Source organism: Bubalus kerabau, chromosome 22 (assembly GCF_029407905.1).
Source record: "Bubalus kerabau isolate K-KA32 ecotype Philippines breed swamp buffalo chromosome 22, PCC_UOA_SB_1v2, whole genome shotgun sequence".
In the NCBI taxonomy this organism is placed as follows: Eukaryota; Metazoa; Chordata; class Mammalia; order Artiodactyla; family Bovidae; genus Bubalus; species Bubalus kerabau.
The window spans coordinates 23,039,132-23,295,180 of record NC_073645.1 but is presented as its reverse complement, the minus strand read 5'-3'; the positions used below and the strand labels follow the sequence as shown (position 1 = coordinate 23,295,180).

General features: G+C 42.9%; 5 protein-coding genes, 2 non-coding genes and 3 pseudogenes across 16 annotated transcripts; 6 read left to right on the top strand and 4 right to left on the bottom strand.

Moving 5' to 3' along the window:
* Positions 1–12,570: 12,570 nt before the first annotated feature.
* On the bottom strand, positions 12,571–45,639 carry CUTC (cutC copper transporter). 3 transcript variants are annotated; one of them, XM_055560584.1, is made up of 9 exons: positions 45,427–45,639; positions 41,621–41,692; positions 35,354–35,413; positions 31,673–31,738; positions 30,836–30,871; positions 27,816–27,949; positions 17,899–17,926; positions 14,306–14,411; positions 12,571–13,066 (listed from the first exon to the last, which is right to left on the bottom strand). In XM_055560584.1, the coding sequence occupies exons 1-9, from the start codon at positions 45,485–45,487 to the stop codon at positions 12,952–12,954; spliced, it is 678 nt and encodes a 225-aa protein (XP_055416559.1). In that variant the 5' UTR covers positions 45,488–45,639; the 3' UTR covers positions 12,571–12,951. The 3 variants fall into 3 exon arrangements, with proteins under 3 accessions (XP_055416559.1, XP_055416557.1, XP_055416558.1); XM_055560582.1 differs by having other exon boundaries at positions 31,529–31,738; positions 45,427–45,638; XM_055560583.1 differs by lacking the exon at positions 41,621–41,692 and having other exon boundaries at positions 31,529–31,738; positions 45,427–45,638.
* On the top strand, positions 16,060–16,221 carry LOC129637171 (uncharacterized; annotated as a pseudogene).
* A 49-nt stretch (positions 45,640–45,688) lies between the features above and the next one.
* LOC129636841 (cytochrome c oxidase assembly protein COX15 homolog) lies at positions 45,689–64,291 on the top strand. The gene is made up of 9 exons (XM_055560581.1): positions 45,689–45,879; positions 47,026–47,216; positions 49,642–49,764; positions 50,047–50,233; positions 54,803–54,970; positions 57,199–57,280; positions 58,995–59,149; positions 60,763–60,876; positions 61,818–64,291. The coding sequence occupies exons 1-9, from the start codon at positions 45,790–45,792 to the stop codon at positions 61,947–61,949; spliced, it is 1,242 nt and encodes a 413-aa protein (XP_055416556.1). The 5' UTR covers positions 45,689–45,789; the 3' UTR covers positions 61,950–64,291.
* A 2,578-nt stretch (positions 64,292–66,869) lies between these two features.
* ENTPD7 (ectonucleoside triphosphate diphosphohydrolase 7) lies at positions 66,870–119,100 on the bottom strand. Of its 6 annotated transcripts, none has more exons than XR_008707153.1 (14): positions 103,940–104,102; positions 103,555–103,644; positions 102,053–102,235; positions 89,765–89,970; positions 89,372–89,522; positions 84,837–84,940; positions 82,927–82,983; positions 82,582–82,715; positions 80,892–81,058; positions 76,874–77,198; positions 75,095–75,180; positions 74,126–74,287; positions 70,540–72,334; positions 66,870–69,031 (listed from the first exon to the last, which is right to left on the bottom strand). XR_008707153.1 is itself a non-coding variant. In XM_055560577.1 (14 exons), exons 3-14 carry the CDS (start codon positions 103,560–103,562, stop codon positions 72,103–72,105), a joined length of 1,815 nt encoding a protein of 604 aa, XP_055416552.1. In that variant the 5' UTR covers positions 103,563–103,644; positions 109,209–109,326; positions 117,247–119,100; the 3' UTR covers positions 66,870–72,102. The 6 variants fall into 6 exon arrangements, 5 of the variants coding, with proteins under 5 accessions (XP_055416552.1, XP_055416554.1, XP_055416550.1 ...); XM_055560577.1 differs by lacking the exon at positions 103,940–104,102 and adding exons at positions 109,209–109,326; positions 117,247–119,100 and having other exon boundaries at positions 66,870–72,334; XM_055560578.1 differs by lacking the exon at positions 66,870–69,031 and adding an exon at positions 73,097–73,178 and having other exon boundaries at positions 72,163–72,334; positions 103,940–104,104.
* Positions 77,475–78,383, top strand: LOC129636843 (receptor-binding cancer antigen expressed on SiSo cells-like; annotated as a pseudogene).
* TRNAG-GCC (transfer RNA glycine (anticodon GCC)) lies at positions 95,746–95,816 on the bottom strand. Its single transcript has one exon. It is a non-coding gene; the product is annotated as a tRNA-Gly (tRNA).
* Positions 119,101–119,681: 581 nt separating the features above from the next.
* SLC25A28 (solute carrier family 25 member 28) lies at positions 119,682–130,256 on the top strand. 3 transcript variants are annotated; one of them, XM_055560246.1, is made up of 4 exons: positions 119,682–119,990; positions 126,842–127,070; positions 128,186–128,242; positions 129,412–130,256. In XM_055560246.1, exons 1-4 carry the CDS (start codon positions 119,700–119,702, stop codon positions 129,927–129,929), a joined length of 1,095 nt encoding a protein of 364 aa, XP_055416221.1. In that variant the 5' UTR covers positions 119,682–119,699; the 3' UTR covers positions 129,930–130,256. The 3 variants fall into 3 exon arrangements, with proteins under 3 accessions (XP_055416221.1, XP_055416223.1, XP_055416224.1); XM_055560248.1 differs by lacking the exon at positions 119,682–119,990 and adding an exon at positions 120,029–120,301; XM_055560249.1 differs by lacking the exon at positions 119,682–119,990 and having other exon boundaries at positions 126,869–127,011.
* A 66,389-nt stretch (positions 130,257–196,645) lies between these two features.
* On the bottom strand, positions 196,646–199,524 carry NKX2-3 (NK2 homeobox 3). The gene is made up of 2 exons (XM_055560490.1): positions 198,998–199,524; positions 196,646–197,515 (listed from the first exon to the last, which is right to left on the bottom strand). Exons 1-2 carry the CDS (start codon positions 199,356–199,358, stop codon positions 196,773–196,775), a joined length of 1,104 nt encoding a protein of 367 aa, XP_055416465.1. The 5' UTR covers positions 199,359–199,524; the 3' UTR covers positions 196,646–196,772.
* A 27,112-nt stretch (positions 199,525–226,636) lies between these two features.
* Positions 226,637–226,743, top strand: LOC129637144 (U6 spliceosomal RNA). The gene has a single exon (XR_008707354.1). It is a non-coding gene; the product is annotated as a U6 spliceosomal RNA (small nuclear RNA).
* A 5,744-nt stretch (positions 226,744–232,487) lies between these two features.
* Positions 232,488–232,964, top strand: LOC129637110 (60S ribosomal protein L21-like; annotated as a pseudogene).
* Positions 232,965–256,049: the final 23,085 nt, after the last annotated feature.

Sequence of the window (256,049 nt, the reverse complement as noted above, 5' to 3'; positions counted from 1 at the left end):
CAGAGACTATGGCTTGCCAGGCTCCTCTGTTCATGTATTTTTCCAGGCAAGAGTACTGGAGTGGGTTGCCATTTCCTGCTCCAGGGGATCTTCCCAACCCAGGGATCAAACCTGAGTCTCTCAAGTCTCCGGCATTGGCACATGGATTCTTTACCACTGCATTACCTGGAAGCCCAATTACATTAGGATCCTCATAAAGAGTACACCCAACTTAAAGTGGCTTGAATGAAAATATTTATTGGTTCACATAACCGAAAGCCCAGAGATAATGCAGTTCTCAAGACTGATTTATTCCAGTGGTTGTGCTCCCTTTCCCTCACATTCTTTTGACTTTGCTCTCTTTTGGCATCAGTTTCATTCTCAAACAGGTCATAGACAGCTGCAACTGTTTCAAGACTCATATTCACACATAACAAATAGCAAAAGAGTCATTTTCAGCAAGTGTCCTAGAAATAGAAGCTACTAGCAAACATCTCCTGGCATCTCAATGGCCCACATTTCTGAATCAATTCCTGACAAGGAAAATAAAGTCACTCTTATAGATAACTCAGACCCATCCCTGAAGTTGTGGGTGAGGCTGGCCTTTCCTCAATCACATGGGACACAAACAGAGTGACTGCTACAACGAAATCAGAATTGGGAGAAAAAATGAGAGGTAAAGTCTGGGTAAGAAACTGATTCTGTCTACTAGGAATCAATTCTTAGCTTATTTCCAATCCAGATTAAAGATAACATGGAAAACTATTTAGTGCCTTGACTATTTAGTGCCTTATTATAAAAAGGATTTTAAGTGACTTTAAAAAATACATAAAATATAGCAAGATAAAATGAGTAAAGAGAAAGGATAGAAAAAGTAAAAAGAAGAGACAAGCCCACTACACAAAATTTATTCAGTATGATCCTTTTTGCTTGTGGGATACATATTTGAGTCAGTTTCTGTCAGTTTAAAGAGGAAAACTGAATCAGGAACTCTTATCAGTCAAACCTCTTTTGGTTGCGAGTGTCAAAGATCCAAATCAAACAGGCATAAATACAAAAAGGGAAATTTATTGGCTTATTTAATAGAACAGTCTGTGAATGGAACTAGCTGTAGGCACAGATTAGGTTCACAGACTCAAACAAGGTTATCTGGACATTTACTTTTCTGTTGGTTTCATTTTTAAGTAGCCTCTTTTCACCTGCTGGCAAAGATGGCCTCAAAAACTCTGTGCTTACATAGTTCTTACAGCTAGTGATTCGAGTGAAAAGAGAGCATCTCTTTCTGAGAGCGCCAGAAAAAAGTCCTTGGTTGGATTCTGTTTGGCCCTCTTTGTGGTTAGTCCCAACTCTGGACTAAACAATGTGGACAAAGGAATGAGGCATACTAACTGGTTAGCCTGGGTCAATGTGCCCCAGGGGGTGCTACATGATTTACAATCCCATTAGGAAATCATTATCTTTCAGTGGCAGCTTCAGTAAAGAAAAGGGTTAAGCAAACAAAATATCTTGATAACAACATAATTCCATATACATAAGATATAAACAAATCAACTGTTCTGAACCCAGCTACTCCCCAGACTAATACTTAAGAAACAATGTCTCCTCTAGGACCTCAATAACACACTGATCAGTTCAGTTCAGTCGCTCAGTTGTGTCCGACTCTGCGACCCCATGAACTGCAGCACGCCAGGCCTCCCTGTCCATCACCAACTCCCGGAGTTCACTCAGACTCATGTCCATCGAGTCAGTGATGCCATCCAGTCATCTCATTCTCTGTCGTCCCCTTCTCCTCCTGCCCCCAATCCCTCCCAGCATCAGAGTCTTTTCCAATGAGTCAACTCTTCACATGAGGTGCCCAAAGTACTGGAGTTTCAGCTTTAGCATCATTCCTTCCAAAGAAATTCGAGGGCTGATATCCTTCAGAATGGACTGGTTGCATCTCCTTGCAGTCCAAGGGACTTTCAAAAGTCTTCTCCAACACCACAGTTCAAAGCATCAATTCTTCGGCGCTCAGCCTTCTTCACAGTCCAGCTCTCACATCCACACATGACCACAGGAAAAACCATAGCCTTGACTAGATGGACCTTTGTTGGCAAAGTAATGTCTCTGCTTTTGAATATGCTATCTAGGTTGGTCATAACTTTCCTTCCAAGGAGTAAGCGTCTTTTAATTTCATGGCTGCAGTCACCATCTGCAGTGATTTTGGAGCCCAGAAAAATAAAGTCTGACACTGTTTCCACTGTTTCCCCATCTATTTCCCATGAAGTGATGGGACCAGATGCCATGATCTTCGTTTTCTGAATGTTGAGCTTTAAGCCAACTTTTTCACTCTCCACTTTCACTTTCATCAAGAGGCTTTTTAGTTCCTCTTCACTTTCTGCCATAAGGGTGGTATCATCTGCATATCTGAAGTTATTTATATTTCTCCCAGCAATCTTGATTCCAGCTTGTGCTTCTTCCTGCCCAGCGTTTCTCATGTTGTACTCTGCATATAAGTTAAATAAGCAGGGTGACAATATACAGCCTTGATGTACTCCTTTTCCTATTTGGAACCAAGCTGTTGCTCCATGTCCAGGTCTAACTGTTGCTTCCTGACCTGCATACAGATTTCTCAAGAGGGCGGTCAGGTGGTCTGGTATTCCCATCTCTTTCAGAACTTTCCATAGTTTATTGTGATCCACACAGTCAAAAGCTTTGGCATAGTCAATAAAGCAGAAATAGATGTTTTTCTGGAACTCTCTTGCTTTTTCCATGATCCAGCAGATGTTGGCAATTTGATCTCTGGTTCCTGTGCCTTTTCTAAAACCAGCTTGAACATCAGGAAGTTCATGGTTCATGTATTGCTGAAGCCTGGCTTGGAGAATTTTTGAGCATTACTTTACCAGTATGTGAGATGAGTGCAATTGTGTGGTAGTTTGAGCATTCCTTGGCATTGCCTTTCTTTGGGATTGGAATGAAAACTGATCTTTTCCAGTCCTGTGGCCACTGCTGAGTTTTCCAAATTTGCTGGCATATTGAGTGCAGCCCTTTCACAGCATCATCTTTCAGGATTTGAAATAGCTCAATTGGAATTCCATCACCTCCACTAGCTTTGTTCGTAGAGATGCTTTCTAAGGCCGGCTTGACTTCACATTCCAGAATGTCTGGCTCTAGGTCAGTGATCACACCTTCATGATTATCTGGGTCATGAAGATCTTTTTTTGTACACTTCTTCTGTGTATTCTTGCCACCTCGTCTTAATATCTTCTGCTTCTGTTAGGTCCATACCATTTCTGTCCTTTATCGAGCCCATCTTTGCATGAAATGTTCCCTTGGTATCCCTAATTTTCTTGAAGAGATCTCTAGTTTTTCCCATTCTGTTGTTTTCCTCTATTTCTTTGCATTGATCACTGAGGAAGGCTTTCTTATCTCTTCTTGCTATTCTTTGGAACTCTGCATTCAGATGCTTATATCTTTCCTTTTCTCCTTTGCTTTTCACTTCTTTTCTTTTCACAGCTACTTGTAAGGCCTCCCTAGACAGCCATTTTGCTTTTTTGCATTTCTTTTCCATGGGGATGGTCTTGATCCCTGTCTCCTACCCAATGTCATGAACCTCAGTCCATAGTTCATCAGGCACTCTATCTATCAGATCTAGGCCCTTAAATCTATTTCTCACTTCCACTGTATAATCATAAGGGATTTGATTTAGGTCATACCTGAATGGTCTAGTAGTTTTCCCTACTTTCTTTAATTTGAGTCTGAATTTGGCAATAAGGAGTTCATGAACTGAGCCACAGTCAGCCCCTGGTCTTGTTTTTGTTGACTGTATAGAGCCTCTCCATCTTTGGCTGCAAAGAATATAATCAATCTGATTTCAGTGTTGACCATCTGGTGATGTCCATGTGTAGAGTCTTCTCTTGTGTTGTTGGAAGAGGGTGTTTGCTATGACCAGTGCATTTTCTTGGCAAAACTCTATTAGTATTTGTCCTGCTTCATTCCGTATTCCATGGCCAAATTTGCCTGTTACTCCAGATGTTTCTTAACTTCCTACTTTTGCATTCCAGTCCCCTATAATGAAAAGGACATCTTTTTTGGGTGTTAGTTCTAAAAGGTCTTGTAGGTCTTTATAGAACGGTTCCACTTCAGCTTCTTCAGCGTTACTGGTTGGGGCATAGACTTGGATTACTGTGATATTGAATGGTTTGCCTTGGAAACGAACAGAGATCATTCTGTTGTTTTTAAGATTGCATCCAAGTACTGCATTTCGGACTCTCTTGTTGACCATGATGGCTACTCCATTTCTTCTGAGGGATTCCTGCCTGCAATAGTAGATATAATGGTCATCTGAGTTAAATTCACCCTTTCCAGTCCATTTTAGTTTGCTGATTCCTAGAATGTCGACATTCACTCTTGCCATCTCGTTTGACCACTTCCAATTTGCCTTGATTCATAGACCTGACATTCCAGGTTCCTATGCAATATTGCTCTTTACAGCATTGGACCTTGCTTCTATCACCAGTCACATCCACAGCTGGGTATTCTTTTTGCTTTGGCTCCATCCCTTCATTCTTTCTGGAGTTATTTCTCCACTGATCTCCAGTAGCATATTGGACACCTACTGACCTGGGGAGTTCCTCTTTCAGTATCCTAACATTTTGCCTTTTCATACTGTTCATGGGGTTCTCAAGGCAAGAATACTGAAGTGGTTTGCCATTCCCTTCTCCAGTGGACCACATTCTGTCAGATCTCTCCACCATGACCCGCCCGTCTTGGGTTGCCCCACGGGCATGGCTTAGTTTCATTGAGTTAGACAAGGCTGTGGTCCTAGTGTGATTAGATTGACTAGTTTTCTGTGAGTATGGTTTCAGTGTGTCTGCCCTCTGATGCCCTCTTGGAATACGTACCGTCTTACTTGGGTTTCTCTTACCTTGGGCGTGGGGTATCTCTTCACGGCTGCTCTAGCAAAGCGCAGCCGCTGCTCCTTACCTTGGACGAGGGTTGTCTCCTCACCGCCGCCCTTCCTGACCTTCAATGTGGGATAGCTCTTCTAGGCCCTCCTGCATCCGCGCAGCCACGGCTCCTTGGACGTGGGGTTGGTCCTCCCGGCCGCCGCCCCTGGCCTCAGGCGTGGGGTAGCTCCTCCCGGCCACCGCCCCTGACCTCGGACGCGGGGTAGCTCCTCTCGGCCGCGCTTAGTGCGCCGGTCACAGCCGCCCGCGCTTAGTGCGCCGGGGGCCTAGACTGTCTAAAAAACACAGGTGTCTTCTATTACATCTCCATTACAAACCAGTGGCATAATGCCAATGTGGTTTAGTGGTGGTTTTTTTTTTTTTTTTAATTCTATGAGAGACTAGAGCAATGCAATTCAAACACACAGCTCTTTGTGATTTTTTTCCAAGGATAAAATTTAGCATCTAAACAGGAGAAGATGGAATGAATATTCTTCAGGTGTCTTAGTCACAACCCTTAGTTGCAGGGAATAAAGCGGTGTAGCCATCTTACTGAGGGATATAAACTAAATGCAAAACAAACAAGAAATGGTATTTTGTTTCCACCATTGTCTTAAACCATCATGCCTCTTTCCTTGCCCTTGACATCTTGGGCAGCTCCTATAGCTTTTCAGTCTCTTTCAGGTTTAAATAGCCCAAGCTAATTTAATCTAATTTAAAACTCTCTCACATTCACTTTTTAAAAACAGCTTTATTAAGATATAAATTATATATAATTCAGTGTTGAAATGTACAATTCAGTGGTTTTTAGCATATTCAGAGTTGTGCGACCATCACTACCATCAATTTTAGAAAATTTTTCACCACCCACAAAAGAAACTCACACTTGGTTTAAAGCCCCTCTCCTTTTTTGGCTCAGGGGCCAGTTATTGCTGGAGAGAGAAATGTCACTCCTTTTATCATTTTCCTCTGTTACTCAATTTATCCCCTACAAATTCCAGAATTGGGGCAGGGAAGGTGAGGAGCGGGGAAAAGAGGCAAATGTAGTTTTACTGAGGTGGCAGGATGACCAAACTTTCCCAGTTTGCCTGACACTGATGAGGTTTTTTAGGACTCAGGACTTTCACGGGCAAACCCAGAAAAGTTCCAAGCAAACTGGGATGGTTATTTACCATCTGGTATGGTTAGTTACCATATTGATCTGGTGCTGTTTGCATTAATAATTCACTCATTTGATCAACAGCTGATCATCACACTTTGTCACAGCCACTTTCCTGGCGTTCCAACTCTTAGCTCTTCTTTGTGTGACTGCAAACTGCAAGTTCCTAACACAGCATATACACACTGGCTGACCTCTTCCCCTTTCAGATCCTGTCTTCCATTGCTGGTAATGTTAAATTTGATTGGGTTAAAATGGTAACAACCAGAAAGCTGGACCATTATAATGTCAAGTTTCTACTTTCATGACTAGCAAATTATCCACCGGGTGATATTTCAACACCATTTAGATATTCAGCCTCCAATCAACCTTTTACCTAATGGTTTCAGCATTAACAGTCTTTGGCTGATTTATTTCATTAGGGGTTGCAAAATGATTTAGTCTCTAATTCAGAAAGATGAGTCATGTTGCTAGGAATATTCATGTACAAGTGCCCATGTGGACATGTTTTCAATTTTCTTGGGTATATATATATATATATATATATATATATATATAAACCTAAGAATGGAATTGCTGGGCCATAGCAACTCTATGTTTAACACTTGAGAAGTTCCCAGGCTATTTTATAAAGCAGCTCCACCATTTTACAATCCTGCCAGTAGCATTGAAGGTTGTACTTGCTCCACTCTTGCCAACACTTGATATGGTCAGTCTTGTGGGGGATACAGTCATTCCAGTGGGTGTGAAGTGGCAGCTCAGTGGGGTTTTGATTTGTATTTCCCTAATGATAAGATGGCTGGATGGCATCACGGACTCGATGGGCGTGAGTCTGAGTGAACTCCGGGAGTTGGTGATGGACAGGGAGGCCTGGTGTGCTGCAATTCATGGGGTCGCAAAGAGTCGGACACAACTGAGCAACTGAACTGAATGATAAATTATTTTTGAGCATTTTTTGTGTGCTTGTTGGTCAACTGTCCACCCTCTTTGGAGAAATGTCTACTCAAATCCTCATTCATTTTAAAACTGGGTTGTGTTTTGTTTAATATACATTCTGGATACAAGCCCCTAATCATAGACACACATTTGCAAATATTTTCTCCATTCTATAGGTTGTCTTTTCACTTTTTTGATGTTACCCTTTGAAGCATTATTTTTTCTTTTGTGACTTGTGCTTTTCCTGTTGTACCTAACGCTTTGCCTAGCCCAAGTTGACAAAGATTTACTGTTGTTTTCTTCTAAGAATTTTGTTTTAGCTCTTTTATTCATGTCTATGAGGCAATTGCATTAACTTTTGTACACGATGTAAGGTCTAACTTCACTCTTTTACAAGTGTATATCCAGTTGTCCAGCACTTTTGGTAAAGACTTCTTCCCCAGGGAATTATCTTGCCACCCTTGTCAAGAATCAATTGCCTATTGTAAAAGGGTTTATTTCTGGACCCTCAATTCTATTGCATTGAGCTATATATTTATCTTTATTCCAGTTATACATTGTCTCAATTATTGTAGCTTTGTAGTAAGTTTTGAAATCAGGAAGTATAAGTCCTCCAAATTTGTTCCTTTTTGTTTGGCTATTTTGGGTTCCTTGCATTTCCAGATGAATTTTAAGATCAGCTTGTTAATTTCTGCCCAAAAGGCAGCTGGGATGTCAATAGTGATTGTCTTGAATTTGTAGACCCATGAAGAATATTGCTAACTTAACAATATTAAATCTTCCAATCTATGAACATGGGATGTCTTTCCATCTATTTCCTTATTCTCAGGTCTTTAAAAATTCCTTTAAAAAATGCTTTGTAGCTTTCAACATACAGTCTTGCACTTCTTTGATTAAATTCCTAAGCACTTTATCATTTTGATGCTATCATAAATGGAATTTCCCTTTAGAATTGTTATTGTCAGTGTAGCAGTACAGTTGATTTTGTATATTGCTCAACTTAAAAAATTTTGTGTGGATTCTCTAGAATTTTCTGTATACAAGACCATGTCACCTGTAAATGTTGTTCAGTTGTTAAGTCATGCCTGGAGACTGCAATCCCAGGGACTGCAGCACACCAGGCTTCCCTGTCCTTCACTGTCTCCCAGAGTTTGCTCAAATTCATGTCCATCAAGTCGGTGATGCCATCCAACCATCTCATCCTCTGTTTCCCCCTTCTCCTCTTGCCCTCAATCTTCCCAGCAATAGGGACTTTTCCAATGAGTTGGCTCTTTGCATCAGGTGGCCAAAGTACTGGAGTTCCAGCTTTAGCATCAGTCCTTCCAATGAATATTCAGGATTGATTTACTTAGGAATATTAGGATTGATTGGTTTGATCTCCTTGCTCTTTCAAGAGTCTTCTCCAGCACCACAATTTGAAAGCATCAATTCTTTGATGCTCAGCCTTCTTGATGGTCCAACTCTCACATTCATACATAACTACTGGAAAAACCATAGTTTGACTATATGGACCTTTGTTAGCAAAATGATATCTCTCCTTTCTAATATGCTGTCTAGGTTTGTCATGGCTCTTCTTCCAAGGAGCAAGAGTTTTAATTTTGTGGCTGCAGCCACCATCCACAGTGATTCTGGAGCCCAGTGAAATAAAATCTGTCAGTTTCCACTTTTGCCCTATTTGCCATGAAGTGATGGGACTGGATACCATGATCTTAGTTTTTTGAATGTTGAGTTTTAAGCCCATTTTTTCACTCTCCTCTTTCACTCTCATCAAGAGGCTCCTTAGTTCCTCTTTGCTTTATGCCTTAGAGTGGTATCATTTGCATGTCTGAGGTTGTTGATATTTCTCTCAACAATCTTGATTCCAGGTCATGAGTCATTCACCCCAGCATGTCCCATGATGTACTCTGCATACAAGTTAAATAAGCAGGGTGACAAAATACAGCCTTGATGTACTCCTTTCCCAATTTTGAACCAGTCTGTTGTTCCATGTTCAGTTCTAACTGTTGCTTCTTGACCTGAATTCCAAAAACAACATGTATGGCTTCACTGACTATACTAAAGCCTCTGACTGTGCAGATCACAACAAGCTGTGGGATATTCTTGGATAGGAATACCAGACCACCTTATCTGTCTCCTAAGAAATCTGTATGCAACTATATAGAAGACGTTTTCTTTCTTTTTAATCTGGATGCTTCTTTTTTCTTTTTCTTGCCTAACTGCCCCCGCTATGGACCTGCAGTACAACGTTGAGTAGAAGTGGTGAGACTGGACATCCTGTCTTGTTCCTGATCTTAGGGAGAAAGTATTAAGTTTGATGTTAGCTATATGTTGTTTTTGTTCTGTTGTTTTTTATAGTTGCTCTTTATAAGGTTGAGGAAGTTCCTTTCTATTCCAAGTTAGCTGAATGTTTTATTATGAAAGGGTGTTAGATTTTGTCAGATGCTTTTTCCACAATGAGATGACCATGTGATTTTTGTGCTTTATTCTATCAATATGGCATATTACACTGATTGGTTCTTGAGTGTTATACTAGCCTTGCATTCCTGGTATAAATCCTCTCAGGTCACAGTGTATAATCTTTTTTATGTTGCTGGACTCAGTTTACAGAAAGAGTAAAAAGTAGATCTTGATGGGGCCAATTGAAGGTAAGCAGCATAGTAACTGAAGTCAGTAAGTCCTGACTCTGAAGCCAGTGCATTTTTTCCACTAGAAAGTAAATCAATATGGATATGCAATTTGATGGTTTAAATGAAAAATGCATAAAAATATGAAGGCATGGTTCCCTAGTCACAAATTACTTGTAATACTGATGAGAGGATATATACACATAAAATAATGAGAAAATATTTTAAAATAGGACTAGGTGTAGAAAATAAAATCAAGGTAAGTTACCTTGGGTTTCCCTGGTGGTTCATACAGTAAAGAATCCGCCTGCAATGCAGGAGACCTGGGTTCAATCCCTGAGTTGGGAAGACTCCCTGGAGAGGGGAATGGCAACCTACTCCAGTATTCTTGCCTAGAGAATTCCATGGACAGAGGAGACTGGCGGGCTATAGTCCATGAGGTCGCAAAGAGTGGGACACGACTGAGCAACTAACACTTTCATTTTCACAAGTGGTTACCTTGTGTTTCATTTATATTCACGTAGTGGAGGGCACCGGAGAAGGCAATGGCACCCCACTCCAGTATTCTTGCCTGGAAAATCCCATAGGTGGAGGAGCCTGGTAGGCTGCAGTCCATGAAGTCCCTAAGAGTCGGACACGACTGAGTGACTTCACTTTCACTTTTCACTTTCATGCATTGGAGAAGGAAATGGCAACCCACTCCAGTGTTCTTGCCTGGAGAATCCCAGGGACGGGGGAGCCTGGTGGGCTGCCGTCTATGGGGTCACACAGAGTCGGACATGAGTGATGCGACTTAGCAGCAGCAGCAGCAGTGGAGGGCACAAAATATTGGCTTCAGTACTCAATGCCTAGCTTCCTGGGAAAAGCTTTTAAACTATCAAAGATTGATACTAGAAAGCTAACCTAGAAGAAGGAGAAGGCAATGGCACCCCACTCCAGTACTCTTGCCTGGAAAATCCCATGGATGGAGGAGCCTGGAAGGCTGCAGTCCATGGGGTTGCTGAGGGTCGGACAAGACTGAGCGACTTCACTTTCACTTTTTACTTTCATGCACTGGAGAAGGAAATGGCAACCCACTCCAGTGTTCTTGCCTGGAGAATCCCAGGGACGGGGGAGCCTGGTGGGCTGCCGTCTATGGGGTCGCACAGAGTCGGACACGACTGAAGTGACTTAGCAATAGCAATGGCAACCTAGAAGAAAAAAACATTTAATGGGCACATACTATGTTCTTGGTGTTTTAATATATTCTTAAACTAGAAACCGTAATTATTATTCCTGATTTACAAATAAAGAAATTACAGTTCAAAATAAGTTAACTTAAACTGGAAGCCAGGATATGATTTCAAGTATGTCTGATTTGTCCAGGAGTACAGCTCTCTGTGCTACATCCACATTCCAGAAGCATCATAAAGCAGAAGACTTGGAGGTTAATAGGCTAGCATTTAAGTCTCATAAATAACATTAATTTGTTATTAAATTTTGAGCAATTCATAGCACCTCTCATATGCCTAGTTACTCTGTTTAAATAAAATAGAGATAATTACATACCCTGCTCTTATCTCTGAAGGATCATAGAGTAAAATCCAAGCATGGGAGAGGGTTAGGCCAAAATACTAAACATGACTGTGTGTGCATGTGTATGCAATACTTACATATCTGTATCTATACCTCAAAGCCAATATTAAAACTGTTAACAGAAATCACTACTAATGGAAAACACTGAAGTTACTGTTAGTTTTTAAATAGTTTGTCTTTCATTTCTCAAAAATTCCTTGGCAAATATTATATGTTGAAATGGTATCTGGAAAAGTGAGGAAAGAAGATTTAAAAGTGAGGGAAACGACACATTAATAAAAAGGAAAGGTTTTCCGTACATAGTCATTAGTACCCAAATCTGTGCATGCTATTTATAGAGGCTCCATTAACTAGTTTCATGACCAAGGCCAAGTTCTCTACATTATGATTCAGTTAATCTCCTAATACAGAAACATCAGTTCTATTACCAGAGGGGTGTTGTGTGTGTAGAATGAGATTATAACATGAAAGTCACAGAAAAAAGCTAGTAATGAATTTCACCATTTGGGACCTGCTTATGAGAGTTGGACTGTGAAGAAAGCTGGGCGCCGAAGAATTGATGCTTTTGAACTGTGGTGCTGAAGAAGACTCTTGAAGAGTCCCTTGGACTGCAAGGAGGTCCAACCAGTCCATCTAAAGGAGATCAGTCCTGGGTATTCATTGGAAGGACTGATGCTAAAGCTGAAACTCCAATACTTTGGCCACCTCGTGCAAAGAGTTGACTCATTGGAAAAGACCCTGATGCTGGGAGGGATTGGGGACAGGAGAAGAAGGGGATGACAGAGGATGAGATGGCTGGATGGCATCACCGACTCGATGGACATGAATTTGCGTGAACTCCGGGAGTTGGTGATGGACAGGGAGGCCTGGCGTGCTGTGATTCACGGGGTTGCAGAGAGTCGGACACAACTGAGCAACTGAACTGAACTGAACATAGGAAAAACATCTTTCATCACTAGAATCCATTCTCCATATCTATGGCCTCAGCTGAAAGAAACTATTATTCTGATAACCTCGCTAACCTCCCCAGTTCTCACTACAGGTCTTTCTAAATTGTCAGATGAACCTTATGGTTAAGCCATTTCTCTTTCTGGTGACAGAGACAGAAGTAACCTGATGAACAAAAAGATCGCTTCTGGCCTTTATAAGTCTAGGAACTTTTACATCCTACTTCCCAAGGCTGAACATTTTTATGCTATACCATTTACTTTATATCCTTTGCATCTTGCCCAGGGTAACACATCCAAAAAGTACATAATAAAAAGAGAAAATAAAATTAAAAAACAACAAAAAATCTTACCTCTAATACTTGGCTACAGATTGTATTCAGGGTATGAATAAGAGATGCTACCACAATAGAATGGCAATTTTTATTTTACAATGACAAGGCAAAATAACCGCTATTGAGTTGACCATGAAGTCACATTTGAGTTCATACCTTGCAACTGAACTTTCCCAGTTCAATTAATTCCACTGAAAACAGACTTAAACCTCTGTCTGCAGAAGAAGTGTAGGCCAGATTTAACCACGATGATGGAGATGGCTGACAAGATTAAGCAAAGAAGATGACTGTACTCTGTTTCAAGTTCTTTTTCTTCTTGGAAACATTCTCCATGGTAAAATAAGACTCAAAATAAAGACAGACTGTCCTGGCCAGAGAAGGTTAAAGCTGTCATAGAGAACTGTAGACTATTCTTCTATCTTTGTCTGGTGATGTCTGGTGATATCCATGTCTCTCAGAGAGGTCTGGCTAAACGAGAATATTCTTTGCAATAGCATTCAAAGTCCTTACTTGGGTCACATCTGTAACCTTTAGAGAATATTCTGAGTTAGAAAGAGAGGCTCCCATAGCAACAGAGGAATTTCTGCAATGGAAATAATAAAGAAACAGAAAATTACATAAGTTGTTAAATGAACCCTCCTACTGGCACTTCATTTTAGGGTAGATTTCATGGCTCAAGAACAAGGACCCTGCACTAACATATTTCATAATTTTTATTAGTTACTTGAAACACCTAGTGTCTAAATATACCAGATAGTATATTTGGTTTTATATCTGGAATTGTAAATCTAAGGCTCTTGCTTCTTTTATATCTCGTTTTCCCCAACTTATAAACAGAAATAATCAATTAACTATTAAATTACAGGAATCCTCTCAAGTATGATAGAAAACACATAATAGTTTAAATTCCTTAAAAGTGATAAAATTTCAAAATGACTAAAAGTAGGGAATTCCTTGGTGGTCCAGTGGTTAGGACTCTGCTTTCATCACCAAGGGTGTGGGTTGACTCCTTGGTCAGGGAACTAAGATTCCACAAGCTGTGAGACATGGCCAAAAACAATAAAATTAAAAAAAAAAAAAAAAAAAAAGAGAGAGGGTAAAAGTGAGGAAATATTTAAGTATTAACAGTAGGAAAGATAAAAAGGACTACAGCTCTTCCATCCTTATTACCATAGAAATTAACTTTGCTAAAGGAGATCACAGGTGAATGGGCACACATACATATCTACTTCATCTGAAGCTTAGTTGCTGAATTAGAGTTTACTATTAACTGGTCTCGGAGAAGGCAATGGCACCCCACTCCAGTACTCTTGCCTGGGAAATCCCATGGATGGAGGAGCCTGGTAGGCTACAGTCCATGAGGTCCCGAAGAGTCAGACACAACTGAGCGACTTCACTTTGACTTTTCACTTTCATGCATTGGAGAAGGAAATGGCAACCCACTCCAGTGTTCTTGCCTGGAGAATCCCAGGGACAGGGGAGCCCGGTGGGCTGCTGTCTATGGGGTCGCACAGAGTCAGACACGACTGACGTGACTTAGCAGCAGCAGCTAAGTCACGTCAGTCGTGAACTTAGACCATTAACTGGTCTAAGTTCAGTAAAGCTTTAAAGATTTGGAGGTTAGCCTATGTTCAGAAGAGCCTGCTTATTTAAGGCAGGATAAGAGCCACTCTGCAGTTAAAAAACTTTAAAAATGACTAATACTTACATGCTAATCACAACATTCTATTCATTAATCATGCCATCAACTAAGGTTTTCCTATTTGGAGAAGTAAAAATTAATCCCATTCCTTTTAGTAGGAGTCAAAGAAGTCATTTTTACCGAAACTTCATTCCTGAATCTCTAGCCGACCGAGCAGAACAGTGGAATTCTGTGGCACCTGAACCCTCAAGGATCCTCTGCAGATTTCTATCTGTTATGCCACCCCCTGTTGGAAAGAATAAGTAATATAGTAAATAGAATGGATTTTCACATAAAATTTAGTGACTAATATGACTGCTAGCTCTACCTGGAATCTTCATACTGAAATTCCTCTTTGATACTCTCTCCTTACTCAGCTAAAATGAATTTAAAAACAAATGATGAAAGACAAGAATGCAGACTCTGGAGAACAAAAGATCAAAGAACCTTTATGACAGAACTGTACATGCCCACTGGTTTGTATAACAATGATCTAAAAGATTACTCTGGGGCAAGGAAAATAATTGAGTACTCAAGCCCTGCTTCCCCTTAATTAAAGCAAAATCAAATTAAAAGCAAAGACTCAGAAACGTATCTCAAAGAGAAAACCTCAAAACAAAATCAAAAACAAAAACAGAACATCTCCAAGGTTCTTTCTCTGGCCCATAACACACGGATTTCACTGGAAATGGGAACAATGCAAGGTGTTACACAGTTTCTTTATTATAATGCCAATTTTTAAATTTCATTTTACAGAAGAATTTGATTCTAGTTTATTAAAATTGCATAATCAAGGATTTTATGACTCATTTGTTTTGAGGAACAATCTTTTAAATGTCTGTATATAAAGAATTATATTCTGAACAGATATCAGATTAGATGACTGTTAAAATATGTATTTTTTACCTCAAGCTATTAAAGTTGCTTGAGATCAACTTTATTATGACCAACCTAGACAGCATATTAGAAAGCAGAGACATTACTTTGCCAACAAAGGTCCGTCTAGTCAAGGCTGTGGTTTTTCCAGTAGTTATGTATGGATGTGAGAGTTGGACAATAAAAAAGCTGAGCACCAAAGAATTGATGCTTTTGAACTGTGGTGTTGGACAAGACTCTTGAGAGTCCCTTGGACTGCAAGGAGATCCAACCAGTCAATCCTAAAGGAAATCAGGCCTGAATATTCATTGGAAGGACTGATGTTGAAGTTGAAACTCCAATACTTTGGCTACCTGATGCAAAGAACTGACTCACTAGAAAAGACCCTGATGCTGGGATAGACTGAGGGCAGGAGGAGAAGGGGACGGCAGAGAATGAGATGGTTGGATGGCATCACCAACTCAATGGACATGAGTTTGAGTAAGCTCTGGTAGTTGGTGATGGACAGGGAAGCCTAGTGTGCCACAGTCCATGGGGTTGCAAAGAGTCGGACACGACTGAGCAACTGAACTGAACTGACTGATTAAAGTTGCTGAAATAACTTGACTTACACACTCTTTCAGACTCATTAACTTTTTTTTTTAGTCATATAGTACAACAACAACAAATACCACTGAGCCCTAAGAAAGAACACAGACTGAGAGGTCAAATTTATTAGAATCCTGGCTTTACCACGGTGGCCCTTCACAGCTATGTGGCCTTGGATAAATTACTCAAGTCCACTGAGCCTCAATTTTTTTCATCAAAGAGGGATAGTATTGCTTACTTCACAAACTTGTTGTAAGGATTAAAAGACAAATATTTGTTATTTCTTTCTAACAAATAACAGAATATCTGGTCACTGAAATACATGTTACTCAGTTATCAGAACATAAGTAATACATTTCCCAAACACAGATTAACAGTTGGGACTTGAAAGAACAACTAGTTCAATACCTTTTCTTTATAAAGATAAGGGAATCGCTTCTTGGCCTTTTGGCTAAGATCAAGTGTAGTATAAAGATAAGGGAACTGGAGCCTAAATTATAAGCTTCATTATGAAAATCCTCTAGAGGGAAACTGCTATATTTTATCTTTATATTTCCCAGTGATGGACACATATTAGGCTGATTTACCCAGGAATTTTTACTTGCTGGTATTTATTTACATGAAATTATCATAATTTATTTATAGATCTACTCAGTAAGCTCCTCAAGTAGAAGGATTACTTCATATACATTTCTGTGTTTTTATATCTACCACAGAACCTGGCATATAATCAGCATTTTCTTGGTAAGGTTTGTTAAATAATCACAAATACTTGGGATATAACATCATCTCACTTAAGACTATAAGCCTCTTGAGGAAGTAGTTTCTTGTGTAACTCTGTATCCCAAGTAGTGCCTTGCACATAGCACATAACTTAATAATTACATATAATGCAAAAGCAATCTTAAGTTAACAACTGTCTAAGTGTGGGTATTAGTCGTCAAGACTAAATACATTTAGTCTTAATGGAAATGCATCAGATACAATTAAGTCTCTTTAAGATTCCCTAATTAATCTCTTAAGGGTCTCAATTTAACAGATAATGTATGCTTTCTGTCTGCTTATGTTTCAGGAACTTGCTACAAGTCAAAGCTTTCCTAAAATTCTGACACTATACCTCTATTTGGCCTCTTTTAAAAAGTTTTCTTACATCTATCACCATTTGACACCTGGTCAGTCTTGGCATTACTGGTACTAAGAAAACCAGACATTATATGCCTTCTGATGTGATGAAACATGAAGTATACAGAATTATTGTGAACTATTTCTACCAAAAATATTTAACCAGAATCTAACCAAGCCTTATGATCTAACTACCAGTTTACAGGAAATACAGAGACTAGGAAATACATGCTAAACAATATTGAAAGGAAACAATCCAATAAAACCAGAAATTAGGACATTTTATAGCGTAAGTGGTTCAAACTTAACGCTATAAAAGTATTGGCCGACTATTAAATGGTATTGTAGGGAATTACTGTTTATTTTGATAGATGTGATAATGATCTTGTGGTTAGATGCCCACAATGTGGTTAAAATGCGCCCCCCCTCACCACCTTTTAAGAGAAGTATAAAGTGTCACAATGCCTTTAATTTAATTTAAGATGCCTCAGGATAAAAAAAGATGAGACAAATATGACAAGATGTTAAATACAGAAATTGAGTACATGAGTATTTATATGCTATTTTCTACTTTTTTTATCTGTTTGAGAAATTTAGTAAGAAAAAATTAAGACTGTCTTTATATTCATCTCATTCTGGCTCTAGGTCTGCTTATCTAATTCTTTAAAAACTACTGACTTCTAATGAGCCATTATGTACTTAATTGACCTTACAGTTATCATTAGGAGTATGTGATCCACCTGTTCTGACTACAAGAATTTGCTCATCAGAGATTTAAAAAAAATTGAGTATTATATTATTCAGGGATATTACCTAAACGTTTACTTATACTTTGTCACCAACTAGGACATGTGGCCCTAATCCAGTGTAGCAGCATCAAACCTGGTAAGTAAGCATCACCAGAAATGAGCATCTACATTCACAAGACTGTATACTATGGGAAAGCAAATGTGGAAAAATCCCAATCCTTATCTGCTCTTCTCTGAGCTAAACCTCACACAAAGTTCTAAATTGCAGTCAGGATCTCCCAATCTTAAACATTTTAATAAAATTAAACACTATGTGCTAATACGTCTCCCCATACTGTCCTGCCTCTTTTGCTCTTCCTTCCTATTTTCAGTGTCATACTAGTAAATGGCATTACTTACCTGGCATTACCACAATCCTGCCTTTGGCCTGAAAAAATAAAAAAAATTAAACAAGTTAATTTTAATATCTTTCTCTTACACAGGATAGTAAGGCAGTGAAACAGAAAAATAACTATACTAAATTACTACTAATATCTAATTTCAATAGATCTTTTCTAATTCTTTGGAATCATGCATAAGTAAAATGTTCAGCATACTAATTCCTTCTATCCAGAAAGGTTATTTTATTGTATTGCTTTAAAGACTTGTACTGTTATGAACATAAGAATAGGAGAACTAAATATAAATACTAAATAATCACATCACCTTAAGAAAAACTATTACTGAAAAATAACACTCATTTTGAATTCTTGGTATGCAATGGAATCAAAGTTCAGTTCATTCGCCCAGTCCTGTCCAACTCTTTGCAACCCCATGAATCACAGCACGCCAGGCCTCCCTGTCCATCATCAACTCCTGGAGTTCACTCAAACTCATGTCCATTGAGTTGGTGATGCCATCCAACCATCTCATCCTCTGTTGTCCCCTTCTCCTCCTGCCCCAAATCCCTCCCAGCATCAGGGTCTTTTCCAATGAGTCAACTCTTCACATGAGGTGGCCAAAGTATTGGAATTTCAGCTTCAGCACCAGTCCTTCCAAATAACACCCAGGACTGATCTCCTTTAGGTTGGACTGGTTGGGTCTCCTTGCAGTCCAGGGGACTCTCAAGAGTCTTCTCCAACACCACAGTTCAAAAGCATCAATTCTCTGGTGCTCAGCTTTCTTCACAGTCCAACTCTCACATCCATACATGACCACTGGAAAAACCATAGCCTTGACTAGACGGACCTTTATTGGCAAAGTAATGTCTCTGCTTTTTAATATGCTATCTACATTGGTCATAACATTCCTTCCAAGGAGTAAGCGTCTTTTAATTTCATGGTATGAAAGTAGTTGAATTTAAATAAGATTTTAGTATAAAAGAAAGAGCATAGCATAACTGTAAATTACCGGGGGTGGGGGTGGGGGGTGGGGAGAGGAATCTGTTCAAATCCTATATCCTCAAATCCTAAATACAGGAATTTATAGCCTATAAATTCCCTACCATATTATACCAATTAAAAAACACCAGAGGTCCATTTTATTGGCTACTAAATAATAAAATGAACTATAGGAATTAATTTAATTTCTGATAATTCCAGAAGATAGGTATTAAAATCTCCTCACTTTCATTCTAATTTTTATTATATTTCCTAAATAAATTTAGGTGATATATACTCAGTATCACTCAAAATCAAAACAGAAATCACCCTTTTTACAAATGTATACTCAGTGGAAACACTAGTAGCAGGTAGGTAATAATAACAGATAAAAATAACATGCTACAGCAAGCTCACTAATATGCAGAATAAAACCCTGATCACATTGCTCTATTATGAAAGGTTTTATTAAATGTCACTTGATTCACTCCTCCATCCATCCAACAAATACATTTAAGTGCCTACCATATACCAGACACTGTTGTAGGTATGGGGACTACTGTGATCGAAGGGGTCCAAAACATGGCTGTGTGCTATAAAAATGATTTTGAGCTGAAGGCTCAAATTCCTTACTTGCCTAAAAGCAGAGACTCCCAAAAGAACTAAAAAAACAAACAAACCAAAAAACCCTCCACTGTCATAAATCCCCCTGCTGGGAGAAACTCATCAGCACCACAGCCAAACAGACACTATCAAAAAACCATCCTGTCTCCCATATGTTCTTCTAATGATCCAATTATCCTTCCAAAAAGTCATTTGTTTTCCCATAAATGCACTTTCTCCTTTCACTTCTGAGTCCCTAAGTGTACTCTATCCCCTCCTCTGCATCTATTAAGATGGTTTATAAGCCCCAAATTCTAAGCACCTCTTTGAGTCACATTTCTTTGTGAATGCCCAAATATACATACACATGTGGTCACAATCTTTTTTTCTTGCTTATCTTTTTTTAGTTTATTTTTGAACCTCAAAAACTGAACCTAAGAATGTTCACTTTTTAAAAAAAAGAGGGTAAAGAAAAAGTTTTTCCTCCCTGACATGATGAGCAAGAGTAAGTTCCTACTCTCATGGGGCATTCATGTTCAACAAAAACAGATAACAGATAACAGATAAAATATAAATATTTTATATTTATAAAATATAAATACCTAAAGTAGCCATCATGGTCAACAAAGAGTCCGAAATGCAGTACTTGGATGCAATCTCAAAAACGACATAATGATCTCTGTTCATTTCCAAGGCAAACCATTCAATATCACGGTAATCCAAGTCTATGCCCCAACCTGTAACACTGAAGAAGCTGAAGTTGAACGGTTTTATGAAGACCTACAAGGCCTTTTAGAACTAACACCCAAAAAAGATGTCCTTTTCATTATAGGGGACTGGAATGCAAAAGTAGGAAATCAAGAAACACCTGGAGTAACAGGCAAATTTGGCCTTGGAGTATGGAACAAAGCAGGGCAAAGGCTAATAGAGTTTGCCAAGAGAAAGCACTGGTCATAGCAAACACCCTCTTCCAACAACACAAGAGAAGACTCAACACATGGACATCACCAGATGGTCCACACTGAAATCAGATTGACTGTATTCCTTGCAGCCAAAGATGGAGACCCTGTACAGTCAGCAAAAACAAGACCGGAGGTACCTGACTGTGGCTCAGATCATGAACTCCTTATTGCCAAATTCAGACTTAAATTGAAGAAAGTAGGGAAAGCCACTAGACTATTCAGGTATGACCTAAATCAAATCCCTTATGATTATACAGTGGAAGTGACATATAGATTTAAGGGACTAGATCTGATAGACAGAGTGCCTGATGAACTATGGATGGAGGTTCGTGACACTATACAGGAGACAGGGATCAAGCCCATCCCCAAGAAAAAGAAATGCAAAAAAGCAAAATGGCTGTCTGAGGAGGCCTTACAAATAGCTGTGAAAAGAAGAGAAGCGAAAAGCAAAGGAGAAAAGGAAAGATATAAGCATCTGAATGCAGAGTTCCAAAGAACAGCAAGGAGCGATAAGAAAGCCTTCCTTAGCAATCAATGCAAAGAAACAGAGGAAAACAACAGAATGGGAAAGACTAGAGATCTCTTCAAGAACATTAGAGATACCAAGCAAACATTTCATGCAAAGATGGGCACAATAAAGGACAGAAATGGTATGGACCTAACAGAAGCAGAAGATATTAAGAAGAGGTGGGAAGAATATACCAAAGAACTACACAAAAAAGATCTTCACAACCCAGATAATCACAATGGTCTGATCACTCACCTAGAGCCAATTCCTGGAATGTGAAGTCAAGTGGGCCTTAGAAAGCATCACTACAAACAAAGCTAGTGGAGGTGATGGAATTCCAGTTGAGGTATTTCAAATCCTAAAAGATGATGCTGTGAAAGTGCTGCACTCAATATGCCAGAAATTTGGAAAACTCAGCAGTGGCCACAGGACTGGAAAAGGTCAGTTTTCATTCCAATCCCAAAGAAAGGCAATTCCAAAGAATGCTCAAACTACCACACAATTGCACTCATCTCACACGCTAGTAAAGTGATGCTCAAAATTCTCCAAGCCAGGCTTCAGGAATACATGAACTGTGAACTTCCAGGTGTTCAAGCTGGTTTTAGAAAAGGTAGAGGAACCAGAGATCAAATTGCCAACATCCGCTGGATCATAGAAAAAGCAAGAGAGTTCCAGATAAACATCTATTTCTGCTTTATTGACTATGCCAAAGGCTTTGACTGTGTGGATCACAATAAACTGTGGAAAATTCTGAAAGAGATGGGAATACCAGACCACCTGACCTGCCTCTTGAGGAACCTATATGCAGGTTAGGAAGCAACAGTTAGAACTGGAGATGGAACAACAGACTGGTTCCAAATAGGAAAAGGAGTACATCAAGGCTGTATATTGTCACCCTGCTTATTTAACTTATATGCAGAGTACATCATGAGAAACGCTGGGCTGGAAGAAGCACAAGCTGGAATCAAGATTGCCGGGAGAAATATCAATAACCTCAAATATGCAGATGACATCACTCTTATGGCAGAAAGTGAAGAGGAACTAAAAAGCCTTTTGTTGAAAGTGAAAGAGGAGAGTGAAAAAGTTGGCTTAAAGCTCAACATTCAGAAAACTAAGATCATGACATCTGGTCCCATCACTTCATGGGAAATAGATGGGGAAACAGTGTCTGAATTTGTTTTTTGGGGCTCCAAAATTACTGCAGATGGTAACTGCAGCCATGAAATTAAAAGACACTTACTCCTTGGAAGGAAAGTTATGACCAACCTAGATAGCATATTAAAAAGCAGAGACATTACTTTGCCAACAAAGGTCTGTCTAGTCAAGGCTATGGTTTTTCCAGTGGTCATGTATAGATGTGAGAGTTGGACTGTGAGGAAGGCTGAGTGCCAAAGAATTGATGCTTTTGAACTGTCGTGTTGGTGAAGACTCTTGAGAGTCCCTTGAACTGCAAGGAGATCCAACCAGTCCATCCTAAAGGAGATCAGTCCTGGGTGTTCATTGGAACACCCAATGGTGTTGAAGCTGAAACTAATACTTTGGCCACCTCATGTGAAGAGTTGACTCACTGGAAAAGACCCTGATGCTGGGAGGGATTGGGGGCAGGAGGAGAAGGGGACGACAGAGGATGAGATGGCTGGATGGCATCACCGACTCGATGGACATGAGTTTGAGTGAACTCCAGGGGTTGGTGATGGACAGGGAAGCCTGGTGTGCTGCAATTCATGGGGTCGCAAAGAGTCGGACACGACTGAGTGACTGAACTGAACTGAAATACTTAAACATACAATGAAAAAAAATTAAGCAAAGAAATAAAGAATAGAAAGGAGAGGAGGCTGTTTCATAAAATTTATTAATTGTTAGAGAAATAAGTAAAACAAGGCTGTTTAGTATCCTCAAACATACTAAAGCAAAATACCCACAAAACTAAATATTTACTATGTAGAAAGCTGAAATGAGTTTAAGCGTAAAAAAAGTCATATTTACTGTAACTGTTTCTTCCAACTGAAAGCTTTGTAAAATATGGACAAATGTTTGAAGAGATGAATCCTATCGCTTTTTGGGGGGCCTTTCAAAAAACGTTATTTAGAACTATATGCTTATCTTGGGCTATCAAAGTGACTTGCCAATATAGACCATTTACTAAATGTCAGATGTATGCTGAAGCAATCCACAACTATTCTAGGAGGTAGGCACTTTTACTATGCCAACTGGCACTCATTATGCAACTTTGTAGGTAAAGAAACAAGTTTAGGATGGTTAGGTAAACTCCCCAAGGTCACTGTTAATAAACAGCAAGTTTGATGGTTAAGTAAACTGCCCAAGTCTATTGTTTTTTGCTCAATAAACAGCAAAACTAGGATTTAAACATAAACCTTTCTAATCCCAAATTCTATGCTCTCACCAGTATATTACACAGCTACAAAATGGCTTCAAGAAGTAAAGTTGGGCTTCCCTGGTGGCTTAGTAGTGAAGAATCTGCCTGCCTGTGTAGGAGACACAGGTTAGATCCTTGGTCCAGGAAGATCTGATGCTGCAGAGCAACTAAGCCTGTGAGTCGCAACAACTGAGCGTGTGCTCTAGAGCCCAGGAACCTCAACAACTGAAGCCCACACACTGCAACCACTGAAGCCTGTGCACCCTAAGTCCGTGTTCTGCAACAAAAGCCACTGCTATGAGAAGCCCACACCCCACAACTACAGAGTAGCCTCTGCTTGCCCCAACTAGACAAAATCCTGCTCAGCACCAAAGACCCAGCAGAGTGAAAACTGAAAAATAAAAAAGCAAAATTAGTATGCTCTTATTTCTATGTGCAATCTAGAAAAGTAAAACACAAGAAGCAGAGAACAGAATGGTGATTACCAGGGGTGGTGAGGTGATGGAAATGGGAAGATGTTGGTAAAAGGGTACAAAGTTGCTACACAGGATGAATTAAGTCTAGAGATCAAATGAATAGCATGATGACTATAGTCAATATACCTGTACCGAATACTAATAATTTGCTGAGAGAGTAGATGTCAGGTACTTTCATCAGACACGAACGCACACACACATACCACACAAGTGTACTAAATGAGCAGCTGAATACGAGCTTGACTGGAACCATTTCATTCTGTATGCGTGCATGCTGAGTAGTGTCCAACTCTTTTTGACTCCATGGACTGTAGTCCACTAGGGTCTTCTGTCCATGGAATTTCTCAGGCAAGAATACTGGAGTGGGTTGCCATTTCCTCCTCCAGGGGATCTTCCCAACTCAGGGATCGAACTATCATCTCTTGCATTGGTTGGTGGATTCTTTACCACTAAGCCACTAAGGAAGCCCCTTCATTCTGTATATATAAATCAAAATATCATGTTGTACATAGCTGTGTTAAATATTCTTATACACTTATTATAAATAAATTTACTTTTTAAAGTAAAAATTATATATATTTAAGGTGTACAATGTGATGTTTTGATTTACATATACAGAATATGTATTATTCTGTACATACACAGAATGAAAATCAAAATATCACATTGTACATCTTAAATACATATTATTTTTACTTCAAAAAAGTAAATTTAGTGTATAAGAATATTTAACTTAGCTCTTCCTACCAAATGACTAAACTACAAATCTGTCTCTTTCTCACACACAACATTTTGAAATGCAACATATGACTATGACGATTATTCTCTATTCCATACTGAGTAACCATTAAAAAATGGAAACCTGATTCATCAGTTCTTCTATTTCAAAACCCTTCAGGCTTCCCCAGTGAACCAAGGATAAAATGCAAACTCTTAAATAGTTTAAAAGGCTCTGGACAATATTCTTCTCTTCACATTCAATTTTATAGTCATTCTTTAGTATCTTAATAAGTTATGCTCACTTTTGTTTCCAGGCCTTTGCATATACTATTTTGTCTATAAGGAGCATCCTCCTGACTTTCCCTCTCTCCATTCCAGTTTAGACTGATGGCCACTAATCATCCTTTTAATGAGTAAGGCATTGCAGTGTGAGGCTTTCCTGGTGGCTCAGTGGTACAGAATCCAGTCAATGCAGGAGACATGGGTTCGATCCCTGATCTGGGAAGATCCCACATGCTGCAGAGCAACTAAGTCCATGTGCCACAAATATAGAGCCTATGCTCAATGGAGCCCAGGGGCTGCAACTACTGAAGCCCAAGCACGCTAGAGCCTGTGTTCCATAACAAGAAATGCCACTGCAGTGAGAAGCCCAAGCACAGGAACAAGAGAATAGCTCCCTTTCTTCACATCATCTAGAGCAAAGTCTTTGAAGCAACATAGATCCAGCATGTTCAATAAAAAAAGACACTACAGTGTGGATGTCTTTTCTTCTGGGAAGCTAACTGCTGTGAATCCCAGCCCCTCAAATCTGGGGTTAATTCCTCTTCAGTGTGCTCCTACAGTACTTTTTTTTTAAATATGGCACTCTATTGGAAGTGCCTGTTGTGCACTAGTTTGCAAGGATAGTGACTACACACACACACATGCCCCCTGGTCAACAGCATAGTACAAACGCCCTGCTGTTCAGTTCATAAGTTGTGTCTGAGTGTTTTCGACCCCTTGCACTGCAGCAGGCCACACTCCTCTGTCTACCACTAACTCCCAGAGTTTGTTCAGATTCATGTCCATTGAGTTGGTGAAGCTATCTATCTTATCCTCTACGGTCCCTTTCTCCTTTTGCCTTCAGTCTTTCCCAGCATCAGGGTCTTTTCCAATGAGTTGGCTGCAAATGCCTTGTACCTTGCATGTGTGCTAAGTTGCTTCAGTCATGTCCAACTCTTTGCGACCCTATGGACTGTAATCTGCCAGGCCCTTCTGTCCAGAAGATTCTCCAGGCAAGAATACTGGAGTGGATTGCCATGCCCTCCTCCAGAGGATCTTCCCAAGCCAGGAAGATCAAACCAAACCCTCATCTCTTATGTCTCCAGCATTGGCAAGCAGATTCTTTACCACTAGTGCCACCTGGGAAGACCCCTTGCACCTTAATATACACTTAATAAATATACACTTAATAAATAATAAATAGAAATAAATATTTCTAAAGCCAGTAAGCTGACTAGAAAAGTTAATCTGATTCTCATGTGAAATTTCTGAAAATTATTTTCATGACTATAGAAAAGTAATCATTAGCAGATGTCTACACAAAAAGACTAATTATTAATAATAGCAGTAACAATAATAGTCCCTTGGACTACAAGGAAGTCAGTACTAAAGGAAATCAACTCTGAATATTCACTGAAAGCTGGGAATTTCCAATATTTTGGCTACCTGATGCAAAGAGCCAACTCACTGGAAAAGACCCTGATACTGGGAAAAGACAAAAGGAGAAGGGGTCAGAAGACGAGATTAGTTAGACAGAATTACCGATTCAATGGACCTGAATTTGAGCAAACTCCAGGAGATAGTGAAGGACAGGGGAGCCTGGTGTACTGCTGTCCCTGGGGTCACAAAGAGTTGGATGTGACTTCGCAACTGAACAACCACCACAAATAATAATTACAAACACTAGCATGTATCATAAATCAAGCACTCTGCTAAAGCTCTTACCAAGAGCATTTCTTATCTTTCACATTATTTCTTGAAAGTAAAAGTGAAAGTGTTAGTCACTGAGTCATGTCTGACTCTTTGTGACCACATAGACTGTAGCCCACCAGGCTTCTCTGTCCATGGAATTATCCAGGCAAGAATACTGGAGTTGGTTGCCATTTCCTTCTCCAAAGAATCGTCCCCACCCAGGGATCGAATCTGGGTCTCTTACACTGCAGACAGACTCTTTACCAACTGAGCCACCATGGAAACCAAGGCTCTTACCAAGAGCATTTCTTATCTTTCATATTATGTTTTAACTCTACCAATTGTCGGACAAGACTCAGCGACTTCGCTTTCACTTTTCACTTTCCTGCATTGGAGAAGGCAATGGTAACCCACTCCAGTGTTCTTGCCTGGAGAATCTCAGGGACGGGGGAGCCTCGTGGGCTGCTGTCTATGGGGTCGCACAGAGTCGGACACGACTGAAGTGACAGCAGCAGCAATTCTACCTTACCTCTATAAATCCTCAGAGCAACCCTATAAAGAAGATATTAAAATTATCTCAATTTCACACAAGGCAACAGTGGCTTAAGTGCTAGTAATCTACTCAACATTAAACAGCAAACGTCAAAGCTCTCTCAAATCCAGAACATTCTCATCTCAAGTCCATGTTCACTCATTTAGATATCTCTGGACTGGTGTGAGAAAACAGACATACTATTAATATAATTACAAAGCCATCTTCTAACTATTCTACAAATGATGCGAACTCACAAGAGAAAATCACGTAAGAGATAAACATATTTCCTATCTTGATAGTTGGGGAAGGATGAGAGAAGAATAGTTTTAGAATTTTTCTTTTTGGCTGCACTCTGTGGCACAGAGGATCTTAGTTCCCTGACCAGGGATGGAACCCATGCTCCCTGCGGTATTAGTGTGGAGTCTTACCCACTGGACTACCAAGGAAGTCCTAGTTTTAGTTTTAGAATTCACCTCCAAATGATAATTTTCTCAAATTTCATGCAGGAACCCCTGAGTATACACAGATCGACAGTAAGAAGCTATGCATCAAGCTATGCAATGATGATGGCATAAAAAAGGTAAAATTTGCTGCAGTTATCCAAAGTAGATCAGCTGTTTAATCACTGTCTATAATTTGATGTTAAGAGCCTTGGTTACTAAAAATGCTATGTGAAAGAAATAAAAGTTATATGTTACTGCCTGCTTGCTACAGAGTACCCCACAAAGTTAGTTAATATGTAGTTTCATAACCTCTCTGAACAATAGAATATCAGAAGTGACCACAACAGACTCTTAGGAAGAAAGGAAAGAAATCATGTGTACCTGATCTATGAGTCGCTTTATTAGGGGTAGTCCTTCTAGGGCTGAACTGTCACATCCACTGGTTAATACTCGTTCAAATCCCAAAGTTAAGAGGGTCTCTAGAGCTGCCACTGGATCATGAACCATGTCAAAGGCTGAAATAAATAAAACTGACTTGAATTTTGAACAGATCTCTCTAATACAGTGCTTTCCAAAATGTAGTATACCCACAGTGGTATGCTAGACCTAGCTTGTCCTGGCTTACAAGAGTCAATTGCTAAATATTCATGAATTTTGCACGCATGATTATTAACCCATTACCAGCTTGAAATCAATCAAGGTGGAAGTATTTAAAGCACAGAAATCAACAAATGTTATAAATCAAGGCTCTTTTTTTCCTGAGAAACAGTTTACCAGTACCCCATAGTCAGCGTGCCACTAGTGGGACCAGGATCATTTTATTTTTAAAAAATATCTGTTTAATTTACTTATTTGGCTGTGCTGGGTCTTAGCTGCAGTATATTGGATCTAGTTCCCTGACCAGAGATAGAACCCAGGTCCCCTGCATCGGGAGCATGGACTTTTAGCCACTGGACCACCAGTGAAGTCCCTGCAGGATCATTTTAGATGGTATACATATGAACAGATGCATTTACTTAAATGCAGATTAGAAGTGAAAAGCTTCCATTTTTTTCATTAGTTTCTCTTTAAAATAAATTTACTTAAGATTTTAAAAGTAAATTTGCACAAGTAGCCCTTGGATATGGTTAAATTGTAAATGTGACAGACAAGTGACTCACATTGGGAAAGTCTGTTCTAAGGGCTCAAACAAACTGCACAAGTAGAATGAAAACTTTACACTCATCAGTTCTAGAAAAGGCCTTGGTTCATATTCTCTTTATTGACTAATATTTTATTCTAATCCATTTTACCCCATGTTTTCAAGATTCATAGTATAAAGATAGTTGTTTACGACAGACTCTATCAAGTTTCAATTCCATCCTATTTTCTAAGAGACATCTCTTCTCTTCATTAAGGAAACTGGCACTTAGAAACCCCAAACAAAACGACTTCTGCTTTGACTCTCTGTGCTGCTGCTGCTAAGTCACTCTGTCATGCCCGACTCTTAGCAACCCCATGAACTGCAGCCTACCAGACTCCTCCGTCCATGGGATTTTCCAGGCAAGAGGACTGGATGGGGGTGCCATTGCCTTCTCCCTCTGTGCTGCTACATGATACTAAATGCTGATCTATGGTGGATTAGGTGGTAAACCCCTTCCTTTCGCCCTTTAATTTATGTAGGCACCTAAATCTACTACAGAGGATTTTCGTTTTTTGGTGGCAGTACCTTCTCACAGTGATTATACTATCATATTATAGTAAGCCCCTACATATGAATGAGTTCCATTCCAAGAGTGTAAGTAAGTCCAATTTGTTCCTATATCCAACAAAGTTAGTCTCAGTATCCAACTAACATAATCAGCTATATTGAACTGCACTGTAACAGGTTTATAATACCTATCACTGCTGCCTTTACACATACTTCCAGGCTTCCTGGGCTTGAAATAAAGATACTGTACTACTGTATTCTATACAGTACTGTACAGTAAAGTACACAAAGGCACAATCACCTATAGAGGGTGCACACAGGTGACGCTAGACATGTGAATTAACTTACATGATTAGACATGCAAAATGCACGTTCCCATCTTTGAAAGTTCACAACTTGAAGGTTCATATGTAGGAGACTTACTGTATTAAATACACAAGTGAGAAAAATGTGGAATCCAGGACAATGTAACAATTAAAAAATATGGAAGTATTTTCAATTTATTGAAGGAGGAAAAGAACAGAACTCTAAAATGATTTTCTTAGTTTAAGAAAAGAAAAATATATTCTATAAGGTGGATTTATTTTGAATTACTTATATCAAATTTTAAACTATATATTTTTCAGATAAATATTTACTTATTTAAATGATTTCATATTTTAAAACTTTTTGTTTTTGGCTAGCTTCAAAGTTTTGACTTTTAAGCAATCTAACATTTTTTAGTTATTGCTAGTTTATAAGAAACATTGCTAAACAGTAAGTCAAGAAAACAGTTTTCTGGTGTTATTCATTTCACAAATTAACAAGGATAACAAATGTTTCATATTGAAGTTCTATAAATGGATGCAAATGGTGGTGTCCACTCTCATCTTAATCTTTGGACAATTAGTCAAAAGAACAGAAAGACATTCAGTAATTTCTCATGCATATCATCAAATCAAAAAAAAATTGAAGATTTTTTTTTTCTTTTCATGTGCAATAGCAGTGCCTTAAAGGCAAAATTCACACTTGTTCCTCCATTTTACCAATGCTAGGCAAAAATGTATGGGAACTGTAACTGCCTGATTTAGAGATAGGAAGCATTTTTACATAAAATTATTAGACACTTTTTAGAAATCATTCTCAAGTAGACAAGCTATCAATAATGTAAAATAGTTTTGTGCACTATAGTGAACATCTGTTCATTGACTATCTAGCACGTATTTTTTCTCTCCTCTTCCTAATATTATCCAATTCTTCACTGGAAATCCAGCCCCTTTCTGCCCATGAATTTGGGAACGTTGACCTCACTCCGACCTCCAGAATGGTCTTATCTGGTTTAAGTCAAGCAGTACATTTTATTTCCATTGGTCACAGTGATTTATTCTTTTTGAGACTGCACATGACCTGAGGCGATGCAACAAAAATAAATCTCAAGATTCTTGCTTGGAATTCTGTGACAAGTACACACACTTGCAGGCAATGCTTACTCTTTCCCTCTATTATATTCCACCACCAGCACCTTCTGCCTTTAACAACTTTTCATAACTAAGGCTTCATATTTTCTAGAAATTGTGCATTTCTAAATTTACAACTGTTAGTCCCATGACAGGTATAAAAAAAAACCAATTGGTAACAGTATAGAATTGTGTTTCATGAAAAGGTTGTGGCATTTGGTGAAATGAGAAAACTGACACCGTTCAACAGAACTTCTAAAATGGAAATGACTCACCTCGGTGGAAAGTGACTGGCAGAGGACGGCAAAGAGCTATTAAAAGAAAATCACATAACAACATGAATGAAGAGATAATCACTGATTACTATTTACAGAACTCTCCATGTTAGACAGGACTTTTTTATATTTTCTTTTCCTAAGTGAAGACAGTGAGCTAAAATAATAATAATTTAAAAAATGGTAGTCTTCCAAATTTAATAGTCCTGTGTTTCCATTAATCTCTAACTTTCATATTTAAAAAAACTGTCATCCACCCCTTGAAATGAAAATTATACAATCTGGCAACTATAAGGACAGCACTACATCTATCACTTACTCTTCTGAAAATCTTTAAGAAATACTCTGGCCTAGTAATATAAATACTTTGCCTCTGTGTTCTCTATGTCTCCCCATCCTTACCAACTGGAACAGCTTTTAAAGTTTTTGCTGCTATGATTAAAGAGATCAAGGTAAATTCCCCTTAAATCCTATAGGAACAGCAGCATAATCCAATCTATTGCAGCTGAGTCAGGGGGATTCTGTAGCACATACCGTCTACCTAAAACATCTAAATAATAGTGTTTAAAACAGGTGAATATAAATGCCTGCAGGTGTGAATGAAAAGCCAGTTCTGTGATTGCATTTTTCTATATAGGGACTATTCAATGCAATCATCTTTAGGGGCTTTCTGGTCTCTGATACAATTCTTACCCACAAGGGACATGCACAGTTCTTTGTCAATGTGTCCATCTTCAGTCAATGCCCCAAATACCAAACCATCAGCACCATAAAGCTTGGCAAGACGAATGTCAGCCTTCATCACCTCAACTTCACGATCTGAATATAAAAAATCACCTCCACGTGGCCGAATCATCACAAAAACTGGGATCTGGACATACTGTTTCACTACTTGAAGGACACCTATAAGAAAGGGAACAGACTAATTAAAATTCAAATGTAAGCTAAAAGTTTAAGGAAGTCAATAAAATATTACTGTATTGGTCTTTTACATTTGCTCTGGTGTTATCACTTCTACAAGGAACAGAAGAGCTGATGGAGTAAAAACCATAGAAAGATGATCTAAAGGAAAAAGGAGACACTGAGAAGAAAAATGTACCTATAGTAGAAATTTACATAATAAAAAAGTCAAGGGTAAAAACAGCAATTTAGAAAACAGAAGTTACTGCATTTTAAAAGCACTGTTCAATTATGCTTTAAAAAATTTTTTTGTTGTGCTTAACAAAAATTCTTTTACTGGAATGTGACATTTAAAAGTGTAACAACTACCAGGCTCTATGTTCTGCCAATGTATTCCCTAAGATCTGGTTTCTCCTTCCTAATGATTACATCTCTATTTAAAACCTGCTATACAGATGGTTACATAGTTTTAAAGTTTATGATTCCTACTAGATGAAGATATTTAGTAAAGCCTTTTTTAATAAGAGATATGTAAAAGGGAGCAATGTTGCACTTATTTGTGATGCTAACAGGCGATCTATGAACAAAAATGAGGGCTTCCCTGTTGGCTCATGCGTAAAGAATCCACCTGCAATGCAGGAGACACAGGCGATGAAGCTTCAATCCCTGGGTCAGGAAGATCCGCTGGAGTAGGAAATGGCAATCCACTCCAGTATTCTTGCTTGGGAAATTCATGAACAAAAATAACCAAATCTGACACAATTTGTGACTAGTTCAGAAACTCTCAATGGTACCATGAGTGTTTACCTAATATGAATTTACTTCTTTTTCCTTGCTACAAGAACCCCAGTTCGTATGGGACACCAAGCAATGACTGGTGATGGGCATATTATTGCTGGCTTGGCCCATTCACATCATGCATGACTGCTGTTGCAAAAAACAGACTGCCCTCAAATTACAGATATGTTCTAGGTATTTCATAGAATGGCCAGGGACTGCCGTCTTTTATTTTAGTGAGAAGAGTCACTAAAAGGCCATTGCATACATAAACCTTTTATAATAAATAATGCTATCATCCATCTCAGAATAAAATAAAGGAGTCAAAAATTCATATAGGGACTTCTGCTTTTGACCAAGACAGAGCAACAGGAACTGGATTTACCCTTCCACTTATTAAAAAAAAAAAAGACAAAACATATCAAACAATGGTTTGCAACAAAGGATAATGAACCCTTAAAGATGGAAAACAAATGCGGTAAGCTCTCCTATTACCCATATTACTACCTTGAGATTTTTCCAGGTCACAGCTTAGGGAGGTCAGAAGAGACCCTCCCCACCTGACCCCACTTATCTCTAATACTCAACTGAGTACCAACTGATGTATGCATGCAAGGCAACTACACAAAGCCAGGGAAAGATCCACTGAAAAAAATCAGAAGCAATACTGCCTGTTGTTCATCAGGCCAGGAATAATGCCTGCTCCCACCAGCCAGACAGGAAAATTTCAAGATTCATGGAGCACTGGGTAGAGTGCAGAAAGGGTCTTGCTTCAGTAGCGGGGAATAATGAACTCTAGACTGACCACTGTTCCAGACCCACGTAACAAATTTTAAAAACATTACCCAAAAGGAACAAACTGTTTCCAAGTAACCTAACTGCTCAAGAATATTCATAGGAATACAAAAATATCCAGTAGCCAACAAAGTAAAATTCATAATGTCTTACACACAATGAAAAATATCAGGTAGGAAAACAAGATGGATCATGAGGTAAAAAATCAATCAAACAAAACCAATCAAAACTGATACATATGTTAGAATTAGTAGCCAAGGCATTAAAATAGCTACTGTAACCTTAGTCTATATTCTAGTACTCTTGCCTGGAAAATCCCATGGACGGAGGAGCCTGGTAGGCTGCAGTCCACGGGGTTGCTGCTGCTGCTGCTGCTAAGTTGCATCAGTCATGTCCGACTCTGTGCGACCCCACAGATGGCAGCCCACCAGGCTCCGCCGTCCCTGGGATTCTCCAAGCAAGAACACTGGAGTGGGTTGCCATTTCCTTCTCCAATGCATGAAAGTGAAAAGTGAAAGTGAAGTCGCTCACTCGTGTCCAACTCTTCTCGACCCCATAGATTGTAGCCTACTAGGCTCCTCTGTCCATGGGATTTTCCAGGCAACAGTACTGGAGTGGGTTGCCATTGCCTTCTCCATGGGGTCGTTGAGTCGGACACAACTGAGCAACTTCACTTTCACTTTTCATTTTCATGCATTGGAAAAGGAAATGGCAACCCACTCCAGTGTTCTTGCCTGGAGAATCCCAGGAACGGTAGGTAGAGCCTGATAGGCTGCCATCTATGGGGTCGCACAGAGTCGGACACAACTGATGTGACTTAGCAGCAGCAGCAGCAGCAACCTTATTCTATATGTTCAAAAAAGTTTAAAAGGGACAAGAGATATAACAATAAATTCAAATATCTAGTGATAAGAACTATGATATGTGAGATGAAAAATATAGTAGCTAGGATTAACAGCAATTAAACACTACAGAGAAAAGATTAGTACACTTGAAAACAAAGGAAGATTTATAGAAAATGAAACAGAGAAAAAAAAATTTTTTAAGGGTAGTTGTGGAACAACTTTAAGCAGCCTTATTTAAGTTAGTTGAAGTCTTTGAAGAAGGGAGTGGAGGACACTAAATGTTGAAAAATTTCCAAGTGTGATGAAAAGTATAAATGCACATGTTCAAGAAACATGAAGAAAACTACACTCAGGGACATCATAATCAAATGTTCAAAACCAAGAATAAAGGAAAAAACCTTAAAAGCAATCATAGAAAAGAGACAAATCACACAGAAAAGAAAAACAGTTTGGATGATAGATTTCCTGTCAGAAACAATATAGGCAAGAAGACAGCTGGAGAAGCATCTCTAAAGTCCTGAAAAAATAAAACTGTCAACCTAGAATTCTACACTCAGCAAAAATATCTTTCAAAAAATGGGGAAAGATGTTTTCAGATATACAAAAGCCGAAAGAATTCATTACTAGCACACTTGTACTACAAAAAATGTTAAAAGAATGACTTCAGGCAGAAAGAAAATGAAACCAGACGGAAATACCAGATCTATACAAAGGAAGAGCACCAGAAATGGTAACTACACATGACTAAATACATGACTGTGTTATTTTTTTACTCTTTATAGTATAACTGACTCTTTAAACAAAAATAATAACAATGAAGTGTGGAGTTTTTAACATATGCAAAAGCAAAATGACAACAGCACAACGAGTAGGAAGGGAGAAATGAAGACAAAAGCCAGGATACCAAGGATGCCAGAGTGGAAAAGGTAAGAAAACCAGGGTCCCTGACAGCCTGCAGAGTATATGAACCAATATTAATAGTAATTTAATCTCAACTTTTTGATACCTAAAGGGAAAAAAATATCTATTTGATCACATCTACAACTGACAGGTTTATCTGCAACTAGAAACATTTCTGATACGATATTCATGGCACAGTTAACATGTTAGTAACTTGAGTAAAAGATCCCAATAACAGATTATCAATTGTCTCTAGGCTCTGTGAACTCCTATGAGGAAATCCAAAAAAATGGACGCTTACCCATGCTGGGTGTGGTTCCTCCTTCCAACAAGCCAGAACATAACTCTATGCGACCAGCACCTGTAATAAAAAAGCACTGCTCAGCACAATAATTTTTTTAAATTAAAAAATTAAGAAAAATTTTGAAAAGCATTGCTCAAAAGTATTAAACAGAAACATTTTTTTCTAAATAGAGGAACAAAGAGGCTTAGAAAGTGAAAGAAATCAAATTATAGAACTAAACTAAAATTCTATTTTTAAACCCAACTATATTCTCCAACCCACATTATGTTACTGAAAAAGTCAAATTTAACAGTTAATTCAAGTTAAGCTAGGTTTCTTAAAATTTTTTATTATAGGGTGGCCTCTATATATAAGAAAGTGACTTATAATAAAGAAATTTCTGGACTGACTACAGTGGAATGCTAATTCATTGATTATAAAAAACAGTGATCTTTTCCAAGACAGTCTTTATTATTCTAAGCTTTAAAAAAGCACAGGTTACTTTTAAGTAGCTTAAGAAAATGCTGAAAGCCAAAGAACTATCAGACTACAGCATCATGTCAAAAGGTCTCAGAAGCCAGCTTGAAGAGGCTCCTACTGGCTAATAAGCATCATCACAAAGACATTTTGAGCATCAACAAGAAGAACAACTATACTGGATTCAAACATGTCAAATATGCCTACATCTAGGCTCGTAAAGATAAAACAAGAGTACACTGGAGGATAGAGAACACATAATCCCCAATATCAGTAAACAAGGAAAAAGCAGCAAGCACTTATCCTGCCTTTCTTATACAAACTGAACCTCAGTATAACAAAGCAGTTGGTGAGGGAAAGTTCTTTATAGAAGCATACTGCTAATAAATTAAAAATAAATGTTAGACATAACATAACACCATTTTATAAACCCTACTAAAATAAGCATTGCTAAAATTATTAGGTGAAAGCTGGTAGGAAAACCAGGTGGATCAGGCTGATAATATCTGAATCCACTGATCAACCTTAGTATCATAAAAACCGAAAAAACTAGGATGTTATATCCCCTGATGAGATACAAAAGGGAATATGCCATTATCTATTAAGTCTTTTACTTTTAGTTGCTAAATTGTGTTCCACTCTTTTGAGACCCCATGGACTGTAGCTCTCCAGGCTTCTCTGTCCACGGAATTCTCCAGGCAAAAATACTGGAGTGCATTGCCACTTTCTTCTCCAAGGGATCCTCCTGATCCAGGGATTGAACCAGGGTCTTTTCCATTGGCAAGTGAGTTCTTTACCAATGAGTCAACAGAAAACCCCATCCATAAAGTAGTGTTATAAAAAACTCAAGTCTGAATCTAATTAAGCCTTTAGGTTAACTAAAATTTTACAGGAAATGCAGGGGTCAGAGGAATATAATAAATAACACTACATATACAGTCAGCAAAATGTAGAATATGAAATACTTTATAAGATGGAAAAAAAAGATGAAAATCAGTTTAACAAACTGTAGAAAGAAGAGAAAGAATTAAAGAAAGAAAAAAGGGAAACAGATTGAAACAGACATAAAAAATGACCTTTCTATCTTGATTCCAAGAACTGTAAAATAAAACAAAACAAAACTGTGTGAGCCAGTTGGGGAAATCTGAAAACTAACTGGGTATTTTTGATGCTATTAAGAAATATTATTTTTAGAGATATGATACTGATATTGTGGTTATTATTCTATTTTTTTTTAAAGGCCTTTACCTTTTCAGTTCAGTTCAGTCAGTCAGTCGGGTCCAACTCTTTGCAACCCCATGAACTGCAGAATGCCAGCCCTGCCTGTCTATCACCAACTCCCAGAGTTTACTCGAACTCCTGTCCATCGAGTTGGTGATGCCATCCAACCATCTCATCCTTTGTCGTCCCCTTCTCCTCCCATCTTCAATCTTTCCCAGCATCAGGGTCTTTTCCTGTGAGGCAGTTCTTCGCATGAGGTGGCCAAAGTATTGGAGTTTCAGCTTCAGCATCAGTCCTTCCAAAGAATATTCAAGACTGATTTCCTTTAGGATGGACTGGTTGAATCTCCTTGCAGTCCAAGGGGCTCTCAAGAGTCTTCTCCAATACCACAATTCAAAAGCATCAATTCTTCAGTGCTCAGCTTTCTTTATAGTCCAATTCTCACATCCATACATGACTACTGGAAAAATCATAGATTTGACTAGATGGACCTTTGTTGGCAAAGTAATGCCTCTGCTTTTGAATATGCTGTTTAGGTTGGTCATAACTTTTCTTCCAAGGAACAAGCATCTTTTAATTTCATGGCTGCAGTCACCATCTGCAGTGATTCTGGAGCCCCCAAAAATAAACTCTCTCACTGTTTCCATTGCTTCTCCTTCTATTTGCCATGAAGTGATGGGACCAGATGCCATGATCTTAGTTTTCTGAATGTTGAGTTTTAAGCCAACTTTTTAAAACTCTCCTCCTTCACTTTCATCAAGAGGCTCTTTAGTTCTTTGCTTTCTGCCATAAGGGTGGTGTCATCTGCATATCTGAGGTTATTGATATTTCTCCCAGCAATCTTGATTCCAGCTTGTGCTTCATCCAGCCCAGCATTTCTCATGATGTACTCTGCATGTAAGTTAAATTGCTTATTGTTAAATAAGCAATACACAGCCTTGATGTACTCCTTTCCTGATTTGCAACCCGTCTGTTGTTCCATGTCCAGTTCTAACTGTTGCTTCCTGACCTGGATACAGATTTCTCAGGAGGCAGGTCAGGTGGTCTGATATTCCCATCTCTTTCAGAATTTTCCACAGTTTGTTGTGATCCACACAGTCAAAGGCTTTGGCATAGTCAATAAAGCAGATGTTTTTCTGGAACTCTCTTGCTTTTTTGATGATCCAACAGATGTTGGCAATTTGATCTCTGGTTCCTCTACCTTTTCTAAATACAGTTTGAACATCTGGAAGTTCATAGTTCACATACTGTTGCAGCCTGGCTTGGAGAATTTTGAGCATTCCTTTACTAGCATGTGAGATGAGTGCAATTGTGTGGTAGTTTGAGCATTCTTTGGCATTGCCTTTCTTTGGGATTGGAATGAAAAGTGACCTTTTCCAGTCCTGTGGCCACTGCTGATTTTTCCAAATTTGCTGGCATATTGAGTGCAGCACTTTCACAGCATCATCTTTCATGATTTGAAATAGCTCAACTGGAATTCCATCACCTCCACTAGCTTTCTTCATAGTGATGCTTCCTAAGGCCCACTTGACTTCGCACTCCAGAATGTCTGGCTCTAGGTGAGTGATCATACCATCGTCATTATCTGGGTCATGAAGATCTTTCTTGTATAGCTCTTCTCTGTATTCTTGCCACCTCTTCTTAATATCTTCTGCTTCTGTTAGGTCCATACCATTTCTGTTCTTTATTATGCCCATCTCTGCATGAAATGTTCCCCCTCCTCAAACAATCATTTTGCCTTTTTGCATTTCTTTATCTTGGGGATGGTCTTGATCCCTGCCTCCTGTACAGTGTCACGAACCTCCGTCCATAGTTCTTCAGGCACGCTATCAGATCTAATCCCTTGAATCTATTTGTCACTTCCACTGTATAATCGTAAGGGATTTAATTTAGGTCATACCTGAATGGTCTAGTGGTTTCCCCTCCTTTCTTCATTTTACGTCTGAATTTGGCAATCAGGAGTTCGTGATCTGAGCCACAGTCAGGTCCCGGTCTTGTTTTTGCTGACTGTATAGAGCTTCTTCATCTTTGGCTGCAAAGAATATAATCAATCTGATTTCAGTATTGACCATCTGGTGATGTCCATGTGTAGAGTCTTCTCTGGTGTTGTTGGAAGAGGGTGTTTGCTATGACCAGTGCGTTCTCTTGGCAAAACTGTTATTAGCCTTTGCCCTGCTCAATCTGTACTGCAAGGCCAAATTTGCTTGTTATTCCAGGTGTTTCTTGACTTCCTACTCTTGCATTCCAGATCCCTATAATGAAAAGGACATCTTTCTGGGGTGTTAGTTCTAGAAGGTCTTGTAGGTCTTCATTGAACTGTTCAGCTTCATCTTCTTCAGCATTACTGGTTGGGGCATAGACTTGGATTCCTGTGATATTGAATGGTTTGTCTTGGAAATGAACAGAGATAATTCTCTTGTTTTTGAGACTGCATCCAAGTACTCATTTCGGACTCTTCTGTTGACTATGATGGCTACTCCATTTCTTCTAAGAGATTCTTGTCCACAGTAGTAGGTATACTGGTCATCTGAGTTAAATTCACTCATTCCAGTCCATTTTAGTTTGCTCATTCCTAAAACGTCGATTTTCACTCTTTCCATCTCCTGTTGACCACTTCCAATTTGCCTTGATTCATGGACCTAGCATTCTAGGTTCCTATGCAATATTGCTCTTTACAGCATCAGACTTTACTTCCATCACCGGTCACATCCATAACTGGGTGGTGGTGTTGCTTTGGCTACATCTCTTCATTCTTTCTGGAGTTATTTCCACGGATCTCATTATATTGGGCACCTACTGACCTGGGGAGTCCATCTTTCAGTGTCCTATCTTTTCGCCTCTTCATACTGTTCATGGGGTTCTCAAGACAAGAATACTGAAGTGGTTTGCCATTCCCTTCTTCAGTGGACCACGTTTTGTCAGAACTCTTCACTATGACCTGTCCTTCTTGGGTGGCCCTACATGGCATGGCTCATAGTTTCATTGAGTTAGACAAGGCTGTGGTCCATGTGATCAGATTGGTTAGTTTTCTGTGACTGTGGTTTTCAGGGATACTTTATCTTTTAGGGATACTGAAATGCTTGATTATGAAATGACATAATGTCTGGGATTTGCTTCAAAATAATTTGGGGATGAGGTAAGAAAGGTAGAAATATAGATCAGATGGTCTGGAGGCCAAAGGCTTACAAGCTTGTTTTTGTTACAGTATACAAGTTTAAAATTTTTTATGTATTTAAGAAAAACACACATATCATATAGTTTGCCCATTTAAAGTGTATAATTCAACGGTTTTTATCATGCTCACAAAATTTGGCAACTATCACCACTATGCAATTTTAGAACATTTTCATCACACCCAAAAGAAACCTCACAGCCTTTAAGCAGTCATTTTCTCTTCTCCCCAGGGCTCCTCAATCCTTGGCAACCACAAATCTTTCAGTCTACAAAAAATTAGCCTATTCTGGACATTTCATATAAGTTGAATCATATAATATGTGGTATTTTTTTTACTTTTTTTCCATTTAGAATAGTGTTTCAAGATTTATCTGTGTTGCAGACTAACCAGTACTTCATTCTTTTTAATTGCCAAATTAAGAATGATTTTTACCCTTTCAAAGGATTATTTAAAAAAATGAATAAGTGGGAATTCTCTGGTGGTCCTTTGGTTAGGACTCCCACTCTTTTACTGCTGAGGGCACAGGTTCTGTCCCTTGAGAGGAAAACTAAGACTCTGTAAGCTCTGTAGCATGACCAAAAAAAAGTACATACGACAGAGACCAAATGTAGCCAGCAAGGTTGAAATATATACTGTCTTGCTCTTTACGAAAAAGTCTGCTCACCCCTGATACAACTTAAAGATTGGCCATGTACTGAAAATAATTAAAACTGATGGGTACATGGTGATTCATTATAGTATTCTATTTTTGTATATATTTGAAATTTTCCATAATGAAGTCTAAAAATTTTTCTGATGCTGAAATGATGGGAATTTCTATGCTTCTTATTAAAGCAAGTTAGGGTGCAAAAGAAACCTTGAGGTAAAATATATAGCATTCAAAAAAAAAAAAAAGAGATAATGATAAGTCTTGACAATGAAGAAAACATCAAATCTCTAAAATTAATGGCTTAGAAAAAATTGTATCTTTGTTAGATTCAATTTTTTTTAAAAAGTAGGTTTGTAATCACTATCATGGACACTTGAGTCAAAATGTAATCTACTGGGGAAATAAGACTAGAAGATGAGTAGGTTTTCTAGTTGGTTGGTTGTTTTCTTTAGAGACCACAAAGGTTCTCAAGTTCAGTTCACAGGATTCATTTTCAAACTCTTAGATCAGATCAGATCAGATCAGTCGCTCAGTCATGTCCGACTCTTTGCGACCCCATGAATCGCAGCACGCCAGGCCTCCCTGTCCATCACCAACTCCCGGAGTTCACTCAGACTCATGTCCATCGAGTCAGTGATGCCATCCAGCCATCTCATCCTCTGTCGTCCCCTTCTCCTCTTGCCCCCAATCCCTCCCAGCATCAGAGTCTTTTCCAAACTCTTAATGGACTGCCAACTGCCATTCATTCCATAATTTCTCTTACCTCCTCTTTCTGCATTTACAGCTGATTCCACTGAATCAACACACACTTCCATGAGAAACCCATTTGCTGCTCCTAAAATACATGGAGAACGATGAAACTGCATGAGGGTACTTTCCATCCAGACCAAGCTAAACACAAATATTTCACATTTTGCTGCCAAAATCCAAATGTCTAGTAACAGGTAACTAGGTAAGTACACTAGGGTCCATGCATGCAATGAAATATATCAATGCCTGCAGAATCCATTTAAACTTCTTTATAAGGTATATATGCTTAAGAGCACGGATATTAACATATTTGTTAATATGTAATTCTAGACCAGTTACTTGGCCTAAGTTTTCCCCAAAACTGACTTTTTTTGTTGAAAGTTGCTCAGTCATGTCCAACTCTTTGTGGCCCCATGGACTATACAGTCCATGGAATTCTCCAGGCCAGAATACTGGAGTGGGTAGCCTTTCCCTTCTTCAGGGGATCTTCTCAACCCAGGGATTGAACCCAGGTCTCCTGCATTGCAGGCAGATTCTTTACCAGCTGAGCCACAAGGGAAGCCCAAGAATACCAGAGTGGGTAGCCTATACCTTCTCCAGTGGATCTTCCTGACCCAAGAATCGAACCGGGGTCTCCTGCCTTCCAGGCAGATTCTTTACCAACTGAACTAACAGGGAAGCCCCAGAGTAGGTTTTAATACTTACATCAGAGTAAAGAGGATGAGATAATTCATGTAAAGTGAATAGTACCTACTAATTGTACAGGAAGTATTATTAGTTGTCATTAATTAACTATACGTTATTTCCTCTACATGTCTCCAGTTCTCCCTGATCCCCATTCCTGCTCCTAGTTATCTCTTCAAACCACAGTGCTTCCAGCTCTATCTTTGAACACTAAAATCTTCCAAGGTTCAAGTCATATCACATTTCCATGATACTTCTCTCTCCCCAGGTAGAAAACTGTGTCTCCCTTTTTTGAACTCAGATCTCTTTATAATCCAAGTGTTCCTGTTTAAAAGATTGTTTTCTTTTATTATTATTTATGTAGATAGGTGCCTGATCATTCTTACTTGAACTAAAGTTCCTAAGTAAGGTCTTTATGAGAGAAATCTTTATTACTCACAGAAAGCACACTGTCTAGTGTGCTTATAGTACATAGCTCATAGTACAGAATAGACACACAAAGATTTACTAAAGGCTGAATGATTACATGGATGTGAGAGTTGGACCATAAAGAAAGCTAAGTGCCAAAAATTGATGCTTTTGAACTGTGGTGTTGGAGAAGACTCTTGAGAGTCCCTTGGACTGCAAGGAGATCCAACCAGTCCATTCAGAAGGAAAGCAGTACTGAATATTCATTGGAAGGACTGATGCTGAAGCTGAAGCTCCAATACTTTGGCCACCTGATGCAAAGAACTGACTCATTTGAAAAGACCCTGATGGTGAAAGATTGAAGGCAGGAGAAGGGGACGACAGAGGATGAGATGGTTGGATGGCATCATTGACTCGATGGACATGAGTTTGAGCAAGCTCCGGAAGTTGGTGCTGGACAGGGAAGCCTAGAGTGCTGTAGTCCATGTGGTTGCAAAGAGTTGGACACAACTGAGCCAGTGAACTGAACTGAATGATTATAAATTCACAAACATTCATGTATTTACACTAAAGAGTGTGATGAAAACAGTTTTGAATTTTTTCCGTAAGCACATACTTTTCTTAAAAAAATTAAAAATAATGAATGCATACTTCATGCAATAATATCTAGAGGAATGTTCAGCATATGCTGGTAATTATTACTTCTAGGTGGTAGTATTTAAAATTACTTTTACTTTCTTTTTACTTTACTGCTTTTTTTTTCTACCTAATGCTGCTTTTATAGTTTTTTAAAATCAACTTTCAATTTGAAAAACGAAAATCTATCATTCCCTAAAATCAAACTGCAAATGCCTCATTTATTTAAGAGACTATCAGCCTCAAACTCTGAAAGGGCCAAGTGACACTCTATGCTCTTAGCCAACAGCACTGCATTAATTCCATGGGTTTCCTGACAGTTCACCCACATCAGCTGTTAGATCAATCTAACTGAACAGTGCTGTAGGGGTACCATTTCCCTCACACAAGACAAGATCTTGGCAAGAATTCCCCAGCAGTCCAGTAGTTAAGGGGCTTCCCAGGAGGCTCAGTGGTACAGAATTCACCTGCCAATGCAGAAGATGTGGGTTCAATCCCCAGGTAGAGAAGATCCCCTGCAATAAGAAATGGCAACCCACACCAGTATTCTTGCCAGGAAATCCCATGGACAGAGGAGCCTGGTGGGCCACAGCCCATGGAGTCGAAAGGGTCAGACACCATTGAGCAACTGAGCATGTACCAGTGGTTGAGACTCTGGTGCTTTCAATGCCAGGGCCTCAAGTTGGATCCCTGGTTAGGAGACTAAAATCCCATAAGCTGCAGGCTGTGGCCAAAAAAAAAAAAAGAAAAAAAAAGATCTTGGCCAGAAGAGAGTAAGGATGCACATAAAAGGCTATGACAAAAGAAAAGAGTAAGGCAGTTGTCCTAAAATAAGAAGTTATTTGAAGGGATCAAAGAGATTTGTTTGGAGCAGCAGTTCTCAGTGTAGCTGTCCAGTTAAGTCTGGACTAAGGGCCTCTAAGACACTTTCAGAGTCTGTACAGTGAAAATTATTTTTGTAACAATACCAAGATTTTAGTTGCCTTTTTCACTCTCATTCTTTCACAGGCAGAGTGGAGTTTTCGAGAGGCTACCTGACATACTGAATGCAAAAGCACTCCATTTGTAATGAGAATTCCATTACGCCAGACATTAGAGATCTGCAAAAATATAAAACATTTGGTCCTATTCTATTTTTTGTTTGCTTAGGAAAATAGTGATTTTTTTTTTCCCATAAAAAGTGTCAACATGTAATGGGCTTCTGTTTGTGAAAGAAAGAAAGTGAAAGTCGCTCAGTCGTTATCGGACTCTTTGAGACCCCCATGGACTTATCCAGGCCAGAATACCGGAGTGGGTAGCCGTTCCCTTCGCCAGGGGATCTTCCCAACCCAGGTATCGAACCAGGTCTCTCGCATTGCAGGCGGATTCTTTACCTGCTGAGCCACAAGGGAAGCCCTTTCTTTTTAAAAGTCCTGTTTTAATTTCTAACATGTCCAATATCAATAAATTTAACCTATATAAATAAAAAGTCTTTGAGGTTCTCAATAATTTTAGGAGGGTCAAGGCGTCCTGCGATCAAAGTTTCAGAACCGCTAGTTTGGAGGAACCAAGTTTCCGGAGGAGGGACCTGGCAAAAATTCCCTAGCACCTGCCATGCCAGCCGATCCGGTTGCAGCAGGAAGAACTCTTGACTTGGGGCAGCCAAGCTTTGCCACTTTGGAGCGGTGTGGCTTTAGGGACAACCCCTATCCCCGCCGCAGGAGGTTATTAAGCGGTCCCTCCAGGTCAGACACTGATCCAGCGCTGCCGTGAGGGGGTACCAGTATCCTCGTGTGGCGATGGGAAACGCGAGGCTGAGAGAAGTTAACCAACTTGAACACGGTCGCACGACGAGACGAGGGGGCGCCGGGATTCGAACCTACACACATATCTGGCTCCAGATCAGGGCCACTCTCGCCATCAGTCCCTCAGATTCCACACGTTTAAAGCCGAATAACAGATTACGCCTCACAGTGGGGTGTTTGTGAGGAGCAGGAGAAAGTACTTTCAGGGAAATAGTGATTAATCCACTGGCCAGAACCCCCCCGACCCGGCCCGGCCCGCACCCCGCAGCAAAGTCGGCCACCGCCCCCATCCCGCCACCTTCCGCACCCGCCTTCCCGGATGGTATCCGCGCCCGCTTCCGCTCGGAGGAGGCCCCCTGCCTCTTCATGCTCCACGCGTTCGTCCCTCGTGCTTCTTCGGTTTCCACTCAAAGAGTCCGGGTTCCAACGCGCGCAACCAGACAGGCGCGTCCTCCCAGATGCGCGCATCCCTGCGCGTCCCCGACGTCCACGCCCCAGCAGCCCCCGCGAAAGCCCATAAACTGGCGCAGGCGCAGTCACTGCTCGCTCCGGCCTTCCCAAGAGGAGGAGCTCGTTTGTGTGACCCGGAAGTGTTTCTTCCGCTGGTGACGGAGAAAGGAGACCAGAGAGCACAGGAGGTTGAAGGTGGCCGTTGGGCACTGTTTATAGTATGCAGCGATTACTCTTTACGCCCTTGACGGCCTTGCTGGGGAGCCCGTGTCTCCGGTTCCTGGTTCCTAGAGTGGCGCCTAGAACACAGGTACTGCACTGCAGAGCACTGAGTCGCGGAAGCGGGCATGGGGTGAAAGGGCCAAGAGATATCCTCACACATCACGTTTCTCTAGCTCCTTGAAGTTCACAAGGCATTTCATTGTGTCTAGGGCTCCTGAGTCCGGATCCGGACCTACCACTTACTAGCTGTGTGCTCTTAGCCAAGTTGGGTAACCTTTCTGTGCCTCCATTTAATTTTCTGCAAAATGGGGATAATAGCACTTCATAAGTGTTGTGTTAATATACACAGAGGTTTAGCACATAGTAAAAGCTCAGTGATTTTTACCCGTATGTTTGATTTCTGCTCAAAGCTACTGTGTAGTCAGGTTAGGGACTGTAACTCCATTCTACAGAGAAGTAAATGGAGGCTTAATTTGTCTAAAGTTACTTAGTTAACTGGGCTTCTCAGGTGGCTCAGTGGTAAGGAATACACCTGCCAATGCAGAAGACTCAGGAGACTCGGGTTTGATCCCTGGGTCGTGGAAGCAAGATAAAATATCAAGTCTCCTGCCCTAGAGAAAGTCACAGTTCATTTGTGTGTAACTCATTTGTCAAATCTTTATTAAGGTCTTGTTATGTAAAGGAACTGTGTATGAAACGAAGTTTGTAGAAGCCAGACTGACCAGACACTGCTGTCCTCTAGCTCATAGCTTAGTGGGAGATAGAGACAACCTCTGTGTGCTAAATGATACATTGCTGTGAGATGGAGAGGTATAGTGTGCTGGGAGAGTGACCCAGCACATGTGTAGGGGGGGTCTGGGAATACTTCCTAGAGGAGGTGACATCCAAGCTGAGATCTGTGATAGGTCAGTCAGGGGACAAGTAGAACCCCAGTTAGAGAAAAATCATATAAAAGAAAGAAAATAATCCTTATTTAATCCATATTTAGGTGTAGAGTCAAGTCTGGGAGAAATATGAGAGACAGAAGGTTCATGTAGTGTGGGGATGGATTGGAGGCAGGCAAACCAGTTGGGGGTAGATGCAGCCCAGATAAGAGATGATGTTTTACCTGGACAGTAGCAGTGGAAATATGACCAGGGTACTTTATACCAGACACAATGAGACTGTGTGAGTAGCAGTGGAGTGAAGCCTTTTCCTCTTTCTCCAGTTGTAATTTGTCTGTCTTGATCCTTAGTGTGGTTGCAGTTGTGGAATCAGGCGCCCCTTGAGGCCAGGGCAATACAGCACTATCTCCGATGTAGCTTTGCAACCTGGAAGGGGTACAGTGTCTCTCCCTTCAAAGGCTGCTGAGCGGGTGGTGGGCCGATGGCTCCTGGTCTGCAGCGGGACAGTGGCTGGAGCAGTTATTCTTGGTGGAGTAACAAGGTGAGTAATTTGTTCATAGTCAGCTGTTTGGATCATCAGTAGACATGCAGGATGACGGAGGGGGAAGGGATCTTAGAAATCATCTAATCTAGCTCCCACATTTTAGCATGCAGAAATTGAGGCCTATAGAAGGAACATGTCTGATGGCTTGCCCCACCATAGAACAGTTTAGGATTTTATTAATGCATGCATGCTGTAGAAGCCCTTCATAAAGACTGGTTCAGGTCTTAACTGTTAGCTGTGCATTGTTTGTGTATATTTCCCCCTACAATCAGAGTTCAGATTTGTCACAAAAATTTGTGTACAGTTTGTTTGGATTACATGCAAATAAGTTCCACATCTCACTGTTGGTTCCTGTGCATGCTTCATGCTTGGTTGCTTCAGTCATGTCCGATGCTTTGCCACCCTTGGACTGTAGCCTACCAGTCTCCTCTGTCCATGGGATTCTCCAGGCAAGAATATTGCAGTGGGTTGCTATGCCCTCCTCCAGGGGATCTTCCCGACCCAGGGATCGAGCCTGTGTCTCTTACATTTCCTCTATTGGCAGGCGGGTTCTTTATCACTAGCGCCACCTGGGAAGCCCATGCATGTTTCTTAGGTCTCTTTAAATCTATAGAGAGATGTTATAGATTTGGATTCTACTCCCTCCACCTCCCCTACACCCTTTGCAGTTTTTTGCTGTTGTTGAAGAAACCCAAGTCATTTGTACTTTGTAGTTTCTCGCGGTCTGGATTTTGCTAATAGCATTTATGGTATTTAACATGTTCCAAAAGCTATGACAAACCTAGACAGCATATTAAAAAGCAGAGACATCACTTTGCCGACAAAATCCCAAATTGTCAAAGCTATGGGTTTTCCAGTAGTCATATATGGATATGAGAGTGGGGCCATAATGAAGGCTGAGTGCCGAAGCATCGATGCATTCGAACTGTGCTGCTGAAGAAGACTCTTGAGAGTCCCTTGGACAACAAGGAAATCAAACCAGTCAAACCTAAAGGAAATCAGCCCTGAATATTCATTGGAAGGACTGATGCTGAAGCTGAAACTCTAATATTCTGGCCACCTGATGCAAAGAGATGACTCACTGGAAAAGACCCTGATGCTGGGAAAGATTGAAGGCAGGAGGAGAAGGGGACGACAGAGGATGGGATGGTTGGATGGTATCATCGACTGAATGGACATGAGTTTGAGCAAACTCCGGGAGGTAGTGAAGGACAGGGAAGCCTGGCGTGCTGCAGTCCATGGGGTTGCAAAGAGTCGGACATGACTGAGCACCTGAACAGCAACAACATTGTCCCCCGTATTTCCTGTAGACAGACTTGTTGCTTGATTGGGTTCAGGTTGGGGACAGGGAGCAAAATACTTCATAGGTGACTGGGTCACTCATAAATATCTGGTGTCTGTTAAAGATATCAACAGCCCTTGATGATCATTGCCTAAATCTATTACTTCATTAGAGTTGCAAAATTGTAATAGGTATTTTATTAGCTCAACTATAAAGAAAGACTTTCTCTCATCAGTGATTTGGTTATGCTGAGGTACAACATGTTAGGAAAGGCAGGATAAACACTTAATTCCTTTCCCTTTATGTATCAATCTTCAAAGTAATAAGTTGGTTCCAAGCATTTTCCAAAAGTGACCAATAAAGTGAGTTTTTAAGTATTAATGAGCTCATAGGTTTAAATATATTAGATTTGTTTCAGTCCATTGCAGTGGTGATGATTTGCTCCCGTTGTCCTATCTTTAGTCAATGGGAACCTCTTCAGATTGACTCCAGTCTTTCTGACAGGAGCCTGGTAAACTCTGATCCCTTGCTTTCTGGGTAAGATGTTCCAGGCTTGTCTTGTACACATCCTGCCTCAGACCTGAAGTCGGCTTTTTTACTTTTGGAACCCTGACCCCTTTTGGTGAAAATACTTTCTAGTGTTATTAAAGTATGTCTTCCTCAAATTCTCTCTGCATTCCCTGTGCCCTTACCTTATGTGTTATGTAGGCTGTAATCAATAAGTTTTTATTTTTATTGTCTTTAAATTCACTCAGTAACCTCAACTGATTTATATCTGTATCAGTCTCTTCCCCTTGTGTAAATAATATTGGCTATGCACTTTGGGCACATTTCTTTCGTCTAAGGGTTGATTTTATCTGTCAGGGAATGCTAGTGAAAGAAGTAAGGAGAGTTTAATGAAATAAAACAAGGAGTAAAGAAATTTGTACCTGATAGCAGCTCTTTCTGACAAAATTCTAAGCAGTAAGAAGAGAGCAAGTTGTCAAAAGAGGAAACAATGAAATGATACATTTACTTTTATAGGGGTCAAGTTCAGATCTGCTTACTACTATAAACCATTTATGAGTAATCGAGTGTGGTGCACACACATATACACACTGAAATTTAACACATACACTCAAATTTCTTCCCTATCTTAAGGTTGACAGAGTCTGGCCTCTCAATGGTAGATTGGCATTTAATAAAGGAGATGAAGCCACCCACAAGCAAAGAGGAATGGGAAGCAGAATTCCAAAAATATCAGCAATTTCCAGAATTTAAAATGTAAGTATTATAGAAAATTGGGTAAACATCCCAGTAGATCCACTCAATCTTTTTCTTATTTAAAACATTTCAGAACAGTAGGTTCTGTTCTTCTTTGATATTTGATTTAGGTATGTTTAGCAGGCTTCCTACTCTAAACCTCCATTTCCAAAGTGATTCTGAGGTGGCTGATGAGGAAGATGGCAGACTGGTCAAGTTTCAAAACCAAGAATGTTCCTGCATTCTATCAGAAAATAAAAATCAGATGGATCTTTCTTATTTTTGACTTCCCTTTTCACCCAGCTTGAATCATGATATGACGCTGGCGGAATTCAAGTTCATCTGGTACATGGAGTACTCACACCGAATGTGGGGTCGCCTTGTAGGCCTCGCATACATCCTGCCTGCTGCTTACTTTTGGAAAAAGGGCTGGCTCACCCGTGGCCTGAAAGGACGTGTTCTTGCCCTCTGTGGTTTAGTTTGCTTCCAGGTGAGATTTACTCGGGTTTGGGAAAGCAGAAATGTTCTCAGGAGCTTCCTAGTGGGCATAGTTTTTAGTAAAGTAATCTTTGAAACAGTATAACAAAGGAGGTAAGAACGTGGATTTTAGTGTCATAGGCCTGGCTTCAAGGCCCAGCTTTGTCACCTAATAGGGCATGTTGTCTAACCTCTGTAGGCTGTGTGTCAAGATATACAGGCTCTAAAGGAGAGTCTCAGAGCATTGAAGAAATATCAAAATTTGGTCAGGAGGAAGCTAATTTGTTGATTTAAATCAAAGTGGTAAGAATACCAACTCACAATTAGAAATAAAGGAGGGAGATGGAAGAGACAAAATAGAAGGGATAGAAACAGATAATAGAGTTAGACATTAATAAAAATCTAATAGAAACTAGGGATAGTTGGTGAAACAAAAGTTTGTTTTAAAATTTAAAAAAAAAACACTTTACGTCAGACTTTAAGGGAGGCAAAAATTGAAGATGGCAGATAGGGTTTTAGGAGGAAGAAAGTGGGGGCTGGCAGATCACACTGTGAACGCCCTCATCTTCCAGCGTGCTCGGCAGATGAAATCAAAGTAATTAGAACATCTAGGGTAATAGTGAAGGAGGAAGGAAATAGCCAAAAAGACCTTGAGGAGCATATGTTTATATTGACATGATTCTGTTAGCTGGGGAGGGTTGGCGTGAAAGGGCTGTGCCTTATCAGATATGACTAGAACTGACAGTTTGGTTAAATGAAGAGTCAGTTAAACAGGGAATCGTAGAATAATAATACATACCTTAAACTTTTGCACTTAAGCATGTACTTTCATTATAATTTTTTAAAAAAAGGAGTAGAAATTTAGACACTGGCAAACCAATTTGCCTGAAAAACTTTACAGATTTTTATGACTTTCCCTCCCACAAACTTAATAATTGTCTGTTCCCACCTAACATGAGAATAATTGTTTTTAAGCAGTTATCTTTGTCAAGCTTCTCCAAAGCTTTCACAGTCTAAGTTTTTATCAAATCACCTGTCTTTTTACTTTCATATTTCACTATTTACATAATGTTAAATTATGTCAAGAATTTGTCCAAAAGGTTTTGCCCAAAATACACGTTTGTGTCCTTTTCTGTATTTGGCTCTTCAGGTCAGTTTAGTTACTCAGTCGTGTCCGACTCCTTGTGACCCCATGGACTGCATGCAGCACATCAGGCTCCCTGTCCATCACCAACTCCCGGAGTTCACTCAAACTCATGTCCATCGAGTCAGTGATGCCCTGCAACCATCTCATCTTCTGTCGTCCCCTTCTCCTCCTGCCCTCAATCTTTCCCAGCATCAGGGTCTTTTCAGATGAGTTAGTTCTTCCCATCAGGTAGCCAAAGTACTGGAGTTTCAGCTTCAACATCAGTCCTTCCAATGAATATTCAGGACTGATTTCCTTTAGGATGGACCAGTTGGATCTCCTTGCAGTCCAAGGGACTCTCAAGAGTCTGCTCCAGCACTACAGTTCAAAGCATCAATTCTTGGTCACTCAGCTTTCTTTATAGTCCAACTCTCACATCCATATATGACTACTGGAAAAATCATAGCTTTGACTAGACAGATCTTTGTTGGCAAAGTAATGTCTCTGCTTTTTAATATGCTGTCTAGATTGGTCATAACTTCTCTTCCAAAGAGCAAGCGTTTTTTAATCTCATGGCTGTAGTCACCATCTGCAGTGATTCTGGAGCCTAAGAAGTAAAGTCTATCACTGTTTCCACTGTTTCCCCATCTATTTGCCATGAAGTGATGGAACTGGATGCCATGATCTTAGTCTTCTGAATTTTGTGTTTTAAGCCAACTTTTTCACTCTCCTCTTTCACTTGCATGAAGAGGCTCTTTAGTTCTTTTTTGCTTTCTGCCATAAGGGTGGTGTCATCTGCATCTCTGAGGTTATTGATATTTCTCCCAGCAATCTTGATTCCAGCTTGTGCTTCATCCAGCCCAGCATTTCTTATGATGTACTCTGCATATAAGTTAAATAAGCAGGGTGACAGTATACAGCCTTGGTGTACTCCTTTCCCGATTTGGAACCAGTCTGTTGTTCCATGTCCAGTTCTAACTGTTGCTTCCTGACCTGCATACAGATTTCTCAAGAGGCAGGTCAGGTGGTCTGATATTCCCATCTCTTTCAGAATTTTCCAGTTTGTTGTGATCCACACAGTCAAAGGCTTTGGCATAGTTAATAAAGCAGAAATAGATGTTTTTCTGGAGCTCTCTTGCTCTTTCAGTGATCCATCAGATTTTGGCAATTTGATCTCTGGTTCCTCTGCCTTTTCTAAATCTAGCTTAAACATCTGGAAGTTTATGGTTCATGTACTGTTGCAGCCAGGCTTGGAGAATTTTGAGCATTACTTTACTAGCGTGTGAGATGCGTGCAATTGTGTGGTAGTTTGAGCCTTCTTTGGCATTGCCTTTCTTTGGGATTGGAATGAAAACTGACCTTTTCCAGTCCTGTGACCACTGCTGAGTTTTCCAAATTTGCTGGCCTATTGAGTGCAGCACTTTCACAACATCATCTTTTAGGATTTGAAATAGCTCAACTGGAATTCCATCACCTCCACTAGCTTTGTTCATAGTGATGGTTCCTGAGGCCCACTTGACTTCGCACTCCAGAATGTCTGGCTCTAGATGAGTGATCATGCTATCATGATTATCTGGATCATGAAGATCTTTCTTGTATAGCTCTTCTGTGTATTCTTGCACCTCATCTTAATATCTTCTGCCTCTGTTAGGTCCATACCATTTCTGTCCTTCATTGTGCCCATCTTTGCATGAAATGTTCCCTTGCTATCTCTGATTTTCTTGAAGAGATCTCTAGTCTTTCCTAATCTATTGTTTTCCTCTATTTCTTTGCATTGATCACTGAGGAAGGCTTTCTTATCTCTCCTTGCTGTTCTTTGGAACTTTGCATTCAGATGCTTATATCCTTCCTTTTCTCCTTTGCCTTTCATTTCTCTTCTTTTCACAGCTATTTGTAAGGCCTCCTCAGGCAGCCATTTTGCCTTTTTGCATTTCTTTTTTTGGGGGATGGTCTTGATCCCTGCCTCCTGTACAGTGTTATGAACCTCCGTCCATAGTTCTTCAGGCACGCTATCAGATCTAATCCCTTGAATCTATTTGTCACTTCCACTGTATAATCGTAAGGGATTTAATTTAGGTCATACCTGAATGGTCTAGTGGTTTTCCCTCCTTTCTTCATTTTCAGTCTGAATTGGGTAATAAGGAGTTTGTGAACTAAGCCACAGTCGTGTCCCGGTCTTGTTTTTGCGGACTGTATAGAGCTTCTCCATCTTGGGCTGCAAAGAATATAATCAGTCTGATTTCAGTATTGACCATATGGTGATGTCCATGTGTAGAGTCTTCTCTTGTGTTGTTGGAAGAGGGTGTTTGCTATGACCAGTGCTTTCTCTTGGCAAAACTCTATTAGCCTTTGCCCGGCTTCATTCTGTTCTCCAAGGCCAAATTTGCCTGTCATTCCAGATGTTTCTTGACTTCCTACTTTTGCATTCCAGTCCCCTATAATGAAAAGGACATCTTTTTGGGGTGTTAGTTCTAGAAGGTCTTGTAGGTCTTCATAGAACCGTTCAGCTTCAGCTTCTTCAACATTACTGGTGGGAACATAGACTTGGATTCCTGTGATATTGAATGGTTTGCCTTGGAAATGAACAGATCATTCTGTCGTTTTTGAGATTGCATCCAAGTACTGCATTTCGGACTCTTGTTGACTATGATGGCAAGAGTGAATGTCAACTTTTTAGGCATCAGTGAACTAAAATGGACTGGAATAGGTGAATTTAACTCAGATGACCATTATATCTACTACTGTGGGCAAGAGTTCCTTAGAAGAAATGGAGTAGCCATCATATTTGGCTCTACTTCAGTTCAATTAAATTCACTCAGTCGTGTCTGACTCTTTGTGACCCCATGGACTGCAGCCTGCCAATCTTTCCTGTCCATCACCAACTCCCAGAAGTTGCTCTAACTCGTGTCCACTGAGTTGGTGATGCCATCCAACCATCTCATCTTCTGTCGTCCCTTCTCCTCCTGCCTTCAGTCTTTCCCAGCATCAGGATCTTTACCAGTGGATTCTTCGCGTCAGGTGTCCAAAGTATTGGAGCTTCAGCTTCAGCATCAGTCCTTCCAATGAATATTCAGGACTGATTTCCTTTAGGATTGACTGGTTTGGTCTTCTTGAGTCCAAGGGACTCTCTAGTGTCTTTTCCAACACCACAGTTCAAAAGCATCAGTGCTTCGGCTCTCAGCTTCTTTATGGTCCAACTCTCACATCGATCCCTGACTACTGGAAAAACCACAGCTTTGACTATAGGCTTCTACTCCAATAAAATGTTAATCTAAACAGTGGTTAAGTATTTATGGTGCTGTATGTGGAAATTGGGTAGGTCTCAATTCCTGGGTTCCTAGGGATTGTGGGAGCATATGGAAAGGAGGGGTCAGAGGATACTCATTTTCTCAGGGAGTCAAGTTGTATAGACAGCTTCAATCTTGTTTTGTTTACCCTTTTTCTTTGTGATTGTAGGGCCTGTTGGGATGGTATATGGTAAAAAGTGGATTAGAAGAAAAACCAGATTCCCATGACATCCCTCGAGTCAGTCAGTACCGCCTTGCTGCCCATCTGGGATCAGCCCTTGTGCTCTACTGTGCCAGCTTATGGACCTCGCTCTCCTTGCTGCTTCCTCAGCACAAGGTAAAGTCAGTCTGTATTGTTTACCACACATGTGGACAGGGTCAGAGATGGAAATTCTGTTCCTACATGGAAGTTCCATGTCAAAACGCATACATTCCCTTAGCAACATCGTTCAGTTTAATAGAAGCTGGATATAACCAAAGTTTAGAGAAACAATGAACTCTGAGACTCTGGATAGCTTCAGGATGGCAAAGTAAAACCTGCACTTATGCTTTGGGGCAGGAGTGGCTTATTCAAAGGATAATTAGTATAGGAGCCAAATATTTTGTCAGCATTGCCTATCAAGAAAAAGATGAAAACATATGAGTTTTAGTAAAAGAGGGAATGAATACCAGCAATAAGAAGGAATGAATACCAGCAATGACAGAATGATCTCTGTTCATTTCCAAGGCAAACCATTCACTATCACAGTAATCCAAGTCTATGTCCCCACCAGTAATGTTGAAGAAGCTGAAGCTGAACAGTTCTATGAAGACCTACAAGACCTTCTAGAACTAACATCCAAAAAAGATGTCCTTTTCATTATAGGGGACTGGAAGTTGACAACTTGACTTCTGATTCCCAACAGGATGATGGGTGGAGAGGTGAGGAAGGCCAGAATGACAGTTGCTTGTGGACCTTAGTGGCGTACAAAAGCCATGTTAAGTTGTTTATTCTTTCCATGGGGACCCTACCATTCAGCAGATCTGACAATATAGTAAACCATAGTGATCTCACCTAAAAGTATTTTCTCTGTATGCTGATTAAAAGGAAATACATTTTAAAATGCATATTATTTTAGGTGTCAAAGTCATGGTTGGCCTGAATAACCTGTTCATGGAGTGAGGTTTAGGTTGATAGTAGGACTTTTAAGTAGAATCATCTCGTAGGTACCTGGAGCCAGTGATCTGGATCCCAGTAAGAACAGGAGTTGTTGACTTGGCACTCATCCCTCAGGGAAGCCAGATGGGGTTGAAACATTGGTATAGTAGGTGATTGACATCTGACTAGTTCCTATTCTTACTTTCAAAGCCAGACTTCTAAAACTAATCTACATCTATAGCTGTACATGCTAACAACCCATTCTTTTTTTCCACTTCTTGTCATCCGGCTTCCCCATCCACCCCATCCATATCCGTCTACACATTGACTCCTACACTTGGCATATCAAGTGTACAGTACTTAGTATAGTCTCCTAAGTACTCCTAACTGAATGGTACTCTTAAAGGTTACCAATGACTTTTTAATTATTAATCGTTCTTCTCTTTTTGTTTATTTATATTCCACTAATTACAGAAAGGATTTGAGATGATAGTCAACCATATAGAACTGTGCTGTCCAGCACAATAGCTCCTAGCCACTATTGCTATTTAAATTCTAATTAAAATTAAGTAAAAATAACTTTGTATAAACAAACTTGTTATCTACTTAAACTTTAAATAAAATTAACTTAAAAATTTTTTTCACTTGCTCTAGCTGCTTTTTAGATTCTCCATAGCCACATAATGGCAGCACAGATAGTAGAACTTCTCTATCATCACAGAAATTTCTAATGGCCAGTGCTGATACACTGTCCTATGAAATCTTAGTAATGGTACCTAACTCCTCACATACTAGATTGTAAATCGTTTGAGGGCAGCACTCTGGCTTTCCTTTGTATCTTTCCTTAATGCGTATGTGTGCTCATTTTGCCTGTGTATAAAGTTCTTGCTAAATATCTGTTGATTTACTAATTATTATCACAAGCTGGCTACAGTAAAATAAAAACAATTTACCCAAAACACTAACTGCAAGAATCTCTACTCTACTCTACTCTCTCTACAGTTTTTATTCTGATTATATTTGCTAAACACTAAATATTACACATGACATGAAAATCCAGTTCTTTACCTTAAGTCACATCATTTTAACCATGGTGAAATGGCTTTCCCTGAACAATGCAAATCATTCCATTCCTGAACGATGTATTTGAATACCTATATGCCATCTACTGGGCTAGGATTACTGTAGTAAGCAAGTGAAATGGCAGTTCCTGTCTTCACAAAACTTACAAGGTAGCAGGGAAGACAAATAGTAAATGTATACATTTAATAAAATTTAGATAAAGTAGAATGTCTTCTGGGAGTGCTTAACTTAGTCTAGGAGTCAGAGAAGATCTGGCCTCAGATTGTCCCTGGAGTTGGTCCTTGGAGAGCTTGCTGCCTTTCCTAATTCCTGCAGTCAGTGTCTCTGGCAATTTTCTCATTTAGTTGACTGAGACGCATCAGCTCCTGCGGTTGAGACGGTTTGCTCATGGAACTGCAGGCCTGGTGTTCCTTACAGCTCTCTCAGGTAGGACTCTTCTTAACAAAGGTGGCCTAACTTATCTTCAGGTGGGATCTCTTGCCTAATGCTCTCCTCCTGCATCTTTATATCTCCTTCTCACTCCTGCCTCTCTCATACCCACCATCTTTACACTCTTGTCTTCTATTCCTTCCTTCCCCAAATCCTGCTTTTCAGTTAGTTGAACAAAAATATTGAACATGTACTTGGATCCAAACTCTAGGTTCAAATCCTGGCTTTACCTTCTGTAAACTATATGACCTTGGACAAGCTGTGTAACCTGTCTGGGCCTCAGTGACCTCATCTATAAAATGGGGAAGATGGTAATAGTTGAAGTAATATATGTGAAGTATTTAGCAGCTCACATGTAGCAAAGGCTATGTAAGTGTTAGCTGTTGTTATCATATAAACATTATTGTTATTACATTATACCAAGAGAGGTCAGACAAAAGCCTGCCCTCAAAGATGGGCTTTAGGTGAGGAGTTTATTGGGGCAAAGAGACTAAAACAGATCTCTTTCATTCTTTAAATCACAGCTCTACCTTTCGTACTCTAGACCTGCCCTGTACAATAATCACTAGCTTCATGTGACTATTGAAGCTTAAGTTAATTAAAAGCAAATAAAATTTAGTTTCTCAGTCACAATAGCCACATTTCAAGTGCTTAGTAACCACAGTGGGTGGCTTGCAGCTGTTGACTGGATGGATGACAGATATAGAACATTTCTGTCATCGCAGAAAGTTTGATTGGACAGCACAGCTCTAAATAAAACCATCAAACCAGTGATCCCACCCAAATCTCCCTCCCCCTTTTTTTGATGGAAGAACATGAATTTTGACTTTATAAATGCAATTTAGAAAAATAAGGAATATGATTTAACATACCTGAATCTTCTGTGATCATAAATAATGGATCAGTCATCCATTAAATTCTTTGTGTGTTTATCCAGGGTTTAGTTTATAAGATTTTTTTGAGCACTTGGGGAAGACAGATAAATAAAACCCATAACATGCCAGATGATGTTGAGTGCTGCAAAGAAAATAAAGCAAGATAAGGGGATAGACGTGGGGTTGGGGAGTGCTATCTTATAGAGGATTATTGGAGAGATCTCTTTGATAAAGTGACATTTAAGTGGAAACTTGACGTGAAAGAGTAAATTAACTAGTTCCAGAATAGATCAGTTGGCGGTAGGGAGGCAAGGCAGTAAGGAGAATGCATATCACAGTCAGTAAAAGAACTTTTCCAAATATTCCTCTCTCTAGAGCTTCTCATCCACCCTCTAGGGGAGGCATGCCAGAATCTTGGGGTGGAAGTAGGTGAGGATGCAAGTTTTTTTTTTTAAGTTTCCATGGTGTATTCCATGGTGAATACAGCAGGGTTTGAGAACCCCTGCTGTAGATCTTTCTATTCTCTGACTATTCCTTTTGTCTAACTCTGAGATAATAAACATTTTCTATGTCAGAACTTCCCTGGTGGCTCAGAGGGTAAAGAATCTGCCTACAGTGCAGATTGAAACCCGGGTTCAGTCCCTAGGTTAGGAAGATCCCATGGAGAAGGGAATGGTTACCCATTCCAGTATTCTTGCCTGCAGAATTCCATGGACAGAGGAGCCTGGCGGGCTACAGTCCATGGGGTCACAAAGGGAACTTTCACTTTCATGTTAGAACTAGTATTTGATCTCTTCTTTCTCTCATTTTAATAAATATTATTTATTGGAACCCAGGGGCTTTTGTGGCAGGGCTGGATGCTGGACTTGTTTACAACTCCTTCCCCAAGATGGGAGAATCTTGGATCCCAGAGGATCTCTTTACCTTCTCCCCTCTCCTGAGGAATGTTTTCGAGAATCCCACCATGGTGCAGTTTGATCACCGGGTTCTGGTAAGTCTGGCGGTTACTGGCTACTACACATAAGGAGCTTCTCACAGGCTCTGGGTGTCTGAAGCACTGCTAGCAACATTGAGATGGTAGAGTGGGTACTAGAATTCTTTTTAGAAGAAATTTAGTACCAGTTTTCTGATGTGATGTTTTTGTCTTAACTATCCACATGCCTCTAGCCAAATTCTGATTTGCAGGATACTGCCAGCTTTTTAAAGTTAATTCTCCTCAATCCTGCACATGCAGAGAAGAGTCATTTTAGCAGAAGTGAGGCCAAGTAGAGTGTAAAGACAGTGGTTGCTGAACACATAGCCATCAGGGCTGCACCAAGACCCCAAGGAACTAAGAGCATCATAAATGCCCCTCATCTTATTTAAGCTAATGTTTATTAAGGACCCACTATGAGCCATGTTAGGGTTGCTTGGTGGCCTGGGCGTGGTGAATCAGAGCCCAGGGAAAGGTGAGGGGCAGGGAGGCCCGGAGAGGCAGCAGTGCTGCTGTAGTAACGCTGCGAGAGTGACGAGGTTCAGGGCTTCATGGTGGGACCCGGACTTGAGGATGAATCTGAAAGAGGTTGTGATTAGAGGACTGGCTGTAGGAACAGAAGCGAAGAAAGATCAAAGGCGATCCTAGAGTTTCTTCTGTGCCGTGTTTAAAACACACCAGCAGGAATGGGACTATTGAAATGAGTGTTGAGCTAGGGACAGAGGATGTCATCAGACTGAGCTACGTTGAGCTTGAGGTAACAGTAGGGCACCCAGAGAGAGGGGCCCAGGGGCCTCATATCCAGAGGGAACGCTGGGGCTAAGGCAAGTTACTTTGTGCGGGGTCAGTCCCCACTGCCACACAGCATTTTGGAATAAGTAAAGTCTGGTTGAAATTGGATGGCTATGAAGAGAAAAAGATGTGAAATTGGTATCGAAAATGATAGAAAACATTTTCCTCAATATCATGGAAGGTCGGAAATCCTACTGCCAGCTCCAGACTCTCTTTCTAAAGTGGAAATGAAAAGGAAAATTTAGATCTTTTTAACACTAACTGGAAGAATCACCACCTCCTCTACTCATAGCCCAGGAAAATAGTAACTCTCATGTGCTGGGGTCAGCCTTGTTTTAACAATACAGGATTAGAATAGAGATAAAATTAGGGATAAGTAAGAGGATGAGGTGGTTGGATGGCATCACCGACTCAATGGACATGAGTTTGGGTAAACTCCGGGAGTTGGTGATGGACAGGGAGGCCTGGTGTGCTGTGGTTCATGGGGTCGCAGAGAGTCCGACACGACTGAGCAACTGAACTGAATTGATGCAAAGAGTAATTTAAAACCTGAGGGCCCCACCAGGCAGACACCCACATTGGAAGGTGGGTAAGATTGCTGAGAGACAGTCAGTGTGTATAAAGTGCAGAAACTTTAAGTGGAGCCACGCCTCCATTGTACTGAAGTGGCGAGCAGAAGAGGAGCAGGGAAGAGCTTGAGTCATCAGGTGCTTCTCTGCCTGGGAGGGGAGTGTTTAGTAGTTACTCAGTGGATCTGGGGGAATTAGCTGTAAGGTGAGCAGAAACCAGGGGGTAGGACATTCTTTTTGGCACCTGATGAGACTCTCTCTACCCTACAGGGCATCGCTTCAGTTACTGCCGTTACAGTACTCTACTTCCTCTCCCGAAGAATTCCCCTTCCTCGAAGGACCAAGATAGCAGCCACCACTCTGCTAGCTTTGGCATATACACAGGTATAAGCCACTTCTTTTGATTCTGAAGGTGTTTCCAAAACAAAATTTAAAAAGAAAGGTGACAGGCTAGGAGAAAATATTTATTATAGACTAAAAGATGAACAACCAGAAAATAAAATAAGTTAAGGATATTAAGACACAATTCTCACAAGAGAAATGATGAATGGCCAGTAAATATGAAAAACTCTTTAGCCTCACTCATGATCAGAGAGGAACAAATTAAAGCACTGTGTGCTATTTTGTACCTGTCAGATTGGAAAAAAATGAAAAAAAAAAATCAAGTATTGGCATGGGTATAGGAAAACATACATTTGTATGTTCTTGGTAAGAGCATGCTTTGTTATAGCTTTTTTTTGAGGGCATTTGGCAATATTTTTTGAAGTGTTAAAATGTTTAGTCCTTTGATCAACCACATTGGCTTATTTTTGCCTGCCCTGGAGATACTCTAATGCACAAAGAGCTGTTGCCAGGAAATTCATTATGGAATTACTGTGATAAGTGAAAAATTAGAAAGCACCTAAATAAACATCTATGATATAGCCATACTGTGGAATACTGTACAGCAGTTTAAAATAATAAGATCTCAAGACATACATTGTTAGGTGAAAAAAAAAGCAAATGACAGAGCAATCTACTTTTTAAAAGCTGTTATGTTTTTATTTAAACATGTATATAAGAATACAAGTGTGAGAAACTGGTAACAGTGGCTACCTTTGGGGAAGAGAACAGGGCTAGATGAAGGATAATTAGGGGGAATTTTAGTTTTATCTAATTTGAATTTCTTTTGTTGTCAGTCTATTTCCTTGTGAAATTTTAAAATATATTCTTTAAAGTTCTCATGGGAAAGTGTGGAGGGTTTGTGTCTGGTTATCCATGCCAGTCATTTCAGTTCTGAATGTGTGTTTCCTCCTTGGCTTACTGCTTGCTTTTCTTTGTGACAGGTGGGCTTGGGCATTAGTACTCTGCTGATGTATGTCCCAACTCCTTTGGCTGCCACTCACCAGTCGGGCTCCCTGGCTCTGCTCAGTGTTGCCCTTTGGCTCATGAATGAACTCCGAAGAGTCCCAAAATAATTCTCAGAGGATCAGCTTCCTAGGACTGAAACTGTGCTTTTGAGAGATCATCAGCACAAGACTTGGAGCTTTTCTGAGAGGAGGACCTTGGCATACCAGGTGGTTTCCAAGTTGGTCAAGTTATTTAAATTCTTTGCCTGTTTTGGGGACAATCTACTGGATCAAGCAAGTCATTAAGTGTGGTTATGTTTAAGGTTCCTTTTTAAATCTGTTGAAAATCAGATTTAACGTAGAGAAAGAATTGTCTATCATTTGCTTCTTAACAGGTTCTGTGTCAGTTTTCTCAAATGTTGACAAGCTGTTGGTTCTACATGCATAATCTCTGTTTCCTTGACCTGAGTTCTGGATTCTGCCTGAGTAGAAATTCTTATGATCTCAACTGTACTTCCATCAGGTAGAGATTCAAATGGATGGATTGGCATACCCTAAAGTCAGATAGGCTTCAGCAAGAAATAGCTGTTTTCTTCTCGTGTCTTGATTTTCAAAACGGGGGAAAGCACTAACTCGTTTCTCTTGTGATAGGGCTGTTAATCATCACTACATGAGATGAATGGAGAATAGTATAAATCAGTTCCTGAAAGGGTTTCCTAAGAGCCTTATGGATAAGAAAAATACAGTCTTGATGGTGTAGTACATGGACATCTCTTTGTTTATTTAAACAAATGACTGACTAATGAATTGGTGTGATTTTGGCCTCTGTTGATAGTTCACAGGGCTCTGTCTTATTCAACATTTTTAAATCAGCAATTTGGATGAAGGCATCACAAAGACCATATTTGAGGATGGAGCAACCCAACATTGCTGATACAATAGATGACAATCACAAAACAGCTCCAGAGTGACATCTTCAAGATGAAATTAAACCAGTCATAAATGTAACATCTTCATTTAAATAGGTTATGTAAGTTTAGGATAGAGAAAACGAGCTTATCATCTTCATCTAAAAAAAGGCTGAGGGACTTCAGTTGGACACAGGCTGAGTATGAACCACCGTGAGATGACGCTGGTAGAAACGAGTGCTGTGGAGATTCTGTGACTAGAAGTGTCACAGCCATAGTCAGAACACCACACCGCAAGTGCTGCATTGTATTCTGGGTACTGCATGTTTTAAGGAGGACGCTCACCAGCATGCATGTATCAAGAGGCAGGAACCAGGACAGCAGGGAGTCCAGAACCCGTTTCACACCAGGAATACTTGAAAGAACTAGGAGTATTCAGCTGGAGAACATTTAGAGAGACAGCAAGAATCTTGCCCTTGACAAGTTGAAGCCCCTTCTTGCAGAAGGAATGAGCTTCCTTTGTGCTGCAGAGCTGCGAGCAGTGGGTAAAAGTTGTAGAAAGTTAGTTTTTAGTTTTGTAGAAGGTAGGAGCCACCTGGACCAAATCAGATGCCTGCTAAGGCAGGCTGGTGCAAACAGGTGAACCAGAGAGCAGGTGCCCGTCAAGGGGCTAAACCTCTGCTGAGTGCTAACCTGTTGCTGCTCTGCGGGTCCAGTTGTGAGATCCGACTTTTCAGACAAACCAAACATCCAGATTTTTATGTGAATGGTCTCAAGTTTTTTAGAACATTATGCAGGCTAAACAGATCTGGGAGCCAAAAATGACGTTAAGATGTGCCCCTGTACAGCTGCTAGACTGATGATCACAGTTCCCTTTCAACTCCAGTATCCTCTGGGTTTCAGTGTGACCAACAGTGTATCATCCTCAAGTGGTTCTTAGCAAAATAGAAGTAGCAGTTTGTCTTTGATTTTTTTGTTAATAAAAATCCTGGCCAGGAAACAGCTTTTGCTGTTCCCAGAAGTGGTTCCCAGCTTCTCTCACATTAGAATCTTTCAGAATCCTGACCCTAGCCTTAGCAATGATCAGTTAATTCACAATCTCTGAAAGCCATAATTAGCAAATTCCTTGGGTGATTCTGATGTGCTGACAAGTTTGGGAACCACTAGTAGCCCTAGTACCCTACTTACGTTAGAAAGTTCTGACCAGCTTATTCCCATTCCCTCCAAATTTCCACCTCACCCGATCTCATTTAATCCACTGTGTTGATACTGGTTAGTGCGTCAGCGGGGTATCACCTCTTCCAGATAGAATTCTCTAAAGACAGCCAGCTGCAGTCACTAGGCAGGTTCCCAAACTATCATCTCCTGATCCCCAAATTAAGGTTGTTCTTAGTTAATAATTGAGTCTGGAGAGGGCAATCTGATCCAACTCAAAGAACCATATGCTAATGATGCTACTGTTCCCTCCCCCCCCCCAAAAAGCACCAAATGAATTAAATAATTTCAAGTTGCAGATGTTTTACTTCATTTTTTTTATTAAAGATGAGTAAGTTTGGAAAAACAGATCTGATTGCATTTAGTGATATAACTTTATTAATGCCCATCTCTGAGCTCCTGGTGAGTGGATATTATCTGAATTATTTTGTTTGCATTATTCCCAGCACCAGACACATACCAGCAAATATTGTATGAATAAATGGAAAATGGATGATTACAGACTGATGTCCCAGACACTGCTTTCAAATTAAGTCATCATACCCAGAAGATGGAATGAATTTCCTTTAATATTTTCAAAAGCCAACAATCCTGTCAGTTGGTTTTAAAATACCAAAGGAAATTAAAATCCCTCGCTTTCTTAATTAATGCAGAATATCTTTTAACTTACTTTGACAAATGCGGCCCACTGTGGCAAGGGTCATTATTAGCCACTGCCTAAAGTGATGCTGGGCTTCCCTGATGGCTCAATGGTAAAGAATCTGCCTGCCAATGCAGGAGACTTGGGTTCAATCCCTGGGTCAGGAAGCTCCCCTGGAGAAGGAAATGGTAACTCACTCCAGGATTCTTGCCTGGGAAATCCCATGGACAGAAGAGTCTGGCAGGCTACAGGCCATGAGGTTTGCAAGAGTCCAACAACTTACAACAACAAAAAGTGATGCTTGCTGCAAAGACCAACACTGATGATCACAATAATAGGATAACCAGTTTATCTGCAGCAATTCTTATGGTCCTGGCATGATGGTGGGTTGTATACTGGTATATGTAACATATATAGCCATGTCCCTGCGTAAGGGACAATGCTGCTGCTGCTGCTAAGTCGCTTCAGTCGTGTCCGACTCTGTGTGACCCCATAGACGGCAGCCCACCAGGCTCCCCCGTCCCTGGGATTCTCCAAGCAAGAACACTGGAGTGGTTGCCATTTCCCTCTCCAATGCATGAAAGTGAAAAGTGAAAGTGAAGTCGCTTAGTCGTGTCCAACTCTTAGCGACCCCATGGACTGCAGCCTACCAGGCTCCTCTGCCCATGGGATTTTCCAGGCAAGAGTACTGGAGTGGGGCGCCATTGCCTTCTCCGAAGGGACAATGCAACCCCTCTCTAATATGCATTGTGTATTCTGTTCAACACTGACTTAACAGTATCAGAGTTTCAATAACTGTTGAGCAAAACTATTATTTAATGTTAAGTGTTAGAAAAACATACAAACTAAGCAACCCCTCCCCCCCCAAAGTAATGCCATACAGGCAGCCTTTGGTTTTTGAAAGCAAGAAGGGAGTTTTTCATTGAGGTCATAATAAAAAGATGCCTTTCAGCACTGCAGGATCTCATGCTCAAGGCGGAAATCATGGAGGAGATAAGGTGTATACTTGAAGGCTTCAGCTAAAGGGGGATTATAGAATAAAAATTTCAAACACAACAACAAATTCCAGAAATCAAAGTGGTTGCGATTCTTGCCTGCAGAGAAAGACTTTTACGAAGCTAATTAGGGGGCAGAGCCTTCACCACCAGCAGTTCTAACAGGCTCAACTGGCAGGTGCTCTGTAGGAGGGGCTGCTTCAGAGAGTCGCAGGGCTGCCTTACCTGGAGAAGTGGAGAGGAGTGATCAGCTGCTAGAAGACCTATGAGTAGCTGCACTACTTAAAAAGGAGAGCCTCAGCTTGCCTGAAGTCATCCTGCATGCATGGCTATACTCATCCTGGGATTATGAAATTTTTTTTTCAACTTTGGTCGTCATAAAAATGGCAAGCAACAATTGAATACATTTTAAAAGTAGAAAGCCCTTGTAGTATGGGTAATGATTCAGTTTTCCAAATTAAATGATATTATTGCTCAGACTTGCAGAGAAAGTCAACAAACGTATTCCTCCTCTGTCCCTCTAATAATAATGATTCAGTTTTCCAAATGATTCAGTTTTCCAAATTAAACGATACTATTGCTCAGACTTGCAGAGAAAGTCAACAAACGTATTCCTCCTCTGTCCCTCTAATAATAATGATTCAGTTTTCCAAATGATTCAGTTTTCCAAATTAAACGATACTATTGCTCAGACTTGCAGAGAAAGTCAACAAATGTATTCCTCCTCTGTCCCTCTAATAATAATAATGAGAAATAGTGAAATATTAGAGGGGAAAGGAAACTAATATATATTAGTATATATATACTAGTATTACATTAGTAATATATACTAATGGACTAATACAAATGAAGTCTATGCAGATATTTTAAGTCTTTTTAACAAATATTTTTTGTAATACCAACAAATCCTTGCAAGTTTGACTGACCATATGGCTCTAGTGCAGGACTATGAAATTAGCATAACCTTCATGCATTGGAGAAGGAAATGGCAACCCACTCCAGTGTTCTTGCCTGGAGAATCCCAGGGATGGGGGAGCCTGGTGGGCTTCCATCTATGGGGTCGCACAGAGTCAGACATGACTGAAGTGACTTAGCAGCAGCAGAGACTAGTTTGGGAGAATTTGAAACATCTGCTACTACTTCTACCTTAATTCTTAATTCCAACTGAAGTTTCATTGCATACCACAGAAAAAGGAAAATTAGATACTAGTTCTGAATTGGTTTGAAAGAAGTTTAAAAACAGCAAAAAGAAATGGCACACTGGGTAAGGGAGTCTAGGAACTGCCCCATAAATACAACCAAGTTCCTTAAAGTAGTTCTAATAAACATTTATACCTTAAATAACAGATGGTAAAACCATAACACGAGTTGCTTGGATATATTAACTAAAGAAGCCAGAATGGATGTACTGAAAACCTGATACTATTTCTGACAAAGTATTTCATATTTTGTTCCTAAATGTGAGCAACCACAAATGAATATCAGAAACAATTATAAAGACTGAGCATGATTAGCTGCAGTCAGCTATATTATATATATTTTGTTGAAACACAGTCTTGCAAGAAGATTCTATCAATGAGCATTTCATTTGCATGTATTACTACATTCTGAGTGTCAGTTTCATCATCCATAAAACTACTGGGGTTAACAAATCTTAAGTTTCAATTAAAAAAATCTCCTTCTCTGACTGTGGTTGCTTTTGGAAACTCCATTTCCACCAACCTTTATTTCATGGGTTATGAGTAAAGTAAGAGATGACCTGACCACTGGTTCTTCTGGGCAGCCTGGTCTTCTAAACCAAGGGCCACAGCCCTCTTCCTGAAACTACTCTATCACTTCTCTGCCTTTAGTTCCTTATGCCAACTGTTCTCCCTTTGGAACTGGCCTCCAATCATAGTCATAGATGAAAAATGAACCAGAGAGGGCAGGTGACTTGCCTGGGGTTCCTGAGCTACATAATGACAAAGCCAGGGCTAGAATCCATAACCAGTGAGAAGTTACTGTACCTCAAAAATATAAATATGGACATGATAATAAATGTTAATGCCTAAAATGACTAGCTTAGCAAGTGCATGGCAGACTCAGTCAACCACATTTTGATAATCATTGCCTAAAGCCTTTGGTCATGAATTTGAGCAAACTGGGGAGACAGTGGAGAATAGAGGAGCCTAGTGTGCCACAGTCCGTGGGGTCGCAGAGTCAGACATGACTTAGCGACTGAACTTAGGCCTTTGAAGTCAAAGAAAGCACTTGGGCTAAGGAGGACAGAGGCAGAATACTTTGGATAATATTGGAAGAATAAATAGAAGGTTGGTGGAAAGTGATTAAAATTTCCTAGACCAAGGAAAATCAATTCAAGGAGCTAAAGTAGAGATGGTATTTAGTTGCTGCAAACTTAATTGCGGTTTTGGACCATGAGTTTTAAATCATTATAAGCTCAAACAGCTCTTTATTAATCAAAATAGGAACCATTATAATCAACACATTGTGCCAATGAGAAATAATTTGTTTATTCCTGTAGCATAAAAATCCATGCTTCAAGATTTGACAAACTCTTGGAAAGCATTTTCTGCCTCCTGCTGGTTGTGGAAGCATTTTCCCTGCAAAAAGTTGTTGAGATGCTTGAAGAAGTGGTTGGTGAGAGGTCAGGTGAATATGGTGAGATGAGGCAAAACTTTGTAGCCCAATTCGTTCAACTTCTGAAGTGTTGGTTGTGCGATGTGCAGTCAGCCATTGTTATGCAGACGAATTGGGCCCTTTCTGTTGAGCAATGCCTGCTGCAGGTGTTGCAGTTTTTGATGCATCTCACCAATTTGCTGAGCATACTTTCCAGATGAAATGGTTTCTCTGGGATTCAGAAAGCTGTAGTGGATCAGACTGGCAGCAGACCACCTTTTTTTGGTGCAAGTTTGGCTTTGGGAAGTGCTTTGAAGCTTCTCAGTCCAGCCACTTAGCTGGTCATCGTTGTCATATAAAATCCACTTTTTGTCGCACATCACAGTACGATTGAGAAATGGTTCGTTGTTGCATAGAATAAGAGAAGACAACACTTTAAAACGACAATTTTTGATTTGTGGTCAGCTCATGAGGCACCCACTTATTGAGCTTTTTCACCTTTCCAATTTGCTGCCAGTGCCAAATGCCAAACCATAGAATGGCTGACGTTGAGTTCTTCAGTAACTTCTCGTGTAGTTGTAAGAGGCTCAGCTTCGACGATCGTCTCAACTGGTCGCTGTCAACTTCCAGTGGCCAGCCACTGTGCTCCTCATCTTTAAGGCTCTGGTTTCCTTTGCACAATTTCTTGAACCACCACTGCACTCTACATTCGTTAGCAGTTCCTGGGCCAAATGCATTGCTGATGGGGCACGTTGTCTCTGCTGTTTTACAACTCATTTTCAACTTGAATAAAAGAATTGCTCCAATTTGCTTTTTTGTCTAATTAACATCATTTCCCTAGTTTAAAATAAATATAAACAGCAAGTAATAAGTCATTATAAAAAAAAGCAAAAAATGTGCATTAAAATGACATAACATAACCATATTTAAAAATGTATTCCAATATCAAACAGCAAATTTCAAAAATGCAAAACCGCAATTACTTTTGCACCAACCCAATAAAATTTGGATTAGAATTAACTGCAACTTAAGTGAATGTAATGCCAAATAATTAGGTGATAAGAATAATTCATGATAAGAATTCAGAAAAGTGATGGGTTGTGCCTGCATAAAGAATCATAAGCCTTACTCCTATAAACCACTGACTAAATTTTGACACTTCTGACCTATTAAAACACTGGAATAGTTCAGGTTTGCTGTTACTGTTGTAAGGAAGATTGCTTGGCAAGACTCAAAGAAACTAGTGGAATGTGAATTTTATAGAATCATAATCATTTTCACATGAAAACCACTCAATGCAGAAATGCAAATAGATACCTTGAAAAACTGAGGGTAAAAAGAGGGTTAAAAGATAAGGCTGTGTGATTCTATATGCAAGAATATTTCATTTTGAGAAAGCAATATATAGAAGTTATTGGCCCTCACCATTTATCCTCAGCGAGGGATAAATTGCTTCTGTTTCTAGTGAATAAGATTTCCTTTAAAATTTTTAACTGGGAGCAATGGAAGAAGCACAGGAGCCAGACCCAAGAGCAAATACTCTTTTTCTGAGGGGTATGACAAAAACTTGTCCTCATTTTTATACCATGGAACTCAGATGCCTTATTCATTATAATAAAACCTAGATAATATTAAAATAATAAACATGATAAAATACACTAAAAAAAATCAGACTAAATTAAGAATAAGAAATACATTTATATGGAAAAAATGATAAACAAGTATCCTGAGTTTCTCAATTATAAAAAGAACAATACCAATCTGAAAGGTTGTCATGATGATTAAAATAACATACATAAAATTATTAATGGAGTGTCTGGTACACAATCAGTGCTTTGCAAATGGTAGTTATTATCATCATAACGAGGATGAAGAATAACTTAATAAGAGCTTTCAAATTGGACTGATCACTGCCTCCTCCATGCTTCAATTTCATTCTGAGCACACAAATGTGATCACTCTTAGCCAGCTAGCTAGGTAGCTTTGGAGAAGATCATTGAGTAGATCACACAAGAAAATAAGAAAACCAAAAATGGTATTTGGAAACAAAGGTGAGGGAAAAGAGTTACCTGAGTAGGCAATGGCTAGCAAAAACATACTATGATGTTATTTATAAGCAGCATTCATAGGCAAGGGCTCGCTCACAGTACAGACACAAAGATAAGAAGTCAAAGAAAATCAAGGCAACTTAGAAATCTTAAAAATTAAACTGCTGAGACATAAGCCCTAATGAAAAGTTAAAAGTTCTTCCAAAGGAACCTGTAAGACTCTGCTGGATCCATTTTTATCTAATTTGAAAACGATTCAAGACTCATCATCTTTTCACCTACTTTAAGTATACTTACTTTCATCTCAGTTTATTTCCAGGAGGATCTGGATTTATTTTTCTTGGTTTTATGAAGCACTTAACTCCTTTCTACTCTCAGTATGAAATTTATTTTTTAAGAATTCCACTTTTTTTCCTTTAAAGTCAAGGACTTTTCCCTTACTCTTGTAATCCTAGAACTCAAAGCTGACAAAGAAAGAAAACTCTTTTAACTCTGGGAGCATATTCTTAAGCAGGACATTTAAGGCTACATAGAGGAAAGATTAAAGTATAAAGAAGGTTCCATGGGGGATGAAAAAGAAATCCTTGTGCAATTTAAAGGCTAAATGCAGAGAGGAAGCAAAGATCCTGAAGGGTAGTGGATAAAAATGTAATTACTATGGCTTTTCCCCTGTCCCCATTAATGGAAATGCTGTTTATGACTGAGAAATCTCTTAGGAAATATTCTGAAAGTTGCCAGGTGGATTATTAACAGATTTATCTGTCTATTCCAAAGTTTGTGATTTGCTTCTTTTCAAATATTCCAAGAGCCCAACTGAGAAAACTACTATTTCTCAGAAAAACATTAATAAATAAGAGCTTGGATTTTATTGCCTTGGCCCGCTATCCTGATACTGTTCTTTCCTTCTTTAAAAACAAACCAGATGCATCCCTTCCCAAACTATATATTGATCTTAGCAGTGAAATAAAAGAACTCTTGAATCTTCCCACGTAAGGACTTGTAAAAACAAGCCAAGAGGACAGTGACCAGACAAATCCAGGTCCCCAATCCCCATCCCAGTTTCTCCATCCCTACAAGCACCCTTAAGGCTCAAAAGAAAAATTAATGCCCAAACAGCCTCGGAGCCACAGAGACATGGAAAAATTTTCAATTCTGGTCATATGAGGCATCATAAAATATATTGTTAAAATCTTCACTGGACCATTCATTTAGGAAGGGTTCTAACCTTTTAAAATCTAACTAATATCAGCAACAGGATGTCAGGGATCTTGAGCCACAATTCACAGTGGCTTCTTTGTCGAGTAAGCAAAGAAGTTGTGTTATTTTGGTTGCCTGGAAATTCTTATCTGTTCTGCTGATCTGCAAAAATCTTGGAGGCCTATTAAAGGCTGTGGATCTCCACATAAATGATATCTCTGTTACAGAGAAAGAAGGGGCTGCTGCACTTGGTAGAACGTCTTCGGCTTTGAATCAGATGCCCCAAGTTTGGTTTCAGCTAGGCTTTCAGCATGCCCAGTGCTGAACTTCATGCTTAAAGCAAGGGGAGAAAAGTCTCGATCCCAGGAGCACACCAGATCTCTCAGATAAAGAAGCAGAAGCATGCTTCAATTGGACTAAAGTTGGTCCCCTTTGTTAGCACCAGTCTCTCATTTAGTTCTTCACAGGCTAAATTACAGCTTCTCTTCAGAGAAGAGGACCTGGATATTGAGAAGGAATTAAAGTAGATATTGAAGTAGAAATTCCAAGGCCAAATATCCACAAAGTCAGGCAAAGCAGCATCTGAGGCCAGTACCAGAAAGTGGTGGAATTCAATGGGCAGCAATTCTGGGGTATTTGAACTTTCCTTGAACCTGCCCAGCCTCATGGCCCGACTTGTACCCCAATCATGGGTACCACCTCCTCGATCCACAGCAAGTTCAATGGGGCTGAGGCTCGAGTTTGTCGGTGGTGAATCCGACGTAGCCGCAGAAGGTACAGGATGATGGCCAGTAGCACCACCAGGATACAGGCGAAGAAGAGATAGTGGTTGTAGACGAAGGAGAGACGGAACCAGTTACCATGGGCCTGTCGGACACCTTCCTGCCGTAGATCCCTAAATAAGAAATTGAAGGTGGAAAGAATTGTTAGTTTCAGAGAGAAATATTTATGCCAATTTAAAAGGTCCAGTGGTTTTATCCCATTTATTCCATCCATGCAAACATGCTATAATACCAGCTCCACAGAGCAAGCAAAGCTGAAACATGTCCACAAGCCCAGATTCCTCCTGTATCTTCCTTTCCCTGGCCTAGAGGAAGCCTAGAGGAAGCCTCTACCCCTTCTAAAATCAGGAGACAAAATGAGAAGCCAAAAAAGTGAATAGTAAGACAAGACTGGTTATCTGTAAAATGTCTTAACAGTGACCCCATACCACCTCAGCCTACACAGTTGGTAAATACAGTACTAATGAGAATAGGGTGGCCCCTGAACCTGTTCAAGAAATCAGAGTATAAGTATTTTTAAAAAAGTTGCTATGCTTCCTGAGAGTTTAGGATATATCTAGAGAAAGATGTCACTTAACAAATTGTAATCTGAAGAAAAAATAGAGACATGTAAACCTAAATGCAATGGTCCGTCTGTCTAAAAGAGAAGCTCTTCTCTTGTAGTCCAAACACCCAATCCATTTTCATTCTGTTTGACCTGCAGTGTTTTTTTAAAAATGTGAATCTCCAAACAGTAAGACTACATATAAAATGTGGACTTCTGGCTTCTGTTGATCAAGGAGAGCTGGGAGATGCTGGGACAGCACTTCTGCACGACAGTTATCAGCCTTTTGTTTGGGGCACATGCTCTCCAGTTTCCCACTTCTCTCACTCACCTGGCTTGCGACAGTATTGAGTTTAAAGAAACAGGCACCAAAGATTAAGAGTTCATCTGAAATAGTCCAGAAGAGAGAGCACCTAAAAATGATCCCAAATATCTTATGGTACATAAGAGCAAGACATCCCCGAAATGCATCTCCTGTCCTTTGTTCTGGCCCACCCAAAAGCCATCCAAGTCAATGACATGATCTCGAGAGTGACTTTGGCCACCAAGAAAGACTGCTCTATAGGAATAGCATACACTGGTTCTTTAGTCAGATGTGAGATCAAATCAGTCAACCCTAAAGGAAATCAGTCCTGAATATTCATTGGAAGGACTGATGCTGATGCTGAAGCTCCAGTACTTTGATGCAAAGAGCCAACTCATTGGAAAAGACCCTGATGCTGGGAAATAAGAGAAGGCAGGAGAAGAGGATGACATAGGACAAGACGGTTGGATGGCATCGCTGACTCAATGGACATGAGTTTGAGCAAGTTCTGGGAGATGGTGAAAGAGAAGTCTGGCATACTGCAGTCCATGGGGTCACAAACAGTCGGACACGACTGAATGAACAACGAGTCAGATACAGTTTCAGAGTAACTTTAGTTCATCAGTCAGTATCTTAGAAGTTGTTTGTAAGAGCTCAATTATAAAGACTGATTTGTTGTAGATAAATAAAATTGAATTCCTGGGAATTCCCTGGCAGTCCAGTGGTTAGGACTTGGCGCTTTCACTGCCAAGGACAGGGCGTGGGTTGGATCCCTGGTTACTAAGATCCCACAAGTCATGCAGCACGGCAGGGGAAAAAGTTAAAAAATTACTGAATTCCTGACATTACAAAGAAGAACAGACTCCAGACCAATAATTCTCAAGACTTCCTTCTGTTTCAACATATGTGGTAAGTAACAGCAGTTTCACATGGCAGTAGTAAGGGGAATTTGGATGTTTTTTGTTTCTCTTTTTGAGGGAGCGGTAACTTAAGAAACCTATTTTGAGGCACCAACTACCATCCTCTAAGCTCAAGATGCTTGGTCAGTCCACTTACCTGAGTGGTAAGAAGCGTGTTTTATACAGAATGGCTCCCAGCGTCCACTGAACCTCTCGGTCATAGACCAGCTGTGCTGTCTGCAGATTTGGATAGTCATAGGGAAAATGGAATCCTTCATGAAGAACTTGGTACATCCAGGCTGACTTAAAACACTGATATCTGTGTGAAAAAATAATTTTTTAAAGAACGAAAAAAAAAACAACCTAATGCTTTATGCATATTCTCACTAAAATGTCAAAAAGACCCCTCTCTCCCCATTTCACCTTCCTCACCTCCAGGTGGAGCCAAATCTGAGCCTACCTTATCTTCAATTTGACCACAAAAGGGAGGCACACCTTCAAGCAAGGCAGCAACGCTACTGTGACTGTTTTTCTTTTGCTTTCTTTTTTCCCCTAACAACCTTTACCTTCAGAGAGCATGCTGAAATATGACGTTTGGCTTCAAAAGAATCAATTTGTGGGGTAGGAAAATAGATGAAATAAGAAGGGCTGGGGAGTTGACAGCTGATAGGAGAGAAGCTGGGTGATAGGTACTCAGGAGCTCATTATATTGTTCTATTTTCGTTTATGTTTAAAATTTTTAACTAAAACACTTACAAAATGGGAGGACTGATGAGCCAAACTGGCAAAATATTGATATTTATTGTAGCTAGGTGACAGTTATACATGTGTTTCTGTTCTACTTTTCTGCATGTTTGACATTTTAATAAAAATGTAAAAATAAAAAGACCACTGCTTTTGATTTCAAACCACTTGGAGAGAACACTTTTTGGTAACCACCAGTTTGTTTTCCTTGGCTTCACTAAAGGAAGTTCACGGTTTTGGCCTCTACCCTTCAGAAAATCCAAATCTAAAATAACCAAATTCTCTTTCAATGTAAATCCAATCTGTACTATTACTCACTCTCTCTCATTCATTGTTCATACATTTTAAGGCCACACCTAAAGGAGAAAAGGAAGTTACTTACTTGAGTCGATGCTCATCTGCATGTGATGAAAAGAGGCCATTCTTGAATCTCTGAGTGAGTACTGACCAAGCCATGCCACAGTAATCCTGGAACAAACACAGAGAAATGATGCAACACGAAATGGGAGGTAAACTCTGTAATTCCCCTACAGTCAGTTTTCCATTTCCAAAGTTACTTGTGGGTTATTAGTTAACAGGAAAACAGAAATGGTATATTCAGTCATTTAACACTGTGCCATGTCCTGGGCAAGGCAAGTCCTTGAACTCAGGCCACTAGGTGACTTGAGTGGCCTAGGAATACTCCTTTTTATTCCTATTGCCCCCATGTCCATACAAAGCCAGCCTGACATGGCTCCTGAGCCTCTTAGGCTTTAGAGATGGGTAAGGTTAGGACCGGGAGTAGCAACATCAAAAGCCAAAGACAGCTTCATTCTACCCTGTATAGGACTGACATGAACAAGTCAAACAGATGGAACAGAATGGTCAAAAGTCTATCACTGGCCTGTCTCCTTGTAATTCTCACCAAAGGAATCATTCCTTTTGGTTTGTTTAATAAACTAGTACTTCCTGAATGTCTACTTTGTGCCAGGTGGCTCTAGCAGTGAATAAAATAAAAATTTCTATTTTTATGAAGCTTACCTTCTAGTGGTGGGGGGGGCAGACAATAACCAAATATACATGCATGCATACATACTTATACACACATACATACAAAGAGTGTGTTAGATAACATAAGTGCTCATGGGAAAGATAATAAGCATGAAAGAGAAAAGGGTAATATTGGGGAGGGCTGCAATTCTGCATAGGATGGCCAAGGAAGATGTCACTGGGAAGATAACAGTTGAGTCAAGGTTAAAAAAAAAAATCATCTTTACCCTGAGAAAGAAAACATATTAAGCTACTAGCAGTTTGGGCAAGTAATAACTTGAGTCCTACTCTGGTGTTCAAGGGAAAAGGATTTGAAGAAAAAAATTTCTTCAAATGAGAGAAAGATTCAGGCCATGGACAGTTAGGGAATGTTGGAAAGGAAGGGAAATATGACAGTATTCCTGGAGGCTGGAGAGGAAAGGGCAAATACAAACCAGGCTTTCCTCAATGTCTTAGGGACTGCCTTTAGGGAACAGAACAGTACATACACTACATATATTATTTCTTATACTAAGCCCTCATACTAACAGAAATTGAAGAAGACAGAGGGAGATAATAAAAAATATGAGAGGACAGATCTCCCCGTAAGTTTTTCTGCTAAAAGAGAAAAATATACAAAAATGAAAAAGAGATGAGTCCAAATTGAACAGGAATTGTGGAATGCTAGCTAAACTTTTACCTGTCCATACTGGCCTCTTAAAAGCTCAAGGTAAGAAAATGAAAGTGGACTTGCCCACCTGTGTGACATCATCTCCAAAAGCATTTACACCTGGGAACACCCAGTAAGTGGAAAATATCTGGAGATCACACTTTGTCCACAAACATTAGACAAGACTATTGGCAAGCTGGAGGAAAAACCATTAGCCCCCATGACAATATTAGATCTGGGTGATAATTCTGGTAACTGGACATCCATGGAGACCTAAGATTAACTAATTAGCAGACAGTAGAGCATAGCAGGTTACTTCTCTAAGTTCACCTCCTCATCTGTAAAATAAGGGCTCACAGGGCTCCTGCCAAGAAGCCAGTGAGATCACACATGCAAAGCCGTTTGCACAGCGTCTGGTACAAAGTTAAGCATCCAATAAATGGCTGCTGCCAGTATGAGTCATTTTTATTATTAATAATGTACCTGAGCAGCCTTGGCAAATGTTGGCCCATGGTAGCGGCCACCGATGCGCAACACATCCTCCGTACAGTAAAAGAACTCGGAGAAACCATAGAACTCGCTGTTGTTGAAGTCAATGGGTGACTGGTAGATGCCGTTCAGTGAGGCCTGGCTGGTGTTGGAGCGAGCCAGCAGGGGGCTCAGCATGGCCCCACAAGCCGCCCAGTCCCCTCGTCCTCGGACATGCAGGACCTGACTGTTCCTTTCCACCACATCTGTGAGTCCCACAGGCAGGCAGGGATCCAGAAAAGGATTGTCAGGACTCAGACCTGTCTTGTGGCCTAGCAACCTGTCACAATGACAAAAACAAACAAAACACATCACTACTGCACCCAGCTTCCTTGAAGATGCTTCCCAGACGTCTTGTTACTCTACATGACAGCCCTAAACACAAGGATGAGCATTACCACTTGGTTGCATCACATGAACTTTTAAATTATGCAAATTCAATTTAGAAAAAGAGAAATATGGCAGTGATTTTGTTCAGTTTTTCAGTCAACACACATATTTCCCAATATATAGTGAAACTGGAGATGTGAATCTGCTATTCTCCATCTGGTCTTCATTACCACTTGCCTCTTAAAAGTGAAAAGATTTCACTGTGCTGATCACAGTTCTAATGTTTTGAGAGACAACTGGGAGGAGGTGAAGTGAAAAGGGCTGAGGACTGTCCTGAAGACAGTCCATGGCAGTGGTGCAGTGGCGATGGATGGCAACAGGGACCGAGGACATGCCCAGCTCTGCGGGGGAGAGAGGGCCAAGTTTTGATGCCCACCATGGTCATCACACAGCTCTGGTTATTTCAAGTCTGTACTTGTCTAGCAATAAGAGATTAATATGCAGATCTGGCCAAAGGTGGAAATTAAGTGCAGACCAAATACAACTGTAGTTTGCCAAATACAGTGAACTACTCATCAATTCCTAAGACAACTGTGGGTGAAGATGCACACACACATGTAAAGGCCGAAAGACGGAATGGGAATGTGGCAACACAATAAAATGCTTTGGAACAAGTGGAGCCTGTTTTGAGGATGTGACACCACCTATAAGGAAAGCTCAGAAAATTATCACAAAGAGAGAAACATTAAGTTTTAACATCGCAGGAAGCACACATTTCTCTATACATGAGCAGCTTCACAAGATGAGTAATCAGTCTTCTGAATTAGGTAACTTAGATACATAATGAGGAAAAACTTACACGTGAGAAGAAGATGATGCAAGCCTGTTCTGAAGCAGCAGAAAACAGCAGGCAGATATAAAGGAGGAGCAAAACAACAAAGGAAGAAAATGGAAAAGGAAGCACAGTAGCTAATGAAGAAGGACCAAAACAAAATTGGTGTGAAACTTTCATAGTAATTGTTCTTCAGATACCACAGTGCTAATGGGAGCCATCTGAGCTCTAGGCCAAGCAACATTTGTATGGAGGCCTGGATATGCAAGACTATCTTCAGAACACAAACACACTGCTTGATTTTAATGCATTCATCAATCATCCAAATAACAGGCTTCTCCCAAAGCACCTTGAACTCTTAGGAGCTGAGACTCAGAAAAACAAAAAAGACTTGAGACAATATTTTGTCTAACACGCTCCCTGTATAAGACAATTGATTGCTGTAGAGAAATTATTATAAATGGGATACACCAGTACCTTTTCAAGCTATTGTTTCCAGCTAAACAAATGGGGGTGAATAGTTTCATGGTGGAAAAGAACTCTGTTCTCGATTATGCTGTCCTTTAATGTGCATGATGGTACAAAGAATTGTAAATACTAAAAACCCCACAACTATATGTATCAGATCAGATCAGATCAGTCACTCAGTCGTATCCAACTCTTTGCGACCCCATGAATCGCAGCACGCCAGGCCTCCCTGTCCCTCACCAACTCCCGGAGTTCACTCAGACTCATGTCCATCGAGTCAGTGATGCCATCCAGCCATCTCATCCTCTGTTGTCCCCTTATCCTCCTGCCCCCAATCCCTCCCAGCATCAGAGTCTTTTCCAATGAGTCAACTCTTTGCATGAGGTGGCCAAAGTACTGGAGTTTCAGCTTTAGCATCATTCCTTCCAAAGAAATCCCAGGGCTTATGATCTTCAGAATGGACTGGTTGCATCTCCTCGCAGTCCAAGGGACTCTCAAGAGTCTTCTCCAACACCACAGTTCAAAAACATCAATTCTTCGGCGCTCAGCATTCTTCACAGTCCAACTCTCACATCCATACATGACCACAGGAAAAACCATAGCCTTGACTAGACGAACCTTTGTTGGCAAAGTAATGTCTCTGCTTTTCAATATGCTATCTAGGTTGGTCATAACTTTCCTTCCAAGGAGTAAGTGTCTTTTAATTTCATGGCTGCAGTCACCATCTGTAGTGATTTTGGAGCCCAGAAAAATAAAGTCTGACACTGTTTCCACTGTTTCCCCATCTATTTCCCATGAAGTGATGGGACCGGATGCCATGATCTTCGTTTTCTGAATGTTGAGCTTTAAGCCAACTTTTTCACTCTCCTCTTTCACTTTCATCAAGAGGCTTTTGAGTTCCTCTTCACTTTCTGCCATAAGGGTGGTGTCATCTGCATATCTGAGGTTATTGATATTTCTCCCAGCAATCTTGATTCCAGCTTGTGTTCCTTCCAGTCCAGCGTTTCTCATGATGTACTCTGCATATAAGTTAAATAAACAGGGTGACAATATACAGCCTTGACGAACTTCTTTTCCTATTTGGAACCAGTCTGTTGTTCCATGTCCAGTTCTAACTGTTGCTTCCTGACCTGCATACAAATTTCTCAAGAGGCAGATCAGGTGGTTTGGTATTCCCATCTCTTGAAGAATTTTCCACAGTTTATTGTGATCCACACGGTCAAAGGCTTTGGCATAGTCAATAAAGCAGAAATAGATGTTTTTCTGGAACTCTCTTGCTTTTTCCATGATCCTGCGGATGTTGGCAATTTGATCTCTGGTTCCTCTTCCTTTTCTAAAACCAGCTTGAACATCAGGAAGTTCACGGTTCACATATTGCTGAAGCCTGGCTTGGAGAATTTTGAGCATTACTTTACTAGCGTTTGAGATGAGTGCAATTGTGCGGTAGTTTGAGCATTCTTTGGAATTGCCTTTCTTTGGGATTGGAATGAAAACTGACCTTTTCCAGTCCTGTGGCCACTGCTGAGTTTTCCAAATTTGCTGGCCTATTGAGTGCAGCACTTTCACAGCATCATCTTTCAGGATTTGGAATAGCTCCACTGGAATTCCATCACCTCCACTAGCTTTGTTCGTAGTGATGCTTTCTAAGGCCCACTTGACATCACATTCCAGGATGTCTGGCTCTAGGTCAGTGATCACACCATCGTGATTATCTGGGTCGTGAAGATCTTTTTTGTATGGTTTAAATACTTTATCTGGCACACAAATGAAGAATCAGTGATCCATGCAGTGCTAGAGGAAAAAGTGTCTACTCTGAACTTAAAGAGAGAATATTTTATGCACGCTATGGAATCTTTAAGTCCCACGTCAAATGCAACTCCACTGTAATTCGGCAAACAGGTTCTGAGCACTTCCATGTGGAAGAAACTTCTAGAAGCTACGTTATACTACACAATTTAAATTAATGACTTAATTGAGCTCACTTATCCTGTGATGCCATGTCTGAAGATGGGCACTTCAATAAGACACTGTGCTTTTCTAAGTCCTAATAACAAAGATTAGAAGGCACTCCGATGAAGATCAAGTGGGACTGCTAATAGACATGCTCCGAGAGACAGTGATGGACAGGGAAGCCTGGTGTGCTGCATCCATGGGGTCACAAAGAGTTGGGCACAACTGAGCGACTGAACGACAACACAAAGCTACCCCACTGGCAGGGGTGGTGAGGAAAGAGGAAGCAAGGACATGTCTATTAATATCTTGGTAGGATGTAACCATTTCTCCCAAATATCTGCAGCCTGACAACATTCTATTTCAGAATCATAGATCCCATGTCAAGCATACCTGTTCTTGTTAAGAGTTTCATTCAATACAAGATCTTCATAGCGCTGCCGGGCAAAGTTCCCCCCAAAACCCAGAAAGGTTGTGACGTAAACCCTATACACGTGTTCAGTGTGTTGCACATCACAGCCCAGGTTGAACTCAGCCAGCAAGATCTTGGCAGCTTCTTCCTGCAATACGATGTAAAAGAAATTTTAGTTTTGGTTGATTTCTAGAAAGGTATGACACTGCTAATACACCAGGTTTCATTTGCTATGACTACTCTTTAAGACATTTTGTATTAATAGCATTCTTTCATCTTCATAGAGCTATTTTAAACAAAGACATAAAATGACCCTAACCTTGTCACACGATTAACATAGTCACAAAATTCAGAGCTGGTGACTTTCAGAGTTTAATTATTTCATAGATGATGAAACTTAAGCCCTTATGACCGCCCTACTCAAAAAAGTTTGCTTGTTCCTTACTATCTACAGATAAAAAAGCCAAATCCCCTAGCATGGCTCCCAAAACTCCTCATGATCTAACTTTCTTTATCTTATCACTTCCTAGCATTCCCTATTACCACACTTAAAAACCCTATACTACAACAGGCTATTCATCATTCCCTGGACATTCTGGGCTCTTTGCTGTTTTTTCTGTGCTTTTGTGCATACTGTCACCTCCATACAGATGGCCTTCCCTTAACCTCCACTATACAAAAGGCTGCTATCATCCAAGGACCAGGTAAATACCTTACTTTCCATGAAGGCAGCATGGAAGGCACCTATTCAAGCCTTTGTGAATGTGGTTCACCCTGCCAGTGCCCACACTGCCATGGCTCTCTGTTTAGACCCAAGATGCTCAACCAGAGGTGATTTTGCACCGCCAGGGGCAACTGGCAGTGTCTGAAGACACTTTTAATTGTCAAAACTGGGAGTTTGGGGGATATAGGGGCATTATGACATCTGATGGAGGCCAGGGATGCTGTGAAACATCATACAATGCACCAGACAACCTTCTACAACAAAGACTTATTCAGCCCAAAATGCTAATCGTGCCAATGATGAGAAACCCTAGTTTAGATCAAATTACAGAACTGTCGTGGTCTGCCTGTTACCACAGGCTGTCTCCACTGATAGATCACAAGCTTTTGGGGCAGTGTAACATGTCTTATGTCTTGCACATACTAGGTGCTGAAAAATGTCTTATTTCTTTTTCTTCCGTATAATAAAACTTCTCCCTCAAAATGCATTCTTTACATTCTAGTAAGGCAAGGAATAACAGAAGCACAAGAATGGAATCATCAGTAAAAGAAAGGGAATAACATCTAATGAATAAGTATTTATCAAACACTGTACTCTGGGATTTACATTATCATGTTTAATCCTCAGGCAACTCTTCCAGATAAGTAGTATAATAATAATAGCTAAAAATGTACTAAGCTTTTATTACACATTGGGCAGCTTGTTAAGTACTTTATACAAGTGGTTATTTCATACTCACAACTTTATGAAATAGATACTGTTATTATTCTCTTTTCACACATGAGGAACCTGAGGCTCAGAGAGGTAACTGACCCAAGATAACATAAGCTAGCAATGATCTGAAGCAATATATGGACCCAGGACAGTTGGTCTAAGTCAAAACATAGGCCCTTCCTTCTCAAAGATGGGCATTCCTAGCAACTGAATTTCCCCAAAAGGTAAAATACCTCTTGTGGAGAAAGGACAGAAGTTGAGGTAGGAACTTCATAAGCAATTTGGAGAGAGGCTCCTCCCATATCCAGTATCCCTACTGTCCTTCTGCGTCCTGTCACCAATTCCTGGGGAGCCTCAGCATCAGCTTCTGAAATAAATGAGGTAAGTTAAAAAGCCATAAAAGAAAGCAAATTGGGACTGAAATAAATGAGGAAAGTTAAAAAGCAATAAAAGAAGCATGTTAAGTTTTGAAAAAAGAAGGAAAAAAACAAATCAAAATTAGCACTTACATGCTAGTGATTGGTTATGACACAGACCTTCAGCCCTTAGAACTGTCTTAAGAAGACAGTATCACTCACCATCTTCATGGTCGAATCTTCCCAAAACAAAGTTGATTCCAATCCATGCATAAACCCCTAAGTAAGAAACATAAAAGCCCTTGCTTAATTCTCTACTGTGATAGCATGTGTACACCTCTCCACAGCTGCTCTTTCCCCCTTTTCCTGGAAAAAAAGTGATCATAGTATTTTATTCCACAGTCTTAATGTATGAATTAAAAATTTTTTATCTGGTGATGTTTTTCCCTTTTAAAATTATTTGCATTTTCTAAATTTCCTACAATGAATAGGAATTAATGCGTAAAAATAAATGTTAAAAGATGTAAATCTTGGAGTTCTAGCTCTGGGCAAGACAGAAGTAATTAAGCACACTCGCCCTGTCTCTCCACTAATAAAGTATAAACTCTGGATAGAATGTACAGAACAGCTGTCTGAGGAGTCTGAAAGTAAATGACAGAAGGCACGCTGGGGTAGACATCAGGCTTTAAAGTACCACCAAAATTGCAGCAAGTTTCCCATTTTCCCGCCTCAGATACTGTCTGGCCTGGACTGAAAACCAGCTTGAAATACAAAACCAGATATGCACAGAAAGAACTACAAGGCCCTGTTTTGTGGTCCAAGGACCATAAAAGGGGACTCCAAAGGTTCAGAAGGGAGGGGTGGGGGGAGTTCCTTTCTAAAAAATTTCATTCTCTGCTACTCCAGGCAATCCTGCATCAGCACAGGGGGAGACTGGGTAGATGCCTATCTCTCTGAGGAGTATGAATCCTTTCTGACCAGAGGAGCTATGGCCTCAAGAGTTGAGGCCAAGTCCTATTGCTCACTTTTCTCCCTCTGTCCTCTACCACTTAGCCCTGGATACAGAGGCAGTTGTGGGAAATGCATGGCACACTGGGCAAATTAACCCCCTGACTTCCTACTGAAGGACCATGAAAATGAGCTGCAGGGAACCAGAAAGTCTTGGGGAGATAGTGGAGAGTTGGGAATGAGGTGGTGTAGAAACTCCTGGGCTCACATATGTGATCTGATTCTAAACAACATATCAAAGGTTCTGAGAACTGACCTACTGGCTAGTCAATCCATTTGTATGGGCTGTGCCCAGGTTCAGATTGGTCACTGGCTGGCACACACACAGGACAAATCCTAATCTCAGTGCCAGAATCAAAAGAATCACAGTCCACAGAAGGTAGGTCAGAACTTAAGGCCTGAACCTAACCAGTCTGCTAAGACAAAAAAATTAACATTCCCTTCATGACTGAAACAAGACCCATGGTCTAACAATGTAATATTCAAAATATCTAGGATACAATATAAAACGACTTGACAAAGAACTAGGAAAATCTCAACCCATAAGGGAAAAAATGCCAACCCTGAGATGACACAGGTGTTGGAATTATCAAATAAGGCAGCTATGAAAAATGTTCAGTCACTCTATTGTGTCTGAGTTTTTGTGACCCTTTGGACTGTAGCCTACCAGGTTCCTCTCCGTCCACGGGATTCTCCAGGCATGAATACTAGAGCGGGTTGGCATTTCCTTCTCCAGGGGATCTTCCTGACCCAGGGATTGAACCTGAGTTTCCTGCACTGCAGGCGGACTCTTTACTGTCTGAGCCACCAGGGAAGCCCCAAGGCAGCTATACAGCCAGGACATAAGAGCATTCTTCCAATGAATAGAAAGAGTCTCAGCAAAAAAAACAGAGTAAAACCTAATGGGAATTTTAGGACTGAAAAATGTAAAACTGAGATTGAAAAAGGTCAATCTGTTCCTCAATGTGAACTGCAACTAGAAGACAAACAATTTTCTGTTTTTCAAGAAACGGAAATATAATTCATCATAGAGGGCACATTTGGGCAACATGAGACCACGCATGCAACTCCACCCCAAAGCTACAAACCCCAAGTGCAAGCTTTTACTGCTCAAGGCCCAGTACCTTCTTGCTTTCCAGAGATCACTTCTGCCTGAGACTGAGAAAAGAGGAAGTCAAACTCCAGAGGTAAATCTTTCACTAGATCAGCCAAGATAGCCAACTGCTTCCTGCAAGAAAGAACCAAAAAAAAAAAAAAAAAAGAGCCCTAACAGTTAATGGTTAAACCCCCTTCTCACAAACAGCCTCAATTTGACCTTCTACTTAGCCTTATTAGACCCCACTTTCACCGACCCAAGCCACTTGATCCCTGCTTCTGTTTGGTACCCCCTTCAATTTCAAAGTCTTAAAATTACTCAAAAGCATAGCCTCCCTCTTAAAAGGCAGTATGGTAACAGTAATACTTATCTTTTATATAATGCTACAATTCAAATAGTATTAAAAGATGAGACTATAATTCTATGCCTCTCACAGGCTAAGTATGGATAAGCTGCAGAAAACTGAAGCACAGTGTCATAATCTATAAAATAAATGTAATTACGCTATTCCTAACCACCATGAAAGGAGGCTGCTAAATTGAGGAACACACTCTCATCCTCAGACCTTACACAATACAAAAACACATCACCACACAGGAAGAAGACTTTGGCCCACAAGTTTTTATATGATCCTTTACATAAACTCTTAAATTTCCTTTTCCATATTTCAAGGGTTGATTTTCTTTGTCTTCATAAAAATCTTATCATTTGGAAAAGCCAGAGCAGGATCAAAATCCAAAGGTCATAATTTGGGGATGATGCTTGAAGCTTTAATCTACAGGGCCATTCTGTCCTCTAAAGTTTTATGTTATTAGTATGATCAGGTAAGGACAAGCAAAGAAACACAGCTAGAAGTAATAATATGAATCTAGAGACAATGCTGGTTGAAAATAAGAGTAATTGTCTTGGATTTTAAAAATTACTCATCATACAAAAATATTCTGCTGGTTATACTGGTTGTCAACATGACTTGATAAAGAATGTTAGCCCTTGAAAGTGAAAATTACATTTAAAGTAATAATCTTCCAAGATAATGTCAAGTGTAGTTTCTAAAAAAGCTCACTGTTATATACAATAAATTTTTAAGATAAAAACTTCATAGGGGGAACAAGAAGTGCTATTTTTGCCATTCTTACTGAATATGCTTCAGTAAGCATACCCAAAGATGATACCAAAGAATACCCAAATACCCAAAGAAGAGGGCTTGCTGGTCTGGTGATGATGTTGCAGAATGGGCACCAACACACTCTGCTGTTTGAAATGTACATTACTGGTACAATCTTTCTAAAGGGTGATCTGGGACTATGTATCAAAGTTTTTAATGCGTTTAAACCTTTGACCTAGTAACTGTATTGTAAGACAGCTATTGCAATAAACTCATCAGACAAGAATACAAAGAAGAAAAATACTGCAGCATTACTTATAACAGTGAAAAACTGGAAATAATCTAACTGTATGTACATCAGTAGTGACTGGCTAAATAATTTATGGTATATTCATACAATGTTATAGCATACAGATGTTAAAAGAAATGAGATCAATTTCCATCTACCTGTATTGACATGAAAAGATTTCGAGTTCCAACAGATTAGAAAACAGTATATATAATATTATCCCAATTTATATTAATAAACAAAACACTCTTCATGTATTTCACAGGACAAGATGGAACATTGGTTTTCTAAAATTGAATACAGCTTCTTTATTTTAAAAATAAAAATTGTCTATGGCAAAATGCTGACAACTGCTGAAGCTGGGTGGTAAGTAAATGGGGACTCACTACACTGCTTCCTCTACTTCTATATATATTTGAAATTTCCCATAATAAAGTTTTTTTTCCTTGTCACTTTATAATTTTCTTACAATATCACTTTGTAATTCTTTAAAGTTATTTCTATTACAAAATGAAAAGGCAGTAGAATAAATTCTATTAGTCTAGGCCTTTGGCAAAGAAATAAAACATACTGCTAATAAATCCAAAATACAGTCCAGGTGATCCACCCCTATTTTGAATATTTCTCACAAATACTAATAAGTAACAAAGCATTAATTATATAAAACAGGTTCTTGCAGTGACTGTTACACTTACGTCAGCAACTATAGCTATCTTAGAGGTTTCATAAGCCCAGGATAGATCTGCTGCTGCTGCTGCTGCTAAGTCGCTTTAGTCGTGTCCGACTCTGTGCGACCCCATAGACGGAAGCCCACGAGGATCCCCTGCCCCTGGGATTCTCCAGGCAAGAACCCTGGAGTGGGTTGCCATTTCCTTCTCCAATGCATGAAAGTGAAAAGTGAAAAGGAAGTCGCTCAGTCGTGTCCGACTCTTAGCGACCCCATGGACTACAGCCTACCAGGCTCCTCCATCCATGGGATTTTCCAGGCAAGAGTACTGGAGTGGGGTGCCATTGCCTTCTCCACAGGATAGATCTAGGCATTATTAAAAGAGGTGATCAAAAAACAAGTTAAAGGCAAGTTCTTTAAAAATTCTTAAGATAAAATAAATATTAATATTCAGAGCTCCATGATGACAGAGAACATCTTAGACAAATGGGGTGGAGCTAATGGGGTGGTTTTGTTTAAATAGAAACTTCTCTGACAAAGGAAAGGATGGGCAGTGCCAGGAGATGGGGCAATCCTCTCCTTTGCTCCACTTTGCTCACAAAATGTGGCCAAATCTTTGCCCTGTTGGTTGGCTCTGCCTTTCTGACCTCTGAGTCAGCTTTTTCTCTGGCCCTCCAACCTCCTTCCTGGTTTGTGAGACCTCAGTCCATCCACAGAGCCCATGATGTGGCACCACCTGTGCCATCCACACTCTCCCGAGGGTTTCTAAAATTCTGAATGATGGTGGTGCTGGTGGTGTTTAATCACTCAGCTGTATCCGATTCTTTTGCAAGCCCATGGACTGCCAGGTTCCTCTGTTTATGGGAATTCCCAGGCAAGAATACTGGAGTGGGTTGCCATATCCTCCTCCAGGGGTTTTTCCCAACCCAGGGATCCAACCCACATCTCCTGCATTGGCAGGTGGGTTCTTTACCACTGAGCCACCTGGAAAATCACCTGGGAAGAATGAAGTATTACTTTTGTCAAAAACAAAAATTCTAAATTGCATGTGTAGTATGATAACGATTTTGTAGAAGTTACACATAGATGTACAGATAGAAAGGAATAGAACAAAATGAAACCGTTTTGATAAGACAGTAGAATAATAACTTTTCTGTTTTGCTTTTAAAATTTAATGATGTAAGGTTCTAGCAATAACATCATAAATTTCAGTTTTAAAAATAAGTAAAAACAACAAAAAGATTAAAACCAAAATGTTTGTGAAAATAAGCAGCTAGAAGGCCTTTAAGGATGACAAATGGCTTCTCAACAGTAAACCAGAGAGTAAGCCAGTAAGCCTGTGTCTGAGCAGCAGGAAAGCAGGCACCGAAAGAAGCACTGGCACACACTGTATTGTGTGGCATGTCTGGCACAGGCTGAATGGAGCCCTGTACACATGACAGAGGTTTGCATTGCTATTGGCCAAATATACAAAATGAAGTTCTGTGCAAAGGGAACTGCTAATTATCAAGGGGAAATATTTAAGCTAATAAAAAATACTGATGACTATGAGACTGTAGACATTCCAGAAGGATGGATGTTCAAGTTAAGAGAGCTCATTCCTACCCCCAAGACCACAGTAAGTGTAGAGGGGTCAGGGAGGTGTCAAAGGGGAGAAATCACCAACAAGGAGGGATCGGACCTAAGTATAGCCACTGCCTCTTCCTTTTCCTCCTCCTCTAGGATTAGGTGACAAAAATGCCAGGCTAAACTGCCAAGGTCATATGGAAAAAACTTACCTGACAAGTGATGAAAAACCTGGTCTCAAGCCATGGAGACCGAGTTTGCAGGCAGCACAAGCTGTCACCAGGGAGCCAGGCAAAGTTACAGAGAAAACTCAAATCTTACCAGAGCCCCCCAGGTACCCAGTCCCTCAGGTGACCTTCCTACCATCCTTGTGAAACTATGCCCCCACTCTGGGCTTCCCTGGTGCCTCAGATGGTGAAGAATCTGCCTAGTGAAGAATCTGCCTGCAGTGCAGGAGACCCATGTTCGAACCCCAGGTCAGGAAAATCCCCTGGAAAAGGAAATGGCAACCCACTCCAGTATTCTTGCCTAGGAACTCCCATGGACAGAGGAGCCTGGTGGGCCATAGTCCATGGGGTCACAAAGAGTTGGACATGACTGAGCGACTAACACTTCCACTTTCTAGGTGCTAGATAATGATCCAAATTTATCACCATCACCGCTGCTCCTAACCCTTAATCAAAACTAAAAATCATTACAGCCATCTCAAATAGATATTGATCCCAAAGGAGCAAATGCCATGGATGTGTGATAACTGATTGTGAAATAACGGGCTGCAGGATTGGCTCCGCTCTATTTTGAGCAAGAAGGCTTTTCTTGCCACCTGTCAACTCTGTGTGATGTACCCGCACCCCGCCTTCAGATCAGGGAACTACAGAGAATAATGCATGAAACTGCACTTTCAACTCTCATGTCACCCACCCTCCTGTGTCTCACCTCTCGGGAAGAAGCCTCATGCCTGCCGTGCAGAGGATGTAAAGGGGGGTCTCCTTGTGCTTCTTCACAGGCACATGAGCAGCAGCAAAGCTCAGCAGAGGACGAAGGTAATCGCTGGCATGTTCTGGAGTGTCTGCCATTGCAGAGATTCCTTAAGTAAGATAGAATACTTTCATTAAACAGCAGATCACAGAGACTCTGAAGACTGATATCCCATAAGGGTCTGTCTAGGTCCTAATCATTTATTTATTTCATAACAGTAGGACAACAATGAATCCCTCCTATTATCCAGAATCTCCAGAAGAAAAGGGTAGCTTTCTTTCTCCCTCTTCTCTTCTCTCATTTCTGCAGCAGATAAAAGAGATCGACAATGATATAAATTCCATTTAGTACCTGGCTTGATTTTTTTAACCACTGGTTGGCTGTTTCGGTCTCTCATCTGTTTGATGTCCAATAAGTCATGAGGATTCCCATTATGTCTTGGCCAGAAATAAACAAAAATCCGAGAGCCACTGCTGCCACAGTCCACAACAAGCCCATAATTCAGATCTGGGTCTTCAGTGTCAGTAGCTTCAAGATCTCCTACTCGAGCCAAATACCTAAGCCGGGCAGAAAGAGGAGCTAGTGTTAAGCGAAGAGCACCACCATTTAATTCTTCTGTTCATGAGTCTTCATTAAGTGGCTACATGTGCCAAGCACACGGGACTACACATCCTAACAAAGGAATGAAATAATATTGACCATATTTACTGATGCACATAATGCAACAGCTGGTTTACACTGAAATTACATAACTAGAAGTATGGGAGTAGTTCTGAAACTGGCCAGGGTAGCAAATCTTTTACTAAGCATTAAAGGGTTTCTAGGCCTGAATAAATACTGAGCCACTAAATTGCAGGGTGGTTTGCTATGCACACTAGATAACTAAGGCAATCCTAATTTCATTTCTATTTATCTATCCTTTCTTTATATAAACATGAAGAATATGGCAGAATGATACCCGATTGACAGCAGGAAGATGGAACAAGTAAAGATGCTACCATCAAAACCCCAAGGTTTGAGTCTCAGCTCTAGCACTTTCTACGCTTTGAGACCGTCAGGAAATTACTTAACTTCTCTCAGGTAGTTTCCTCATCTGGGAAATCAGTGTAGTTGGGAGTCTCTACCCTCAGAGAGGCAATGAGTATTAAGCAGCTAGCAGCTGCTGTGCCAACAGATAGGTGCTGTGCCCCACCCCTGCTCTTACTGTTACATGATAAGCATAGGGAGAAGTAGCAGAAGATGCTCTGGGGGAAAGGGCTGAAAAGTTCAGAAAGAAAAGAAGGCTAAAAGCTGGTAAAATCCTTCTTCTGAGTGGTGAGGCTTCAATAAATATTAAAGTTAAAAAATTAAATAAATGTTCAAGTTTCCTCAGAGTGTGAGGGTCTAAAAAGTACAAACATCACTGGTGACTTCTTTCAAAGGTTTCATCTGAAGAGGAGACCAGCGAGAATGGCTTTTAGCTTATTACTCAAAAAAAGAGAGCTCTTTCTTGGTGCTAATATACAATGCATGGTAGGCAGACTAAAATTTTGTCTTCTAGATTCTTTGAAATTTGAATAAATATTACTATAGATTGAGCTAATAACTGAATGAATACCTTGAAAAGAATACTGTGAATTTTTCCAAGTAATACCGCCCCCTCCGCAAGAACAATCTTGTTTGTGTTTACTGGTGATTTCACATTGCTATACAAAGTTCCTTATTATGGACAGAAAGCAAACTTGATGAAAAGATAACCATGTAGAAACAGTTCTAAAATCAAAAAAGTAGGGCTGAGTACCTTTCCTATTCTAAAACACAAAATGCATTTTTTAAAAAAGAAAGGAACATACATTTGAGCTTGTGTGCTAAGTTGCTTCAGCTTTGTCTGACTCCACAGGGTCACAAAGAGTCAGACATGACTGAAGCAACTTAGCACAAACGTGCATAATCCTGTAAATTACTGCATCGGATAGGGTCAGGGAGATGAGATAGGATAGGATAGGATATGAAAGTGAGTTGTGGGAAGTGAAGCAGATGGTAAAAATCTGTTTCACACTAGAAAGTTACAGTCCTAAAGATTCCATTCCACCACAAACTTCCCCATTCTAATTAAATTACTGGGCTGCAATGGGCTCACAATCCACCCAACAACTCTTAACAGGTCACTTCTATCACAGGAAGGTTGGGCAGACATCTGGGTGCCACAGACAGAAAAGAAACAGGCAAGATAATCCATGCCCCAAATGTCTTTTCATTTCTCATCAGCAATTCTACTTCACAGATCTTTATCTGCTTTCCTTCTCTGAAAACCACTCTTTCTACTTCTCTTTGACAAGATTCTGTATCCTGTCCCCTCCTACTTAATGAATAACTTTTCCCAGTACATTGGTTCTCAAAATCTGTGGGCTCAGAACCCCTTTTTACAGTCTTAAAATTAGTGAACTCCAAAGAGCTTTTGCATACATGGGTTACATCCATCTACATTTACCATACTAGAAAATAAAACAGAACATTTAAAATGTTTATTAATGTAGAGACAATAGTAAATTCAATACATATTAACAAATTTTATGAAAAATAACTATTTTCTAAAACAAAAAGTTATAAGTGTGGTGGTGTTTTAGAGTTTTGCAAATCTCTTCGGTGTCTGAATTAATAGAAGATAGCTAGATTCTCATATTTACTTCTGTACTCAGCCTGTTATAATAAGTTGTTTTGACTGAAGCATGTGAAGAATGACAGAGGATGAGATGGTTGGATGGCATCACCAACTTGATGGACATGAGTTTGAGCAAGCTCCGGGAGTTGGTGATGAACAGGGAAGCCTGGCATGCTGCAGTCCATGGGGTCGCAAAGAGTCAGACATGACTGAGCGACTGAACTGAGCTGACTGATATGAAGAAAATCAAGCTTCACATAATGTTGCTGGAAAAGGGAATAGCCTTTTTAGATTACTGTGGATATTCTCCTTTGACACTACACTGAAAGTGGACAAGTGGAGTTTCTTACAGGTTGGTGGCAATGTGGAATCTAAACTCTAAGAACTTTTCATACTGTTACACTAAAATGCACTGGTCTATCTTTCACTTTAAATTGCTTTTACTCACGCATGATGTTGTCACATCATATACTGAAAACTAGTGGTTCACTGAGCTATGCAAATCTTCTTAACATCGACATATTTCATTCTACCAAAACCCACGTACTTTCATTAATATCACTACCAATTTTATCAAAAAAGTCTTTGAAGTATTGGGAAGCAAAACTTCTGAACTATTGGGAAGCACACCCACAGTGGCAGAAACAAATATCCCAAACTTCTACTTTTCACTTAAAAATTCAAATTTTATCATTGGCAATAAATACTGATAGTAATTTTCTGTAAAGTGACAGGTTTTTACTTCATTCATTTTCAAGAAAACGAAATACCCATGTCTGAAATTCATAGTTGTTCTGACAGTTATTCAAGTGAAAAACAGTGTGATAAAAGCAGGGCTGTGTTCAGCTCACAACTCCAACAACCGCCTAAGTGCTTTTCCTTGAGACAACCTGCGTATATAGCAACGTGCTTAATGCATATTTCCCATTTTGTCATACAGAACATTAAAATGATATTCTTAAGTGGAACTTGACGTTTCTTCCCATTGCAACTGTGTGAAGACACCATATTACTGGTTTAATTTGGTGCTCCAGCTTGATTTGTGCTAAAGCACTAGCAGTTCTACCCAACACTGCTTTTGTATCATCAGTGTAAATGTCAGCTCAGTGAAAAAAAACAAATACTATCACCACAGCCAAAAGGTAGAAGCAACTTAGATGTCCATGATAGGTAAATAAACGTGTTATATACATACAATGGAATACGATTCAGCCTTAAAAAAGAAGGATATCCTGTCACATGCTACAACATGGGTGAACCTTGAGGACATCATGCTAAGGGAAATATGTCAGTCACAAAAGACAAACATTATATAATTCCACTTATAAGAAATATGAAAAATAAGCAAATTCACAGAATCAGAAAACAGAATAGTGGTTACCAGGGGCTGGGGGTAGGGAAAAAATTAGGGTTGTTGTCTAATGAGTATAGAGTTTCAGATTTGCAAGATGAAAAAGTTCTGGAGATTGGCTGCACAACAATGTGAAGATACTTAACACTTAAAAACAATTAAGATGATAAATTGTGTTATGAATTTTTTAAACACAAAATGTGTTAGTATTTTTATTGAAATAGTTTTGGCCTTACAGACCCCCTAAAAAGGTCTCAGAGACTTCCAAGGGTTACTTTGAGAGCCGCTACTTGAACACAATCTTCTTTCTAACAAACATCTGTCTGTTTGTCTTCCTATTCCTTCCCCTTTCCCTTCTTTGACATGGTTTTCCAGCTCTTAAGAAGCCTCCACTCAACAATGCCGATGCTTGTTATATTCACAATGACTTGGAGTGTCGTTATTCTCTTTAAGCAGTTTGCTTATATTTCAGGCTGAGCCCTAAAATTTCTTTCGTGTTTGCTCCACCTCTCCATTTAGATTCTCAGTTTCTCAAGAGTGAGTACATTAACTGCATGCCCCAATCCAGTCAGAATGTTCCTCACATTTCTCCAATATGTATCAATCAATACCGACTGGCTTGGGCCTAGAGCTCACAATACGAAGCTGCTGGTCTGTTAACAATTCACCTAAGTCTTTGTATAGCTATACTCAAAATCAGTTGGTCTCTTTCTTAGAAAATTTCAATGACTTTCCAAAGCATCCTGTGATACTCTTTGGTTCCTGTCACAATAAGAAACCTTAAAACTCTAATCTGGGTAAAACTCAACTTTGCTTTCTTTTCTCTTAAAGTCACCTTGTGTGCATTGGCAGAAAAAAGTCAGCTGACACTACAATACAAGAAAGAAAGATAGGACCAGAGGGCATTTATGCTATACTTTCCACCTGAATCTCTCATCAGTAGCTGCAGGCTGCAGAAGTATCTATGTTTCTCATCTTCCGTACAGATGAGTAACTGAAGAAAAATTCTTCCCTTTGGCTTGAAGTAATAGTATCACCTTTTCCTGGAATTCTGACCTCTTATGACCTATTCAGGCTTCTTAGAAGCCCTTCCTCGTCTAGGCTCCTAACTAAGATGCATCACTGGTCCTTTCTTTGATATTTTCATTTCTGATTTGCAATCCTAGACTTAGCCATCATGATTAATTACTTGCATTGCTGGATCCTCCTGCTTTGCTGACACTGCATTAAGTCAATCCCTAAAGAGGACTTAAAGCCCAAGAGAAAAACTCCAAAAGCTTTGGAATCTCTCACACCCACTGTCCCAGAAGACATCCAATTTACCATCACATGCACTTACCCCCGCCTCAAACCCATCAATCCTTTCTATATGAGAAGCATGATTTCCCTCCAGTCACTGCTGAGTCAGTGAAAAGAAAGATACCCACATATACATCACCCAAGGTAGAACTGGAAGACAATTGGCTTTTCGCTGCCATTATCCTCAAAACATTAACAGCATTAGAGCAATAACTGACCAAGCCATTAGCTTACAAAATCAACACAAATTATACCACTTCTAGAGTTCAAAAAGATCTCAGTAACATGCCAAAAGTCCATTAAAGTGGCCCCCATTAGCATGGAGCTACCACCTCTTTGATGAATTGTCATCATCCCAACTCTGTTCAAGGATCAAAACCAAATATAATGACATTATAGCCAAAGCAGCTGTGCATGACTGATGATGGTACTACATGCCCAGAAAAGCATCTTGTGAAGTTACTACTTATTTCCTAACAAGATTAATCAGAGCAGTCGGAAACATTTATAATTTAAAGCTCTGCTTATAAACACTATGAACACCATTAAGGACAAGGAAATGAATAGATGCAAAAAAATGTCTTCCATTTCACTAGCAAAATCTCTGAATTGCTCCACTATACATTAGAACCCTTAACTTCATCTGTATATTTGTTTATCATTTTTATTCTAACCATAAGTAATGGCTCCTTTTCACTTGCTTTAAACAGAATTAAAACTCCTAAGGAAGGCCACTATTGAGCCAATCACTGACACAGAAGCTCACACTCAGTTATTCCCAGGTAGCAAAGGAACATGAAGGCACCTTTCAATAGCTACCAAAGACATTCTTCAGAACAATAAGCCAAACAAAAATTTCCCCACTAATAAAGACAGCAGTGGGGGGTACCAAAAAGTTTTTGTTGGTGGTGATGCTTAGTTGTTAAGTCATGTCCAACTCTTCTATGACTCTATAGACTGTAGCTTGCCAGGCTCCTCTGTCCATGGGGTTCTCCTGGCAAGAATACTGGAGAGAACTGCCACTTCCTTTTACAGGGGATCTTCCCAACCCAGGGATTGAACCTGGGTCTCCTGCTTGGCAGGCAGATTCTTTACCCCTGAGCCACCTGGGAAGCCCTAACAAAAAGTGAACATCATTAAACATTAAGGTGAAAAAGAAATGTACTGAATACAACTGTTCACTGTTTGTCTTGCACAATATACATGTACACATGCTAAAAAGAATCCCTTAAACTAAAAATTATTAATATATTTTAACAATTTACCAGCATCCAGGGCTAGCACATTCCAGAACTTTCTGACCTGGAGGAAATATTTCCCATCTGAACTGTCTGATAGGATAGCTATAGCCACACATGGCCAATGAAGCCTGAAATGTGACAAGTGCAGAGAAGGAACTGTGCAGACAGTATTTGTTAAGTGAATAAATGAATGAATAAATGGGTGAACAACACAAAGTAAGTCTGATGAAGTTGTTGGAGCACATATTATATGGCACATACTAGATAAATAGTTGACTAAAACACATCTAACAAAAAATATTTTTAAAGATAGCTTTGCTGTGCATGTTGGGGGAGGACAAAGGGTATATGAGAAATCTCTGCAATTCTGCTCAATTTAGCTGTGAACCTAAAACTGGTCTAAAAAATAAAGTTTATTTTAGAAGCATAAACCAAAAAATAGTTCTGGATTCAAACCTTACTGACACTCATCAATCCCTAAATTTACCTTTTTCTAAATTCTAGTTCTCAGGTAAACCTCCTGCTTTCTCCTTCAGCAGCAATGTGAATACATGTTTATATAACAATAATTCTTTGGTTTTGATATTGAGGGAAAACCCCCACTCATGCTTCTAAAATTTGGGGCCATATCACCACCAAAGTGATATGGTAGGTTCCACAATGACTGAAAAAATTCAAATTAAAATACAGTTTTCAATACAATTTGAAAAAATTCAAATTAAAATATTTTCCACAATTTAAATGGGAAAAAAATGACTATTAAATGTATGTGATATAAAAATCACAACTACAAGTCCTTGTCCTAATTGTTTATAAGGTATTGAACTTAAGTGATGGGTATTTCCCTCAATTCCTAGTTATTTGCTTAATCATTTTATCATCAGCTAATGCTCACTGGTGCCTAACAGTAACAGCCACCACAAAAAACAAATTCTGGAAGACAAATTTTAAATGGAGTTAGTGCTGCCCCTTACCTTCATTTACCTTCATTGTATATTTGCAGGGCAGAAAACAGAACAGAAAAAAATCAAGATTATTTCAAATAATACTAACAAGCCTAATATCCGCAGTACATACCAGGCAGTCCCAGATGCTTTTCTTTTTTAATCCAAATGACAAGGCAGGCATTTTTTACCTCTACTTTATACTTAAAGAAATGAGATACCAGAGTACAACATCTGTCTAAGATCACTCAACTAGAAAATGATGGGCTGATTAACTCTAACATCAACCCTCTTTCCCTATACCACAATGCCATGTTCCCAGATAAATATAACTGAACTGTAGAACAGTGCTTCCCAACTTAGGCTGCATATTAGAATCTCCTTGAGAAAAGGTCCAGTTGTTTGTATTTTTTAAAGGTCCCCAAATGATTCAGGAGCTTCCCTGTTGGCTCAGATGGTAAAGAATCCACCAGCAATGCAGGAGACTGAGTCCAATCCCTAGCTCGGGAAGATCCCCTGGAGAAGGAAATGGCTACCCACTCCAGCATTCTTGCCTGGAGAATTCCATGGACAGAGGAGCCTGGTGGTCTACAGTGCATGGGGTCAAAAAGAGTGGGACATGGCTGAGTGACTAATACACTTTTCTCATAGAATTGAATACCACTATAGAAATGGTCTGTAGAAAATCTGAATTATTGAGTCTACTTTTAATAAATTTCCTCTCTCCTGCCTACTGTCAAGATGTCAGCATATTATTAACCACTGTCATCAGTGTGTCCACGTCTAATGACCACCATACCCTTCCCACTACCACCATTCTAACTGCCTATTACCTGCTATGTCTGAGACAAGAGAGAACCACGCTAATTAAAACAGTATGTACGTGTACACAGTGAGTGAGTGAGTGAAGTCCCTCGGTTGTGTCCGACTCTTTGCATTGTAGGCAGACGCTTTACCGTCTGAGCCACCAGGGAAGATCACAATATGTACACAGTAGTATATTTTAAATGGATAACCAAAAAGGACCCACTGTATAGGACAGAAAACTCTGCTCCATAATATGTAACAACCTAAATGGAAAAATAATTTGAAAAGAATGGATACATGTATATGTATAACTGAATCACCTTACTGTACACCTGAAACTAACACAACATTGTTAATCAACTACACTCTAAAAATTAAAAGTTAAAAAAAACAAAAATACAGTTTGTAAAACAAAAGCAAAGAGGCTCTATTTGAGAGTCTAACTTATCACTACAGTACACAAGCTCCTAGTACATGAACTTAGTGACATCAAATATGGTTACTCATAAGCCTCTTTTGGTTAATTTCTGCTTTTTAATTTTATTCCTGATTCTTGACTATGTACAGTCCCTGATTCTTTGTTCCTGATTCTACACAGCTAAACTATTATCTCATTGGGAAACAATTATTCCTTCACATATGCCTTCCTACCTAGATTACAAACTCCTTGAGTTCAGGGGCCACGTTTTATTCACCTTTGTACTCTAGCGTCTAGCTCAGTGTCTCACATGCTGCAAGCTCTCAACAGATGTTTGTTTCCTAAATGCCTCATATAGGCAGCCATGAGTGAAGTTTAAGGACACGTAGTAATTTGTGGCCATATGCAAACAACCTTTAAGTAAAGAACAAGGTGCTCTAAGGCTATACGGCTGCTGGCTGCTTAGCCAGAGCATTACAGGGTGTAAAGATTTTCTCAGGGGTGTGAGGATTTTGTTGTCACTAAACAGGCACAGTCTGAGTGTTCCTTAGCTCTGGGGCTAACTTGTTTCAGTTAATTCAGCATAAGTATTTATTGAATCTGGCCACCTGAGTTTAGTAGTAGATGAGAACTATCAGATCACTCTACCTCCAATGAGTCCCTCAAATGCATTTTCTTCTCTCCATCATCATTGCTGCCACCCACGTCTAGGCCATCATCATCTCTCTATTAGAGTATTCCAATTTATTCTCCATAATGCCACCAAAGTGACCTTTTCTTAAAAAGCAGTTCTGATCACATCACTCTTCAAAGTTTTTCAAAGCCTTCCCTCTACCCTTAAGATAATGTCTAAACCCCCTAAAATGGCTTAACAGGCCCAGTCTGATCTGCCCCTCTAGCTGTACAGATCACCACTCACTGCCTAGTAGTCCTTACTCTAGCCATATTATCCTACAAACAAATCCATAATTAGACCATGCTATGTTCCAATGAGAAACTCTGCTCAAGTATGTCAAGAAAATCTCAATAAACATTTAAAACACTCAAATTATGGATTGAGTTTTCTAAAGCGAACAGGTTTCTCAAGACCAATTGTTAATAACTCTGTCATTGATCTAAAGAAGTGTTTCCTCTTTGAAAAGGAAGAAAGAAAAATACAAAACAATACTGTTACTGGAGGAGGAAAGTTGAAAACAAACTTCTTGAAAAAAAGCACCAAGGTCTCCATGCCGTGGTTCCTATCACTCAGCACATAGTGGCTAGTCAATAAATGGTTGTTGAATGTTTTAATGAATGAATGACCAAAGTGAGTAGGAAATGAGAAATTCTGGGGACAGAACAACCCAGAAATATTAAGGGGAGGATGCATGTGTCCCAATTCTGACCAAAAAAAGACTCAAGGAAAGAGTTGCTGGAGGTTTCCAGGAAGGGTCTTCATTCTTTTAAGAGAGCATGGAAAGACCTGTTTCTCTCCTACAGGACACAAGTGAGAATGGAGGTAGCCCTGGCTGCTATTATACAACCACTTAGTATGCTGACAAAATGGGCAACTGAGACAGAGACTCCCATCCTGAGAGCCAATGTTGAACTTGTGGTCCTTCTACCCCCGAACTTCTCATTCTGTGAGCTAATAAACATTCTTATTATTTAAGTCAGTCTGACTATTACTTGTAGCCCAAAGCCTCCTAATTGATACTTTCTGGGAAGCAGTAAGGAGAAAATCATGTTGCAGATGATGAACACAACATATTACCATTTCATTCTGTAACCTAACCAGAAGCTAATCTTTAAAAAATAGCAAAATTGGGATTTTCCTGATAGTCCAGTTGCTTAGATTCTGCACCCCAATACAGGGGAGCAGGGTTCGATCCCTGGTCAGGGAACTGAATCCCACATGCTGCAACTAAGACCCAGTGTAGCTGAATAGAATAAAATAAATTAAAAAAAAAATAGCAAAAAAACTGTTTTAAAGGAATACAGATCTTCTATGCACTGGTAAGCTATATCAAATAAAAGCTATATTAAATAATTCCGAATGTATTTTCTGTGAAAAAAGGTATTCAGCTCTCACGGAACTAACAATAGGTTAGACTCACAGAAGAAAATACTAATGAATTGGAAGGCACAGCAGTATAAAATATCCAGAAAAACACAGAGAGAAAAAAAGACTAGGGAAAAAAAAAAAGTGAGCAGAACATAAGTGGGCTGTGAGAAAATTTCATATGACTCAACATATGTCACTGGAGACACCAAAGGAAAAGTGGGAGAGTATAGAAAAATATTTGAAGAAATAATATTAACATTTTCCCAAATTTGATTAAAAATTATAAATCCATAGTCCCAAGAATAAACAAATCACAAACATAAGAATCATGAACAAAACTACACCAAAGCCCATTACAATCAAATTGTTTAAAACCAGTGATAAAGAGAAAACCTTAAAAGCAGCCAGTGGAAGACACATTACGTACAGAGAGAACAAAGAGAAAAATGACAACAGGGCTCTCCTAAGACAAGCCAGAAGACAGTGACGCATCATCTGTAAAGTAAAGAAAGAAAAAAAAAAGATCAACCTAGAGTTCTGTACTCAGTGGACACTTCTTTTAAATGGAAAGCAAAATAAAGACTTTTCCAGTCATATAAAAGTTGAAAGAATTCACCAACCACAGATTCATACTACTATAAATGTTAAAGGAAGACTATTAGGCAAAAGGAAAATGATACCAAATGGAAATATGAAATCTACACAAAGGCATGAAGAGACCCAGAAATGGTAAATATACAAGCCCTTTTTTCTTATTTTTAAAAACCTCTTTAAAAAATAATTGAATGCTTAAGGCAAAAATAATAATGTATGGTAGAGCTTATAACATATGTAGAAGAAGTAAGAAGTGTGACAACAACCGCACCAAGGTCAAGGAGAAAGCGAAGAATGAAAGCACACTGTGTGAAGTTTCTACACTGTGTGAAGAGCTATATTACTTGAAGTAGTAAGTTAAAAATGTATACTCTAAGCCTTAAACCATAAAGCAACTACTGAAAAAATAAAAAACAGAATTATATCTAACAAAACAACAAAGGCAATAAAATGGAATCATAAAAAAATGTATTCAAGAAAAGGAGGGGTAAAGAGGAAAGACAAACAAAGAACAGATGTGCCAAGCAGAAAACAAATAGCAAGATAGATCAAACCCTGAAGATAATTGATTAATGGAAAAACCTGAACAGCCCACATAAAAGGCACACATTGTCAGACTGGGTAAAAAGACTCAACTAAACTCTGTCTACCAGAAGCACACTTGAAACACAAAGAAACTAAAAGGCTAAAACTAAAAGAATGAAAAAACATCTATCATGCTAACACTAATCACAAGAAAGCTGAAACTGCCATAGAAACACCAGGCTAGTAGATTTCAGAGCAGAGAATATAATCAAAGATCAAGAGTCATTTAATAACCATAAAAGGGTCAATTTATCAAGAGTAGGTAACAATTGTAAACATTTAGGCACCCAGTTAAGTCAGCCCACCAAAACAAGGAAAGAGAAAGAGAAACATGCCTTTCATGGTTAAAAGGTAGCATTAGCATTTCTCAATCAGAACTGAACACTGCCAAAATAGGGATTAAGATCTTTTTAATGTAGTAAGTGGCATGCAGTTTTAACCAAAAGTGCAGTATTCCCCAGTATTCCCCAAAAGAGTCAAAGGTGGTTGTTGTTCAGTCGCCAAATTGTGTCCAACTCTTTGTGACCCCATGGACTGCAGCACCCCAGGTTTCTCTGTCTATCACTGTCTCCTGGAGTTCACTCAAATTCGTGTTCCTTGAGTCAGTAATGCTATCTAACCATCTCATCCTAAGGTAGCAGTATGTTAAACAGCTTATCAAAATATTTATGACTTCACTGCCAAAGCTGGTCAAAGCAATGTAAAGCTGACTCACCTTTCATATTGCCTATCTCGTGGTGATGAAGCACCCCAATGTCGAAAGTCCATGATTAACATAAGTAAAAGGAGACAGGATATGAAGAAGAGTCCTAGGAATGCCACCCGCTGCCGGGAAAATGGGCTCACTGTGGGCACAGTGAAGTACCAGGAGGCTGGGCAGAGGAAGGAAAAACTGATCCTGAAATAAGACAAACATTAGTAAGAAAAGTCTCTACAACTGAATGCTAAAAATGGTTTTAAAGCTAGATTAAAGCCCTTCCTAATAAAGACAAAAAATTTATGCCACCAGAAGTCTAAATGTTCATTTAGTCTCAAAGTTTAGAAAAGGACCTATATGGTTCATGGAGCTTTTACTATATAAACTAAAAAAGCCTTCTCTGCTCTTTCCAGAGCCTGCACTTTGGGGTGAAATTCAAAGAACTAACTTCATGTTAATGAAAAGATCACCAGTCTCCCTGTGCAAACTCATATAACATTGAAGAATCAGAGCACTTGCAACAGTCCCACCAAGAATACTGTCAAAAAAAACAGAAGAGACAAAATTTATTAACTGATTTTTAAAATTATTTTAATGGGTAACATATACACACAGTAAAAAAAAAAAAAAAAAATCAGTTTAAAGGATATATAGTGGAGAGTGAGTCTTGTGCCTTAACCCCTCATTTCCCTCTCAGAGGCAACCACTATTACCCACCCAGGGATATTCTGTGTGTGTGTGTGTGTCTCGCTCAATGTTTGTGTGTATGTGTGTCTCTCGCTCAGTCGTGTCTGACTCTCTGCAATCTCACTGTTACCCAGGGACATTCTATGTGTATGTGTGTCACTCACTCAGTCGTGTCTGACTCTTTGCAATATCATGGACTTTATGCATACACAAGAATAAATACATACCATCAAGGTAATATATCTGTGTATGTGTGTTTGTGTGTGTGTATCTCCACTCCTTTGGTTTTACACCAGTAGGTATACTGTCCTGCATCTTTCTCCATTTATTCTATTTGACAACTGTCTCGTTTGGTACAAGTTGACCCACATATCCACATAAATCTTTTCTGAAACCTTCAGAGTATTATAATGTATGAATAAGTGTATTCAACTGTGAAGTTCACTTTTCATACTAATTCAAAAGGACCTCAGTCTGTTTTCAAAGTTCATTACAAAACAAAAAAAATTTTTTGTTTGTGTTTTTGTTTAACTTCCTCAAGAGGCAACTAGCCTCACTCAAGTGGAAATCTGAAAGAACATTACAACCTAGTAGCACTTACTAGAACAGAGCAAGCACTCACTCAATCACCCCTGGGACACTGCTGAAAAGTGCTGCTGTATCCGCCTTCAAAAGAATGCAACTCTGATCTTCTTTGCATCCATCTGACCAGGCTGCAAAGTCCACATGCAGCCCTAAAGCAAACCTCACTTGTAACAACCTCCCAAGGCCTCTCAACCTGCCTGCCAGCCCCCAGCTGAGCTTCCAGCAGAGGATAAAGTGTGCAATCTTACCTAGCCATGGGTTCCCTTCAGTGGTCTCAATGCCTGTCACCTCCTTTTCCTTTTGCCTTGGAAAGGTAGTCTCCTCGTCCTCGGCATCTCCTGGAAAGAGTTGGTTGGGTTTCAGGTTCATCTCCAGCAGTGCCCACGAGACTATAACCCCATTCCCCCTCACGAGAAGCCATGGCGCCCACCCACTCCCCGGGCTCCCACTCCAGATGCGTTTGTTCTCGTTCCTGGGGCTCAATGGACTCTACCCCGGCTCCCTGGGAGCCGGGTGTTCTAGAGGGCCGGCGACGTCCTCGAGGAACCCGCCGTCCCCAGGTGGCCGGGATGGGAGTTCCTCTTTCCCTAGCCACCCCTTCCGGCCCCACAGCCTTCCCATGCTCACACCCACCGGTCAAACGGCCAGCCGGCTCCCTCAGCACCGTTCTTCTAGGTCCAGTAGCGCTCCCAGCAGCTTCTAAACAAGCCGGAAGGAGGCCCGGGCAGCCGGCGGCGCCACGTCCCCAAGGAAACCGCAGAGAGCCAATGACTGACAGGGGACCCGAGGAGAGGGATCCGCCCTCCTCCCAGCCTGAGCGACGGGCAAACCAGCTCTGTGGGCCGCACGTCGGTCCGCCAGGGTGGCCAATCCCATAGAGCGCTCGGCCTTACTGCCCGCCCCGGGATTTCCGGCGCGTCCAATCCGGAAGGGTGTCGTATGTGGCTCCGCCTGGATGGGCCGGCGGGGGCTCACAGGGGGCGAGGTACCAAACTGCGCCCAGGTACCCACCGGCTGCTGCCCTCTCGGTGGCGCGAGTTCTCTACTGGCCTCTTTCTCTGCGGCTGTTGTCGGGACAGAGCCGCTCGCCTTTTGGGGGAGTGGGGGTGGGTGAGAGATTAGGAGCTTGGAGGTTCGCGACAAAGGTGCATTCCTTGCCTACAGCCAGTCGGAGGTTTTGTGTCCACAAACCCTGCCCTCCAGAACGGCACTTCTCCCTACAGTCTCTCAAACATGCCCCGGATTCCCTGTCTTGTCCCTTGAGAAAAAAACATAAACTGGGGACAATGACGACTACACCGAAGCACTTATATCCATTCATCCAACATTCAGTGAATGTCTACTGTGAGCCAGACATTACGAGTGGCTGTGTCCCTGCCGTCCCGGACCTTACGGTGATGCACACAAGGATGTTTCTTGAATGTTGCTTTTCTGCCTTGGTTATATCAGGGGTTCCTCTCATTTCCAGGAGGGAACCGCTTGGACAGGATGAAGTCCAACTCCTTACAAACGTGGCACACACATGGCCGTCCACGACTTGCCCATGCAGCCTCTTCCACTGCTCACCTCCCTTTTTATGCTCCAGTCGCACACCTCTGGTTTCCGCCTCCTCCACCTCTCGCCTCCACCTGCCTTGGTCCTCTTTGCCAGATGAACTCAGCCTCGTCCCTTACCTTCGATTTCAGGGTCACTTTCCCTAAAAGCCTTACTTGATCTGCTGCTGCTGCTGCTAAGTCACTACAGTCGTGTCCGACTCTGTGTGACCCCATAGACGGCAACCACCAGGCTCCCCCATCCCTGGGATTCTCCAGGCAAGAACACTGGAGTGGGTTGCCATTTCCCTCTCCAATGCATGAAAGTGAGAAGTGAAAGTGAAGTCGCTCAGTCGTGTGCTTGAACTACACCTCCTTTATAGATGCCTACTGTTTCACTTATCACGTTGAGTTAGTTATATTTATGTATGTATCTATCCCAATAGACAGGATATCCTTGAGGGCAAGGACTATCTGCTTCCACAGCAATGCTGGACACTCCCTGACACACAAAATAGATTCATATATGACCATAAGTGAATGAATGACTGTGGGAATAAATGAAGACCACCCAAATGAGAACAAAGAGGCTATTCTATACCTAATGAAACAAGGCAGTCATTCACTATCACTTGGCATCTGGCAGAGAACCAAAGACTGTCAGGGGAGTGGGAAAGTTTAAGGTAGAAAAACAAAACGGGAAGATTTCATGTATGCACTGATTTGAGAGTACTGGCATGGGGAAGCTGGAGGCAGGCTACTAGAAGTATGGCATCTTATGTGATTGTTTTGGTGGAGCATATTTGACTTTCTCCAGTTGGTCCTGAGTTGGAAAAGCAGGGCAAAAATTGGGGAAGCGAACAGTCACTGACCAGTCATAAGAATTCTTGGCTGATTGCTGCAGAGATTGATTGCTGAGCTGATTACTGATTGTGGGTCAGAGTTTTAATTGTCATATGTGGTCTGACCATTATCGAGTTTGTATATTCAGTCTCTCGTGACTGTTTCTTTTTTCCTCCATTACCCTCCCAACCTGGTTGAGTTTCCTAGCTTGCTTCAATTCTCACCTTTCTTCTTTGTCCCTCAATCCTTACTCTGCTTCAAGTGTTATATTTTATCCAGGCCCCCAAAAACTACATTGAGTAGAATAGTTGCGTAAAGTTAGGATTAATCACAAAAATATACAAATGTCAAGTGGTTTTTTTTGTTCTAGAGCCCAGTTTGGTGCCTGGAAAAAGATAGATGTGGGAAAAATTCAACACATGTTTTGGCTTTCTTTTTTTTTTTAATTCTTGAAGTTGCCTACTAACTATGCAGTTATAAATCTAATCTATGTATATTTTAAATTCCAGCGTTCCACTAAATGAGTGTTTTTGAGCAGAAATAAAATGCCTATTTATGTTTTAAACTGTACTTAATGTATATGGTTGATGAACTATTAGAACTTGATGATGCATTCAAACATCTTCTAAATTTACATTTCATAACTATTGTTACAAAACAGAAAAGAGGACTTCCCTGGTGGTCCAGTGGTTAAGAATCTGCCTACCAGTGCAGGGGACAGGGCTTTGATCCGTAGTCTGGGAAGTTTCCACATGCCGCAAGACAACTGAGCCTGCGTGCCACAGTTACTGAGCCCTCGGGCTCTAGAGCCCATGCTCTGCAACAACAGAAGCCATCTCAGTGAGAAGCCTACTTACCATAACTAGAGATTAACCCCTGCTCACCACAACTAGAAAAAGGCTATGCACAGCAACGAAGACCCAGTGCACCCCAAAATAAATAAATACAATTTAAAAATCAGAAAAGAAACCTACATTTTAATCCCAATACTGCCTTCAAGCATTTGTAAAGCATGATTCTTTACAAAAGCCTGCAGTGCTTATTTGATTAACAGCTTACAGGGCTGAGTTCTGAGGTTTCCAGTCAGGAGGCCAAAAAAATGGGTTGAGATCATTTCTCCATCTCATTTGCTGTAATTCAACATGTTGAAACAAATTACAGAAATGTGCATTTCAAAACAGGTTTTTAACTGCTTTTTAAAGGCTTGTCTACAGTTAAATTTGCAATTTTCTCAAGATGTTCTTGACTCTACCCAGCCCTGAGCAAAATCAGTCAAACCAGCCCCACACTATGTGTTAGTTGTATGCTTAGCTTAATTTCTCATCAATTGTCCTTCATTCCACACTTCATCCTGCCCTAACCTCTAATGGAGTTTAATGTGGTCTTCGCTCTCCCCTCCAAGTTTACTCATCTCTCCTGATGTGTCCTGTAGGTACTTTTATTGTCCAAGACCAAATTCACTGTCGCTCCACTTACCACCTTATCCGCCCAGACTTCCTCCATACGTATTCCCAACTTTGATGAAATACCGTGTGATTCACCCAAGCAGAAATCTGCAAGTCATTCTTGAATCTATTCCTTCTACTTCCTTTTCCCATTCCATCCGGTTAGTCACTGGGTGTTCCTAATTCAAAGACCTAAAATTCTCTCTAATATCATCTGCTGAAATCTTCTAACTGGTCACCCTACCTCCAAAGACCCATGCCCCTCTTGTGTACCCTTCTATTCTGACATAATAAAATATAATCATGCTATTTCCTGTTTTAAAATCCTTCTGTGGTTTCCCGTCCAAATTCCTTGGCATAGTATGGCAGATTCTGCTGACTCCCTACCCAAAACACCAATGACCTCTCTTCTACCTTGTTAAGAGAATCCCAATTTTATTGTAGTAACCACACTGCTATGCTTGGCTATGTGTTTCAAGAGTGCTAGCTCCCACGTCAGCCCTAGAGAGTAAACTGTGACTGGTCTGTATCAATCATAGTGGCCTATTCCTTTACCAAGTATTGAGCCTGGGCATATGGTGCAGTTCTAGCTAAAGGGAAGTCAGCTGTTGGGAGGAATGGGAGGAGGATGAAAGACATTTTGGGGAAAGATTTCCTCCATCTTAAAAGAAATTAAAAGTTTACATAATGAGAGAGAGAAGAAAAGGACCCTTTTCTACCTCCAGAAGTAATCTTAAGGATACCTGGAGCCGCTGTAGTCATCATTAAATGACTGCAACCATCGGGGTAGGGGCAAGCCTGGGAATAACATGGGAGAAGCCCTATTTACGGACTTATTATTTAAGGTACTAAATTCATTATTGTTCTTATTTTAAATCAGTTGAATCAGGGGATTCTGTTAGCTGTGGTCCCCTAACTGATGTGTGCTTAAGTCGTGTCCGATTCTTTGTGACCCCATGAACTGTAGGCTGCCAGGCTCCTCTTGTCTTGGCTTAAAATGCGTTATATGATCTAATCGCCAATATCATCCAAGCTACTCAACAGGTATTCTCACATACAACCCTGACATATTTACAGTTCTCAGAATTATGCCTTTTCTTACCTCTGAGCTTTTGCACTTGTTATTACTTCTGTGTAAATGACTTTCTTTCACTTCTCTACCAAATGAACTCCTCAAAGCTCAGCTCAAGTGTCACCTTCTCTCTGTGAGCTCCCCCAGTCAGCTCATGCACTTCCTGTCTGCTCAGGAGCACTATGCTCATGCATACTTCTATTAGGGCGAGAATAATTGTTTTAAAAGCTGGCAGCTGTTTGAGTGGGCCTGGTATCAGCTGGCCTGGTAGGAAGACAGAATATCTAGGTTTTGGATGACAATGGGTATGTTTGGTCAGGGAAAGTGGGATCCCCTGGGCTTACTCTAGATGGGAGAGGTTTAGACCAAGAAAACTTCAATTATTCTCCAAATAAAACACAGAAAATTTTGAGCATTCCCTCTAGAGACTGGGTTTGGGGAGCTCTGGTAAAGAAAAAAAAATTAAATAAAAGAAAGATGAGGGACCTGTGCAAGGTGGTGGCAGACAAGACAGGAGAGAGCAGCCCAAGAAAATCCCTATATTGTCTGTCTATGCTGCTGCTGCTGCTGCTGCTAAGTCGCTTCAGTCGTGTCCGACTCTGTGCGACCCCATAGACGGCAGCCCATCAGGCTCCCCCATCCCTGGGATTCTCCAGGTAAGAACACTGGAGTGGGTTGCCATTTCCTTCTCCAATGCATGAAAGTGAAAAGTGAAAGTGAAGCCGCTCAGTCGTGTCCAACTCTTCACGACCCCATGGACTGCAGCCCACCAGGCTATGCCGTCCATGGGATTTTCCAGGCAAGAGTACTGGAGTGGGGTGCCATCACCTTCTCCGATTGTCTGTCTATAGTTGTATAATAAATTATCTCTAGCAGTTTCTGTGGATCAGGGATTTACAAGCAGTTTGGCTCAGGGTCTCAGAGGCTGCAATCAAGATGTCATCTGGGGTTCTAGTCATCTGACATCTTAACTGGCACTGACATATATGCCACTAAAATGGCATACTTACATGGCTGGCAAGTTGATGCTGTCTGTTGGTGGGAGGCCTCTGTGCCTTCTCATAAGGACCCTTTCCTGGGATCCTTGGGTGTCTTCATGATGTGGCAGCTGGCTTCTCCCAGAGTGATCTGAGAGAGAAGGATAATGTGAGTGCCAGGTAGAAGCTTTTTCTTTTTATGACCTAGACTCAGAAATCACATATCTTCACTTATGCCACATGTTATTTGTTAAAAGCCAGTCACTAACTCTCAGAACACATTCAACGGTGGGGCAATTAGGCTTCACTTTTTGAAGGGAGAAGTATCAAACACTTTGCAGACATATTTTAAAATCACTAGTCTTCAAGACAAGGTGGTCAGGGAAATTTCAAATAATAGCATTGACATCTAGAACTCATCTTTGAGTTCTGTGATACATTATAATCCTCTCCACAACCCTGAACCTTCAGTAAAAGTCTAATAACACTATAGCCATGTGTTGGAATACCTTGAAAAACGACGGCCTAGCAGTGCAAAATGAGGACAGCAGCTGTAGGAAGTGAATTAACAAGTAGGATGATTGAAAATTTAACAAACACAGGAAATCAGTGCCACAAGTCATTCACAGAAATGAAAGGCTCTTCAGAAATATCAGCTGGGGAGGTGGGATGCAGTTGAAAATGCCCACAGTACTTGGGGTGAAGGCATGGGGAGAAGGATAGTAATCTCCTTCTCTTGGTTTCCATTCTGATTTTTTTAAGTGTGAGCACCTTCAATAGGCCGTGTGAATTTGAGGATTCTGACTCCATCCTGGCTCTAGGAGTGGGACATGCAAGCCAGGCCTAAGGTAATGGGCAAAGTCCCATCCTTTGGCCACAGCTGTTGTTTTCAGGAGTGGTCACACAGCCTAATTCCAGGCAAAGCGATATATTTGCTGGAGCAAATAAAAAGTTTATTTGCTTTTCTTAGGGAGTGTTTGAGGGAGCCCCCCCCCCCAAAATTCTTGATGACATGGTTAAGTTAGTCCAGTGAAACCTGAATTCCATTCTATCTCTGGATAGCCAATTATTTGAGCTAAAAAAATATCTTCATTGTTTAAATCAGTATGAAAGGGGTTACTCTTCTTTCAATGTGTTGTATGTTTGACAATTTTCACAATTAAAATGTAGGGGAAAATTACATTAAATACCATTTTCTCAGCTACCAATCTGGGAAAGATTAAAATGTTTGATGATATACTATGTTAGTAAAGGCGTAAAAAACACTCCATTCTTCCATACGCTCAGGCCCCAAATTTTGGAGTTATCCTTAATTCTTTTCTTACTTTCATACCCACGCCCAACCCAGTCCATAAGAAAAGCCCGTTGGTGCTACCTTAAGAATGTATTCAGAAGCAGCCATTTCTCACTAACCTTATTGTTACCACCCTGGTCTAAACTACTAAGGCAATGAGGAAATGCACATTGGATAAAGCAGACATGGACCAGGTAACAAGGTCAGGGATGTACCTTTGGTAAAAAGAGTGAAAAAGGAAAATAGAACCTGGAAAACAGCCAGGAAAATGACACATAATTCAGGGCTTTAAGGTTCATGGGTTGAGGCCCACATCTGCTGTTTTCCGCTAATGATGATATTTATATTGTTGATAATGTTTGTTGCCGCCATAACTGTGGCTAGTTGCTTGCTTTGAAAAGATATCCCATATATCTTTATAAAGGATTCAGCACCACAGAGCATTAAAAATATATCACATCTACTTAGATAAATAACCCAAGTGTCATTCCCTGCTGATAGTTTATCTTCTTTGTATGTCAAGGACAACAGACAGTTTACATTCTCTGATAATATTCAAGGAAAGTTTTGCAATTTTAGCCATTTTACTTAAGAAATTAAAAATATTTAAATCTAGTCTTTACGATACAAATTTCATACATTAGTTGAGGTCACACATGACACAGACCTGAAATCAGCATATTATTGTCAGGCTTATTTGTGAGATATCCCAAATTTGGTGCTCTAGTCTAGAAACAAGTTGGTTGTGCAAAGAAGCAAAGGACAGTAACTAGTTGTGGGCATCTTGGTTTCTTGATTGGCAGTTAGGTAACATGATGCCATTGATTTCTGCAGTGGGTAAATGGGCAGTCATAAAGAAAAGTAAGTAGTAATAATTATAATAATAATAATATTAATAATAATCAATATTTGTTGGGTTCTAACTAGTTGATAGTATAGTAAGAATTTAACATTCTTTTTTGATTGATTCCTGAAACAAGTATGTATTATTACTATTACCATTTTACAGATGAGGTAACTGAAGTTTGGATTAAGTCATGGAACTTCAGCTACCCTATAATCCCTCCTTTATCTCTGACATTCATGACCAAGGCAATGTCAGGATGAGTCAGAGAGAAGTCTCTTTGTTTCTTCCTTTTTTAAATGATTGTAATTAATTATTTTGGGATTTATTACCTTGATCTAGAGAGGCAGCACTGTGTGCCTAAGTTTACACTCAGGCAGGTAGTGTTTGAAAGCTGGTTTCACAACTTTCCTAGCTGTGTGACCCTGAGGAAGTTATGTTCGTTAAAGCTCATTTTCTTATCCATAAAATAACAATAACAACCCTTCTAGGGTTGCTGCCCTCAGTCTTTCTCCATAGCAGCCAAAATGACCTTTTCAAAATGCAAAATTTGATGTTATCTAATTTAAACTCAAAATGAGATCCTACAGTTCTAAAGATATAAACTGATACCTTTAACATGACTTTCAAAGCCTCTCATGATCTGGCCCCTAATTTACCTCCCAGGCTGCATCTCAGTTTATGCTTCCTCAAATACTGGCCTAAACCTCTCAGTTACACGACTTCTGCAATACAACAGTCTTTTTGTCCAGAAAGTTGTGCCTCCCTTACCTCTTCTACTGCTCCCCATCTGATTTGGCTTAACTAACTCTTATTTTTAAGATTTCATTTTAAATGCCACTTTCCCTGTGTAACATAACTCTATAGAGTCCCTCTAACATAGACTTTCAGGGCATCATATGTTTTCCCTTCACAGCATACAACCCAGTTGTAATTTTACATTTGTGAGCCTGTAGTTAATGCCTGTGTTCTTCCCTAGACCCTGAGCTCCACCAGAAAAGAGACCATGTCTAGGGTTATTCATCTTTGTTCCCTAAACACCTAGTTTAGGACCTGGCATGTACCATTTGAAAGAATACGTGAACTGGCTAGCACTATTAAGCTTTACTGGCTCTGCTGAGACTATAACGTTAGTCTACAAAACAAGCATCATCTGGATGTTTAGAACTAGTAGGGTGATATGCTTAGTCGCTTCAGTTGTGTGTGACTCTTTGCACCCTGGTGATAACAAAGGACTATTTCTCAGTGTGAATAACCTGCAGGGAAAACGCAGATGTCCACGCTTCATTCCCAGAGATGTGAGTTGATAGGTCCAGGGTCTAGAAATTTGCATGTCTGATAAGTCCTCAGGGTGACCACTGGTAAGACAGGAAGGAGAGGAATGGAAAGGGAGGAAGAACTCACTATCTTTTAGTAAACTCTTACAAAATAATGGCAGGGCTCGTTTTCCAGTCCTGATTTCTGTACTCTCTTTTGAACTTGTTGCTTACAAGGCATCTTCCCAGAATTAAGGCCATGATTAGGGAAAGGATGAGCTTTGCTAGCACCCTGTTGTGTGGTGTCTCGGGCTACAGCTGCAGGACACCTAGTAAGGCTGAGGGGTAAAGGAACTGGAACTTACTGGATGCGTCATTGCTACCACCTAAGGGGAGAAGTAGCAGCTGAGGCCCAAGATCTGTGAGTGTTTCATTCATTATTATTTTAAATAAATTCTGCCAAATTCTTACACTGTTTCAGGTACTAAGCTATTCTGAAAATATTATATTACAGCAGAAAAAAGAAAGATACTCCTCCTGATGGGGCTTCCCATCCACTGATAAATAACTACATAAAAAGTAAAAGTTTTTTGGCCTGTACCTCTTAATAATAGATGAATGGGGGTTTAAAAACATTTTAAACTACATCCTGGATCACTAGATGGCTATTATTTTTTTGGTAAAGTGAGATAGAGGTCATCACCAATTCTATTCCTATATTTTGTTATTATAGGTAGTACCAAAGAACATTTTTATACAAATAAATAAATGGGATTTTGCCAAATACTTGTCACATTTTTCAATATCCTTAAAATTTGTCAGAGGATTAGAAACCATCTCATTTGAAAAAGGATGTGTTACTCATTTGAGTAATCACTTTTTCAATTTCTGGAAATAAACTCAAAAAGTTTTATCAAGTGACTACTAACTGTTTCTCTTTTACTTAGAGGCATTTTGGTGTTGGAGCTGAAAACCCCTTAAAAATGTGTTTCATGATTTTTCTTGTTGTGAATAAAGACCTACTTCTATTATTTAGGTCATGTTAAAGGGCTATAAGAAGACATTTCAGATAGGCAGAAGTAGGTATAATAAAAATATTATATACAGGTTTGTTATTTCAAGATTTAAACAAGTTTAAAATTATACATTTGACAGAATTAAAAGAACATGTCACCGTCTGAGATGGAGATATTACTTGTAATTAAATGAAATGGTTTCCAAAAGTTCAGGGTATTATATCTTAGATTATATTATTTGGGGAACACTTTTGTTTTACCAAGTACATAAGTAGATGCTTTTAAGAATGCAGTTTTATCTACTTTGTGAAAATAAACAGCAAAAAGTAGAGAAGGTATTATATGATGAGTAGGTATGGTTTACAAAATGGTGTAAAAATAATTGTTTAGGGGAATTATTTACACAATTTACCACATGTTTCTGTCAAAATAACAAGGATATGATAGAAATGCATAAATGAAGGCAAAAAACTAGTGGCAGTGAGAAGATTTGTGCCCAAATAATAATATGGATTTACTGTATCAAATAAAATTTTTTCTGGTGTCTATTTCATGTTCAGTACAAAATGAACTAAAATTTCCTACTGGATAAGAACCAGTGAAGCTAAAGTAATTTGGGGGGGCTTTGCCTGATATTAGGCATGATATTAGGTTTGTTTCTTAGACTGATCAAAATAAGTGATTTTGTTTTGCCTTTTTTTCTTTTATAAATAAGATCATTTAGGAGAAAATATTTTAAAAAAAAATGTTGTGATAGTAACTACCACCATCTGAAAAAAAAAATGTGCAAAGAGAGACAGTTTATTGCTTAAAGGATGATGTAACTAAAGTTCCAAAAGAAGATACTCTTTCAGTTGTTGGCTACATGGAGGTTTTTATACACCAGGGCAATGAATTCTAACAAGATGAAGGATGGTGGGCAAAGGCACTCTTGTTTTTCATATGGTGGAAGGACAGACTCAACTTTCTCAGGAAGATTAGTTTGAGGAGAGATACAGAAGATGAGGACAACAAATCGATTCCCTTATACTGTTCCCCACATACCCATTGCAAAGTCTTCCTGTACACCTTCCCCAGTTGGAAACTAATAAAATATATAACTGTATCTTCTCATCCTTTCAGTCCTTACTGATTGCCCCCTCTCTGAACTCCTATAGCTCTTATGGTCTATTCTTGATAATTTAGGAATCAATTTCCCTTTCAGTAACTGTAAAGAAATCAGTCTTATTTTCCACTCTGGCTGCCAGAATCAATCCCATTCTATATTATACTCATACTTCATGTCTGGTCATGAACAACAGAAGTTCAGGGAAAGAGAGTAATGTAAGTAGTAGTAGGACCTGTTTTAGACCTTCAAGACGAGATTTTTATAAGAACAAAGAGCAAAATGCATTCTAGGGAAGAACATGTGTTGACTTAGGATATAAATCAGTTATAATGAACACTCAGGCTAACAGCAACTTCATGAACAAGCTCTCTCCTGCAACAGAGCGTGTAGTCCAGAGCATTACTGTAATCCATAAGGCAGCAGGTTTTCTCTACCTCTTGCTCTGCCACCTGCTAAGGAAGGCCTTGTCCTCATGACCAAAACTGGTTGACATCTTCTGAGTCTGTATTCTATGACTGGAAGGGAGAAAATGAGGAAAATATTCAAAGGGGACATACTCTTTCCTTTTAAAGGCAGAACCCAGATGTTTCAAATCAATTACACTCACATCCCACTCGCCAGAAATTAGTCACACATACAAAGCTAGCTGCAAGAGAAATTGGGGAAAAGCTGCTGAGAAGCCACGTGCCCAAGCTAAAACTTGAAATATTTATTACTAAAGAAAACAAGTGGTCTCACAGATTAACACAGAAAATGACAGGAGGTAGAAGAGAGCATAGGGAAAACAACTGTCCTAAGAATATAAGATTCTACAGTGCTCGACTAAAGAGTTGCAGGTGTGGGAAGTTATTGAGGGTTTATAAAGAATATCACCAAGAAAGTTGTCTGTTTGTTTGCTAATTTGTTTTCTAGGAGAGTTTAGTGTGGTGAGATGTAAGCTACAGTATGTAGAGATGTGATGAGAGGGTATATCAGAGAGTTAGGATGGATAAGGTCCTTGTTATTTGAAGTGTGGCCCAGGCTCTCAAACAGCATCAGAATCACCTGGGAGCTTGTCAGAAATGCAGAATCTTAGGTCCCACCCAGACTTACAGAATTATAACGTGGCATTTCTACAAATTCTTTAGTGCATAATATTAAAGTCTGAGAAGCGCTGGGCTAGCTTATGCTGTGGTATGTAGTAGTCCTAAAATCTATACCTTAAAATCACAGATATTTCTTTCTTGCTCATGCTGAAAGTTCATCTGGAAGGAAGAGGGTGGCAAGTAAGTGACTGCTTCATCATCCTCACCCGGACCCCAGCCTGACGGTGCCTCTACCATCTGAACATCACCAGTCAGGTGGCAAGGGGAGGTAATGTGTGGTTCTTATACTTCTCTCACATTTCCTTTGTCAAGCAAACCCCATAGCAATGCCTGTCTTCAAGGAGGTAGGAAAAACAATTTTACCATGTCTCTGGGAGGAGAGGAATCAAAATACTGGGGAAGCCAGGAGACCCCAGAGGTCTTTCAAAGGTTATCACAATGTGAATGTAAAGTGATCAGACACTAGGAAAATATAGTATCATTTGGAAGGAAAAGGAGAGTATGAACAACAACAGAGACATTTCAGAATAATTATTCTGAAGCAATCAAGAAGGACTCCCAGCTTTAGAGTCTGACAGGATAGAAGTGAAAAACTGCAGAGGAATTGGTTGTTGTGGGGAGCGGAAAGGCTGAGTTTGGAATCAGTCAGTCAGTTCAATCGCTCAGTCGTGTCCGACTCTTTGTGACCCCATGGACTGCAGCACGCCAGTCTTCCCTTCCATCACCAAAGCCTGGGGCCTACTCAAACTCATGTCCATCGAGTCAGTGATGCCATTCAACCATCTCATCCTCTGTCATCCCCTTCTCTTCCCACCTTCAATCTTTCCCAGCATCAGGGTCTTTTCCAATGAGTCAGTTCTTCGCATCAGGTGGCCAAAGTATTGGAGTTTCAGCTTCAGCATCAGTCCTTCCAATGAACATTCAGGACTGATTTCCTTTAGGATGGACTGGTAGGATTTCCTTGCAGTCCAAGGGACTCTCAAGAGTCTTCTCCAACACCACAGTTCAAAAGCATCAATTCTTTGGATATGCTAAATCAGAAATTAAAGTGGATATTCGTCCTCCACCTATCTTTCCAACCTCATCTTCTATCACTCCCTCCCATCCCCAACCATGCTCCAGCCACACTGACCTTTCTGTTTCTTTGTATACCAACCTTGTTCTCACCTTAGGATTGTTGTACCTATAGTTTCTTCTGGAATGCCCGTCTCTGAGCCCATCATGAGCTCCTGCCTGTCATTCAGAACTTACCATAGTGTTAGTCACTCAGTCATGTCCGACTCTTTGCGACCCTATGGACTGTACCCTGCCAGGCTCTTCTGTCCATGGATTCTCTAGGCAAGAATACTGGAGTGGGTTGCCATTCCCTTCTCCAGGGAATCTTCCTGACCCAAGGATAGGACCTGGGTCTCCTGCATTGCAGGCAGATTCTTTACCTTTGAGCCATCAGGGAATACCATAGTCTTACCTCTTCAGAAAGGCCTTTCCTAGTCATACAAATGTAGCCACCCAGTCACACATTATCACACCTCGCTACTTTAGTTATCAGCATAGTATCCAGGGCTAACCAATATTTTTAACGGCTTATCCCTTCCTCTCCATTAAAAAGTAAGCTCCATGAAGGCATGGACTCTATCTTGTATCACCAGTTTCAAATACAGTGCCAGGCAGAGTTGGTACCCAATAAATATTTACTGAATGTTCACATGGAAATTTCACTTACAAGATACGCAATAAGGGAACTATAGACAGGACTCCAATGAGGAAAACAGATTTGGGATAGTGAAGTTCTCTAAACTATTAGATGAATAGGAAGTATTTAAACCTTTAGGAATGTTCCCCCTTAGTGGGTAGAGAAGTGTAGGAGATTCAGAAGTCTGAAGAGTAGAGCAGTGTCTCCTGAAGCAAGGACAAGGTTTCAGTGAGTGATGGGTCAATGATGGGCAAGTGTTACCTCTTAGTGAAGAAAAATGGGAATAAGAAAAAGACCATTGGATTTGGAAAGGTCATTTGTGACCATAGATTAAAAGAGCAAAAATGTAGGGCTTAAGAAGAGAAAGGACTTGGCAGGTATAGCTCATTAGTAGAGCAGTTTGGCAGTTAAGGGAATTAGTACTCTAGCAGGATTGAGTGGGTTTCTTTTTTATGAAACCCAGGCTTCTTAACTTGAAGTTAATGAACCCCTAGGGGGTCCACAAGTCATTTTTAGGGACTCTGCAAACTCAGAAATTATAGGCAAAATTTTCTGTGTGCACAGGGTCGGAGATGCAGGGATGAGGATTTGTAATTTCATTATTTTTCAAAAGGTCAAGACCCAAAGGGTAAACAGCTATTGCTGAATAGGAAGAAAATAAGTGAGTTTGTTAAATAAAAAATAAAAAACTCGGAGGCCCAGAAAAGGGCTAAGCTTTAAAGAGAAAAAGAAAAACCGCTTATCTAAGCAAAAACTAGAAACAGATTTTTTTAAGTTCACAATTACATCATCATTTCAGTAAACGTGGGAGTAGAGACCTATCTGGAAACGCTGGAGAAACTTGTGCAAACACGATCCAGTGAAGGGTTACTGAAGCCGGGCAGACCGAGTGCGGAAAGCCTGTGTTCATCAACCCAGCCTGAAGTCATAGCAAAGCACCACCTGTGTAACCTCACGGCCCAGGTGATGCTTAAGGCTGGGGACTGCTCACATTGTTCTTTAACCATAAGCGCCCCTCTGAGACTCCAGCCCACCTGTCTGCGAGGGAGAGCCGTCTTAAAACAAAAGGAATAGTCACCGGGAAGGTGGGCTCATCAGTGAGTCAGCTTAGGGACAAGCTTCCCCTATTTGACGCACTTTCCTGCTGTATTTGGGCAGCAGCTGCCTCCTGCCTGGCCTCCCCACCTGTCATTGTCTCTGCCCCACGTCGACAGCTCTCTTCCCGGCCTCAGTTCTCGGCCAGGCTCAGGGTCTAACGTCAGCAGGTCTCCGAACTCATTCACTCAAGAACTGCGAGATTTATTGGGTGACTCTGGGGCCTGAGGAGCACCGAGCCCTCAGTAGTGTGCCCGCGCATGGCCCACAGGGAACAACACTCCCGACCTGACAAGAGTTTAACCGGCCGCCGCCTGCATGTCGCAATAGCTTTCCTGACAGGCCGGTGGGCCACCCCAGGGGATGCCAAGCCCAGGCCGGCTCCGCCCCACGCCAGCCCGACATCCCGCGGGAATAGAGCTCTCGCGCCAGGGCCACCATCCCGCACGCGACCTGCGAGTCTAGGGATTCGGGGCAGGCGCTTGAGCGCGGATCTTAACGGCACCAGGCAGCAGTTTGACCTTGAAGGCCGAGTACCGCCTTACCCCTCCCCCTCCCTCTCCCCCTCCCCACCCCCCAAAGCGATGCAGCCTGCAGCGCAACACAGATCCACCGGCGCCAGTCTGGGGCCCAAATTCCGCCTCGATAGCCCCTGGGCGCTTCGCCCTCTTCCTGTAGCCAATCGGATCCCGACGTGATGCTAGCCAATGGCCTGGGTCAAAGCATCAAGGGTGGTTGAGCCTATCAAAGTTCAGCCTCAAGTTTCTCCCGCCCTCCATAAAAGTCGGAGGGCGGGTTGATCTTACCTGTTAGCCAATCAAATGGCCAATAAACAAGAAGCTTCCAAGATCAAAGGGGAAGGGGTGGGATCTAAGCGGTAGCAACGCCGCGGGGCGAAGGAATGACAGGCAACTTCACTAATACCACAGACATATTTTTTTACGTAAAGTAAGGGGCGGAGCTAACTTTGCGGCTGCACCAATGGCTGACTGAGGGGCGTGTCCTCAGGGCCAAGCGGGAGCCGGAGGCCCCGGGCTCTCTGGGCCGCGCCTGAGGCAGACGCGACGGGGTTGGGGGGCAGCGGCGGCAGTGGCGGCGGTGGCGAGGGTGGGCGCCGCAGCTGGCCCGGGTGGATGGAGTTGGAGGGGCGGGGTGCTGGCGGTGTGGCGGGGGGGCCGGCGGCTGGGCCGGGGCGGAGCCCCGGGGAGTCGGCGCTGCTGGACGGGTGGCTGCAGCGGGGCGTGGGCCGGGGGGCCAGCGGCGGGGAGGCCGGGGCCTGCAGGCCCCCTGTACGACAGGATCCGGACTCCGGCCCGGACTACGAGGCGCTGCCGGCTGGAGCTACTGTCACCACGCACATGGTGGCGGGCGCCGTGGCAGGGATCCTGGAGCACTGCGTGATGTACCCCGTCGACTGCGTCAAGGTGAGACCTGGACCTGCTCCGAACCCGACCTGGGGCTGACCCGACCCCCTGGGTCATGCCTGGAGCCAGGATCCCAGCCGAGAGCCGGAGCCGACAGGGGTTCCTTTCTGGCTCCTACCACCATCACAGTATTCGACCGATACTCCATGCAAGCAAGGTCCCAGCCGGGAATTGATCCCAGTCAGGAACCGGGACCCATTTCTAACCGTCAGTGAGATCTGAATCGGGACTCTGGGAAGAAAATCTGTCAGCCAAAACCCTGGATCCCATCTGGGACTAAACAGAAATAGGGTGGGATGGGAAAGGAACAGGTAAGTGCTACTAACTTCATTAAGGTAACGCTTATTGAAGACCCAGAATAGGATCTTAAAAGTTAGGGATGTTCCGATTGCTTTTACAAACTAATCTTGTGTGTTTACAAGTGACAGGGCGGGAACCAGAGTCTGGAATCTCTCAGCTAGATGAAAGATTTACTTATTAAATCTTAATGAGGGAGTGGAAATCATTGTGCAGTCAGAATTCAGAGTTCCTGACTGGAAATAATACGGGAAAGACCATGTTCAGGGAAAAGTTTCAGTTTCCCTGTGCAGCAGGCCTGATACCCCACCTATTTCCTGAACATGAAAATGTAGCTGGGATTGGGGTTGTGTGTGTGCAGGGAGCATATCACCCCTCCTAGGAGGGATGGACCTCATCTTTAGCCACTTGAAGTTGACGAAAGGGGAAAAGTTGCCTATAAGGGAGGCATGACAGTATTGGAAAATAGATGTTAGTGTGAAGAAAGTAGATGTTAGTGTAAAGAAAATGAAATGGGACCAACATGAGGGCATGATTCCTGGGAAAGTGAAAGTAATTTCATCCACACCAAGCAGGCTGTTGAGTGGGTACAAGACTAGGTGGTGACTAGGTGTTTCTGAAGAAAGCTGGGTAACAGGGAGAATGCATTGTTCTTTACAGTTCTTATCTTGTGCATTAGCAAAGGAGCCACCACTAAATAAGCTGAGTGAGAAGTAAACTCAAGGGGACTGTTGAAAAAAATATACTGACAGAGACTGGTTCTTCCTTTACATGTTAAGAGTAAGAGTCGAAAAATATTCTCACAGCTCTTGGATGTATGTCTTCTTCTCAAACTAGGAAAAAGTTACATGTTCGGGAGGAGAGTATTAACTTGGGAGATGCAAAATCTGCCTCTTCTGCTTCTCCCTGTTTCCCGTACCGTTTCATGTTTTCACTAGTAAGGTGGATGAGGAAGTGGAGAATGTGCTTGTTAAGCTTTGTGAATGACACTGAGCTGGTAGGAGTATTCTCACACACTGCAAGGTAGCTCCTACCAAAGGCCATAAAACTGGTAAATGCACCTGACTAAAATGGATATTAGAATTTTAAATACCCATGTCAATTGTGAGGAACAGAAATAAGTAGTAAAATCCATGAGAGAGGAATAAGATGGCTAGTGCTCTGACAATATTGAAATGTCAAACAGATAAGTACAAATAAAAAAGATTCAGACGTTTATATAGAGTCTAGATTGAATGACTATGAGTTGTTAATGCTGTGTATCCAAAAGTTAACATCTAACTGCAAAGTAACCTCACTATACTTGAACTGTGAGTAGAGTCTAAGAGTAGATAAGTCTAGGGTGCTATCTTTCAGGATGGGTATCAAATGAAAACTGGATCAAGGAGAGTAATGGCTTGAAAATACAATGTAATAATGTGACTGACTTAGAAATATTACCACAGCTATTCAATTTAAGTGTTGTCCCACTACCTTGGGCAGCTACCTCCTTACTCCATATATTTACATAAATACTGTTTTTGTTGTAAACAATCTGTAACTTCCTCTGTTAGAAATGCTTCTAGAAGAGGGGTCCCTAACTTCCAGGCCATGGACTGGTGCTGATCCCGTCGGATCAGCGGCGGCATTAGATTAGAAGTAAAGTACACAATAATGGAATGTGCTCATATCATCCCAAAACACCCTTCCTCTCTGCCGTCCGTGAAAAAAAAACTGCCTTCCACGAAACTGGTCCCTGGTGCCAAAAAGGCCGGGGACTGCTGCTCTAGAATACCTGGCTGCGTATCCTTAAATGGGGCAAGTCTTTGTCCTCTGACAAGATGGAGTTGATGTTTTAGTCATTGAAGCCATTCAGAATCAACTGTGGTAGTTCAGGTGGGAGATCAAAATGGGTAATGCTGATGGGGGTCAAAGATAAGGTAGGACGGGAAAGCAAGGAGACTGATTTCCTCCTGAGCTGATAAACCCACTGAGGGAACATTTGGAAAGAGAAGTTCCAGAAATGTTTTGCATAAATGCAGCAGCATTGCTGAAATAAGTCACTTGTAGCCTTCCAAGGTAACTGTTTTGAAGAACAGTTCTTATTTAGATAAGCGTTGGAATTTTTTTTTTTTAATTAGTAATACAACATTACAGTCATGCCTCAAAGCACTCCATTAAATAATTATTTCATCTGGAGGAAAAAAAATGCTCAGGAGTTTTCAAAAATACAAAAGCATATTTTAGAAGAATCATTTTCATTTGCCATAGATGCTGGGATTTAAATGACTAGAGGGAGAAACTAGGTGAGACCATTAGGACTCAGGGTCAGTTAATACTGATTATAGCAGTAGATACTGTTGTGCAGACTTGAAAGTAAAATTCAGATCTCTTCCTTCAGAAGGGGCGTCCCAGTTTACTTGTCCTTAAGCAGCCCTTCTTCCTCTTTTACCATAAATAGGTGGCAGAGAGGAAGAGCAGCCCAAAGTACCCTAAGACTAGAGGCAGATATCTGTGTTGGAGCCTAAAGGGCAATCACAATGTTTGCCAGTGAAAGCTGACAGTGCCTCTGGCATGCAGGACTGTCCATCCCCAGGCCACTTATCAGGGTCAGTTCAGTTCAGTTGCTCAGTTGTGTCCGACTCTTTGCGACCCCATGAACTGCAGCACACCAGGCCTCCCTGTCCATCACCAACTCCTGGAGTCCACCCAAACCCGTATCCATCGAGTCTGTAATGCCATCCAACCATCTCATCCTCTGTCGTCCCCTTCTCCTCCTGCCCTCAATCTTTCCCAGCATCAGGGTCTTTTCACATCAGGTGGCCAAAGTATTGGAGTTTCAGCTTCAACATCAGTCCTTCCAATGAACACCCAGGACTGATCTCCTTTAGGATGGACTGGTTGGATCTCCTTGCAGTCCAAGGGACTCTCAAGAGTCTTCTCCAACACCACAGTTCAAAAGCATCAATTCTTCGGCACTCAGCTTTCTTTATAGTCCAACTTTCATATCCATACATGACCACTAGAAAAACCATAGCCTTGACTAGACAGACCTTTTTTGGCAAAGTAATGTCTCTGCTTTTTTTTTTTTTTTTTGCTTTTTAATATGCTGTCTAGGTTGGTCATAACTTTCCTTCCAAGGAGTAAGCGTCTTTTAATTTCATGGCTGCAATCACCATCTGCAGTGATTTTGGAGCCCAGAAAAATAAAGTCAGCCACTGTTTCCACTGTTTCCCCGTGAAGTGATGGGACCGGATGCCATGATCTTAGTTGGTCGAGTTAAATATCCTTGGGAAGGACCATGGGAAGTCAGCATAGCCTGGCTAGGCTACAGTTATTCAACCAGCTATTTCCATGGTCATAATAGGGAGGTTGGGAGTGCAAGTGAATTCCAGTTTTCCTTTTCTGTGCTTCAGAGGCAAGCACCAGACTTTATCTAAAAGGATAGGTTCTGCAGCCTAAAGCAGTCAGAACTCTTCTCAATATCTTGTTAAGCACCTGCAACCAAGGTGCTGCTTTTTGGCTTTGCAATGGTGAAGCAAATAAATCTATAAGTTAAGAAAAAGAACAAAGGGAAATAGATCTCTTTCAAACCAATGGAAGATTAGGAGATGGAAACATTGGCTTCTTTGATTTTCTTGTATCTAATTATAAGTATTCAGTAAATGGCAGTTGCTCATGTTTGTCATGCCCTGTTTGATGTGACTTGCAGTTATTGATTTAATCCTTGGAACAGCTTCATGAAGTAAACACCATTTTCATTATTTTATAGATGAAGAAAAAGAGGCAAGTTAAGTAACTTTCCATGGTCACACAGTTAGTGGCAGAGCCATGGTTTAAACCAAGTCTGACTCCCCAGCCTTCCATACAGCCTCCCCAAAGCAGATTTCCAGAACCAAGCAAGGCACAGAATTTCACAATAGTGCTTCTTCCTAAACATGACCTGCAGATGAACAGCTGGACATATCGATCATTGCAGCCACAGAGGAACTTTAGAGTGAAAACAAAAAATAAAAAATCAAGCCTGATCTATTAGTGGTTAAAGAGCAGTTAGTTGCCCATCCATAGCTTCAAAAACTGGTAACACGAGACAATGCTGCCATGATCTGTAAACTCTAACATATGAACTAATATTTCTGAGAACCATATTTGAATACAATAAAAAAGCCTTGTGTTTCTGACACCTCATAAATTAGCAATGGATTTTACGTGCTTTAACTGAATCCCCACAATAGCCCTGTGCACTAGCCATCCTTGGTCTCATGTTATAGATGATGGCCTGAAGCTCAGAGGTCAAGTGACATACCCGAGACTACACAGCCAGCAAAGCTGGGGCTCCTACTCAGGCTTTCATACTGAAGTGTGGCTTGTTTTACCACACTGCTTCCTTCCCTATTAGTCTGACTTTTCTTCAAAGCTAGGCAGTGTTTTTTTTAATATCGAAGACTATTCATTCTTACTTAGAGATTTCATCTTTCTCTGAAAGATTTGTTGACTCACAAATTTGGGAAGCCATATTTGTTTTTATATTTGGTGTGGCTTAGGCCTGGGTCCTCTCCATGAGGGCGTATCTTCATTGAGTTAGAATTGTGAGTTAGATTTAGACGTGTGTGTAAAATGTTCAGTGTAACTTACACCATCCAGGTTTCTCTTGTGGGTAAACGGTTCCAGGCCTCTGAGGCCAGACCTTCAAGTCTGGTTACCCAAATATGACATTGACTCCAGCAGAACACTGTGATTTCTAAACATTCCCTCAATACAAGATTAGTTTTTGAACAAACCTATGGAAACACACAGTTGTTAAGCTACCAGTTTATCTATTAGTGTCCCTACCCAGCAAAGGGCTGTAGTCTCCTTGAACAACTCCTCTGATGAATTTTATTCTCCCAGGTGATGTGAAAGATCAGTAAACACATTCTTTGTTGGAAATTGATGTTTTTTGGTTATTTTGTGTTTTTTATTGAGAAGTAAAAAAGAATGTATCCCATTGTGATAGTGATCCTGTGTATTTCTGGTTGAACTTCAAATAATTAACCTTTTATCCAGTTCTTTGTTGGTAGCAGGAAGGAGAAAATAACTCTAGAGGAATGTGGATTGCTTGCAGCTAACTAGGACTTGTTAATATGGTTAGATTGTTTTCTCCCATACTTCTGAGAAGAGACATTAGTCTTGGATTCCAAATGGACAATAGGAAGGTTCAAGCTATTCAGTCCAGATTGAATCAGTGACAGGAATGAAGTAGGAATTTAAACTGTACTTGGGCATTAGTTGCCCTTATTGGTTCAGTAATGGTGTTTTTGAACTGGTGTAGACAAAACTAAGATTCTTCATTCTTCCATTCATTCATTCAACAAACAAATCTCTAGTGCCTACTGTATTGCAGGCACTGGATATTGATTTTATACTATCTGATAGTCTCCAAGCCACCTTAGCCTTGAAATGGGTCAGTAAACAAGAGATCTGCCCTGCAGACTCATCTTTCAGAGGTCGGTGATTTGTGAACTATAAGATTAATTTCCCAAATTTCAATAAAACTTTGTCCAGGAACGCCATACAGAATATCTACTGTATACATTCATTCCAGTCATTGAATCCTCTGGAGATTCCAAGGGTTATGTTTCACTGAGACTGATCTTTATTCCTTGATGCCAGTTTTGGGATTTAGTCAGTTTAGATTAGAAATCTGGAATCTCCCTCAGTTTTAGAGACTAGATGGGTTTCCACCTTCATAGCTTGAGGGCAAACTTTCTTTCCCAGGCAACTAGAGCAGCATCTGTTAGGAATGTTATTTGTGCCAAAACTGTAATGTACAGGCCCAGCTGCCAATGCCAAACATTCTGAAGAAGTCAGATTATCATCAAGCTTATGCCAGAGGTTGAGTCCTCATCTCATTAGGATGTGATCAGGAAGCAGGCCCAGGATCAGTTTTCAGTAGTATATAAAGTATATTGTAAATAGCTAACTTTAGAATCCACTTGTAAAGAGCTCTTAGCCTGAGTTTTTTAAGCTACAAAAGCAACTTCTGCTGAAACACAGGCTTAATATTTGTTGCTGAGGCTATGAATCACTTTGGAGTTCAAGAACACTTACCAAGGAGTAATTTTTTGAGGGAAAATAATGGTGTTCTACTCATAGAGTCATGTGTTACTGTTTAGTCATTAAGTTGCGTTCAGCTCTTTTGAGACCCCGTGGACTGTTGCCTGGAAGGTTCCTTCTGTCCATGGGATTTCCCAGGCATAAATACTGGAGTGGGTTGCCATTTCCTTCTCCGGGGGATCTTTTCCAACCTAAGGATTGAACCCACCTCTCCTGCATTGGCAGGTGGGTTCTTTACTGCTGAGCCACCAAGGAAGCCTGTAGAGTCATAGATGACCAGAAAAAAAAAAAAAAAAAAAATCCAAGGCTTGGAAAGATTGGATATAGATTTGGAAGGCAGTAAAACTGGATGCCAGATATCACTTCTACATATTGACGCGATTTCACATAGAAGGTCTGCCCAGAGCTCAGGCCTGAGTGCTGAGACTGGGTGAGCCGTCAGATCGCTGACACTGCACTTCTCCCTTCTGTACTTTCAGACCCGGATGCAGAGCCTACAGCCGGATCCAGCCGCCCGCTATCGCAATGTGTTGGAGGCCCTCTGGAGGATTATAAGAACGGAGGGCCTGTGGAGGCCCATGCGAGGCCTGAACGTCACAGCGACAGGCGCAGGGCCTGCCCACGCCCTCTATTTTGCCTGCTATGAAAAGTTAAAAAAGACATTGAGTGATGTAATCCACCCTGGGGGCAATAGCCATATTGCCAATGGTATTGAGCCTTCCTGTGCTGGTTCTCCCACTTTCCCAACTCTTTGGGCTTTGCTGGTATCAGTGCTTTCCAGTCTCAGCATGGTTTGAAACTGCAGCTTTGGGCTGGGGTAGGCCTGATTATAGAGGAGGGACTTCCAAACCTGATGTTCTAAGACAATGAGCTGCTTCCACCCCATGCCTTCTTCTGGGCACCTTAACAAATGGTTACAGTATCCTTCCTTATGTACCCGCTTGACTCCTTTATCTTCTCCCTGGCATCAACTTCTAATGCCCTGACAATGTAGAGACACACACTGAGCTGCCCACTCTGTGTATTTCTTGGTAGTCAGGTGTTAATCCTGCTCCTCTGGGTAGGATGGGAGGTGACCCAGTTACCCATGGAAGACATTAATGGAACCTCAATTCTTCGCCTCAGATTTTCAGGATCCCAATTGCCTGGAGGCAGTTTGTGTCACAGAGGACAAAACAGGAGCTTAACACGTGAATGGGGGTGGGGCCTGGGTCTTTTGTCCAAAGAAATCAGAGGTTGAAGGTTGTGTGGGAGTGAGGGAAGGGATAGCAGCCTGGAGAGAACCAAAGTGAAAGGGCAGAGGAGAGGGTGAGGGGTAGGGTAGTTCAGGCCCTGAGAGAAAAGTCTAGGTGGACAGCTGTTAGGCTCTGGAGACAGGCTGGGCAGCACGGGGCAGCAGGGCAGAAGGTTGAGGCTCTGTGGTGGAGACCTAGTCGCCTGCCCCTCATGTGCTCCCCCTAGTGGGCTGGTGTGCTGGCATCCCCTGGCCACAGTGGACCAGCTTCCTATCTGGGGCATGAGCCGCATCTGTCCTCAGAGCCGTCTTGGTTGATGAAATCTGGGCTGTTCTCTCAGACTCTTCCTGGCCTTTATATGGTAGCTGTGGAAGGTAGACTGATGGCCATAGTAAGTTAGGGGGAGCAGATAGCCTGGTTTCTCTCAACAGGAATCTAGAAGCAGTGGGTTCCCGTCTTTTAAACTGGCTACTAGTATCTCCCCTCCCTGCTGTGTTTTATCACAGCCACTCCCCTTCACTCTGGGGTCTCCCTGAGTCATTCACCCCCTCCTGGCCTTACATGTGGCAGTTGTTTTTTCCTTTGCAGGTGCGGCTGGGTGTGTGGCAACATTACTTCATGATGCTGCCATGAATCCAGTAGAAGGTAATGATTCCTCACCCTTTACCTCTGTGGGCAGCTTCATCTACATCTCTAGGCTTTTCCTTTATTTTGGGTTTGCCGAAGAAAGCCAGGGAAGGGAGCACCCCATCAGTTTTGGTGGGAAACCCTGCTGTGTTACATTGTCTTACCAGTAGAGGGCGCTCCCTCCATGCTGTCAGTGCTTAGGAAGATTCCCTTAGGCAGGAAGCATATTCACTGAGATTTAATTCATCTGAGGGTTCTCTAGAAAAACATGACACTGTGGCCTATTCCTGGGCCTTCCTGAAAGTCCACTTTGTAGTGGATTTGATCTAAAAAATTTAGCAGATTATTTCACTTCTCTTCAAAGAGATGAAAATGGATTTTGACATTTGAAAATACTGTCTTTCTTGTTGGAATGAATAATGGTTGAGATAGAAATGAAAGGGTAACGTTAGCAGAGCTTAGTCCCTGCAGTGCTGCTTGGATCTTGGCTTTTCAGTTGGAGAATGAGGTCCCCCCAAAAATATGAAAGGATAGCACAGTTGCCATGTTCCTTAAAGTTACAGTTGTTTACCTGTCTGGGCAAGACCATGGCAAGGAAAGGGCCAAAGCTAAGCTGAAGATCTCGAACTCATACCATGAATCTACTTGAGGGGGTGGGAGATGTTTGGAAACTAAAGCCACACTCTTCTTGGCTAAGACTTTTGTTTTTGGTAGCCCTTCTCCAGCTCTTCCTCCTGCGGAAGGATGGCGTCCTCATATTGTAAGCGTTGGCATTCTGTGTACCAACATTGGGATTGCTAGGGCTGCGTGTTTGTTATTATGTTCACTGCCACTGAATCCTTTCTTGTCTTGGGACTTAATGAAAGAGTAAGATGGTTGTAATAATAGGTACTTATTTCAAGGAGACCCTATGGAGTCTCAATGGTAGATATATCTTGTATATTAATTGGTCTTAAAGAAATCCTACTGGCAGTGGTTCCATTATTTTTTAGCCCTTTATCAACCCTCTGCTATCCCCTCCTCTCAGAAAGGGGAAACTTTCACTTAGCAGGCCAACGGACAACTCACATACTTTTTTCTCTCTCCAATCCATTGGCTGATCCACTGACTGGGGACTCTGCTCCTGGACATTGCTGCTCACCGGCTGAATGCTGTCGCCATTCCCTTCTCACTGATGGCGCCGCCAGTGGTCAAGCAGAGGATGCAGATGTACAACTCACCGTACCACCGGGTGACAGACTGTGTCCGGGCAGTGTGGCAGAACGAAGGGGCTGGGGCCTTTTACCGCAGCTACACCACCCAGCTCACCATGAACGTTCCCTTCCAAGCCATTCACTTCATGACCTACGAATTCCTGCAGGAGCACTTTAACCCCCAGAGACGGTACAACCCCAGCTCCCACGTCCTCTCCGGAGCCTGTGCAGGAGCTGTAGCTGCCGCTGCCACAACCCCACTGGACGTTTGCAAAACACTGCTCAACACCCAGGAATCCCTGGCTTTGAACTCAAACCTTACAGGACATATCACAGGCATGGCTAGTGCCTTCAGGACGGTGTATCAAGTAGGCGGGGTGACTGCCTACTTCCGAGGGGTGCAGGCTAGAGTCATTTACCAGATCCCCTCCACAGCCATCGCTTGGTCTGTGTATGAGTTCTTCAAATACCTGATCACTAAAAGGCAAGAAGAGTGGAGGGCAGGCAAGTGAAGCAGCACCAAATGGAACCAGGGTTCAGCCAGCACTGATGCCCTGCCTGCTCCAGCCATGTTCTCCGTCTTGGGACGCACCCCAGCCTCGGGTGGAGGAAGGAAGGCAGAGGGCTCGCTCTCCCCAGGCTCTGGGTGTCTGGCTGACACCAGTTCCTGCCGCCCTCTGCGGCCACCGCCTTTCCTTCCGGGCCCTAAGCAAGTGCAGCGAGTCACACCACAGCATCTCTGACACTCTCCTTCCTGGGCCTGATGACCTGCTCTAGACTGTTACAGAGGGATAAGCAGCTCATTCCCCTGGTTCCTAATAAAAAGCCTTTAAATGAAATGGTTTCATTGGGTTTGTATTGCCAAAGGGGAAGTGAAATGCTGTCAACGGTTCTTGACTTGAAGCGTAAATCAAGGGGCCCCTAGGGAAGGTCCACTGCGTTTAGTTTTTGTTTCTGATGTTTTCGTGGTGATTTAAGACTCTGGGGTCATACTCCGCCTTGGTTAGTAATAGCCTCCAAGGAATCTCTCCGATGGCAGGAACAATGGGTCTTTGACAAATCCTAACTAAGAAGGTGCTCTTGATCCCCACTGTTGCCTTTCCCCTAGGGCAGTGTCATGGCTCAGGCAGGGAGATCTCTCTGCTCTGATTCTCAGGTCCGCCTGCAGCAGTACGCCTTTCCACATGGCACTGGCTTTCTTATGTAGTTGCAAAGCTAAAATTAGTCGGTGCAGCTTCAAGTCCTGAAGATTACATGGTAAATAATAATAATACTTTTCATTTGATGTTAAGGCTTTTACAAAGTACTTTAACATAGGTGATCTCATTTGGTTCTCCTAAAATCTGAAGTAGGCAGTGCAGGTATCATCAATGTTTTACAGGTAAGGAAAGCTCAGAGAGGGTGTGACTTGCTCAAGGTCTCACATTAACTGCAGAACTGGGATCCCAACTCAGATCATTTATTCCTAGAAGTGAATCTAATTGTGCCCTCCTACAGATAGGGAGAGAGCAGAGGGTATGTCCTCCACCTGCCATCTGAAGGAGCTCCCTGCCCAGGACCACTTGGGCTCTGGGAGACTTGAGGGACAGGGTTTTCACTGGTGGGTTTGGTAGGCCAGTCTGTTCCTTTTTTTTTTTTTTTTGGAACCTGAACCAGTTGTTAGCAAGTTGTTCAGTACACAAAGTGGAAAATTAACCCCCTAAAACTTCCATCTGTCACCTTTGCTATGTCATCTGTCATTCATTCATTAACCATTGAGCATCTGTGTTGGGCACTGGTGTTGGGGATATGATAAATAAAACCACCCCTCTCACCCCCCAAAAAAAGATTAAAAAATTATCCCAGCCCTCAAGGAGCTTGTCTGGAGAGGAAGATACATGTAAACAGGCAATTACAAGATAAGATGACAAGAAACATGATAAGTAAAACTAGACATTTGTTGAGGGGACAGAATACCCAACCTGGTCTTGGGTGATGGGGTAGAAGGAAGTGACATCTGAGGGAATACCCAGAAGGCAAATGAGCTGTCAAGTTTTGTTGTTTAGTCACTAAGTCGTGTCCAACTTTTTTGCAACCCTGTGGACTGTAGCCCATCAGGCTCCTCTGTCCATGGGATTTCCCAAGCAAGAATTCTGGAGTGGGTTGTCATTTTCTTCTCCAAGGGATCTTCCTGACCCAGGGATCAAACCTGCATCTCCTGCTTGGCAGGCAGATTCTTTACCACTGAGCCACCAGGGAGGCCCCAGCTGTGAAGAGGGGAGGGGAAATGCTCTCAGCAAAGACCTGGAGCATCTGGGGTTCAGTTTGCAAGGGGTTCCATGGTGGCAGACAGCCTGGGCAAGGCATGCAGCTGGAGAGCCAAGCAGGGGCTGGGTCTTAAAAGCAACACTAAGGGGTTTAGAGTTTATCCTGCAGGCAGTGCAGAAGTATTACAGGGTTTTAAGCAGAGGTATGGTGTGATGAGATCTGCAACTGAAACAGATCACTTAGGCTCTCTAAGAAGGAATTAGAGGAACAAGACTGGACAGGCAGGCAGACCTGGGAGAAGGCTGCCGAAGTCATCTGGGCAAGGCTGCACCCGGTCTGTGCAGGGACTGTGGTGAGGGAGAGAGAGGAAAGTGGCAGACTGGAGCAGGGTTAGGGCTGCAGATCAGCAGGATTTGGTTACAGAGTAAATCTTGTTCTCCTTCCACCTGACAGCCCTTCAAGTATCTATGGAGAATCCTGTCTGAATGCACTTGAAACAAACTGTCAAGGAAACAGCAGGGTCTCCTGTTTGGAGCCTTAAGTAAGCTCTGCCACCCCTCTGATTTAGTGATGGGAGAGAGATGTTAACAGAGCCACACACACAGTGATCGCTGAAGTCTGAATGGCCTGTGGAGTAAAAAGAGCATGATGAAGTCATTGCAGAGGTCATTTCAGGGGGTTTGCTTTTCGAGTGCAAGAGAACAGCTGCCTCCCAGCACCGACTAAGCACAAGAACAAAGGGATGTCTCCCAAACCTGGGCCCTGTTGCCAGCTTTCCAGAGCTACTGCCTGGCATGGTACCCAGACCCCAGCAGACACGGGGCAATAAGATCCGCTTTTCAAGAAAAGGACATGGGATAATTTCAGAAAGAATGGAAGTCACTAAAGACCCCCTCAGTTCTAATGCCACTCACAAATAATGAGAAAAGATAGCAAAGTGACCTTTCCGTCTTCAACGGTGTTCTAGCCACTAGAGGACAGTTGGTTTGGAGTTTGGACAGCCTCAGGTTCCCAGGTCTCTGGGTCCAATCACTAGAGAAGACAAAGGCAGAACAGGGTGATGGAGTGAGAGTCTAGATGCCAGTGACTGGGTACCTGGGTCAGAAACCAAGCCTCACTTTCACGGGGCTCACCACACCCATGGGAACTGTGGATTTTGAGGGTAGCCCCCAGCTCAGAGTCTGCCTGGAAAGTCAGGTAGGTTATGTGGCACTGTGAGGACCCAGCACCAAGCCACCATCAAGGGGTCAATTCCTGCACAATGTTTACTGATGGGGAAAATGAGAAAATAAGTCACAATTTGGCCAGAGAAAAATGTCTTAATCTGACATGCAAGACCAGTGTGAATGAAACAATCTTATATTAACACAAAGCAGTGTATAGTCATGTACTAGACTACATGAAACCAACAATGAGATTGAGAGACAGAAAAGATTACTGTAGCCCAGAGTTAATGAGAAAGAAGTGGCTTTAATAGTAAAATGAAAAAAAAAATTGTAAAAGCCAAAAAAAGTGCTAATTTTATAAAATTTAGAAAACGTAGAAAGAAAATACTTCTACTCCTATTACTCAGAGAATATGACAACATTTTGATATGCACATCATCTAGTATTTTTTCTATGTGTATTTTTTGTTAATTTTCAAAAATCAGACCACATTATCAACAGCTTATTTCACATAACTGTATAAGGTGCCCATCCTTCCATGTTATTAAATTTTCTTCCATCACCTCAATGTAAATGGCCACATAATATCCCATTGTTCAAATGTACAATAGCTTATTTGGTCAGTCTCTTGGTGCACCTTTACAATAATTTGTTCTCAAGAGCATTGCTGCGGGAGGTCAAAACTGAACAACAAAAAGGAGAGCAGGGCAGCTGTGGAGAGAAGGTGCAGGGTGGGGAAAGAGTTTGGTGCTGCCTCCCAGCAGAAGCTTCAGAGATCCTAAAGGGAGACCAGGTGTAGGGTAGTGGTTGGAAGGGGTAAGGCTGACCAGTGTGGAGGTCAGAGGTAACAGGGTTCTTAGAAGTCATCCCTCCTGGAGCCCTGCCCCACTCTACAGCATCCCTGGCAGACCCACTCCAGAGTTTGGGTGCTCACTGCTACCCAAGGCCGACCATGTTCACTCACTGCAAAGTTCATTGGTTAGAAAGTCCATTCTTTGGTCTACTGCTTCCATTCTAGAATCATGTCACTCTCCTGCTTTTGAGGCCAAATTCCTCACCATGGCCAATGGTGCTTTACATAATTTGGCCTCTGCCTGTCTCTCTAATCCAAACCTACAACTTGAACATGAGACATTCAAAACAAACACATATTTTCCTGATAATCTAAAATATTCCTTCTGTTGTCTTCAGTCACGGATTTAGGAGACAAACAATATTCTGTCTAAAACTATCAGAAACCTCACACGATCGCTGTTCAGCTTGGATGTGCAGTACCTGTTACCTCCTGCTACCTTACACTGATGAGTAGAGAACCATTCTATGAGCGTCACACACAGTATTCCTGCATTGTCAGGGCTCTATAAATGGAAGCTCTCAGCATGACCATCCCTGCCGTCCATACTCACACACTGAAAAGAAAGAAGAACAATTCTTTCTATTGAGGCACTTAGGTCTCCCTGTAATTTCTACCTGTGATCTCCCTCTGCTGCTGGAGCAGCACAGAATCAGACTAATCCTTTTTCTCTCTGACAGCCCCTCAAAAATATTAAGACAGCTGTCATGTCACCCAGGGAGGGTCAGATTCTGGAGAGCCTGAAAGTGAGGTGAAGGAGTCTAGACCTGACTTGGCAGCTAATGAGGAGTTCTCATGGTTCTTAAGCAGGGAGGGACAGGACTAAAGCAATGTCAGGATGCTTTTAAATAACAGTCCAGATAGGAGATGACCTGGAGTCGGGGGCGGGGGGGTGGCAGTAGAGACAGGGACTTCAGGTGAGGGCCTGTCGTCACCATTAGAAAAGGGGGACCCTCAGAAATATTGTTACTGGAAGATGAAAGGGGCTTGATGATGGTTTAGACAATCATGTGGGAACTCAGGGCTTCCCAGGTCGCAAAGACTGGTAAAGTGGTAAAGACTCCATCTGCCAATGCAGGAGGCGCAAGTTTGATCCCTGGGTCAGGAAGATCCCCTGGAGGAGGACATGGCTACCTACTCTAGTATTCTTGACAGGATAATCCCAAGGACAGAGGAACCTGACAGGATACAGTCCATGGAGTCGCAAAAAATTGGACACAACTGAGCTACTGAGCACGCACACACATACGTGGGAACCTGCCTATTGGTAATTTGCACACTGAAGCTAGCTCAGAGTTGCTCTTTCTTCCTAAGGGCCTGCCCACCTATGGCAGCATAGCATCTAGTCAGATGTCTTAGATTCTGGGACTCCCAGAGAGGCCTAGAAACAAAGCAGAGCTGGAAATGTGTATGTGCAGGGAAAAGACAGCCTGGGCATTTGTCTACAGGTGTACAAAGAAGGGTAAACTAGGAGGAAAATCTAGCTTGCTCCTGAGACACTGACCCAAGACTCTGATGTTCCCCTTACATGGGTTTCTTTTGGCTGCAAGGTCTCTGAACAATTGGAGAACCAGGGCTATTACACCTGAGTAGGGAAGCTGTGTGTGTTGTGCAGGGTTTGCCCCTTGCAGGCAGGGGCTGAAAGCTTTCCCTGGGAGGTAGGAACCTACTCTGGCATCTGACACAGGATGTTTCATTGAAGGACAGCACCACTCCTCAGGGAGCTTCTGCTCCTCAAGAGGAGCCTAAGAAGGTCAATAGTGAAGTGAGGGCCTCACAGTCAAGGACAATCTCCCTGGAGGGCCTCCTCCGTACAGCACATCCCACAACGTGCTGGCTAGAAATCCAAAAGAAACAGAAAACTTGGTCCCTGCCACATGGCTCACAGAATGTTTAGAAAGTCATGTTTAGGCAAAAGCAAAGTCACAGAACACAAACTGAGCCCATACAAGCTGAGTGATCTATGGAGTGGGGACATCAGAGGACATTCCCTTAAAGGAAGGAGTTGATACAGACTTTGAAGAAGGGCTGAATCTGAAGAAAGAAGAGAGAAGAGACAAGAGACAAGAGTTTTCCACCCAGCAGTGATGGCTCAAGGAATAAACCGAGGGATGGAGAAGAGGTGGCTGGTCCTGAGGGTAGAGAAGGGAGGTTGCTTCAAAGACCAAATTGGAGGGTGCTGAGGTCATATGCCCATTAAAAAGCATTGTGCTTCAAGAGGGACAATGTGATGAAAATGATGTTCGATGGAGAGGCTGTGTGCAGGTCTGAACTGGGGGCCCACCAAATGCAAGGAGGATGGCAGGAGATTTCTGAAATCACCTGGATGGGAGATATTTGCCTGGGTTCAGGCAGATGGCAGTGGGACCATCTGTTCACCCTACCTCCTAGCAGATTGATAAAATATGAAACTAAGAAGTTACATTTTATATGGCTGTGTGGCCTAAGATCACATTTAGACATACAGAATTCTTCAAACAACATTGCATTACCTGCTCAGGTGAACCTCACAATCACGTCTGAGGGAAATATAGAAGAAGCTGTGTACCTTCTACCACTTGATACCATGTGTCATAGACTTGCTCAAATGTGAGTCACGTAAGAATCCTGTGTGTTAGGAGTGCAGGAATTATAATCCCCATTTTGCAGGTGAGAAAACAGATGCTGAGAAAGGTTAAAAGCATTTGCTCACAGCCACATAGCCAAGCTCTTTGGATCCTGATTTCACAGGTACAGTGTAACAGAGACTTCTGGTGTAAAACACCAGCTTAGCCTACATCTGCTGCCCACTTCAGCTAAATACACCAATTCCTGGCATTAATTTACTAGTAATTCAGCTTTTTCAGGGTCACTCAGCCAAGTCTGGTCTGCCCAGACAAAGCGCCCAAGGAGTGGAAGTAGAGGGCAGGGCGAGGGGACCAGCCCTCCCATCACCTCCCCCATCTTTTAGAAGACATTAAACATTCTCTGTTTGTCCTACTCCCAACTCAGACAGGGCCTGGCTTTCCAGGAGGTGGACAACACATTCGATCTGTATTAGGTCAGCTTGTGCAACAAGATAAAGTTTGGACAGAGTGAGGGCAGGGTCTCAAGGTCACCATTATTTCTTCATGACAGGGTGGAGTGTTAGGAAAGCCAATAAAATGCTGGTGCTTGCTTGGAATCAGAGAAAACAAGGAGGAGATCCCTGGGGAAGCATGGTCCTACCCCTCGTCCAGCAGATACTCCTGCCAGCCCCTCAAAATCCACTCCCACTCCCCAGCCACCTGCAGCCATCAGCCATACAACAGCCATACATCTTTCAGTCAGAAAGATTCTGACTCCAGAATCTTTCAGGAGTCAATTTTACGCACTCAATTCTTGTATCTCCTCACATCTGGAAAAACACTAAAATCCTTCATGGTGATTTTGCAATGGCTGATTTGCAACCCATACAAGCAACGAGTTCTTGAGTTTGAGGTGTCTTCCCCTCCTCCCCTCAAATCCTCTCTCTTTCAGGACCATGAGCTGCTTATTTCCATTTTTCTAACCTATATGATTAATAAGTAATTGTGAACTGAGATGGTTCTTGCTTTGGAATATGTGAATTTACGGTACATTTTGCATCTGGCTAAATCCTGAAATCTCTGCTTTATTTTCTGCCTGGGTCACCTGATTCTCAGACCACCTTCCACAAATTGCAGTGACAGCGATGACCCAGCACCAGGGATGGGAGTGGGGAGCACAAGGCCCACACGCGTATCCACTACAAATGGCAGTTACCATAGGCCCGTGCCGTGGCACCTCTTAAATCATGTGCTGCTGCAGCTGCTGGCTTTCAACACCCCCCTGAAAGGAGTTCAGGGTGGAGAGCAGAAATGAGGCACTCTGTGCTCTGGCAAAACTGGCAGAACAAGTCTTTGGATAGTTAGAATCTTTCAGGAGTCAATTTTATGCACCCAATTCTTGTATCTCCTCACATCTGGAAAAACACTAAAATCCTTCATGGTGACATCTATTCCTTGTGACTAGCAATAACCTTCATGAGACTAGTAGAAACCTTTCGCAAAAAAATATGTGCTTGATTACATGTACTTCCCCTTCACCAAAATCACATATATATTGACCTTCCGCCCCTACTTCTTTGGAGCAGTTTGAGATGCTATATCCCAGGCTATAGTCCTCATTTTGCCCCAAATAAAACCTAACTCAACTCTCACTTTGGACATTTTTTTTAAAGTCAGGGAGACAGAACACCTGCATTAACTCTGGTCCCGTTTAACAAGTCTAACAACCAAGGCAAAGGTCACCTCGAGAGAATCGTCTGGTTTCTAAGATGCTAATGTACCATCCTCTTTACCTCCAGCATTTACTCTTGAGTCATTCCCACCTAAACCAGAGCATGCCCCCAAAGTGGTCGACTATTACCACGAGAGATGAGGGTTACTGGTATACCTACCAGGGTCCACCTTGAAGTGTTAGAATCACATCCTCTCTGAGGAGATTGGGTCTTGTTTTTTCCAAGTAAGTTCTTGAAACAATTGCAGCTTAGCTTGTTACATATGCATGTTCCCAGGGCCCCAGTCAAAGCCTTTGGAGGTATGGCTCATGAATCTGCATGTTTAACAGCATCCACCATCACCCGCCACACCCCAAGTGATTATGATGTCTCATAAAGTCTGAAAACTGATCCAGTCCAACCTCTCAATTTACAGATGGGAAAACTGAGGCTTATGGTTACAAAGCCGTACGACCAGAATACAAATTTCTTTCTCAATCTCACTCTGCTTCTTTCTCCTCTTTCCCCTCCCTCCCTCCTTCCCTTCCTCTTTTCTCTCTTTATTTCAAGACCATAGACTTTTTCTCTTTTACCACACACAGGTCAGCACAGAGGTTCCAGTTCACTGGGCAGCTTTGCTCCCCACCTAGTTATACAATTCAGATTTCTTGTGTGTTTTTTTCTTTTAAAGTCCTAATTCTTTCTAAAATCAGTAACAAGGAAAGATGGTTTGACACATAGCAATGAACATAATTTTTCATCTGCCCGGGAGGCTTAAGACGTGGGCAGAGTAGAAGTAAATTGAAAGCAAGCTTATGCATTTGTTCCTTTATTCATCAAACCATCACTGACCATCCAGTGGTGGGACTGGTGCTGGGAATACACAGCACCTAAGACAGGGCCCCTGCCTTTGTTCTAATTCAGTTCACGTCACAGCAAGACTCGAACTGGAAAATGAAACCGGATGACTTAAGAGCAAGTGCTGGCCAAAGGAGCCAGCGGCAGCCCCAAGGGGAAAAGAACATGGTCCCAGGCCAGCTTTGTTCTCTCCTGCGACCATCCCCCTTGGCTTCCCTCTTCTTGGAGCAACAGTCTGTGTCCAAGACTCACGTACGGTGTTTCTAGTCCTAGACCGGCTATATCCTGGGTTCAAGAACAGAAGTCAGGGTGGGGAAGGAAGGGGGCTCTTCCTCCCTCCCACAGCATCAGTTCCTGTGTGCTGGAAACAGGGAAGTCTGTACGAGGCCTCCCCTGACAGATCAGCAGGCTTAGCAGTCCATGCAGAGCCAATAAACACGGTCTCCTTGGATTTTAATAACATTTTGAATGGGTTCCCACTTAAGCAGTCCTTGAGAAACTTGGAAAATATGGCTCAGGGTGAAAGTTCTATTAAGCAGGATGTTGGGGAAATTAGCAGTATCATTTAGCATCCCCCAAAATCATTGTTGGCATTAATTTGCTTTGCCCTAGGTGGTCTCTGAGCCACTCTTGTCTTCTCCCCCTCTGTCTCTCTCCTGATCCCAGAGACCCTTCAAAGGGACGTGTACAGCTTTGAACAAGGTTGTAAACCGGGACTTGCATAAAAACAGGGGTCAAGGGAGCTATAACAGAATGATTTAAGCAAACTAAGGCCATTTTATGTTCCAAGCTAAGTGTTAAAAGCATAAAACCATTCTTAAAGACATGCTGGCTGAGTATATTGAGAATAAAACTTCCTTCTGAAAATAAACTTTGTCTTCTACAATCAGTTCATTATATACCATCACAAAAGTGTGGTCCAGGCAGAGGAGAAGGCATTGCAAATGCAGAGCAAGGAGCAGAAATTGCAAATGGGTTGAGAGTGGGGAGGAGCGAGTGGCTGCACGGAACGGGAGGTGGCTGAGGCTGAGGGAACTGCTCAGAGATCCTGTCCCTCCCTCTGGAGGTCACCCCTTACATGCACAGCTACCTGCCGGCAAGAGGCAGAAAACAGAAGAGAACAGAGAAAATCACAGCTACTGATAGTTACAGCCACCATGGCTCTGTGTTTCCTAAATGCAGAACACTGTGCTCAGAGACTTCTGTACATTTTCTCACTTGATTTCTCCAATAAATTTGCAAAGAATGCATTATTCCCTACTTCACACATAATCTAGCTTAGGGGGGATTTAAACTCAGCACCCGCCCCCCACTCTAAAGAGTATAGTATTTTTTAAAAACCACATCATACAGAAGATGAATATAAGTAACTGCCTGTGATGACATGATCATTTCTTATGGTTTTCCTGCATTTACATATACTTCCTGCATATGTTTTTTTGGAAAAATCACTTATTTTAAAAAATACAAGTCATACATATTTAACACATTCTTATAAAAGCCAAAAAAATAAGAATCCTCCTGATAGTCCTATAATTAAATAGCTGTAAACACAAAAGCATATTGGAGAAAAAATTTTTTGAAGAGAAAAACAAAATCTACAGTCCCTCCACTTTCATGAAGCAACTGGGAGTGATGAGAATATTACTTTTCGGTCTGATTTTTTTTTCTGCATCTGTTTTGTGACATACATTTGCATTTTGTATCCTGCTTCCTTCACATTACGTCACGGGCATTTTCTGTGTCGTCTGCCTGGTCTTCTTGCTAGGTAACATTTAACTGAGAGCCACAGTTTACTTAAACATCCCCCGACGGCTGAACATTTAGATCGTTTCTAGTTATTTGCTATTATCAAGTGTGCTGTGATTAAGATCTCCAGGCATATTTTCCCCCTTTCTCTCATTTGGATTATTTCCCTAGCATTCCCAGAAGTGGAATTATTAGGTCAAAGGGTGTGAACATTCTTAAGGCTCTTCTTGATCCATAGTGCCTAATTGTTTTCCAGAAGGACTGAACCCATTTTTGTTACTTGGAAACTGGCTACTTTCTCTGTGTGGGAAGTTCTGGGGAAAGATTTTGTTTAAGATTTCTCATTCTGCTTAACTGAAATCACTACACTTTCATTTTGCTATTTCATACGGCCCCTTTCAAAGTTTGTTGACAGTGTTTGACCAACTGATTACTGGGTGGAAGATTTATAGCAGTCTCCCTGTCTCCAGGCTCTTCCTGCCTTCAATCTGTTTTGCTTACTGCAGCCAGATTAATTCCTGTGGAAACATCACTTGCCTCGTGTCACTGCCTGCTCAATAACTTGTAGTGACTCTGTTTTCTCCAGGATCAAGTCCAGACTCGTCTACTGGGCCTTAAAGACCCTCCTGAGGTCCCACCGCCCTTCCCAGTTCAATCAGATCTCCTACCAACCTCAGCAGAAACTTTCAGCCACTCTCCTTCTAATCCCCCAGTTATGCTCCATCTGCTTTCCCCTTTTGCTTACGTTTTCTCCCACCTGGAATGCTTCCCCATCCTGTCTACCTAGTTCAAATCCTCTGCTTTCAGGATGGTTCAGTCTCACCCGGTCAGTTGAGAATTCTGCAAGAAAAGTCATGGAAAGTGGGGAAAGACCTAGAATCAGGAATGCAGAAAGAGGGGGAATCAAAGGAAGGAATGCAGTGGTGATGGTAGGTATGCCATTGGGGGCCAGGAGGACACAGGCGTCCTCTCATTAAAGTCATGAATGAAGGGGTTGGCAACAGAGATCAGAATGAAGGCAAAAATTCTTTGTAGTACTGATGACATTTAGGCCATTTCTAATGGCCTGAAGAGGGGATCTGTAAGAAAACAGGGTTATGGGCTAGGGCTAAAAAAATGATGGAAATGGCAACCCACTCCAGTACTCTTGCCTTGAAAATCCCATGGATGGAGGAGCTTGGTGCAGGCTACTATCCACGTGGTCGCAAAGAGTTGGGCACGACTGAGCGACTTCACTTTCACTTTCGCTTTGAAAAATAATGGTCAATATGAGAAAATTAATTTATATTTTATGAAAAGAAACCCTCAGGAAGCCCAGTGCTGGAATGGTAGCTCTCTGCTCATCAAGGACTCTTTAGCTGTCTGCAGTGCCATCCCTAGGGTATGGCCCTCCTCCTCATGCTCCTATATAGTATATAGGGCACCAACCATCACATCTGGAGTCCAGACAATAACAGGCATAAAGATGATGAAAAATGGCTCTGTTTAGGGAGAGTTCCTGGAAGTCACAGGCAACGCTTTTGTTCAGAACTCATTGGGGTAGTCACATGGCTGCACCTAGCTATAAGGGAGTCTATATGCCCAGGTAAAAATCAGAATTACATTACTAACCAGAGAAGAACAGATGTGGGGGCATGCAGCTAGCAGTCTGTGCTACCAGCTATTATGGCACTAGCCTAATGAATTTATATCTATTATCTCTTTTAATTTTTATACCAATTCTCTGAGCAAGTACATAGTGGAAAGGAGAGTAAGACCTGGACTGTGTTTAAGTCCAAAGCCTGGGCTCTTTTTAAAAATGTTTTTAGGCTTCGTGGAAATTTATGTTTCATGACATTAAAAAATCACAAAATAATCAATAATTTTTTTGGACTGTGCATGGTCTTTGTTACTGTGTGAGGGCTTTCTCTAGTTGCGGTGAGCAGGGGCTACTCTGTGGGCAGTGCTCGGGTTTCTCACTGCGGTGGCTTCCTTTCTTGTGGAGCACAGGCTCAAGAGCTCGTGCTCGGGGGCTTCGGTAGGGGCAGCAGCAGGCTCAGCAGTTGTGGCTCTCGGGCTTAACCGATCCGAGGCATGTGGAATCTTCCTGAACCAGGGTGTGTGTTCAAAGCTGTGTTCCCTGCATTGGCAGGAGGATTCTTACCCACTGTACCACCAGGGAAGTCTGATAATTTTTTTTCTTGACCAAACACACACACTTCACATTTCAGAGACTGAGTCTTACAGACTCTGAAGTTGCACCTCACCACACAGAACTGACTGGAGCCCCTCCTTTCATATGAGGTTAGCTACATTTTTATACTGTAGGGTCTTATTCATGAAGAATATATAAGATTTTCTCTGTAGGTTGTAAAACACAAGCGGGTCTCAATAAATAATATTGAAGTAAAGTTCTATAGAGAAAAATAGCAATTAATTTTGTAGACCATTTAAGTTAAACAGTTTTCACAAGTGAGATGTCTACTGAAATAGTTGTGAATGTGAAAGAGGGCAAGAAAGGTGAAATTCTTCCTCCTTCAATTTGTATTGTGTTTCAAATTGTCACTCTGGTTTACCTAGAAAACAAATGAATGGGGAACTGCCTCATAGACAGGGTAGGCAGGCTTGCTAATGCTAATTTTGTGACTAACTGGAATCTGAGATGCTAGGGAGGTGAACTTTTGGTGGAGTTCGATGGCTTTCATAGCCCTAGTTGGAAAGGCAGGGTGAGGGTGAGGCAGGATGGCAGGGGGCAGAGGGCATATTTGATTACAGAAGGAAAGCTGTTTGGAAAAGTTTTTTCAGACTGAGAAGGATTGCAGACGGAGAAGGAAGAGACAGCATACCACAGAGACTACTTTTAAAAATACTGTGGACAGGGAATGGGGTCGAGGAGGCCAAATGGAGTTTAACTACTTACAGATAGGCAGTTTTAGCTTTACACCACTGGCTACCCTGAGTGCTGCCCAAGTTCCCAAGGCCGAATTATATTCAAGGGCTGAAGCTAAAGAATGGTCAGACCCGTAACTGCCAACGTTTGACCCTGTGCCCTGCTTTTGGTGACTGTGTGAGCCGGAGTTGTCTGCAGGCTGCAGTATAGGTGGGGTTGCATTCCAGAGGAATGACGGAGTCTGGATGCTGCCAAGGGAGAGGAGCCAGGGAAATCAAAGCGAAAGGCTAGTTCCCAGAATGTAAGCAGCTGGAAGGCAAGGACCAGGTCTGTTTTCTTCCATCTATATTCTTATGCCAAGTACACAGTCTAGTCCATTGTTCCCTTACCCAATGAAGTTTTGTTAAATGAACAAATGAACAACTTCTTAGCTGAGGTCACAAGCTAAGAAGGGTCTCTAGGCACCTTCCTGCTGGCCATTTAAGGTGACCAGTTGGGAATGTCAGGAAACATGCTATGGAGGCAGCCCTGGCCAACTTCATTACATGGGCAAAGCGCTGGTTGAAGCCAGGGGCTGGTTTCAACAATACGGTGGGTCTCTGCTGTGGGGCCTAGGACCTTAAATAGCAGTGACTGAGAAATACCTGAGATTGGATAAGGGGAGTACTTCATCCTTTCTGTCTCTCTTGCCCTCTTCCTACCATTTATTGACCCCTTATTAAGTCTCAGGCCTTCCCTGGTGGCTCAGACAGTAAAGGATCTGCCTGCAATGCAGGAGACTGGGATTCCATCCCTGGGTCAGGAAGATTCCCCTGAAGAAGGAAATGGCAACCCACTCCAGTATACTTGCCTGGAAATTCCATGGACAGAGAAGCCTGGGAGGTAACAGTCCATGGGGTCACAAAGAGTCAGACACGACTGAGTGACTAACACAACTAAATCTCAGGTATCATCTTAAATGCTGTACATGTATTATCTCATTTATTCTTCTGATATTCTACAGAGGTCAACATTAACAATCCCCATTTTTCAGATGAAGAAACTGGAACTAGAAAGGGTTAAGTAACCTATTCGAGGAATGAGAGCTCTTAAATGGGAAAGCAAGATAACTATCTAACTCTCCCTGACCCGAAAGTGAAAGTTGCGACTCTGCAACCCCATGGACTACACAGTCCATGGAATTCTCCAGGCCAGAATTCTGGAGTGGATAGCCTTTCCCTTCTCCAGGGGATTTTTCCAACCCAGGGATCGAACCCAGGTCTCCGACATTGCAGGAGGATTCTTTATCAGCTGAGCCACAAGGGAAGCCCAAGAATACTGGAGTGGGTAGACTATCCCTTCTCCAGCAGATCTTCCTGACCCAAGAATCCAACAAGTGTCTCTTACATTGCAGGCGGATTCTTTACCAACTAAGCTATCAGGAAAGTCCCCGACCCCAAAGCTCTAATCTTAACCATCCTGCTCCCGGCCTCTGTTCCAACTCACTTACTCAACCTGGTTGCAAACCATTTTGTTTACCTATCTACTTAACATTTTATCTTGATATATTTTCAGATGAACAGAAATTTTGCAAAAACAATACAAATAATCCCCACATAGCCACCATCCACAACATCCTAAATGTTGGTCTTTTATTGCCAGGAGTAAGTATTGCTTTCATTTTCTGACTACATTTTTATGTCCCGTTGGACTTAAACTTCCATCGATTTTTTGGGGGATTGTAGATCCTGGCTGAAGGTGAGGAGAAGAAGTATGTGGCAGCTGGCTGATGGGGAGGACGCTGCAATGACCACATGGGAACCCTGATCACCCCTGAACAGATGTACCGACTCCCAGCATTCCCCCAGAGGACAGCGGGGTCATCCAGTGACTCATCTAATGGTGAGGCTTCTGAGGAATGTCCCCAGATGCCACGCTTGAGAGATTCATTAGCCACAAAAGATATCTAAACAAGGGAAACATTAGCAAGGATGGCCCCTCGTAATAATTCCCCCTCTTCCTTTTGCTGTCAGTTCAGGGCAGAAAGATTTACTGTGAACCTACTATGTGTCAGGCACTGGGGAAAATGATAACCTTGTCAGTGATGCTGCCTCAAAAAAAAAAAAAAAACAAAAACGAGATGGTTAAATAGAAAAGACAGGGGAGCCTTGGTAGGAATTTCCCCACTGGTATTCGATCAGGGACCCTCAGTTAGGGAAAAACCTCAAATTATTTTGGAAACAAAATTAGGAGACTAGGGGTGGGGGAGAGGGACAAGAGAAGATGGAACAAGTTCCTGCATGAAAACAAGGTAATCCAGCTCTGTTTCCTGCCTAATGCTGGTGGTCCTACGGTGGGGGTGGGGTGCAGCTCAGAGGGAGGCAGGCCCTATGAGAGGTGGCCAGAGAAGGGAGGGGGCCAAATACTGCAGTTTTAAGGGCAGAGAAATACAGGTAGAGTCCCCAAGCAAACCTATAGGCTATAAAAAGATGAGAGGATTTGGCTAATGCTTCTGGGACAATATCTGCCTACAGAGCAGAGAGGAGAGTCACAGGGAGCACCCTTGCCCCCCAGGTCATTCACTGGACCTGTAAGCCTTCTTGGTCCTTTTTCCTTGCATCTTCTCCATGCCTCCCGCATGTCCAATTTCATCCTGCAGACTTCTACTGACCCAGAAAACCCCAGAGGGGACCTGCTGAGGCTCTGAGGTCAGGCAGGTCTGGATTCATGTCCCAACTCGGTCACTAACCAGCTGGAAGGCCACTTAGCTAACCTCTCAGAATCTAAGTTTCTCATCTTTGTAAAGTGCAGGTGATGATACCTTCTCATGAATTTGATCAGCTTTACACCACTGGCTACCCTGAGTGCTTCCCAAGTTCCCAAGGCCGAATTACATTCAAGGACTGAAGCTAAAGAATGGTCAGACCCAGTAACTGCCACCATTTTGACCCTGTGCCCTGCTTTTGGTGACTGATGATGGAAGGAGCTTATGCATGGAAAATGCCCAACCTGGCTCCAGGCAGTCTTCCTCCTAATTTCTCAGGCCACTTTCCCCACCCACCTGCCTGCCCTTCATCTCTGAAAGCAACAGTACCCAGTGTGCTGCTTTCTCCTTGTCCATTTTTCCCAGGTTATGGTGGAAACAGACCACGGAGCCTGAAGATCTGGGTCTGATCCCTGGTTCTGCCATTTAAAAGCTGTGTGACCTTGGAGAAGTCACTTAACCTCTCTGAGCTCCAAGTGCCTCACTTGCAAAATGGAAATGATAGCTACCTCAAATGAGATCATGTAGGGAAGTATTTTGTAAGCATTGAGGAACTTTATGAGACTCAGCTGATGTTTTGCTGCCCTTCTTATCTCTTTCCACAATTTTCCCGTTCCCACCCCCCATCCTCTGACATCAAGCCCAACTTGGGTAGAAGGAGCACTGAATCAGGAATTAGCAGCTGTGAGTTCTGGTCCAAGCTCCATCAGTAATTTTGGGTCGCTTGGCAAATCATGCTCTTCCCAGGGCCTAGGTTTCTGTCTGAAGAGAATCTCTCTCACGGCCTCTTCTACCATGAGGTGCCACAAATTTGTGGCTATAGAGGTCAGGAGTTTATTTTCGAACAGGAATAGAGTTGGACTTGGAGGACGTCACTGCTCCTGTGCACAACTCTGCTCTCATCACATTCTTCTATTAACATGTTCAAGATCATGCACTTCTGGGTCGTGTGTGAGCCTGAGGGTGTCTCCAATACTCAGTTTAGAGTAATTAGTCTTTTTGACCCTTAGCAGGGGAAATGTCTCCAGTTGGGGGGAAATGAAGTTGTCAAACACAACCCTTAAGGACAGGGAGATTTATAGATCACATACAAAAGCACAGGAATTAAACAAACAAACAGGGAAAGAGCACTTAACAACTCAGACCAAACAATATATACCTCACGCTATGCTCAGGCAGGTCACCCAGTGGTCTGAGGTCTCCCCAGGCACCACCCAAGTATAACAGCCCAGACAATTGTTCATCTTCCAAGAAACCCTTCCCAGAAACCACAGGGTCGCAGGAAGGTAAAACCAATGACGTCACTGAGGGGAAGAAACGGCAGTGGTCAGTACGTCCTTCAATGTCCATTTTTTTTAAACTTGCCTTTGTGTAGCCCAAGATTTGGCCCTGCCGTCTGTCTTAGCCCCGCTCGTGGTGCCCTGCTCCCCAACTACTCATCACACCGCACCTCCTCATGTCCCTCCCGCTCTGCTGCCCTCTTGGTCCTCTCTCAGATAGAGTCTCCATAAAATGCAGGATGCAGGGCTTCCCTGGTGGCTCAGTGGTAATGTAAGAGACACGGGTTCAATCCCTGGGCTGGGAAGATCCTACATACCTCACATCAACTAAGCCGAAGCCCATGTACCCTAGAGTCCATGCTCCGCAACGAGAAGCCACCGCAATGAGAAGCGAGCGTACCACAAGTAGAGAAAAGCCCACGCAGCAATGAAGAGCCAGCACAGCCAAAAGTAACTAACTAAATAAAAATTATTAAAAAGACTGATTATTAAAAAGACCAGGTCAACCAGCAGTCCAAGGTCTAGTTTTATTAAAAAAAATAATAATAATTTCAGCTAAATCACAATTTTTTTTAGTGTAAGTTTGTCCCGTGGAATATTTGGGATATACTCATACTAAAAATTAGTCATGGTTTAACTGAAATTTAAGTAGGCATTTATGGTTTTTTTTTTTTAACCTTTTATTTTGTATTGCGATATAGCTTTCTTTGTGGCTCAGCTGGTGAAGGATCTGCTTGCAATGCGGGAGACCTGGGTTTGATCCTTGGGTTGGGAAGATCCTCTGGAGAAGGGAAAGGCTACCCACTCCAGTATTCTGGCCTGGAGAATTCCATGGGCTGTATGGTCAGCAGGGTCACAAAGAGTTGGACACAACTGAGCGACTTTCACTCACTCACTCATAGCCAATTAACAATGTTGTGATAGTTTCAGTGGAGGGATTCGGTCCTACATATATATACATATATCCATTCTCCCTCAAACTCCCCTACCATCCAGGTTGCCATATAGCACTGAGCGGAGTTCCCTGTGCTATATAGTAGGGGTTTGTATATTTTCATATGCTAAATGCTACTATTTTCAAAGCATTTTTTACTTGTTTCATCTCTGTCCAGAATATACCACCCCCACATCTTTCCTTGGCCAGGTCTATGTCATTCAAGTTCCACTCAAGTGTCCCCTCCTTCAAGTGACACTCTCTGATGCTCCCCTTTAATACAGATTAGCCGCATTCCCCACATAGGGCTTTTCTAGCATATTCCCCTGTATTATCTCACTCTGAAATGAGTTTGCCTAATTGTTTTCTTGCTTAATGTCTATTTCTTTCAGCTAGAATAAGAGACATTGCTGTGTTTTTCCCTAATCATTTGCCATCACCTGAATGTACCTGGGACATGTTCAGCATTTAATAAATATCAGATCAGATCAGATCAGATCAGTCGCTCAGTCATGTCCGACTCTTTGCGACCCCATGAATCCCAGCATGCCAGGCCTCCCTGTCCATCACCAATTCCCGGAGTTCACTGAGACTCACGTCCATCGAGTCAGTGATGCCATCCAGCCATCTCATCCTCTGTCGTCCCCTTCTCCTCCTACCCCCAATCCCTCCCAGCATCAGAGTCTTTTCCAATGAGTCAGCTCTTCGCATGAGGTGGCCAAAGTACTGGAGTTTCAGCTTTAGCATCATTCCTTCCAAAGAAATCCCAGGGCTGATCTCCTTCAGAATGGACTGGTTGGATCTCCTTGCAGTCCAAGGGACTCTCAAGAGTCTTCTCCAACACCACAGTTCAAAAGCATCAATTCTTTGGGGCTCAGCCTTCTTCACAGTCCAACTCTCACATCCATACATGACCACAGGAAAAACCATAGCCTTGACTAGACAATGAACAAGTAGAATGTATGCTTCAGAGCAGTGTTTCACAAACTTTAATGAAACCCTAGAGATTTTGTTCCATTTTGTTAAAATCCAGATTCTGAATCTGTAGGCTGGGCATGGGCTGAGATTGGCATTTCTAACAAGCTCTCAGTGATGCTGAAGCTGCTGGTTCACAGACCACACTTTAGGAGGCAGTGGAATTCTCTGTGATGATGGAAATCTACACTCTCCAATATGGCAGATACTGGCCACGTGTGGTTTTGGAGTACTTAAAACGTGGCTGGTGTCACTAAGGAATTGCACTTAATTAAAAATTTTATTTAATTTTCCTCAGTTCTAATTAATTTAAGTTTAAATGGTACACCTATTTGAACATCACAACCCTAGGGAAGTGGTTCTCAATCTTGGCTACACATAAGAATCACCAGAAACACATTTAAAAATACAGATGTTCAAGACATAATCCAGACAAATTAAATTAAATTAAGTCAGTATCTCTGGGTTTGGGTCTTACTGCATTAGTTCTTACTCTTTTTTTTTTTTTTCTTTTGGCCATGCTGCACGGCATTCAGGATCTTAGTTCCCTGACCAAGGATCAAACCCATGTCCTTTGCAATGGAAGTGCAGAGTCTTACTCACTGAACCACCAGGGAAGTCCCTACTCTTGTTTCTTAAAAGCTCCCCCAGGTTATTCCTAAGTGCATCCAGAGCTGAAGACCTTGCCTTAAAGTTTTCAGAGCAGCAATATTTTCCATTCAATTCTTATCACAGCCTACACAGCAGATAAGGCAGTGTAACTAAATATCATCACTCCCATTCTACTGGGAATAACTGAGGTGCAGGAAGGTACGTGGATTTGCCCCAGGTTATATGGTTGGAGAAACGGGTGGCAGGGGATGAGATGTTGGATAGTATCACCAATTCAATGGACATGAGTTTGAGCAAACTCCAGGAGATACTGAAGGACAGGGAAGCCTGGGGTGCTGCAATCTTGGCTACACATAAGACTCACCAGAAACACATTTAAAAATACAGATGTTCAAGACCTAATCCAGACAAATTAAATTAAATTAAGTCAGTATCTCTGGGTTTGGGTCTTACTGCATTAGTTCTTGCTCTTGTTTTTCCTTTGGCCATGCTGCACGGCATTTGGGATCTTAATTCCCTGATCAAGGATCAAACCCATGTCCTCTGCAATGGAAGTGCAGAGTCTTACTCACTGGACCGCCTGGGGTCTCAAAAAGTCGGACACAACTTAGCGACTAAACAACAACAGATATATCTGGTAATTGATGGAGTCAGGACCCATACAGCCCTGTTTCCACATCCATCCTCTGCCTCAAATTCTTTGTGAAAAGAGACAAATGTCCTCAGTCCGCCAGTCCTCCACAGCTGCCATCCTATACCCACAGCTGCCACCAACTTCCACCTGCCTTTGATGCCCCCTTTCCCAGGGCCGTGTCTGGCCTCATCTTTCCCCAGAGAAGAGAGTTGATTAGAACCCACACTCTATTTTCATCACTGATAGAGAAAAGAATGAATCTCTCTCTACCAGACAGGAAGGAGATCCAAATTTGAGTGGAGGAGGGTATTTGGCCGTGGAACTCACCAGTTCCGAGGTGGGGCATCCAAGTGGAGCAGACCATTCCTTCCTGTGGCACCTGCCCATGAGGGCACAGACCCAGGGGTCTTAGGGAGGGAAGTCAACAGTAACAACACAGGAGACCTGGGGGGATCTCCTGAAGAGTTCACAGACCCTTCTGGGGTTTTCCAGAGCAGGGTTGGGAGGGTTAGTTTTAGGTGATCCACGGAAAAATTATTAAATATTTAATACTTATGTGTTTATTTTAATGTATATTAAGAAAAACACAACTCATTAAATCTGCAATTTCACAGACATTTCTGATATAAAGTTCCTGGAAAAGTTAATTTACTTAAGAAAAAAGAGCACATTTAAAGCAAAATGTTAAGGAAATAAGAGTCTGAGTGGGTCTTGGATATGGCCAACATGGTGATGGCGGCCTGGGTGTACCCCGAAGGTACAGTGGGAGGGGGTGGACAGTGTCCTTTGTTTGTGAGGTCAGAGGTGGAAGGGAAGGCTTTCATGGAAACATTCTTATCCGAGGCATGTCTTCTAATAATGAAGAATTTCTCTTGTTGACAAGAAAGCCATTGTCTTGGAATAAAGGACAGGAATGAAAACAGCACTGCATCAAGCCCTCCAAGTGAGGTCCAGGTGAGGGAAGGGACAAGTCTCCAGCTCTTTCAAGTCCCAACAAGCCTGCAGCAGACCACACTCCGCCCAACACCCGGGTCCAGCTGCAGACACGCCGGGAGAACTGCAGCTGTCAGCGTCCAGGACAAGGACAGGCCCTCGTGGAGACCGAAGAGCCTGGTCCTAGCTGTCCAGGGCCACCTTAGTCTCACCAGCCCCAGACCCCGCCCGGAGCCCAGGTGGACTAACCTCTGAGTGGCTACGGCCAAAAAGCACACACCTGTTATCTATGGGTCCAAACCCACCTACACTCAATTCACACCTTTAACTGTCAGGGGGACTCGCAGTCCCCTGGGGAATGGATGAGCCAGGACTCTGGGATGGTGAGAGGATGTGTACTCAGTTTAATGGGCTGGCCGCCACACTCTGAGAATGAAAAAGGACTGGATCTAGTTTTTAGGAATGAGAGTTGCTGTTTTTAAGATGCTCCTCCAAGAGGGTAGGAGGTATGGAGAGGCAGAGCACAGAGCACTTTGGGGCCAGTGAAAATACTCTGTGTGATACTAAAATGGTGGACACATGCCATCATGCATTTGTCCAAGCCCATGGAATGTACACCACCAAGGATGAACCATAATGCAAACTACGGATTCAGGTGATTATGTCACTAGTAACAAAAGCACCACTCTGGGGGCTGGTGTAGAATACTGATGTTGGGGTAGGCTGTGCATGTGGGGTGGGGGTAGGGAATATATAGAGATTCTCTGTACTTTCCTCTTAGTTTTGTTGTCAACCCAAAACTGCTCTTAACAATAAATAAAAAAAAAACAAACCAAGAGAATTTGTGAACACACACCCAAAATCCAATCAAAATAATCTAGGGGTGGGTGGAGGGTGACTTCGAGAGAACCAATTTAATTGTGGGTGTAACTGAGGAAGCTTAAACTGTTTATATTTCATGGGACTTGGGCTAAAGAAAGAATGTGCTCAGAACTGGCGAAGTCTGTATAAGGCATCCATGAAAGTTTGCTCAGAGAGCCAGTTTATAGCTACAGTACGGTGTGGGGGATGTGGTGTCCAGACCACAACCTGGAGATCAGCTGTGCAGGCAGGTCACGATTATAACCACAGTCACACCAACGGCCAACGTTAAGAGAATACTTACAAGTGTCGGTCACAACGGGGTCGCAAAGAGCCGGACACGACTGAGCGACTGGTCTGATCTGAATCTTACAACAACCTTAGGAAGTAGGCATTAGTAATACCCCATTCTACAGATGAGGGAACTGAGGAACAGAGCTGTTCCTCACCCCACCCAAAGCCATATCTGGCTAGGAGGCATGGAGATATCTGGCGCTCACAACTGCACAATACTGCCATTAAGACCATCCAACTAACACCCATGCTCCAAGCTCACGCTCACCAAGCTATACGCAAAGGCAATGCTGGCTGAGACAGCAGTGATGGTTTAGTCATTAAGTCGTGTCCAACTCTTGCGACCCCATGACCTGTAGCCTGCCGGGCTCCTCTGTCCATGAGATTTCCCAGGCAAGAATACTGGAGTGTGTTGCCATTTCCTTCTCTAGATGACAGCAGGGTGGGACTCAAATCTTAGCTTTATCACAGTTCAGTTTCTGAACCATTTTATGCCCCAATCCCTCGTCTGTAAAATGGGAATAGGAATACCTGTCTTGCAGGGTATATGAAGATGAAATGCGAGGCTGTACTCAAAGCCCTTAGCAGTGTTCTTGGCACGGGGAGGCCGTCTTGGTTACTGACCAGCTTAACCTCCCCTAGAGGTAAATCTTCTTGGGGAACCTCATAACAATGGCTCCCTTTCACTGAGGGCTTCCCACATGCTGTGCCCTCGGCTAAGAGCTTTGAGTACATTCTCCTGTTTCATTGTCACACACCCTGCAAGGCAGGTGATAATCATTCTGATTCAAACATTTGAATTCTGGTTTATCCATTTGCTTCTTGGGAATGTAATCATCTCCCCAGAAACAAATATCTTCTGGGTATAGAAACCAAACTGCACCTTCTAGCCTGAAAAGCTGAGGCCCTGGCCCAGAGGGCTCCATGGGGATGCCTAGAGGGCCAACCCCCCTCCCCCAGGCACCAGCCATCTGCTGCACGGAGCCACCTCTATAGGCTGCCACAGGGTATGTCTGGGACACACTTAAGCTGCTAATCCTAGCATCAACACCGTGCTTTTCCTTGAAGGATTTCCTTTAACAGAATTGGTATTGACTAATATTAACACACAATCACAAAACTGTTAACACCAATGCTTGTTTGATGTATGGCCCCCTAGGCAAATATCTGCATATGTATCTATACATCCTTTTTAAAAGAAAAAAAAAAAAACACCAGAATCTCTTACGTACAGTTCTTGCTTTTTCACTTAATATATGATAGAAATCTTTCCACATCATAATATACAGCTCTATACCATACTTTAAAAATCTACATAAAAATGCAGCATGCTTTTAACTGGTTAAGGAAGAGTGAACATTTTTCCTTTTTAACTCCTCAATGTTTGTAAACTTTTCAACAATGAAGGTATATTGCTTCAGTGAAAAAGAGATTAGAAGTGCTTTTTTAAGAACTGATATTGAAAAGATGGACTTCCCAGGTAGTGCTAGTGGTAAAGAACCTGCCTGCCAGTGCAGGAGACATAAGAGACTTGGGTTCGATCCCTGGGTCAGGAAGATCCCCTGGAGAAGGAAATGGCAACCCACTCCAGTATTCTTGCCTAGAGAATCCCATGGACAGAGGAGCCTGGTGGGCTACGGTCCATGGGGTCACAGAGTCTGACATGACTGAAGCGACTTAGCACATTGAAAAGATAATATAGCAACACCAAAAGTAAACATAGTTTCAGTTTTGTTCATTATTTTCTAGTTCTTTTCCACATACAGGAACTAGAACAAATATTTTTACCTAGTTAAGACAATGCTGAAATACTCCTTTATCACACTCTCTGAAACACTTGCCCATTTTATACGGAGCTCCCTTAAAGGTGTGTGAAGGGCACGGGGGCGGTGGGAGGTGACGGGCTATTTCCCAAGACAGTGACCAGAGCAGAGCTCCAGGGACAGAGCCCTTAGTGCTCTGGTGAAACCCCTGGACCCTTGCTCAGAATAACACTTTCAAATGTATAAAATAATACATACAGGATTACAGGAGAAGCCAGTTCCATTGAAGCATAATCAAAATAGAAATATGTAAAATAGTAAAAATATATGTATCTCTTTGGGCACTAAGGAACAAAGTCTAGCAGTGAGTCTAATATCTATCGTTAATTCCAAAGTTGTGATGAACACAAATATTTCATGATATCTACAACACAACAATGTGGTTTGAAAACATCTGTGATTTCTATTGGTGACAAGTCTCAGGATCATGAATATGGGTGTGGTTGTTGAGCACATTTGTAACTCAAGGAAATGCTATATTTCATGTTAGTAAAAATTAAGTGTCATTTTTTCCCACCCAAATTCATAGGCTCCCTGAACTCTTAAAAGAGGGTTCTAGGTTAGCATTCATAGGTGCCTGCTCTACAGAATTTCTATACTTAGTAGCCTAGGAAAGATGAAGGGAGAAAATTAAGTCCTTTTCATTTTTTCTTATCTTCTACCCAAACCACCATGCTCTCTAGCTCCCATGATTATGAGATCATTCACAATTAATTTTCTAGAGATGGGTTTCTCCTATCTCTAAACAATTGCCCAGCCCCCACCCGCTTCTACTCCCTGGTCACCCTCCGTACATACATAGAAAGAAGCTCTTCTCACCATCCTTCAACTCAGCATGTTTCATATTTGCACTAGATTTAACATGCACAACCCTCCTTCTTCCTTCCTGATAGTTTCAAAGTCGTCAAACAAGTCCAATCAGTTCTGAACGAAGGAAGCTGGATAATCCGCCTACTTATTGGAGGCTGCCTAATCCAAATAGATGTTTTTCATCACTGATGGTATTTTCCAGGACTCTGCAAATCCAGAGGATCAGTCTCCTTCCTTCACACAAGCATTGGCGCTGGATTCATTTCTGAAATCGCCGGCACCAAACAGGCTCTGGTTCTTGGCCCAAGTTTCAGAAATTATCTGCAATGATTGTACTCTCTTTTCCTTCCACTAATAATTATATAACATATTGTTTTGTGTGGCACCTTATGCTTCTCAGAAGTAATGCTCACACATGAAATGCTATTATCCCAGAGGCAGGATGTGGACACGGAACTCTGGATTTCTAGCCCAATGTTCATTCCAAGATGCCAAGATTCAATTATTACTATTTCCATTATAACAGAGAATTCCTGAAACACAGTGATCTTACGTCCCCTATAACTAAACATGAAAGTCTCCTGATCTCCTTTAATATTATTTGAAAATTTAAAATGCTTAAAATATTGTGGCTAAAAGCAAATTAAAGCAATGGAAATTTTAAAATACTCTAGTTTTAAAGATGGAGAAGGCAGTGGCACCCCACTGCAGCACTCTTGCCTGGAAAATCCCATGGGCGGAGGAGCCTGGTGGGCTGTAGTCCATGGGGTCTCGAAGAGTCGCACATGACTGAGCGACTTCACTTTCACTTTTCACTTTCATGCATTGGAGAAGGAAATGGCAACCCACTCCAGTGTTCTTGCCTGGAGGATCCCAGGGACGGGGGAGCCTGGTGGGCTGCTGTCTATGGGGTCGCACAGAGTCAGACACGACTGAAGTGACTTAGCAGTTTTAAAGATACTACTCTTAATTTTGATTTTTAAAGACAGCAGAATTTAACTTCAATTACATAATATCCTAGTTGTGTGGTTGTCCCAGTTTCCCTGGGACTGCCTGTTTTAAAGCCCTTCTCATACAAATAAGAAACAGGGAACACAGGGGGCTTTTGTACCTGGGAAGACCCTTCAGGGTCCTGCTCAGTTTCAGTATTGCCAGCTCCAAGGGGGTATATTCCCATGTTTCTGTGAATGACATGTACCCCCTGAAGTTGTGTAGGGTAGCCCTGGGAGAAATGGATGGCTTAGGGTTAGAGGTAGTTCGTCAAAGAGATGGAATGAGCACTTTATCTCCAACTTTCAGGCCTCTCTTCCTTGCAACATCAAATTAAGTTTGATTAAGCCCAAGATCTGATTTTTCCAACACAATCCTCTCTCCTCTCCCCACCAACTAGCCAGGATCTGGAACTTTTGTCCTTGTAGATTCAGCGCCTCCTACACTCTTCCCCGGGCTTCCCTGGTGGCTCAGTGGTCAAGAATCTGCCCGCCAATGCAGGAGATGCAGGTTTGATCCCAAGGTTAGGAAGATCCCCTGGAGAAGGAAATGGCAGCTCATTCCAGTATTCTTGCCTGGGAAATCCCATAGACAGAGGAGCCTGGTAGACTGTAGTCCATGGGGTCGCAAAGAATAGGACACAACTTAGTGACTAAACAAAAACAACTACACCCCACTCCCTCCACCCCCCCCCCACCCAGAGTAGGTGCAGTTTTGGTGGCAGGATTTGAGAAATATATGCTGCACTACCTCCCCAGTGATATATATCCTGCTAGTCTGTTACAGGACTAAAGTTGAAATGATTGGTGAGTGGAGAAGACAGCTTCTCTCTTATATTCTAGCACATCAGTCCTGGGGAGACTGCCTTGTGTTTCTTCTAGAAGCAAAGCACTTCCAGTCTCCAGTGTCCTGGAATCATTCTGCCTTGCATGTTTGTCTAGCCCTATTCGACCCCCACCCCCACTTCTCTCCCACCACCTACTCCTTCTCGGCAGTGTTGGGGGTGGGTGTCTCTTTGATCTTGGTTCAGGTGGAAACCAGAGGAAATCCTAGATTAGGCTCTGATGGCCAAAGAATGCCTATCAGCCCCAGGGAGGGGCACTCAACTGGAATGAGGTACAGCATGGATTTTATGTTTATGAAAAAAAGTTGCATCTTGTGATATTTTTGTAAAAGTTGAGCTAATTCGTGTAGGTACTGAGTAGTATGAATCTGATAGAGGGAAAAACACACATTGCACATGACAATAGGGTTAAAGGTGACCACATGTCCCAGTTTTCTTAGGACCAAGCAGTTTCCCAGAACTTGGGACTTTCAGTGATAAAACCAGGTCACTCCAGTGGGAAATACTACTTACTACTAATAATTTACCATGTGTCAGGCACTATTCTAGCACTTTACATTCATTTACTTCTCAACTGACTCAATGAGAGAGGTACTGTAGTTATTTCTGTTCAACAAATAAAGAAATGAAGGATTAGAGAAGCTTTCTAGGTGGCACTCGTGGTGAAGAACTCACCTGCCAACACAGAAGACATAAGAGAAATCGGTTCGATCCCTGGGTAGGGAAGATCCCCTAGAGGAGGGCATGGCAACCCACTCCAGTATTCTTGCCTGGAGAATCCCATGGACAGAGGAGCCTGGTGGGCTATGGTCCATGGGGCCACAAAGAGTCGGACACGACTGAAGCAACTTAGCATGTACACACAAGACAAGTAACTTACTCAAGGTCACACAGCTAAGTAAGTATGGAGCTGGGATGGGAACCCAGGTCTATCTGACTCTCAAATCCGTTATGGTCCTTAACCATCATCATAATATTCTTTCAAATATTTATGAAGGAAACACGCATTGGGACTAGCCTTTCAGGGATTATTGTATTGAATTGTGTGGCTCTGAATAAGCCACATCTCTATGACCACTCCTCAAACTAGGAAGAGGTTTAGAAAATAATTCTTCGTATCCTCCTCCTCTCCCCCTCCTCCTCCTCTTCCTCCTTCTTTTTGACACATGATGCTTATTCAATTTTGTAAATGAAATAGAATACTCAGGAATAGATACAACTACATATAGGAACTTACTATTTGATAAAAATAGGACTTCAAATCAGTGGGGAGAAAGGTGGCTTATCCAATGAATGTTGCTGGAACAATTAGGTAGCCATCTGGAAAAAATAAAGTTGGGTCCCTATTTCACACTTAATACTAAAATAAATTCTAAATGGAGTGATGGTCTCTATGAGGGAATGACATCAAAGAAATACTAGAAGGAAGCATGGGAATGGAGAAGATCTTTCTGAGTATGATACAAAATTCAGAAGCCATAGAGATAACTAATAAGGACCTACTATATAGCACAGGGAACTTGACTCAGTACTCTATAATAACCTATATGAGAAAAGAATCTAAAAAAGAGTGGCTATATGTACATGTAAACTGATTCACGTCATTGTATACCTGAAGCTAACACAAGATTCAGTATAGTAAATCAACTATACTCCAATAAAAATTTTGTATAAATAATCCATAAGAGAAAAATTGTTAAATTCAACTACATCTTAAAAATACTTTGTGCAGCAAAACAAAGTTAAACAGATAAAAGCAACTGATGGAAGTATTTTCAAATTATCACAAAGCAAGAATGGTGGCTCAGATGGTAAAGAATCCACCTTCCATGCAGGAGACCTGGGTTCAATCCCCGGGTTGGGAAGATCCCCTGGAGAAAGGAATTGCAACCCACTCTAGTATTCTTGCCTGGAGAATCCCATGGACAGAGGAACCTGGTGGGCTACAGTCCATGAGGTTGCAAAGAGTTGGACATGACTGAGTGACTAATACACACATATACATAATGGATAAAGCATTTGTACAAATTGTGAGAAAAATATAACAATATAGCACAATAAAGAAATAATGAGGATAGACAGTTTACAGAAGAGACTGACTCAACCATTTGAAAAGATAGTCAGCTTCAGTGATAAGAGAAATGAAATCAAGGCTACAAGAAAGCATAATGTCTCACCAGTTGCACTGGTAAAGATTCAAAAACCAGATAACTCTATATTGGTGAGAATGTAACTTGGTAAAACCTCTTTAGAGAGCAATTGGCAAGGTCAACCACAATTTAAAATAAGCTATATACAGCTTTTGATTTGACAGTTCTATAGCAACAACACACATGTAGGAAAATGATCTGCAAGGATTTTTATTACAGTTCTTTTAATCATTGGAAGCAACCTATATATTCATCAAAGGGAACTGGTTAGACAATTGTGCTACATCTATCAGTTCAGTTCAGTTCAGTCGCTCAGTCATGTCCAATTCTTTGTGACCCCGTGGACTGCAGCATGCCAGGCTTCCTTATCCATCACCAACTCCTGGAGCTTACTCAAACTCATGTCCATTGAGTTGGTGATGCCATCCAACCATCTCATCCTCTGTTGTCCCCTTCTCCTCCTGCCTTCAAGCTTTCCCAGCATCAGGGTCTTTTCAAGTGAGTCGGTTCTTCAGGTGGCCAAAGTACTGGAGTTTCAGCTTCAACATCAGTCCTTCCAATGAATATTCAGGTCTGATTTCCTTTAGGATTGACTGGTTGGATCTCCTTGCAGTCCAAGGGACTCTCAAGAGTCTTCTCCAGCACCACAGTTTGAAAGCATCAATTCTTTGGTGCTCATCCTTCTATATGATTCAACTCACATCTGTACATCATTATTGGAAAAACTACTGGAGTGGTTTGCCATTCCCTTCTCCAGGGATCTTCCTGACCCAAGGATCAAACCTGGGTCTCCTGCATTGCAGGCAGATTCTTTACTGTCTGAGCCACCAGGGAAGCCCCTAACACTGGAAAAACTGTAGCTTTGACTAGACGAACCTTTGTTGGCAAAGTAATGTCTCTGCTTTTGAATACATTGTCTAGGTTTGTCATAGCTTTTCTTCCAAGGAGGAAGTGTCTTTTAATTTCATGGCTGTAGTCACAGTCCACAGTGATTTTGGAGCCCCAAAATATAAAATCTGTCACTGTCTCCAATGTTTCCCCATCTATTTGCCATGAAGTGATGGGACATGATGCCATGATACTAGTTTTTTGAATGTTGAGTTTTAAGACAGCTTTTTCACTCTCCTCTTTAATCCTCATAAAGAGGCTAATTCCTCTTGGCTTTCTGCCCTAAGGGTGGTGTCATCTGCATATCTGAGATTATTCATATTTTTCCAGGCAATCTTGATTACAGTCTGTGATTCATTCAGTTGGGCATTTTGCATGATGTACCCTGCATATAAGTTAAGTAAGCAGGGTGACAATATATAGTTTTGACGTACTCCTTTCCCAATTTAGAACCAATCCATTGCTCCATATCCAGTTCTAACTGTTGCTTCTTGACATGCATGCAGGTTTCTCAGGAGGCAGGTAAGGTGGTCTGGTATTTCCATTTCTTTCAGAATTTTCCATAGTTTGTTGTGATCCACACAGTCAAAGGCTTTAGTGTAGTCAATGAAGCAGAAGTAGATGTTTTTCTGGAATTCTCTTACTTTTTCTATGATGTTACTTTTCCAGTGGATGTTAGCAATTTGATCTCTGGTTCCTCTGCCTGTTCTAAATTCAGCTTGTACATCTGAAAGGTTTTGGTCTGTTGAAGTCTAGCTTGAAGGATTTTGAGCATTATCTTGCTAGCATGTGAAATGAACGCAATTGTGTGGTAGTTTGAACATTCTTTGGCATTGCCCTTCTATGGGACTGGAACTTCCAGTCCCTTCCAGTCCTGTGGCCACTGCTGAGAAATAAATAGATAGATAAATTTTTTAAATGTATGAGAGACCCAGAGTTGGCTTCGTGGATGTACAATCTGTGTACTTGCAAAGGGCTCCACATTTGGTTTAATGTTCTGATGTCACCATCTTGAAAGTCTTAGTAATTTTTGAACAAAGGTCCCTTCACTTTCATCTTGCACTAGGCTGTGTAAATTATCTTGCCAATTCTGTAGAAATTCTTGGTTTACAAATGCTGTCTGAGGTTAGGTCCAGATTTAAAAGGAGATACTTGTGGAAGTCAAAGATATTTTTATTTGCTTGCAGTCACTAATGACAACCACTACAATAAATAGCCAAATAAATCTTTCAATTACAGGGCAAACAACCAAAATCATCCATATTTGCTTGATTACTGAAAGCCACACATTTGCCCGCAGGAATGCCTACTCTCAAATGATGAGGTTCACTTGCTCAAATTGGAAAAGCCGTTTACAACTCTTCAAAAACTACCTGACATTTCCGCTTTCTGTGAAAGGATGGTCTGCACAACAGAAATCTCGTGTGGTTTCTGCCTGCCACACAGACTAAACAAAATGATGCTTCTGTTAAAACATAAATGCATGAGATATTTTGCTTTTAGGAATTTTGTTATGATAACCCCAGGAAGCAAACAAACACACAGTACTAGCTCCTACCTGACCAGGGTGGCATTGCCCAAGTCTGAACAGTCTTTTCAACCTGGAAAGTTTTAGCCAAGGATGCTTATCCTTAAATGAATGGATTATAAATGTATTTTATTATAGGACTAGACTAAGTGACAGAAACACTACAGCAAAGTGAACCAAAGGCAATACTCAGAGGATAAAGAAGGAGAAAGATGCAGCTTAGACAACAATTATATCTACTTAGTTTGCATTTGGTTTCTCGACTATAAAATGGGTAAAATACTACTTACTTCACAAAACCATGCCATGGATTAAATGAGATAATGGACATGAATGTGCTTTGTAAATGACTAATTACTAAGGTATCATCATCCATATCATTATGTAAGCATGTTATTTTGAGTAGGTATCTGTATTTGTACTGCCAGTGTTGTTTTGAATGGGAGAAGGCAGCCACATTTAATACCTCCAACACTAACTAAAAAAACTTCTTCCAACTGCAAATGTAAGACAGGGCTTCCCAGTGTAAAACAAACAAGCCAGAAGTAAATAGGATGAAAAGCAGAAGTTCCCCTTCACCTTCTGCTGCAAATCCTAGTCCTTCTAACAGAGCATAGTAGACATTCTTCCAGGAGGACTTTTATTTATTTGTTTATTAACTTTTAATTTTGTATTGGGTATAGCCAATTAACAAAGTTCTGATCATTTCTGCTAAACAGCTGAAGGGACTCAGCCATACATATACATATATCCATTCTCCCCCAAATCTCCCTTCCATCCAGACTGCCACATAACACTGAGCAAAGTTCCACGTGCTATACAATAGGTCCCTGTTGGTTATCCATTTTAAATATAGCAGTACGTACATGACCATCCCAAACTCCCTAACTTTCTCTGCCCCCTGGCAACCATAAGTTCGTTTTCTAAGTCTATGAGTCTCTTTCTGTTTTGTAAGTAAGTCGATTTGTATCATTCAGGAGGAATTTTTAAAAATGTATGTGAATAACAAAATAAAACTGCTAGAACTCTAAGAGATGCATCACAACCCCCTACCCAGTGTTAGGTAATGTCATTTATTCTCACCTATAAACCCTCTGCTAAAGCAGAGATGTCCATAACTCCTAACCTTGCTTCATTAAATCAGCTGTCCAACGCAGCTGCTTCCTGGATGTTGAGAATATTCATAAGTAATCATTTAAAAACAGATCCTGCCATTAAATTTTAGAATAATTACCACATCTGTCCTCATGGTATTAGGTCTCCGGGGAGTAGACCAGTGGGTGACTCTAATCATTATGGTTTATAGTAATCTTGGGTCACCTTTATAATAACAATAAGTTTTAAAGGCACTTTGGATGTATCACCTCTTCAGGTTTTACAAAGGCCCTATTAGGTAGGTAGGGATATTAGTCCCATTTTAGAGATGAAGAACCTGAGGCACAGAGAGGTCCAGTGGTTTTAAAACTCCAGTGGTATGTGATCCTCATGCAGGGCTTTTGAAAGCACAATCAGGGGATCCCAGTGATTTTCCAAGGCCACCTACATTAAAACCCCCAGGGACTTTAAAAGGGCAGATTCCTGGGTTCCACTTCAGACCTATGGAATCAGGTTGTAAAAGTATTTAACCATTACCACCACTCATCTCCAGAACTTTCTCATCATCCCAGACTGAAACTCTGCACCCATTAAACAACAGCTCCACACTGCCCCTCCCCAGGCCCTGGTAACTACTCTTCTACTTTCTGTCTCTATGTACTTGGCCACTCTAAGCACCTCATATAAGTGGAAGCGTTCACTATTTGTCCCTTTTTGTCTGGCTTATTTCATTTAGCATAATGTTGTCAAGATTCATCCATGGTGTAACATGTGTCAGACTTTCGCTCCTTTTTAAGGCTGAGTAATATTCCCCTATATGTCTATATCACATTTTGTTTCTCCATTCATCCACGGATGGACACTTGGGTTGTTTCCACCTTTTGGCCATTGCGAATAATGCTGTTATGAACATAGATAAAAATATTTGTTGAAGTTCCTTCTCTCAACTCTTTTGGGCATATACCCAGAAGTGTACTTCCTGGAACATATGGTAATTCTATGTTCAACCTTTTGAGGAACCATTGTACTGTTTTCTATAGTAGCTGCATCTTTTTATATTCCTACCAGCAATGTACAGGGTTCCAATTTCTCTGCATTCGCTGCAATACTTTTCTTTCTTTTTTTTATATAACAGCCTTAATAGGTATGGAGTGGTGGAATCTGCACTTTTAGCACGCCCCTCCACATGATTGTTACTCACAAAGTTTGAGAACTGCTGTCTTGAGAAGTCTTAGCAGCAGAAATCTTAGGGGCAGTGAGCCTTCTAATTCTGAGAAGCGAAGCTGGGTTTGGGCTTCAAGTGTCATCATCAATAGCACATTAATGGGGGTGGTTTGATCACCCCCCAAACGAAAAACAATTTAAAGAAGTGGTCTTCAACCACCTGCTAAGAAGTTGGTAGACTGAAGAGGAGAAACAGGGAAGACAGTTGCTGACCTTGATAGCCACCTTGAGCTGAATCAAAGCAAAGAAAAAAGTCCCTCAAACCAAATATTGTCCCATAGCAGCCTCGAGCAGAACAAATAACGTTTAGCCTCTCAGCCCACAATGGGAAAAAAGTTCCTTTCTGGCAATGTCTGATTGAGTAAGAAAAGCAAAGCCCTCTCGCCATAGGCGAGGGGAACTGGTGCCAGCCACGAGAGAGATGGGGAAAGGAGCAGGCGGGGAGGAGATGATAGAGCTGCGAGCCAGCGACCTTGGGTTTCTCTCCACCAGAAAGTTTCCTTAATACTTACCTTTGTATTCACCAAATTTTTGGATGGTTAAATGCACTGGTAAGAAATAAGGAAAGATGGGTCTCAGGCGTTCAAGTGATGAAATTGTGCCCCCTCGTGGTTGTTCTTTAGGACACTCAAGTCATGAAAGATTCAAGGATAGGAGGCGGAGTGAGGAATGGAGGGGATCAGTGGGAGTCTCAACTGAATTGATTCCAGTTGTCTGAGATGGACAGAAAGTTGAAAATATTCTCCTCAGTCCTATTTCCTGTGGTAATCTGGATGCTGGCAGTACTTTTTGTGATAGAGTGACATCAGTTACATTTCTTGAGTGTTTTCTTATACCACACACCTCTGTACAACACCGAAAGGTAACTTTTATTGCGGATGTTATTACTACCATTCTTATGTAATGGGTGAAGCAATAGAGGCTCAGAGGGTTAAGTCACTCTTTCAAGGTCACAGGATCCACCTTTGAACCACAGCTCCTCACAACACGTAAGCACCAAAGAACATAATGGAAAAGAGATATGGATCAAAAATAGATCACTGGGACTTCCCTGGTGGTCCAGTGGTTGACTCCACATTCCAGCAGAAGTCTGGGAGGCATGGGTTCGATCCCTGGTCAGGAAACTAAGGTCCCACAAGCTGTGGGGTGTGGCCAAAAATTAAAAAAAAGAAAATCATTGGAAGGAGAAGCCACACCCCTTAAGTTCTCTGCCATGACTAGGGGGAAGCAGACATATACACTAGGAAATAACTTTGCATTTTTGGCTGTTAAAAAGAAATAAAAGCCTCAAATGGAGTCATTTGTCACCATATCAGCAAACCCAGGCTGAGCTACAGTTTCAACCTCTCCCAGGAAGCTCAGTTCAGTTTAGTCACTCAGTCGTGTCCGACTCTTGGACTGCAGCACGCCAGCCTTCCCTGTCCATTACCAACTCCCAGAGCTTGCTCAAACTCATGTCCATCAAGTCAGTGATGCCATCCAACCATCTCACCCTCTGTCATCCCCTTCTCCTCCTGCCTTCAATCTTTCCCAGCAAACCCAGACTTAGCTGCAGTTTCAACCTCTCCCAGCAAAGTGACCTTTAAATAGACCTGGTCAGCACTAGTGAGATAATCTGCATAAGATTCTTGCCATTTGCTTCCCCCAAAAAAGACGATGACCTGGCCTCAAACAATTCTTTCTTTTCTTTTGCTAGTAACTTCCTTGCTCTACCCTCCCTCTGCCTATAAAAACCTTCCATTCTGTACAATTCCTTGGAGTACGCTTCTGTTCATTAGATGAGATGCTGCCCAATTTATGAATGAATAAAGCCAGTTAGCTCTTCAGATTTATTCAACTGGACTTTTGTTTTGTAACAATAAAACCATAAACATATTGAATCATAAAATTATTTGTAGAAAACTTGGAATATAGAAATAGGCAAAAAAAAAAGAGAGAACAAAATTATTCATAATCCCACCATTCAGAGTTATTCACTATTTGCATTTTGCTGAATATTATCTAAGACTTTTTACTATGTATATATACAATAGCAGATACAATTGTTTTATTAAGAAAGAAATAGTAGTCTTTGTTAGTGTTATTCACTGAGGCATTGCATTTGTATGTATGTGTTATATATTCCCAGAGGAAGAATCCCAGGATTTTCTCTCCTGTGTGATTTCAACTTGCTTCCACCTGGTCCACGATGCCAGGTGAGATCACTAATACAAACTGATGGGATGGGATCAGGTTGTCTGTCATTAGTCTAGATGACCAAACTGCACACCGAATCTGGGGTTGATCACTTTACAATTGTTTAAGCTGCTTATGAGTCAACTCTGTCATCATTAGGGGATGCTGTATCACCAGTTAGAAACCAGATGATGGCTTTGGAGTGCTACCTGGTAAGAACCTTTGCCTCTCCTCAGTGATGTTGATGGTGTTGAGAGCACTGGCCTCAAAGGAGCACGTGCACCTTTATGGCAGCACAGAAAGATGGTGGAAAGAGCATGATAGTCTTTTACGTCTGTTCACTCAAGTCCTAAGCCCAGGCCGAAACCTTTATGTGTGAAAAGGGCTTCACTGAGAAGCCTCAAACCAACACATACGTAAGAGCTGTGCAACCACGGTCCTACTCCTAGGTGTACACTCAAGAGAATTGAAAACATGTTCACACAAAACATGTAGATTGTTCACAAATGTTCACAGCCTCATTATTCATAACAGCCCCAAATGGAAACAACCCAATTGTCCATCAACTGATGAATGGATAAACAAAATGTGGTATATTCATACAATCCAGTGTCATTTGGCCATAAAAAGGAAGGAAATTCTGATACATGGTACAACACAGACGAACTTTGTAAACACTAAACAAAGTTAAAGAAGTCAGAAAAGAGCACATATTGTATGATTCCATTTAGATGAAATGTCCACAGTAGGCAAATCCATAAAGACAGGAAGTAGATGGGTGGTTACCAGGGATGGAGGCAAGAAAATGGGATGGACTGCTAATCAGTATGGGGTTTCTCTTGGGGGTGGTGAAAATGTTCCGGAATTAGGTAGTAGCAATGGTTGTATAACTTTGTAAGTACACTAAAAATCACAGAATTGTACATTTTAAAATGGTGAATGTTATTGTAAATAAATTGTATCTCAATAAATTTTTAAAAACTTAGTACGCTATAGTGAAGTGAAAGTTGCTCAGTTGTGTCTGACTCTTTGTGATCCCATGGACTATACAGTCCATAGAATTCTCCAGGCCAGAATATTGGAGTGGGTAACCTTTCCCTTCTCCAGGGGATCTTCCCAACCCAGGGATTGAACCCAGGTCTCCCTCATTTCAGGCTGATTCTTTACCAGCTGAGCCACAGGGGAAGCCCAAGAATACTGGAGTGGGTAGCCTATCCCTTCTCCAGGGGATCTTCCCAACCCAGGAATAGAACCGGGGTCTCCTGTATTGCAGGCAGATTCTTTACCAACTGAGTTATCAGGAAGCTTAATAAAAATAATAGTAAAAGGGGAGAGGATTTTAGCAGCTTTCTCTTTGGCTATGGAGGGCTGATCAATAAGCACCTCTGCCCAGAGGACAGGACAGATTCCTATGAAGCCAGAGTCTTTCAGGTTTCACGGCTTCCAGCAGGGAAACCTGCAGGGTCTAGAGAGTTTCCACCTTGTATCTTAAGGCATCTGACATCCATCAGTCCTTTAAGGGTGTGCACTTGGTAACAGATGAATCATCCCTACATACTTGAAGGACTGTCATGTGACAAAGGGATTGGGCATCTGAGTAACTCCAGTCGACAGAATTAGGACCAGTGAATGAAGTGACAATGAACCACAGTCTGGTCAATAAAAAGACAAAGTCCTGAGGGGTTAGAGTCATTCAAACATGGCATCAGTGCTTTATCTGGGCTGTATTCCAGCAAGTTGGAGGACCACCCCCTGGGACCTTGTATATTTATATATTCTGGCCAGGACTGGATGTTCCAACTCAGAGGTCCTAAGAATCCATATGAAGAATGAAAGAAGGAAAAAGAAACTGTGAAAAAGGAGAGTCAAGAGGTGGACATTGCCAGAATCCAGGACAGATGCATCAGAATCCATGACACAGTCCAAATGAGGGAGCTCCCGCTCCATTTAAAGATGGCCTTTTCTCAGCAGGTGGGCAGCGATGAGGAAAGCATAGCTGTGAGCAGAGCCAGACTATTGACTGACCCTATTTGAGGGAAAGAGTTATTCAATCTCAAACCCTCAAATGGGGACTTTCCTGGTGGTCCAGTGGCTAAGACTCTGCATTCCCAATGTAGGGGGCCCAGGTTTGATTCCTAGTCAGGGAACTAGATCCCACATGCTGCAACTAAAGAGTTTGCAAGCCACAACTAAAAAGATTCTGCAACCAAGACCTGGCACAGCCAAATGAAAAAATGAACATTAAAAAAAAAACCCTCAAATGTTATCAGGAAGTATTGCGCAGTGATTGAGCGCAAGGGCTCTGGTTTCAAAACCTGATCCACTAATTAGTAGCTGTGTGACCTTGGGCAGTGCATTAAGATCTCTGGGTTTCCTTTTCCCCAGTTAAAGCAATGGAATAATCATAGGACCTACCTCACAGATTTGTTCTTCGGATTGAATGAAATAAGGCAAATAAAGTGCTTGGCCCTAACATGCATTGCCAGTAGCTGCTGCCAACTGACCTAAACAACTGAACTATGAACAAATGATTAGGCTGCTTTTGGTAACTGTAGGTAGGTCCCAAACATTATGAGTTGTTAAGGGCTAGCTGCTCTCCCCAAAACTTCACTTCCCACAAGTTTCAGATCAAATTCTGTCACATTTCAGACTTTTATTAGATACGCTTTTATCAGCAAGAAGACACAAAAGGAATCTGTTCTGGAAACTGATCACAGCTCTGTCCTTTCAGGTGCTCTAACCAGGCCTTGCATCAAAGGTTTGCTCCAGGGGGTCTCCACAATCTAGAAGCGAGAATGGATTAACCTGGAGGCTTCAGGCTTTGACACCGTGGCTGGACTCAGGACCATTTTAGAATCTGCAGGCACCACAGGTACCATCCTGACTCCTTCTTCCAATCATGCAAAGGTAAGGAGGGACTATAAGCTGTCTTAGCCAATGAGCGTGTATCTTCCAGACCACTGATTATAATGATGAGGGCTCATTTCTAATGGGTTTTTAACATGCCACTTCCTCCCCATCCCCAGTGAAAACCTATCTAATATCCTTATGACGCCAATTATAATACTCTGATGCTAATGGGAGATAAAGACTGAGCCTTCATAGTAGCTGTGGACATTAATTAAATGCCAGCGGAACACTCCTGTGCTGTGTGTTCTTGATTAAGAAAACAGGCCTTCCCTAGGGCACAGATTAACTGAACACATACTTACCATGACACTGTAAACCACAGGCATCTGAGTGCTGACTGCATTCCTCCAGTGCCCTGGTACTTCTGAAGCAGAGACTTGCTTTTGGTAGGCACTAACCACTTAAATTATGAAATGCCTCCATAATTCCTTTAAATCTTTTAGCCCATTTAGGTTCTCAAAACAGCTGTTTGAGGTGTATGCCTCCCACTTTACCAATGAGGAAACAAGTTCAGAGAGGTTAATTTATTAACACTTGCAAAAAAGTCACAGAGTTGTAGGACAGTTGGCAGAAATAAAGTGAAAAATGAAAAAAAAAAGCAATGAGACTCTCCTTGTATAAATGCAGCATGTTATCTTAGGTGATAAGCAAGAGAGAAATTGTGTGGCCACCCAGGTGGCTCCGCAGAAAAGAACCTGCCTGCCAATGCCGGAGATGTAAGAGATGTGGATTCGATCCCTGGGCTGGGAAGATCACCTGGAGAAGGCAATGGCAACCCACTCCAGTATTCTTGCCTGAAAATCCTGTGGACAGAGGAGCCTGATGGGCTACATTCTGTGTGGTCACAAGTCGAACATGACTGAGAAAGCACACACACAGCAAGTCCCATCTCCTGCAGGAGCCTTTCTTTCTTTCTTTTTTTTTAGGGAGCCTTTCTTTAGTGAGAAGAATCACTCATCCTCTCACATAGCCAGTGCATCTCGTTTCCCTCCATTTGAGCGTTAATTTCATACTTTCAATTGACTGTGGAGAGATGCACTCTCTTCCCACTGGACCTCGAGGGCCTATTCATGCTGCCTTGCCCACGCCCAATTCCAGACCACCTCCATCTAGAATTACAGCAAGCCGAGGGCTAAGGTTACTGCACTTAGCACTGAAAGGCCGCCTCATTCCAGCCTTTTAGAGCCCGGCAGCTAATCACTCATCACTTGCCAGTTGGATGGTGTACTCTGGGCTTGCTTTGTGTCTGCCAGGGCCAAAAACAAGCAAAGGGTGGGGGGTCATCAGGAATGGAACAGGCTGAGCAGGGCTGGAGGATGAGTGACATGGGAATTCAGAGAACCAACATCCCCAGGGTGTTCAGGCTTGTGGACAGATGCGAGGGTCTCTATAACTGACACTGTGCATGTGACTAAGGGCCCACATGCTCTGTCCCTAACTGGGATTACTGAGGGTTTACTATGTGTGATTTTTTTTAAATGAGAACTTCAACACAGTTGCTGTCTTTAAGAGGAGCCTTCTGGTGGGGAGATAAGTTTTCTCCTAATTTACCTCTAAGACTCTCAACCAGCCTGTTCCTTCTCTTCTCTTCCAGTCTCCATGAAATATACTCCCATTCACCTTCTCACCTAGTCCAGGAACCTCAGAGTACCCCCTCTTTTTCACCTTTTACATCCGATAAACTGTCGCATCCCGTAAACTGTCACATCCCACAAATGCAATCTCCTTTTCTGTCTCATTTCTAAGACCCTAGTTCGGTGTTTCATCATTTCTCATTTGGGTTATTGCAACAGTCTTCCCACTAGTTTCCCTGATTCCAGAATCAGACCCTTAACTCACCCCCTCCCCATTGTAGCCAGAGTGATCTCTCTCCTAGAAATCCGTCAGCAGATTCCCACGCCTGGAGAATAAAGTGCAAGCTCCCAGTTCCTTCTGTTGTTCATTCAATAAACATTTGCTGAGCACCTTCCCTGAACCAGGCATTATGCTCAGAGCAAGGATACAGGTGGGAACAAAACAAAAATGGGCTTTGTCCTCAGAAAGACAAACAAAACAAGTAAACAAGAAAACATCTGACCTCAAATCGTGATAGAAAGGTACAAAGTAAAGGAAGTGGAGGTTAGATTTGAGAATCACAGTGGGCGCCTACTTGAGACCAGGCTTTCAGGGAAGGATCTCTGAGAACTAAAGGATGAGTAGGAGTGATCAGGTAAACAGTAGGCAGAACATAGAAGATCTTCCTGTCTTTTAGAAGCATAAGGAAGGCTGTGTAGCTAGCTGCATGGTGATGAGCTAAGGAAGAGGCAGGGAGAATTTGGGCGGGGGCAGAGAAGGCAATGGCACCCCACTCCAGTACTCTTGCCTGGAAAATCCCATGGACGGATGAACCTGGTGGGCTGCATGCAGTCCATGGGGTCGCGAAGAGTCAGACACGACTGAGCTACTTCTCTTTCACTTTTCACTTTCATGCATTGGAGAAGGAAATGGCAACCCACTCCAGTGTTCTTGCCTGGAGAACCCCAGGGACGGGAGAGCCTGGTGGGCTGCCGTCTATGGGGTCGCACAGAGTCGGACACGACTGAAGTGACTTAGCAGCAGCAGCAGGGGGTTGTTGTAGGGGTCAGACCAAGCCTTGTAAGCCGTGGGAAGAGTTTGGATTTCATTCTAAATACACTGGGAAGTCATTGAAGACTCTGAAGCAGGTAAGTAACTCAGTCTGATTTTCATTTTCATAAGATCACCTTGGAGGGTACATGAAGAATGGCTCAGAGGGCCACAGAGTGGAAGTGCTGTTATATCCCAAATTCATATGTTGAAGTCCTAGTCCCAGTATCTCAGAGTACGAATGTATGTGGAGAAAAAGTTCTTAAAGAGGTAATTAAGTTCAAGCAAGGTCATTAGGGCAGACCCTCATCCCATATGACTAATATCCTTAACATTAGTCCTTAAAGAGATTAGGACGCAGATGCACACATGTGAAGACCATGTGGAGACACTGGGGGAAGGGAGCTACCCATAGGCCAAGGAGAGAGGCTGCAAAAGAACCAACCTGCCGATACCATGATTTTGGACTTCCAGTCTCCAGAAATGTACGAAACTAAATTCTGGGGTTTAAGCCACCAGGTCTGAGGCCCTTTGTTGTGACAACTTAAGCAGACTAATATAAGTGGGAGGTCGACTTACGAGATCATGGAAGAGGCCAGGCTGGGAGAAGATGATGGTGGGCTGTTTCAGAGGGAAAGAAAAGGAGATGGAGCAGACTGGATGAATTCCAGAGGGACCTTCGAGTACAGACTATAGAACTAGAGATGGAGGGAACAAGGGTGATCAAATCAGATGGGCCTGAACTGGTGATGGCGATGCCCTTTACTGAGATGGGGAGGCTCCAGGGAGAAAGAGGAGTGGGCAGAGAAGCCAGACTCCTTATGGTGACTTCCATGGGGTTCCATGTGCTCAACAGTGACAAAGACAACATTGGCTGACACGCATCCAAAAACATTAATTAATTAAATTAAATCATCCAACATGAAAATTTAAATTAATAAACTTTGTTTTTTAGAACATTTTTAGGTTTACAGAAAAATAAAGCAGAGTCCCCATATAGTCCTCTGCTCTGCACAGTTTCACCCATTATTCCAACATGTTTTAAATCCAAAGGAAATTGTTCCTAGAGTCAAAATAAAGCTTAGACCTTTCTATCTGCTCTCCCAACACAGAGAGATGGTTGCAGTGTGGAAAAGCTTAGTAGTGACTCAGGTGAGCACAGCCTGCCCCCAGCTCTCTCTCAACCTCCTCTCCCACCAACTTCCCACCTTCCTTTTGATGGAACTAGTTTAATTTTCTTCAGTTAGCCTGGCCAACTGCTCTTCATGCCTCAACTTGGCTCATGTGTCATCCCCTCCCAGAAGTCTGTCCTGATTGGTCACTCACTCTGCCCACATTGGGCCAGTAGCCTGTGCAACCCACAGGTTATCCCCGCCCGTATCAGAGGGAGGAAAATAGGGTGAATGTGTCACCCTAACTCCCATGACACTATAACCAACAGAAGAGCAGGGAGCCTGGCTTATCAAATCTGTATTCCTAGGGCTTCCCTGGTGGCTCAGACGGTAAAGAATCTGCCTACAATGTGGGAGACCTGGATTCAGTCCCTGGGTTGGGAAGATTCCCTGGAGGAGGGCATGGCAACTCACTCTAGTATTCTTGCCTGGAGAATCCCACAGACAGAGGAGAAACCCCATGGTGGGCTACAGTCCACTGGGTCACAAAGGGTCAGACACCACTGAATGACTAAGCACAGCACAGAGCCCAGCATGGTGCTTGGTTATAACAGTAGTCCAGAAATATGTTTTTCAAGTGAACAGAAAGTGGTTGGTGGAAAGAATGAATGAAGGAAGGAAAGAAAGAGGGAGGAAGGGACAGAGGGAAAAAGGAAGAAAGGAAGGAAAGAGAAAGAAAGGTAAAAAGATAAAGGAAGAAAGGGAAAGGAAGGGAGGAAGGGAGGGAGGAAGAAAGAAAAAGAACAAAGTGGATTTGGGAATTCAGGACTTAATAAACTCAAAGCCCGTCAGCAAGACTTCGTGTTAACTGCAGAATATAGCCTCCCTGGGAAGCGGAGTCACATGGCAGGTTGCAGAAGGTCCTTAGAGGATACAGAGCGCTGGGCAGTAACAGGAGCAGCCAGGGAGGCTCAGGATATGTGCTGAGTGCTGGAAGGAAAACAGATCATCTTCTGTGTGCGTGGCCCGTGCCCCTGACCCTGCCATTAGAGTGACCTATTGTGTTCGAATGGGAATTGGACATGTAATCTATAGACTCTGGGTTGAATCCAATTTTGTCCACCTGGTAAATGAGTGTTGGTTAGATGATCTATCTTCTCCCTGGAGGTCATAATTCCACATAAGTGGTAACTGGGTCTTATCAAGCTGTTCCAATTCCTGTAGCTCCTATGATGTCCTCATGTGATATCCCCAGTGTGTTAAATATTTGTTGTGCTTGACAAATAGGTTCTATTTCAAGTTTTCCCATGGGCTGGCTGTGTGACTTTCAAGAAATCATATAATTTCTCTGGACTTTTATTTCCTATCTGGAGTTATGTATAGAAATGATCTATTTGTCTTCTCTAGAAAATTCCAGGGATACTGAGTGGATGGGTGTGACCCTGGAAATGAAGCAAGGAGCTTGGAGTAGAGGATCCACCTTCAGCATTCTACGATCCTAACCCTTCCATGCTGCCAGTGTCCTGAGGACTTCGCCTTGATGCTAATCACGAGTTCCTTCTTTCTGGTTTCCCTCGCCTCCCTTGCATTGTATAAACTGTGTGTGTGTCGGGGGGTGGGGTGCTTTTCTCTATCAGAGATCACTGATGCACAGAAGAAGTACTATGGTTTATATAGTACTTTTAATAAAGTACAAATAAAAAGCAATTTAATATAATTGCTGTTTTCACAAGAGAATTGTCTTATTTTTCAATCCAGATAATAAGTACATCAATCTATGAATATCAAATATTCTTTAATTCCATAAGTCAGCAGAGAAAAGGAAAAGTGAGGGAGAAAGAAGGAAGGGAGGAGAGAGAGAAAGAATGCCAAACAGAGATTTAAAACACAAGAGACAGAGAAAGAGGCAAAGAGGACAGAGGGAGGAAAGATCTGGCGGGGGGAGAGGAGGGGAGACCAAAGAGAAGTGGATGGAAAAGGTGAAGGGCATCCAGGGGGAAAGACGAAAACAGAATCTAAATGCCCTTCATGGGCCCTGCTCCTCCGCAGGGCTGTCGTCTTTCATCACAGGGTTACTTGTTCTCACTTGCCCTAAAGTGTAAAAACCAAACCTTCATCTGTACTTTCAGTGACTTAAGGATTAAATCCACTGTAGGAACTTTGGTCATTTAAGGGAGAAAGTCTTGAGGCTGTAGGGGCAGTGACAAGAGCAATGCTTATCTCAGTTGCCAGACGAAGTCAAGCAAACCCAGTCAGAAAGCAGGGCTTTTCCTGCCCCAGGGACAGGCCAAGTCACCCATTGATTGCTGAATTTTCCCCCAACAGTGATAGTTTTGGTGTCTTGTAAATGTGGCCAGCACATCCATTCAGTGTCATATCATTCATGGAGTAAGGAGCAGGACTAACAGATGCATATGGCACCAAGGCCTCCACGTTTGGTTGTGTGGGTTGTTTACTGAACAAGTGCCTGGTCCAAGAGACACCCATATCCAATAGAAGCAGCTGGCAAAGCCATGTCCACTTGGAGAAAGCAATGCCTTTTCCTAATTTGCCCAAAGGCACCAGTGGACTTATGTGACCCAAGGTTCAATCAGAAGTAAGTGTAAGTGAAGTCACTCAGTCGTGTCCATCTCTTTATGGCCCCATGGACTGCAGCCTACCAGGCTCCTCTATCCATGGGATTTTCCAGGCAAGAGTACTGGAGTGGGTTGCCATTTCCTTCTCCACAGGATCTTCCCAACCCAGGGATCGAACCCGGGTCTTCCGCATTGTAGGCAGACGTTTTACCATCTGAGCCACCAGGGAAGAAGGATTGCTTTTTATCTGAAGGAGGCTGCAAGAGTGTGGGCGGTTCTAGAGACTTGATCTGCGCATGAGATGGGCTCCCGTCCCCCCAAGATGGCAGTGGGAGAGGAGGATGGACGATCTCAAACCTCACACCCATCTTACATTTACTCTTTGGCTTGATCACATCCCCACAGGTAGGTGAGGCAGGTATTTCCTGTTTTCAGATGATGATATTGTTGGTTAGAGAGACTGAGACCCACCAAGGGCATGTAGGATAAGCAAATGTGGGAACTTAGCACAATACTAAGCCTAGGTTTGTCAATGAACAAAGGACTGTGGATGCTGGGACAGGCATTTGTTATGTGGACTCTGAGTCAGATGCTCTTGCTGACTTGCTAAAGAGGAATTTGGGCTATTGTCAAGTCCCTCTCTAAACTGATTTCTCTCACTGTCAGGCATGAGTGTGTCTTCCTTAAAGGACTATCAGGAGTGGAAGACTCAGAGAATCCAGTCCTTCCTCAAGGAACAGCCCACCCTCCATTCTGGGAGACAGGGCACCTCTGAAGCCTGAGTCTGTATGACTTTGCGTCCCTGGTCAACACCAGAGGGTGCTGACCAAGGTCCTCAGACATCAGAGACAGCAGCAGAGGAATGGTGCATCCCCCTGTGACCACTAGAGGGCGCAGGCAGGGCCAGTCTCAGCTTTCCCCAGATACTAACCACGTGGGAACAGTGATAGAGCCCAGGTGTGGAAGGCAGTTCTTACAGGAAAGACCTCACCAAAGGTAGCCATTGAGGTCTTCCCTGGTGGCCCAGTGATAAAGAAGCCACCTGCCAATGCAAGAGGCATGGGTTCGATCCCTGGTCCAGGAGGATCCCACATGCCTCGGAGCAACTAAGCCCCTGTGATACAACTACTTAGCCCAGAAGCTGCAACTGTTGAGCCCATGTGCCACAACTACTGAAGCCGGAGTGCCCTGGAGCCTGTGCTCCGCAACAAGAGAAGCCTGAGCACTACAACTAGAGGTGAGCCCACACAGCAATGAAGACCCAGCACATCCAAAGATAAATAAATAAAAAGAGCAGCCATTGAGGAGGAAGTGGACATCCAGGTGAAGCAGTGTATCTTAAAGGCACACTGGAGAAGGCAAAGAGATCAGGTCAATCACCTGTTCTGGTACCAGCAGTGTGACCTCCAGCAAGTTCTTTTTAACGTCTCTGAACCTCAGTTTACTCATCTGCAAAATGGAGCTACTAGCCTTGGGGTTGCTGAGTTGCCATGAGCCTTCTAGAATATCTAGTAATTCTAGAAATTCTAGAATATCACCAGGCATGTTAAGCAATTGCACAGTGGTTTATTACTATAAAAATCCTACTATGTTTCTGGACTTAGAGAAATTCTGAAATTCTTCTGGAGTAAGGCCCTGAAGAGATTCTGAATTGTAACTTACTGGTAGAGGTTGTGTTCCTTCCAAATAGTCACGTTTTTAAGTGTATATGCTCGTGATCGCAGAGGAATTTTCTTGTACCACATTCAAAAGAGTACTATCTACAATAGTAAATAACATTGGGGGCATGCAGAGTGCAGAGCTGGGTGAGGGGATCTGGGAAGGGGCCCTGGCAAGAGAGGAAGAAGTGGTGGATACAGGTGCAGGGACAGAACACTGAAAACAGGGAGGCTGTGAATTACAGTGTTGGAAACACTGGATTGGACAGGACATCTGAAGGGCGTGAGTGGAGGGATAACCTGGAGGCAAATGGTCTCCTATCTGGAACTGTTTTTTCATCTTTAAAATGGGAGGTTGATTGAGCTGATCCCTTCCCGCTTTGACATGCTCTCATTCTACATGGGGAAGCAGGAAAAGAATTCCAAAGAAGCAGAAATGTAGGACAACAGGTACATCTGGTCCAAGTTATATCTCCAGTTGTTCATTCTTTCATCAAAAAGTGAAAGTGTTAGTCGTGCTGACTCTTTCCAATTCCATGGACTGTAGTCCACCAGGTTCCTCTGCCCATGGAATTCTCCAGGCAAGAATACTGGAGTCGGGTAGCCATTCCCTTCTCCTCAAACTGGACATTATACTCAGGTGCCAAAAAACAATTGGATGGACAAGAATTCCTTGTCCTGAAAAAACCCATCATCCAGTGGGCAATGTCAATGCCTCTCCTTTCATATGTTCAGTCTGAGAGGGCAGGAAGGCATTGTTAAGGATTAAATGGGAGGAGAAGGTGGAGGAATTCTGGATCCGATTTATTTATTGAATCCCTCAAGTTTCTGCTGTTTGTTGAACCTGCACCTAATACATTTTGCCAATTTTTATAACACGAGTAATTTTAAGAATAATGTACTTTGTTTATACTGCACTTTATACTTTTCTAAGCATTTTCTACTAAATTATTTCTTTTTTATATCTATCTCTGTGGGCAATATAAAAGAAGCATAAGACATGATCCTTAACCTCAAGGAGCTTGTTTTTAAATTGAGGGTGGAAATAATGAGAAAATAAATAAAACCATTACTTGGATCAAGAGAGAAGTTTTGCAGGTAAGGCCATCTCATTTACATTAAAAGAATATGATATGTGATGGCCATGAGCTTTGGTAACTGGAAAAGACTTCATAATTGGGAGGCAGCATACTTACAAGTTGGGCTTCCCAGGTGGCACAGTGGTAAAGAATCTGCCTGCCAAAGCAGAAGACTCAGGTTTGATCCCTGAGTCAGGAATATTCCCTGGAGAAGGAATGGCAACCCACTCCAGTGTTCTTGCCTGGGAAATCCCACGTAAAGTGGATCCTGGCTGGCTACAGTCCATGGGGTCACAAACCGCTGGACACGACTGAGCACACACATGCACACACGCATACTTACAAGTTAGGAGGGCTTTGACTTGGAAGTGCTGAGATATTCCTCCACGAAAGAGCACGGAAGACAAAGGGGTTGAGGGTGGGGACACTAAAGAGGTCGTATATATATCACTAAAAAATAAAGAGAAATTTGGTTGATTTGGCATGGTAATGGTCTTGAGAGTATATTTGATCCTATATACAGTAAGACCCCAGAGTGCAACTGGGTAGATAGTACTTTAATTAAGAGGTATCTGGGGAAAATCAGTCCGGTGCTGGTATAAAGATGGGGCTTATCAATGATACACCCAAGCCACAGGATGAGTTAGAATGCCGTTATAGTAAAGTGCTTAGAGTTTTGAACCCTCACTTAAGACCTGAGGATCTTTGTACAAAGTACAAAAATCTTCCCTTTTGGGGGAGGGGGTGGGCATGCCATGCAGCATATGGGATCTTAGTTCCCTGACCAAACCCTTTGTCCCCTGCAATGAAAGCATTAAGCCTTAACCCCTGGACTGCCAGGGAAGTCCTGAAATATTTTTATTACCCCTTAAAAATGTAGATAATGGTACTTACTTTTTAGGATGGCTTCTTTTTCTATGCAGAGCCCAGTGCCCAAAATGTTTAGGTGTTCAGACAGTGTTAGTTCTCCCATTCCTTCTGCTCTAAGTGAAGAGAGACTCTTAGGAAAAATGTGCGTTTGTTGACTGGTTCCAACCAAAGAGAAGAGAACTAGGAGCAGTGATGCCCTGGGCAGAAGCTAAGGTGTGAGTAGGTTGGGGGAGTGGTGATGAACTTGAGGTGACAATGGTATAAGTACATAGAGAACTATCCCCTGGGCATTTGAAAATATGAATTTAGAGGGGGACCAAGCTAAAGCTGTAGATTCAGGGGCACTTCATATAAAAGTGATAGGTGACACCATGTATGTACAGTGTCAAGTTTTAGGACAGCAAGAGTGTAGAAAAATCATGAAACTTGGAGGGTTCCACGAAGTGGGGCTGGAGAAGCAAGAGGAGGAGCAGCTACTCTTTGAGAAAGAAAATGATTAGGAGAGTAGAGACTGTCAAAATTTTCCCAACTTTCCAGTAAAATGTCACTATGGGGGTTTCCCTGGGAGCTCAGTGGTAAAGAATCTGCCTGCCAATGTAGGAGATATGGTTTTGATCCCTGGTTGGTCCTGGAGTATCCCACATGCCACGGAGCAACTAAGCCTATGCACCACAACTACTGGGCCTGTGCTCTAGAGCCCATGAGCCACAACTCTTGAAGCCCACTGCCTTAGAGGCTGTGCTGGGCGCAACAAGAGAAGGCACTGCAATGAGAAATCATGCACCGAAGCTAGAGTAGCCCCCACTCTGCACAACTAGAGAAAAGCCCGCACAGCAACAAAGACCCAGCACAGCCAAAAATAAATAAATAATCTTTTTTAAAAAGGTCATTATGCTGAACATTGAAGAGAGGTAATAAAGCACAAACTAGAAAAGTCATTTGATCTCAAAGAATGAGTCTCATATAATTAGGTGGAGTAGCAGGCCTTCAGGAGAAGGCAATGGCAACCCACTCCAGTACTCCTGCCTGGAAAATCCCATGGACGGAGGAGCCTGGTGGGCTGCAGTCCATGGGGTCGCTAGGAGTCGGACATGACTGAATGACTTCACTTTCACTTTTCACTTTCATGCATTGGAGAAGGAAATGGCAACCCACTCCAGTGTTCTTGCCTGGAGAATCCCAGGGACGGGGGAGCCTGGTGGGCTGCCATCTCTGGGGTCACACAGAGTCGGACACAACTGAAGCGACTTAGCAGCAGCAGCAGGCCTTCAACACCTCAGGAATGCTGCTGAAGGGCATCAGTATCTAGCACTTGGGAGATGAGCGTCATTTAGGCTGAGGGAAAGGGAAGTAGCTCTCAAGACAAATTTAGACAAATTACTGCAATCAAGATCCATATAATGAACATTTTCAATAAAATTTTTAAAAATTCTGCTTCAGTTTTGCCTGTAATAGTTGGACTCAAATTTATCCTAAATGTGGTTTTGAAATTATCCTTTGGGTAAAATGGCTTGTTAAAGCAGTGATAATAAAATCTGATTAGGGCTAGGTCAGCTTCCCTAGCAAAAAAGATGACATCCATCAATTGATAGTCTCTTCTCCCATTACTCATTCTCCTCCTGCCCAAAGCCTCTTTCAGAGATCCTTTCTGCTATTTTGCTCTGTGTGTGTGTGTGTGTGTATATATATATATGGACATAACTTTAAATTCTCTCATTATTAAAGAATTTATCTTTGCCTGTCAAATTTAAGAATGCACTTAACAATAAGAATCAAAAATTGCTGGCAGGGGGAAAAAAAAAAGACAAATTCAGAAATCTGACCCCAAAGGGGGAAGGAAAGATATCTGAGGAAAGAACACCAGCGTTAAGATAAAATAGAGATCACGTCAGTCAGAATGGCTGCTATCCAAAAGTCTACAAGCAATAAATGCTGGAGAGGGTGTGGAGAAAAGGGAACCCTCTTACACTGTTGATGGGAATGCAAACTAGTACAGCCACTGTGGAGAACAGTTTGGAGATTCCTTAAAAAACTGGAAATAGAACTGCCTTATGACCCAGCAATCCCACTGCTGGGCATACACACTGAGGAAACCAGAATTGAAAGAGACACGTGTACCCCAATGTTCATCGCAGCACTGTTTACAATAGCCAGGACATGGAGGCAACCTAGATGTCCATCAGCAGATGAATGGATAAGAAAGCTGTGGTACATACACATAATGGAATATTACTCAGCTGTTAAAAAGAATGTATTTGAATCAGTTCTAATGAGGTGGATGAAACTGGAGCCTATTATACAGAGTGAAGTAAGCCAGAGAGAAAAACACCAACACAGTATACTAACACACATATATATGGAATTTAGAAAGATGGTAATGATAACCCTGTATGTGAGACAGCAAAAGAGACACAGATGTATAGTCTTTTGGACTCTGTGGGAGAGGGTGAAGGTGGGATGATTTGGGAGAATGGCACTGAAACATGTATATTATCATATGTCAAACAAATTGCTAGACCAGGTTTGACACATGATACAGGATGCTCGGGGCTGACTGCAAGGAGATCCAACCAGTCCATCCTAAAGGAGATCAGTCCTGAATATTCATTGGAAGGACTGATGCTGAAGTTGAAGCTCCAATACTTTGGCTACCTGATGTGAAGAACTGACTCATTGGAAAAGACCCTGATGCTGGGGAAGCAAGAGAAGGAACAACAGAGGATAAGATGGTTGGATGGCATCATCAACTCAATGGACATGAGTTTGAGCAAGCTTTGGGAGTTGGTGATGGACAGGGAAGCCTGGGGTGCTGCAGTCCATGTGTTCGCAAAGAGTCAGACACAACCGAGTGACTGAATTGAACTGATCTTTCCATATCCTTCTGGGAAAGCTGAGTTCCACTGGCAGGCTCTTCCTCATGGGACCCACTCTCCTTGATTTGTTTTTATTACTTTGTTTTCAGAGGAATAAATATCCATTCTCTCGACAAGTAACACTTCCCCTTTAAATACAGATATACTTTCTTTCCTACTTCTAGAAACAATGCTTCTTCTTTTGAGCTCTGAGGTCTCCCCACCATGTAATTTCATATTTTCTACCTCCTTTCCCTTCCTTCACCCTCAAACATGTAGCAGACTCTCTATTTTATCTTTTTTTTAAATATAAACTTATTTATTTTAATTGGAGGGTAATTACTTTACAATATTGTATTGGTTTTGCCATACATTGACATGAATCCGCCATGGGTGTACATGTGTTCCCCATCCTGAACCCCCCTCCCACCTCCTTGAAAAACCATAGCTTTGACTAGGTGGACCTTTGTTGGCAAAGTAATGTCTCTGCTTTTTAATATGCTGTCTAGGTTACTCCTTGGAACGAAAGTTATGACCAACCTAGATAGCATAATATTACTTTGCCAACAAAGGTCTGTCTAGTTAAGGCTATGGTTTTTCCAGTGGTCATGTATGGATGTGAGAGTTGGACTATAAAGAAAGCTGAGCACCGAAGAATTGATGGTTTTGAACTGTGGTGTTGGAGAAGACTCTTGAGAGTCCCTTGGACTGCAGGAAGATCCAACCAGTCCATCCTAAAGGAGATCAGTCCTGGGTGTGCATTGGAAGGACTGATGCTGAAGCTGAAACTCCAATACTTTGGCCATCTCATGCAAAGAGTTGACTCATTGGAAAAGACCCTGATGCTGGCAGGGATTGGGGGCAGGAGGAGAAGGGGATGGCAGAGGATGAGATGGTTGGATGGTATCACCGACTCGATGGACATGAGTTTGGGTAAATTTCAGGAGTTGGTGATGGACAGGGAGGCGTGGCATGCTGTGATTCATGGGGTTGCAAAGAGTCAGACACAACTGAGCGACCGAACTGAACTAGGTTAATCATAGCTTTTCTTCCAAGGAGCAAGCGTCTTTTAATTTCATGGCTGCTGCCACCATCTACAGTGATTTTGGAGCCCAAGAAAATAGTCTCTCACTGTTTCCACTGTTTCCCTGTCTATTTGCCCATGAAGTGATGGGACTGGATGCCATGATCTTAGTTTTCTGAATGTTGAGTTTTAAGCCAACTTTTTCACTTTCCTCTTTCACTTTCATCAAGAGGATCTTCTTCGCTTTCTGCCAAAGGGTGGTGTCATTTGAGTATGTGAGGTTATTGATATTTCTCCCAGCAACCTTGATTCTAGCTTGTGCTTCATCCAGCCTGGCATTTTGCATGATGTACTCTGAATATAAGTTAAATAAACAGGGTGACAATATATAGCCTTGATGTACTCCTTTCCCTATTTGGTACCAGTCTGTTGTTCCATGTCTAGTTCTAACTGTTGCTTCTTGACCTGCATACAGATTTCTCAGGATGCAGGTCAGGTGGTCTGGTATTCCCATCTCTTTAAGAATTTTCCACAGTTTGTTATGATATACACAATCAAAGGCTTTGGCTTAGTCAATAAAGCAGAAGTAGATGTTTTTCTGGAACTCTCTTGCCTTTTCTATGATCCAGCAGATGTTGGCAATTTAATATCTGGTTCCTCTGCCTTTTCTAAATCCAGCTTGAACATCTGTAAGTTCTTGGTTCACGTACTGTTGAAGCCTGGCTTGGAGAATTTTGAGCATTACTTTGCAAGCATGTGAGATGAGTGCAACTGTGCAATAGTTTGAGCATTCTTTGGCATTGCCCTTCTTTGGGACTGGAATGAAAACTGACCTTTTCCAGTCCTGTGGCCACTGCTGAGTTTTCCAAACTTGCTGGCATATTGAGTGCAGCACTTTCACAGCATCATCTTATAGGATTTCAAGTGTTTAAAGGCTGAGGAAGGGAGGCCTTCTCTGGGGAATAACCCAGAACAGCCCGGGCACAGAAGAAATGGGTGAGCTAGACAACACATACTGCAGAATGACCAGGAGGTTGAGGACTGACAGACTGAGGCTGTTTCACCTGGAGAAGTGAAGGTCTACATGGGTTTTGATGGCTGGCTTCAAATATTTGAAGAACTGACACGTAGAAGGAATAGATGTTTGTGGGAACAAGAGGAGCAGTGGATGGAAGGTGCAGGAAGCAGATTCCATATGAACATAAGGTAGAACTTCCTCACACATGGAGTGGAGAGGTGAGTGGTTCTCCCATGGGTGGCGTCCCAGAGCTATGGGAGAGTTTCTTGTCCAGGATGCTGCAGACAGGATTCAGAATCAGTAAAGAGCTGGTGATTTCTAAGGCCCTTCCCACCAGCACAGCTGAAATCTATTAATCTGTAGGCATGTAACACATTTAATTTAAAGAATCCCAAGACTGGGTGGGACCTTGCTGCTGCTGCTGCTGCTGCTGCTGCTGCTAAGTCACTTCAGTCGTGTCCAACTCTGTGCGACCCCAGAGATGGCAGCTCACCAGGCTCTTCTGTCCCTGGGATTCTCCAGGCAAGAACACTGGAGTGGGTTGCCATTTCCTTCTCCAATGCATGAGAGTGAAAAATGAAAGTGAAGTCTCTTAGTCGTGTCCGACTCTTAGCGACCCCATGGACTGCAGCCCACCAGGCTCCTCCATCCATGGGATTTTCCAGGCAAGAGTACTGGAGTGGGGTGCCATTGCCTTCTCTGGGGTGGGACCTTAAAGGCCTTTTAATACAATAACCCATTTGACTCTTCAGCCCCACCTGTGAGAGACTGACCAAGCAATCAGGAACTGTAAAGCACACCCAAGTTAAGCCCGAATCCACCAGTAAGCCACTAGGTGCATTGGCTCTAGTAACTTACCATTTGGGTAAGGAAGTAATCTGTGGACCTCCCAGAGAACTCAGTGTCAAGATGGGTGAGGTGAAACTTTCATTAGAACCTTTCTCAATGAAAGAAGGAATACGTGTGAAATAATAATGAATCCTGGATATAATTTTGAATTGCTTTTAACCCTTGCTTATTATTTGAAAATCCAAACCCTTGAAGCAAATGCTAGATTATTATTCATATTTCAAAAGAATCCTTCACTTTACAAAATAATTCACTTTGGGCAATAAATTTCAGGGATGAACTTAAAATGTATTCAGTTTTTCTCCCTTGCTTGCCACAAGCAAGAAGCTCTTTTGCACACAACTTTCCAAGAAGTTGTGTGTCACACAAAGCGAATTCCACTAGTAATACAACATAAAAAATATTTCCTCTGCTTAACTGGCCACACACAAGTCATCAGTGATTAATCTGAGTCCATCTGAAGGGACGCTTAGCAGAGGATATCTAATTTAATCCAGAATTTCAAGATCTGCCCCAGTCAGGGCTCTGTTTAATCCAGGGAAGGGAAGTAGAAAATGTGGCCCTGGGTGGAAAGTCCTCCTGGGGTTGCTGCCACTGTTTACTGTGTGGTCTTGAGGGGAATGACTTAACATCTCTGAGGCTACGATTCCACACGTGTAAACTCACAAGGTTATTCTGAGGTTTAGAGAGAATGTCTACAAAACGATACACACACACACACACACACACACACACACACATACAGAGCTTGACACAGTAAGGAGTCCCCTTACTGCTTCCCCAGGGCTGACTTTGCTTCTCAGCAAGCCAGTGAGGTAGCACATCCAGGACTGTTCATCCCCTTTTACATAAGGACGAGCCAAGCTGCAAACTGAAACTGTAGCCTGCACAAAACCTGGCTTCTGTACATGGCTGCAGCCTGCCAGGAGTCTCACAATGTCCTCTGGTGGGATATTCCAATTATAACAGTAAAGGAAGAGGGGAAGCTGATGCTAGGAAGGCTAAAAGTAACATCAGGGACTTCCCTGCCAATTCAGTGATTAAGACTCTGCCTCCCAATGCAGCAGGCACAGTTTGATCCTTAGTTGGGGAATTAAGATCCCAAATGCTGCATGAGGAGGCAAAAAAAAAAAAAATTAATAACAGATGTGGAAGATGGATCACCTCCAAAGATGGAGCCTTTGCCCTCAGTTCAGCTCAGTAGCTCAGTCATGTCCGACTCTCTGCGACACCATGAATTGCAGCACGCCAGGCCTCCCTGTCCATCACCAACTACAGAGTTCACCCAAACTCATATCCATCGAGTCGGTGATGCCATCCAGCCATCTCATCCTCTGTCGTCCCCTTCTCCTCTTGCCCCCAATCCCTCCCAGCATCAGAGTCTTTTCCAATGAGTCAACTCTTCGCATTAGATGGCCAAAATATTGGACTTTGAGCTTTAGCATCAGTCCTTCCAAAGAACACCCAGGACTGATCTCCTTTAGAATGGACTGGTTGGATCTCCTTGCAGTCCAAGGGACTCTCAAGAGTCTTCTCCAACACCACAGTTCAAAAACATCAATTCTTCGGCGCTCAGCTTTCTTCACAGTCCAACTTTCACATCCATACATGACTGCTGGAAAAACCCTAGCCTTCACTAGATGAACCTTTGTTGGCAAAGTAATGTCTCTGCTTTTGAATATGCTGTCTAGGTTGGTCATAACTTTCCTTCCAAGGAGTAAGCGTCTTTTAATTTCATGGCTGCAATCACCATCTGCAGTGATTTTGGAGCCCCCCAAAATTAAGTCTGACACTGTTTCCACTGTTTCCCCATCTATTTGCCATGAAGTGATGGGACCAGATGCCATGATCTTAAGTTTTCTGAATGCTGAGCTTTAAGCCAACTTTTTCACTCTCCTCTTTCACTTTCATCAAGAGGCTTTTTACTTCCTCTTCACTTTCTGCCATAAGGGTGGTGTCATCTGCATATCTGAGGTTATTATTTCTCCCGGCAATCTTGATTCCAGCTTGTGCTTCTTCCAGCCCAGCGTTTCTCATGATGTACTCTGCATATAAGTTAAATAAGCAGGGTGACAATATACAGCCTTGACATACTCCTTTTCCTATTTGGAACCAGTCTGTTGTTCCATGTCCAGTTCTAACTCTTGCTTCCTGACCTGCATTTAAGTTTCTCAAGAGGCAGGTCAGGTGGTCTGGTATTCCCATCTCTTTCAGAATTTTCCACAGTTTATTGTGATCCACACAGTCAAAGGCTTTGGCATAGTCAATAAAGCAGAAGTAGATGTTTTTCTGGAAGTCTTTCTTTTTCCATGATCCAGTGGATGTTGACAATTTGATCTCTGGTTCCTCTGCCTTTTCTAAAACCAGCTTGAACATCTGGAAGTTCATGGTTCACGTATTGCTGAAGCCTGGCTTGGAGAATTTTAAGCATCACTTTACTAGCATGTGAGATAAGTGCAATTGTGTGGTAGTTTGAGCATTCCTTGGCATTGCCTTTCTTTGGGATTGGAATGAAAACTGACCTTTTTCAGTCCTGTGGCCACTGCTGAGTTTTCCAAATTTGCTGGCATATTGAGTGCAGCACTTTCACAGCATCATCTTTCAGGATTTGAAATAGCTCAACTGGAATTCCATCACCTCCACTAGTTTTGTTCGTAGTGATGCTTTCTACGGCCCACTTGACTTCACATTCCAGGATGTCTGGCTCAAGGTGAGTGATCACACCATCATGGTTATCTGGGTCATAAAGATCTTTTTTGTACAGTTCTTCTGTGTATTCTTGCCACCTCTTTTTAATATCTTCTGCTTCTGTTAGGTCCATACCATTTCTGTCCTTTATTGAGCCCATCTTTGCATGAAATGTTCCCTTGGTAGCTCTAATTTTCTTGAAGAGATCTCTAGTCTCTCCTATTCTGTTGTTTTCCTCTATTTCTTTGCATTGATTGCTGAGGAAGGCTTTCTTATCTCTCCTTGCTATTCTTTGGAACTCTGCATTCAGATGCTTATATCTTTCCTTTTCTCCTTTGCTTTTCGCTTCTCTTCTTTTCACAGCTATTTGTAAGGCCTCCTCAGACAGCCATTTTGCTTTTTTGCATTTCTTTTCCATGGGGATGGTCTTGCTCCCTGTCTCCTGTACAATGTCATGAACCTCCATCCATAGTTCATCAGGCACTCTATCTATCAGATCTATTCCCTTGAATCTATTTCTCACTTCCACTGTATAATCATAAGGGATTTGATTTAGGTCGTACCTGAATGGTCTAGTGGTTTTCCCTACTTTCTTCAATTTAAGTCTGAATTTGGCAATAAGGAGTTCATGATCTGAGCCACAGGAGAAGGCAATGGCAACCCACTCCAGTACTCTGGCCTGGAAAATCCCATGGACGGAGGAGCCTGGTAGGCTGCAGTCCATGGGGTTGCTAGGAGTCAGACACAACTGAATGACTTCACTTTCCCTTATCACTTTCATGCATTGGAGAAGGAAATGGCAACCCACTCCAGTGTTCTTGCCTGGAGAATCCCAGGGACGGCAGAGCCTGGTGGGCTGCCGTCTATGGGGTTGCACAGAGTCGGACACGACTGAAGTGACTTAGCAGCAGATCCAAGCCACAATCAGCTCCCAGTCTTGTTTTTGCTGACTGTATAGAGCTTCTCCATCTTTGGCTGCAAAGAATATAATCAATCTGATTTCAGTGTTGACTATCTGGTGATGTCCATGTGTAGAGTCTTCTCTTGTGTTGTTGGAAGAGGGTGTTTGTTATGACCAGTGCATTTTCTTGGCAAAACTCTATTAACCTTTGCTCTGCTTCATTCTGTATTCCAAGGCCAAATTTGCCTGTTACTCCAGGTGTTTCTTGACTTCCTACTTTCACATTCCAGTCCCCTATAATGAAAAGGACATCTTTTTTGGGTGTTAGTTCTAAAAGGGCTTGTAGGTCTTCATAGGACTGTTCAACTTCAGCTTCTTCAGCGTTACTGGTTGGGGCATAGACTTGGATTACTGTGATATTGAATGGTTTGCCTTGGAAACGAACAGAGATCATTCTGTTGTTTTTAAGATTGCATCCAAGTACTGCATTTCGGACTCTCTTGTTGACCATGATGGCTACTCCATTTCTTCTGAGGGATTCCTGCCCACAGTAGTAGATATAATGGTCATCTGAGTTAAATTCACCCATTCCAGTCCATTTTAGTTCACTGATTCCTAGAATGTCGACGTTCACTCTTGCCATCTCCTGTTTGACTACTTCCAATTTGCCTTGATTCATGGACCTGACATTCCAGGTTCCTATGCAATATTGCTCTTTACAGCACCGGACCTTGCTTCTATTACCAGACACATCCACAGCTGGGTATTTTTTTTGCTTTGGCTCCATCCCTTCATTCTTTCTGGAGTTATTTCTCCACTGATCTACAGTAGCATATTGGGCACCTATCGACCCGAGGAGTTCCTCCCTCAGTATCCTATCATTTTGCCTTTTCATACTGTTCATGGGGTTCTCAAGGCAAGAATACTGAAGTGGTTTGCCATTCCCTTCTCCAGTGGACCACATTCTGTCAGATCTCTCCACCATGACCCGCCCGTCTTGGGTGGCCCCACATGACATGGCTTAGTTTCATTGAGTTAGACAAGGCTGTGGTCCGTATGATTAGATTGACTAGTTTACTGTGATTATGGTTTGTGTGTCTGCCCTCTGATGCCTCTCGCAACACCTACTGTCTTACTTGGGTTTCTCTTACTTTGGACGAGGGGTATCTCCTCACAGCCGCCCCTCCTGACCTTGAACGTGGAGTAGCTCCTCTCCGCCCTCCTGCACTCGCGCAGCCACCGCCCCTTGGACGTGGGGTTGCTCCTCTCGGCTGCCGCCCCTGACCTCGGGCTTGGGGTAGCTCCTTCCAGCCGCCCCTGACCTCGGGGGAGGGGTAGCTCCTCTCCGCCACGCTTCTGCGCGGTGCGTCGCAGTCGGCGCGCCTTTGCCCTAGTGCCCTGCTAATCCTGCTCCAGTTCCAAAAGCAGAAGGTTGATTGAGTGGGAGGCCCAGCTGCAGAAGTTTGGTGGCATGAAGGGTAAGCTTTAGATCCCTATAACATCTCTCAGGGCTCCCCAGGTGGCGCTAGTGGTAAAGAGCCTAACTGCCAAGGCAGACGACAGAAGAGACAGACACAGGGTCTGGATGATCCCCTCGAGGAGGGCATGGCAATCCACTTCAGTATTCTTGCCTGGAGAATCCCATGGACAGAGGAGCTTGGTGGATTACAGTCCATAGGGTTGCAAAGAGTTGGATACAACTGAAGCAACTCAGCACCCATGCTAGCAACATCTCTCAGTCCTCAGGAAATCGTCCAACCATCATTATTATTACATCATCTTCCCTATGGTTAAGTGTCAGTTTTCATGGTTTTACTTAAAAGTAAACAAAAAAGCCTCTTTTCACTACATGAAGAGAAACAGAATGAAAATACTAACCACTTCGGTGCTGCTCCCAATGGAAATGTAAATTGGTACAACCAACTTTAGAAAACTGCTTGGTAGAATCTACTTCCGCTAACTTTCATCCTCTAAGACGCAGCAATGGCACTCCTAGGTATGTACATTAGAGAAATGTGCATTACAGTCATCAAAAGCCATACTAGAACTGTGCTAACACATATGACCCTTTGCATCTGAATTAATCATAATTTTAGACAACTAAAATCCAATCCCTCAGTCACACACACACTGTTCAAGTGAGCAGCAGCCACATGTGACTAGCGGCAAACATACTGGACAGAAGTAGAACACTTCCATTACTGCAGAAAGTTCTACAGGGTACTGTTCTTGGATGTTTGTAGGTGCATTAGTCACCACAGCCCAAATCTAGAAACTACCCAAAGCCCATCAACAGCACAGTGGATAAATCAATTGTGGCACATCCACACAAGGGAATTCTGTAAAATAATGAAAATGAGCAATCTACAACAACACGCACAATATATATCTCACAGATTTAAAAAGCCAGGCAGATAGAGTACTAGCTATGTGATTCCATTTATACAATGTTCCAAATGGGGCAAACAAAACAAAACAAAACAAAAACAAAAACCATGGGTTGGGAAGATCCCCTGGAGAAGGAAATGGCAACCCACTCCAGTAGTCCTGCCTGGAAAACAGTCGGACACGACTGAGCGAGCGACTTCACTTGGTGGGGATGGTAGTGGTAAAAAGGGAGCACAAGGGGGCTTGGGGTAGGGGTCGGGCATGCTTTATTTTATCATCTGGATGTGGTTCGCAGGGAGCGTTCAGCTTCTGAAGATTCAGTGAGCGGTATGTACACTTAGGTCTTTCCTGTATGTATCATACTTCGATAAATTTTCTAAACTTCCCTTTAGAAAATTTTGCTGCTATGAACGTTACCTACAGTTCAGGTTTTTTTTGTGGGAGCGTCTTTTCAATAAAGCAAGCGTAGTTTTGAGATCAGTGCCCTTTCCCTACCCCAGCCCCGCTGGACTTGGCCTGGAAGCCACACGGACTCACCAACCTCCTGCACAGCGTCTTATCTCCGCGCTGCGCGCTAGGCTTGGCTCCGCGCCCCGGTAGTGACCGCCAGGACGGCTGGTTCTCCCACTCTGGGCTCTCCCGGGCTCGCTGAGGGCTCCCTGCCCAGCGGGCTCTGGCCGCCCCAGGCCGGTGTGAGACGCTGCGCCCGGCCCCGAGGCACCTGGGCCACCCGCAGTGCCTCCCGTTCAAGCGGAGCGGGCGGCGGCGGAGCACTGAACTCAAGACGTCGAGAATCCGCCGTTCTCCCCGGGAAACGGGAGAAGGCACCTGGGATGTCCCCCCTGAGCTCGGAACCGTTAAGCGAAGGAGGAGGAGGCTGCGCTGGAAGCCTTGAACCAGCCCGCCCCCTGCACGCGCTGCTCTCCCGCGGAGCGCCCGCCCACCCGGCCCCACCCAGGCCTTGCCCGGGAATCGCCTTGCCCAGAGGGGCTAGGTTTCCCTCCTGACCCCTTCCTCCCCGCAGCATGGGTTGGAGGGACTCGTGGCTCCCCCAGGAACCTCCTTTCACTTCCTTTTTCAGTCGAATTCCTCAAGTCCAAACCTCTGAAAAGTTTGCCAGCCTCGACGGCCCCGCCAGGTGGCCCCTGCCCCTGGTTTATCAGCAATGGCTCCCGCCCGCCCGCTCTCCCTGTGCACCTATGAGTGACCCAAGGGCAGAAAACAGTCCTGGGCTTCTGAGTTATACACAGCGCCTAGCACAGGCCTGGCTGATGCCTACCAGACACTGCTTGTTGTTTAGTCGCTAAGTCTTGTCTGACTCTGGGACTCCATGGACTGTAACCCGCCAGGCTCCTGCGTCCACGGGATTTCTCAGGCAAGAATGCTGGAGTGGGTTGCCCTTTCCTTCTCCAGGGGATCTTCCCGATCCAGGAATCGAAACCGAATTCCTGCACTGGCAGGCGGTTTTTTTTTTTTTTTTTTAACCACTGAGCCACCAGACCCTGCTGCACTAAGCTGCTTTTACATGGATCATCTCCTTTAATTTTCAAAGCCAAGGTGATTGATTGGCTCATGAGCATCTACATATATAAACATTCATTGAGTTGTATACTTAATATTTGTGTGTTCTACTGTAAGAAAAGAAAACCTATAAGAAAGGCACTATTAAGCATACCCATTTTACAGAGGAGAAAACTGAGGTTCAGAGAGTTTCTTACTCAAGGTTTCTAATGATGTTTATGGTGGCCCTGAGATTGAAATAAAGGCAGTCTGACTCCAGAGTTCATCCTCTTAACCCCTCAAGATTAGGCTCTGAAGAAAGAAAAAGAAAGTGCTGTCCTTCTAGAACCTATTCCACATGCCCCACGAGTAGTGCCTACTCACTGCTTGAGCCCAATGTGACACCAGTCATTGGATGGGGAAGGATTATCGCTTATCTTTGCTTTAGAGCTCATAACCCAGAGTGATGGTTTACTTCACCCGCGCAGTCTCATGGGTCGTTAGAAGGCTTATCTGGATTTTACATTTCCTCCTGGATCACAGGACAATCAGTAACTAGGCGGTGGTTTGGGTCTGGGAGGGTATCTTTTCCCCTAGAGAGGGAGCTCAAAGAACTAGCTGTTAGTCAAGGGTTTTCACCCTCTAATGGCCAAGGCACTGGAACCTCAGCAACTGAGCAGTACGGAAATCCTTCAATGAAGAGATGTGAGCTATTTATACCCAGAGATTGAAGGATCTGGGGAAGGGTAGGGATCGGGGAGGGGGCTGGTCCAGACTGGCTTTAAGTATCTCAAGACACGCAAAGTGCGCAGGAGCCAGTTCATAGAACCAGCTCTGTTTCCTCTATGAGAATCACACGCCCCTTTTCCAGAACCGGAGGGGATGGATGCAGAGTGAAGGAAGACCAATGCGGGCCAGGAGGAAGCCAAGCAAGGAAGGTGGGTATCCGGTGCTGGGGAGCACTGAGAGGCCACGGTCCAGCAGGATACAGACCAGGAGGGAGAAAAAGGAGTTGCTTACTGAGGAAAACCCCCAGCGGAGCTATGGAATCTGCTCCCAGAGCCTTGGGTTTTCTAGTGCGCACGCGCTGAAATCCAGGCTTAGAAGTGAGTGCTCCGTGCTGGGCAGCATCTTGATCACTGACCATATTTCTCACCTAGTGAATGTAGGGAAAGTTGATTTGGGTCTCAGATGCAGGTCCTGGATTTATTGCATACATTCCAGCTTTCCACCCCCGCCCCACCCTTCCCTCTCCTTGAGTCTTCTTCCCTAACCCTAAACTTGGTGTCCTCGTGTCAAGGTTACCACCAAGTTCTCAACCTTCTTCCCTAGGTTTTAAGCTGTACGGCCAGGGGCATCAATCCCTTGGGGAAGCCATATCCACCCCGCCCCCCGCCCCGAAGCATCATGGGGTGCCCAAGGAAGGCCCGACCTTCCTCTGGGATGGGGATAGGCTGCAGGTCTTCTGTGGTCGATTTCCCGGTGTTCTGGCTCCACCCAGGTGGTCCAAGAGACTGGCTCTGCCCATCTTCCTTGCAGCCAGCACCCAGTGAGAAGTTCCACAGCACTGGGGCAACCTGCATTGGGGATGGCCACTCTGAAGCAGCCTGGCCCCATGATCTCCGTGTTATATGTTCTAGGGGGAATAGATGCCAGCCTGGCCCCTACGACCTCACTAGGCCCTCACATGGCAGGGAGAGAGACAAATAAATTTTTTCATGACACTATGTGGTGATACTGGAAAGTACCTAAGACTCTGGTGGCACTATTAGGGAGTGATTACCCCCACTTGGGTGGTTCAGGAAAAAAGCTTGGCCTTGAAGGAGGAGCAAGAGTTTACCAGAAAGATGGGGGTGTTAGAGCATTCCAGAAGGAGGGGAGGACATATGCAGAGACAAGGAGGCGGCAACAGCAAAGCGCTGCTTGGACTGGCTTCCTTTTTGTCATTCAGGCTTCAGCTTGAATCTGATCTCCTCAATGTGGCTTTCTCTGATCACCTACTCAAAAGAATCCTCCCTCCAGTACTTGGTTCTCTTTCTTAGAATCAACTACCTATTTTTACATTTATTTGTTAGTTGTCTATCTCCCCGGCGCACACACTCCTTCAAATCAACGGCCTAAGCCTGCGGACACTTTTATTTTTCACCGTTCGGCAGTGGCCAGAACAGTGAAGTGAACATGTATTAGTAGTATCAGTATCAGTGAATACTTGTGAATAGACGGATGGATGGATGAATGGAGTCCGAGGCTGCAGGCAGTGAGAAATGTCTTAGGAGGCAAGAATTCCCTCCACCCCTTAGCCTAAGCAACTCAAGGAAAGAGAATAGCTCCAGAAGGAGGGCTCGCTAGGAAGGGGGTTTGGGACATCGGGGTGGTGGGAGACGGTGTCCCAACTGCAGAGCGGTTTGAGAGAGGAGTAAACTGGCTGCGAGGAGCTGAGGGATCCGCAGCCTGGTGTGCCTGGCTCGGGGGTCTTTTTGCTTCTAAGGAGGCAAGGGGAGGGCGGGTCTTCGCCCCCCAGGCGCCGCCTGTCCTGCTTCCCGCTAGGCCCTTTTGGATGCGTCCAAGCCTCTTCCTGGGCGGTCAGTGGGTTTGGTGGATTGCCTTGCCGGCCTGTCTCTCTCTCTCCCCTCCCCTTTTTTTCTTCCCTCTCCTCCGGGACTCTGCAGCTCCCCAGCCCGGCGGCCCCGCAGCAACCTACCAGCCCCCGCCCCCTCCTCTAAGGGCGAAATTGCTAAACTTGTAGCAATAATGACCCTGCTTTCAGGCAGCCGACTCCCGCTGAACATTTCGGCGCCCGGGCCGGCCCAGCCTAATCAGCGAGCCCCTCCCTGCTGCCCGCCCAGACCCCGTTCCCCCTGGCCGCCCCCTCCCCCAGCGCACAAAAAGTGGGGAACAAAACCCCCGCGCATTTCTCCGTCCCTCTGTTGAGCAGACTGCTGCACAAAGCCCCCGCTCTGAGAAGCAATGGGGAGCTCGGGGGGGACGTCAATCCCGACGCGCTGAGGTTTTTGTTCGCACAGGGGACTTCGCCTTCCTACCACACCTTTTGTTCGGGACTCCAATAAAAAGCCATTCTTTCCGCACCTTCCCGGCCCGGAGCCGCCTTTCAGCGAGGCCCGACCCCACAATGGCGCGGCGCGCTGAGGCCTCCCCATTCACCCGCCTTGGCACGCTCACAATCGGCCGTGTGGCAGCACAGGCCTCGCACAGGCATTCTCCGCAAGTGACAAGGAGCCGCATAAAGCCTCGGCCGCCGGGGGAGAAGGGAGGGCGACCAAGGGGGAGAACTCGGCCGCGGCGGGGCGCAGCGCCCCCGGGCGCGCTGGAAGGCCGAGCGGCGGCCGAAGATGGAGCTGCCTTCGCGGCGCCTACGGCTAGGCCTAGGGGCGAGGTTTCCTTTACTCTGGAGGCATTCGAGGTGGGCAGAGTCTAAGCCTTGATCTAACGCAGGCCCAGATACTAGCCCAAGCATCTGGGTGAAACTTGGGGGGATTTCAAAGTCCCACCTCAAAAGGCCCTGAGTCTCCGACCTGTCCTCCCTACGACAGTAAAGAGAAATTAATGAACAAAGCCTTAGAGACCCGACTTGCAGCCTGGGGGCTGAGGCAGGGGAGACCAGGCCTGCGATCGCCCAGGGCGGAACTGCTTTCCCAGAGCATCTTTTCCTTCCCCGCCGCCCTGTTGAAGGATCCCTCCCTACTTCTGTGGGCTAAACAAAGTCTGTAGCCGGCCAACCGTTTGAAAATATTGCACCTTGTTTATTGACTCCTGTAGTGTATGGCAGCGGGTGTGTACATGGCGTGTGGATATATTTAGTTATATATATATATTATATGTGCTGAATACAGAATAGGAAACAGAAGGAAAGCCGGTAACACCTCCGGTGGGCCCCTAGGTTCCAGACATCAAAAGGCCAACTTTTGATGTCGCTCCGCTGATTTTTCTTGCAGAGTTCTACGCCCCCTGACAATCTGGAGATCCAGGCCGAGGTATCTGTTGCGGAGGGCAGGCGGTTGGGAAAAGGAAAATGGACTGTGGTGTGGCACTCCGGCCCCGCAAAGTGAGCAGAGGGTCGGTAGGGTCTGGGGATTTCTCAAGCCACGACGCCCATTTTTCTCTCCTTCATGCTGTTCTCTGTCCTTGAGTTTTCCGCCAGCGCTCTGCTGAGGCCGCAAGAAGGCTGAGAAAGAGAAGCCCTTCTTGCTCTAGGAGAGACGACTGGCAGCCTGAGTCCCAGCCGTTCGCACTCCATTTGGAGCCGAGATTGGGGCCATCGTCCTCCAGGCACCCAGCCAGCGTTTCTGCCTCAGAGATAGTCTCCGTGAAGGCTCAGGCGCATCCTCTTCGCCCCAGAGCCTCCTTCCCCGGACTTCGTGTAAGCTGCGCTCCGAGGCCCTGGGGAGCGAGACGTGTATGTATATATATTTATATTTTTTAACGAGGGGACCTGGTCCTTCCTTGGATCCAGCCTTTCTCGCCCTTCAGTCCCGCGGCGCCAGGCTGCGGTGGGGTCGCCTGCCCGCCCGGTCCCTACCAGGCCCGGATGCCCTGCAAGGTACCCTGAGCGCACGCGGCCCCCGCCGTCGCACCCTGGTGCAACGGCTGCGCGCCGCCGCCGCCCCCGAAGCCGGCCAGGTTGCTCACGTTCACGAAGGGGCCGCCTCCAGACGCACTGCAGGCGGGCTGCATGGCCGAGGCCGCCGAGGAGGCCCCGCCGCCGCCGCCGCCACTGCCACCGCTTGCCGGGTACGCACAACCATAGCTGCCGCTGTAGGCCGCGGCGGCGGCGGCTGCAGCGGCGGCGGCTGCGGCGGCGGCTGCCGAGTTCCCATAGCCATAGGCGGGGAAGCTGTTGTAGGAGTAGGCTCCCGCGCCCACGCTGTAGGGCGCGCCGTAGGCTGGCGCGCCAGGAGTGACGCACGGCTTGCCGTCCCGCACCAGCACCGGCACTGCCACACGGCGCGGCGGCGGCGGGGGCGCGTGCCCGCCCAGCTCCAGAGACTTGTCCTGCCGCTGTCTCTTGCACTTGTACCTGCGATTCTGGAACCAGATCTTCACCTGGGTGGACGTGAGCTTTAGGCTGCTGGCGAGGTGCTCGCGCTCGGGCGCCGACAGGTACCGCTGCTGCTTGAACCTGCGTTCCAGCTCGAAGACTTGGGCTTGCGAGAAGAGGACCCGGGGCTTCCGGCGGCTGCGTGGCTTCGGCCTTTCGCTCTCCTCTGCCGCCTTACAGTCTCCGGCCGCCTCCAGAGGTTTCTTCAGTTGGCAGCTTTCTGCGAAAGAAGCAAAACAACAGCGTCTCTTAGTTGTTCCCGGCCTCTCCACGGCTCCGGTCCAGGAGCACTGTGACCCTTTTTGGTGGCAGCGCGGAGCGTGCAATAATAACTGCTTGGGTTTTGGGGAAGGTTTGTGACTTCTGGCGCCGTGGGACCCTTCGATCGCCCAAGGCCCCTCACCACGTCCTTGACGGGTGGAGGCACATAGTGTGGGGAGGGGTAGTTAGCACGCCTTTATTTAGAACTTGAGCATCTGCGAGAGATTACCCTGTATTAAATGTGCAGCTCGGCTTGCTAATGATTATTTTCAGGATGAAAGTTTGTAACTACATAACTCCAATATTTGCTAATTCGGTTGCCTTCTTTTACGTCATAAATAGCTGAAGGTGTGAGAGGCATGTTGGTTTTTGGCGGCCGAAATGCGTGCGATGTGCGAAAATCTTCCTGCTTAGAAATGTCTGCGTGTACTGCTTATTGCCCAGGAACTGTTTTTTTGTTTGTTTGTTTACCTTTAAACGCCTACCTACCCACAAATGAGTGTCTGAGTAACGACAACCGATACCATAGAAAGAAAAAGAAATTTGATTGACTGACTGACTTAGTTTCATGTCGATTTTAGGCCCAGGGGAGCTGTCAGAGCAAAGGCCTTGGCTTCCGCCACAACAAACCTTCTCTTGGGGAAGGAGATTGTTTTGGCTCTGTCTCCTCACAAACACTTCCTTGGAGGCTTTGTTCAGTAATTCTGTTGCCCTGCCCAATTCACCTCCCGAACTACTTGAGCAGACAGGATCTAAGTTCGGCGCGTTTTTCACTCAGCCCGAAGCCTCACAATCTGGGACACAAAGCAAAACGTTACAGATTTTCAAAAAGGCCGGTTGCCTCAGGGGTGCGAGTGAGGAATGAACTACGTTCCCATGCGCTCTCCCACCATCCCCTCGCTCTCTGCCGGGTGCCACGGGTGCGAGGACGCAGAGTTCCAGGCGGAGAAGTGAGGAAAGCACCCCCGCTAAAATTCTACCTAAGTTCCTGCGCCCTCCGGACACCAGGCACATAATCTGCTTGGACTACCTTTTCCGAGAAGAGGGAACGGCTGCCCTGGCCTCAAAAAACGCATCTCACGCTAGAGGGAAAGTGGGAAAAATTGAGGCTCATGCCCTTCTAGCTCTTGGGAAGAGCTACAGTTGTCCGCACCCGGCAGCTGAGCCCATGTTGCTTATCCGCATCAGGGCAGCAATAACCTCCGGGGCTGCATCGCCTCCTCCCTCTGGGGGGAGTAGTTGGCGGAGTCACCTTGGCCTTCTCCCTCCGCCCTGGCTCCCTTGCAGCATCTGAGTTTTGCGGAGCTGTCGCTGACCAGGAACTGGCATGACATCAGCCAGGAGCTAAAGAAGCGGGCAGCCGTGCCGGCAAGGTTGGTGGGCTGTTTGCGGGCATCCCGCCATTGCTCCACATGCGTGTTTCCTTTCCCCCTCTACTCACTTTGGCTCCCGTCCCTCACGACCTCGGGCTCCTCTTCATGTTCCTTAGGCCCGCTGCACGAGTCTCGCAGGACCGTGTGGACAAAGCTCTGGGGGCAGAGCCCCGAATCCCCGTGGCCATCGGCTGTAGCTAGTGAGTTCAAATAGGACAGTTTCTCGCCCTCTTCTTCCTCGTCTTCCTCCCCTCCGTCCGAAAACTGTGTCCCCTCAGCGGCGGCCAGCATGCAGGGCGCCGAGTGGAAGTGGTGCTCCAAGTCCGCCTGCAGGTGCGCGCCGTGGAAGTGCTGTTGCTGCTGCTGCTCCAGATTCAGAATGTCTTTGACTGAGAAAGGGGTGGAGGTGACCGGGCTTGGTAACATCATCAGGGCCACTTAATTGTCCAGTCCAAATACTCAATAAATCCCGGCGGGGGCGGGGAGGCAGCGCGGCGGCTCCAGCTCTCCTTCTGGACTCCGCCGCTGCTGCCGAGTCGGGCTTTTGACAGACGCGGTCCCACTCCAGTCTAAATCGCCTCCATTGGCCCGGACGTGGGGGTCTGGGTTTTGTTACAGCCACTGCAGGGACTGGGGCCGGGGCTGAGAAGCAGGAGTCCGGGGGTCGTGCGTCACGTCGGGGGCGGGGCTCTCGCCCGGACCTCCCTCCCCATTGGTTCCAGCTCCTGTGGACCACACCCCTCCGCATCCACTGAGTGGGGGTGCTGCGGAGCTACCAGAAATAGACAAGGGCTAGTATAGAGTCTCGAAGTCGTAGTGGCTGCGGGAGAGGCTGCACTGCTTGGGGTACGCGAACGACCGATTCCCATCCCGACTGGCCGCGTCTTCCCGAGTAAAGCCAGTTCTGGGAGGCATCCTGAGAACCAACTGCCAGGAAGGATAGCCCAGGAACGTGGTTTTTCCAGCTGCTGCGGAGGCAGGAAAACTTCCTGGCTTGTAAATACCCGGCACTGTATTCCCAACGAGACGGAATGTTTTATATATCTATGGACGGGCGACGTGTGCGTTCTCGCCTTGTTGACTTTGCTCAAGCTGTTCCCTCCACTCGGAAAGCCTTCTCCACTCTAGTCTCCATGACAAGCCTGTTCTCTGAAGCTCTGCTCAAATGCCACCTCCTCCAAGGAAGCGCTCCCTCATCGCCTAGCCGGAAGTTATCTCTCTCGCATCTGAACTTGCAGCGCGTGTTAGTAAAGGACATTCGTGTCACTTATCACTTCCTGCCTAGTACTATAGCTATATTGCCTGCCTGGTCTCCCCGAGTAAACCATGAGCCCCCGGAGGGCAAAACCCCAGTTGCATTTGCTTCTGTAGCTTTTCCAGCGGCCTCACTAAGCAGGTATGTGAGAGACAGGACGATGGAGTAAATACTGAACTTTGTGGTCTGACAGCTCTTGGTTTGAATCCTGGCCTAGTCAGTGTCTGGCCTGGGTGTTTCTAAGCCTCAGTTTCTTTGCTTACAAAAAGACAGTAATACCTTCTTCAGGGTTGTTGCCAGTGATAAATGAGGCAAAACATGCCAAGATTTTAGTGCAGGGCCCGCTCATGTTAGTGCTCAATACGTGTCATTGACTACTGTTCTGCATCAGAAGTCAAACAGTGTTTGTTGACTGCATTGGTGATGACGTTCGGGGTTGGAGGGCCTCACACACTGGGTAGTTTCATATGGTCTTGAGAGCAGGATCTGTTTTCACAAGGGAGGTGACCCAGCCATGGAGGCTGTCTTTTCCATCTATTGAAATCAGACACCTGGGTCTAGGCCTTGACCCTCGCAGGCATCTTTCTAATTTCTCCAACCCACACTTCTTCTGGTGCCCTTCTAGGGCCCTGATTATTTTGTGGGCAAATCTGTGGTGTCCCCTGTGATTCTGGAAACTCTGCACAGATAGAGATCATCTTCCTGCACGATAGGCATTTGCTCACCACCACCTCTAGCCCAGTGAGCAGCAGCAGGAGCTGCTGTGAGACCTACAGAAAGACCTGTCTTCAGTGCTGGCCTTGAAAAAATAGGGACCGATTTGGCCCAACCATGGCATCCCTCATTTGGCCCTAGCCGTCCCTAGCATATTTTTTGGCGCCAAGATGGTAGAGCGGAGGGAGCACTGACTTCAGGTAGAAGGGGCAGGTGGGAGGTGCAGGGACTGTGGACAACACCTCCCGGCTGCAGCGGACTCGGGATGGGAGTGGGAACGGGAGCAGAGAGCTGTCATGGAGGACCCCCCGCAACGGCGGGAGCAGTGGGTACCCAAAGCCGAGGAGAGAATGAACAGCCAGTCGCGAGGGGGGAGAGGCGGGGCTGTTCAGGAGGGAGCGGAAATGGTGCGGGGAGTCAGCCCCTGGGGCCTCCTGGGGAACTGGGATTCAGCGCCGGCCACGTGCTCCCGGGAGTACTTAGCTGGTGGCAGCCCGCAGGCTGTGCGGGAGACTCTACTTGAGCTGGGCTTTGCGCCGGGATGGCCATCCTTCAGCCGCAAGGGCGCCCGTTGCCTTTCCGCTCTGAATTCTAGGATTATTGAGGCCCTGGGCAGAGCTGGTGTTTCCAGAACAGGCCACAGAACTGCGGAGAGAAGAATGCGCCTGCTTTTGCTGCGGATCGCGAGTTGTTGGGCGCAAAGATCCAGAGAGACAAGGGTGAGTGCGCGGCACTGTCGGGTGGCAGTCCTTGAGTACCTGCGTCGCGGTAGCAGGCGAGCATAAAAGAAGGAAACTGCCTCCAATCCCACTCCTCCACCCCCATCCCGAGGGCTAGACTGTCGTTGGGAATATTTCTACTGCCCGCTCGTCTCCTAGTTAAAAAATAATTTTTTTTTTTTGCTTCTTTAAGCGGTTTTCTTGACGAGATATCAAGATCCAGAAAAAAGAAAGACAAAAGCTACAGAAAATATCTGTCCCCCGTTTCCAACCGAAACCTTCATTTCTCCTTGCTACCTTCTCTTGCTTCCCCACGGCGCTTCGCTCCTAGGCCTACCCTAAGCTCATCCCCCAAACCCGTATCTTAGAACCCATGGCCCGGGGTGCCGGGAACACAGAGACACGCCCACACAGCAGCTGCTGCCGCCGAGTCCACCGAGTCGCTTTCTCCCTTAGCACACGGAAGGCTGCCTCCTTCCCACCTGAAGGCCCACGCGGTTCGATCTCCTCCAAACCCACTACCACTGTTACCCCGCCAGATATCCTTGGCCCAGGTCTGAAAAATTCTCTCCTGAGGTCCTTGATCAGATTGCTCCTCGCATGACGCCCTGAGGGACTGGAGACCCTTGAGGAGCCGGAGCGTGGAGAGCACAGGCGAAGGGGCCTAGCAAGGGGTTTGTAAGCCGCGTCCATTTCTCTCCCCAGCCGTAGCTCTGCGCAGGGCTTGTCTAGCGGGTGGGAGACTTAGATCTTGGCCTTAAGTCCTGAGCAGGGGCTGGGATCATCTGATTGTTCAGGTTCCCTTTGGTCCATTTGGTTCCCCAGCGGCGGAGCTTCCCTGCAGGGATACCCGCCAGGCCAATCACATCTAGGGAGCCTGCCTGGCCTGTGCCCGCACCCCGACGACAACAAGCTTGTGCGCAGCCAACTGTGCGGGGCTGTCCGGAATGAAAACGCCCGAGTGGTAGTTACACTGCAGCGGCGGTCGGTTCTCCAGAGTCACTTATCACAATGTGGAATCTGGTTCCAGCGCCTATCCAGTTACAATCTCATGCTAGAACATTTGCATTCTTTTGTCGGAAAAGAGGATCTTTGAAATCCCGGAGCTGTGCTCGACTAATAATAGGTTTTTGTTCCAGATAGATTAGCTAATTACTGTCAGATAAAGTAAATATCGTTGCATCCATGGCAGGGTTTGATTTTATTTTAATCGAGTGTATCTGCCTATCTTCCATTTTGTCACATTATACATTTATACAAGTCTTTCTCCTCCCATATGTGATTACAGGGCATAGTAAAATGATAGCAGATTCTCTGAGGGAAAGTGTTATAATAGATGCATAAAAAGGTGATAAATAAAATTATAACTTTTGTGGAGAAAAACAACATGCTAGTCATTACAGCAAACTTCATCAAAGAAAAATGTAATGGTGCTTTGAAAGCTGTAAAGTGTTCCCATAAGTTATTATTGTATACACAAAAACTGCTTAATTAATATACATATAAATATAGGCAGAAAATTGATCACTTTAGCTATATGTTACAGCTTATCTGTTATCCTTCACTTGTTTAAATAGCCATTTATTTGTGTAGCCATGGCTACAAAAAAAATTGAAGGTTTTAGTGGCTCTCTAATCTAAATGTATACTATAGTCAGGAGTAGTTTTCTTTCAAGGCATGAGAAACCATCATGGGGTGAACTCTGCTAGCTAAAACTGTGTGATAACATTTTAGGCGATTTTTTCCATTGAAAAATTTCCTTCTTCCTGTCTTTCTTTTCTTTTTTTACTGCTCTCCCAGAAACTTCATTTTCAATGACATCTTTGGGGGGGAAAAAAAGAGACAAAAAAAGTTTAAAAATTCCTCTTTTGCAGGAGCGTTAAGTAGGTTTTTGTTATTTTGTTGTAGTTGCTGCTGGTGGTGCATATGTGTATATGTGTTTTGATTTGGTTTTTAGTTGAGAGATGTTAGAACATATCCAGATTTGTGAGCATTCTAGAGGCTAGTGTTTTGTGAGAAGGGGAATACATTATCTACTTTTAAAGAAATGTCAACTAGGTACATCAGTCCCATAAAGTATTAAGCTGATCTAATTCCTCAAAAGGAACTTTCCCCCCATGTTTCAGCAATTTGGTAAGAGAGATTTTAAAGTGGCATTTTGAGAATTTTAGCTTGTTTTCCATGTGTTTGTATAAACGCCAGATTTCCCCAGATTGTGTATAGAATTGAGTTTTCTAAATAACCCACCACTTCCCTTCTCTGGGAGAAAATTGTTCCAAGTTCAGTAATCCCTGTAGTTCTTTGTTAATTACAGGCCCTTGCCAATGAAGCAAGTTTCGATTTCTCAGGATGAAGACCTTTCATATCTATCTATGTGTATCTGCTTCACTCCAAAAATTTTTAAGTTAACAATATAAATAAAGCTTTTGTTATCAAAAAAGTTGTTTTGCCAATAAAACACAGAAATCAGAAAAGCTAACTGTCGAGTCAAAGTCGATATTTTTTCAAGCAAAAACACGTAAATAAAAGATGCCTATACACAGACATTTATTTGTACTATTTGCATGTGTTATTTGGGAGTGCAGTGAGCAGTTTTAACTTGGGGATTAAATTGGAATTCTGGGTGCATTCCTTAACTTTTTTTTTTTTAAGTGTGTTTAACTTCCTGTATCGAAATTTCGGTGTCTTTAGACCGTTTAAAATACAATCTGACTTCAGAAGGGCGGCTGCAGTCTTAAGAGAATTCATTCACTTAAACCCGAGCACCTCCCTGCTCGGAGCACTAAAGATTTCGGGGAGGGATGTGGTTCTCATGTTCAAGAAGGAGATTTTTTTTTTTCGTGACTCTTCCTAGCGTGATCTTTTTTACTCTCAACCGCAAACCGAGGAACCTCGGCCTCCTCGGACGCAGAACTCTTCTCCCATATCTCCCTGGGGGTCAAGTTGGAGCGAATAACTTCAAAACGTTTGAGAAGAAGAGGAACAACAACAACACAGCCTTTCTCACTTGGAAAGAAACTTTTGCTGGAGCCTTGTCGTTTTAAGTAACGCCTTATCCCGCCCTCACTGTATCCAGCCTGGAGTTCCGGGTCTCTGGTCTGCACCGGGAGAGCGATTCCGAAGGTGCACCGGGACCTTCGCTCCGTTATTGGGCGATCTTATCTGCGGGTCTAGGGGCCCACTTGCCCTTGGTTCCCTGAAGCTCTGGGGGCATCCAACAATTACCACTACCCTGGGATAGCCCCATCTTGCGTGACCCTGCGGGGAATTGGGGGTGGAAGATCGTGGACTTCTGACTTTGCTCCGAACGGCCGGGGACCCGACCTGGAAAGGACCGAGGCCCCAGGCGGCTGGGGCGCGCCAGAGCGCACAGCCACAGGGACAGAAAGCGTGACGCGCGCGGGGAGCCAGGTCCGGTCCTGCACCTCCAGGTCTCGGAACTTGGCGGCCTCGCCCTGCAGAGACGCAGGTGAGTCGGGTCGGAGGTCAAGAGTTCGGCAACCTCGAGGCTGGGGTGTCAGTCTGGTTGCCAGGCCTCGCTCAGCCCTGCAGCCAAGGGCGCCGCGTCTCTCTGAAGCCCGAGCACTTCGGCCGCGCTGGTTGGGACCCGGATTCCCCGGCTTCTCCGCGCGTTTCTTTGCTGCTGCTGGCCAAGAGCCCGGGGCCCTAGCGAGGAGCCCTGGGGAGACGCCGGCTGGACCTCTGTCCTTGAACAGTAGGTTCTCGGATTCTGCTGGACCTTTCCTCACTCCCGCCAACCCGAGAGAAGGACCTCCTTACCTCTTGCAGCTTGCGGCACGCAGGGGCCTAGGAGAGATGCCGAGCCGGGACCTCAGAACTTCAGTGGTCATCCTCCTCCCTCTCATAGCCAGTCTGTTTTCCCCTTTCCACCCCTTTCTCTTTCTTTGGGCCCATCTCTTACTCCCCCGCTCTGCTCCTTTCCTTCCTCACTCCACGCTTTCCCTGACCACCCTTCCCCCACCTCCTTTCTCCTTCACCTTCTCCTCTCCTTGGCCTCTTCCTTCTCCCCGACCTGTTTCACTCTCCTTTATTTCCTCACGCCCTCCTCCCTTCCCCATCTTATTTCATTCCCTTTCCCCCTTTTCAACTCCATGATTTTCTTGCTTTTTGTCCCTGGACCCTGCAGGTGTTTGGTATGGAGGGAGCCACACACCCTTGCACCAGAGGTCCCCACCCCTGAACCCCAGGCCCCCTCCCCCTTTCCACCCCTGTGGAATGTCCACTCTGTCTCAGGAGCTGCAGGTAAAAATGCCCAGGCACCCTTGGGTGTGTGATAGGGACGCTCCTCTCTACCCTTGGAGCCTGTGGGACTTTTTCCACCTCCCAGCCCCCAACCCCCAGCAGCCTCAGCCATGGGCCCTGATGAGCCTGTGGGGCTCCAGATGGTGAGCTTGGCCACCCTCCCCGTGGAAATTCCCACTGCAGGCAGATCCTGCAGAGCCTCCGTTTCCTTCTATTGTGGCAGCCTGGAGAGGATCACAGCAGAGTTGAAGGTGGCCATAAGGCCTGGGCCCCAAGCATCCCTTGAGAGCACAGATGGGGGCTCCCAGACCAGGCCTGACCCCCTCCCCCACTCCACACAGGCTAGAGCAGGTTGGATTGAGCTTCTCTCCTCTTTTTTTCCTGCCAATCCTACTAGATTAAGGGGCCATTTCGCTTTGAGATCACCTCAGCTGCGAAGTGTTTCAGGGACTGCCTTAAAACACGCAAAATCTGGGAGAGGACACGGGGGCCCTGGCTCTCACACTAGCCAGCAGGGGCAAGGACTGAGCGCTCCTGGCCTACTTCGCTGCTTTGGGGCCAGTGGGACAACTGAGACACTGCCTTTTGGAGAAGAGACAGGGTCCCCAGCTGCAAGGTAGGGCAGCCGGCCAACTTCTACCCTTTTACCTCCCATCTGCAACTACATTTCTGAGGGCGCATTACTCTAATAAATACGGGTTTCCAACAGATAGATGCAGACCTCCCTCACATATTATGTTTCTATGGATGTATCTTCCTCCTTAAATGAAAAGGAAGGTGACTTCCTGTGTGAAGACAACAGTATGTGCACAGGTGGATAGGCAGGGGGAAGAAGGCATGCAGGACTCTCCATAAATGTACCTTCCACAGTAGAGCTCTGCCCTTTCGGAGAGTGTGGTCAAAACAGGAGGACTGGGCTAACACTCATTCTGAATTTCCCTCCCTCGTTTTCCCCTCACAACGTGAATTACTGGCAGTGACATGAGATTTGGAGAGAAATGTTTATATGATCCAAGATGAGAACTAGCTTCCATGACAATCAGATGCACTATTTCCATACAGGCAATTTATGGTATCATTACAATTAGTCTTGTACAAAGTGGTCCCATAAGGACCTGTCTAATTTGCAGTCAGAGAAGAGGGAATAGATTTTATTACCAGAGTTGTAATGACTGTGTGTGTTCTTGAAAGTAATAAAAACCACATTGAAATTATACTGCAATTTATACTTAAAAAAATACACACCCATTCACCCATTAGTATAATAGAGAGGGTGGCCTGTGTTTGTGTGTGTATGTAATTGTGCCCACACACAAAGCAAGTGTGCATGGATGCGGGCACATGTGGACATTTTACACCTCCTACAGCCAGTAAGCTCGTAAGGACTCAAACCACACAAGCATGCTTGTGTGAGAGTTGGCACCAATGAAACTCTTCTCCTCAGGAGAGAGCCCACGGAGTGAGGAGACTGCCTTTGGGGTTGGATCGGAGGAAGACGGGGCTTTCTTTAAATCATAATCACACCTATCTTGGGCCAAAGCATTGACCCTGGAGTCCACCAGAGAGGCTTGGAGCTACGTTCTACCTCTTCTGTAGTCTTGTGACCTCGGGCAGTCCTTCAGCCTTGCTAAGCAGCAGTTTTCTCACCTATAAAAGAAGATAATAATGGTGTGGACTTTACAGGCCTGCAGTCAGGATTAAAGAAACCATGGAAGGGAAGCACTTACAGAGCCCTCTTGTGTAGTAAATGTTCCTGTGCTGGTGGCTGAGGGTGGGTGTGAGGGGTGATTGCTAAACCCAAAGAGGGAGGCTGAATCTTTCCTCCACTGAGTTGAGATCAGACAGCAGTATTCTTGGGTGTCCCTTTTTTCACTTGGGGAAAAAAAGCATTATTTATCAATCAAATTTTGCAGGGTTTTTTTTTTTTTTTTTTGGTCCCCAAACAAGGATACTAGTTCTCTTAATCATTTAAGTTTTAGGATATACCTTCAGAACCACCAACAGCCTCCCCCTCTTCCACTCTCTTGAGCCACTGCAAACAAATCCCGCACCCAGGCCAAGCTTCCCTCTCCCACAAATGCATCATTTTTTAGCTGCAGTAAACAAATCCCCAAAGTCTCATGTCATTGTTATCATGTTTAGATAAAGATCTGGCCAATTAGTGTCCTTGGTGGAATGTAAATAAATCTGCTGCCCCAGACCTACCCCAGTGGGGGGTGTCCTTCTCAACCAAGCAACACCAGCACTTTTTCTCTCCTTTTCCTTCTCGTGTGGGCAAGGAAGTCTGGCCTTCAAATTCACATGGTTTCTAATCTCTGTGTGTGGACCAGATCTGGTGTGTTACCTTCTCTGAACCTATTTTCTTTTTCATAAAGAGGAGTTCATGAAGACCACCTCACAGTTGGGAGGGAGCAGCAGTAATAATTGGAATAATACTGCTGATAATAATAACTGCAATACTCTCACCAATATGAGATGGTGACCAATATGCAATGGTCATATTGATAACATTAGCTACTGTTCATGGATGGCTTTTATACTAGCACTGTGGTATGGCCCAATGATTAAGAGCTTCCCCACTCATCAACTCCTACATAAACTGTCAACCCATAGGTAAGCCACATGGGTAGGGCTGGGAGACTCATGGGTATGGAGATCAGAGAAGAGCACCAGGCATTGTGTGAAGGCTCCTTAACTGTTCACCATTGTTATTGTTTCTGCTTCTTGTAACAGAATCCTTGACTATGGCCCTATTAATGTAACCATTTTACAGAGGAGGAAACTGAGGCCGGGAGGGGAGGTAACTAGCCCAAGGTTGTTAAGTTCCTTGCCTTCCATATTCAACTCCCTTTCTCCACCCTTCTCCCTTTCCTGGGCAGCCCCAGGGTTACCAGCCTGAGAACCGTTGTTTGGGCTGCACTGCCCAGGCACTTCTCTCTGCTTTTGCCAATTCCTGCTCGGTACTGGACAGTCCTACTTCTCCCCACCTTAAATGTTTATGCAAGGCCTAAGTGGTAGTCCACAGCCCCCAAGAAGAATGTGCCCGGGTGGTGGGATTGACTGGAAACTGTCTGGAAGATAAACTGGGGATGAGGCAGGGTTGCGTGGACCTCCTCCCTGCCTCTCCTCTGGCTACCAGCAACCCCTCTGAGCTGCTTCCTTTCTCACCATCTCCCTCTTGCTTTACTTTCTCTTCAAAAAGAAGAGGGGCTGCCGCCTTCTTCTTTGCCTTCTGAGGCTCTTGCCCTGGAGTTAATACTAATCGTGATTATAAGCTTCCCACCTGGTAAACAAAAAAATCACGGGCATGATCGTTACAACATTCCTATGAAACAGATTTTTGTTCCTCTCCCTTCAATTTAGAGCCATGGAAATCGAGGTCCAGAAATAAAATGACTTGTCCAAGGTCACAAAGCAGATAGGGGGTGGATGCAAAACTTCCAGGCCTGCAGACGCTGAGGCTCCACCGCAGGGGTGGGCAGCAGAGAACGTCCTGCTCCTGCCCGACTCCAGGAACCAGGATTCCAGGGCTACCTGCCCCCCAGGGAGACCTTCCCGGTGTCCCTGAGCTGACCGCTTAGCCCCTGGGCCGCCTCGATGTGGAAGCGGCGCCTGCAGTCCTAATATCAGAGGAGTCCCCTCTGCAGTCCAGGGAGCGCTGCCAGCCCCCACTCCCAGGGAACGAGCTCCAAGGCTTTTGGAGGCGCCCTCCCACCCAACCACCCACCCACCCACCCCCACCTCTGTCCGGGCCTCTCAGGGCACTCTGCCCACGCCCTTCGCAGAAAAAGGAACTTCCCACTGGGAAACAAACCACCGCAACCCGGCGGGGCCGGGGACACTCTGGAGCCAGTCTCCAGCCCCTGGAAACCCGGTCCGTCGGAACTGGAGCCAGTGTCCATACCTCGGGTGTGCGCGCTGCGCTTCCTAGAACATTGTGATGGGTTCGAATTCTGTCACACTCTGTTTCCAGGCGGATTCCTGACTTCTGAGTCCTGCTTTTGTAGAACTGGAAATAGTCAAAGTATCCACCTCATAGGTCGCTCTGAGGGTTCAAGGAGAATTACCTCTGTGAACCACTTAGTATGGTGCCTGGCACAATAAACGCTCAATGTTAGTTTATTATGATTAACTCCGGGACTAGTGGAGGCTATCTTTTCCGTTTCTGGGTGTGAGCTCTGCGTCCCTGGGGGCATCGAAGCTGCGGACGCGGCCGGATGGCGCCCCTGGGGCCGTGGCTGGACACTTGGGAGCGCGAATTTTTGGAGAAGAGCCGGCGTAACCCTGTGGCGCCAGGTTTGAGGCTGGGCTTGGGCGCTTACGTGAACTCACGCGGCGTTCTCCGCGTGTGCGACTGTCCTGAACCGCGTGCGTGTCTTGGCCTGTGCGTGTCACCAGCGGGTACCGCTGACGCGCCTGCGGGGACCTCACCTGGGCTCGGTTTACCTGACGGATGCGTGGTGTCCGCGCTGTGTACACAAACCCCGGCGAGCCAGGAGTCCAGGGTGCTCGGCCTCCAGCTCATCGAACAATTTTCGCTATTAATAGTTATTTTATTTATATCGTTAGAATAGTCCCCCCGGGTCTGTTTACACCAACGTCTGGCCGTCCCGGCCGCAGTGTTTGGACAAAGGATTACACTAATGGATGGAGAGCAGGGAGGGGGGAAGGAGGCGCGGCTGGAAACGGGGCTCCTGGCCGACGCTCGGGGTGGGCCTCCTGGGAACAGGGAGCAGGCCTCTCCTGGGCTCGACCTCTGACCCTAGGAGGGAAGGAAACGTGTCTGCCCGCGATAGGAAGCCTAGGCCTCCGGAGGGGTGGAGGCTGGAGGTGCCTGCGGGGTGGAGGGAAGGGAGTGGGAGAGGAGGGGGCTCCTACCTCTCCTCTCTCAAGGACGACTCCAAATTCGAGGTCGTCCCGCTTGGGTGCGCACACACGTCCACAAGTAAACAAGACCTGGAGCTACCAGGATGGCGGCCGCTTTGATTCACCCTATCGGTGGCGGCCAGTTTAGTGCTTCGGCCTCCAAATCCGGATTATGTCTGAGCCCCGGGCTCCTGGCGGTCGGCGGGGTTAGAGCGGCCTTCCAAGAGTGGCGGCCCGGCGAGCGTGCAGCTCCCCACAGCACCTTCGTGCCACCTGAGCACTCCGGAGCAACACGCGGCCTGGGCACCCACCTCCGCGCAGTGGGAAGGCCCACCATCTGGCAGCGGGCAGGTGTCTGGGATCTTGGCAGCAATGAGCTCGAAAAGGCTAGGCTTGGAATTCCTGGTTTTAAAGCGTCTTTGCTTACAGAGCTAGGGTTGATGCAGAAAAATATCTAACTTTTGGTTAGCATTTACTATGTGCCAGACACCATGCCAAGCATTTTTCCACTGCATAACAGTCCTAGGAACTATTATCCCATTTTACAGAAAAGGAAACAGGAGACTTCAGCAAAGGCTCACAGCCAGTGTCAGAGCCCTGATTCTAACCATGCAGTCGCGCTTCAGAACTAGCGCGATGCTTAAAGTTCTGAGGTTCCTGCGCCCGTTCAGAACCATGATGTGAGCTATGAACCCTCTCCCTCAGAAGGATGGAACCGTTTGTCAGTTATTCCATGGGTTTCCCGGACCCCTTTAGGCCCGTCCATGGACCTCTGATTAATAACTTTGGCTTTACAGGTTATACAAGTATTTGGTTTGTTATTTTTTTTTTTAATTTTTATTTATTTATTTGACTATACCGGGTCCTAGATGTGGCATGCGGGTTCCTCGACCAGGGATCGAACCTGGGCTCCCAGCATTGGGAACTCAGAGCCTTAGCCACCGGACCACCAGGGAAGTCCCTTAATTTGTTAATTTTGAACATCAATTAGTAAGGTAACTTTTTCTGTCGTTTTATAAATGAAGATTCCTGAAGCTCAGAGAGGTAAAGTCCTTCGTTCAGGATCACACAGCTACTAAATGTGGAATTGGGGTCTCAGATCTTTGGTTTCTAGAATCTTCGTGCACACTTCTCCACTCTCCCCAGACCCTGAGGTTCTCCTTTTTTTTCCCCTCTTGCCTCTCCCTTTCTCTACTCTGAGGGGAGGACATGGGGCCAGCCCTTTGGACGGTTTGGTTATTTCTTGGGGCCCCTGAGAGGTGCTGGGCTGGCGGAGGCGCGGCGTCGGGACCCGGTTGCCCTGTGCTTTGGGGGCCGCGCTGCCAGGACGCACGCTCCGGTAAACGGTTTATCTAAAGACAACTTCTGTTTCTCGTTCGCTGTCGGGAGTTGCCCTGCAACCAGCAATGAAAAATGCGCCTTTTCCCGAGACTCTGGCTCTGGTGATTTATGTGGGAACCGAAATCACCCTCGGGGCCTGGGCTGCTCAGCTGGGCTTAGCGGGGTGGAGGGCTGGGGCGGGCCTGGAAGAAAACCTGGTGCTCTGGCCCCTCCAGCGCCCGCTTTTACGGCGCCTGCCCACCACCCCTACCTCCAGGACATTTTACAGCCGCTCCCCCAGGAAGCTGAGCGCTTTATCGCGGTTAAGTAAACACCATTATCCCAGGTCCATTAACAAGGAGATTTTGCGTTGTAAATAGACCGCAAGACAGAGAAGAGCAGCCCCAGAGAACTCGCTTGTAAAACGGTAAAGGGTCTTTAAGATTTATGGCCGCTGATTGGCCCCCCAACCTTCTAAGAAATCCCAGTCTTGACCAAAGCCAGAGGTGGGGCATTCCCCCCCTGCCCTAGAAATCCCGCCCTGGGGTGTTAGGACTTTGAGAGTCGGGAGTCCCCAGGACGCGTCTAGCCTAGTCATTAATTTTCTTAGTTACAAGCCCAGGAATGCCGATCTTTTTCCGGCTGCGGATGCATAGATAAACTCTGCAGCTCTCCAGAAGCTCTGAGCAGAGAGCATCCAGTGGAGATGGTGCCAGGGGCCAGAATACTTGTTTTCCAGGCTACTGCCTCATTTGTAAACTGGATAGAGCTTTCAGCAGCTACTTAGGAGTATAGAAAGCACAGGAGACTTGTAATTGGGGGGCACTGTCCCAACTTCCTGTGTTCTGAGGTCTCATTTGGCCAGCTCATATAGCCTTGGTTTTGCTTCTCTTTCCAAAAGGAAATGCCCACCTTGTTTCCTCTTGGGCCAGACGATGTATGTAATCAAGTGAGGATGCTGGTCCTGGCACACAGCCCAGCAGACAGTCCTGGCTTTCCACCTCTCTGAGTTTCTATTTCTGATGAGTATCTAGTGACCTGTTCCAGGAAGTTTTTACTCATCTAGAGTGTGGTTCTCTTATCCCCTCAAGTCAATATTTATATTGACGAAACAGTAGATTTTGAATTAGGAAATGTGTCTCAGTTTGATGGAGAAAACAAAGGGACAAGTTCTTCAAGCCAAGGGAAGCTTTGGGAGAACCCCACCCCTCCTAACCTTTGCCAAAGTCACTTTCAGGAAGAAGTCCCTGCAGAGAGGCTGCTCCTTCTTCAGCCCTGAGAATTCAGTGGTTCTTGTGATAGCTTCCACCTGGTAGAAGGGTTAGCTTTGGGGGAGGGGCAATAGAGAAAAAACAGGAAGCAAAAGGATGCTAGAAGTTGGTTTGGCCCTTTGGCATAATTAGCTCCATCTAGAGCAGGGACTTTTAACTTTGTTTTTCTTGGCCAAGGACCCTTTATAATTTTGAGTCTGGGGAAGACTATAGACCCCCTGTCAGAATAATATTTTAAATGCATAAAATTAAGTGCATATAATAATATTGAAGCATATTTGTCAAAATATTAAAAAAATAGGCATATAATAATATAGGTGCTACTTTATTAATTGATTAAATAAAGATGTACTTTCCCCTTTAAGTTCACGGGCCCCCTGAATTCTATCCTCAGCCTGGGGGAATGGGGGAGTTCATAAACTGCCAGGTTATGAACCATTGATCTAGGATCAAAATCTAGACCACTTCATCTCGAAGAGTGTTCTTTGTATCACCTGCATCAGAACCTTCTAGGGGTGTTTGTTAGAAAATTACATCTTCTAGGATGTAATCTGTAGGTGGACCTAGAAAACTTCCTTTAAAAGTATTTTTATTTATTTGGTTGCATTGGGTCTTAGTTGCAGCATGCAGGATCTTTAGTTGTGACAGAAGGGTCTGGGCTTCCCAGGTGGCTCAAAGGGAAAGAATTCGCCTGCCAAGTAGAAGATGGGAATTGATCTCAGGGTCAGGAAGATACCCTGGAGAAGGAAATGGCAACCCACTCCAGTATTCTTGCTTTGCAGGACAGAGGGGCCTGGTGGGCTGCAGTCCATGGGGTCTTAAAGAGTCAGACATGACTTAGCAACTAAACAACAACAACATGTAGGATCTAGTTCCCCAACCAGGGATTGAACCCAGACTCTCTGTGCTGGGAGCAGAGTCTTAGCCACTGGACCACAAGGGAAATCCCAGAAACCTGTATTTTAAACCGAATTCTCTGAGTACTGTTTTCACACACAAAGTGTGAGAATCACTGCATCTGGACTTTACTGAGTAGCATCAGCACTATGGTTGGTTGCTTGGATAATGATAGGAAGATCCTTGGAGAGCTGAGGGGTGGAATGGGAAAGCAGTATTACTGCTTCCTTGTAGACTTCTTGGAGGTGGTGCACATGGACTTGGTGGACACAGCAAGCTGGGGCATGGGAGAACACCAGGAAATTAGTGGCAAGATTGGAATATTTTGATAAAGGATACCAATACGCTAGCAGAGGCTCTGGAAAGACTTCAGAAATTAACTGGTTCAGTTAATTTGTAGGTTGTAGCAAGCCACAACCTTACAACTTTATATAAACTTCTCCATCAGCTCTTGCACAGGCCTCCTTTCTGCTTCCAATGCTCTGAGTTCTGAGCTCCTTTACAGAGTCTTCCCATGTTGGCATCATTGGAGCTTTCACTGGAGCATTCGCTCACTTGTTCATTCAGTGAATGCCATGAACCAGGCCTTGGCCTAGATATTATGAAAGATATAGAAATGAGTAAAGAGATGATCACTACCCTTAAGGTATTTTCTCACTCTCTCTTGTCACTACTGAATCTTAAACATACTCGATGAGCATTTGACCCAGCCATGATCTGATGTTTGTGTAATCACCAAGGCCATAGAAATCTTGCTGGGAGGGAAGAAGAGTTTATAGCATATTGGCTAACTGGGGACTTGTCTTTTCTATTGATGAACACAGTTGTAATGTTATTGAAAAAAGTGGGGCTTGTTCCAGGTGTAACAAATGTGTAAGATAAACCCAACATGACATTTGAGAATAGTTATGAAATTACTGGCCCTGGATCAAGCAAGTTATTACAAATGACAGCATAGAAGATACACAGCTCTAACTAATGCATTGTCACCTGGCATGAGCTCGAGCTCTAGCAGTACTGTTTGCCTTACTTTGCATTCCCACACATGTTTCTATCAGGGTCACAGAGCCTATTCTCATTGAGAGCAGGCGGATCTGTGTGCAGAATTCAGAGGATAATAAAAACAAGAAAGAGTGAAAAGGAAGTAGGGTCTAGATTCACAAGATTTGGGTTCCAGTTCTGTTTCTGTCACTTAAGAACTCTGTGACTTGGACAAATAAGTTGAGTTTGAATTTTCTCTTTGGCAAAATGGTTACAGCAATGCATATTTCATAAACTTATTGGGAGGAGTAAGTTAGATAATGTGTCATAAAAGTGCTTTGTAAACTACAAGTCACTATACAGTATCAGATCAGATCAGTTGCTCAGTCATGTCCGACTCTTTGCGACCCCATGAATCGCAGCACACCAGACCTCCCTGTCCATCACCAACTCCCGGAGTTCACTCAGACTCACGTCCATCGAGTCAGTGATGCCATCCAGCCATCTCATCCTCTGTTGTCCCCTTCTCCTCCTGCCCCCAATCCCTCCCAGCATCAGAGTCTTTTCCAATGAGTCAGCTCTTTGCATGAGGTGGCCAAAGTTCTGGAGTTTCAGCTTCAGCATCAGTCCTTCCAATGAACACCCAGGACTGATCTCCTTTAGAATGGACTGGTTGGATCTCCTTGCAATCCAAGGGACTCTCAAGAGTCTTCTCCAACACCACAGTTCAAAAGCATCAATTCTTTGGCGCTCAGCTTTCTTCACAGTCGAACTCTTGCATCCACACATGACCACTGGAAAAACCATAGCCTTGACTAGACGGACTTTTGTTGGCAAAGTAATGTCTCTGCTTTTTAATATGTTATCTAGGTTGGTCATAACTTTCCTTCCAAGGAGTAAGCGTCTTTTAATTTCATGGCTGCAATCACCATCTGCAGTGATTTTGGAGCCCCCAAAAATAAACTCTGACACTGTTTCCACTGTTTCCTCATCTACTTCCCATGAAGTGATGGGACCACATGCCATGATCTTAGTTTTCTGAATGTTGAGCTTTAAGCCAACCTTTTCACTCTCCTCTTTCATTTTCATCAAGAGGCTCTTTAGTTCCTCTTCACTTTCTGCCATAAGGCTGGTGTCATCTGCATATCTGAGGTTATTGATATTTCTCCCGGCAATCTTGATTCCAGCTTGTGCTTCTTCCAGCCCATCGTAAGTAGTAATTATATGCTTTTGGAGTCAGGCAGACATGAATTCCAGGTGGGTAGATATCACTTACTTCCCATTTATATAAGTTAACTTTCTGGGCTCAGTTTTCTTATCTGAAAATGAGACTAATAATATCTTTCTCTGAATCATTGTTCTAAGATTTAAATGAAGTCCTGGTATGTAAAAGACTGTCCACCACATAGTGAAGAAGCCGACAAGCTATTCCTAGGTTGTCAGTGTTGGGATGGCAGTGACGGTGTCCAGTTATCTTTATGTCATTAGAACAGGGCAGAGAGTGCTGCACATAGCAGACTCAATGTTGGTTGAATGATTAAGGAAACTTCCTTAATCACGTGTCACCAAGCACAGCATAAACTATACTTAACAAAGTCCTCATTGGCTAAGCAGAGCTACTCCTGGGTCAATTTCAACACTAATTTTATCCCAGTGGGTCCCCTGCATTCACCCCTCTCCCTTTAGGAATGATGAGACTCAGAGTCAGTAGCAGCAAATGGCTGCAGCACATGGCTTGGGGAAAATACAAGTTTTTTATTTAATCAAGAAAACAACCATCAACAAATATTTATTGAGGTAGTACTATGTACCAAACACTATTCTAAGTGTTGGAAATTAAGCAATAAACAAGACAGACAAGATTTCTGTCTTCAGTCTCTTCAGCCAAAGAATGAAGCCTGGAGTTTCTGTTTCTTTTCTTGTTTTGTTTTTGAGATGAGTAGATTTCAGAATCTGGAGACTGACGTCCAGGGAACTTGCTGCAGTGACTGAGCTTGAGAAGGTGGTCTCTGTTTGAGGAATTCAATGGGGTTGCAAAGAGTCAGACATGAGTGAGTGACTGAGCAGACACACAAGGACATACAAAGGACAGGAGAAAGAAGCAGAAGCCCAAGAATACTGGAGTGTGTAGCTTATCCCTTCTCCAGCGGATCTTCTCTACCCAGGAATCGAACTGGGGTCTCCTGCATTGCAGGTGGATTCTTTACCAACTGAGCTATCAGGGAAGCCCATAATCACACACACTAGTCAATAAAGACACAACTGCAGAAGGAGAAAAAAGAAGAGAGTGGGTAGGGGAAAATAGAATCAGTTTTCTATTCCTGCTGCAACAAATTACCGCAAACTGAGCAATATAAAACAACACAAATTTATTGCCTTAGTGTTCTCTAAGTTAGAAATCTGACACAGGTCTCACTGGGCCAGAATCAAAGTGGTAGCTTTTCTGGAGGTTCTGGGGGGAATCCACTTCCTTGCCTTTTCCAACTTCTAGAGGCTGCCCACATTCCTTGGCTAATAGCCCCCTCCCTCTGTCTTCAAAACCAGCAATAACAGACGAAGTCCTTCTTAGCTGCCATCTCGCTAATTCCCTCTGACCACACTTGGGAAAAACTTCTGTGTTATTAAGGATTCATGTGATTAGGTTGGGTTCACCTGGTTTATCCAGGAAAATCTCCCCATATCAAGGTCTATACCCATAATCACAGTGTAACTTTGCCATGTAAGGTAACATATTCATAGGTTCCAGGAGTTAGGGTATGGGCATCTTTAGAGACCATTATTCTGTCTATCAGAAAGAGAGAGATGGGAGAGGAGAAAGGCAAGAGAAAGGGGTGTGGTGGTGGGGGGAAGAGTGGAGTGGGGAGAGAAGGGGAGAGGGCTGGAAGGCGGGGAGAAATACTTGCCTGGTGTCTTTCCTGGAAGAATGGACTTCTAGTAGCTGAACAATTAAGAATTAAGAATGCAGCTAAATCCAACATTATCTACTCTTTGCTGCACATTCAACAGCTTCAGACACAACATATGACACTTGCTGCTGCTGCTAAGTCGCATCACTCATGTCCAACTCTGTGCGACCCCATAGACGGCAGCCCACCAGGCTCCCCCATCCCTGGGATTCTCCAGGCAAGAACACTGGAGTGGGTTGCCATTTCCTTTTCCAATGCATGAAAGTGAAAAGCGAAAGTGAAGTCGCTCAGTCATGTCCGACTCCTAGCAACCCCATGGACTGCAGCCTACCAGGCTTCTCCATCCATGGGATTTTCCAGGCAAGAGTACTGGAGTGGGTTGTCATTGCCTTCTCCGTATGACACTTGAAGCACAAGCAAATGCTATTACCTTATGCCCTCTGTCTTCATCCAGGAATCCCCCGCTACTTGCAGGCTGTGTTTGAGTGTGCAGGAAATCAACTCCCTGTTAACGATGCTTTATCTTTGTCCTATTTCCAGGCTTCCATCTGATGCAAGATGAGTCCCAGGCAAAGCTGCAAGAAAGCTGATGTTTGTCTTTGATGCCACACTTGTCTTTACCACTAAACAGACTCCTCTGCTTAAAAGCACATGCAAAAATGTCAAAAAGATTTTTTTTTCTTTATAAGATACACACATAGGAAAAGCCTGGAAGAGAGTCTCCAAAATGATAGCATTTATCAGGTGGTAAAATTATGGATTTTTTATTTCCCTCTTAAACACTACCTGTTCTTTTGTATTTATCAATAAAAATGTTAATTCACAAGTGCCACCCATTTGGTGGAGAATTCACTTTGAGATATAGAACTGAGAGGTAGAGATTAAGATTTAGATTTTATACTTTTACTTCTGGGGAGGCAGCTTTGGCCAGAAGTGAGGCATGTGAGACACAGGTAGATCTGGGTTGGAGTCCTAATTCTTCCACATATAAGCTGGTTGACCCTGGGCAAGAGACTCAGTGTCTTCAGATATAAAACAGGGAAACTAACTTTTAACTCATAGTGTTTCTGGAGAATTACATCACAGGGGCACACAAACTACTTTGGCTGGTATCTGGCACACAATGGGCCCTCAGTAAACACAGTTGTTATTTTTAGAGCTCAAACATTCCTTAATTCAACCTTCAAAGCAAATATCAAATCTACTATTAGGGAGAGCAGGAGTGGTCACGGACCTGATTTCTGAATATGGCAATTATAGAATGTGTTTCCATTTGCAAACCTCCAATTTGGGTGAAAACTCATTAGTGACAATTATATAGACAAACAGTATTGGTAATACAGGATGTTAAAGCAAAGAGTAAGAAAAGCAGCCTTTCAAATTTATTTACATATTACTTAAGGGGCACTTAGTATTTTCCAGGCCCTCTAGAGATGGGTCTCTGTCCCTAAGAATTTATAGTGTACCTGGAAGAAAAGAAATGAATCTGAGTAGCTATAAAAAGAGACAGAATAGATAAATACCCTGGAAGGCTAAAGAAGGAGGCTTCTATGGAGGACAGTCAGGGGAAGATTCATGGAGGAGGTGGGATTTGAGCTGGGCCTTGAAGGAGGGTGGGGTTTTGACAGGGTGATGTGGGATGGGAATACTCTCGATCACCCCAAAAGCATTTGCAAAGTCAAGCTTCCATCAGCATGAAGTGTCAGTGCTTGTTATTTATTACCAAGGACTATGTTCTTTGAAACATAAAAATTTCAATGCATTATTACAATGGTTCTTAAAACAATAAATATACAAAGAGTATAGTAATGCAAGATGCTTATTTGTTAAACAGTCTATCAAAATTTAAGCATAGTATCATCTCAATTATGGAAAATGCACAGAAAAAAGATGACAAGAAATACTTAAAAATGTTAACGTTTGTTGCACATAGTTATTGAGATTATGGATTTTTTTCCTTCTGTACAGTAGTGTGTGTGTACTAAAATATCAAGAAGGCATTATGCAAATACAGTTTTAATAGCAACTGCCATGACATAAACACTTATGAACTCACTACCCAGTTAAGAAATAAAACATGGCTTTCAGAAGCATTTTGTGCACATATAAGCAAGTAGCACATATCCTTTTTTCTTCCTTCTTGCTTTTTGCACAGATAGTAGCATTTCTCACCTATCTCCTCACCAAATAGCACTTTCTTGTTGCTCTTGTTTAATATACCTCTGCATAGTACTCCATTGCATGGATGAACCAAAATATAATCAACCAATACACTAGTGATGAACCCTTATGTTATTCCATCTCTTTTCTTTCTCTTTTATTTGTTATTGAAGCATAGTTGATTTACTGTCTCTTTTTCTTTTGAAGGCTTTATTTCCTAGTCTTTTCCCTCACTCTTTAAGATTTTTAGTTTTTATTAAACATTTAGAATTTTAATAGGTATTGCCAAGTTGCACACTCCAAAGGTTATAGCAATTTATACTTTATATCCATAATTTATAATTTATATCCATCAAATATATAAAATGCTTGTTTTGCATTATTCAGAAGAGTCAAAATATGGAAATAAGTATCCATGAGTGGATATAGACAATGTGGTATAGATGTAACCAATATAGGTTATTCTCAATCTCTGAAATATTCTTCCATCTAGTGGGCTTTATAGGTTTAGTTTTTTTTTTTTTTTTTTAAGGACAATTTAAGAGAAAATTTATTAGCTTATGTTGCTAAAAAGTCCAAGAGTATTGCTAACTTCAGGCATGGCTGCATCTAGGGGTTCAAATCATGTCATCAGGGCCTTCAGTTCAGTTCAGTTGCTCAGTCGTGTCTGACTCTTTGCGACCCCATGAATCACAGCACGCCAGGCCTCCCTGTCCATCACCAACTCCCATAGGTTTAGTTTTAAATAACATTTTTGATGATCTAATTATACAAAAGGTAAATGATTGCTAGATAAAATGTATGAAATACAGAAAAGCAAAATAAAACTATTGTAAAAACAACCATAACCCCAACCAGCAACTACCAACTTACAATTTGGGGGGCATTTACTGGTACTACTATAATTTACATTTCTTTTCTTCTCTTTTTTGATACAAATGTGTTAACATACTAGTATATTGTTTCTTAATTTACTTTTTTAAAAAGTTAATAACATATGATGAACATTTTCTATACTATTACTTCTACAATGTCTTAAATACATTAAAACTTTTATTATAAAAATTTGAAATGTAAAAGTGGATAGAATATTAAAATGTCATGATGAACATCTATATATATATCACCTAGATTTAAAAATTATTAACATTTTCTCATTTCAGTTCATTTATTTTGTTTTCTCTGCTGAGTATTTTAACATACTTTCTGGCATTCGTGACATTTTACCTGACATATGTTTTCTAGATTTTAGTAAAACCACTCTTCCTCAGTTCTCTTCTTAATCTAGTATTATTACAAGTGATTTTATATATTTGTATATATATGCACAAACATATATAATTATGTGATGTTACATGTATAATTATGAGATGTTACAATGGCACCCCACTCCAGTACTGTTGCCTGGGGAATTCCATGGACGGAGGAGCCTTGTGGGCTGCAGTCCATGGGGTCGCTAAGAGTCGGACACGACTGAGTGACTTCACTTTCACTTTTCACTTTCATGCATTGGAGAAGGAAATGGCAACCCACTCCAGTGTTCTTGCCTGGAGAATCCCAGGGACGGCAGAGCCTGCTGGGCTGCCGTCTATGGGGTCGCACAGAATCGGACACAACTGAAGCGACTTAGCATAACATGTTTATTTTGTATGTATATTTCATGTTTATAAAACTACATGATAGAGTTACAACACTTCACTGAGGCAAATAGTGGAACTCGGCAAACTCCTTGTCCTGAGGGACCCAGCACCCTTGTCCTTTCTCTAGGGACCCAACAAAACCACTCAAAGTTGCTGGGAACTTAAAAAAAACATATTGAAGAGTATATACATCTTTAATATTTTGTCTTTAAATCAACCTCAGCTGTGAGGTAGCCAGGGAAGATATTAATATCCCTATTTTACAGAGCAGAAAAGGCTTCCCAGGTGACTTTGTGGTAAAGAGCCCATCTGCCAGTGCAGGAGATGCAGGAGACATATGTTCCAGATCCCTGCATTGGAAAGATCCCCTGGAGGAGGAAATGGCAACCCACTCCAGTATTCTTGCCTGGAAAATCCCATGGACAGAGAAATCTACCGAGCTATAGCCCATGGGGTTGCAAAGAGTCAGACATGACTGAGCACTAGCAAGCATTGAGGAGAAAACCAAGATTTCATGAAGTTAAAGATTTGCTTTAGGCCATGCACTGATGAACAGAGATGGGATTCTAATTCATCTTCTTACTTCAAAACCAAATATTCTTCCTCTAGGGAGTTTTGCATTTTAAAAGAGAGCTGTAGGAGAGGGGGATGCTTTGTACACAATGATGAACAGGTGGTGTGGGATTCCCGGCTTGGAGGAAGAGATCTGGGGAAAGAACTCCCTTTCCCAAGACCAGTCTCTGCTTGTTTTGCCCAGAATTGGAGGTGGGCATGTGAGGGTCTGCCTTGTGGGAGGAAGCAGTTGAGGGAGATTTTGTAAAGGAAGAACAAAAAGGATTTTGGAATTTTCTGGACACTGGGAAAGAGACATTCCCATCGGTGAGAATTCCAGGTACACCGTGGAACATTGATTTGGGAGTAGTCGTGTTGACCCTTCAAATCCCATCCTTAGTCATTTCCATCTTGCTTACAAGGAACTTTTCACAGCACCTCCCCAGTCTCTCGTAGTCTATCCCTGGGCACTGCACATTCAGCTGAGGGAGTGGAGACGCCAAGCCTAGCTCTGGTGGTGACCTTATCAAGACCTTTCCATCATACTCTCTGGGTCATCGGAAAAGCTTGCTCATTGTGCAAACCAGCCAGTTTCCAGGGAACTCATCAGTGGGCTGGAACTCGGGTATGTGTGACCCTCGGCTGCTCCCAGGGCTTTCCCCTTCCTTCAGCCTACCCTAGGTTCACCTCTGGAAACAGACCAGTTCTCCACAATCACAGCCAGGGTGACAGCAAGGTGTGATGGATGGACAAGGAGCTGCGGAGTGGCAGGGAGCTTGGTCAGGAACCCAAGGCTGTGTTTATGAGAAGGAAGAGGCTGTTTCCTGGAGCAAGCATAATGCAGCTCTAAAAAAGGCAGGGGAAATACATCATGCGAGGGAGCATAACCCTGGGAGGGCCGCTGGGAATCCGAGTACCAGAGAAGCCCAGGCAGGTCAAGGTGCCTCTGACAAGGCCATTTTTATAGGCCATTTGCGTGAGGCTTTGCTGCTGTTCCCTGCAGAGTTGACAGTCACTCAAGGTCTCTGTGGGGAGCTTGCAGGCTAATCTTAGCGGTTGCTTTCCAGACCTTCTCCACTGGCCCTGCTGATGCATTTAGGAAAGAAATAACAGACTCTATTGTTTTAAAAAACTGAAAAAAAGTGACAATTTTGGCTGTTGATTCTCTCATTGCTGCAAATAGTTTGGGAGTATTAGCTCATAGCCTCCTTCTAAACCCAGACCAGAGCGAAAGAACGTTTCCCTGGATTCCTCTGATGGTCAATAGAAGTCTGAAAATGTTTTTTCTCCTAAGAGTATTATAATCTCTGTTTAGCTGTAAGAGTTTTTTTTCCTCTAACTTCCCTGAAGATCCTGCTGGGTTCTGGAGGAAACTCGGGATAGAATGAGCTCTCTGTATTAGTTTCCTATGGCTGCTGTAACAAGCTACCCACCTTGTGGCTTCAAGCAACAGAAATGTATTCACTTACATTTCTGGAGACCAGAAGTGGGAACTGAGTCCTACAGGGCTAATGCCAAGCTTCTGGTAGGGCTGATTCCTTCTGGAGGCTCCAGAGGAGAATCCATTTCTTGCCTCTTCAGTTCTGGTAATTGTCAGCATTTCTTGGCTTTTAGCCACTTCCTTCCCTGGTGGCTCAGCTGGTAAAGAATCCGCCCACAATGTGGGAGACCTGGGTTCTATCCCTGGGTTGGGAAGATCCCCTGGAGAAGGGAAAGGCTACCCACTCCAGTATTCTGGCCTGAAGAATTCCATGGACTATACAGTCCACGGGGTCGCAAAGAGTCAGACCCGACAGAGCGACTTTCACTTTCACCTTCAAAGCCAGAATCATAGCATCTTTTTTCTCTGCATCTACTTACTTCTTTCTGCCTCTGTAGTCCAATCTCCCTCTAACTCTCTCTTGTATTTTTTCAATTATTTTTACTGTGGTGAAATACACTAATACAGTTTACCATCTTAACCATTTTTAAGTGTACAGTTCAGTGGTATTAAATACAATCATAATGTTGGGCGGTCATCACTGCTACCCACCTCCATAGCTCTTTCGTCTGTAAAACTTAAATTCTATACTTATTAAACAATGGCCCATTCTTTTCTTCCCCCCAGCCCCTGGAAATCATTGTAACACTTTTTGTCTCTATGATTTTGTTCACTCCACGTGTCTCATATAAGTGGAATCACACAATATTTAGCTTTATGTGACTGGCTTTCTTGGCTGATATCACTGGCATAATGTCCTCAAAGATCACCCATGTCATAGCATATGTCAGAATTTCCTTCCTTTTTATGGCTGAAGGTATTTAATTCTGTGTATATACCCCATTTTGCTTATCCATTCATCTGTTAATGGACACTTGGGTTACACATTTTAGCTACTGTAAATAATGCTGTGAATAGATGTGTATAAATATCTCTTCGAGAACTTACTTTCAATTCATTTGGGTCTATACCCAGAAGTGAAGTTGCTGGACCATATGGTTAGTTCTATTTATAATTTTCTGAGGAACTACCAGACTGTTTTCTGCAGCAGCTGTACTATTTTACATGCCTTTCCCCAGTTTTCCACATCCTTGTCAACACTTGTTCAGTTCAGTTCAGTCGCTCAGTTGTGTCCAACTCTTTGCGACCCCATGAACCTCAGCATGCCAGGCCTCCCTGTCCATCACCAACTCCTGGAGTCCACCCAAACTTATGTCTACTGAGTTGGTGATGCCATCCAACCATCTTATCCTCTGTCGTCCCCTTCTCCTCCTGCCCTCAATCTTTCCCAGCAACAGGGTCTTTTCAAATGAGTCAGCTCTTTGCATCAGGTGGCCAAAGTATTGGAGTTTCAGCTTCAACATCAGTCCTTCCAATGAACACCCAGGACTGATCTCCTTTAGGATGGACTGGTTGGATCTCCTTGCAGGCTAAGGGACTCTCAAGAATCTTCTCCAACACCATAGTTCAAAAGCATCAATTCTTCAGTGCGCAGCTTTCTTTATAGTCCAATTCTCACATCCATACATGACTACTAGAAAAACCATAGCCTTGACTAGATGGACCTTTGTTGACAAAGTAATGTCTCTGCTTTTTAATAGGCTGTCTAGGTTGGTCATAACTTTTCTTCCAAGGAGTAAGCATATACTAACAATCTCTTTAAGAAAATTAGAGGTATCAAGGGAACATTTCATGCAAAGATGGGCTCAGTAAAGGGCAGAAATGGTATGGATCTAGCAGAAGCAGAAGATATTAAGAAGAGGTGGCAAGAATAAACAGAAGAACTGTACAAAAAAGATCTTCATGACCAAGATACTCATGATAGTGTCATCACTCACCTAGAGCCAGACATCCTGGAATGTGAAGTCAAGTGGGCCTTAGGAAGCATCACTATGAACAAAGCTAGTGGAGGTGATGGATTTTCAGTTATGCTATTTCAAATCCTGAAAGATGATGCTATGAAAGTGCTGCACTCAATATGCCAGCAAATTTGGAAAACTCAGCAGTGGCCACAGGACTGGAAAAGGTCAGTTTTCATTCCAATCCCAAAGAAAGGCAATGCCAAAAAATGCTCAAACTACCGCACAATTGCACTCATCTCACACGCTAGTAAGTGATGATTAAAATTCTCCAAGCCAGGCTTCAGCAATACGTGAACCGTGTGTGAACTTCCAGATGTTCAAACTGGTTTTAGAAAAGGCAGAGGAACCAGAGATCAAATTGCCAACATCGGCTGGATCATGGAAAAAGCAAGAGAGTTCCAGAAAAACATCTACTTCTGCTTTAATGACTATGCCAAAGCCTTTGACTGTGTGGATCACAATAAACTGGAAAATTCTCAAAGAGATGGGAATACCAGACCACCTGACCTGCCTCTTGAGAAACCTGTATGCAGGTCAGGAAGCAACAGTTAGAACTAGACATGGAACAACAGACTGATTCCAAACAGGAAAAGGAGTACATCAAGACTGTATATTGTCACCCTGCTTATTTAACTTCTATGCAGAGTGCATCCAGCTGGGCTGGATGAAGCACAAGCTGCAATTAAGATTGCCGGGAGAAATATCAATAACCTCAGATATGCAAATGACACCAGCCTTATGGCAGAAAGTGAAGAAGAACTAAAGAGCCTCTTGATGAAAGTGAGAGGAGAGTGAAAAGGTTGGCTTAAAGCTCAACATTCGTGCTCGCTTCGGCAGCACATATACTAAAATTGGAACGATACAGAGAAGATTAGCATGGCCCCTGCGCAAGGATGACACGCAAATTCGTGAATCGTTCCATATTTAAAAAAAAAAAAAAAAGCTCAACATTCAGAAAACTAAGATCATGGCATCTGGTCCCATCACTTCATGGGAAATAGATGGGGAAACAGTGGAAACAGTGTCAGACTTTATTTTTCTGGGCTCCAAAATCACTGCAGATGGTGATTGCAGCCATGAAATTAAAAGACGCTTACTCCTTGGAAGGAAAGTTATGACCAACCTAGACAGCCTATTAAAAAGCAGAGACATTACTTTGTCAACAAAGGTCTGTCTAGTCAAGGCTATGGTTTTTCCAGTGGTCATGTATGGATGTGAGAGTTGGACTATAAAGAAAGCTGAGCGCCAAAGAATTGATGCTTTTGAACTGTGGTGTTGGAGAAGATTCTTGAGAGTCCCTTGGCCTGCAAGGAGATCCAACCAGTCCATCCTAAAGGAGATCAGTCCTGAGTGTTCACTGGAAGGACTGATGTTGAAGCTGAAACTCCAATACTTTGGCCACCTGATGCAAAGAGCTGACTCATTTGAAAAGACCCTGATGCTGGGAAAGATTGAGGGCAGGAGGAGAAGGGGACGACAGAGGATAAGATGGTAAGATGGCATCACTGACTCGATGGACATGGGTTTGGGTGGACTCCAGGAGTTGGTGATGGATAGGGAGGCCTGGCATGCTGCGGTTCATGGGGTCACAAAGAGTCGGACATAACTGAGTGACTGAACTGAACTGAACTGAACGCATATATATGGAATTTAGAAAGATGGTAACAATGACCCTATATGTGAGACAGCAAAAGAGACACAGATGTATAGAACAGTCTTTTGGACTCTGTGGGAGAAGGCGAGGGTGGGATGATTTGAGAGAATAGCATTGAAATGTTTATATTATCATATGTGAAACAGATCGCCAGTCCAGGTTCTATGCATGATAGAGGGTGCTCAGGGCTGGTGTACTGGGATGACCGTGAGGGACAGGATGGGGAGGGAGGTGGGAGGGAGGTTCAGGATGGGGAACACAAGTACACCCATGGCTGATTCATGTCAATGTATGGCAAAAACCACTACAATATTGTAAAGTAATTAGCCTCCAATTAAAATAAATAAAATAACATTTTAGGTAAATATACCCCAACAATTACCTTTAAAAAAAAAAAGGTGGGGGGGAGAAGCATCTTTTAATTTCATGGCTGCAATCACCATCTGCAGTGATTTTGGAGCCCTCAAAAATAAAGTCTACCACTGTTTCCACTGTTTCCCCATCTATTTGCCATGAAGTGATGGGACCGGGTGCCATGATCTTCGTTTTCTGAATGTTGAGCTTTAAGCCAACTTTTTCACTCTCCTCTTTCACTTTCATCAAGAGGCTCTTTTGTTCTTCTTCACTTTCTGCCATAAGGGTGGTATCATCTGCATATCTGAGGTTATTGATATTTCTCCTTGCAATCTTGATTCCAGCTTGTGCTTCTTCCAGCCCAGTGTTTCTCATGATGTACTCTGCATATAAGTTAAATAAGCAACACTTGTTACTTTCTGTAATTTTGATAGTAGCCCTCTCAATGGATATGAGTGAGGTGGTGTCTCATAGCTTTGATTAGTGTTTCCCCAATGATCACTGCAGTTGAGCACCTTTTCATGTGTTTATTGGCCATTTGTATATCTTCTTCAGAGAAATGTCTATTCAAGTCCTTTTGAACTGAGTTGTTTATTTTTATTTTTGTTGAGTTTCTGCTTTCCTCTTATAGAACACTCGTGATTACATTTACAACCCCTTGCATAATCCAGAGTAATCTCCCCTTTTCAAGATCCTGCAAAATCTCTTTTCCCTTACAGGGTAACTTTCACATGTTTCAGAGATTAGGACCTGGATATTTTGGAGGGCTGTGATCCTATAGTTATAAAAACTGATCACACCCTTTAATAACAAAGGAATTTATCCAGCATTTACTGTGTGCTAAGTACTGTGCTGTGTTTGATTCAGGCACCTTTCTAATTCTTTCTAATTCTTTCACCCTGTGAAGTAGGGACTGCCCTCAACGTGCAGACAATAATGGCTAACACACACTGAATTCTTAGTATGTGCCAAGCTGTCTTCCTGGATTTTAAACGTATTAACTCTTTTCACTCTTACAGCAACCTACGAGGTAGATACTATTATTATCTTTATATTAGTGATGGGGAAACTGAGGCATAGACAGGGTAAGTAATTTGCCTCAGATCTTCTAGTAAAGAGCAAAACTGGAATGTGAAGCTAAGAAAATAGTTACTAAACTTTCTGTCAACCCAGCTTTGTTCTTCATAGCAGAACGTTTACTTGGCTTTGCATTATCTTTATTCCGCTGAAATAAAGCGGAATAAAGAACTGTGGCCTGAGGGTCATCTAGAAGGTCAATTGGAAAAATGTTACTTTTTTTTTCATTGCCTGGGTATATTCCTTTGCATTCAGTATTGTTTATATCCACTTTGAAATTAAACATTCTTAGAGGAGTAACATATTGTAATTAATACTTCTGTGTGAATAGGTTTACTGGATAGTTTTTATAATAGAAAGAAAAGCATGAACTTGGAGGGTTAAGAAAGGGGAAGCTGGGTGGGGGTCTAGGGTGAAATATCATGAAGGGGATAGAGGAATAATAGGGAATAAAATGACCCAGCTTCTGTCCTGAGAGGATGAGTTCATGATGACGACAGAAGGTTGGACAGAGGGAGGGAGACAGAGATAACAAATGTACTGGAGTATTTTGAGCCCATTGAAGTCAAGGTTGCTCCAGCTGACCAAAATGAAAGTGTGGAAATGAGTAAACAGTCAGGCATCAGAGCAGGTACCTTACTGGGAAGTAAGGTAGAGAGAAGAGATGATAAAAGGGATTCACTCCATCAGATTTTTTTCAGCCCAATAAAATCACAGTCCATCACTGCTGCTGCTGCTAAGTCACTTCAGTCATGTCCAACCCTCAGCGACCGCATGGACTGCAGCCTTCCAGGCTCCTCCGTCCATGGGATTTTCCAGGCAAGAGCACTGGAGTGGGGTGCCATTGCCTTCTGTGCAGTCCATCACTACAATCTAGTAATTCAAAAGTATTCACTAAGTTCTTACTGTGGGGACTTCCCTGGTGGTCCAGTGGCTAAGAATCCACCTTCCAATTCCAGGGATGCAGGTTTGATCTTTGGTGGGGAAACTAAGATCCCACATGCCACGGGGCAACCAAGCCCATGCAGAAATTACTAAGCTAGAGCACTCTGGAGCCCTCGTGTTGCAACATAAGATCCCGAGCGCCCCAACTAAGACTAAATGCAGCCAAATAAATAAATATTAAAAAAAAAAAAGTTTTTACTGTGTGCTCAGGGCTTTTCAAAGAGCAGCCACTGGAGAGGCTCCCACCATCACGAATACAAACGTGAGGGAATGCTTGGATTGCAAACTGACAACCGCAGGGCCTAACTCTGGAAGTAATATTTTTGCCAGCACACCATTTAAAAAGTGAATTAAGATTTAAAACTTTTTTTTCCCCCCCAAATTTAACCATGCCCCATCCAGCTCACCAGTTCACATTCTATATTGGCAACTTCTCAATTTACTTCATTCATTACTAATCCAGACCCCGAAGGCATGAGTTTGCAACCTTTGGGATAAGAGCTTTTGCCTGCCAAACTTTCAGAATGAAAGCTGTTATGCCAAGGAAAACCTTGCTTACAACCGGCAAAGTAACTCTGGAAGGGCACATATCTGACCCTTTAGCTTCATTTGTCACTAAGTATGGCTTCCCATGTGCCTCTAGTGGTAAAGAACCCACCTGCTAATGCAGGAGACATAAGAGAAGTGAGTTCAATCCTTGTGTTGGGAAGATCCCCTAGAGAAGGGAATGGCAACACAGTCCAGTATTCTTGCCTGGGAAATCCCATGGACAGAGGAGCCTGGCAGGCTACAGTCCACGAGGTCGCAACGAGTTGGACATGACTTAGCAACTAAGCAACAAGAACAAGATTAACCTTAGCCTCCATGGGTTCTGTGGCAAAGAAGTTGTTTTGGGCCAACACTCATTAGGGGCTGGCAGGGGCTGAGGAATGAACATTATACTAGATGCTTCTGCCAAAAGGGATAGGATGTCAGAGCTAGAAGAGAGCTTACTCATTCATTCAACATTATTGAGTGCTAGCATTCTGTTAGGTGCTGGAGTCACAAAAGTACAAGACAAAGTCTCTGCCCTCATGAAACTTATGTCTAATCTCATAGCTACTTGGAAACTGTGTCTGCAGTCCAATGCTTTTTTTTTTTTTAATATATATTTATTTATTTGGTTGCACTGAGTCTTAGTTGAGGCATGTGGGATCTAGTTCCCTGACCAGGGATCGAACCTGGGCCCCCTGCATTGGGAGCCCAGAGTTTTAGCTACTGGACTACCAGGGAAGTCCCAGTCCAATGCTTTTATTATGTAGACAATGAAACCAGGATCAGAGTAGGAAAATAGATTGTGTAAGGTCAGATGGCTTGTTAGTGACAAAACCATGGCTGAAAACAAGGTTTGACACTCATTCCCAGAACTTTTCTACTTCCTACCTCCTTCTTAAAGATTTTTTCTGCCTTGATTTTCCACAATGATTCATTCTCCTACTGAGGCAGGTCTTACCAAGGTTACTTCAACTTGACTATCAGTTGAGTCTCCTATCTTAAGGATTGAGCAACTTGTCCCTTATTTATAGAGCAACTTCCCTCCTTTATTTTCACATAATGTTTCTTCTTCCCTCTAAGTTACATTCAAAGACTTCACTATCTACTACGATCATGCTATTCTAAAAATGGTTAAACTCTTGTTAAAATGGGTCATTTTCACAGAATAGTACATTCTGTATGATGCCACTTATATGGAATTCTAAAGAAAGAAATTCTAGTTATATGAAATTCTAGACGACTCTTTGCAACCCTATGGACTGTAGCTCACCAGGCTCCTCTGTCTACAAGACTGGAGAAAAGAGTTGCATATAAATAGTTACCTTGTGTCAGTGGTGAGAATTTACTGCAAAGAGGCATGACAGAATTTGATGGGGTGATGGAAATGTATGTGATCATGGTCAGGACTTCCCTGGTGGTCCTGTGGTTATGACTCCATGCTTCAAATGCAGGTAGTGCGGTTCAATCTCTGGTCAGGGAACCAGGATCCCATATTCTGTGTGGTGCAGCCAAATAAATAAGTAAATATCAGAAAAACAATCAATTAAAAAATCATGGTCATAGTCACACAGGTGTATACACTTGTCAAACTGTAACCTTAGGATAGATGTGTTTTATTGTCTGTAGATTATGCATTAGTAAAGACAGTTTTTGGAAAAGGGAACTTTTTGAAACAAGCTTGTCTCTCTGCTGAGAGGCAGATAGGATCTGCCAGAATAGAGATTTAGGACTTAAAAATGCAGTGACTTAACTAGGACAGGGGATTCTACCCTGGGAGGAAGTGAGACTGGAAAGGTGACTCTGCTCTTTGCTCACTTGGTCTCATTTGCCATGTGCCCGTCATGGTGTATTCATTTTGCTGCAGCGGGTGTGATCCTGGTGTTTCCAGATACTTTAACCGGCTAGGCTGACTTCCAAAAATGTCTATAGAGAGGCGTGTAAGTATGGGCACATCTACTCTATTTTACAGCTGATTTAGGGACTTTTCAAAGCTGAAATTTTATTACACACATGTGATTTTCACCAAGTCAGGTGAGTTGAAACCTTAACTGCTTTTTTAAATTATTATTATTATTGGCCAGAAGTGCCATCTTCTAGTAATTTGCCAAATGACCAACACAAAGGGAAAGGGGAGAAGCACCCATTACCCATCCTCAGGGCCTTTTAGGAAACATGGAGTTGCTTCTTTGGCTACATACATGTGGATCTATCAAACACAGGAGCGGTGATATTGTTGATGTCAAGGGAATGGGCACTATTCAGAAAGAAATGCCCCACAAGTATCCCCATGGCAAAGTTCGAGTAGTTTACAGTGTGAACCATCATGCTGTCGGCATTGCTGTAAACAAACAAGGACAAGATTCTTGCCAAGGGAATTAATGTATGTATTGAACATATTAAGCACTCTAAGAGGCAAGACAGCTTCCTAAAACGTGTGAAGGAAAATGATCAGAAAAAGAAGGGAGCCAAAGAGAGCGATACCTGGGCTCAATTAAAGCTCCACCCAGAGAAGGACATTTGTGAGAACCAATGAGCTCACATGTGAGCTGTTGGAAACTATTCTCTATGAATTCATTGCATCTTAGGCATAAAAAAAAAAAAAAAGAAGAAGAAAATCTTTGTACTGTAAAACAAAAACTAAACTGGAAACCTATTTCATTAAAAAAAAAAAAAATCAACTCCACTATTTGTTCTTAGCTCTCTTGTGGATAGAAGACAGAAACTGAATTTTAGGTTCATCACAGTTTAATCTCCCTCCCCTTGGGGTACTGGGCTGGAGATTTTCCTGGGATTTTGAACCAGTGTATCAACCTGCAATAAGCCCAGCCTTTTTCATATCTCCAAATACGATGTCTGTGAGCATGTGTGAGCGCATGCTTATGGTTGGTGGCCTTGTCTCTTCTATCAACTTGGAATCACCTCCAAACTCCTGAAAGTGAGAAGTTATGTTCATTTTTACAATAATACGAGTATATACAGTGGTCTCTGTGGTTACCTGATAACTTGTGAATGTTTCATTTCCTCTGCAAATTGTAATAATAATTTAATTTTTAAAGGGCTCAGTAAAAAACACCTGACGTGCAAATCTCCCCACAGAAGGACCACAGAGCCAGTGAAAGCATTCCAGTGTAACATTTAGTTCACTGAAGTTACCCAGTCCTTCTCCAGCCTTACACTGTCCTGTGTGTGATAAACATACTATTTGGGGGAGTGATACATATAAGGCTTAGTCCTAACAAAGTATTTGATTTGCTACCACTTGATACAACCCATGGTACTTTCTTTTTTTTCCCCATGGTACTTTCACATGGATTATCCTCATAACCAGCCTGGGACATTATTGGACTGATATTATTATCCCCGTTTCATTGATGAAAAGCCAGGGCTCAGAGAGGATATGAGATTTGCCCAAGGTTATACCATGAATCAGCAGCAGAACTGAAACAGGACCAAGAGCCATGGACAACCAACAAGAACAGAAAACCTGTAGCCTTGTCATAAAAGGATTCATTGGACAAATATAGGAGGAAGGCAGTCACAATTTATTAAGTACCTACTATGTGCCGGGCAGTGTGAGAGGTGCTTTATGCGTATCACCTCATTCAAGGTCAAAGAAAATGTGTGGAATTGTAATTCTGTGTGTGTGGGGGAATGACTATTGTCTCATTTTACAGAAAAGGAAATCATAAGAATATCCCAGAATATTTAAATGACTAAGCCCTAGTTATTCCTTAACCTCAACTTCAGTCTCTACTTCTTCTCCTCAGCCTCTGACTTCTCTACTGATCACCATTTTCACTTCATCTTCAACTTCATTCTCAATTTCAACCTCATTCTTTTTTTTTTTTAACCTCATTCTTAATTTCATCTTCCCTTCCGCATGATCAGGGAGAATCAGTCTCAATAAATGGTTGTTGGTGATAAGGAATTTCATGTTTCCTGAGTAACTCCACCTAGGCTCCAACTTGCCAGCACAATTTCTGACACACCATCTTTCTCACGCCAGTCTGTAAATAATTGTTTTCAAATATTTCTGTGGAATAAGCTTGCGTATTATTTCCTTCGTTAATTTGTAACCTCCCTCAGGACAGGAATTATGGTTATATTTTGCTCTCTAGTCTAAGAAGCTAGTGTAGTTATTTTTGGATTGTGGGAAGGTAATATATGTTTTTTCCCAGTGATGACAATTTCACTCACATTGGGTACGCAGGCTTTCTTCACTGATTATTCTTTTGCTTTCTGTGTTGGTTCCAAAGATTTATCATTTTTTCATATTTTCACACTATATTATTTACTACTATCATTAGATTGTACTCACTGTATTTATTTATTCATTCAACAAACATTATGCTAGATAACAGGAATAAAAAAGAGTTAAGATACAATCACAGACTTCAAGTCTTGAAGGATCAACTAAGCTTTTTTCATTTTGAATACATTTTATTTGTGCTAGCTTTGTGGTTTTGCAATTAGCAATCTGAATAAAAAGAATAGCCATAATTTTGTAAAAAAAAAATTATTGGCTTATTCTTGCAAGGACAAGAGAGCAGATTTTGAGGTTTTAATATGATTCTTTTCAAATGGTCTTTAGCCACAATATGGCTGAATTTTCTCTTCAATTTGTCATACCTTGCATTTCTCTAGTGTTGAACCAGCTTCTCTGAGTTATTTCCTTTTTATGAGAAAGGATCTTACATTACTTTAAAGGGGCCCCCAAGAAGTAGTAAGAGGCCAAAGAAACATTAGGAACCCCTTTACAAAAAAAATGAGATACTTTCATGATTCAGAGTCTTTACCATGTAAGGAGATTTATTTATTGTCTTGGAATACTCCATCCAAAAATAATTGTAAGATGTCCATGGTCAGAGAATAACACAGACTGGAGTCACAGGAATTCTAGCTGGATGGAAGCTTGGTGAAATACAGTGTAGGGACACAGCCTGCCCTTTGTTCTCAGTGTGTTAATTTAGATTTTGAGGATAGATCCATGAGTGAAGGAAAAGAAAGGTACAGGATTCCTTTTCCTAGAAACATCTATTAGGAAGACACTTTGATACAGCTTTTAGAAGACATCCAACTAGATAAGCATCATTTTATTTCTAAGAGCATAAAAAATAAATTTCAAAGAGCATTCTCCCTACATATTGCATCCATCAATGGAATTATCTGCTCATATGCTCACTGTCATATTTTCCATTGTCCAACGTGGTTCACTATAGTGGTTTTGCAGTATAGACAAGAGCAATAAATAGAAGAATGGGGCCTTGGATATATTCTATGGTACAGTGCAGGTAAGAAGTTGGTGAGCATTTTTCACCCATCACTTTCCCCCTTTCCTACATCTTTATTTTTCTAGGAACTGCATAATCTGAGGATCTTTTATTTCCCTAAACTTACTTTCCATATGGTTTCTCAATCCAAAGCCCCTTTTACAGGTTAGGTCAAGTTTCCTTACTTTCATCCCTCCCCCACAGGATATAATCCCTTCCTCAGTTCCTCTTGGGAGGAATGCCTTTTCTGCCTTTCCCAATCCTTTCCTTCCTCCAAGGTCCACTTCAGACCAATGAACTCCATCAAGTCCTCCCTGACAGCTCCTGCCCAGTTCCCTCTTCCTTCTCTGACCTCCAACGACACAATGGTATGTGATAATAATAGCCTTCATCGGTCCACTGGTTGACAAAGCCCTGCATTCACTTGAGGTTTTCACAAGCCTCTGAAGTTGGTAAGAAGAATTTTCTTGTCCCCTCAGAGAGAGAATGGAAAACTATTCCAAGGCCATATTGCAAATGGCCAAACTGCGATGTCAGCCCAGGTCCTTAAAATCCAAAGCTTTTCCACTACAGTCTTTTGCCTCTCACGCTTCTGTTTGCCAACAGTGCCCAGTTCAGAGGTGAGAAAACTGACTCTGAGAGGGGTATGGTCTCCTTGAGAGCTAGAGAAGGGGGGAATGTCTCTAAAGCACTGCAGAATGAGGACATGAATTCACTTGTTTGTTACGAGAAATTTTTTGAACCAAAGAAAAGAGGTATTTAAAAAAACACTAGCAAAGAAAATCTCCCTCCTTTGGCTGGATGACAGTTCGTGTCTATTCATATCATTATGTCAGACTTAGAATAATGAACAGCTAACGAAGTCTCTTTCCTCACTAGACAAAAGGAAGAACTGGGTGTTTCCCCAGGAGGAGACCCAAATGTGATGACTGAAACATTAGGATTGAGGCTGAGTCACTGGCATTGGGGGAGGTCAGAGCCTTCCCCCCGAGCTTTCAAAGCTGGTAAATGTACTTAGGGCTGTAGTTACACACACCTGTTGGCTGCAGCCAGCGCTGGCATTGTTAGTAACTAGAACATGGTTCAGGGAAAATCTGCAGCTGTCTTTAGCTCTTTCAAAATAGATCTTCTCCAGATCAAGGCACTAGTATTTTATATTTTAATAATTAAAAAAAGTAATTTAGGATTCACAAGTAGTTGCAAAATACTACAGAGATTTCCTGTATACACTTCACTCAGTTTCCCCAATGATAATATCTTACCTAAACATAGTTGTTTGATTTTAATGTAGTATCTAAGAGCAAACACTTTATTATCTATGATGGATCTAGCTCCCCTGGTGGCTCTGTTGGTAAAGAATCTGCCTGTAATACAGGAGACCTGGGTTTGATCCCTGGGTTGGGAGGATCCCCTGGAAAGGGAATTCTTGCCAGGAGAATTCCATGGATAGAGGAGCCTGGCAGGTTATAGTCCATGGGGTTGCAAAGAGTTGGACATGACTGAGCAACTAACACACATACTATGATGTTTCTAGGGGCTGATGAGCCTAGTTGGGTGGTTCTCACCAGAAGTCCTTCATTCAGTGACTATCAGATGACAGCTGAGTCTAGAGTCATCTGAAGGTTTCTTCACTCATGTGAAGCTGGGCTGGTAAAGCATCTCTCTCCATATGGTCTTTCCTAGTTCCAGCTTCATCAGATTTCTGGTGGTAGCAGCTTACTCCAGAGCAATTGTTCCAAGAGGTCTGGGTGGAAGCTTCTTATAATGTAGTCTTGAAAGTCCCAGAACTTCCCTTCCATCACATTCTATCAGTCAAGCAAGTTATTCAGGACAGCCAGATTCAAGGAAAGAGGAATCAGACTCCACATCACAACAGGATAAGTAGCAAAAAATTGACAGCTATCTTCAATTGCTGACAACTGCCCTGCAGTTTGGTTATTCCCGAGTGGACAAGTGCACTAAGGAAGAGATCATTAGAAGCGTTGTTTATGTCATTAGCAGGATAAGTCCTTATGTCTGATTGGCCTTATGAGAATTTCCATCCAGTTATAGGGTCACAACACCAAGAGGCAGCATATGCTCAGTAAATGTCTGATAGAAAAACTGAATCACCTTCTCCACCCAGATATAGTAAGTGGAAATAAACTGGGAAGCAGTGACTATCTCTGTGGACTTTAGGGTAAACCCTGGAATTAGCCTTCTACTGCTGCAGCTTCCATTCTCCAAATAGGCTGGAATCCATTGTATTTTTTTGCTGTATTTGTGTCTGTTACAGAGTAATCCCCCTGGACTAGATAAGGCACTGTGCTAGGTACAACACGGTTTACCAAAATGATTTATGCATGGGTTCTGCTCTCAGGAACATAACAATCCCTCACTACCTTTCTGCTGAGGTCTATTTTCCCACCTCCGCGTTAAGCAGGACTGGAAAACTGGTGGGGAGGGGAACTGTTTGGGGTGGGGGGCAATTGCCAGGATTGTTGTGATGGTTAAAACAGGTTCAAGTGGTTACTCCATCAGCAGCTTGTCTGTTTGCTTGTTTTAATATTTATTTATTTGACCACTCCAGGTGTTAGTTGCAGCATGTGGAATCTTGGTTGTGGCATGGTGATCCTTCGTTGTGGCCTGTGGGATAACTAGTTCCCTGACCAGGGATCATATCCCCCGACCTCCTGCACTGGGAGGGCAGCATCGTAGCCACTGAACCACCAGAGTAGTCCCCGCAGTTTGCTTCTTGGGAGCAGCCTCTACTGGAGGGAAACATTCTTTTGGTTCTCAGGCTAAGAGCAGGGGATGGGGACTGGCATGCTGGATCTCGGATTCCCACCCCCCACTCTTTTACTTACATTACCATATGCAAAATAGATAGCCAACAGGAATTTGCTATATGGCTCTGGGAACTCTAACAGGGGCTCTGTATCAACCTAGAGGGGTGGGATGGGGAGGGAGATGGGAGGGAGGCTCAAATGGGAGGGGATATATGTATACCTATGGCTGATTCATGTTGAGGTTTGACAGAAAACAACAAAATTCTGTAAAGCAATTATCCTTCAATAAAAAAATAAAAATAAATAAATAAATAAATAAAAAAAAATTTACCTTCGTTCCATGTCCAGATGTCAAATCACCTGGGGGAACAATTCTTTGAGCACGCATTGTCTGGGTGAAAAGAAAAGCCTTCACCAAGAATGAAGACCATCCAACTCGAGGTGGGTGGAGTTGGGAAGTTTTAGGAGCACAATGGGCCAGAAAGGAAGGTGAAGACAGGAGGGAGCTAAGAATGAACCCTGCGCGGCTTGAACTAAGGGCGAGGCGCAAACTGAACAACCCAACTAGTTTGTATATTGAAAATGCTGCCTGTGATCCTCTTTCTCAGATTAAAGTCCCAGCCCTGGGTTTGTGGGGAGGAAATTCAGAGGAAAGGAAGTTAGGTGGGAAAATGGGTGTGCCTGACAAAAGCAGAATTGGGCGAAAGGGCGCCACCTGGAGGCCTTTTCTGGTGGTGGGAACAGAAAAGTGGAAACGGGGTGCGTCTGGGAAGCGGGGTCTCAGAATCAAAAGAGAGGAAGAAAAAGGTTTTCGCCTGAAACTCTCTTATAAACGGAGTCAGAATAGTGGCGTCCTGGCTTGATAGAGTGAGCTGGAAGAGAACGGTGTATGTCGGAATCTTGAGGAGTGTGATTAAGTGGAAGGGGAGAGGCGGCCTTAAGAATGAAGATAGAGGAAGGAGAAGCCATTAGACAAACCTTAAGGTCTGGGCTTTTGAGAGGCCCTCCTGGCTGTGGTACTGCCAGTTCTCTGGTTGTGCCATGCTTTTTCATACCTCGGGGCCTTTGCTCATGCTGTCTTTTCAGCAGGGAATACTCTCCTCTTTCTTGCGTGCGTGCTCAGTCGCTTCAGTCGTGTCTGACTCTTTGCGAGCCTGTTGACCGTAGCCCGCAGGCTCCTCTGTCCATTAGGTTCTCCAGGCAAGAATACTGGAGTGGGTTGCTTAGGCCCTCCTCCAGGGGATCTTCCTGACCCAGTAATTGAACTTGCATCTCTTAAGACTTCTGCACTGGCAGGCGGGTTCTTTACCACAGGCACCACTTGGGAAGTCCCTCCCCTCTTCTTGGGCCTGGATAGTATGAGGTTTTCAGTACAGTGGAAGCTTCAGAACCTTAGGGAGTCCTTTCCTGATGATTCTCAGTTTGAATTAGGGGCTGCTCTTCTGTGTCCCTGTGACTTGGTGTTCCCTTTGGATATAAGCTCTATTAAGGGAAAGATTGTGTCTGTCTTGCTCACTGTAACATTCCTAGTGCCTAAAACTTGTAAATTCTTAATATATATCTGCTGAATGAAGCACCTCTGTTGCAGCAGTTATCATAGGAATGAAACTGTATAGATTTCTCTGTCTCTCCCACCACTTTTAACTTCCTGAAGGCCATGGCTTACTCATCTTGGTATCCCCAGCACAGTAGCTCAGAACATGGGAAATACTGTATCGTTTATCAGTATTCGTTGAATGAATATAAGAGGGGGCAGTCTAGGGGTGCATGTAAGCTAGCAGCTAGCTAGTGATTCTACACTCTGGCTCAGGTCTTCCCAGGTGGCACAGTGGTAAAGAAGAACTGAGGTAGCCAAATGAACTTTGCTTTTAAGAAACTGGGGCATTTTCAAGGGTAATCTTCACCAGAATTCCCAGGGCAGGCAGAATCAGTATTATCTGGGAGCTTATTAGAAATGCAGCCTCTCTAGACCCCACCCTCCCAGACCCACTGAGTTAGAATCGGTATTTGCGCAAGATCGCCAGTGATTCCTATGCACACTGAAGTTTGAGAAGGATTGTTCTGAAGTAGTCTTCCCAAAGTGTGGTTGGGGTACCAGCATCATCTGAGGTAAGGATGGGGTGGGGTTGGGAGAATGTGGTTATTACACTTTAGTTTGCATCAGGATTACCTAAAGGGTTTGATAATCTCATAATGCTGAACAATTCCCATTCCACATGGAAAATGGTAAATCACCTCAGTAGTTTTGGGGTGGAGTATGAGAATTTGCACGTCTAACAAGTTCCCAGGTGATGTTGATCGTGCTGGTCCAGGGACCACCTCTTTGGTTTTTACAAATAAGCCTTCTTATGACCATTCATGTACAAGTCTTTGTAAGGAATATGCTTTCATTTCCTTGGGGTAAATAAACATCTAGGAGCAAAATTGCTGGATCATGTGAGAGTTATGTTTTATTTTTTAAAAAATTACCAAACCATCTTCTAAAGTGGTTGGACTCAACAGTGGACAACAGTTCTAATTTCTCCATGTTTTCACCAACCCTTAATATCATCTATATTTCAATTTTAACTATTCTAATAGATATATGGTAGTATTTCAGTGTGGCTTTAATTTGTATTTCCTTAATGTCTAATGAGGTTAAGCATCTTTTCATATGCTTATTTGTCATCTTTATGTCCTTGTGGTGAAGTGTCTGTTAAATTTTTTTGCCATTTTCTTATTGTATGGGTTAATTTATTATTGGTTTTTCCTTATTATTAAGTTTTGAGAGTTTTTTATTCTGAATATAAGTATTTTTTATCATATATATGATTTGCAAATATTTCCTTTCAATCATCATTATCTTTTCATTCTCTCAGCAACATCTTTCAAAGAGCAGAAGTTTTAAATTTTGATAAAGTCCAATTTATCAATTTGGTTTCATACAGAATGTACTTATGGGTTTGTGTCTAATAAATCTTTACCTAACCCAGAGTCACAGAGGTTTTCTCCTATGTTTTCTTCTATAAATTTTTTATAGTTTTAGGTTTTACATTTAAACCTGTGGTCCATTTTTTGTACTAATATATAGAGATCCATTTTTTTCACTATCATTTGTTGAGGACACAGTCTACATCTTTAATGTCTGTCAACATTGCTTTGTAATTTGCAGAGTATAGTTATTTTGTATCTGTTGTCACATTTATAGCTAAACATTTTATATCTTTTGACACCCTTATAAATAGTATTTTTATTTAATTTTAATTTCTAATTGCAGTATGTAGAAATACCATTAATTTTTGCATATTGATCTAGTATCATGCGACCTTGCTAAACTCATTAGTTCTGGTAGTCCAGACCATATTGTTGTTGTTGCTCAGTCTCCAAGTTGTGTCCAACTCTTTGCGACCCCATGGACTACAGCATACCAGGCTCCTCAGTCCTTCACTATCTCCTGGAGTTTGCTCAAGTTCATGTCCATTCAATCAGTGATGCTATCTAACCAGACCACACTGTTGTCCTTCCCATGTGCCTGGAGCTGTGTTCTAGGGTTTTATTAAATCACTTGAGAACAGTTTAAGGCATTTGGGTCTTGTTTTTAAGATTTGTTAGGTAGTTCGGGGGCAGTTCAGTTCAGTCCAGGACTAATTAGTTTTTACTACAGAGGCAGTATCCTTCTGTGTACTCTTATCCCGACCCCCACCCCCAACCGTGCATCTTGAAGTTTTCAGGTCTTGCTGGTGAGAACAGATACTCGTCTCAGCCCTGTGTGCACGTCAATTACCTCTAACCTTTTGAGATGATTCTCTGGCCTCAGATGGTTTCTCCTTTTATGTATGTGCTGATCAGTCCTCAGCTGAATACTCACATGGAAACCTTCTGCACACCTCTAAAACTTCCTCTTTCTGTGCAGTTCTCTCCTGAGAATTCCAGCTGCCTGGTCTTCTCAGACTCTCAGCTTTGTATTCTCAGCTCGCTGAGTTTACCTGGCTTTGCCTGGGTGCCCTCTCTCTGTGCTATGGCCTGGAAACTCTCTCCAGGCAATAAGCTGGGACAATTATAGTGCTCCCTTCATTTGTCTCACATCTTTCAGGAATCATTATCCTTCTTTGCCTGCTATCTCATGCCTTTCAAACCACTGTTTCAGGCATTTTGTCAATTTAGGGGGTTGTTTCAGGTTGGAGAGGAAATCAGTCCTTAATCTTGGCCAATAGTTTGCATTTAAAATTTAAAGCGTGCTTTTATCCTAAAAAGTTTTTTTTTTAAAATGTATTTTGTGGAATTAAAAATAATTGGCTTATGTATTTCTAAGATAGAACTATGGTTTTCTTCACCTGAAAACTGTTCCTGACCAAGTGAATTGCCCTGTTCTTTTTTAAAAGCAAACTCACTACTCTCTGCAATGTTAGAGCAGAGCTGCATCTGAATATAAACCAAGCTGTGTTAAATCACTGTGTGTGTATTTCACAATGACCAGCAAAACACAACTGTAGTCCTAGGTACAGCCACTTGAACTAGAGCAGCCGCATTAAATCTTCACCTCACTCAAGTATGGCCATTCTGTGGTTTGCTTTACAGCTGACATGTCAAAGACATTATGAGGAAGAAGATGAAACTCAAAGGTAAGATTTATAAACATACGCTCCCTGCTCTTAGATTAAGTGTCCCTGAAGACTTCAACCTAAAGTGGACCTCTGTAAGTCAGAATCCTGGTCGTGTACATGCTGATGTCTTCTATTTGGATACCAGTGGGAATTGTTAAGTGACTGTGTAAATCTGACGATAGTAAAGCACAAGCATTTATTTGAAAATGTTGAACAGGGGGAGGTGCAAAACATGGAGCAGTAACAAATGAAAACTGCCTCTAGACATAGAGGCACGACAGGGATATATTTAGGCATATATTGAAGTATTAAAATTTAAGCACACTATAGAAATAATATAGATTCTGAGGCCTGGATTCAGATCCTATTGCTGACAATTATAGCCGTGTAACTTTGGGAAAGTCACTTTGTGCTGTGCTTAGTCCCTTCAGTCATGTCCAACTCTTTGTGACCCTATGGACCATAGCCCGCCAGACTCCTCTGTCCATGGGATTCTCCAGGCAAGAATACTGGAGTGGGTTGCCATGCCCTCCTCCAGGGGATCTTCCCAACCTAGGGATTGAACCGGAGGAAGTCATTTTACCCTTCCTTAGTTCCCACAGTACTACCTTATAGGGTTGTTGCAAGACTTAAATGAAATAATATGTGCAAAGCTCTTATAGTAGTGCCTGGATACAATGAGCTCAATACAAATATTAGTCATTGGTACCACCATCATAATTGTTTTTTTTTTTTTTTACACAATAGGGTGCGCAATAGAGAGGTTTATGTTATGGCAGAGAAGTTATGTATTAACACTCACATTAATACATTTTTTAAATCACCAGAGATAACATTAACACTTCAAGTCTTGGTGATAGAATAGTGGGAGGTGTATCATTATAGAAATAGGGAGACCAAGGAGTGGAAGGCCTTTGGGGGCAAGATGTTGAGTCTGGAGCTGAGCATGTGTTACAGGTGCAGCATCATTCCAGGAGTAGGTAGGCAAAAGAAAGTGGGATAAATAGATGGGAACTTAAGTGGATTTGGGTATCATCCTCAAAGAAATGATAGTTGAAGATGTGGGAATGAATGAGAAGAGAAATATAGAGAAAATATAGAGAAAGATGAGAGTTAAGGACAGAACCTCAGAAAATACCTACATTTCAGGATAAGTGCTGACAAGAAGGTTTAAGAAAAGAGAGAGTGGTCCCAGTGTCCAGGCCTCACCCAGATACATTCCATCAGAAGCTCTGGAGGTGAAATTCATGCGTTAACATTGTCAACACCTTCCCCAGCAAGTCCATGTGCAGCCAAGGTTGAAAACCTTTGTTCTAGTGGCTTATGTGATGCTTAATGATCTTTAGGGTTGTGAAGGAAAGCAGTTGTTAAGGAATAAAGTCCTAGTTTATTGGATTTAAAAAAACAGAAACTCTAACATTCTCATTTTGCTAAGGAACCTGGGGCTCAAAGCAATTAATTAATTGTGTGACCTTAACCAAGAAATTTAATAAATTTCCAATTCTTGTACTTACCCTCATAGCCTTAGACACAAACCCCTTTCCCTTGTCGTCTCTCACCCACTACTCCCCATCCCAGCCCAAGTGCTCCACTACCCTTGTCCTGAGACTCCCAAGGCTGCACAGTCCTTCCAGAGTCTGTTCATTCAGATTTTAGAACGCCTTCCTGACGGCTTAAAGGCTCACCTGATGTCTCTTCAGCACTAGCAGACCAGACCACCCTGTCAGAGAAAAGCCCTTTAAGGGGCTCTCTCAGAACTTTGTGAGCCTGGGAAGAAGGTTAACCTCCAGGAGAAAATGGGGTGAGAGGATCCTGTATTTTGAGGTTCTGGAGGTAGAGAAGCTCTGACTTCTAGCACAGCCCCTTCCTTGCTTTTCATGTACTGGCGTTGCAGTCTGGGGCCGTGGTGGCAAGGCTGCCAAACTGATGAGGACACAGCATTTGTGGGAATTCTGTGACTCCAGAAGGCGAAAGGTCAGTTTCTTTTCATTGACAGTATTCTTGCTGCCTGAGGTTTATCTCTGCGGATCTTGACTGGTTTCCAGGGTTAGGCTTCACCTCTATTGTTATCTGGAAACACAGGAACAGCCCTGTTGTCGTGCCAGACTGGGTCACGTTGGACCCCACTCCCCACGGCACTGTAATTACACCCTCTTGTCACAAATGAAGTCCTCTGGTCTTTTAAACCCGCTGGAACAGGATTTTTAAAGATACACAAACCTGCTCATATTCCTCTCATACATACATTCATTCATTCAGGCTTGATTTGTACTCCCCCTGTCTTTCATTTTTTTCCTCTGGGCTCCACAAAGTTAGCCATGAATATGACCCAGCATTGGAATGCACTCTGGAGCTTGAGGACACGCCTGAAATCCCCTTGAAACACTTGACTTTCATGCGTCCTCATATGCTGAAAAGATGTGCACATGCAACCCCTGAACTCACACATGACTCTGCCAGCCGCAGTCACACTAAAAATGGGTTTGAGTTACACATGTACTTGCTTATACCTCGGCTCACCCACTCCCACCTGGATGTTTGTGTACACAGGGCCTGTTCATTCCCAGCAGAGCCAACATCTGTGTTCACGCCCACATCAAAAACACACCTCCAGGTTCCTAAGAAACAAATGGCAACAGAGAAGGGAAACAGGGAAGCTGAAAGAACTGCCCTGCTCCTCCCCTTCTGTCCTGAAGCAAAGTAACCAGGATCTTTCAGGCTAACTTGGCGTGCTGTGCCCCAGTATAGACTTTTACAACAGGCCGTGATCTGACTCCAAGGCTGAGTGTAGCAATCTCCTCCCCAACCATGTCTGCTGGATTCCTCCAGCTGTCTTCAGGGTAGTTCTCCCTAAATGCAAACTATTAGCATTTCCTGTTAAAACATTTCTAATAAATAAATGAATACATCATCTTCTTAACCCAAAGCAGGTCCGAAAGCAGCCTAGGAGCTACTCTGAGCTAAGGACGGACATGGACCACCCGGCACCAGCCCTCTGGCTCAAGGCCAGTGGTGCTTTTGTTTGAATTCCTGTATGAGTAACTGCTCCAGTTGACGCCAACCAAACTCAGTGAAATATTATTTTTAATATTAAATAAATAGATGGTGGGGTGTGTTGATCTTTTTTCCCCTCCAGTAAACTGTAGCATCACAACATCGAAGCTGGCTCTGATATCCAGATTTCCCCAGATAGCAGAAGGAAGGCTGACATTCTCTTTGACCTTCCTCATGGAGCACTTACCCCCCAGGAGACAGAAAAGTCCCAGTTGGTTTTGACAGGACCCTATTTGGAGTCAGCTGGGAATTCAAATGCTAACAAAACTTGTATGGGATCACCAGCCACTTTTGTTAATTTTTCTAACCTATCAATTTCTTTCGCTATACAAAAGGCACATGCTCTTTACATAAAAGTCGGAAGGCACAGATAAACAAGAAGCTGCCAAAATACTACTACCTAGTAAGAGACAATTACTGCTAAATTTTGATGACTGTTCTTTCTTGCTTTTACATATTTACATGTATGTATAACACTTGGTGAATGTCAGTTTTAAAAATGTACACGGTAATGCATATGTTTTTTTTAACACAGAATTGATCTTGGGCATCTACTGTATGTCAGTAAATACTCTCCTAAATCTCTACTTGTAAGGGCTACATAAAACTCCATCACATGAATTTGTCACAGTATACTCTACTGGGATCTTTCTGGTGGTTCAGATGTTAAAGAATCTGCCTGCAATGCAGGAGACCCACGTCTGATCCCAGGGTCTGGAAGATCCCTTGGAGAAGGGAATGGCAACCCACTCCAGTATTCTTGCCTGGAGAATTCCATGGACAGAATACCTTGGTGGGCTCTAGTCCATGGGGTCACAAAGAGTCAGACACGACTGAGTGACTATAATGATAATGAGTGTTAATCACTCAATCATTTCCAACTTTTTGGGACCCCATGGACTGTAGCCCGCCAGACTCCTCTGTCCGTGGAATTCTTCAGCAAGAATACTGGAGTGGGTTGCCATTCCCTTCTCCAAGAGATCTTCCCAACCCAGGGATTGAACTTGGGTCTCCTTTGCCGGCAGATTCTTTACCATATGAGCCATCTATGCTCAACCAGTCTCCCACTGTTGGATATTAAGGTTGTTTCCAAGTTTTTTTTTTTTTTTCTATTATAAACAACACTTCAGTAAAAAAAATAAATAAAGTAAAATTCTTGTAGCTAAATCTTTGCTTATGTCCTTAGTTATTTTCTTAGGATAAAGTCCCAAAAGTAGAATTCTAAGACCTTGGCCACATATTGTCAAATTGTCCTCTCGAATGATTATACCAACTTACATTGCCATCGGCAAGAAACCAAAATGTTTTCCTGCTTGACCCTCTGCCATTCTGTATATTATTCTTCAAAAACATTATTTATTTATTTATTTTTGGCTGTGCTAGGTCTTCGTAGCTGTATGGGTTTTTCTGTAGTTGTCGTGAGTGGGGGCTTCTCTTGTTGCGGAGCGCGGGCTCTAGGGTGCAAAAGCTTCAGCAGTTGCAGCTCACAGGCTCTAGAGCATGGGCTCAGGAGTTGCGGCACGCAGGCTTAGTTGCTCTGTGGCATGTGGGATCTTCCCGGATCAGGGATCGAACCCATGTCTCCTACATTCGCAGGTAGATTCTTTACTGCTGAGCCACCAGGGAATCCCCCAAAACAATGTTTGGCAACTTGTTAGACAAATAAAGAAAAAAGAACCAGAAACGAGTTGGTTATGGACAGGGAGGCCTAGGCGTGCTGCGGTTCATGGGGTCGCAAAGAGTTGGACACGACTGAGCGACTGAACTGAAACAAACATTTAACAGGAGAGGTGAGCAATATAAAAGTTTTGCACAGTCTTTTGGACTCTGTGGGAGAGGGAGAGGGTGGGATGATTTGGGAGAATGGCATTGAAATACGTATAATATCATATATGGAATGAGTCGCCAGTCCAGATTCGATGCATGATACTGGATGCTTGGGGCTGGTGCACTGGGACGACCCAGAGGGATGGTATGGGGAAGGAGGAGGGAGGAGGGTTCAGGATGGGGAACACATGTATACCTGTGGCGGATTCATTTCGATATTTGGCAAAACCAATACAATATTGTAAAGTTAAAAAAAAAAAAGTTTTGCATTTCTGAGTCTGTTTTTGCAGCATATCTTTTTTTGCCATGCTGGGCAGCAAAGAGTACAGACAGAAGAGGAGCCCCTGTCGGTGATGACCTTCAGAAAAGTTCAGACCAGTGAGAAGGTGCCTTAACATCAGGTATGAGTAGAGGAAGTCGACGCTCTAAAGCCCCAAGGTGAGCCAAGAAGAGAGGCTCTACCATGGGGTTCCCCAAATGTATTCTCAGTGAGATTCATTTATTTGAAGGGAAAAGACACTGAGGTCAAGGAAATTTGGGGAACAGTGGGATAAACCAGCTTAGACCAGTTTCTTCACAGCAGGATTTCTCAGAACCTATTAAATGCTAATGGGGTTGCTGAAGCTTTAGGGGGAGACATTTTGCAATTGAACTACAGATCCAGCTTTGCCCTCCACCCCATCTTCCCATCTTTTTTAACTTTCCACAGAGTATCTCATGGACCTGGTGTTTGGTGGAACACACTTTAGGAAATCCAGTCTGATGCCGTAGTGAAGCATGGTCTTCACAGGAAAAGCAGAGGATGGCAGCTAGGACAAAAATGGGGGGATGGGGCAGAGAGAAAGGAGGAGGCAAGAAAAAGCAGGAGAATGGAAGGGTAATTAGAAAAGAAAAGGATAGGTGAGAAACACAAAGGCGAAGGGAAAGGAGAGAGGGAGGAAAAACTTAAGAGAATGAGGAAAAGGAAGAGGGGAGCAGGCAAGTACCACTAGAGAGACCCCTGTTTACAAAAACCACCTCTCCATGGCTTTGATCAAGACCCAGGGGCCTGTGTCTTCTCTGTGCTCATCTCCCCCACAGCCACCCAACACCAGCATGTTACCCTCCACTGTGGGTTTTCTCTGAAATGTGACCCATCTCACAATCCCTTCCTCAATGGCTAATTACTTAAAATGCAAGAATTCATTTGCAAAGGAAGCTTGTAACATGGAAGTAAACAGTGGGCCCCAAAGAAACCCAGAAAAATAAAATAAGAAATTCCAAAAATATTTAATTACTACATCTCTTATTGTTGTTGTGTAGCTTCTTATAGCGTAAAACAAGACCAAAACTAACCAAACATACTCTACTCAGCCAGAAAGTCTAGTCGTCTAAAGAGCAGATAAAGGCAAACTGACAGCTTTTAAGCCCCAACTGGGCTTTTAACGCAAAAGGGCCTGCTTTCAAGCAAACTGAAAGCACCAAAGTAGTAAAATAAATTCCTAAAAGCTTAAATGCTGTGCATGTACACAGTGCTAAACCCCTTAGAATTCTACAACAAAAAGATACTTAACTACTTAATGGAAGCTGTTTGTTATTTTTTTTAAAGTCTCAAGTAACACATACTAAAATAGAAATAAGTATTTTGAAATAAACTCATGGAGTGCTCATCCAAATCTGAAGCCCCTAGAGTTCTCAGAAATACGGGATAGGATTTGAAGCGGTTTGGGCTTCCCCAGTCGCTTCCTGGTGGCTTAGCGGTAAAGAATCTGCCTGCAACACAGGAGATGTGGGTTTGATCCCTGGGTCAAGAAGATCTCCTGGAGTAGGAAATGGCAACCCACTCCAGTATTCTTGCCTGGGAAATCCCATGGACAGAGGAGCCTGGTGGGCTACAGTCCATGGGGTCACAAAACAGTCAGATACAACTGAGCAACTGAGCACATTTGAAGCAGTTACATTAAGACTGATACCAGGTTTCATTTGAACAGTGATTCTCACCTCTTAATTCCCATGATTCTTGTGTGTGTGTGTGTGTGTGTGTTATTGCTGTTGTTGTTGTTCTCTTCAGTTAGTCTCTTATCTTGGTTTTCAGTCCATATTTATGTTCACAGTTGCTCCTGGGCTCAGTGCTGGACTGTCAGGTTGACCAATGACATCCCTGAACTTTCTATGATTTCAGTGAATGTAGTGACTAGCATAGTACACCCTGGGTTAGAGAATGGAGTTGATACTCGTCTATCCAAAAGGAAGGAAACTTGACATGTAGTTAACCTATTTAATTCTTCCACAGATAAGGAGTTGGCCTTTCTTATTATTAAAAATAAGAGACATAAGCCAATATTACTGACGTTGTAAGTGCTCCAGAGGATGAAAGCCCTCACAGTTGAGATTTTTCTGAAAGCCTTCCAGCTTTCAACAGTTGCTGCATATTTTGAGTTTACTCATCTTGAGCCTCTAAGCCATGGTGGCCAGTGATGGTACACATGTTGTTCTCACTTTCTGTGCCTGTGGCAGACATCTCTAATCTATCTCTACCTTCTTTCCCACTGAGTGGTCTCTTAATACAGTGTTCCAAGCAACCAATGGGTCAGAGCTGGTGCTGAAAATGAAACCAACTTGTCTTTCTTGCCCTACTCTGAATCCGAGGTGATTTGTTCATAAAGCAAGAACAAGGAATATAGGCTCAGAACTCCTCTGAGTAGGGAAGCTTGAGATCTCATGTTAAAGATGGAAGATACAAAAATGAGGGGAACCAAGAGATATAGAGTCACATGAAAATAAGATTTGACTTTTCTCCCATCCTCTTGAAAGCTATTTATAAATAACTCCTCCTCATTCTTTTTGTATCCTGTACTCCTCAGCACAAATGCAAGGATTGGACCAAAAGGTATCAGAAAGTTTTATCCAAGAATGGATTAGTCTGGGCTGGGGAAACTTCCAAAATGGTCTTGGAATAATACAGTTAGGGCTACTGGTCAGAATTTCCTGGTCTCCCAAGTCTTTCTCACATTAACCCCTTGGAGCTTGACATCTCTGTGAGAAAGGCAAAAGAGATGTCATCTTTTCTTTTATTCATGAGGAAAGAGAAGCTTAAAGTAGGTGGGGGATTTTGGCAAGCTCACATGGCTGTGAAGGGATGGAATCGGAAAAAGAACCCAGATTTTAAAACTGAATCCAGCGCTCTTTCTGAAGAAAGTTGTGGTACTCACATTGGGGTGGAAGCATGCCAAGATAGGTAGGGCAGGGCCAAGAGATCATTTCAAATACTTGGTTTAGGGAATTCCCTGGAAGTCCAGTGGTTAGGACTCCACACTTCCACTGCAGGGGGTATGGTTTCAATCCCTGGTCGGGAAAATAAGATCTGGCAAGCCTTGCAGTGTGGAAATAAAAAAGGTATAAAATGTCACTTTTAGGGAAACATTTTGATATAAACAGAGTAAAGGCACATTATGAAGTAGAACACAGAATTTGCATGACTTTTTACAATAAAATACAATAAAATGTAAGTTTTCAAAGATACTGACTGGCATCCTTTTTCTGGCCATGCCGCCAGGCCTTCTGATGGTATGCTTCCATTGTTCTCTGCTGTTCTGGTGGAAATGAGTGAGAAGTGTTGCTCTTCAACATGCTTTTCTTCACCCTTTCTTTTCTCCTCCTCCTTGTTCTTCTTTGTCATCTTCATTTATTTAGGTGATGTTGCCACCCTCAGAGCCCCCCAGAGGCAGTTTGTTCGTGAATTGTTTCAGAGGCATGGAGCTGCCATGGCTAGGTTCTGGTGAGGCTCTCTTCCTGGCTTACAGACAGCAGTCTTGTCACACACGTCCTCACATGGCAGTGAGAGCAAGAGAGTCTTTCTGCTATCTTTTCCTATGAGGGCATTAACCCCACCACAGGTGCTCCAACTTCGTGGCCTCTCTGGATGGATTGATCCAGAGCCTGAGCCCTATTATCAAGGACTCTCATGTCCATTGTCTTCATACTGAGACTGATGTAGGATGTCTGAGACTTTGTGCTTCCTAATTCGCCTACAGTGAACTTGTTTTGATAGTTGGAATTAGGCATGGGCCCATTTCCAAGCCAGTCACCATGGCCAGTGTGAGGGGCTTTACTGATTCATTTAACCCAATCAAAGTTCATTTCAGGAGCTGAAGTGTCAGCCCATCCAAATTGTACAGCTATTTCATAATCTGGGAAAGAAAGGAGTAGAGATGATGGGATATGACTATGTTGCCACCTACCGTATCCTCTTTAAAGCTAGCCACTTTAAACTGTTGACTGTGTCTGCTACAAGGTAAGTTGTAAGTACAATGAACAGTCTAACTGACCATCTGCCTGTTTATTATGAGCTATAGTGAACATCCTGGGAGAGGGTAATAATGGGATGGACCCTACAGAAAACACAAAGGGAAATGCTGGCAGGCCAACACCCGCTCTGAACTCTTATGTTGTGGCAACACAAAGGAATTCAAGAAAGGGACAGAAGCCCCTGACCCCTAAAACTGCATTTGGGGCTTCACTGGGTCCACATCCTTACCTGCATTCACTTCTTCCTCCAGGTCTGGGAAGAGTCATCTTCATTCTTCTTCCATATGGAAATTTCAATCACTTTCAAGATGACTTTGGAATATATATAGTTTAAAAGTTGAGAGTCCATTATGCTAAGCGAAATAAGTCAGGCGCAAGAGGACAAATATGGTATAATTATAATTATATGAGGCTTCCCTGGTGGCTCAGAGGTTAAAGTGTCTGCCTGCAATGTGGGAGACCTGGGTTCGATCCCTGGGTTGGGAAGATCCCCTGGAGAAGGAGATGGCAACCCACTCCAGTATTCTTGCCTGGAGAATCCCATGGACGGAGGAGCCTGGCAGGCTACAGTCCATGGAGTCGCAAAGAGTTGGACACGACTGAGTGGCTTCACTTTCACTTTCATACTTATATGAAGTACCTAAAGTAGTCAAATCCATAGAGACAGAGAGTAGAACAGTGGTTTCCAGGGGCTGGAGGTGAGGCAAACAGGGAGTATTGTTTAATTGGTATAGAGTTTCAGTTTTGCAAGATGAAGAGTTCTAGAGATGGATGGTGATGATGGTTGCCTAACAATGTCAATGTACTTAATAGGACTGAACTGTATACTTTAAAGTGATTACAATGGTTTATGTGTATTTTGCCACAACTAAAAAAATGTTGAGAGTCATTTGTGGAATTTCCTTTTTTAACCTTATTTTCACCAGAACATTTTTTTTTTCAAACTTCTATTTGTATTATAAGCATCTTACATGAATAGTCAGCAATTTTTTCCCACCTCAAACAGTTTTTTTTTTTAAACAGATAAATTTAGACCTTCTAGTGAGCTACTCTAGATTTTCTTTTCCTAGATTCACAATGTATTTTTTATTTTTTTTGTCTAATGTGTTCTTTTTCATTTTTACCCTCCTGATACTGGAGTTTTTTGCAGTTCTTTTTTCCTCTCCCAAATGGAGTAACTTTAGTTAGTTTTAGTGGCTATTAGAGTTACCATCCTTTCACATTTTCTTGGGAGGATGAGCATAGCCCAACTGTGTTTTGGGTAGGATTCAGATAAAGCCAAATCTGTCACTAACTAAGGCTGCAGCCTGAGCGTCACAGCCTTCACCGGATTCTCAACAGTCACCTCCTCTGCCAGGTCCTTTATGAACAAGATTTCACTGGGTTCTCCCAGCTTCCCTGGGAGGTCTGTGTATCGTCGCTGTTATACACAGGGACACCCAGAGACGTTAAGCAACTTAAATGTTCAAAGCTCACAGTTAGCATCCTTGGCACTAAGCTTTGTAACTTCGTTCTTTCCATACTAGAATGCCTCCATCCAGTCTTTTCCTTTTATTCCAAGCATTAGGATATTTCCATACCTGAAATGGGGATTGAAAAAGTTGGCTGGGAAGAACTGGTGGTGGAATCCCTGCAGTACGAGAGGAGTCATCACAACTTTCTGACTCGCCTCCTACCGTCTCACTCTCCATCTGCCCAGCTCCTCCTGGTTCCCCTAGTTCTCCAGCTGCCATCACCACACCTGAAGCACACATCAGTCCGCACCTTGAGGCAACCTCAGTCAGTCAGTCCAGTCACTCTGTCCTATCTGACTCTTTGTGACCTCATGGACTGCAGCACACCAGGCTTCCCTGTCCATCACCAACTCCTGGAGCTTGCTCAAACTTGTGTCCATTGAGTTGGTGATGCCATCCAGTCATCTCATCCTCTCTCGTCCCCTTCTCCTCCTGCCTTCAGTCCTTCCCAGCATCAGGATCTTTTCCAATGAGTCAGTTCTTTGCATTAGGTGGCCAAAGTATTGGAGCTTCAGCTTCAGCATCAGTCCTTCCAATGCATATTCAGGACTGATTTCCTTTAGGATTGACTGGTTTGATCTCCTTGCTGTCCAAGGAACTTTCAAGAGTCTTCTCCAACACCACAGTTCAAAAGCATCAATTCTTCAGTGCTCAGCTTTCTTTATAGTCCAACTATCACATCCATACATGACTACTGGAAAAATCATAGCTGACTATATATGGACCTTTGTTGGTGAAGTAATGTCTCTGCTTTTTAATAGTGTCTAGATTTGTCATAGCTTTTCCTTCAAGGAGCAAGCATCTTTTAATTTCAAGGCTGCAGTCACCATCTGCAGTGATTTTGGAGCCCAAGAAAATAAAGTCTCTCACTGTTTCCATTGTTTCCCTATTTGCCATGAAGTGATGGGACTGGATGCTAAAGCTGAAACTCCAATACTTTGGCCACCTCATGCGAAGAATTGACTCATTGGAAAAGACTTTGATGCTGAGAGGGATTGGGGGCAGGAGGAGAAGGGGACGACAGAGGATGAGATGGCTGGATGGCCTCACCGACTCGATGGAAGTGAGTTTGCGTGAACTCCAGGAGTTGGTGATGGACAGGGAGGCCTGGCATGCTGTGATTCATGGGGTCGCAAAGAATCGGACATGACTGAGTGACTGAACTGAACTGATTGGACTGGATGCCATGATCTTCGGTTTTTGAATGTTGAGTTTTAAGTCAGCTTTTTCACTCTCCTCTTTCACTGTCATCAAGATCTCTTTAATTCCTCTTAGCTTTCTTCCATAAGGGTGCTGTCATCTGCATATCTGCGGTTATTGATATTTCTCCTTGCATGTACTCCTTTCCCAATTTGGAATCAGTCCATAGTTCCATGTCCAGTTCCAACTGTTGCTTCTTGATCTGCATACAGGTTTTTCAGGAGGCAGATAAGGTAGTCTAGCCCACTCCAGTACTCTTGCCTGGAAAATCCCATGGATGGGGGAGCCTGGTAGGCTGCAGTCCATGGGGTCCCGGGGAGTTGGACACGACTGAGTGACTTTACTTTCACTTTTCACTTTCCTGCATTGGAGACGGAAATGGCAACCCACTCCAGTGTTCTTGCCTGGAGAATCCCAGGGACAGGGGAGCCTGGTGGGCTGCCGTCTGTGGGGTCGCATAGAGTCAGACACGACTGAAGTGACTTAGCAGCAGCAGCAGCAGCAGTATTCCCATCTCTTGAAGAATTTTCTAGTTTGTTGTGATCCACACAGTCAAAGACTTTAGTGTAGTCAATAAAACAGAAGTAGATATTTTTCTGGAATTCTCTTGCTTTTTTTGTGATCCAACAGATGTTGGCAATTTGATCTATGGGTGCTCTGCCTTTTCTAAATCCAACTTAAACATCTGGAAGTTCTCGCTTCACATACTGTTGAAACCTAGCTTGGAGAATTTTGAGCCAACCTGAGTGGAGGCAAATCTCTGGCTTCCCTTTTTAAAGCAGAAACAAGAATAGCACTTTTCAGAAATAAAGGAATATTTACTAAGATAAATTGTTATTCGTTCATATATAATAAAATGACATGCCTACAGGTGCCCTGACAATTCCAAGGCTGACCATAAAAGGCCAAAAAGTGGGCAGTGACCCAATTCTTGGAAATCCCCACCCCTTCTCTAAAGTAGTTGGAATAATCCTTTCACTCATTAGCCTATGAAATTACCCAGTGCATAGGGAAACTTAAAGTGTGTTAGTCACTCAGTCATGTCCGACTCTTTGCAACCATGTGGACTGTAGCCCACCAGGTTCCTCTGTCCATGAAATTCTCCAGGCAAGAATACTGGAGTGGGTAGCCATTCCTTTCTCTAGGAGATCTTCCCGGCCCAGGGAT

Excerpts from the sequence above, each read along its gene's own strand:
- LOC129636841 (XM_055560581.1), top strand. The coding sequence starts at position 45,790 with ATGCAGCGATTACTCTTTACGCCCTTGACGGCCTTGCTGGGGAGCCCG. Across the intron at positions 45,880-47,025 it reads GAGTGGCGCCTAGAACACAG|TGTGGTTGCAGTTGTGGAAT; the intron begins GTACTGCACTGC and ends CTTGATCCTTAG. Across the intron at positions 49,765-50,046 it reads CAATTTCCAGAATTTAAAAT|CTTGAATCATGATATGACGC; the intron begins GTAAGTATTATA and ends CTTTTCACCCAG.
- NKX2-3 (XM_055560490.1), bottom strand. The coding sequence starts at position 199,358 with ATGATGTTACCAAGCCCGGTCACCTCCACCCCTTTCTCAGTCAAAGAC. Across the intron at positions 197,516-198,997 it reads CGTGAGGGACGGGAGCCAAA|AAAGCTGCCAACTGAAGAAA; the intron begins GTGAGTAGAGGG and ends CTTCTTTCGCAG.
- ENTPD7 (XM_055560577.1), bottom strand. Across the intron at positions 82,716-82,926 it reads AAGATTCGACCATGAAGATG|AAGCTGATGCTGAGGCTCCC; the intron begins GTGAGTGATACT and ends CATTTATTTCAG. Across the intron at positions 74,288-75,094 it reads GCAGATGAGCATCGACTCAA|ATATCAGTGTTTTAAGTCAG; the intron begins GTAAGTAACTTC and ends TTTTTCACACAG.
- SLC25A28 (XM_055560246.1), top strand. The coding sequence starts at position 119,700 with ATGGAGTTGGAGGGGCGGGGTGCTGGCGGTGTGGCGGGGGGGCCGGCG. Across the intron at positions 119,991-126,841 it reads ACCCCGTCGACTGCGTCAAG|ACCCGGATGCAGAGCCTACA; the intron begins GTGAGACCTGGA and ends CTGTACTTTCAG. Across the intron at positions 127,071-128,185 it reads CAATAGCCATATTGCCAATG|GTGCGGCTGGGTGTGTGGCA; the intron begins GTATTGAGCCTT and ends TTTCCTTTGCAG.
- CUTC (XM_055560582.1), bottom strand. The coding sequence starts at position 45,487 with ATGAAGAGGCAGGGGGCCTCCTCCGAGCGGAAGCGGGCGCGGATACCA. Across the intron at positions 35,414-41,620 it reads TGTAAATGCAGAAAGAGGAG|GTGCTGGTCGCATAGAGTTA; the intron begins GTAAGAGAAATT and ends TTTTTATTACAG. Across the intron at positions 30,872-31,528 it reads ACTGTGCATGTCCCTTGTGG|CTCTTTGCCGTCCTCTGCCA; the intron begins GTAAGAATTGTA and ends TTCTTTTAATAG.